Source organism: Myxocyprinus asiaticus, chromosome 23, assembly GCF_019703515.2.
Source record: "Myxocyprinus asiaticus isolate MX2 ecotype Aquarium Trade chromosome 23, UBuf_Myxa_2, whole genome shotgun sequence".
NCBI classification, from domain to species: domain Eukaryota; kingdom Metazoa; phylum Chordata; class Actinopteri; order Cypriniformes; family Catostomidae; genus Myxocyprinus; species Myxocyprinus asiaticus.
The window spans coordinates 23761066-24049423 of record NC_059366.1 but is presented as its reverse complement, the minus strand read 5'-3'; the positions used below and the strand labels follow the sequence as shown (position 1 = coordinate 24049423).

The 288358-nt window shown below is 41.5% G+C and overlaps 2 protein-coding genes and 1 pseudogene across 10 annotated transcripts in view; 2 read left to right on the top strand and 1 right to left on the bottom strand.

Annotated features, from left to right (window-relative positions):
- Positions 1-33623, top strand: part of LOC127414131 (DNA primase large subunit-like) — an 83378-nt gene extending 49755 nt beyond the window's left edge. The window contains exons 11-14 of the mRNA XM_051651914.1: positions 15182-15308; positions 15619-15701; positions 20606-20674; positions 28018-33623. Coding sequence (XP_051507874.1) covers positions 15182-15308; positions 15619-15701; positions 20606-20674; positions 28018-28242 — 504 coding nt within the window. The 3' untranslated portion in view covers positions 28243-33623. The remainder of the gene's footprint in view (positions 1-15181; positions 15309-15618; positions 15702-20605; positions 20675-28017) is intronic.
- Positions 33624-90766: 57143 nt separating this feature from the next.
- On the bottom strand, positions 90767-228199 carry LOC127414134 (KH domain-containing, RNA-binding, signal transduction-associated protein 2-like). 9 transcript variants are annotated; one of them, XR_007892737.1, is made up of 13 exons: positions 227939-228199; positions 214638-214765; positions 182101-182217; positions 153023-153169; positions 149956-150083; positions 145238-145436; positions 116271-116353; positions 115751-115809; positions 101358-101444; positions 99473-99520; positions 94952-95060; positions 92124-92246; positions 90767-91389 (listed from the first exon to the last, which is right to left on the bottom strand). XR_007892737.1 is itself a non-coding variant. In XM_051651918.1 (9 exons), the coding sequence occupies exons 1-9, from the start codon at positions 228027-228029 to the stop codon at positions 101347-101349; spliced, it is 1050 nt and encodes a 349-aa protein (XP_051507878.1). In that variant the 5' UTR covers positions 228030-228199; the 3' UTR covers positions 99716-101346. The 9 variants fall into 9 exon arrangements, 1 of the variants encoding a protein (XP_051507878.1); XR_007892739.1 differs by having other exon boundaries at positions 90767-92246; positions 100017-101444; XR_007892740.1 differs by having other exon boundaries at positions 90767-92246; positions 101345-101444.
- A 35331-nt stretch (positions 228200-263530) lies between these two features.
- Positions 263531-278093, top strand: LOC127414337 (isoaspartyl peptidase/L-asparaginase-like; annotated as a pseudogene).
- Positions 278094-288358: the final 10265 nt, after the last annotated feature.

Here is a 288358-nt window from a genome sequence, read left to right as displayed (position 1 = left end):
ATAAAACAACAAAATTATTTTTATTAGTAAAAAATAAATAAAGAGCTGGTCGTATCTGTTACAAGTGAGTGAGGTTTATCCAGCTAACCTGACATACTTTGTAATCAGTTCGTAATGAAACCATCACCAAAAGAAGACTCCAGATAAAAAGTTGAAATATATTTCTTGAACCTTTCACTCTTACCAACATCAAATACATTCTGATCTTACCTAAAATATACTTGTACTTTCTGAGTGTGTGTCAAAGATCAATGGTGTTTGGTGGTCAGTTACTTTTTCAACAGCAGGCAACAGATTTGCAGTTAATTGCATGCCTGCGGTCTAAATTTATTAGACACATGTTGTAACACACCCCTTCTCATTAGCCTCTACACACCCTCTTTTGTTCCCAATTCAGTATGTAGTTAAAGTCAGTGGACACATGCCACCATACATGTAAAGATCAGTGCCCCCATGCAAAGCAATTACATTTTCCTGTGATATAGTGCCCTGGAGCCATGTATTCAAGCCTTGAACAGTGCTATCCCAGTTCTTTCTGCTGGACTTCCACACTTGCTTCCACTGCAGCAGCTTAAAATAGACTCGCAGGATGAGAAGTTAGTGGTGGCCGTGCTTCAGAAAATCAAATCTAGGCCAATTTTGTTATATTGGAAATGCTGTGGCACAAGACCATCTGAAAGTTCTGTGCAGTAGAGCGGAAAAATCTAATTTTCATACCCTGTGTGTCCTGTTCTTTTTTTGGCCTTGGTTTTAACATGTTCCCTGCAGCAATTTTTTAAAGTACCACTATAGTTTGGATGGGCCAAAGTAGTTATAACCAACATTATCTAAGATTTTGTTGTGATTTCTTTTAAATGGTGGTTATTTTTGTTGGAAAGCTTGTACTTTTTGTCATTTTATTTCAGCCTTAATTAACTATTGATTTTGGGGTTTAAATTGGTCAGAGAAAATTGGGAAAGCTATGGTGTAGTTAAGAAACTTGCACAGTGTGCCTCTTCTGCTTAAACTTGAAGCAGCTCTCTTAAATGCCAAACATTTACCATGCCGCGTTGCTGGCACTGAACAACCTGGAGTTCAAAGAGGTGCTTTTGCTTAGACTACTGCCAAGCCACTTTCACAGACTCAAAAGCAGTCAGTGGGTGTCCATTTACAATATACCTTCTCATAGCCTCTAACCATTCCTCGGAAAGAAGTCGGGAGGTTAAATAAAACAAACAGACAAACACATTCTCTTGTGGTCATGCACCGCCACTCGCAAAAGTGCCCCATTTCCAGGGTGGCTGGATCCCCTCAGTGTACCCTCTCAGGTGGAACTCGGTCCACCCACTCACAATGAAAGAAGCACTCCCTTCGAGCCAGAGGTTGCCGTAATCGGCGGGATGCAGGTCACGGTACTGTGAGTGATGTATGCGAGGTGTCAGGGATATCAGACGGCACAAAGTCCTCATTAACATTTCACTTTCACTGGCAAATAAACAACCATAGCAACATCACAGTCTGGGCCCCTGTCTTGATTCTGATTGTACAGATTTGGTTGTGGGTTGGTACAAATCATTTAAAGGTAGTAATCTATGAATCTTTTTATGATGGAGTTGCTTCTTGAATGAGTTTGTAGTTGGAAGGATGCCACCATTTAGCACCTAGTGTACAGACATGTTTTTTGTTTGCGGTAGCTGCACATTATATATGCAGTACAGATTTTATGCACCCTGAAGAATAAAAAAGGCACTCAGCTATTTTGAAAAATAATCTATTTTCTGCCTGTATCATCTCTGCTCTGATTTTCGATGAATAATCTACAGTATGTTCCTTTGCTTCTCAGTTTAGTATAATAGCAACAATAATGACTATATTTTAAGATTATAAAACTACGTCAGTGGTGCTTGCCCATGCAAAAGTCACCACCACGATGCTAGGGTGTGCTGTAGGTGGTTGCCAGGATGTCGCTAGGGTGTTCTGGGGGGACTCTAGGTGGTTGCTTACTGGCCCAAGTCAAAAGAGCCCACCCCTGAATCTAAAATTTTGGTTCCTAGGTTTGGCTCTGGTCCCTCCTTCAATCTAAGTCTATGAAATCAAAAACCGAAAGTATGATCACTTAGAAAAGTAATAGCACCTCTCTCCTTGACAAGCTGTGTGATTTGAGGTATCGTTTATGTACGTAATACAGTACAAATGGTGCAGGATGAGTTACAGACCAAAATGTTAAACTTTGCGTTAGAAATTTAAATGAACCCCAAACCCCAAGAATGAGCAATAGTAATAGTGATGCTCATCTTAACCAACACCACTAATTATAGTATGATATACTAATAATTGTGTATTTACCTGACAGCATTCTACATGCAACACAAAATGGATTACATACAAAAATAAACTCATTTTGTCATGAGTCATTGATTTTAGATGAATAAATTACAGTTTGGCTGATCTGTCTCATTACTGCATGGAGCACCGGACTCTAATAGCACCTGCTACATATCAGTGGCATGGACCTTGTTTGGCCTCTTATTCATGCTGTTGGCCAGGAACTGCTGAGAGCAGACTGCTATGGCCTTGTGTGCTCCTCTCTTGCTAAATGGTCGCTGTTAACACTCATTTTGATTGAGTGAGCACAATGTTGAGGTGCAACGGTGTGACGCACATTAAACTTGCACACACATACTGGAGAGATTACACTCTACACTGCCAAAGGGATAATTCTTATTGACTGAGCACTAGCGTTTCTTCCTTTCAGCCATGAGGGAGAGTGGATAGATTTGTATAAACAACTGTTACTTTTGTTTTTTACTGACTTACAATGTATATACGGTAAATTAAAAGATTTGCACGTTTTAGATCAGGTTTTGGTAAGTGCTTTAGGAAGTGCAATCTTCTGAGACTGCAAAAAGAATCTTGTGAGAACTCTTACCACCAAGACCACCATGTTTATAATTATATGAACATTGTGATGAGACCAGATCTCTTCTTCATTCCTTATAACCACTTACTAAATATTCTTAGACAAATAAAGCCCTATGACCTGGCCTTCTATTCATGACTTACAGAGCATTCAGAAAGTATTCAGACCCCTTCATGTTTTTCACATTTTGTTATGTTGCAGCCTTATGCTAAAATACTTTGGAAGAAAAAAAAATATATATATATATATATATATATATATATATATATATATATATATATATATATATATAAAATTTCTCAAATCAGTGTACACTCCATACCCCATAATGACACAGCTAAAACCAGAGTTTGTATAACTTTGCAAATTTATTAATAAGAAAAAACTGAAATATTTCACTTTCACTTGTCACTGGGATGTGGTCTTGTAAATTTTGTAAAAATCTGTGTCCAAGACTTGAAAACCCCTGGTTTAAGCCAATGTCTCTGTGTCTGGCTGAATGGGCCGCTCAAACAAACACTTCAGCTTTAATTGTAGAATAACTGGTTTGCAATTTGCATAACAAATTTTTAGTTGTTTTTCTGCTTTTTGCTTTTTTTATTTCTGTTTTTTTGAGACAATGATAGCTAAATAATTTAACTACAACAATAATAACATGGATTTAGTATTTGAATAATAATTTAGCTTAAAATCTATGCATCAAGCATTCCTGTAACCCATCTCACTTAAGCATGATTATTAAAGTAGTTCATCCAAAAATGATAATTTCCTCATCTACTCACCCTGTAAAGGTGCTCTGCCCATGTACATGTGCTCTATACACGCGTCAAGCACAAGTCATGATTGCGCCTAGAAGACTGCAGTTTGCAAAATTTGTAGTAACATAAAATAGTTACATTTTAATCTGTTCTCATCCAAAAACAATTGTAACACTTCAGAAGGCATGAAGTAAAACATGAGTAGTATGGATTATACCTTTATGCTGCCTTTATGTCCTTTTTGGAGGTTGAAAGTGTGGAGTTCCATTGACCTGCATTGTATGGATACATATTTACATCATATCTCCATCTTTGTGTTCTGCAGAAGAAAGTCATACAAGTCTGAGACGGGTGAGTAAATGATTGTAAAATTATGATTTTTGGGAGAACTATTCCTTGTAGCAAATTAGCTCAAAAGGGAAATATGAATAATTAATCATAACTCGTTATAATTAATTATAACTATTTGGATCAGTTAATAGAATTAACTTGATGTAGCTGAATTAATATTACAATCAATTAATCTGTTCGTCCAGCGAACGTAAATATGTCAATAGACGTATTGATCGGCTATCAACTCTCAGAAAGGATGGCCACGTGGCCACAGAACTCTTTCCAACAATTAACTGTGATCAGTTGATCGTTAAATTGACGTTGATTTACAAGCAGACCAGAATCAACTCACAAGAATGTACACAAAAGCTTTATTTAACTAAACCACGAACACATAACTAATCTAAACAAACACATAAACACAAATCACGCATACATGGGAAAAGTGAAAGTGAATGAAACCAGAACAGAACAGGGGAATGAAGCTATGAAAAGAGTCATTTAACCATCTGAAAGAACCATCAGTTTCTTACTTCAAAGCACCTTTGTAAACAAAGGGGTTCACAGCTTACACTAAACCTCTGTTTAGTTAGTTAATTGTATGATACTTGCAATGCCTTGGCTGTTGAGAGAGCGCCTGGATGCAGTCTCAGGAGAAAGTCTTGATGGTTCCTTGAGTCGATGGTGTTGATGTTGCTATCAATTTCTTCCGTGTTGAATGAAGAAATGATGATGAACTTGCGGTGTTAGTTTGACTCTGTTATGGTCGAGGAAGTTACACATGGCTTGATGTGTTGAGGCCTGTCGGCCCATGACCTCGCGGTTGGGCTGGGTGTTTTCGGTCCCACACAAACAGCAACCAGGAGAAGAAGGGAGAGATAGAGAGAAAAAAGAGAAGAGAGAGGGAGGTCACTCCGACAGTGCCCTTTAACTCTTGAGGGAGGCCACTCCTCTCAAGTTTGGCTTGACCAATGAGAAATATGTAATTTTCCAGCGGGAAAAGTTCCTTTTGTTTGGAAGCTGACTCATTTGCATGATTGGAGTAAGCTGGCAGTTTGTACCCCTTTATGCTCTGATTAATATAACAAGCATACAATGCATGCTATAAGAGGGTGATATACACCAATGTTTAGGGCATCACACAAGGATTAATTTGATAGGAAGCATGATACCAATAATTTTATATTATCTAGTGGTTCTGTCATAAAGCATGCACAAAACGGTATACAGTACAAAAGACACTATACAAGACAGTAATAATCATACACACAATGTCCTGAGGATGTGCATGTTCATTTATTGAACAGTTTGTCTATAAATTAATGAAGAAAAGTTTGTTTTATGGGCTTTATGTGTCTTTCCTATGGGGGAATGGAGTGAGTTACTTCTCCCCACATTCCTTTGCTTTTGCATGTGGCTACCTTCCCCCACCTGGAATGTTTCTGAGGTCCACTAGTTGCAAGACCAGTGTCAGCAAAGGGGGAGTAAAAGCTGATAGTGATTAGTGGGAGAGCAGACATCTCGGAGTCTGCTTGGGCCTACTTGGACCTTTGCTTGTTACGGTCTTGAGACGTCTGTTGGATTATTCATTAAATAATGAATAATTGTGTGTCTGATTGGTCCAGATGCTACATCCTTTAACTTTATTATAAATATTAGGTTAATTTACCTATAAACATAATTGTTTTGTGTTGAATGCACAGTAGTGTTATGCCATTGTTGAGTGCTTTATTCAGATGACATTTATTGGTCCACCCATAATTAAAGAACCAATTACTGAAGAAGAAAAGTTTGAATATCTGTAAAATAAAAATAATCAAACTGTCAAATCATAAAGTTTTAGAAAACGTGTTATATTGTGACATCTATTTGTGTTGTATCACCATTGTTTTATCAGTAATTTACTTTCAGCAGTAAAATGGAAGCTTATCAGCAGGGTGTTGTTTTTGTTTGAAAGCTTTCCTGTTAAATATGATTGAAGAGCAGTCCCTCATTATCTGGGTATACTTAATCCATTGTTAAGTAACCTAATTGAAGTATGTATTCTCTCACTAATTGGCAAGTTTCTATTAGGTTTGTGTTTTTGTACATGTAGCTATTTTATTTGACAAACATCAAAAAGGAAGGAAGAAAGTGATGAACTTCTTAAGATTTAAAATGAGCTTCTGTTTCCAGAGGTCTAATGTCTTCTGATTCTGGGATTTAATCAATAATGAAAAGCTATTGCTGTGAATAATGCAGCTATGGGTTGTTTTATGAATGTGTAGCATTCTAAATAATTATATGGCTGGTCATCTTGGTTTTCGCTAAATTGCATCATAGCCACTCTTAACACAACATTGAATCATTTAACATTCACATGGAGTGAATAATCTACTAAAAGAACATTAGCATGCAAAATAGTGTGCAAAAAGGCAAAGGTAATTAAGGTACTTTTTAGCATTTTGCCAGTAACCTTTAAGGCACATGAATCATTGTTTGGCTTATTCACCCCTTCGGAGGGGAGGGTTTGAAGGATGGAAGCAAGAAGCGGGGCATCTGAGGGTGTAGAATCTCACACCTCCCTATCTCTCCTCCATCCTTCGATATAATTGAATCATGATGCCTTTTTTAATATTCCCCACCAGTCAGTGGACGCAGCACCAAAAAGCCCAGCTTGTGGAGTTGCAGCACAAGTGCTTTATTGTTGTGGATTGCAAGATTCACAAAATTCTTATTAAGATTTGAAATCACCAGTTATGAGAAATGTTTCTGTCATTTATCCTTACATTTGTGCTATTAAAGATTATATTTATGTTTAGCCAATTTATTTGTTGAATATCTGTCAGTTACTTTACTAAAGGGCTGCTCTCTCTAGAATAAAATTTTTTTCAACAGCACTATTTGTATTTATTTATTTTTTGTAATGGTTGGTCAGCCTACACATGCAGATGGACATCTTGGGGCATTGTGTTCTTAAGATACCGTTTCAAGTTAAAAATAGTTAAACTTTTAAAAGTGTGACCCCTTCAGACACCTTGCATTCTGTTTGATTTTGTTGTGCTTTGTTCAGCATGTTTTTTTGTTTTTTTTTTTAAACACCAAGAATATGTCGTATGTGTACATCCCATAAGAAATTTGTCTGACTAGTCAGCTCTTCGTTCAGACAACCCACGAATAGCCAATTATGAAAATATTTAGCTTTTCAAATCCCTCGCTTGAGCTGTTGTCTTTGACAATTGTGGGTAATTTGTACACTGTAAACATTATTTAACATATGAAAATCTTGTATGCATGGCCAGAATTATCATTTCATCACAGATTGTTGTTTCACGTTGCGGTGTTTTGCCGGGGAATAATGAGTTTTTTTTCTCATATCTGTCTCGGTATCTTTTTATGTTCTCTCATTCTTTTCCTCGCCTCCATCTCTTAATGTGTCCCTTAGGGAGAGTGTGGAGCATAATTTATGGAAAAAAAAAGTGATTCCCCTCCCCAGTGTCAGAAAGGTAAGTGCTCTACAAGGAGCAGTGATGGTGACAAAAGTGGCTGCGTTGTTTACAGGCCTGGCTGTCTGAAACATCCCCCACACCCCTCATAGCAGCTGCCTGTTTAATTAGAGCGCTGGGCCCCCCTGAGACCGCTGGTTCCTCCAGCACACTGTACAGAGTAAACTAGGCCCTCTCAATCATTCAGGCCCCTAACTGTTCACACCGTTTACTCAGCTGAGTCTGCAGACACCACAATAGCTTAACAGAACTAATTGACAGAAAAAAGCCAATACAGAACAAAGGAACATACAGGACAATGAAGAAACATCATCATGCATTTAGAGATTGGAGGATGGTAATTGATTAAGATGTTGCATAGATTTAGAAGGCACGATTAGAAGAGGAAGGAACAGAAATGGACAAATTATAGATGGTCAAGAACAGGACTGATTCACAGGTGCAGATTGTAATTCTTTCTGAATTTATTCACTGTTGATTATGAAAAAGTGAAAAGCATACACAGAGAAAACCATTACAGATACACATAAGTGTCATGCAGTGTGTTGCGCTGAAAAAACGGCATACATATGACGTAAAGGTGTGCTTACACTGTGAAAACAAACGTACGTGGGAGCCTTCTGAGTCATATATACAGTATATACTGTATATAAAGGTAATACATGCATTTACACAGGAATCACAATGAATACATAATGTATCGCACTCTGAACAGAAAGATTATTCTCTTTCATATCCACAGAAAACAAAACGTGCACTGATTAACAATGACAAAGTTTAAGGTTGCTCTGCAGAATTTAAAGGGATAGTTCACCCAAAAATGATAATGTAATCATTTACTCACCCTCATGCCATCACAGATGTGCATGACTTTTTGTCTTCAACAGAACACAAATTAAGATTTTTAGAAGAATATTTCAGCTCTTTCGGACCATACAATGCAAGTGAATGGGTGCCAAAATGTTGAAGCTCCAAAATGACATAAAGGGAGCATAAAAGTAATCCAGAAGACTCCAGTGGTGAAATCCATATCTTCTGAAGCGATATGATAGATGTGGGTGAGAAACAGATCAATGTTTAAGTCCTTTTTTACTGTCACTCTCCACTTTCACTTTGACTTTTACATATTTTGTTTTTGGTGATTTGCATTCTTTGTGTATATCGCCACCTACTGGGCAGGAAGGAGAATTTATGGTCAAAACTGACTTAAATATTTGTTTCTCACCCACACCTATCATATCACTTCAGAAGATATTGATTTAAACACTGGAGTCTTATGGATTACTTTCATGCTGTGTTTATGTGCTTTTTGGAGCTTAAAAATGTTGGCACCCATTGCATTGTATGGACATACAGATCTAAAAAGTTCTTCTAAAAATCTTTGTTTGTGTTCTGCAGAAGAAAGTAAGTCATACACATTTGGGATGGCATAAGGTTAAGTAAATGATGAGAGAATTTTCATTTTCAGTTGAACTATCCCTTTAATTCAAACAGAACAAAAGCCACAGAGCCACTTTGTACTAGATTATTACACCTGAGCAGACATATTTTAACATGGCTTTTATGCAGAATCTTTACACAGAATTTGGCAATGATTTGGCAAACCTTGTCAAAGATTTTCACCCCTATGCTGTTGCTGGAAAATTGAGTTGCATGAGAATTGTTATGTAAACTGATAATGACTCCCTAAATTGAAATTAAATTAAAATGTAAGGTGCCCAAAAATGTAGTGTTTTCCATTTTCCTACAACCAAATGGAACACAAACAGCAGTTTACATATTAACTTAATTATGAAGAGTATCTCAAGTACAATAACAGCATATCTATGACATTTTAGCCATGGATGTCATTGAAATTCAGAGCTCTCTCTAAAGTCCGGCAAGAGCCCCTATCCTCTCTTTTCATCTGGGTTTGCAGTTAATGTCTCTGCGGAGACATCAGTCTTTTGAACTCACATTTTGTGTGTCTGTTTCTTCTTTTACAGAGCATTCTTAAGAAATTTTAGAAATTTTCTCCCACCCACATCCCATTCTTTAAGAATACAAAGCATGGCCTTTTGTCAGTGATATGAAATACTGATTGTACCACCCTGGGCGGCAATTTTTGAATTTCATTGGGTTTATGTACATATCCCACAGTTGCCTTTACTGTAACAGGCTTTACATTTCCCAGATAATCTCATCTTGTTCTTTAAATCAGTGCCATTTATGATTGTTTCCACTCTTCAAAGGTGATCTGTTTCAAGCTTTATAATGGCACTAAATTTAATATGGATTGGGTCTGTTGCTGCAGTCCTCAAAATGGACTGTCTTGCTGATGGCCACGCCAAGATTCTGCCTCTGTCTGGGGTGCATACATACAGTATGTGTGCTCGTGAACAAAACAGAGATTTCCCGCAATGTTATCTGCTGTCCCACATGGAAAGATATGAATTTACACTGATATAGCAGCTTTGCCAGATATATATATTTTTTTTTTTTTTTTTTTTTTTTTTTTTTTTCTTTCCCTAATAGAATCACCTACTCCATACTCTCTTAAGCTCTGCAATATGGTGGGTAGACTGTCGGAGCTTAAATCGAGTTTTACTAGCCATTGGTTGCGACATACTCAATCCCCTTTGTTTGGCTAGTGCATTTTTAGGTGCCGGTCAACTGCAGAAAAATGGCTGCAATAACTCTGTGCCTTGTATGACCATATCCAGGGTCTTTCAGTCATTTAGCCTGAGTTTTGAGCAAATAGTGATATCGTAGTCTTGGTGATAGAGCGAAACTCACAGGCAGTGCTAGGTGGTTCCTCCTCTTTTTTTTAGCAAAGCAAAGTCAATGGGTTAAATATACTATGTTGTAAGTACACTGAATAAAAAAAAAAAAAAATTTGGAACTGTTAAATACTATACATACATATTGGTTAAAATATACCCAAGGGAAAAAAGTACTTCAGTTTACTTAGTAACGTTAGGTAGAGTTCACACTGTTACCTATTATTTAACAGTAAAAAATATTTCCTTCATGAGAAGCAGTACATTTCGCATGATGAAATTACATAACAGGTACTCTAATAATTTAAGTAACAACTACCACATACAAAATCGTCATACAATCTACTCAAATAAATTACGTTCGTGTACGCATGCGCATTATTGCTGCCTCAATTTTTGGGGGTAAATTTCTATTTTTATTTATTTATTTGGTACATTTGAAATTTGATAGTCATGGTAGCAAGAAGATTCATGACAGAAGCATTTAAGAAAAACAAATCAACCTTTTTCAAATAGTTACAGCTTTATGAATGACAAATTCCAGAGGACATCAGACTTAGGCTTTCCTGAAGGTAGCGTGGAACAGGTCACGTCAGGACCTTTTTCTTTTTTAAACTGCAGGGTTGTGCACCTTTCAGAATTGAATTGAGAGTGCTTTTTTAATTTGAAATTAAACTGAGATTAGCAAACCCGTCAAATTGTAATTTAAATTTGTACAATTAGAATAGTATAGTGCTTTAATTGTACTTTTTAATATTATTTAAGAATAAATGTTATCATATACACAACATGTTTTCCAGGAAAAAATAGATATTAATGATATAAATAAATTAGAAAAGGTAAGAAAAAGGTTTCAAATGCAACCTACAGAAACCAACAAAAATTATTATTAAATCGACATACCTGTTTATTTCGCTTAATGGACTCTGGTGGAAAAGCACTTCATCTCCCAAAGATGCTTATTATCGTTTACTCTGGTACACATATTTTCTTCATGTTTACTTTGGAATGAATCTGAAGTGTGTCAGATGTGCATTTGCATACATTAAGGGAGAGGCTGTTGACATTAATACTGTAATTATTTTTATTCTAATTAGCTGATTGTGCAGCAAATAGCAACCAACTGTCTGTAAGGTTTATGGCTGACAGTACAGTGCTGAGAGTTTGGAGACCCTATACATTGATTGTTTTGCCATATACTATAATTTACTTTGTTCTGGTGTGTGAACATTTAAGAGGACAGAAAAGATGTGAATAGGTAATTTCCCATTTGAATCAGAGTGCACACATGCAACGGGGAACATTTGCACTTAGTGAGGTCAGATTACACTCGGCTTGTAGAGCAGGCATGTGCCACATACATAATTGAATTTAGAATTCCTTTTAAATTCCAATTCAAACTTCTGAATTTAAATTGAGGCTTTATATGTTTTCTACATATCAGTAAATAAATATATATAATATAATTATTTATGTTGAATTAAATAAAGTTTCTCTGTGACTGAGTTGAATTTCAAATTGCAGTTCAAGAAATTCCTCTTTCTGTCATTTCAATTCAAATTCAAATTCCAATTTCACATCCTGTTGAGTGTGGCCAATTCAAATGCTGTAGTGGTGTAAACGAGAAAAAATTGCTTGTTAATAATGTACGTCAAGTGAACAAAATGGCTAACAAGAACAGTTGTAGAGTAGTGATATAATATTAAAACTGGAGGGGTTGCTTGTGTCTATAGACCCATAATATAATTAATTTGTGGTTAGGTAAGTTGATTTTATGGCCTGTTTAATTGCAACCTTGCTGATAGTCACCTTGTCAAGTTCACAGGTTTTATTACCATGGTAATGGCATCTTAGTGCAGCAGATAATGAATACTTCTGCATTCTTTGTTTCACCCCTTGCTCTTTTTCCCCCCCTCTCCCTCTCTAAGCCCAGACATTACCAGCTCAGGGAGGATAAGTTACCCTTTTGGATAGTTACCAGAGTGTACATGATTGGTGGATTGAGTTCAGCACTGAGATTAAATGCACTGACCCTCATCAAATGCAAACAGTGCATTGGTTTCTTAAGCATATACCATATTTGTAAAGGTGGAAGATGATATACATGGCAGCTCTAGCACAAAAAGAGCTGCGTAAAGCACAAATAAGACTCAGTAATGCTCAAAGAAGGACATTTCACATCACTTTTAATTTGTATGATAATAGCCATTTGAGATTTGAGGTTTTTTCTGGTCCTAGGCCTTGCTCAAACTGAAGTATGTAAATAATTTGCTCTGTGAACCAGGGTTATTACAATAATGAAAATGTCAATAGTTTTTATTTATATTTCATTTTGGTTTTCAATTTCAGTTTAGTTTAGTCAGTTTTAATTGTGCATAAACCATTTTTATTTATTTTGTATTTTTTGAAAATGACTATTTAGTTTCAGTATAGTTGTAAAAATCTGCAATATGTTTCTTATTTAAAAAAATGAGGATCATAAAAATTTTATTATTTTTTTATTTAGTATTGCACTGATGAAGCTATTTGACATAACAGATATTTACATATATTCCTCAAGACAAAATAATAACTGAATGTACACAAATGATCCTGTTCAAAAGTTTACATCCCCTTGGTTCTTAACAGGAACTAAAAACAATGTTTTTCATTTTGCTTAGTTCTGACTGGAAACAAATATTTTTTTAGTTTCGGTTCTGGCATTCTGCAGCCTCCTTTCCAAATGGTAACCATTAGAATGAAATTAAAAGAATGGGTAATGGCATTCTTTTAAAATGACAGTACTCTGTGCTAAGGGTGGGTGATATACCATTTGCAGTGTTTCCAGATCTCACAAGTGGCAAGGCACCTGTTTTGAAATAACAAGCTTAAAATAAGGGGCTTGCCTTACCCAAAGTTAAGCAAAAATAAGCATTTAAATGTGTTCCCATGTGGGGGTATTTTCAGGATAGAAGTCATAAGCAAAGTAAACACTAGCCTATACTAAGTAACGTCTTTTCAATAAATGTATTCTTAATATTAAATATATCCCCAGAAGTATAAAAAATATATCAAGTATTCACTTGGCCATCATAAATGATTTAATAGCCTAAATCTCTTTGTCCCGCATGCACGTGCACACTGCTGGGCGCGTTTGGACTAAAGGTCACTTTGTTGCCCAGATTATTTTTCTTTTATAACATTGGTTTTTAAACAAAGCACATGTTTATGTTCTGCTAAAAAGAGAGAAGCCTAATTTTTTATGGCCAACAGGAAGTGGTGTAATTCTGAAAATTTGCTGTGATTAACCCTATGTGCACATTGCACATTTTTACCCAGTAGTGGCTATTTGATTTTGACATCCAGCTTTTGAAATTTTTCTGGAGTCATGCACAACTACTACAGAATGTGCAAGCATTCATTAATCCTCAAGAAGGCAACACACTATAATAAGAACCAAGGGAATATAAACTTTTGAACAGATGATTTGTTTAAATTATTATTGTCTTGTCAGATATATGTAAAATATCTGTTATATAACTTCTGAATATCATTACTAAATAGAGTTTTCTTATATTTGTATAAATTCTGAAAGACAATATAGGGATGCAAATGTATGCACTCAACTGTACTCATTGTTCCATCTGCCTTTGATGATCAATGCTACACTTTATCAGAAACTGCACCACACTCAAAATAATATAAAAGATTTATTTAAAATTCAAAGCACGTGCAGTACTTGCCAAAAATGAAATGTTATAAATGTGCCATTACTGCTACTTACTGTTTTGTAACTGCCATCACTCAGTCATCTCCAGGGCATTTATGATTTAGCAGCATGGACTCAATCCACTCAGATGGATTGGCCCACACCAGAGAACAACTAGTCGCTAGATTTTCCAGTTTGCCATGTTTATGGCATAAAATTTATTTTCTTTGCAAAATGTTTTAGCTAGGTCAGAAATTATAGGGGGCTCAGGGCAAAAAATGCCCCAGAAGTTAAATATGTGAGGGCAAAAAAAAAAATGCTCCAGTACATTATCACATGAAATATGATTTGAATAAAATAATGACTGGACATTTTTTTATATGTTTAGAAAAAATACCCTAATTAACATAAAATGCACCTGATAATTAAATCCAGGGTGCAATTATGGCCCCTTTTAAGGAAATGTTCATTTCTGACACTATAGGCTTTTGTTTTAGGCCTTTTATTATTTTTTTATTTTTATTTTGCAATTATATCAATTATCAAAATTAGACTAGTTTAATTTGTGTTGTAACCACTTTTCAGAATGCTGGTTTGTTACTATGGTGTTGTCACTTTTGAATTTACCTGCCACAATTGTCACGTACATAGAGCTAACTGTAAACGGTTGTGTTACGTCTTTGTTGTCTGAGTTTGTGAAAACTAAATACATTATCTTTATAATTCTCTCTTTTTTTCCTGAATGTTGTAGTGTAAATTCATAGTTTTTTGTTTTTGTTTTTTTATCTTTGTAGTTAATAACTTTACTGTGAGCACTTACATTTTTTAAATAAAAAGCACTTACGTATTTATTTCTACATATTTCTTGTGTTGTGGCTCTTTAACTATGACTACATTTTCCTTTGCATGTGTTAATTTTGTATTTGATTTGATGGCAATACAGCAGAGGTTTGTATGTAGAGATGGTGGAATTAGAGACGGGGGAGGGGTGCAAGAGTGAGAGCAGCCACATTATCCATAATCCAGTCACAGCTGTCTGTGGTTTAGCGACACCACTACAGCAGGTCCCTGCTAATAGCTCTATATTTCATAGCGGAAAACACCCTGCCACAACCCACTTGATGTACGACAATGTGTTTGGTTCACCCATAACCTCCCCACTCTTCCTACCCCTGTTCTCGAACATTTTCTGTCCTCACCAACAAACTCATAGTCCCTCTCTCTCTCTCTCTCTCTCTCGTCTTTGTCTCGCTCTGCAGTTTGACAAAGCATATGCCTACAGCATCCGCCACATGTTTGGGAAGGAAGGCAAGCGCACTGACTACACCCCCTACAGTTGCATGAAGGTGATTTTGTCAAATCCACCCAGTCAAGGCGACTACCACGGTGAGTCATAGTCAGGCAGACTGTTGATTTTGAATGTTATCGGTTCCCCTGAGGCCTATGTTTAGTTCTGTAGCGAAGAGAATTAATAATCTTTGGATAATGACTGCTGAGTATGCAGGTGGTCTTGAATTCGTAATATCAAATTCCGAAGTTCTCAGCCTAATTGATAATCTGCTTTTAACAATGTGCGTAATACACAAGGTGGGTAGTGTTCTACTGTCCTGTAGAACAGGTTTTCTGAGATTTGTTCAGGCTTTTTTGTTGTGATTGTAAACTTATTACCTCTTTCTCTTCCATCTTTTTCTTACAGGATGTCCATTCCGCCACAATGACCCTGAGCTGCTGAAACAAAAGTTGCAGTCCTATAAAATTTCCCCCATTGGGATCAATCAGGTTGGTCTGAATAGTACAACACATTTAAGCAAGCTCAGCAAAATGTGCAAAGATACAGAAGTGACCATTGGGTTAAGGGAGGGTCATAGAAGGTGTAAAGGGCTTTAAAGACTAAAACATGGGCTGTTAATTTAGTGAGTTCAGCACTAAATTTTATAAATAAAAAACATTATAATGACTTAAGTCTTCATTTTCTTGCGAACCACTGTACATTTAATTTAACGGTGGCTGTTCTCATTTATTGAGATGTGTGATTGTGATTGGATTAATTCATCGGCATATGTCATATACTTTTTTTGTTGTTGTTGCTTTAAAATATAGTTTGGCATTACATAAAAAGATTTACTTTTAAATATCTCTTCTACCCAACCACAGAGCAAACAAAATACTAAATAATGATTAAAAAGGACAATTAAAATGATACCGTTATATATATTGTGGCAGGGTGAGCAAGAGACAGACACAGTGGGTGTGGCGTCAAGCCTCGGAGAGGCATTTATTAGAAACAATAATAAACGTAAAAATGTCCAAAAGGGGTAATAAAATGTCCAAGGGGGAATAGTGTTCATAATAAAGGGGGAATCTGGCATCCTCGCGGTGAACAGGGCTCCGTGAAAGGGGCGGGGTAGTGTTCATTGGATAGCCCAGGCACGGGCTGGTTCAGCCGGCCGCTCACGCTCCCTCCAAAGTCCACGGCACATGGAGCGGCGGCCTGTCTTCCCAGGCCCGCGGCAAGCGTGAGGGGAAGGCGGCCCGGCATCTAGCCCGTCGCCGGCAATGTGAGCAGTTCACCCCTGGCTACTCATTACGGCGTCCGGGGGTCCGAAGAACTGGTCCGGCAGCGCATCTACTGGTCCTGGGCGTGCGAGGATGCCAGTGTGTGCACACATGGAGATTTGAAGCCGGCTCCCCAAGAAGAGGTGTGCACTGCGTTTTAAAGACAGCGGTGATGAAGCATTATCCCCATCAGGTGTGCTTCTTTCACCACTGACCAAACAAGGCGTATTAATTATGCACCTCTTCTCGCTCTCCCGTCCAACTCCCGTCGTGAGCCTGGCTGAAGGGCGGCCCTAAGAGGCGGGGCGACGATGACGAGCCAGAGGGGCGGATAATTCCGCCACAATAATCTTACAAAAATGCTATGATTCATTCTTAACAAGGCATCCATGAAAGGCCCTTTCAGCTGTACTTTTGGAATATTAATGATTTTGTTGTACTTCTGGAATATTAATGATGAAAAGTAGTAACGTTCTGAATTCTGGAGTGTAAACGAAGGCTCCAACTATCTGTGTTGATTGCTTTGACCTTTGCTGTATCTGGTGATTTGGAGCATTATTTAAAGTACACTTTATAGTCATTTCAGCTGACTTTTTCCACATTAAAGAGCTTCAGTGGGCATGGCAATGAAATTAGATGGTCCGGCCTTGCTGTAATTTTCTTGGAGTTATAAACCTTAGACACTAATGTAATTAACGGACTGCTTTTAAAAAGGCCGTTAAGTTTAGCATTAAAAGGCTATTAAAAAGAATATATAAATGAAGTCAAATGTTGCATACTGTCTCTTGGGGTAGTTTTAAGAGTTTAGCTAATGTGGTTGAAAGTAGCAATCAAAAATTAAACGACATCATAGAGATGCAATTTCTTTTGGATTTTTTTAATTTGAGCTGTAAATAAGCATGACGATATGTGCCAACTAAACAATTTCATGAAAAACACTTTAAAAAAAGTTAATTTAACCACATAATGTTGATAATAATACTGTATGTAAGCCAGTGGTTCTCAAATGATATTGTGTCAGGATCCAGATTTTACATTAGACATCAAGTAGTGACCCAACACAATTTAAAAATTGTTTATCCTACAAAAGTAAGCAATAAAACATGGAATTTTATTAATATTTCCCATTAACTGCATAGGCCCAGCAATATGCAACATTTTTAACATAACATTAAAATGTACAATTTTGGTTTCTAAATATCTCTTTTAATTTTAAGATTAGAATGGACTCTTTTCACAGTGATGAAGTGTTTCCGCCTTATTTAGCAGAATTTCAAATAAATTCATGGCACTACTGTAAGTGTAGTTTTTCAAACATTTCATTTTTCACTATGAATTACTCAAACATGTTATCATACACACAACATATGGGGTATTTACAGAAAAACTAGATTATATTATTAATCAATGGTTGCAATGTCATTGCAACCATTGAACTGCTGTGCACTGAACAAGCTCTACACGGGCGCCTTTAATGGTTGCACACTGTCACCATGTCAACAACCGCATCTCCCGCTGAAAGTGTTTAAACGTGCTCCTCCCGCTGGGCCCCAAGGGAGTTGTAGGCCCCTGGGCTTCAGCCCGTATAAGCCTGTGCGTTATTGTGCCCCTGGTTCCTGCTTTAAGGTGTTCCAGTTCCACCCATAGTGCGGTTGAGTGAAATGGCTGATAGCTGGCTAATGCAGTACGTCATGGCATCCCAAGGGTAGCACTTTTCCAATCCAGTTAAACTCATAATTTCATTGGAGACCCCAAGCAGTGTCCTTATAGACTGTGAGTGTTTAGAGAGTCGTAGACCTCTGGGTGTATGAAGCAACAGCTTGATGTTCACCCCAAGCTCTCGCAGCACGTGGCCCTCTTGCTGCAGAGTCAGCCTAGTGCGCTGGATAATTAAAAACGCAGAAAAAGTGAAAAGCCCGGGTAGTAAGGTGATTAAAATGCAGAATACCAACCTTCTCAGTCAACCTGTCTTTTGACGGAGTGACGATACAGTCAAAAGAGTTAGACTCCTGTCGGGAAGGAGAAACTACTGTGGAAAACTGAGCTCAGCTCACTCACTGTTAGAAACATTCACAGCGTGAGTTCTGCCTCAGGAAGCACAGATTAAAGGATCACATACGTGGTTCACAGTTCAAACAGTGGAGGAAGTAGCGAGAACATGCAGAGTGGCATGCGTGTCACTGATAGACCTAATCCCAGCATTTTTCATGTCACATCTTAATATGTGTACATCCAATGCAATTATTGTCTTATTAAAGCTGTTTGTTTGCTATTAGGTTACTAAACCACAGGTATTTTGTTTATTACCAAAGCAACATACAAAAGAATAATCATATATGTTGTAATGTGACAATTACTAAAAGGTGAAGTGTCTGCGCCACCAAACGGAATTGCAAAAATTATGACCAATGGAATAATTACCAAACATTGCCCTGTCTGCTAAAGATTGGCAAACATATAGCCCCTTTCAAATTCATGCCACTGGTTGAGCCCAAACAAAAAGAGCAATATGTAGCGTCTCAGTGTTTACTGTTTTCAAGGAAATCAGCCCACAAATAGCTTGCTTATAGTTGTTCCTGCATATTAAGCTGGGATAGGAAAAAGTATTTTAACATAAGAAAAAAAAAAATCAAAACCACTTCAGAAGTAGCAAACTGTACAAAGCATATTTAGCTACATGCAAAAATATGTTAAGATAAACTCACCAAGTGCCAATGAAGCACAGCACCACAGCAGTTATAGCGACACATCTAATAAGTGCCATGTTAATGTTTAATGTATTTAGTCTGCTGTTTTTGGCCATGTTATCCCAGCCATTCTGTTAAAATTGTGATATGTAACTTGTTTTTCTCAGCATATTATTAGACCCCTACCTGATGCTTTGCGGTATATACTGTGTTAGTTTCACTTCCAGGTAGCTTCTGTCTCCGCAGCTCTCAAGTTAGTTGTCTGATGATGATTAAATATGATGATTCATGTATTATGCATTTCTGCTCTTGCTGATATTTTTGCTGAGGTGGAATGCCATGCTTTACCACTGGGAATACACCATGTTAAAAGCATCACCAGGGGGAGGTCAGAGCAAAAAAGAAAAAAAAGAAGAAGAGAGAAACAGGTTGTAAAAAAGAGTTTTTACAACCTGTTCTGTTTGATGGCATATTGCCTCATTGTCTCACCTAAAACCTCATAAATGTTTCCTGCGTCAGTGTGTTTTGGAGAAGATTGAGCACAGTGTATTTTAAGTGTTATTCATTTTTATTGTTTTGCAAGATCTGATTCTGCTTAGATATTGATTTAGCATTTCATCTAATGCTTTTACCTGGATTGTGGTGCCAACAAATGTTTTATGATTAACACAACACAGATTATGTATACTAAGGATGTGCAAAGCTACATATTTTCAAAAACGACTAGTCGGTGGGTTGCCCGAATGCCTTGTTGACTAATCAATGTTAAGGAAGCCCTGGATAATTAGCCTGGTTTCGGGTCCACGTGACTTCGATCGGAAACGTTTCTTAGGAGGTGTTTACATAAAATGCATTCTTGCGTAAAAAAAAAGAAAAAGCTAGATGAAGTGCAACAAAACGTGCCAGAACTCAGGAGTTTGAGACTTTATCGAGTTTTAATTTTTTTTAAACTTGACACAGCGTCTTAAAAACACAATGGTTTTGGCGTGATGCTCAAAAAACAATGTGCGATGCAATGGCTGAATACGTCCATCTGAATATGTATGACTAGTGGTGGTGCTTTAAAGGGGATGTATTTTAAAATGTGTTTCACCTTTTTTGAGAGGGTTTTATCATTTCAACTGACTTAGCACAGCATGCTAATTCAAGCACTGCCACTAAAAAATCGAGATAAGCTAGGTTGTTGTTGCTCGACTTGTTGACCATTATTACCCATCCCTATTATAAATTTAAAAACAAAATGTTAGTGAATTCAACTGTTATAATGTTCTAATTGCCTTTTTTCCCCACTCTCTCATCACTCTAACTGCTTTCCACATTTTTTTCCTTGCTCTTCTTAATTTGTCTTCCTTTCTCTTGTCTTGTTACTTTCTCGTTCTCTTCTTTCTTCGTTCTTCCTACCAACCCATCTTTCTCTCTCTCTGTCTCTCATTCTCACAGATTCTGGAGCTAGTCAAGGGAATGCACTATCAGCTGGCCTGCCAGAAGTACTTTGAGCTGACACACAGTGTAAGGATGCATTTCATTTTAGCCTGTTGTAATTGGGCCTGCCTTTGTCAGCTCAGAGACAACCCTGAAACTCCAAAGAGCCCTGCCATTGTAGTCATATCTGCCATAAGCTGACAGAGCATCTTAATTTTTATTTATATATATATATATATATATATATATATATATATATTTATTTATTTTTTTTTTTCTTTCTTTTTTTTTTTTTTGTATAGCTCTTAAAGGATAGTTCAACTGAGGAAAATTGCCATTATTTACTCACCCTCTTTTTATTACAAAACCATATGGGCATATGCGATTTCTTTTTTTAATCTAAAACTTTATTTTATGACTGTAGCCCTGTTTCCACCTGGTATTTAGATGCCTTTTTAGTGATTCGATCAGTGGTCAGCCGAGACATATTGCTGTTTACATCTGGTATTATCGTGTTTCAAATGCTCCTGTGACCACGTGAAAGGATTTGGAGGGGAGGGTCTCATCAATCAATATGTCATTGAGTGCGTTGTCATGCACGTTCCTGCATGATTATGCTCAATAAGTGACAATGTGTTTGGTCATGTAAACGCATTAAACAGCTTTCCTATATCAGTATATATTTTTCCCATTACGCCGATTTCGTGTTGCATGTAAACACCTTTACCAGCGTTCTTACCGGCTTTATCCAGTGTACACAAGTGTGATCCGTTCAATGATCCGTTCTAAAGGATTCATTCTAAACTCCTCCTTTCAGAGAGCCTACTCTGCTCTGATTGGTCAGATGTCCCAGTCTGTTGTGATTGGTCTACCACTTAGTGTAGTGTTTGAGGGCGGGTCAAAGCTGTTCACGAGCAGCCAATGAAGACCAGAGGCAGGTTTTTTGTTACCAAATTACGTAGGTTAGTACAGGAAGTAAGTCTGGAATTACTAACGACTAATTTCAGGTGTTCAGAATCGGTTCTTTCTTTTGGGAGTCAATATCTCCATTTGTCGTGCACTTTGATTTTTGAAACTTTGCAGACTTTTTTACATTCACAAACAGCTATATAACACACTACATGAAAGGTAATATTTGAATCAAATCAATCAAATCACTTAACTATAAACACAAGTGCAACAGTGGGTGAAAGTTTTAGGTGCAGTTCCGAGCAACATAGCAGTCATGACAGTGATGATACATATACCAATTTACAATAAACATCAGATTTACAACACAATTTACATATCTAATATACACATAATTACACAACACAATATACAAATAATAATATACAATGTACAGTATACAATACACACAATGTAGAATACACAGTATACAATAAAAATAGAATATATAAAATATACAGTATGTTGTATTGTGTTGTATTGACATTCAGGCTATCGGTTGATAGTCAGTTGCCAGTGTGTTGTTAGGAGAGAATATATTTATAACAGTCCAGTGTGAAAAATAAGATTATAAGATTAATAAAGTGCAGTGCTGATGTATATTGATCGTGAGAGATCAAGAGTTCAAAAGTCTGATTGCTTGGGGGAAGAAGCTGTCATGAAGTCGGCTGGTGCAGGTCCTGATGCTGCGATACCGCCTGCCTGATGGTAGCAGTGAGAGCAGCCCATGGCTCGGGTGGCTGGAGTCTCTGATGATCCTCCGAGCTTTTTTCACACACCGCCTGGTATATATGTCCTGGAGGGAGGGACGCTCACCTCCGATGTTGTGTCTGGCAGTTTGCACCACCCTTTGCAGGGCTTTGCGGTTGAGGGAGGTGCCGTTGCCGTATCAAGCAGTGATGCAGCCAGTCAGGATGCTCTCTACAGTGCTGGTGTAGAACCGTGTGAGGATGTGGAAGTTCCAAACTTCCTCAGCCGTCTCAGGAAGAAGAGGCGCTGGTGAGTCTTCTGCACAATGGCCTCAGTGTGGACGGACCATGTGAGTTCCTCTGTGATGTGGACACTGAGGAACTTGAAGCTGCTGACTCTCTCCACTGGTGCTCCATTGATGGTGATGTTTCTCTGTCTTTTCTCCTGAAGTCCACCACAAGCTCCTTGGTCTTGCTGACGTTGAGGGAGAGGTTGTGCTCCGGACACCAGCATGTCAGAGTGTGCACTTCCTCTCTGTAGGCTGATTCATCATTGTCAGTGATCAGACCTACCACCGTCGTATCATCAGCAAACTTAATGGCATTGGAGCTATGTGTTGCCACACAGTCATGTGTGTACAGGGAATACAGGAGTGGGCTGAGAACACAGGCCTTCGGGGCTCCAGTGTTGAGGGTCAGTGATGAGGAGATGTTGCTGCCCATTCTAACCACCTGGCATCTGCTTGACATGAAGTCCAGGATCCAGCTGCACAGCGAGCTGTTTTAGCCCGGAGTTTCTCATCAAGCTTGGAGGGCACTATGGTGTTGAATGCTGAGCTGTAGTCTACAAACAGCATTCTCACATGTGTCCCTTTTTTCCAGGTGGGAGAGAGCAGTGTGTAGTGTAGATGCAATGGCATCATCAGTGGAGCGATTGTTGCGGTATGCAAACTGCAGTGAGTCCAGTGAGGCGGGCAGCACAGAGCAGATGTTATCTCTGATTAGTCTCTCAAAGCATTTGCTGATGATGGGGGTCAGAGCAACAGGACGCCAGTCATTTAAGCAAGTGATTTTGGATTGCTTTGGTACAGGCACAATGGTGGACGTTTTAAAGCATGTGGGGACCACAGACAAGGAGAGAGAAAGGTTGAAAAACCATAATAGGTGCTCTTTAAATGTTTGTATTGTTCTTTTTGATAAATAACTGACTGTAGAGAACAGAAAGGATATTAAACAACCAATGGTTTGCTTGGATCTAGTCTTTGGACTCTTACAGAAAGGATTACACAGAAAGAGTCAAATCTTTTACTCTCAGCATGCAGTGAAAAGATTTCAGTGCTGAACTTCTATGCCACTACATCACTCAAACACTTTTGAGTGAAATCTAAAACATTACTGGCCCAGCTCTAGATCCATATGCATGAGAGAGGTCCAGAATGTCCGTGAGAGAAACCGTGAAACCTGCAGGATCAGTTTGTCTCTTTCGTGCCTCATAGAAGTGTCTCTGACTGCACTGAAAATATCATGATATATCACGATACATGGCTCTAAGTATCAATACAATATCATGAGAAATATTATCTTTTTATTTCATTGTATCGACACAGCCATATTTCCACCTGTATTTACTGCCGACCACTTGTGTTTGGATCACCAAAAACACATCTTAACAGCAGGTGGAAACTGGGTCTTTATCATTAGTTGTAGTTTATTGTTCTGTTGTTATTTTCAGTGCATATTTAAAATGCTAATAGTCATATTTTCAGTGCAAGGGAGCACAAACTCTTACATTGCATGATAAATGTGGTGAATCTTTTCTTTTATATTTGGATTGCCTTTAGTGATTGGACTTGTGGCTTTGCGGTTTCAATATGCTTTCCTTTGACTGGGGCATAATAGCATTGAATTTGTGGGTCAGAGCAGGTTGAAAAGCAAATAATTACAGCTCTATTACAGTGGTTATGAAATGGATTTCTTCTGATTTCTTGTGGTATTTTTATATTAGAGACAGTGGAAATGACTTGCTGCAACCTCTCTGTATTTTGTTTATTTTTTTGTGGAGCAGAGAGCAATATTTCAGAGCCATGTCACTCAGGATTACCTATTTGACATCTGTGCCCTGTCCCTCTGCTAAAAAAGCAGCCCAGCTGACAGGTTAAGAAAGAAAATGTGCATATAGCAACGCCACACAAACAGCTGCTTTCTGCTAGGAGACAGGTTAATATTAAGAGGGAAAAAAGATAGTTTTGGATATGAACGAGAGAGCGATAAACCTTTTAAATGTTTGTCATTAGTGTGTTGCCAGATGGATTTTAAACAGGGAAGCTTAAAGGGCTAGTTCACCCAAAAATGAAAATTCTCTCATTATTTCCTCACCCTCATGACATCCCAGGTGTGTATGAATTTTTTTCTTCAGCAGAACACATTTGAAGAAAAACAGAAAAATATCTTATTAGGTGCTTAAAATGCAAGACTATGGTGATCCAACTTTTGAAGCTCCAAAAATCACAGAAAGTCAGCGTAAACGTCATCCATACGACTCCTGCTGTTAAATGAATGTCTTCTAAAGTGGCACGAAAACTTTTTGTGCGAAAAAGATAAATAATTAAGTACTTTTTTAACTATAAAATATCAGCAGTATACGCATTCACAAGAGGGCGGAGCTCATTCGAACTCTTGTGTGACGTATTCGCGTTGCCTGTTATGGAAGTTATCTCACTTTTTCTCTCGGTTGAGACATCCAGGATAAGCACACAAATGCACCATTGTGAGTAAACAGATACAAATACAGATCTAAACCAAAACCATCCAAGCTTCTGTACAGCGTTCTTCCTATTCAGTTGTAAACAGTGCTGCTCTTCCGGATGTGACGTACGTGTGTCAGTTCTCGCGTGAACATTTTACATCACACACGCATACCGCCGCTAACCGGAAGCGATTTGTTATAGTTAAAAATAACTTGGATATTGATCTTTTTTGCACCAAAAGCGTACTTTTGCATGCTTGGAGCTTCAAAAGTCAAATCAACATCCACTTGCATTTTAAGGACCTACTGAGCCACTTTTCTTCAAATGATTTCTGCTGAAGAAAGAAAGTCATACACAGCTGGGATGGCATGAGTGTGAGTAAATGATGAGAGAATTTTCATTTTTGGGTGAACTAACCCTTTAAGTTACAAGCCTCACCAATTTTTGGTAATTTTTTTTATTGAATACATTCATGATCATGACATTTTTTAGTATCTAACAAAAGCAATCAGACAAGGAAACTTTACAATATTAAAGGTATAGTTCACCCAGAAATAAAAATTCTCAAATAGCCCATCTGGCACCAACAATCATTCATGCGATTATCTAATCAGCCAATCGTGTGGCAGCAGTGCATAATATCATGCAGATATGGGTCAGGAGCTTCAGTTAATATTCACATCAACCATCAGAATGGGGGAACAAATTTGATCTCAGTGATTTGGACTGTGGCATGATTGTTGGTGCCAGATGGGCTGGTTTGAGTATTTCTGTAACTGTTGATCTCCTGGGATTTTCACACAAAGCAGTCTCTAGAATTTACTCAGAATGGTGCCAGAAACAAAAAACATCCAGTGAGTTGCAGTTCTGTGGATGGAAACGCCTTGTTGATGAGAGAGGTCAACAGAAAATGGCCAGACTGACAAAGTCTATGGTAACTCAGACAACCGCTCTGTACAATTGTCGTGAGAAGAATATCATCTCAGAATGCTATTCTGAGATGCGGGTTGGCGCTGTTTTGGCAGCACGAGAGGGACCTACACAATATTAGGCAGGTGGTTTTAATGTTGTGGCTGATCGGTGTATGTAGATTCACGGTAAAATTCTCACATCTTAGTATACCGTTTATGCTATTGTTGATAGTTTAGTTGAATGTGTCTGTTGAGGTGAGTAAATCAAAGTGTGTGTATAAATTCCTAATCCCTTGCTGGTCTGGATTTATTCCCTCAATAAGAAAGGTTTATAACAGTGTTTGTGTCTGCGCCACCCCTATTTTAATGCCGTAATGCACTCAAAGTGTCATTGATAGGATATAATGGCTTTTAATGGCTCCCGGTGAAATGACAGTGACTTTGCAGTCCAAGTGCATCATTTAGCTGATGGCCCTGGGGCGTTTGGCACTGGGGTCATTGCGGATGACTAATAGCCCCAAGCCAAACATTGCAAACAACTTATGATGGGCCAAAATGAATTAGATGGCTTCTCTGATGAACAGCCTGCAATAACAGGATTTGAAAGATAAACTGTCCCACTTCCCCACCCAACCCCAATGAAAATCACATCTCTGAAATTCATGACTCATACTTTAGGGTAGGTGAATGAAGAAACCTCTGACTTTAATAGGCACAATAAAACATTCTTGTTGGTGCATCGGTGGATCCCCTCCAACCCTTCCGTCCTCCATCTAATATGGGATGCTGGAATCATCATGGCCCACAAGAACACGCTTGTTGGATCCGAGCGTTGGACACTTTAAACACTGCCATATGTGCCCTGCACTTTCACAACCATGACACATAACAAATAGACGCTTGCATTCCCCCCCTCATTGGCAGCATTTATTTAAAGGTCAAAATGTAATACTACACTGATGAAATATTTACACAACTGCAATAAATCAAACAACAGAGAGAATAATGAAAAGGAGGAGAGGAGCTGGGAAATGCAGAGCTCGGCAGAAGGTCTCAGAAATGAGCTTGTTGCGCATCCGTTGGATTGATTCGTTTCTCGGCCGCAGCTGGGATTGTTTCATGTTTATGCATTTTTCATTTGCCACTGAGTAGCCAGGCGAGGGTAGTCCACTGTAATGTGCTAACTCTGAAATGAGTCTGTGTAATAGATCTTTCAGTCTGCAGCTTAACTACTGCAGGGACCCCTGTGCACTCGTCTCAAAGAGATGAGCTTGAAACTTTGATTCATGAGGAGCATCAGGGGTGTGCTGTGATTGAAGCATAATTAAACAGCCATATCCTCTGCACTTAAAAACAAATGGATTGGACAATGTTCTGAATGCGATACAGCTTGCAGGGAGACGTCAGTGAGACTTTGCTCTATAGATAGTCTTTTTCAGCTTGAGAAAAAGGTACAAGCACATAGGCAACCACACTAAAATACTCTGTGCAGTCCTTAAAGAAATGTTCAGGGTTCAATACAAACTATTGGCAGCAATTGGTGACATATTATTAATTATCACAGAAAATAATTTAGAATTGTTGCTTTTAAAAATAAAAACACACTACATATTCACATGAAACTAGTTTAATTTTAATCGCTTTCCAATTTTTTTGTGCAGTGTTAAAATCCAGTCATGTCATGAACGTTTAAAGGCTGTAACTTTCGCATTATTTTTGTAAGGGTACCAGAGAGAGAGAGAGCCTGTTTACATAGAAAAAACAAATTCAAAGACTGGAGGTATTAAGTAATTAATGAATTAACTAGAAGATCATCCGCCTAGAGCAGTTATCCCACTGCAAAAATGAAAGATTTGCTTTAACAAAATATTTCAGCTTTTAAACTATTGATTTGCAGTGCACCTTTTGCACTGTTGTCTTCATGTGTCACAGTAACCACATTTTTTGCTTTTTGTTTTTTTAAACTAAGTCAATTTTCTGTGGTAATCCACATTATGACACAAATGCTGTTGATACAGCTTTACTTGTATTGAACCTGGAACAGTCTTTGAACCTTTTAGCGAGCAAACTCCATCAGTGGCCAGTCTGTTCTCTCTGTCTAATACTTTTTAAACTTTTATCTTTTCTTATTACAGATTGAGGATGCTGGATTTTCTCTTAATCACCCCAACCAGTACTTCATGGAGAGTCAGAAGCTTCTTGGTGGAGGCAGGGACATCAAGAAAGAGGTTGAGATGTCCCAAAGAGGGCAAGAAAATGTGTCAAATAATTCACCTAACATGCCCCAACCACCTCAAGCAAACTCTAAACCAACCCATGATGAGATGGGGGATTTAGACTCTTTCTTCCAGGATGAGTGATTTTGTACAGCCTAACTAAGGACCATATAAAGCTCTTACAAGCATTCAGTGTATTTTCAATATGTTAGATTAAGTTTTCTGAAATTTTCATCTTTTTGGTGATGGAAAAGAAAATGTTCCAAATTGCCTGGTTTTATTAAAATTAATAATAAAACAACTGCTTATAAATAAATGTAGATATAGACATAGAATTTTTTTTTTTTCTTTTTCTTCTTTTTTTTTTATACTAATCTAATACTAATCACTTTAGTAATCATCTGGGATATATTGTTTTCTGTCTCTATTGTTTCTTCAGATTGGAACTATGATGTCTTTATTTTTTGGAAAGGGAATCGCAGAACTTACATTTATGTATTTGACTGACACTTTTATCCAAAGTGACTTGCAATGATTTCAAGCTATACATATTAACAGTACATGTGTTCCCTGAGAATAGAACCCATGACCTTGCATTTGTTAGTGCTATGTTCTACCAGTTAGGATGATCTACAGGAGTAGAACTTTTTGACAGAAAAGTTTGCAGCTACTGATTTGGCAGGGTAAGGGTAGGAAACAAAATACGGTGGACATTTTACAAGGGGAAATTTAGATGCCAAATTAAAAGTATCCTAAAAGTAAAAAAACTGGCATTTTTATTTTATGGGGTCTTTAAATGACAGTTCTAAACTTGGTAACAAACAAATTAACATTTATTATTTTGGGAATAGAAAACTTTGATTTCTCTCCCTTGCCCATCAAGGCAGAAGAAGCAAAGCTGTGAGTTATATTGTGTTACAGCAGTGTCCTCAAGGACATTGAGGGATGTTGATTTTGGCCTCACAGGAGGTGCTTCACCCATTTCAGCAGTCACATTAACGCTATCTGTACACCCTTCATCCTCACTTCTGACTCTTAAACATAATTGTGCTTGAAATGAACATTTGTTTTTAATGTCAAGCATCATTAAGGTTAGAAGAATTTCTTCTTTGTATGCAACAAACGTTAAGTCTAAATGTCTTGTGTGGGGGTGCGATTGCAGTGCAGTATCATACCGTTTTATCTTGCTGACAACGTCCTTGAACATTGAAATATGCCCTTCACATGATCAAAACCCTCCTCCTTAATTTGCCTTACTTCTTGTTCCCTCCATAATGGCTTAGTTCTTGCCGCCTCTTTCTTACCGTGTACCCTGGACAAGCCAATGTGCTAAATATAGAGGCAATTAGAGGCACTGTGGAGTTAGACCTGCATTGTGAATGCAAATGGGTTCCCTTGGTAGGGCAAAGACAAGTAATGGTACCATTAAGGGACAAATTTAATGAATGCTCCTACCTTTGAGTGTGCTTATAGTTTCGGCCCAATTGTTATTCTCCAAACGTGTGCACAGTTCTTTGTTATTCTGGGTTGTTATGTATATGAATCACTTAACTTCTGGTGGTTTTTCCATCCTGAAGAAATCATTGGCAAGATGAGAATAACAATCTGCTGTCAAAATAACCTTCCAACTCAGTCCAATACACCTCAACTTACAATGGTCCAATGGTGTAATATGGATAGTTAATTATACCAATACTTCATTTTAATTCTGAACAACTGAGTCTTTACCCCTTTTATGTTCAGTTGCAGGCAGACAAAAACTAAAAACATGGAAAACCTTGCCATGTCACTGCATTTACACTCTTAAACAATTATTTATAGTTTTCACACTCAAAACTAGATCCTATGACTTGCCAATCTGATGCAAGCTGACTGTAGGCTGGGGGAACAGATAAACACTTCATGCATTTATATACTATACTTTTTTATATAGACTGGCAGTATACAGTATAAAGGTTCGTTCTATACGACCACAGTCCATAGTGTCTTACTATGAAGCTTGTTGTGCTGCCGGGTTTTCTGCAATCCTTCACCCCGTCACACTAGCTGAATTAAATTAGCTTTGGAGTTTAAATGTGGAGCTTGACAGACAAAGGATTAGTGCGAAATAATATGCATCTGGATATAAGCAGTGCATAGCTAGGGTATTGTCAGTGAGAGACCTTCATGTTTAATGGTGGAGCTTGACTGCATTTGACAAAGCTATACCCCTCCTACATGCTTTCTTGCACCAGGACCCAGTACACTGGAGCTACTTTCACTTCAACAAATGGATTTAATGTTGTTAGCCATATCATGCAGTACACAGTTCCCACAAGTGTCAGAAATGTATTTTTTGTTTTAGTTTTTTTTTTTTTTTTTTTTTTTTTGTGGATTTTTTTGTCTTTATGAGAGCTTTTTTTTTTTTTTTTTTGCCTATATTAAAACAGCGTGTCATCCATTTATGTCAAATATGTCAAAATATATTCTCAATCTGAACAATGATAATTCTGTTACTTGGAAAAGCATCATAAAATACTAAAGTAGCTTTAAAGAATACTTAAGAAATAACATGATGAACACTGCAAAAGTGCATCCAATATTATATAATTTAGGCTCTCTGACTATTTACCATTACAGTATATCTTTAATAGTTCATTAAGTTTTTGAATTTTTCATGTTCATTGTTTAAGTTTTATACAAAAAAAAATCACTTCGTAATAGCATTAGATTTAAAAACCATTGCCTTTTTGAGGCAGTAAATAGTTCTGTATAAACTATGATAATTAGATAGGACTAAAAGAATAGACTATGATATAAAATGTTAGAAAACAGATAAAGTCTGTGAGGATTTTTGCTCCACATTTTAAACAGACATTTTTTGCAATTTCTATGCAATTTTTGCCCCAAGCCCTAGTCAATTTCTGACCATGGTACCCACATAATATAATTTACTGTTTAGAAGAGAGGCCAATTGGGGATGGTGCATTTGGTGGAGGAAGAGAAAAGCATAATGTATTCAATGATGTGCCTGTCCATGCTTGAAAGCAGTAAAGCCTTTTACCTATCTGCGTGTGGGGATACTGCTCTCCATTTATCTGGGGAAAGTGAGATAAATCGGTTTCTTCTGTTTACATGTGTTTACTATGTATTGTGCTATGTAGAATAAAATGTAATTTCAATGCTTTATTGTTTTAGAAGCACAGTCTTTTTCCCCTGCTTTCCATTTTTGTAGATTATTTAAATCACTTATTCCAGTATATTTGAAAGGGAACATTCTTTTAAAAAAAAAAAAAAAAGCATGACCAGTGGTTTATATAAAGCAAAACCTTGATGAGTTGAAGGTTGCAGAGCATGTGGTTGTCCTCTGGGCAGCAAAAGGTCTCATGCCACTGTATGATAATTAGTTCCATTTGTCAGTCTTTCATGAGGTTAATTTCTGAGAATGGCCAGTCTGAGACTGGGACAGATGCAGCTGGCTTCTGGGATAATAGAAGTACTTACCCTAACTTTACACTGCTACACTTCTGCTGTGCAAGGTGTAAAATTGAGTTGCTAAATCCTGTTGAATCGCTAGAAATGTATTATATACTTTTGCATCTCAATAGCTTTAACGGAACCAATTTACATTGAAAATGGTCTTGTAGGGAATTTCTGATGCAACCCTCATATGAATTTCTCTGCCAGGTACTGTTGGGGATTATTTAACAATCTGGTGCATGGATTATTATATCACAAAGTATAAAATATTTTAATGTTTCTTTTTACTCCAAAATGAGAATATTATCACTCCAAATTTGATTGTTTTCCCCAAAATCATGTGTTTTTAATAGTAAGTAATAGTAATATTCCAGATTTACATTATCACTTTTTTCACCATGTTGAATTTGCTGTCATAAATAAAAAACAAGTTTATATAAAGAGAGATCTAATAAATGGAGCAGTCCTATAATATTTTGCGTACGGGTCAAAGGTAACCCATGGTGTTTTGGATGCACTGTAGGCTACTGTAACATCACACTGAATTGTTAAAAATGTCCTTTCTGTTCACTGTAGTGGACACCATGCATCAGAGGGTTAAATAATAGATTCAGTGGAATGTCATGTTAAATCATTTTAAAAAGGTTTTTAGAAAATTATTTCATTTCTGGGAGTAAATGATGTTGCTGGCTAGTAATGATTAATCCATCTTGCTGTACAGCTGTTTACTGTGACCTCATGACCACAGCACCTCCTCTTCACACTAAACTGTGGCTCCATTGTTTTGCATTCTCTAATTTTTATGGAGAAAAAAAAAATCCACTATTTCCTCAGTTCTGTCAGCAGCAACCTTCTTTATCTTGATGTGTAGGGCTCTTTGTGGTAGCTTTTATCGACTCCTGGTGTAATTTCTTCACCTCTAATCTTGCAGAAAGTAAGCTTGAAATGTCATAGATAAGCACTTTTCGGAAGTTGTTTGGCCCACGGGGAATAATTTGGTATTCTCAGGCATTCCACCTTGGCGTAAGCAGTATAAGAGATGTAGTATAAAGCCCTGCATTCATAGAGAAATGTTTTGATTCACTATGCTTTAGCAGTGGACAAATATAGCAATTCCGAAAGGGTACAGCCGTTTATCTTTAAGTTTTTGTGTTTTCTTCTTTCTAAAGAAAATATCGTAGATCTATGAATAATAAATATGTGTGTGTAAACATTTCTGAACTGGAATGGGCTGTGAGTTATTTGGTCTTGTTTTCCTTATCTACAGTTTCGGTGTACAGAAAAAACAACAACAGATAATTTGCAAAAGGCAGACTCAGGCCTATTTTTTGTCCTCATTACATTGGTATATTTCCATAGCTAAATTGCTTTTACTGATGCATAAAATCTATAGACGGATTCTGGCTTGATGGTTCAGAGGCCAAATATATTCATATACAGGGCTCAACAATAAGGATATTCCAGGACCAGTGTTAGAAAGTTGGACCAGTTGATGCAACTGTGACAGTACTACATTGTCATTATATCTTACATTCATTCATCATGTACATGTGTTTTTATGCCGTCCAAACCTAAACATGGTTGTTGCGAATTTTGTTGATTTACATATAATACCCAGGTAAAGTTATCTAGCAGGCTAACAGTATTAGGTTTTGTTGAAATTGTTAGACTGCCTGAAAGCATGAGTTTGAATTGGATAGAATTATAAAATGATGCCATTGTTTCTCAGCAAAAGTGTTTGTCTATTGAAAATGTTAACTGAATAATGTCCTGTTAATATCGCAAATTAAAAACTATACATTTGTCAACTGTATTTTGTTCTGATATGTATGTATAAAAATGTAAAAAAAATCCAGTGTGACCCATCACAATGAAAATCCTTATGTCATTATGTTCTATATAGTATTAGAGTTATATAAAATATATATATACTGATTTGAAACATCCTGCAGCCACTTCTACACTTTGCCCTGTACCTAATCTGGCTAGACATTGACTAATTAGTATAAGACTCCAGCACACTTGCTGCTCTGAAATTGTTCTTATCCTGTGCTGTTCTTTCTCTTCCATTTTACCCTTTTACTGCGGTTCTGCATACATTTATTCCCCTTTCACTACTCAGAATCCATGCATAACAAGTGTGCTGCAAGTTGCATCTAATCTTTGGTTCTTTGACTGTTTGCCTCAGTGAGTGTGGGAGCTGGCAAGAGAAGTGTGTGTGTGTGTGTGTGTGTGTGTGTCAGGCAGCAGAGAGGAAGAGTATTTGATCATGTCTTTGACAATGACTGTGACAGTGACAGCCTGCACTGCTGGTGGAAAAGCCAGTGTGACTAGAGCCTCTGCCAGCGGTTCTCGTTTCTGGGGCTGGAAGGGAGGTTAGGCATACTGCTCTGATCTGCACACATGATGAGTCTGTGGAGCAAGCTTAAATGTATTGAACCTGCTTTCCTTAGCCACACTGAAGCCTTATGGTTATCCACAAAGCTTGGGGATTAAAAGAGCTGAAGGTTACATTTTAATGATTTTTAAACCCTTGAAGTTGCAACTGCTGCAAGCAGAGACAGTATAAGGAGGAAAAGGCAGACCACTCATATAGAAAAATGGATGGAAGAATCAATATGGCAGTTGTATGAATGGAAGTCCCACTTTTCAGTTTTGTTTTGATAGAGGCGTTGCGTGTTTTATTCACTCCAAAACATGTATGCACATTAGCTTTATCAGCTAATCAATTTTGTGTCATTTCAGTTTAAGGAACATTGATTCTTTTGTAGTCTTAGATTTTTTGGTTACACTTGACAATAAGGTTCTCGTCGCAATAGGTATCATGAACTCAATTGTTTTCTTAGCATTTATTAATCTTGGTAAATGTTAATTTATCTGTACTGCTAATGTAAACTGTGGTTCATATTGATTTAACTAACAAATAAAAAATGTTAATGTATTTTTTTTTTTTAAATGTTAAACTTATTAACTATTATTTTGCTAATTTGACATGTTTTTGAAATGTCATCTTGACAAACTGTTTTTGAGATTTCAGTCTTTTCCCATTCAAGGAGATAGGATCCTCCAATCAAAGAAATCGTAACAAATTGCAGCAAAAGAGCTCTGCAGTTACTGCCAATTCCCATGAAGCATTGCGAATTGGCTTGGCCTCCCTACACTCTCAAACCACTTACATAGCACGCACGCGCACGCACACACAATGTGGCGAAGCAGGAATAGGCCAAGTAGGAAAAACCAGCAAACTTGCTTACATACTGTATATCAAATTGTAGAATTAAACCAACTATGCCACCATGGGACTTTACCCAGGGAAATGATAACCCAAAAAGGGCACACAGGTTCATTACCAAGAAGAGGCAAAGATGTGGGCACCAGTACAAAAACAGATTTAATGAAATGAAAAAACAAATAGATAAAACGGTGGTTGACTGGGTTGAACAGATGTTACTCGCCTATGCACCAGAGAAAGGTTCACAATTTACTCCACACAGACCAAAACTTAAACAAAAACAGGGACTTCACTGGGCTTAGGCTTATCGGTAGCAGGGAAGGCTAGCTGAGAGCTTCTCTGATCCCAAAATACACACACGGTGATACTTGATGCAAGCGGCAAGGCATGGCACTCAGTGAGGAAACACCACCATCAGGGGACTGAGACAGCTAGCCTCCCTACTCCGGGGACCATCGGCTCCTAAAAAGAAGGAACCGAGTCAACCAAAGCATGTCCCTGAAAACCATAATATATGGTTGCTCAAAGTGTAAACAACAGCAGCCTGTTACCAGCATGTGAATGAGACAAACAAGCTGGATAAGATTCAGCCAACACACAGCGAGACAGACTGCAGCGGATCCGACACTAGCCCAGCTCACACAAAACGGGAGACGAGTGATGATCAAATAGGGGCAGATCTCACAATGACACATACCCAAGTGATGCAGTCCAGCCCCAGAACATGACTGTGACACACCCACAGGTGACATGTCTGAGATTTTTTTATACACAAGAGCATGGGTGCTGATTGGTTAATCATAATCAGTCACATGATTGGTGTGACAAATCACTTTTACAGGGAGGTGACATCCTATCCTGCTACATATACTCGAAGACTTTAAATCAATAATTTTTTTTTCATTGTTTTTAATTAGATAATGTGTTAACACTTTACAATAAGGTTGTTTATTACCCTTTGTTAACTATATTTGTTAACATGAATAACAATGAACAATACTTTTAATGCATTTGTTAATCTTGGTTAATGTTAACTTTAACATTTACTAATACATTTTTTAAATTGAAAGTTGTTTGTGTTAATATTAGTTTTTGCAATTTAAAATAAAATTAACCTTATCCATTAACATAAACAAAGATTAATAAATGCTGTTTAAAAATCTTCATTGTTATTTCATGATACCTTATTCATTAACTAATGATTACGTAATTCGTGATCTTTCATGGGATTGCAGGTCATTCTCTCATTAAATACTCTTTAGTTCACAGTCTTCTTTTTATATAAAATACAAAACCTGTGGAATTTGTGATTTGACTCAAACTCCCTGTGTGATAGCAGTAGAGGAATCCAAATCTGACTCTGAATCCAATCTTGGCAGCAATATGATTGACGCAGGAGTAGCTCAAATTTCATGCTCTTACTAAGCTCCATATTACGTACTTTGCTCTAATCTGTTTCCTCGTGAAGAGTGATCAGTCCATGCCCTCCTCAATCTTACAATAGCAGCATCTTCATCTCACTGCCTCAAAACAAATACATGTGCAAAGAATATCCATTACTTTGATTTACTGGAAGCACATGATGTATTTTAATGTAGAGTGTTGTTTGATGTCATTATCCATGGATGCACTTGGTGTAATAAGCAGCTGCATACAGAAACGTGATCAGCGTGTTTGTGAAAGAAGGAATCAAAATATCAAGTGACTGAATAAAATGAATGAAAATGTAAGAATGGCTACCATGTTATTTCAGGAACTGTTCAGTCATTACTTATTCGGCCATGATTCTTCACTTGAGTTTTCTTTTATTTAGCTGATAGTACATGAAGTGATATGTAAAATAATAACTCTTCCTTTTAAAAAGGGATGCATCAGTTCTCTACTTACTGTATCCTATCATGTTATTTCCTTGGAAGTCTTAAAGGTTTAGTTCACCCAAAAATGAATATTCTCCCATCATTTACTCACCCTCATGCCATCCCATGTATGTATGACTTTCTTTCTTCAGCATAACACATTTGAACAAAAATATCTCAGCTCAGTAGGTCAGCAGAAACAAAGTGAATGGATCCAAATTTGGATGGATTGCCAAAATATGTTCAAGAGGCACAAAAAATTTGATCTTCCCATTACAGATCTAGAGGGTGATAACCTTGTATTTACAAGCTTGCTGATCACAGAAAGCTTTGTTGTGCTCCTCAAAATTCAAACAGTGGCACAGAAAGTTAATTAAAGGAGGAATATTTTTTCATTCAAGTCTTTAATATGGACTGTGCTTTGTTGCAGCTTCTGAAGATTTCTACCTTAGACTGAACATATTTGTTTAATAATGGTGTGCACTGTTTTAAAATCACAATGACTGGCTGACAAGGCTTATACAAATTGAAAGGTGTTTCTCAGATTCCCATAACGCATGAGGGGCTGTCTACTAAATATAGTGTATTAAGATGCTCTTCATGAATTGAATTTGTCAGGCAAGAGCTTTGAGACTCTCTTGTCTTGCATGCCAACTAGCTCTCAAACATGCTTTGCAATTATTGTCCAACTCCCTGTCAAAGTATGTCAACAAATATGTGATTGTGTTTACCCATATTTAAAGATTCTATTTAAATGGAGCGACAAGGTGTTAGTGAGTGCTAGTGTTTTTTATTTTTTTCCTCAAAAACCATGTCTCTCAAAACTACAGGGTAGTAGCTGTCCATACTCATTAATCATGCTAGCTCGTGCTAATGTGGCACTGTCCCACCGGATGGGCAGTTCCAACTCCCATGAGGGAGAAGAGTGCAAATTTACTGCTGCCCCAATTTAATAATTGTACAATGTTGTGACCTTTTCCCTTTAAAGCACACTTCAAATGGCAGCCAAAACTTTTCACGCCACACAGAGAGATTGTGCATCTTTATTTAGAGCCCAAGTGTGTTGAAAAATTAGTTTTTGACCTTGTCATGTGTTTCTTTTTTAATCTAGGACTGGACTGATAGATTATTGCACTGAATGCCAAGAAAGGGGGTAGCGTGTTTGTTTAGAAGGGCAGAGATGCGTGCCAATAGTAAAGTTCACCATCTCCCATGGCACTCATTGTCTTTGAAAAATATTGCTGAATTTATTATGAATTGTGGGAAGGAGGAGTAGATTTTACAAGGCCAAACTTCAAGTTACATTTGTGACCTCATCAAATGAACCTCAATTTAAGGTTTCATACAAAACAAGCTATCCTTAGATGGATCTTCCTGGGTTCTCATGGTCAAATTAAAATTTTCTAACTGATTTCCAGGCCTGGAAAAGTCACAGAAATTAATATAGAGAATATATACTGTATATATATTCATGAATATATATATATATATATATATATATATATATATATATATATATATATATATATATATATATAAATACAGTGCATCCAGAATGTATTCACAGCGCTTCACTTTTTCCACATTTTGTTATGTTACAGCCTTATTCCAAAATGGATTAAATTCATTATTTTCCTCAAAATTCTACAAACAATACCCCTTAATGACAACATGAAAGAAGTTTGTTTGAAATCTTTGCAAATTTATTAAAAATAAAAAACGAAAAATATCACATGTACATAAAAGTATTCACAGCCTTTACATGACACTCAAAATTGAGCTCAGGTGCAGCCTGTTTCCACTGATCATCCTTGAGATGTTTCTACAACTTGATTGGAGTCCACCTGTGGTAAATTCAGTTGATTGGACGTGATTTGGAAAGGCACACACCTGTCTATATAAAGTCCCACAGTTAACAGTGCATGTCAGAGCACAAACCAAGCCATGAAGTCTGAGGAATTGTCTGTAGACCTCAGAGACAGGATTGTATCAAGGCACAGATCTGGGGGAAGGGTACAGAAACATTTCTGCAGCATTGAAGGTCCCAATGAGCACATTGGCCTCCATCATCCAAAAATGGAAGAAGTTTGGAACCACCAGGACTCTTCCTAGAGCTGGCCGCCCGGCCAAACTGAGCGATCGGGGGAGAAGGGCCTTAGTCAGGGAGGTGACAAGAACCCGATGGTCACTCTGACAGAGCTCCAGCATTTCTTTGTGGAGAGAGGAGAACCTTCCAGAAGAACAACCATCTCTGCAGCACTCCACCAATCAGGCCTGTATGGTAGAGCGGCCAGATGGAAGCCACTCCTCAGTAATAGGCACATGACAGCCTGCCTGGCCTTTGCCAAAAGGCACCTGAAGGACTCTCGGACCATGAGAAACAAAATTCTCTGGTCTGATGAAACAAAGATTGAACTCTTTGGCCTGAATGTCAAGCGTCATGTCTGGAAGAAACCAGGCACCACTCATCACTTGGCCAATACCATCCCTACAGTGAAGCATGGTGGTGGCAGCATCATGCTGTGGGGATGTTTTTCAGCAGCAGGAACTGGGAGACTAGTCAGGATCGAGGGAAAGATGAATGCAGCAATGTACAGAGACATCCTTTATGAAAACCTGCTCCAGAGCGCTCTGGACCTCAGACTGGGGCGAAGGTTCATCTTCCAACAGGACAACAACCCTAAGCACACAGCCAAGATAACAAAGGAGTGGCTACGGGACAACTCTGTGAATGACCTTGAGTGGCCCAGCCTGAGCCCAGACTTTAACCCGATTGAACATCTCTGGAGAGATCTGAAAATGGCTATGCACCGACGCTCCCCATCCAACCTGATGAAGCTTGAGAGGTCCTGCAAAGAAGAATGGGAGAAACTGCCCAAAAATAGGTGTGCCAAGCTTGTAGCATCATACTCAAAAAGACTTGAGGCTGTAATTGGTGCCAAAGGTGCTTCAACAAAGTATTGAGCAAAGGCTGTGAATACTTATGTACATGTGATGTTTTCAATTTTTATTTTTAATAAATTTGCAAAGATTTCAAACAAACTACTTTCATGTTGTCATTATGGGGTATTGTTTGTCGAATTGAGGAAAATAATGAATTTAATCCATTTTGGAATAAGGCTGTAACATAACAAAATGTGGAAAAAGTGAAGCGCTGTGAATACTTTCCAGATGCACTGTATATATTTAGATGTACTCTATTAGAAACTATTTCATTTGCTATTGCTCTTTGTGAGTGCTTGTGTAACTGTTCTGTTTGTTGAGGGACTTATTGGACGCATAAAAAAAAGTATTGGAAAATGGAAACGCCCAGTATTATTCTGCAGAGACATTTACTTCAGTAAATCCTTATCAAATAATCATGAAATACTGGAAAAGGCATGGAAATATATTGGTTAACCCTAATCTTTGCTTCTTGTGATTTGCAGTGCATTATATTGAAAAAGGAGGCTGTCTATTTGCAGCGCCAGCTACACATGGTCATTGTGGTTCAATGCATCAACCAAACAAAATGTTTCTCAAACTACAGTATTAACCTATTGTCTTAAAAAAAGACTAAATGGCTAAACAAAATATTAGTCACATTTTACTCTTGGTTACCTTTGTGAAGTGAATGAACAGCACACACTCAAATAGGCCATGTGGTGGCTTGCTTCTTTTACTGACAAAGAAAAGCCAGTGGGATTTTGAAGCCTTGGTAGTACTTTAGTCTTCTGGTGTGCCACAGATTTTTTCATCCGTTCTGAAAATGCAAATGAACTTGGGAGACAGGGGCACTGGGAACTTAGTAACGCTCTGGATGTCTTACAGGATACAAATGAATGGTGTGGACAGAAGAGGAGAGTATCACTAACCTGTACTGCTGTAAATGAGTCACTTATACGTCTAATGGGAGAGCTCGGAGCTGTTACCATGCTCCTAACTCCCTTACAGCACCTCCAAGTAACACACTCAATTTTTCATGACATCTGGGACGATGAGTTCATCAGTTTTAAATGGGACATTTCCTTGATATTACCTCTCTTAACCAGGCTACTTTTGGCACTCTTGCCTTATGTGAAAATGAGAAGGTCTGGAAGAAAATGTGTTAAATCAAGATATTTTTGCAGTTAATTAATATTCTTTGATGTAACTTTGAATAACTTTTAGTGCAGAAAAATAATAATGGTAAGGACCATTGGCTCAGATGTAAGAACCATTTTCCAGAAACATTTTGTGAGTAGTACACTAAACATAAAATTCCATTTTGATAAAGTTATCTCTTGCTTGTCCTACTCAGGCCTTCAGGAAATGGTACCATTGGACGGGAAGTGAAGGAGGGTAGTTGAATCTTATTTTAGACTAGTTCAGTTCACAGCACTCTTTGAGTAAGTTTTTGTATGAACTTGATTGGGCTCACTGTGTTTTTTGTCTTGATCAATATTCTTAATTTGATTTATTTTGATTTATATCTTGTTATATTCTCCTTATTAAGACCTTTGCTATTACTTTTGTTTATTGCATGCAGCCTCTGCTGTCAATATGCAAATGCATTTATCTGAATAAACTCACTGAGCATGTCATTGCTTTGTGCATACACTTTTTATTGCATATTAAGCAGAATTCCTTGTTATGGCATATTGAATTATATTTGAGCAAAGCTCAAAATGACAACCTCAGGTTACAGTGCCAGGTTCTCAACATCGAGTCAGTCTGGGAATACATGAAGCGGCAGAAGCAATTAAGACAGTCTAAATACCTAGAAAAGTGGCAAGTTCTCCAAGATGCTTGGCACAACCTAGCTACCAGCAACTTTGAAAAACTGTGCGCAAGTGCTGTTTTAAAGGCGCAGGGAGGTCACACTAAATGTTAAGTTTTTTATGTTTACTGCACTTTGTATGACATTAACTGATTATATATATATATATATATATATATATATATATATATATATATATATATATATATATATTGTGCTCAGAAATTTGCATACCCTTAGAGAATTGGTAATATATGTACCATTTTTAAAGAAAACATGAGTGAGCAGGCAAAACACATTTCTTTTATTTCTTATGGGATTCATATTCAACTGTAGGTTATAACAGAATGGCACAATCACAAAACAAAACATGGCAACAATGAAAAAAATGAAATGACCCCTGTTCAAAAGTCTGCATACCCTTAGTTCTTAATACTGTGTATTGCCCCCTTTAGCATCAATGATAGTGTGCAGTCTTTTATAATAGTTGTCTAAGAGGCCCCAAATTCTTGCAGATGGTATAGCTGCCCATTCGTCTTGGCAAAATGCCTCCAGGTCATGCAAAGTCTTTGGTCGTCTTGCATGAACCGCATGTTTGAGATCTCCCCAAAGTGGTTCGATGATATTAAGGTCAGGAGACTGTGATGGCCACTCCAGAACCTTCACCTTTTTCTGCTGTTACCACTGGAGTGTCAACTTGGCCTTGTGCTTAGGGTCATTGTCATTGTCATTGTCATTGTCATACTGGAAAGTCCAAGGGCGTCCCATGCGCAGCTTTCGTGCAGAAGAATGCAAATTGTCTGCCAGTATTTTCTGATAACATGCTGCATTCATCTTGCCATCAATTTTCACAAGATTCCCCGTGCCTTTAGAGCTTACACACCCCCAAAACATCAGTGAGCCACCACCATGCTTCACAGTGGGGATGGTATTCTTTTCACTACAGGCCTTGTTGACCCCTCTCCAAACATAGCGCTTATGGTTGTGACCATAAAGCTCTATTTTGGTCTCGTCACTCCAAATTACAGTGTGCCAGAAGCTGTGATTCGTGTCAAGGTGTTGTCGGGCATATAGTAACCGGGCTTTTTTGTGGCATTGGCGCAGTAAAGGCTTCTTTCTGGCAACTCGACCATGCAGCTCATTTTTGTTTAAGTATCGTCGTATTGTGCTCCTTGAAACAACCACACCGTCTTTTTCCAGAGCAGCCTGTATTTCTCCTGAGGTTACCTGTGGGTTTTTCTTTGTATCATGAACAATTCTTCTGGCAGTTGTGGCTGAAATCTTTCTTGGTCTACCTGACCTTGGCTTGGTATCAAGAGATCCCCGAATTTTCCACTTCTTAATAAGTGATTGAATAGTACTGACTCGCATTTTCAAGGCTTTGGATATCTTTTTATATCCTTTTCCATCTTTATAAAGTTCCATTACCTTGTTACGCAGGTCTTTTGACAGTTCTTTTCTGCTCCCCATGGCTCAGTATCTAGCCTGCTCATTGCATCCACGTGAGAGCTAACAAACTCATTGACTATTTATACACAGACACTAATTGCAATTTAAAAATCCACAGGTGTGGGAAATTAAACTTTAATTGCCATTTAAACCTGTGTGTGTCACCTTGTGTGTCTGTAACAGGCCAAACATTCAAGGGTATGTAAATTTGTGATCAGGGCCATTTGGGTAATTTCTGTTATCATTATGATTTAAAAAGGAGCCAAACAACTATGTGATAATAAATGGCTTCATATGATCACTACCCTTAAATAAAAGACAGTTTTTTTGCATGATCAGTCATATTTTCATATATATATATATATATACACACACACACACACACACACACAACATTTTGCGACCAGAAAAAACTTTTTTAGGGGTCCTTTAGTCACATGTACCCTATATCATAACTACAAAAACTATAGGATGTAAAATGCACAATATTTCGATAACTTAGCATTTAGATCTGAAAACCATTTAGAGTGTTGCAATGTGCTGTGCAAAATTTCCCTGTTTGTGCTTCAAATTGTTATTTGCATTATAGATTTAATTATCAGTTTAAAATTCCTGACAATGAGAAGGGGCAAAATCGACATTATTTTCCCCACTGAATGATGAAAGATATTTAGCAGTTATTTTTCATCACAGATAATGTTCATGTGCAACATTTATTCGGTAGCTAACACCCAATTATAGGCTCAGATATGCTGATGATTTATTAATTACTTTTAAAATTACATGGAGGAAGTCATAAATTCAGAGGATGAGTTGAACTGAATGATTTGGATTCTAACAGTAGATTGTTTCTAAATGATAGTGAAGGTTTTAGAAATAAAAGACTCTTATCTCATCCTCAGAGATATGTTTCAAAGTGATTTTCCAAAGCTGATGTCTGATGTATATGTATGAAATTACTCCTCCAGTTCTCCTTTTTAACCAAGGGACATCATTATATTTCATCATCTGGCGTGCGATTATAGAATCAGTTCACACTGAGTGGCATGAGCAGAGGGTGAGAGGGCACAGAGTGTATTCTTAGGAAAGAAAACAAACAACCATGCATCTCTCCCTCTCTACCATAACCTCTGGCCTACACAATGCATCAGACTGGCAGCGGTCTACTCTCTCTCTCCTCCTACATGCTTCTTTTCTAAATTTGTCTTGAGGGCACAAAGATAGACACTGGCAATGCATTGCAGACTAACGTCATTATCCCAGTTGTATATGCCTCAAATACCTCTATTAAGTATTGCCTGTATCACTGGGCGAGGACAAGGTGTCTGTGAGAGAGCCTGGATCCCTAAAGTTGTTCTGCCATGGCTTCAGAAACCGGAAAACAAATGAGCCACTCTTTGCTTCCCCATTCATCAGGTGCCTGTGCTTTTTCTTTCTTTGTCTCACTCTAACTGGATTTGTCCCTCTCTCTCCCTCTTTCCCCCTTCTTCCTTTCTCATGGGTCTTGCTTTACTTGGCATCTGAGGCTGAGACATTGCTTTCCCATGGGAGTCTTCTTAAAACAATTTTTCATTCAGTGGTGCACAATCAAACATATTTTTGCATGTTTACAGTGGTTCAAAAAACAAAACAAACATTACCCTGCTTTAAAGTGGTAATACAAAACCACAGACACATGCTTTAATTTTTTATCCAACTCTTATTTAGCAGTTTTTGAATGTATTGTTTCCTGAATCGGAATCAAAACCAGTCCTCTGGTAAACCTATTATACACTGATCAGCCACAGCATTAAAACCCTAATATTGTGTAGGTCCCCCTCGTGCCGCCAAAACAGCATCAATCCGCATCTCAGAATAGCATTCTGAAATGATATTCTTCTCACCACAATTGTACAGAGTGGTTATCTGAGTTACCCTAGACTTTGTCAGTTCAAACCCAGTTGGCCATTCTCTGTTGACCTCTCTCATCAACAAGGCATTTCCGTACAGAGAACTGCCACTTACTGGATGTTTTTTGGTTTTGACACCATTCAGAGTAAATTCTAGAGACCGTTGTGCGTGAAAATCCCAGGAGATCAGCAATTACAGAAATACTCAAACCAGCCCGTCTGGCACCAACAATCATGCCACAGTCCAAATCACTGAGATCACATTTTTTCCCCATTCTGATGGTTGATGTGAACATTAACTGAGGCTCCTGGCCGGTATCTGCATGATTTTGTGATTGGCTGATTAGATAATCGCATGGATGATTGTTGGTGCCCGACGGGCTGGTTTGAGTAGTTATGTTACTGCTGATCTCCTGGGATTTTCACGCACAATAGTCTCTACAATTTACTCAGAATGGTGCCAAAAACAAAAAACATCCAGTGAGGGGCAGTTCTGCGGATGGATACGTCTTGTTGATGAGAGAGGTCAACAGAAAATGGCCAAATTGGTTCAAACTGACAAGGTCTACGGTAACTCTGTACAATTGTGGTGAGAAGAATAGCATCTCAGAATGCTATTCTGAGATGCGGGTTGGCGCTCTTTTGGCGGCATGAGGGGGACCTACACAATATTAGGCAGATGGTTTTAATGCTGTAGCTGATATTATTCATAATCATGAATATTTTGAAAATCCACCTAGGATATTCCAGGCAAAATGCAAAATCTGACCAATGTGTCATTTTGGGAAAAAAGAAAAAGAAAAAAAAGTTTCAGTTGACTTTAAAGGAATAGTTCTCCCAAAAATGAAAATTCTCTCATCATTTACTCACCCACAAGCCATCCCAGATGTGTGTGACTTTCTTCTGCAGAACACAAACAAAGATTTTTCGATTTTTGCTTGTTTTGATTATGTGAGGGTGGTTGGGTTACCTCCCCCACATCCCCCCAGGAAACTACGCCCCTGCATACACATCTGGGATGGCATGAGGGTGAGTAAATTATGAGAATTCCTTGAAGTCAAATTTACATTAATTTTGGGTAAGACCTCAAAGCAGTGTTAATTTATTTATTCAAAACAGAGAATGGGGAGGCTGGGGCTTGGTGAAAATTTTTCAGAGTAAATCTGTTATTGAAAGTCAGTTTCATTAAAGGCTTAAAAGCTTTGGCTATAATAAAAACTGTTGAACATTTTCATTGTCATTGCCCAGGAAAATAGATCAATAGTTCATTGAATACAAGTTCAATACTGTTGTGACAACAGGCCCCAATAGCGGGTAACGTAATGTAGCTTAAGGTAATAATGCCCCAATAATGAGAAAGGTAACACAGAAAAATATTTGTAAAAAAACATTGGTTGGGCCTACAAATAATATTATTCATTGTAACAGATAAAGGACAGGCAAGGAGGAGGCGGGAACCGGCTGAACAGTAAACACAGTTAATAAGAAACTCAACTTAAAACAAACATATACAAACACAGACACATATGCAACGCGGTCGTGTGCGTCTCTCTCTCTCTCGAACTAGTGCCTCTGGCTCCCCTTTATCTCACTCTCCCGCTGATCAGCTGATTCAGCACCGGCCATGCATCATCACGGCCCGGCCACACCCTCTTCCTCGTTCAACCGGCTGAACAGTAAACATAAAGTTTAATAAGAAACTCAACATAAAACAAACATAAACAAACACAGACACACATGCAATAAGACAGAGTGCGTCTCTCTCTCTCTCTCAAACTGTCGCCTCCGGCTCCCCTTTATCTCGCTCTCCCGCTGATCAGCTGATTCCAAGCCCTCCTCCTTCTCACATTCATAAAATGCATTTACTTGTGATAAATTGCCCCAACATGACAGTTATGAAAAACTCTTTTGTCCTGAGAAGACAGTTCATTATATAATTAACTCTTGGCTGAATATATACTATTGTTTTCACTTGTTTACCCAACAGTTAGAGCGAAAATGTGATGGTATTAGAATTTTAGTTTGGAAGATTGAATTCCCAAAAGAATTATACTTTAAGTTGGTTTTGAATGGTTTCAAACCAACATACAAAACCACGGCTAGAGAAATCAAACATTTGTTTAATTAGACTTTTGACTCAAAACTGTCATGGGAGGATTCATTCTGTCGGTTTGTTTCTGTGTCTCCCTCGTGTTGTTGCAGGTGTGGGGTTAATCACGTGGCAGCATTGCCCAGCAACGCTCATTACCAGCCGCTGCTTCATTAGCTCAGCACCTGCACACTATCTCCTCTTTCCCTTATAAGCAGCCCAGTATCGGATCGTTCTCGTGTTATGTGCCATGTTTACTCGTGTTTCTCACGCCTTTCTCTTGTTTTCTCTAGTTTGGATATTTTTCCTGTGCTCCAGCCATTTCCATCTCCTCCATTCACCGGATCACTCATCTGTGTTTCTCTCTGCTCCAGTCGCTGCCATTACACACATTGGAATATTACCTCTACTCTCTCCCCGCTGCAGCTGTCGTCATCAGAGTCCTTCACTATCATCTTCTCCCACCTCATCTCTGGATTGATCCGTTGTTTGTGCTACTTCTCATTTATTAAACATTGTTATATTTTTACTCCTGCGTCTTGATCCTATTTATCACGACATCAGAAGGAGAACCCACGCAGGTAGGCGGAGCTCGGTTGACCCGGGAGGAGAGGGATCGACAATGCACTCATGGTCTCTGTCTGTATTGTGGAGCTGCTGGCCATATGTTACATTTCTGCCCATTAAAAGACAGAGCCCACCAGTAGTCCAGAGGTTACTGGTGGGTGGATCTTCTCTACGCAAACCCTTTTCTTCTACTCTCCTCCCGGTACGGCTGCAGTGGGATTTCCTTCATCATTCCTGTCACGCCCTGGTGGACTCCGGAGCAGAATCCAATCTCATCGTTGCAACCCTGGTCAAATCTCTCAAGATTCCTACTTCCACACTCAAGCACAAGATTCTGGTCAATTCCCTCTGTAACACCCAACTCACTGAAATCACCTAGGTCACCACCACCATCATACTCATCATTTCCGGTAACCACACTGAACTCACCTCATTCTATGTTGTAGACTCTCCCCTGGCTCCAGTCATCTTAGGTCACTCCTGGTTATCCTCACACAATCCCCACATCAACTGGTCCAAAGACAAGATATTGGCTTGGAGCACTTACTGTCATTCTGCTTGTCTTTTGTCTGCTCCTTCCCCTGTGTCTTGTTCTGTGTTGCAGGATGAGCCGGAGGATGTTTCCCATGTTCCTGTGGAGTACTATGACCTGAGAGAGGTGTTCAGTAAGTCCCGTGCTGCTTCTCTTCCTCCGCATCATCCCTACGATTGCGTTATTGAGCTTAAGTCAGGTACGTGTCCCCCTAAGGGTGGTTTATACTTGCTCTCAGCTCCTGAGAGGGAGGCCATGGAGAAATACATTTCTGATTCTCTGGCAGCTAAGATCATTAGGCCCTCTTCTTCCCCTGCTGGCGCGGGGTTATTTTTCGTGGAAAAGAAGGATGGTTCCCTTCGTCCCTGTATTGACTATTGTAAGCTGAACAACATCACAGTGAAGAATACTTACCCTTTGCCTTTGATGTCCTCAGTGTTCGAGCATCTGCAGGGAGCTAACTTTTCACGAAATTGGATCTCCACAGCACCTATCATTTGGTTCGCATAAGGGAGGGTGATGAGTGGAAGACTGCTTTTTACACCCCTAGGGGGCATTTTGAATACTTGGTGATGCCTTTTGGTCTAGTCAATGCCCCCGCAGTCTTCCAGGCTCTCGTTAATGACGTGCTGAGAGATATGGTTGATCAGTTAATTTTTGTCTACCTGGATGACATTTAGATTTTTTCCCATTCTCTCCAGGAACATGTTCAGCATATCAGGCGAGTGCTCCAATGGCTGCTAGAGAATGGGCTGTATGTCAAGGCTGAGAAGTGCGAGTTCCACTCCCGATCGGTACATTTTCGGAACAAGGAATTCAGGTAGATCCAGCCAAGGTTAAGGCTGTGGTGGATTGGCCAACCCCGGATTCTTGCAAGGCCCTGCAGAGATTCCTGGGTTTCGCCAATTTCTACCAGCGTTTTATTTGCAATTACAGCCAACTAGCCATGCCTCTTACTTGTCTTACCTCTGCCAAGACTGAGTTTCGGTGGTCTCAGAAGGCCAAATTAGCCTTCACCAAACTCAAAGGCTGCTTTATTTCGGCCCCTGTTTTCATCAACCCTGATCCTTCTCTTCAGTTTGTGGTAGAAGTGGATGCGTCAGATGTGGGGGTAGGTGCGGTACTCTCCCAACGAAGTCCCTCTGATGACAAGATGCATCCATGCGCTTTTTACTCCCATCGTCTTTCTCCCACTGAATGAAATTATGATACAAGTTAGCCTTGGAGGAATGGCACCATTGGTTAGAGGGGTTTGGGGTACATTTCGTCATCTGGACCGATCATATAAACCTTGAATACATCCGTTCTGAAGAACTCACATGGTCCATCCACACTGAAGTCGTTGTGAAGAAGGCTCATCAGCGCCTCTTCTTCCTGAGATGGCTGAGGAAGTTTGGAATGGACCGCCACATCCTCACACGGTTCTACACCTGCAATGTAGAGAGCATCCTGACTGGCTGCATCTCCGCCTGGTATGGCAATAGCATCACCCACAACCGCAAAGCACTGCAAAGGGTGGTGCGAACAGCCAGACACATCATCGGAGGTGAGCTTCCCTCCCTCCAGGACATATATACCAGGCGGTGTGTGAAAAAAGCTCGGAGGATCATCAGAGACTCCAGCCACCCGAGCCATGGGCTGTTCTCACTGCTACCATCAGGCAGGCGGTATCACAGCATCAGGACCCGCACCAGCCGACTTCATGATAGCTTCTTCCCCCAAGCAATCAGACTTTTGAACTCTTGATCTCCCACGATCAAAATACATCAGCACTGCACTTTATTAATCTTATAATCTTATTATCTCACACCGGACTGTCATAAATTATATTATTATTATATTATATTCTCTCTTAACAACTTACCCGTGATATTCACCTATTTGTTGGTTCCTGCTCTGTCTGTGCTGTTTCTAAGTCTTCCTGTACCCCTCCAGCTGGACTCCTCCAACCGCTGTTGGTGCCTTCGAGACCCTGGTCAAGCGTATTCAGGATTCCAGACGGAGGGGGCGAGGTTTCCAGTACCTGGTGGATTGGGAAGGTTATGGTCCAGAGGAGTGGATTTGGGTCCCGGCCCGGGACATACTTGACCATTCTGTCATTGACAGGTTCCATCAGCAGCAGGTCACCCTTCACTGCACGTAGAGGGGAGGTACTGTCATGGGAGGATTCATTCTGTCGGTTTGTTTCTGTGTGTCTCCCTCGTGTTGTTGCAGGTGTGGGGTTAATCATGTGGCAGCGTTGCCCAGCAATGCTCATTATCAGCCGGTGCTTGATTAGCTCAGTACCTGCACACTATCTTCTCTTTCCCTTATAAGCAGCCCTTTTGTGTGAGTTCAGTATTGGATCGTTCTCGTGTTATGTGCCATGTTTACTCGTGTTTCACACGCCTTTCTCTTGTTTTCTCTAGTTTAGATATTTTTGCCTTTTTCCTGTGCTCCCTCCATTTTCATCTCCTCCATTCACCAGATCACTCACCTGTGTTTCTCTCTGCTCCAGTGGCTGCCATTACACATATTGGAATATTACCTCTACTCTCTCCCTGCTGCAGCTGTCCTTCACTATCATCTTCTCCCACCTCATCTCTGGACTGATCCATTGTTTGTGCTACTTCTCATTTATTAAACATTGTTATATTTTTACTCCTGCATCTGGGTCCTATTTATCACGACAGAAACCTTATAATTATCATACTGAGATTTAGGCCTTCGCCATGTGACAGCTATCCCCAGTCTCCCCAATACTTTAAATTCTCTACCATGGAACTTTCTTGGAGGCACATTAAAAGTGCATCTTTATGACTTTATTGGAAATACAAATAGCTTTAAAACTGCAGAATGGAGGGAAATATTTTTTTATAGTTGTTCTCTAGCCTTAAAAACCCATAGTAGTTGAATTACATATTTCAAGTTGAAGTTGTTCCTCTTGTGTTATGAGCAAGAATATTGAACACTTATTTCAGTAACAGTGTGGGGCAATAGCTTGATCTGATATGAATAAAAAAATAAAAATAAAAAAAAATAAAAAAACTTTCTGCTGAGGTTTACTTCATTCTATAGCAAAAGGTTAATTATCAATGTTGAAGCACGCTCGCTCATGCTGATTTATGTATGATTGTCTTCTGATAGACATCTCTGTATCATTCATTTAGGAGATGGTGGTGCTGTTTTAAATAACTCTGATTTGACAGTACAATTTCCAGACTGTCTATGACTTGTTTAGCAAAATTCAAGCACAGTAGGGGGACGCTGAAAAATAGCCATCAATATACTGCAAAAAACATACTGCATGTCACAGTTACTGGTTTAAGTTAAGTTACTGGGCAAAGGAGGTAGAACATGGCAAAGGAGGAAGAACAGGCCTTGGATGGGGGGTGGCTCCCAAACTGTGGTCAGCAGCCTCCCGAAAACAGAGGAAATCAATGGTAGCTATGGAAGTATCTAGGATGGAAGAGGAAGGGTATAAGGTTAGGGCAGTCAGCCAGCAGCAGCAAGGGCGCTGAACCATATGGGAGGGGACATCTGATAGAGTGTTAAGATGGGCTGACCTGTGGAAGGTGCCCCAAGCCAGGCTAAGTTTTCTCATAAGTTCAGCATACGATACCCTACCAAGCCCTGGGAATTTGTCTCTGTGGTATGGCAAAGAGGAGATCTGTGCCCTCTGTGAGGCCCCAAGAGCAAACTTGCAGCACATATTGGTTTGGTGCAAGACAGCCCTGGCACAAGGGCGGTACAGGTGGTGGCATGATCAGGTCCTGCGGAAGCTGGCAGAGATCCTAGAGGTGCATAGAGTGAAGGCAAATCCTTCCCCAAACCTCAGAGGCAGGGTGTTTTGTTAATAAGGGAGGTGCTGCACAAGGCACAGTGTGAAAGGAAGCTAGATCAATCTTGGGGCTTGGAAGTGATTGGTCAATTATGGCCGACCTTGGCCGGCAGCTAAAAATTCCTACCGAGGTTGCCATTACCTCCTTGAGGCTGGATGCAGTGTTGTGGTCAACTTCAGCTGGGAAAATAGCAATGATTGAGCTTACTGTTCCATGGTAAGAAGGTCTGGAGACAGCCTATGAGAGGAAGAAGCTAAAATATGCTGATCTGGCTGCAGAGTGCAGGGAAAATGGATGGAGGACTGCCATCTACCCTGTGGAGGTTGGGTGCCGAGGATTTATGGGAACATCAATACAGCACCTTTTAAGAGACATTGGTATCGTAGGAGCAGCTTCAAAAAAGTCTTTGAAGGAATTGGCAGAGGAAGCTGAGAAAGGGAGTTTCTGGCTATGGTTAAGAAGGAAGGACAAAAAGTGGGGAGTATAGAAGTAGGAAACTGAAAAATAGGGAATCAGGATAATATGTGGTGAGGGTTTGTGCTGAGGTAATATGCCATACGGAACCGATGGCACTGAGTTACCAAGAGATATGGTGCCAGTGCCAGTAGGGAGGGGATCCGCTGTCCAGCTGTGGGGGGTGGCAGGGAGATGTCCCTGACCACTGCCCCACCACCAGGAGATGTTCTGTGATTAATGGGGCGAAACACTGGAGATATGTGGCTCCCGGCTGATGACCCCACAGCTGGGCTGAAGGCACTGGTGGAGGTGCAGCAGGCAATAATGCCCGGCAGGTTATTACAGCTACCTGTGCATCTGTTTGAGGTTGTGAAGAGAGATAAAAAGGCAACTGAAGAATGTTTGTTTTTATTTATTTATTTATTTATTTTTTTATCAAATTCTAAAAGCAACCAAGACAATAAGACTACCAATGCATCATGTTTGATTTGCATGCAAATTATTTTAATACTACTAGCCTCAGCAACACAGGGCTATAGAAATTGCTGTGTATATAAGCCAGGCAGTGATAGCCTTCAGTAAATGAGAGTAAACAGTCTGCCTCTGAGCCAGCTCTGAAGATGATCACCTCAAGCCCAATGGATTAATAACATTCCTCATACATTCCTCTCACCTTTAGACACTGCTCTGGGCTGTAGAGACAGACTGCTGTGATTTAACACAAAGGATAAATAAATGAATAACTGCTCTAGCCAAAGAGCAAAGCCATAATCCTTACTTGCAAAGTGTAAACTTACAGAAGTTTGCTCTGCATTAATATTAATGGCAGGCCTGCTGTATGTCCTAGTGCAAGTTCATCTTGTTTCCTCAAAATTAGATGTACTGTATAGATACTGTATGAACATAATCAGCACAACCCACTTTCTGTTTCTGTTTCATTTTTCCCTCTCCCTACCTCCTTCCTTCTTCCGTCCTCTCTCCCTTTTCTCTTTCTTTCTTCCTTCCTTCCTTCCTTCCTTCCTTCCATTTCAGCTAAATTTACTATGTACATTATAATTAGATGTAATACAGCTCTTTATCAAAATTGGGTTACAGTGTTATTTCTTATTATATTTTCATATAAGGACACTTTACTCTGGTTATCAGAAGTCCTTTCAAATATTTAAAATAATATTAATATTATCTAATAGAAAAAAATATTTTTATTGTGCATTAATCTTAATCTGTCTTAATTTTAATTAATGCAGAAATTATTGTATAATCCTGGAGCCAATTTGGATGATTTACCCATTAATCAGAATCTTTGGAATCTACTTCATTTGGGCTTCAGGACCACTTTTGTGTTGCAGAGTTTGCAAGCAGTATTCCTTTTTTATGTGCAAAATGCTTATTGATTGATCATAGTCCAGGAACTAAATATTTAATTGTTATTGCATGAAACCACTTTTAGCACCAAAGTCCCCGTGACAGAATTAGAGATGGCAGCCTGGCACTTAAAAAAAGTAAAGGTGGGACTGGACTTGGAGCTGTAGGTAAACTGTTCATTATTCGGCTGGTGTTCACTTCATTAACCTCTCAACCAAATGACCTACCTAGCACATTTGATTAACTTCACTGCCTAACTCCTCTCATTTCAGTAAGTCTCACCTGTAGCAATGCTGTCAGAACCCATTAAACCTGCAGAAACAGACAACATCAGGACAAAGATCTGAAGGTAATCAAAAAACAAAAAACAAAACAAAAAAAAAAAACTCCTAGTCAGAGATGATTGGAGTCAACTCAATGGTTTATACAGTGGCACAAATGTCTGAATGTAATTTCATTAGATACAAAAAATCAAACCAAGGGGCATCTGCAAACAAATGATGCTAGACCTATTCTCAGAACACAGCAATTTTTGCAATTACTTTTAACCAGCTGCTTCCAAGGTCATTTTTAGTGGATACATGCAATCAGTTCCCATCAAGTTCACACAGGTGTTCTAGGGTAAACACAGGTGTAGTTCATCACATTATGGACAACCAAAAACACACTTTGAAAGGTGTGTTTGTTCTCTCTCTCTCTCTCTCTCTCTCTCTCTCTCTCTCTCTCTCTCTCTCTCTCTATACATATATTTAAATAAATGCCTCATGATGTAAAATTTTTCAATGAAATTCATCCATTTTAAGTGTGGCTTAAGTTTCTGTTTTATTGCTCTTCAGTGTTTGCAAACATTAGATTCATTTAACTTTTTTCCTTCTTTGCCCTGCTTAATTTAAAACAGAATTTCAAAGTCCTGTAACATTCTATAATTAAAATGCTCTAATTTGTTATAGTCTTCCAGCAATACAAAGCTAGACAAAGGGAATTTTCTCTCTATTCGTAACTGCTGGAGTTCTGTAGCTCAGGAAAGGACACGTGTCAGGAATTTATTCCATTTTATGTTAGTGGTTCTTTTCCCCAAAGATTCACTTTTGGGCTTGTAATTAATTTTAATTGGAATGTGACGTGACATACACAGAAATAGCAATGGAGGAGCAGACGATGCGGCACTGGCCTGTCTGCCCCCGATTCTACCCATGTGTGATGCACGCTCACTTTAATTATTCCCACCATGATGATGATCTGCCTTTAAAGTAATTTAGCCTTTCTCAAATTTAAACAGTTGTACACAGATAGTGTTGTTTCTCTTGATAATTTTGCAATCAATAGTCAGTATGGATAAATGTAATGCTTAATAATGGAACATCAATAAGAATTTATACACACTCATTTTAACCATATCAGGTCTCTGCACATATAATCCTCTATTTATTCCCATAATATTGTAATTTACAGTAATGGTGGACACAGATATTTTTGAAAAAACAGTTTTGAGCGAATTAAGAATTTCATCCTTACAAAATTGTTTGCTTTAGGGTCATCATTTTATTAACAGTAGATCAGATCATGAAGGATTTTTAACAGTTATCGCTCCTTTAAAAGTTACATATGTTTTTGTGTTGTTCTCTGGTCTGATTAAATAGTAATATTACACAAAATCTGCAAATAAGGGTTCAGTGGATGTTCTGCTTAAATCCATATGTGAAAATGCACAGCATTACTGTAAATAATAAAGTGTGGATGAAGGGTAGATTTTAAATTACTGTAGTATGTCTCTGATGTTATGCAATGTAATGGCTGATATAATGATGGGTGACGTGTCAAAGCTGTTTAAAGCAAAATCTCAAAACTTTTCAAAGCTAAACATTTTCTGAATAAATGAGCACAAACCAAAGAGTGTTACAAAAATCCCTGCTCTCCCCTACAGAATTTCAGGGTAGAAAAGTGCTCTTCTTTTTCCTTTTTGCACAGTTAAGTGGATACTGTCACATGTATTAAAAACAAGTCTACATTAGAGTGTGACATATCAAAAGGGGGAAATGGTGGCCAGAAAAGACTCTTTTTAATAGAATATATTGCAAGAGGATCCTTGGAGGATGCTGGGAAGACATAATGACCCTGACAATCAACTGGCTGAGTGCCTTCCTCATTCTCTTTTCAGCGGCTGGGATTTGGGGGATGCCTGTGTCTGTGTCTGTTTGAACCCAACACAGAGCCAGGGAATCAGTTCGACTTAAGTGGAGCAGAGATAAGCACTAGGAGGTTGTATGGAGACCCAGTTACCCGTAATCCCACAGACCGCCCTGTGACATTGATAGATTAAAAGAAAAAGAAAAAAAGAGAGAGAGAGAGAGAGAGAATGAAGGTTCATATGTTTAGTGCTCAGTGTTGAGATTGTTGTGGCTGTAAATGAATACATCACAATATAAGTCTGATGTCTGCGAGACTTTAAACAAATCACTTCCATTGGAAAATGGCAACCATCACAGCTCTGTCTGGTAGAGGTAGAGAAAATTGTGATGGTCAATTGCTTTTTTTTCTCTGTCAGACCTTGCACCTTTAACAAAACAAACAATAGTCTTAAAATCACCTTTGCTTTTTGGATAATTGTTGGTCTCTGTGAAGTAATCTGATAGCGATTCTCATAGTAAACATTCTGTTATCTTAATAGAACATCTCAGGCTAATTTTATAATGACGTAAAAAATGATGAACATGATGGAAGGCTTATAAACATGACAACCTTCAGAGATAAATAAAAGTTGCCAGACATCCTGTCAGCTTTGAAATAATAATCATAGAATGCAGTTCTGCAAATACTGTATGTATATGCAATATGTACAGTGGGGTTCTAAAAATTCCACATTAAAAATCTGACCATTGTCAGATACTGACTATTTGTATTAGGTGTAAATAGCTCCTGCCAAAAAGTACGGCTATTTGCACTCCAATAACCTGGTGGAAACACAGAAGTTTAAGACAAACTGCACTCCTAGTGTTGCTGCAGTGGCGTGGGGTGAAGGATTTTGAGGATGTGCTATTCTCGTGTGGATGACCTGGGTTCGATTCTGCCTTTTGTCCACTGTTTCCCATCCAGTTTTCTGTCTCCATTTTTAATACTTCCTTTAATACTACTTATAATAATAAATAAAAATTAATATAAAGGTTGATTTCCTCTAAGTGATTTGGTCAGGGTGATGGTCTGGGTGTTGAAAGGTTTGGTCTGAGTAAAATTAACCATGGCTTTACTATAGTAATATTGTAGTAACCATGTTTTTTGGCCATAGTTTTAATGCAATTAACCATTGTGTTAATACAGTAATATGGTGCTAATATAGTAACCATGTTTAATTTTGTGGTTACTGTGATTTTACTGAAAAAATTCCATTGTTATACAATGGTTACTGTAGTAAAAACATGTTTAATTTTTGTAAGGGAAGGTTAGGGTTAGAGGTAAGTGTTGGTGTAGGGTGCCTGTGGAACTCTACATAAACACAATAAACATACTGCATACTAAATACTAAAATTATTTCTGCTACCATCTGAGCTCAATTCTACCTTTTATTCTCTTTTATAAGCACACACCTTAAAGGAATAGTTCACCTAAAAATGAAAATTTGCTGATAATTTACTCACCCTCAGGCCATCCAAGATTTATCTGAGTTTCTTTCTTCATCAAAACAGAATTTAAGACTTTTAGGATTTCATTTCAGGCCTCCATCTCTAAACAATGCAAGTCAATGTCCTCCATTTTTGACGGTCCAAAATGCATATTTAGGGTGCATCAAAATAATCCACATGACTCCAGTCAACAAATAAAGTTCTTCTGAATGCAAACTACTGATTATTTTGAGAAACAAAACAATACTTATATACTTTTTAACTACAATGTTCGCTTCCATACATCTTGTTTACAAGAGAAACTTGTGCCGTTCACAAACCAAAACAGTCCAAAACAATTTCAAAACAATATAAAATAAAATAAAAAACAATTTCCAAATAATAATAATAATAAAAAAAACAATGTAAACAATGACACGATTCCTGACTCCTCCTCCAAATGACGCGTGACCTTACCAACGAGCTTACATCATCCCTCTCATTAGCGCACATCACAGAGATGTACGGAAGCGAACATTTGTAGTTAAAGAGTATATAAGTATTGTTTTGTTTCTCAAAATAATCAATTGTTTGGGATCAGAAGAAATGTATTTGTCGACTGGAGTCGTGTGGATTAAAAAATGGAGGACATTCACATTCTGTTTTGATGAAGAAAGAAACTCAGATACATCTTGGATGGCCTGAGGGTGAGTAAATTATCAGCAAAGTTTCATTTTTGGGTGAACTATTCTTTTAAGTTTGCCATTTTATTTTAAAGATTCAAATATATATGTGAGATAGATTGTTTAAGAAATGTTTTGTAAACAGACATTGTGAGGGTGAAAAATACTTGAGAAAGTAGTGTTGTCACGGTACCAAAATTTCAGTAGCCGGTACCGATACCAGTGAAATTTCACAGTTCTCGATACCAATTTTGATACCACAGCAAAAATATGCTAATATGATAATGTGCTATTAAACACATAAATTTAGTTATTTTAAATAATTATTTTAATAATTATAGTTTAATAATAATTATTATTTTCTGGAACATGATTTAAAGTTTAATTTTATTTAATCATCAAAATGGTGAAAATATAACTTTTTAACATGTCATTGCATATTTTTTTTTGCCAAACTTTTATTCAACAGCTGTTTTGCTTGTCTTGATAATTGATTAATTATTTTAATTTATTATTATTATTACTACTACTACTACTACTACTACTACAGAGAATATTACATTTTATTATACAGTTGTAATATATTTTTATTCTATGTTTTATTTAATTTCTTCAATTTCAAGCACCTAGCTTTTATTTTGAATCGTGTTTTTATAATGACGTGTTTTTGCCGGAAGCTTCACTTTTCCAGATAAACAGTTCAATGCAGCCCAGTGTAATTATAGACCTTTTTCACACTCCAGGTTGTGGAAGGCGGAAGTAAACAATTGCAGGGTAAACTTCGGCAGCTGTGAATGGGAGTGAATGGGAGATCACAGCAAATATTATTTTCACTTATCCATTTGCTCCAAGAGCAAAAGAAAAAATGCACTGTTACATTTGATTGACTTTCCAGAAGAGGAAAAAAAAAATAGAGAGCGGTGGATTAAGACAGTAAGATGGGAGAAGATGCCAAATTTACTGTTATGCTGCCTTCACCTGCAATCAGAATTATCGTAAATACGGGTTTCCCTCTTGGAAGCTGCACATGAAACGACCTCTCAAGTCGTAATTACGACCGGGAAACTCTGAGATAATTTTGATACCTGAGTTTCCGAGATGGGAGGAGAGTTCAGTTTCTGTACTGAATGACAGGTTTTATTCATTTTTCTAAATACAGCTAATTGTTAACCCTTGCGGTTTCTGTCAAATTCATTTATGTATATCAGCAACCATTTGATGCATTTTGTACATTTTCACACCGTGAAAATAGCATGTATTTGACCAAAATTCCATTATCGTCAATAAGGTAACCGAGTGATATTTATTATGGTGTCAAAATAAAAGTTCCTCAAGAAATATGTATGAATGAACCTAGCGTCGTACATGTTTTCCGTTCTTTCCGACAACAAAGCATGTGAACAGGACGTACTCGTAATTACCACTTCAGAAGTGGGAAGTACGATAATTCGGTTAGCACGACTGCAGCGTCACTCTCTCAGCAGTTGTAATGAAAACCCCCTCGCAGCTGTGGTAATTAGTTTTTTTTAAAACTAATTCCAGGGTAATATAACACAAAGCATAATGTTATAAAATTACACTCAATATTTAAAAAAAATTATCATATAAAAAAGTTTTTTTTAGAATTACGTTGCAAAATAAGGCGGAAATGTCATCACAGTCTGAAAAAGATCTATTGAAGACTTTAAAGTCACATCTGAAATCTCATCTCTTTATACTGTCCTTTAAGTCTGACAAATGAAATGTAGGACACAATTTTGGAGTGTTTGTATTTTAGATTACTGGTGTCTGTGTATGTGGTAATTTTTAAATGTTATGTTTTAAATGCTTTATAAATAAAATTGAGTTGAGATAAAAGCGCAAATGCTGTGATTTAATTATATAAATATATAATATAAATATAATTATATTACATATGCTGCGTGGTTTACAGTGGATTAGTGCTCTGCTTTTCATCTCAAACAATGTGAATGATTCTCAAAGAGTTTCCAGAGTATGAACGGTCGGATTTATACATTAATTTAATGTACGCAGCTCATCCACGCTAAAATTGCAGCTTTCAGCGGTTTAATAAATCACACTAGCATGTCACTCGGATTAATTGTCCATTTCAGTGTAAAAGGAGTAACAGAGCACGCGTTCAAATTAAGCCTGTGAGCATTTTAAAGCAGTCGTGTGTCAGGCGTATTGCGCGCTGGTATCGGATAGAGTTGGTGCTCGGTACAACCAGAAGCACTGGTACTGTTACATCTTTTTTATTTTAGTACCGACTTGGTACCAAAGTACCGGTACTTTTGACTGCACTATGAGAAAGCATATTGCATATAAACCAAAGCTTCTGTAACTGCTGATGATTTGAAGGCTGCACTGCTGCTATTACAGATGGAGAACATCACCTTCACAACCTTTACAACAACCAATTAATTCAGCATTATAGACACTGCGCAATAGTGTCAGTGTTCCAGTTAACAATATAAATAAGGTCTTTTTGATTTTGCTCCTCATCTGTGCATCTCAGAGAAATCTTAGATTTTCAACCTTCAATACAAAAGTTGATGAAATAAATATATATGAAAAATACAAATACAAACAGAAAACACTAAATAGAAGAAACTAAATCATTAGTACTGACAATCACTCTTGACAAACTGTATCTCTGTAGAAAAAAAAAAAAAAAAAAAAAAACAGTAGCATCATGAAACCAGCTTGAACTTTTTCTGCATAAATTCACAGATAAAAGGATATTGATATGTTCAGTATCTTCCGTATATGTTCAGTATATTCAGCTAAAGTTGTGGAGTGTATTAATCTTGATGTATAGCATTTCAACCCATGCGTTCAGTCTGTGTAGTGGTAATACACTTACTAATGTTATTCCTAGATAACCTCAGAACTTAATGTAACTGAAATGTCTGTTGATTTTAATGAGTTCATCTTTCAGTGATTTTGTAATTGGCATGTGGGAATGATTATTGTGACGTGGATGAGCCCCATATTGCTTTAATTCTTGTCTATCATTTAAAATATCAGATGCTGCATCTGAGATGATTTCCATTATGATAATCAGACTGTTTAAGAATATACTTTTCTTGTTACCATGGGAACTTTTACGGACAGTTTTAAATATACCCATGTATGTTTAATCAATCATTTTCACATTGAATCATGCTGAGAGGAACATGTATCCTTAGGCCTTCTTTTTAAAGAGAACTTTTGAATATGTTGGTTTTTGATAAATTATATGTAATGTAGTTATAGGGGTTAAAGATCTCCAAATGTTCTCTAAAGTTGCTCTTAACGGAACTCAGGAGTTACACTTGAATAGTTAAATGTGGCTGATTAGATATCACAGAGTCTTTTATGTGTTCTTGTTTAGGAAGCAAGCAGTTGATGATGTGTAGTATGCTGAATTGAACAATTGAACATTTCCTCTCCCTGGATCTCAACACCACGATCTCTGGGATGTGGCCTTTATCACTGCCGACATGTGTGCAGTGTCGACACAGACTTTTGTGGTTTGGTAAGGAGTTTGTTATGGAGAATTATAATAAAGAACTTGAACCTAATAACTAACCTAAATGTCAGCACTGAGGTTTGTTATCTGAGCTGTTGTAAACCGTCATGACATAGCCAGCATTCTTGGTGTCTGTACAATAAGAAACAAACAGTTAAACTCCCCTGTGATTTAATACAATTCCTAATTATTTTGTCACAACTTTTTTACATTTTGTGCAATCCATGTAAAATAGAACTTCTATCTGTGTTGGAACAATGTATAATTTTCATGTTAGTATTAATTCTTCATTGCATTGATGAAGAATCCCTCAGATTATTTGACCTTGGAAGAGTTGAAGATCATACTTTGGACTAGTACTCTCCCTCTACATAATTCTTAAGAAGGGTAACTTCTGGTGCAGACTTCTCCCAGCAGGCTTTTTTATATTAATGGATCATTCTAATTGGGTGGATTTAGTTATAAAATGACCTCCCAACACCAAATAAATGCAATCTCAATGTGAAGGGACAGGGTTGGGGAGTAACGGAATACATGTAATGGGATTACGTATTTAAAATACAAAATATAAGTAACTGTATTCCACTACAGTTACAATTTAAATCATTAATAATTAGAATACAGTTACATTCAAAAAGTATTTTGATTACTGAAGAGATTACTTTGCATTTTATTGTCATTTGTTTCATTTAATATTTAGTCCTTTCAGATGAAAAACATTTATCCATATAAATGATGCGATCCAAAGTGCATTTGAACAGCGTTCAAATTTGAATTTTTGTATTGTGTGGCAGGGCGGGGCCAGGCCGTGATGCTGCACACCCGGACCCTAATCAGGCTGATCAAGCCCGAGAGGGATAAAGGTGACCGGAGGTGGTAGTTTGAGACAGAGAGAATTACAGGCAGCTGCCCTGTATGTGTTTGTGTTTGTCTTTTTGTTTAAGTTAACCATTAAATATGATTTTGACGCTTCGTCCGGTTCTTGCCTCCTCCTTTCCCGTTTACCTTGTTACACTGATGCCGAAACCCGTGAAAAAATCTACCAGTGCTGAAGAAATAATCCAAAGTATTTCGAATACGTTACTGACCTTGAGTAATCTAACGAAATACGTCACAAATGACATTTTACAGCATGTATTCTGTAATCTGTACGGGCCCCTAAAGCTTATTGTTCATCCCAGCTGGTGTTCTTCTGGCTTTTAGGTAGAAATTTCTCCATGCAATTCATTCAAATTTAACACAACAGGTAGACTGAGAATTATGCCACAGCATGAGGAATACCATGGTACGAGGCCACAATTTGTCCTTTACTACAGGAATACAAACAGTTAATAAAAATAGCTTTTTCATGGGGACTGTTTAAACTGAATGCAGCGAAAATATTGTGGGAAGGCTATTAGAAATGAAGGACTTGACAACAAATTAAGTGTTGCTGGAGCTGTTTTCATACCAAAGGTGGTTATAGTTGCATATATTCTATTCTATTCAACAGTCTTAAACCATAATATATTATATTGTGGTTTTAGACTGGCAGATTTATGGTGTAGCTATTATTCCTAAAGTCTTACCTGCCTAAACTATGTATCCTCAAAAACTCAAGGACAAGGTTTAAGGTTATTTGTCAAGTCAAGTGATTTGGATAGCGCTTTTTCAACACACATTTGTAGCGTGTTCACTGTAATACTGTCCTACTCTGAAAGCCATTGCATTTATTTCAATGCCAAATAAATTTGAAGGAGACTTTGCTATTAATTCAGAAATCCTTACATTCTTAGAAATGTAACAAATGTGACAAATGTGACAAATATTTGACCTCTGACTTTTTTTGATCCCTGTAGGACTCAGTTCAACAAATGGCCAACTAAATTGTTTCATCATGTACAAAGATAACTCCCTGACCTCATGCCCATTTTTACGATGCTAAAAATATCAGAGGGAAAGTGTCTGAGATCTGCCAGAGTCCATGAGCAATTGAGAGGAGAAAAGAAACATTAGAAAATGTCAAAGTGTCTCTGTTTGGAGGTCCTTGTGATTTTACTTTTATTCCGGGCAGAAATTGAGGTGCAGTGTTTTCACAGGAGACAAAAGCCAAGCAAACATGGCTGCAGGGCTTGCCACATTGATAAGATGAGGTCAATGCAAGCTCATAATCGACTTCAACAGCTTATGGCACTTGCCCTCTGGGAATTTCCACATATCAACAATAGCAGCTTGGTGAGGAAGTAATAATCTGCTGATATCTGGACTGTGGCATGGGACTACCATTGCCAGCGGGCTTTCAGAAATGGTTTTCAAACAAATTCTTTCTAAAAAATGAGAACATTTTAAGTGATTTATCAGTACTCTATGAGGCCTTTGTTTTAATTTGTTTTAAACCCTCTGGGTCTTAGAGCACAAATACATTTCTACACATTACTATCTACATGACTCTGGTTACCTACAGTATACCAAAATATTTTCCCAGTGTTGTCACACTGGTTTAAGGAAATTAGATGGATGCATACACAAATGATACAAAGTGAATTTAACCAAAGTGACATTCAATTAGTCAGAGGTAATGACTACTGACATGTGTCATATCAGCTTTGTTGATCGTCACCAAATTGGGTGCTTGTATTCAGCATTGTTTGTGTCATTAAAAAGGGTTATATTAAAATGTGTCACACATTGTGAGTCATGTTATCAGAAGAGAAGTGTTACATTTCTACAAATTGTGAGGTGCAATTGTAATAAATTAAATCATATTGTAATGCATGTGTATAACATCCTGGAATCACTGCATCCTCAAAAAGTGCATCCATGTGGCTGAACATGTTTTATACCTAGCTACACAGTATGCAAAAAGCAATATGTCAAATAAGTATGATGTCTGAATTCTCAGAATTCATGATACAGCAGGCTAACTATACCTGAATGATGTACTGTCTCTGCTGAGATTCTGAAGTTGTGGAGATTTAGAGAATTCTTGAGATTTCGCCAGATTCAGAAAAAAATATATAGGTACCAAAAAAAGTTGTATGTCGTGGTTAAATTGTACTTGTTTTACAAAACCTGATTAAATTGTTTTTAAGTTGTTGTTTCAGACTGATCCACAGTTAATTTGGAAACAGAAGGTTAACTTTTCTTGAACTAAACTCAGTTTGTGCTTACCGAAATTAGAAGCACTGCCCCTGGTGGCTGAAGCGGGAAGTGTTTTTGAATGTAAGGGCACATGCCTGGGGTGAAATGCCCACAGAGGGGCGCCAAAAGCGACTTGTAAAGTGAGTTGTTTTAAACTGTAAATTAAGTAATACAGTGCATATTTTATTACCTCTACCCCCAAAACCAAACTCCAAGATGAGATGAGAACCTGGGTCTCCCAAGCAACATGCTTCCAGTCGCACCACAAGAGAAGATAAACACACTTTAATCGATGCAAAAATGTCTGAAGGGAGATTGTGCTTGTTAGTAACTTGGCATAATGGGGCCGTTGTCAGGCTACTGGAACATTCAGAAAAAAACATATCGACTTCCTGTCCCGTGTGACCATGTTGGTTGTTGTTAGTAGGCTACTGTACATTATATTTCTAAGAACATACAGGTAAAAGGACAACAACTTCATGGCGGATGTAGTATGTCCATTTATATCAGTATGCATTTATACTACACACCTGCATACTTACGAGACATACTTTGAATCAGCGGTTGAGATGTAAGTACTTCATACATTTTTATTCAGAGTAAGTATAGCAATTCAGATGCAGTCCATAAATTTAAGTGTTCGATTTTCATTTTTAATGCCTCTTTTTTTTTTTTTTTATGTTGACAATTGATTATTCAGTAGAATATGTTGCCTCCAAAGTCAGATTCAGTGCACCTGACAAACCGTAAGCAAAGGCTGCTGTTCCAGAGGACACATCACTTTGATGGACCATGAACTCTTTAGAGTGTGACATGGGGAGTATTCATCATGCTGTCATGTGGTTTTATCCTTCATGCGAGAACACAAGTGTGTGACAGGGGAAAAAGCACACAACCTTCACAATGCAGACCCCATAAAATCATTATTTTTTCCCATTCTGTATAGCTCAAGAATTAATTTGCCTCCATATTTTGACACAGCAGTCAGTAGGCATCAGGATCAAACCCAGTTTTGGCCCAGCACCCTTTTAGCTGTGACAATACTGAAGTAGAGCTACACCCCAGTGGCTGTAATTAAAACCATAGTTTCCGTGAAAGCACGGCTTACTGAAGGATGCACCCAATGCAACCAAATCTCACCCAAAACTAAAAATTCTGTCACCATTTACTCACCCTTATGTCATTCCAAACCTGTATGTCTTTCTTTCTTCAGCATGGAGAAATTTTAAATAATGTACTGGTTGCTCTTTTCCAAGCAGTTACAGTAAATAGAGACTAAATCTTTCAAGCTTCAAAAAGGATGCATGAAGCAACATAATGAAACTAATCCTTTATTGTCTGATTTCTCTGAAATTTGCTTTGCGTCATATTACACGGTCACCACTGTCTAAAAACATACAATAACTAAACAAACAGACAAGTACATTACATTAGTACAACATCACATCGTCACCCATTCTTACAAATCACATACATACATTAGTACAACATCTCATTATTACAAATGAAGTTCATGAAGTCGTTAGTTCATTGTTCCCAATCATTGTAACTGCAACAAAAGTTTCAAGAACATTATTTAAATATTCTTCTTTTGTGTTCCACAGAAAAAAGGAACACAGAAAGTTCATAATGGGGTCCATACAACTTTTGCACTATATTCTAAGTCTTCTGAAGCCATATAATAGCTTTGTGTGAGAAAATGATTGAAATTTAAGCAATTATTCACTGATAATCTTCCCATCCAGTGAGCTCTTAACTTGAGAACCTCTGCGACTGGAGAGTTGAATGGATCATTCCGATTCGTGAACAAATCATTCAGACTCATTTAGTGAACTACATTAACTGATTCATTGAAAAGATATGAATCAAAGAAACGATTCATTCATGATGACAGTGAATTAAATTTCATACTGTTCCTCAGACAAATCTAAAGTATGTCTTCCGAAGACTAGTAAAGAGCGTACAATTCGTTTAGCTTTTTTTGATATTTTCATGGTGCTTTTGTGTCCTTTTTGAATCTTGAAATCTCCAGTTTCCAGTCATTGTAACTTCAACAAAATAAGCAAGTGCATTATTTAAATATTCTTCTTTTGTGTTCACAGTAGAAAGAAACTCTAATGACAGAATTTTCTAGAATAGGCATTTATTAATGGATAGATGAAGGCATGTGAATGTTGTGATGCTTAGGTGTGTAGCTGTAGTGCGTGTTGGTTTATGCCATGTCATTGCTGCATGAGAAAGAAAATTTAATGATGAACAGCTTGTGAAAACCTCACTGAATCTCATTACAAGGCTGTTCTCATTTCTGCAGACCTGCTGCAGAGCAATACATCACGAAACAGCAAAGATTTTCGCAAGCAGCTTAAATGTGTTATAAAATATTCCATTCCAAGTGACTTTACAAGTGCTTTAGAAGATATGGTGTAACTTTAAAGTTAGTCATTGGGTTTGAACACACGCCATGTTCTTTTAAATTTGTATCTTATTTTCACAGAAAAGTCTGCATCAGGAAAAAATATTGGAATTGTTTTAAATTATTTCTCAGTGACAATTCTGCTTTTATGTAAATCAGCGGTGTCCTTGACTACAGTCAAATTTTAACAGCTTTTTCATGGTTATTTTTAGCAGCTGTCACCACAAAATGGAGGAGAGAGTTTACCTTCATGTGCCAACTGCTCACAAGTGCTCTCCATATTAACAATTTGCACGCAACATAGTGCTAGAATGTTATAGTAATGTGGCTCTAAAAACAAATCATTTTTCATGTCTACCATTTGTGGTTTATGTTACCATGTGCAATAAAATGTCAATAGACTAATATAATAGTAACAATCTCTGATGTGACACTTTGTTCCAAGACCAAATAAGACAAAAAGAGGATTTTGAAGAAAGTAGTATTGTGTTAAACCCCTGTACTCACAGGGTGTTAATAAAGTGCTACATTTGCATTTGTTAAATAAATCTCTGTGCTAGATTTGAAACGTACTAAATAATTTATTTATTCTATGTATTGTAAAGGACATGTCGACTAATTAATTATTATAGAAAAAGGCATTAGAGCATAAAAATAAAACTCTCTAAAAAAGAGACTTATGTCATGACAGATCTTAAAGGGATAGTTCACCCAAAATGAAAATTCTCTCATTATTTACTCATCCTCATTATATCCCAGGTGTGTATGACCTTCTTTCTTCACCAGAACATATTTGAAGAAAAATGGCTCAGTAGGTCCTTAAAATGCAAGTGGATGGTGATTTGATTTTGGAAGCTCCAAAAATCACAGACAGTCAGCATAAACGCCATCGATATGACTCCAGCGGTTAAATTAATGTATTCTAAAGTGATACGATAGCTTTTGGTGTGAAATTTATTTATTTTTTTTTAACTATAATCCAATGCATCAGGAGAGGGTGGAGTCCAAGCGGTCTCTCGTGTGATGTATTCACATTGCCATGGATACCGAGGTAATCTCACATTCTCCACTCGGTTGAGACATCCAGTATAAGCACACAAACGCACAATTGTAAGTAAAGAAACAGATAATAACAAATCTAAACCAAAATCAACCAAGCTACTGTACAGCGTTCCTCCTTCTCACTTGTAAACAGCGCTGCTCTTCCAGGTGTGACACACGTGCGTCAGTTCTCACGTTTCAAATGCCAATGCGATTACGTCACGTGCATACTGCTCCTGACTGGAAGCATGATTTAAAGTACATAAATATAATTTTTCGCACCAAAAGTGATCGTGTCGCTTTAGAAGACATTAATTTAATAGCTGGAGTCGTTTCGATGATGTTTATTCTGACTGTATGTGATTTTTGGACCTTCAAAAGAGAAATCGGCATTCACTTGTATTTTAAGGACCAACTGAAGTAAAATATTTTTCTATTTTTCTTCAAATGTGTTCTGGTGACGAAATAATTATAATTTTGTGATTATAATTACATTTCTGAGATGTTTTTATAAACATGTTGAAATGCTTTTTGTTAAATATACATAGCAACTCACAGTACATACAGTTCAAGAACAGTTCTTGAGTACTAAAAAGGTAATCAAAATCTTTCAAACAAAACATGTTTTGGGATGAGAAATCTGGTTTTAGGATGCTGAAATCTGGAAAATTCCACTTTGCTCTCAAAGCTCTACAGTATTGCTGACATATAAGCTCATAGCAAAGAGTACACATGCAAGAAAGACAGATTTAAATTTGATACTGTCAGAATGTGTGTAGGAAGTGTTTGAGTTGTCAGCACGTCCTCACATCCTTACAATCAAGCTTGGCTCCTTGCCAGACAAAAAATAAATAAATAAATAAATAAATAAATAAATAAATATATGAATTTTGATAAACTGTTTCATCGTTGAAGTTCCTATTTTGAGATAAGACTGCAGCTTATCAAATGACATTGACTGTTTAAATAAAGCTACCTCTCTCCAGCCAGGAGGAGGAACCACATTGTTTGAACTAGTGCACTGTGATGTTTTATCTCAGTGAGAGCTTCCACATGTTCTCTTTTGCTCTCTTTGTTCTAAAAGTTCACTATGTAAATCAGTGTTATTTCCTCCATTATTTTTCATTCTTAAATCAATTTGGGGGGAAAAATATTGAATGGCAAATGCTATTTCTTTCCTTTTATTTCCGTTACCTTTATTAAACAATTGTCCGGTTTGCTCAAGAGATGAAATATGGAGGAAGGGAATCCATTTAACATACTTGTTGACTACTTCCTTGGGAATTTAAAGGGATAGTTCACCCAAAAATGACAATTCTCTCATGATTTACTCACCCTCCTGGCATCCCAGATGTGTATGACTTTTTTTCTTCTGCAGAACACAAATGAAGATTTTTAGAAGAATATTTCAGCTCTGTAGGTCCATACAATGCAAGTGAATGTGTGCAAAATTTTTGAAGCTCCAAAATCCACATACGGGAAACAAACATTTTATTTGGGCAGGACTACAGAAGTGATAAAGTAGTTGTTGATGTGTTGTTGTGGAGACGGTCAGATGGGAATTTCTTTCACAGTGTGACATCACAATGTGGAGGAAGAAGAGAACGAGTCGTTTTGGTAGCTTGGTATCAACAAATGCTCTTTTTGCACTGAGGAGGAAGTTTTGAGTTCTGAAACTTACAGTATGTTTTTATTGTACAATGACCTCTTATATGTCAAAAGATCAAGTAGAATTTTGATTCCTCATGTCATGACCCCTTTAATATGTAGAGACAACTATAAGTAAGCCATTCAGAGGTAGATTACCCCAAAAAGTGTTAACATTGTGGTGCTAACAAAATATTGCCGTTTGTTTGAGCATCCTGACCAGCCCGACATTACAACATCAGCTTAAGCAGTGGTGTTTGGAACGGTACAATCTGTTTGTTAAACTAATGGCAAATGGGGTGAGTGTTTAGGGATCCTGTTTGAAAACAGTCATTATTTTAGCAATTCCATTTGGTTTGGTGATGGTAATGGTGCAGAAATTGCACACTTCAGCTTTAAGGCTTCTACATGTTAATGACCTCTGTTATGATTGGCTAAGTTCCTCATACTGGCATAGTTTACAAAGTCATTCCTCAGGGTGGATCAAATTGCTGAATAGGCAATAATATGTAAATGTGGGCAGTGACATGTTTCCAATGTGCTCATGGTTCTGACATCATTAGTATGACGATTTCTGAATGAACCGTTTTTGCATATTAGTTTAATAAATGGTCAAGGTGAACTGGTTTGGGAGCATTGTATTGTAAGTATTATAACTCTTTGATTTCAAAAGAGTAAGGAAAATCTGGTTTTCCATGATAAGTAGGTCCCCTTTAAAACATTTATTTTTATATTTATTGAATGGAACATTATTCACTTTCAAGAGAAGTGGATTATACATACTGTAACAGTGATACATTATGCACTGAAAAAATCATGAATGGTGACTACAATGCACACTTAACAGCAAATATGCACTACAATACAACTAAACATTCAGACACAAACCCCCTTGCAGTTATAATACAGCCATGATAAAAATCCCTAAACATTCCACTTGACAGAGCACCTCTCTAAGCTCCACTGCAGCCTTTTCCATACGTGTTAGCTTCAACTTGCCAGATGCCAGACATCAGACATGCTTATTCACTGTCAAAGAGATGGCCCTCAGATGCAGTGTAAAACAGTGGCTTGTGTTCCTGTCCCCCTCTCTGCTGCTGGGGACAGGTCTGACAACAACCCCTGTCACATCTGGCCCTTGTGTCAGCAGTAGGCCTAGCTGCCTAATGAAGGGACATGCTTTTGCTTGGCACTGCTCTACACACCATTTATTAACGTCATTTAAAGTCACACCAGGGTCTGCTGCATACTTTAATGATGGCACACTCAAACTCACAGTGTATGCTGGCATTGGTGTGAGAGGAGTTACAGTCTGGTCAGCTTAGCTTGAAGAGTATTTATGCTAAATATATTATGTTATTTAACTAATAGAAAATGCATTTAACATGAAATGTGCAATGTTCACACTATATGCCAAATGTCAGATTAAGAAATGTATAATCAAGTCATTCTGTATTGTTTCATCAGTCATTCACAGAACAAACACAATTAAGTTCCCTATCTGTCACTCACTCGACGTTGTGTCACTGTAGTGACACTAAGGGTCACTCTTAGGAGCCCCAAACACCTCTGCTTTTTTTGAAAAAAGGCCAATGAGAATAGGCGAGTGGAATTTGCATGCCACTCCCCCGGACATACGGGTATAAAAGGAGCTGGTATGCAACCACTCATTCAGATTTTCTCTTCGGAGCCGAGCGGTTCTATTTATTGAAGCTGAATTCATCCGCAAAGTTCATTCACCTCATCTGCTGGATTCTACGCCGCATTTCAGTGGCTTCTCCCCCTCTGCACCCGTGGAGTGCAGAGAACGCCCCTGGGCACTTCAGCAGAAACAACTAAAAGAGTATATAAAAAAAATAAAAAAAAGAGAATATATTTTCTTTCTAAAAGAGCGGCACACACGGAACGTCTTTTTAAAGATGCCTTTCCGTCTGTGTGTTATTCCTGGTTGCGGTCGCTAGCTCTCCGCTTCTGATGGCCATGATCGCTGTCTTTCGTGTCTGGGCGCTGCCCATGCGGAGACATCGTTTGTGGACGGGTCTTGTAACGTTGCGGTCATGGCTTGCATTCGTAAGAAAGCAAGCCACCCCAGCAGCTCCCTGCCTCGGTCCTTCTACCTACAGGTATGAGGCCGTGCCGGATAGCACTGGGGGCGATTTGGGGCCGCAAGCGTTGGGCTAGAGTGAAACTCTCCGCTCTCCCCCGAACCCTCGCAGCTCAACGATTGGTTCTTGGGCTCGGGACGCCGCCCACGGCCATGCCCCGCCCCCGTTCCTTTCTTCCCGGAAGTGCATGAGGAGCTGACAGGATCGTGGGAGGCACCTTTTACTGCCTGGTCCTGGTCTTTCAGCTCCCCCACTCTCACTACCCTCGATGGCGGAGCAGCCAGGTGGATAAGGCGCTTGCGGTGCACCTGTGTCCGTAGATCACTGCCACCTGGCATGGGCGCCTGAAACTCCCGTCCAGGGCCTGTAGGTTTACGTTGTCCCTAATGGCTACAGCCTACGGTGCCACTGGACAAGCCGCCTCCGCCCTGCATGCCATGGCTCTCCTGCAAGTACACCAAGCCAAGGCGCTAAAAGAACTGCACGAGGGTAGTTCTGACCTGGGATTGATGAAGGAACTGTGCTCGGCGACCAACCTCGCTCTCCGGGCGATGAAGGTCACTGCACGGTCTCTCGGGCAGGCAATGTCCACCCTGGTGGTCCAGGAGCGCCAACTTTGGCTCAACTTGGTTGAGATGCATGAAGCTGACAAGGCACGGTTCCTTGACGCCCCCATCTCCAAGGTTGGCCTATTCGGCGACACCGTCGAGGACTTTACCCGGCATTTCTCGGCGGTGAAGCAGCAGATGGAGAACATACAGCACATCCTGCCCCGGCGTGGCTCAAGACCCCGCACCCCGTCTGCTTGTTGCCAAGGGCATCCTCCTGCAACTACAACACCAGCTTTGCCGCAGCCTGCCCCCGTGGCCCGGCCCTGGCGTGGAGCCCAGCGCAGGAAAAAGACGCCAATCGTCTCACAGCCGGCCGCCAAGAACCCGAGGAAGGCTTCAAAGTGCCCTTGAGACAGGTGACCCAGGGGCAAGGAGACCTGCTTCTCTGGAGCTGGTGAGCAGACCACTCCATCCCCCGGTGGAGGTCCGGGAGGCGATTCTTTTGTTTCGTTTTCATTTAATTTCACCGCATGTCCAAGAGGCTGTGGTACCCAAAAATTCAACAAAAGAGCGGTTTTCTTGTTCCCTGGGTCACATGTTCGGTGTGTACGGCCGTCGTCATGACCACCGTCCACCATCCTATCTTTTCAGATATGGCGCCCCAGCGGCAGTCCCCCTGCCCCTGTGCGCCCAGCTGTGGCACAAACACGCCCACACGGGGTTGAGTCTGGTGGACTACAGGGACGAGACTCCTCCTCCCCCCTCCTCGGCCAATCTTATGGTGGGCGGCAGGAGCCAGGTAAGTGCTTTGGTGTCCCTGGACTCAGCAAGACCACAGGGCTCGAATCCCCTCGACGTGACACCTCGAGCTCCGCCCCGCCGCGAGGCCCCACCTGCCGGTACATCCAACGTGATTATTCCCTTGGTCCCCCTCGCCCGGTGTTTGGACGCGTGGCTCGTGCTTTCCAAACCATCGCGGTGGCTGACCCGGACCATCTGACTCGGCTAAGCGATTCAGTTCACCAGGCACCCGCCCAGGTTCAGCGGCATCCGCTTCACCTCAGTGCAGAGCGAGAACGCCGCTACCTTGCGTGTGGAGATCGCTACCCTTCTGCGCAAGGGTGCGATAGAGCCTGTCCCTCCAGTCAAGATGAAGAAAGGGTTCTACAGCCCTTACTTCATTGTACCGAAGAAAGGCGGTGGGTTGCGACCAATCCTGGACCTGCGAGTACTGAACCGGGCTTTGCACAGACTCCGTTCAAGATGCTGACACAAAAACGCATTCTAGCGAGCGTCCGGCATCAAGATTGGTTTGCAGTGGTAGATCTGAAGGACGCGTACTTTCACGTCTCGGTCTTACCTCGACACAGACCCTTCCTGCGGTTTGCCTTTGAAGGCCAGGCGTACCAGTACAAGGTCCTCCCCTTCGGCCTGTCCCTGTCCCCTCGTGTGTTCACAAAGGTCGTAGAGGCTGCCCATGACCAACTAAGGGAAGTGGGCATCCGCATCCTCAATCCTAGCTAATCCTATCTCACTCTCGAGAGTTGCTGTGCACACACAGGAACCACGTGCTCCGACACCTCAGCCAACTGTGGCTTTGGGTCAACTGGGAAAAGAGCAAGCTCTCCCCGGTTCAGAGCATCTCTTTTCTCGGTCTGGAGTTGGACTCAGTCTCGATGACAGAGTGCCTCACGAACAAGCACGCACAGTCGGTTCTGAACTGTCTGAAGGTGTTCAGACGGAGTGCAGTGGTTTCACTGAAACTTTTTCAGAGGCTCCTGGGGCATATGGCATCCTCAGCGGCGGCCACACCGCTCGGGTTGATGCATATGAGACCGCTTCAGCACTGGCCTCAGATTCGAGTCCCGAGAGGGGCATGGCACTGCGGGACACATCGCGTGGCCTTCACGCTGATCTGTCACCACCTCTTCAGCCCTTGGACCGACCTTGCATTTCTGCGGGCAGTGGTTCCCCTAGAGCAGGTCTCCATGCGTGTCGTGGTTACAAAAGACACCTCCAAGATGGGCTGGGGCGCCGTATGCAATGGGCACACAGCTGCCAGCTCCTGGACTGGCCTGCGGCTGTGTTGGCACATCAACTGCCTAGAGTTGTTGGCAGTACTGCTCGCCCTGTGGAGGTTTCGGCTGTTGATCCAGGGCAAGCACATGTTGGTCTGGATGGACAACACAGTATCAGTAGCGTACATCAACTGCCAAGGTCTACGCTCCCAATGCATGTCACAACTTGCCTGCCATCTCCTCCTCTGAGGTGGATCAGCACCTCAAGTCGCTACAAGCCACTCACATCCCGGGCGAGCTCAACACCGCAGCAGACATGCTGTCATGTCAGGTTACCCTCAGGGGAGAGTGGAGACTCCACCCTCAGGTGGTCCAGCTGATTTGGAGTCGATTCGGTCGAGCACAGGTAGACCTGTTTGCTTCCTGGGAATCCTCCCACTGCCCACTTTGGTATGCCCTGACCGAGGCACCCCTCGGTATAGATGCACTTGCACACAGCTGGCCCCCTGGACTATGCAAATACACATTTCCCCCAGTGAGCTTACTTGCACAGACCCTGTGCAAGGTCAGGGAGGACGAGGAGCAGGTCATCCTAGTAGCACCCTACTGGCCCACCCAGACGTGGTTCTCAGATCTCATGCTCCTCGCGACAGCTCCCCCTGGCGAATTCCCCTGAGGAAGGACCTTCTTTCTCAGGGATGGGGCACCATCTGGCACCCACAACCAGACCTCTGGTATCTCCACGTCTGGCCCCTGGATGGGACAGGGAAGACCTAAGAGGCCTACCACCCACAGTGGTAGACACGATCACTCAGGCTAAGGCTCCCTCTACGAGGTGCCTGTATGCCTTGAAGTGGCGTCTGTTCGCTAAGTGGTGTCCTTCTTGACGCAAAGACCCCCAGAGATGCGCAGTTGGATCAATGCTTTCCTTCCTGCAGGAGAGGCTGGAGGGGTGGCTGTCCCCCTCCACCCTGAAGGTGTATGTAGCCGCTATTTCGGCATATCACGATGCAGTAGATGGTAAGTATTTGGGGAAGCACGACTTGATCATCAGGTTCCTGAGAGACACTAGGATGTTGAATCCCTCCAGACCGTGCCTCGTCCCCTCATGGGACCTCTCCGTAGTCCTTTGGGGTCTACAGGGAGCTCCCTTTGAGCCCTTGGAGTCAGCTAAGCTTAAGGCACTCTCTTTGAAGACTGCCCTCCTGACTGCACTCACTTCCATCAAAAGGGTAGGGGACCTGCAGGCATTCTCTGTCAGTGAATCGTGCCTGGAGTTTGGTCCGGGTTACTCTCACGTGCCCAAGGTTCCCACGGCTCCTTTTAGGGATCAGGTGGTGAACCTGCAAGCGCTGCCCCAGGAGGAGGCAGACCCAGCCTTGGCGTTGCTGTGTCCGGTGTGAACTTTATGCATCTATTTGGATCACACGCAGAGCCTTAGAAGCTCTGAGCAGCTCTTTGTTTGCTTTGGTGGACAGCGAAAAGGAAGCGCTGCCTCCAAACAGAGGATCGCCTACTGGGTCATCGACGCCATCACGACGGCATATCAGGCTCAGGACGTGCCACCCCCTGCGGGGTTATGAGCCCACTCCACCAGGAGTGTGGCAGCCTCCTGGGCCCTGGCCAGTGGCGCCTCTTTGGCAGACATCTGCAGAGCAGTGGGCTGGGCAACACCCAACACCTTTGCAAGGTTCTACAATCTCTGGGTTGATCTGGTCTCGTCCTGTGTATTGGCAGGCACGAGCAGGTAAGTTCCGGGAAAACTGGCCGGGTGTACCGCTTTCGCATAGCGCCTTTCCCCTCCCTTGAGGTGAAGATGTGCGCTCTTGACTCCCAGTCATGTTCACAGACTGTGATCCCTGGATGACTTTCCTCCTTAGCCCTCTGGCAGATGAGTTTGCGGAGAAACTCGCAGACCGGCCCAGTAAGCGTGCTAATGAGCCCCTGTACTGAGGTAGGTGCTCCACATGTGCTGGTTCCCCGAAGGAGACCCCATGTGATATCTGACACAAAATTGTTTCCCTGACAGCAAACTGCATCTTCAACTGTGCTGCCATGCTCTGTAGAAACTCCTCCCCCTTTGGGTAGGACCTACCATGGGACCTCTCCACATGACATACTTCCGACAAGACTCGGTAAGACCATGTGACGCATTCCACTCAAAATACCCCCCCCACCCTTTTTGGGCGGGGTGTGGTCTCCACAGTGTCTTCCCCTTGGGAGGGAAGACCCCCCGATGCAGACACTTATGGCTCCCAGTCAGTTAACAAATTCCACTCTTTTTGGAGAGAAAAGAGAGGGAAAAGAGGCCTCAGCTGGGCTAGCCTGTCCCTATAGTTGGGCAGTTGACTTGTTCCTGATGGATCGTTCGACGCTTATAAGAGCGTTGGGGGAGGTTATGTGACGGCCTGGTGCACTGGCTACGAGGCACACAGCAGTCTGCCCGTCACACACCGCCAGTTCACGCAACACAGTTCAGCTAGTTGTGGCATTTTGTATAGGGACCCCTAGTGTCACTACATCGACACAATGTCGAGTGAGTGACAGATAGGGAACATCCTGGTTACTTTCGTAACCGCCGTTCCCTGATGGAGGGAATGAGACGTTGTGTCCCTCTTGCCACAACGCTGAACTACCCGCTGAAATGGCCGGGACCTAGTCTCGGCTCCTCAGCACAAAACCTGAATGAGTGGTTGCATACCAGCTCCTTTTATACCTGTATGTCCGGGGAGTGGCATGCAAATTCCACTCGCCAATTCTCATTGGCCTTTTTTCAAAAAAAGCAGAGGTGTTTGGGGATTCCAAGAGTGACCCCTAGTGTCACTACATCGTCACAACATCTCGTTGCCTCCATCAGGGAACGGAGGTTACGAAAGTAACCAGGACGTTTTTCAAAATACTATGAAGTTCATTGTTTTCAAAAAAATTTTGTCCCAAGAAGTTCATTCACACACTTTGTGTGGATATATTTATTGTGTACAATTATTTAATATCTTTGCATGGTAACATCGTTGTTCAGAAGTGCAAAAAGTATAATATACTTTTACAGCATTTATTCATGTAAGTTAATATTCATTTCTAAATACAAGGGAGACCGGGACTAGTAGTCACACATTTTACATCAGTGAATATTTCTCAGGGTAGGTTGATTTTTGAAAGTCAGTTTCTGTATAGCACTAAATTCTTGGATATAAAAAAGCTATTGAACATTTCCACAGTTATTGCAGTTATTATTATTATTAGGATATGTTATCTACTCGGTTTGCTAATTGTGCAAAATAAAGCATTTCCTTGAATTCTCTCTAACAGTATATAACTGAAAGTATTTCAGAGTGATTATAAAACTCCAGTTACAGGCCGCATACTTTCCAAATTGTAAAAATAAATAAATAAATAAATAAAATAAAAGATTTTACTTTACAATAGATTGTAAAAAAATTGATTGAAAAGTTACAATGATAGCTGTTATGCACAAGTGTGTTTCCATGTAGATACTGTCAGTGCAAAAGTCTTGAAATTATACAATTGGTTGGTTTTAGGGCTACATCCACAAACATTGTTAAACAGGGAAACCACATGCCCTCATTCGAAAAGTTGTTTGTTAAAATGCCACTTAGAATAATATGATATGATGTGTTTAAATTTTCATTGCAGAGAGAAAAATGCTCTACACAAGTACTAAAGGGTGTATGTCTTAATGATCTTAAAATTTTGGTTTTGGATTTTTCCATTTTAAAACAGAGGAGCATATGCTCTTTCAATATATTCAACATGAGAGTAGGTCGTTGTATGCAGTTCTTCTATGATTTGTTTTATTGTGTGTGAGTGAAGCTCTGAAAGCACAGGTTCTGATGAATAATATGTGTTGTATATTGACACTGCTTGCAGTAACATATGCAGAGCTAACTGAGTCATTAGCTCACAGATGTCATAGTGGCAAAAAGTGGCACAAAAACAAGCTGGTTCCCAGAAAAATACAAGTGAAACAAACAAATGTTTGTGTGGCATAACAATATTTAACTATATTTTAAGTACAGTAGTTGGTTGCAAGTGGTTGTATATCAACCTAGATTTGAAGGGTTCGTTCACCCAAAAATGACAATTCTGTCATCTTATATTCACCCTCATGTTATTCAAAACCTGTATGACTTTCTTCCATGGAACACATGAGATAATGAAATAATGAAAGTAAATGGGGCTGAGTCTGTCAGTCCTTAACATTCTCCTTTTGTGTCCCATGAAAGAAAGTCACACAGGTTTGGAACAACTTGAGTATGAAAAAATAATGACAGAACTTTTGTTTTTGGTTTAAATGACTTGAAGGTCAGTCATGAAACTCTACATGGAGCAAGCTGATAGGTTCTTTTAAATTGTAATCAGTTAGCCAATCGGCTCATTCACATGTGATGAGTTAAGCCAAACCACTGCACGGTGTATGCTGATTGGTCCTTTGACATGTAATGAGTTAGCCAATCAAACTTGCATTCTCTTTCTTTGTTTAAAATTTAAATTTCTCAGTTCCCTTTCGGAGAACTCGAGCTGTGTATGATTGTTATGGGACACCGTCCGAGTGTCATGTGGTCTGAAGCCCTTATACAATCATGCCAATTTATTGGATGATGGCGCTTAAGCGATGCCCCCCTGGGAGCTATGTCACGTGCTCCATAAAGGCACTCACTTTTGCGCCATCAAGTCAGATTTTCTGTTCTTCAGTGCGTGAATTGTCTAAGCACGTGTTTGTTTCTAGCGACTCAAGTCAAAGCGAGGATTATTTTTCTCCCTATTGTGTGGCAAATATGTAAGGACATCGTTGACATAGCGTAAATTTCAGAGCAATGTCTATGTGATTTTTTCCCCAAATATTACAAGGGACCGACGAGAACAATGGCGCTTCATCGAGGCTCGCAATTTCTCACCATGAGGTGTTATCCCCACTTGTTCCAGTTCTACGACCTCCAGATTAGGAGCTCTGTGTGCTAAAGCCATTTGGGATTTCGGCTTTGTGTCTGAGAAGATAGGAGTGCGAACTGACACCGGAATCCTCCTCGTGTTTGTTGCCCTCTCCCTGAGCAAAAGCGTGAGTCTAGTCGGACATGCTCTGGGGCCTAGCTCGGCGGCTATTTTCTGACGAACAAAACGTGCGAGAGACCATGTGCGTCGTGAGCCGTCGGTCATTAAAAAACGCTGTATGAGAGAATTCGTCGTTGGAAGGTAAGGAAGCAAAATGGGCCCCTATGTCCCTATTGCCTTTTTTTGTGTCGTTCTGGGAGAATGCAATTAAAGATAAGGCAATGGAGGAACGGCCTCAGCCTCTCTCATTTTTCACTCCCCGTTCAAAGCGCTATTCGTGGCAAAGAGGATCATGCGTGGACCGGTGAGCCTGGTCGCAGAATGAGGGGGCTGGAAAAAAAGGATATTCCCCAACTGAGTGATGGTGAACCAACGCGCAGAGTGCTTCATCGGTGCCATTATTCTCACTGGATTTTATCAGGAGATGCAAGGTATTTGATCTAGTTATTTGTTTTTTCTTCTTTCGTCCATTTCGTGGATCACGCGGGCGTTCTGGCGAGAAAAGAAATGCGCACTGCTATCTCTTCTCGATTTTTCGATGGTGGCATGATGTCGCTCTTTTCAGACCAAGTGCATCGCGTTAAGGAATGCCTTTGAGTTCACCAGCTCTGTTTGGACTTTCCCTTTCCCGCAGCTCACGCTGGGGAACGAGTTGGTCAAAATGATACTTTTGTTTGTGAAGGTGATAGACAAAGGACTATCTTTCTTAGAATCGAGGTTAGCAAACTCTCACCCCCCCCCAACATGTATCACGTGAATAACGTAAAAAAACAAAAACAAAAAAGAAATTATGTTGAGCATTCACAACTAAATTTTCTATCTGGTGTGCAAAAGCACTTTGTTCAAAATACCTGGGAAAAGGTATATTCTGTTAGCGTCCCTGCTGTAAATGCCTTTCAGGGCACTCATCATTTATGCCTGAATATAATAAAGGCAGAAACATGATTAAATCCCATTCAACCAGCCACAGAGAGAACGTGTTTTTACGCATTTCCACATATCAGTCTGTTGCACGCAGTTCTGCAGACGATTCGGGAGGATCAGGTTCAGCTTCTGTTAGTGGTGCCATATTGGCCATCTCAAGTATGGTTTTTGACTCTGGTCTCTCGCCTGGGAAAGACGCCTTAAAGATTCCAGTCAGAACTAACAGCATTTGGAACCCCCAGCTGGACTTGTGGAAGTTATGGGTGTGGCCCCTCAATGGGGCACTTTTTTGAATGATGGGTTATCCCCCACTGTGGTTGATACCATTCTAAATGGTAGAGCTCCATCAGTGAGGAGGCTATATATGAATAAGTGGTGTATTTTTGCTTCTTGGTGTACAGCGCGAAAATCCAGTTCACTGCTCTGTTGGTACAGTGCAATTTTTGAAGGAGTGTTTTGGGGCCGGGGTTGCCCCGGCAGTGCTTAAACATGTGATTATCAGTGGAGTCTCTGTCGGTAGACATTCTCTTGTCTCTCGCTTTATGCATGGGGTACACAGGCTTAAACCTTTTCATCCCGTCCATGTTCCTTTATGGGATTTCTCTGTTGTTTTAGAGGCACTCTCGGGTGCTACATTTGAGCCCTTGACAACAGTTATTGATGAGTTTTTGACTCTCAAGATGGCACTGCTAGTGGCATTGGCATCGTTTCAGAGAGTTGGTGATTTGCATGCCCTGTTGGTCAATCCTTTGTGTGTGGATTTTACACCAGGGTATTCAAAGTTTGTGTTAAGACCTCATTTGGGCTATTTGCCCAAGGTTATTTCTACGTTGTTTCGCTGACAGACCATTAAGTTTCAGGCATTCTCTCTTCCTCAATTTGAGTCGGAGGAGCTTGAAAGGTTACATATGCTTGGCCCAGTTTGGGAGCTGCGAGTTTATGTTGACCGCACAAAGCTAGTGGCATAAGTCAGAACAGTTGTTTGTGTGCTTTGGTGGCTGCAACAGAGGTGTTTCTGTGTCCAAGCAAAGACTGTCTCATTGGCTTATTGATGCAATTTTGGTTGCTTAGCAGCACGCAGTTTATCTTCACCTTCGGGTATTCAAACCCATTCTACGAGGAACATGGCATCCTCATGGGCTTTGGCTAGAGGTGCGGCCTTGGATGACATTTGTATGATGGCATGGTGGTACTCTCCACATACATTTGTTAGATTTTATAACCTGGACAAGGGATTGACTCCTGCTTCCCAGGTTCTCTCTGTTGGAACATAATATATTTTTTAATCAGATGCTTTAGCTTGCTTGTGTGCTGCTATATGCTTACCACATGGGCTTAGACAGTTGGCAGCTACTGTTTGCATGGTGTGAATGTATTCATTCCCATAGCGATCATACGCAGCTTGAGTTCTCCGAAAGGGAACGTCTCGGTTACGTACGTAACATTGGTTCCCTGAGGGGAATGAGACGCTGCGTAGCTGGCCATAATCTAGCAGCTGCATAGGCTTGTGCCTTTTGCAGAAAATCTGACTCAATGGCATGAAAGCGAGGGCCTTTATGGAACCCGTTATGAAACTCGCTGGGGGGCATTGGTTAAGCACCATCAGCCAATAAATTGCCGTGATTGTATAAGGGCTTCAGACCACGTGACACTAAGTGTCACATAGCGATCTTTAACAAGGTAAGCCTTAGCCATATTTGGCCTGGCACACATAGTTATCTTAGGTCATTAGTTTAAATAAATACACACATAGCTTACCTAAGTCACTAGTTAAATAAGCTCTGGGCTTTCCTGGTCCAAGTACACATTATGAGTCTGGTCAATAGCCATTCAGGCCATTCGGCCAAACTGGCCCAGACACATGGTGATTTTATTCATTAGCGTTACGCCATTCGGCCAAGCTGGTGCATTCACACTTAGCTAGTACTGTATACACTCGGCATACAGTATATGGCTCTTCAGAGCAGCAGAATTGCACAAGTCTTGGTGGTTGTACCCACATTACCATGTTTAATCCTTCAAGATTTATCAAGACTGAACTGTCTTTAACTTCCTGAGAACCTACATGACTGCTGAGTGCATTTCCCTTTTTGATTTGTAACTAGTAGGATCTAATAAACAAGCCAAAAAACAAACAAACAAAAAAAAACATTCTAGAGCAAATAGTTTTCATACAAATTTATGTCCACATATGTGAGCAGCGGGACTAGGTTGTGAAATATTAAGTAATACCAAGCTATAGAAAGATTTTTTTTCCAGCAAATAGTTTATTATGTGTCCAGGAGTGTTGGTTATTCATGTTTTTGAGACGTTCCTTATCTGTCACTCACTCGCTGTTGTGTTAATGTAGTGACACTAGGGGTCACTCTTGGGAGCCCGAGACACCTCTAGTCTTTGATAAAAGGCCAATGAAAATTAGCGAGTGGTATTTGCATGCCGCTCCCCCGGACATACGGATATAAAAGGAGCTGGCGTGCAACCACTCATTCACTCATATGATTCTGTGGAAGGGTGTGATAAAGCCTGTCCCTCCGGCCGAGATGAAGAAAGGGTTTTACAGCCTCTACTTCATCGTACCAAAGAAAGGCGGTGGGTTGCAGCCAATCTTGGACCTGCGAGTACTGAAGCGGGCTTTGCACAGACTCCCGTTCAAGATATTGATGCAAAAACGCATTCTAGCGAGCATCCGGCATAAAGATTGGTTCGCAGTGGTAGACCTGAAGGACGCGTACTTCCACATCTCGGTTTTACCTCGATACAGACCCTTCCTGTGGTTTGCTTTCAAGGGCCGTGCGTACCAGTACAAGGTCCTCCCCTTCAGCCTGTCTTTGTCCCCTCGCGTCTTCACGAAGGTCACAGAGGCAGCCCTTGCCCCGCTAAGGGAAGTGGGCGTCCGCATCCTCAACTATCTCAACGACTGTCTAATCCTAGCTCACTCTCGGGATGTGTTGTGTGCGCACAGAGACCTGGTGCTCACGCACCTCAGCCGGCTGGGGCTTCGGATCAACTGGGAAAAGAGCAAGCTCTCCCCGGTTCAGAGCATCTCTTTTCTCGGCTTGGAGTTGGACTCGGTCTCGAAGTCGTTGCAAGCCACTCACATCCCGGGTGACCTCAACACTGCAGCGGACATGCTGTCACAGCAGGTTACCCTCAGGGGAGAGTGGAGACTCCACCCTCAGGTGCTCCAGCTGATCTGGAGTCGATTCGCTACGGGAAGTGGGCGTCCGTATCCTCAACTATCTCAACGACTGGCTAATCCTAGCTCACTCTCGGGATGTGTTGTGTGTGCACAGAGACCTGGTGCTCACGCACCTCAGCCGGCTGGGGCTTCGGATCAACTGGGAAAAGAGCAAGCTCTCCCCGGATCAGAGCATCTCTTTTCTCGGCTTGGAGTTGGACTCGGTCTCGATGACGGGACACCTCACAAACCGGGTGACCTCAACACCGCGGTGGACGTGCTGTCATGACAGGCTACACTCAGGGGAAAGTGGAGACTCCACCCCAGGTAGTCCAGCTGATTTGGAGTCGATTTGGACGAGCACAGGTAGACCCTGTCCCGGGAATCCTCCCACTGCCCGCTTTGGTACGCCCTGACCGAGGCACCCCTCGGTATAGATGCGCTGGCACACAGCTGGCCCCTGGGATTACGCAAATATGCATTTCCCCCAGTGAGCAGACCCTGTGCAAGGTCAGGGAGGATGAGGAGCAGGTCATTCTAGTAGCACCCTACTGGCCCACCCATATGTGGATGTCGGACCTCACGCTCCTCGCGACAGCCCCCCCTGGTGAATTCCCCAGAGGAAGGACCTTCTTTCTCAGGGACAGGGCACCATCTGGCACCCGCGACCAGACCTCTGGTATCTCCATGTCTGGCCCTTGGACGGGACGCGGAAGACCTAAGTGTCCTACCACCCGCGGTGGTAGACACGATCACTCAGGCTAGGGCTCCCTCTACGAGGCGCCTGTATGCCTTGAAGTGGCATCTGTTCACTAAGTGGTGTTCTTCCCGACGCGAAGACCCCCAGAGATGCGCAGTCGGATCGGTGCTTTTCTTCCTGCAGGAGAGGCTTGAGGGGCGGCTGTCCCCCTCCACCTTAAAGGTGTATGTAGCTGCCATTTCGGCACATTTCGAAGCACGACTTGATCATCAGGTTCCTTAGAGGTGCTAGGAGGTTGAATCCCTCCAGACCACACCTCATCCCCTCGTGGGACCTCTCTGCAGTCCTTCGGGGTCTACAGGGAGCTTCCTTTGAGCCTCTGGAGTCAGTTGAGCTTAAGGCACTCTCTTTGAAGACTGCCCTCCTGACTGCGCTCACTTCCATCAAGAGGGTAGGGGACCTGCAGGCATTCTCTGTCAGCGAATCGTGCCTGGATTTTGGTCCAGGTTACTCTCACGTGATCCTGAGACCCCGACCGGGCTATGTACCCAAGGATCCCACGACCCCTTTTAGGGATCAGGTGGTGAACCTGCAAGCGCTGCCCCAGGAGGAGGCAGACCCAGCCTTGGCGTCGCTGTGTCCGGTGCGTGCTTTACGCATCTATTTGGATCGCATGCAGAGCTTTAGAAGCTCCAAGCAGCTCTTTGTCTGCTTTGGTGGACAGCGGAAAGGAAGCGCTGTCTCCAAACAGAGGATCGCCCACTGGGTCGTTGATGCCATTGTGATGGCATATCACGCTCAGGATGTGCCGGCCCCCGTGGGGTTATGAGCCCACTCTACTAGGAGGGTAGCGGCCTCCTGGGCCCTGACCAGTGGTGCCTCTTTGGCAAACATCTGCAGAGCAGCGGGCTGGGCAACACCCAACACCTTTGCAAGGTTCTACAATCTCCGGGTTGAGCCGGTTTCGTCCCGTGTATTGTGAGGTACGAGCAGGAAAGTTCCAGGAGAGCTGGCCGGGTGTACCGCTTGCGCATAGCACGTTTCCCCTCCCTTGAGGTGAAGATGTGCACTTTTGACTCCCAGTCATGTTCACAAGCTGTGATCCCTGGATGACTTTCCTCCTTAGCCCTGTGGCAGACAAGTTTGTGGAGAAACTTGCTGCCGGCCCAGTCCACTAAATCGTTTCCCTGTCAGTATACTGCGTCTTCCTTGGGCAGAGGCCCCTCTGCCCCCAGTCACCATGTTTGTAGAAACTCCTCCCCCCTCGGGTAGGACCTACCATGGGACTTCTCCACATGACATACTTCCGACAAGACTCGGTAAGACCATGTAATTAATAATTTTCTTTATTTATCACACATTATACATTTGCACATATACAGTGAAATTCTTCTTTTTCACATATCCCAGCTAGGCTGGGGTCAGAGTGCAGGGTCAGCCATGATACAGCACCCCTGGAGCAGATAGGGTCAAGGGCCTTGCTCAAGGGCCCAACAGTGGCATCTTGGCAGTGCTGGGGCTTGAACCCCCGACCTTCTGATCAGTAACCCAGAGCCTTAACTGCTGAGCTACCACTGCCCCATGTGATGTATTTCCACTTAAAATACCCCCCCCCCCAACTCTGGGCGGGGTGTGTCTCCGCGGTGTCTTCCCCTTGGAAGGAAAAGAGGCCATGGCTGGGCTAGCCTGTCCTTATTTGTTGGGCAAGTCGACTTGTTCCCAAAGGACCGTTTGACGCTCAGAGCCTTGTGGGAGGTTACGTGACGGCCTGGTGCGCTGGCTACGAGGCACACAGTGGTCTGCTCTTCTTGCACCGCCAGTCCATGTAACCCAGTTCAGCTTATTGTGGCATTTCGTATAGGGACCATTGACACATCGACACAACGTCGAGTGAGTGACAGATAGGGAACGTCCTGGTTACTTTCGTAACCTTCGTTCCCTGATGGAGGGAACGAGACGTTGTGTCCCTCTTGCCACAACACTGAACTACCCGCTGAAATGGCCGGGCCCTTGTCTTGGCTCCTCAGCACAAAACCTGAATGAGTGGTTGCAAGCCAGCTCCTTTTATACCCGTATGTCCGGGGGAGTGGCATGCAAACTGAAAAATGAAAAATGGCCTTTTTTCAAAATCAGAAGAGTTCCCAAGGGATCCCAAGAGTGACCCCTAGTGTCACTACATCGACACAACATCTCATTCCCTCCATCAGGGAACGGAGGTTACGAAAGTAACCAGGATGATTTTTTTAAAGCCGCATATCAAATGAACTAGAGACACTACTTACTTCTTACCAGAGGCACTTTTGTTAGAGCTGCGCCAGTAGCAGCGCTTCCTGTATATCGATGTCATGCTGTTGTGTCACGTGACGCGGTGCACCAGAAGTTTAACCCTTAAATGACAGTGTAGTGTATTGTGAACAGTATTCAGCCCATTTATATTCATTTAAATTATGTTTTACGTATAGCGAAGTCAATATACAACATCCACACACGTGGTTGTGGGGTCGCACGAGGTTAAAGGGTTAAACCCTCCCATTTAGCAATTTCACATACAGTCTTTTTATGTGTCTGTCATTAAGGCGACAGTGTAGATGACATATTCAGACAAAATATCTACACCAGCCATTTAATCCAATTATGTCCTTTTTTGTCTGGTGGGATAAAAAGATTAAGCAAAAAGAGGATCTATGACCAAGGAATTATTATATGAAAAGCAAGATCTTTCGGCATAGCATTAAACATGAGAATGGATTGAGCAGTTATTCAAATTAAATTAAAATGTTTGGGTCAACATAGCCTTCTATTGTTCCACAGTACAAGGCATTTCACACTTTAATACCACATTGTATTCAGGGGATTTTCGGATGTAATACAAGTTATAAGAAAGGTATTATTGAATGATAAGCAATCCCTTATATAATGACAGTGTGTCCTTTAACCTTCTGCAGTGGTTTCAATGAGCTGATCCAGGAGTAAGGTCAATCTCCTCAGGCACTGTTCAGCTTTCATCTGCTGAAAGAGACAATAACACCATATGTCTAGTCTTGTCTATAAATCTTAAATAAAGAATATCTTTTTAACTAAGCATCAATAGACTCATGATAAAATCAACAATGTCTGATTTGTCTTCATTCTAGTTAAATCTACCATACAGCAGGTACAATCATGATTTTGATATGACTGTATACTATATGTGTGTTTTCGATTTTCTCTTAAAGGAATGTTATAGGATCAGTGCAAGTTAAGCTCAATCGGAATGCATTTGTGGCATAATGTTGATTACCACAATAATTAATTTTGACTCATTCCTTTTTTTTCTTTTTTTTTCTAAAGCAAAAATCTGGGTTACAGTGAGGCATTTACAATGGAAGTGAATGTGGCAAACATTAAACATTAAAATCACTTTTTCAAAAGTATAGCCACAAGCAAAAAGGATATTCGTGTAAACATGATTTTAGTGTGATAAAATCACTTACTAACCTTTTCTGTTTGAAGATATAGCCAATTTTACAACTTTGTTACCATGAAAATGTAATGTCAACAAACCCTAAAACCCTAAAATGACTGTAAAAATGAAAATTTTAACAACTTTACAGCTCTAATAATACACAAGTTTTAACAGAAGAATTAATGCAAGAGCTTTTATAAAATTATAAGCTTCACATTTCTGCTTTTAAACCTTCCAAAAATTGGCCACATTCACTTCCATTGTAAGTGCCTCACTGTACCTCGATTTTTGCTTTTTTAAAGAAATGGAGGAATGAGTCTAAATTAATTTTTGTGGTAATCAACATTATGCCACAAATGCTGTCAATTGAGCTTAACTTGTATTGAACCTGGAACATTCCTTTAAATACAAAACCTGTTTATACAGGGTGATCTCATTCGAATTCATCTGTGTACATGTAAGATTGTTAATATGTAAAATGTTTATGTTTAAGATGCTATCAATTTGTTGATTTTGTTTAAGTGTCTATGGTGGTCCATTAGAGGAGGCAAAGGAGGGTAATTCTCCAAATCATATCATGTAAAGTGATCAAATTACCAGCTACTTTATTCAATTTACCTTCTAACGTGCATAATGCACATAATGTAAAATTATATTTTTTTATTTAACATTTTTTATTTTCCAAAAATGCATCAGAAAAAGGCCAAATAGAGGCTAAATGAAATTTGCCTCCTTACACATTTATAAGCAATAATTATAAGAGGTAAAATTTCAAGCCAATTAGCTCTCAGTTTCATGGTAGTGCATCATCATACTTGCTAGTTTTGGTTAATGCAACAGGGGAAGAGGACTTTCAAATTTCAAGGAATATCAAGGAAATCCATATTACTAAAGCATCTTAAAGAAGTTAAAGACTGACTTAGCCATTTATACATTTTGACGTGGAGGATGGAATTGCTCTACATACTGTAGATAAGTAGATGTTATATGGAATGGGGCAGTCCATTCGTTTATAAATGTTTGTCTATCTATCTATCTATCTATCTATCTATCTATCTATCTATCATCTGTCTGTCTGTCTGTCTATAGATATCAGGGAGAGACCATCTGTGTACGGGAGCAAAATTATCAGCAAACAGATATAATACAGTTTTTCTCAATCGCTTTGGCTCATTTTTTTAAACAGTCTTAACATGCTCTAAACTGTAAGTGCAGTTGTCACAACTGTTTTATGGGGCATCACAACTCTATTGCATTTATGCAAAATTTAGTAACTCACCCAAAACATTTAATTCATGCTTCAAAACCTAGTTATTGTGTCAGTAAATTGGCCAATGCCACCAAAATTAAAACAGGTGCATCTCAATAAATTAGAATGTTGTGGAAAAGTTCATTTATTTAAATAATTCAACTGAAATTGTGAAACTCGTGTATTAAATAAATTCAATGCACACAGACTGAAGTAGTTTAAGTCTTTGGTTCTTTTAATTGTGATGATTTTGGCTCACATTTAACAAAAACCCACCAATTCACTATCTCAAAAAATTAGAATATGGTGACATGCCAATCAGCTAATCAACTCAAAACACCTGCAAAGATTTCCTGAGCCTTCAAAATGGTCTCTCAGTTTGGTTCACTAGGATACACAATCATGGGGAAGACTGCTGATCAGACAGTTGTCCAGAAGACAATCATTGACACCCTTCACAAGGAGGGTAAGCCACAAACATTCATTGCCAAAGAAGCTGGCTGTTCACAGAGTGCTGTATCCAAGTATGTTAACAGAAAGTTGAATGGAAGGAAAAAGTGTGGAAGAAAAAGATGCACAACCAACCGAGAGAACCGCAGCCTTATGAGGATTGTCAAGCAAAATTGATTCAAGAATTTGGGTGAACTTCACAAGGAATGGACTGAGGCTGGGGTCAAGGCATCAAGAGCCACCACACACAGACGTGTCAAGGAATTTGGCTACAGTTGTTGTATTCCTCTTGTTAAGCCACTCCTGAACCACAGACAACGTCAGAGGCATCTTACCTGGGCTAAGGAGAAGAAGAACTGGACTGCTGCCCAGTGGTCCAAAGTCCTCTTTTCAGATGAGAGCAAGTTTTGTATTTCATTTGGAAACCAAGGTCCTAGAGTCTGGAGGAAGGGTGGAGAAGCTTATAGCCCAAGTTGCTTGAAGTCCAGTGTTAAGTTTCCACAGTCTGTGATGATTTGGGGTGCAATGTCATCTGCTGGTGTTGGTCCATTGTGTTTTTTGAAAACCAAAGTCACTGCACCCATTTACCAAGAACTTTTGGAGCACTTCATGCTTCCTTCTGCTGACCAGCTTTTTAAAGATGCTGATTTCATTTTCCAGCAGGATTTGGCACCTGCCCACACTGCCAAAAGCACCAAAAGTTGGTTAAATGACCATGGTTTTGGTGTGCTTGACTGGCCAGCAAACTCACCAGACCTGAACCCCATAGAGAATCTATGTGGTATTGTCAAGAGGAAAATGAGAAACAAGAGACCAAAAATGCAGATGAGCTGAAGGCCACTGTCAAAGAAACCTGGGCTTCCATACCACCTCAGCATTGCCACAAACTGATCACCTCCATGCCACGCCGAATTGAGGCAGTAATTAAAGCAAAAGGAGCCCCTACCAAGTATTGAGTACATATACAGTAAATGAACATACTTTCCAGAAGGCCAACAATTCACTAAAAATGTTTTTTTTTATTGGTCTTATGATGTATTCTAATTTTTTGAGATCGTGAATTGGTGGGTTTTTGTTAAATGTGAGCCAAAATCATCACAATTAAAAGAACCAAAGACCATTTAATACACGAGTTTCACAATTTGAGTTGAATTACTGAAATAAATGAACTTTTCCACGAGATTCTAATTTATTGAGATGCACCTGTATATATATTTATTTGTCATCGTGTGAGCCGTACTGGTCAAAATGTTTAGATGTTTTTTCACCATGGCAGTCAACCCTGGAAATGTTTGTTATATACAAATTTCATTTTTGTTCTATTTTTTGTTGACACTGACTGCTTACTGTACTATACATGAATGTCAGTTTTGTCTAGTTGAATGCTATTGTGTATCACACTGAGCTTTTTAGATACCAATTTCAACAGTAGGTAAAAGCTTACTGGGAAATGTCAATACTGTACAATAATGTAGTACACAGAAAAAGGATATGCACATTTGTATGTATACAGTAAATTTATTTTTGTAGCAATGTGTTACATGTAAACAGAAAATTCACATTTGCATGTCCATTTTTACACATTTATTACATGTAAAGTCATATATAGTGAACAGAAAATTGCCACAAAATGACATCCATGAAAAAAATAAAAATAAAAATGCAACAATGAAAAAACCTGCGGAGGTTCTGTCAAAAACAGTAAACTGTTCCTCCTCACAGTACATAACACTACAAGTTCCCATCTTCTTGGTGGACATCCCATTGCTCTTGTTGGTCTGGCCATAGATTTACAGTTTTTCTCCATCGATTTTATAAATTTCTCCAAACTATAATCAGTGCTCTCAAAACAGACACTCAGTTTTGCAAAACAATTCAATTTCACTGCATAATGAAGCAACATATTCTTTCCTGATAATGCATTTATTAAATCTAAATACTAACATCAAAACTATAGATGTTTTCTCTATTGAATTCATAACATTTGCAGCTATAGACATGCAACTCTATGATTGAAATAACACATTTATTATAAAAATCCACAATAAAGACCTTTTTCCATCTGTTTTCATAAAATGCCTCTAAATTTCTTGTTGTTCCTGCTATTCCTCTGGAAGAATGATGAAGATGTTTACTGTAAAAACAAACAAACAAACAAACAAAAAACAACAAGCAAACAAAACATTTGCAGTCTTACTAAATTGTATGAACCTAAGACAGCACTATAAGCACATTAGAAAATGAGGAAAATCAAGAAAAATGCACAATTTGTTTAGGACAATTACAAAGTGTCACAAACATTCCATGTCGTAGATTCAATATTTATGGAATATACATGCATGTCTGACAGATTTTGATAATTCAATGGATCATTTTGCATGTGATGGCTCACACGATGAAAGAATGTTTATAAGTTGTGCAGAGTATGAACATTTTTACTGAGAATTGATCAGCAAGCCATGTGCATTTAGTTATTGTGCAAATTGTAGACAATTGTACTTACTCTTTTGCACACATGTGCCAAAACACATGCAATTTGCTTAAATGAATAAGAAATTCAAATCTGGTGTGAACAAGAAACTAAATGTTCAGAGATTTAACTTATTGTTTTGAAAAAAAAAAAAAAAAAAACATTCTCATTTGAGAATTGAGCCAAAGTGATTGAGAAAAACTGTAATAAAACTTACAGCAATCTTTTATTGGTTTGATTAATCAATATTGATGTACAGTACAAATCAGCCTCCCCGAAAAATTCCTTAACAGACAGCCAATGTATCCAAACATGTATGTTTGCAAGAGCTGCACTTTATGTACAAATATCGATGAACATTAATGAGATCACATTGGTTTTTACAGTGACAAAGATACCTGTACATATACTGTATCTCAGTGTTCAGTTATCATCTGTGACCTGCAACAATGTTCTCCCAAGGTCATCCCTATTGAAGGGCAGTGGTAACCATGGAGGGGAGAGCTTCATTCTGAGTAACACTAGTGGGGAATGAAAAGAGAGAGAGGAAAGCACAATTTCATGGTTATCCATTCATCTCAAAGAGCATCGAGTTTTCTTTTCTGCATTAATTCCAGTACACTTTTTATGCTTTTCCACCAATGTCTGCTCCTGTACAAACAAACATTATCAAACACAAGTACGACGCTCATATACTGTGAGTTGAAATACATTTCAAACAATGTTGGCAGTGACCTCGAGAAAGCCCTGTTACTTTGACAACATCTGTCAGTTGGATGCTGTTGTCTACAACACTGCAATTATCTTTGCTATCCAAAACAAATCTCTTTGCCGACTTTGCCAAGTGCATCGTGTTAGAATAATGGCAGAGAATAAGAGCGTGCAAGTGTATTCCTGCAAGCAGATGGTGTCATTGTATCACTGTCAAACCCCTGAAATTTCAGTCTGATTGCATTAATTGATTCTTCAATCATACAATCTTCACTGCTTTTGGTGCATGAAAAAAAAAAAAAAAATTTTGCAAGAATGAGTCAAAATGAAATATTAACTTTGAGCAATGTAATTTGTTCAAACTTTACTTTTGTGCAGTGATTAGGTTAGGTTGCTGTTTTGCTTTGTTACAGTAAATTAATAGTTTACCCCAAAATGCAAATTCTGTAATAATTTACTGTACTTATCCTCATGTTGTTCCAAACCTATTTGAATTTCTTACTTTCATGGAACACAAAGGGAAATCTAAGGCAAAATAAAAGCCTCAGTCACCATTCACTTTCATCGTATCTTTTTCCCAAACAATGAATGATGATATTTTTGGGTGAAATATCCCTTTAACCCTCAGAGACTCAAGCACTGACATTGATGATGTAATTTCTAGTTCCTCTTGAAAATGTTTTTAGGAAGCCACTGGTTATATAAAACTAGATTTTAATCATATTTTGTTTTTGTGTTACTAGCAAGTTGTGACATTCAATACGCAACTTTTTTCCCAACAAAACTGTTGTTGTGACATAGTTTAGCATATCAGCTACTGTTATGTGTAGTTTTTTTTTTTACTGTTTATAATAAAAAGGTACTATTTAATTGCTTTAAACAATCGTTGCAATTCTGCTCTCTGAGGGTTAAACCTGTAAAACAGAAAAAAGAGAGATAACTAATCATGACTATCCTCATGATTTTTTTTCAGTTCCTTTTTAAGAAAAGACAAAACAATTATGTAATGTAAACATAATGTAAACAGTATTGATAGTTTCTTTTTTTTTTTTTTTAAAGTTTAATAAAGTATAAAGTGACTAATAATATTGATGATAATGCTAAATGATATCCATTATTATATGAGCTAAAAGGAACAAATTTCTGGTTTTGTGTCAATTAAGGGGTACTTAAGTGATAAGCCTTACTGATGGGGCTGTGAGGGTATATAAGACAATAAAAAAACACTACTTTAGTGAAAACACTGTTCAGCTTTCATCTTCTGAAAGAGACAATAACACCATATGTCTAGTCTTGTCTATAAATCTCAAATAAAGAATATCTTTTTAACTAAGCACCAATAGACTCATGTTAAAATCAATTATGTCTGATTTGTCTTCATAATAGGCCAATTTACCATACAGCAGGTATTATCACGATTTTGATGTGATTGGTATATGTGTGTTTTTGATTTTTTCTCAAATACCAAACCTATTTATACAGGGTGATCTCATTTGAATTCATCTGTGTACATGTAAGATTATTAATGTGTAAAATGTTTACGTTTAAGATGTTGTCAATTTGTTGATTTTGTTTAAGTCTTTCCAAACAGTGGTGGTCCATCAGAGGAGGCAAAGTAGGCAATACTTTAGTGATCAGGAATATGAACAGCATAACTGCGTGTTTGAGCATTAAAGCATTAGAGATTAGAGAAATTAATTAGTCATTGTCATGTCTTCCCATGTCCTTGAATTAATGCAGAAGAATTAACTGCCTAAAACAGCTGTAATTTGAATTAAAAAGATGAAGAGATGGGTGAGTGGTAAACTGATTACAAGAAAATAGGTGAAAACATTAGGGCTCAGTGCACTCTAAATTCACAACCAGGTGCTGAACAGTCTGGGAATGTGGCCCCTGGCTTACATGGCTATAAGCTCAGCATGAGGATGGATCTGTGCAATGTGTCTGCCAAACAGCATGAATGACATTGGGACCCTTTACACCCCTGTAATTCTAATCAGTCCAAAAATAAGCTTTTAAAATAAACAGATGCTATGCAAACATGGCCGCAACTCTATTTTCCCACGTGCTGTGCTCATAAAAGCTATAGGAGAGACAAGTGGTGGATGATTTTCGATTTTCATACTGTAAGAGCAGACAGTATGAGTCACAAATGCATGTCTTCCTAAAGTGTATGAAGTGTTTATTAAATTAAGAATGAAGAAGAAAGTTCCCTGGGAATCAAACACATGACCTTGGCATTGCTAGCGCCACCAGTTGAACTACTGAAACACAGCTGCAGCTATTTTATTGAAGAAAGTTTAGGTATTCCCCGTTAGGCAAGTTGTTATAGGCAAATATAATGTATCAGTCTTTGTACGATCCAATTTTAATATTTTTGCCTCAAACTATAAGTGATATCCAATATGCAACAGAATTTTAATTTATCCTGTCGTATACTTGCATTGCTCCCGTAATTGAAAGTTGAAGTGATGCAGACAGTTAAGCTTCCCATGTGTTCATACAGACTACTTACCTGGCATACATCATCTGCACAGTCTGTAAACACTTTGTCAGCCAAATGACACAGAGCCTCCTCACTTCTCGGTTTTATTAGTATGCTCCACATACCGACTGGAAAGCACCTGCAATGGCAGGGAAGAGATGTTTCTGAAGTTAAACCAATGGAACCATTTAAAGGAGAAGCTGGGAAAAGATATGCTACTCTTGGCAACATGAAAGGCAGAGAGCTGGATACTGTAAGTGGGATCATTTGGATTGTGCAAGTAGCTGATGCAACCGTCTGTTATTTAATTGTGTCTTACCCTCCTCAGAGATAATTTTAGTGACTAAACTCTAACATGAAGTTGAATGAAATAGCTTGAATATGATCAATGTTTACTTAAATAGGTAATGATTACATATCATATTACATTCTCAGGCTTAACGAGAAGCTACAAGGTTCATTGAAAAATATTTAGTGGCTTTATTTTCAAATCTCCACATTGTCTGCACTGATCATTGATTATGGAAAAGTAATGGAGGCTGGATTAACTGGTCTCTTTCCATTATCCCCTTTTATTCCAGAGGAGGGCCTCCTGAGGAGGTACTAAGGGGCATGAGCATGAGCACACCTTTTCATGCCTGAGACATACAAGTCTGTTTAATTGCCTTACAATGGCTTTGACTGAGGCATGACATAGTGGAATACCAACATTACAGGGAATAAAATCAAATAAGACCACATTTCAAAGGATGAAAGGCACAACAGACTCATCACACTCAATATTTCAAAGGCTGAATACAGTTTGTCAGTTTCTCTTTTTTTATAGTTATAGTGTGTCGTCTCTCCAGCTGTGTTAAAAAACCCAAAGCAATTCAATTACGAAACCAGCATTTAATGTCTTCATCCCCATGCTGCCAAACAATCATTTTAACATTCAGTGGTGTGTTCCTGTGTTGAGCACTGGTTAAATTAGCATGATGGCATGTTTGATTTCAAATGAAGGCCTAGTTAACATTTGCTTTCTTTAAATTTTGGTCTTTTTGAATCATTATCAAATACATCTGCAAAGGGCTAGAGAAGAGTTACAGTATAAAGGTTAATAAAATGTAATCTAATCAAATAGGCATCTAACGTTTGTTGTTGCCGAGGTCAGGTTTATATAATAACCAGCAACTTGGTTTTACACAGCTCTTGATTACCATAGCTCAGAAATCTTCTGAGTGATATACAGTGGCCCAAAAGTATTTGGACACTTGAGACACACTTAAAATGTATGGATATCATTGTATTAGATACAAAATATAAAATCAGGTGGCATCTGCAAACAAATTATGCTGATAATTTTAAGTCAGCTCACACAAGTGTCCAAGCAGAGTAACCCAAGTTGTGGTGCATCACATTATGGACATGCTTTGCTAAGTTAGACAACCAGAAAGTGTCCAAATACTTTTGCCTTAAATTTGAACAGTGCATCTATTGCTTTTTCATTTCAAACCAAAACAAGCTTCACACATTTATGAAATGTTTTGCTTAAAAGGTTTGCTTGTGCTATCTTTCATTAAAATATTCTCTTTGATAATTTGTAAAGCAATGACATTCATTCATGTTTAAGTGTGATTTGAGAGTCCAAATACATTTTGGGGCCACTGTATGTAATTACTTGTCTTGATTAATTATGTTACTTTGAAAAGCGGCAAACACTACCTGGATAGCTACTGTAGGAGAGGTGCTTATGTAGTAAGGGCAATTCTTAATGTATAAAATTGTATTCTTGCTGTGCAAAAGCCTGTAGTGTTTACTATCATGACTATATCAAAATGAAGTGTTTGGGGCACAACTGTAAGTCTTGCACACAAACAAGCAACCCCCACTAAATGTGAAAAGATGTTATGATGGCATTCTAAAAGCCCTTTTGTTCAAATTACTCTTCATCTCTGTCTCTTGCTCTCCGGGTGATGACCATTTCTGTCATAATAAATAACAGTCATTTTCCACAGTGATGGAAATTCCACTACTATCTGACAACAAATTGAATTTCTTGCTTGTGAATAACAGTCTCCTAGCAGATGAAAACATCATGCATTAATCTGTTATTGTCATTATAAACGCATTCTTTCTCAACACTGAAAACAAATGAAAAGACAAATGTAAAAAGAAAAAAGATTTTTGAGACTAAAAAAGTTAATTTGCCTGTTGCTTATGTGGGTAACACCTCATTAATTTACAGCACATTTGACAGCAGTCGTAAACCCTTTAAGTTTGTTTATCTGGAGCACTTTCATGTCTGTCTGAATGCAGGTCAAATATCCTCTAGCTCTTGTATAATCTTGTTTTAGACCTTCTGCGCTCTCTTTTACCATGCAGAGAGGAACAGTGAAGTAAAGACAAATGAGATTCTATATACCCAAGCTTCAAAGTCCACAGGTGACAAGTCCATGCTTAAGTCACTGCTTTGCAATGGCAAAGTCAGAACCGGTGTGGCACTGATTAAAAGACATTGCACATTTAAATTAGCAAACCTAAAGCCATTCAGAGTCATACCTGTCCACAAACCACAAATTCTGTTTAATAATAATACTCATTATAATAATAATAAAAAAGTTACATCCTACTTTACATAAAGTGGCCCCTAAAAGTATATGGACACTTAATTCATATTTAAAATGTACTGTATGAATTCCATTGCATTAACAAAATATCAAACTAAGCAGCATCTGCAAATTATTCTTGAACTTTTCTCAGAACAATCAGTGTAATTTTTAGTGGATGTATGAAGTAAGTTTCCCTCAAGTTCACACGTTTGTCCTAGCAGAGTAACCACACTTGTCATCATATCAAATCAAAGATGTTTGACAACCAGAAAGTGTCCAAATACTTTGGCCTCAATGTTAAACAATATATGTATTTATTTTTTTCCATAATTTAAAACCTTACAAAAATCTTTTGTGTGTGTGTGTGTGTGTGTTATTGTGCTATCTCCCTTTAAATGACACTTGGTTTAATATTTTGTTATATAGTGTAATGACATTCGTACATTATTAAGTGAGGCTAAAGCATCCAAACATTTTTTGGGGTCATTGTATAATAAATATGAAATATATATATATATATATATATATATATATATATATATATATATATATATATATATATATATATATATATTTCATGCAGACCATTCACTACTACAGCAGTATTAATGCAACTAATAGCTTCTATACCCAACATGATAAATCGACATGCTGTTTCCAAATGCACATGTACTATGAAATCGATCTTATTCTACAGAAATATTGACAAGCTGCATTCCCATCAGACATTTTTGCATCAATTCAAATTTGTTCGGCTTTCTCTGTGGTGCTACTTATAGGGTATTTTGTGCATAATCTCCAAGACACAGGTTCTGGTCCCATGGAAACTAGGAAGTAATTGTGCTTACATTAACAATGGTGATTGCGATTTGGAGATTGCATTTTTGATCATATTACATTTTGACTCCATTGACGGTTAAGTTTAGGGTTGGGGTTCACATTAGGTATACTGTATGCATTCCTGTTGACTGTATTACATCATTAACAACTAAAAATACAATTCACTTTTGTAACCACCCTGTGGACATTTCACCTCAACAACACTTCCAGCTTCAACCACTGGGGGCAGTGGTTTCACATTTCGGTAAGCACAGACCTGATTTCACCGAAATCACAGTGTGATCAGTCTACAACACCATAGCTTCTTTTGTTTTACCTTTCCATTCTTAAATAAGCCAACTGATAAGCATAAGTGATTTAATTGTCCTTTGTTGCACTTCCAAATGGTTCTCTGAGTGAAAACAAATCCATCTGTTTGAGCATGCCCCTGTCTTGTCCTTAATTAGACTATAAAACATTGATGACCTCTACAAAATACTTACCAAAATAATGCAAAAATGGTCAAAAGATAACAGGGTAATTCATTAATAGAATGACTAATATATGAATGCTGGAAGTACAAACAGAACCCAAGCTACCTCAAGAAAATCGTATAAAAATGATCCTGTTTGTTGTATTGATTACCATTTGTTTTCGACACATAGAATTGCTCTTACCAGAAAGAGCAGGTAAGGGAAATAAACCAAACTAATTTATTCCAAAAGAGTATGATTTTTTATTCTCTTTCTGTTGTTATTGATGATATGCTTCACTTGTGTGGGACCTCCTGCATTACCCAAATGTTCAAAGCATTGTTACTGACGGCCATTTCACCTGAGGTCATACAACCATTGCTTAATACTTTTAGTTGTGTGTGTAATTAATCTGTGTTTTCAGATTCATAAGTCTGTAACTTACTGAGGGAGTTTTTGTATTCAAGCTAACCCAATGGGTTGCTCATTGGCTAAATAGTTTATTAATCGTACAGTCACAGCAGAACATTAGCAGATTCTCCACACTCTGACATAAACTTGTATGCTTTGTGGTGGACCTTTTTTTCTTTTGATCGAAAACAGTTTTGTGGTCAGGGAGCACAATGCATGTGTTATATTGTTGAGCTAGTGATACTTTTGCAGCTTACCAAGTCAGATTCAATCCACAGAATCTCAGCTCACAGCAAGACTGGTACCTGTGGGATTGATAAATATTATTTAAGAAATAGATTTTGAGGCACATTTTTATAATGTACAAAATGATTAGGAGACAATGAGTGAGGCTACAAGTCAAGATACATTTTCACTTGCATGCATTATTAACAAATAAATTGAAATCAGTTTGAAAAGCATATGTTACTATCAAAAAAGTAAACCAATTTTTGGGGTAGGACAAAAGCTGCCAGAGAAGAATATGATTTGAGAGGAGCCATCTTTTCACCGTTTCTGGTTAAAAAGCTTAGTTTAGCTGGTCAGGTATTACATGTCAGTTTTAGCTTCTTTTAAAGATGTATTGCTATTTTTTTCTTATGTGTTAGTAAGTAATTTTTGTAGTCACTAGTTAACTTTATTAGCGGATTTAGAAGGCCGAGGCATTTATTTGGGGTTAGTGAGGGCAGGTTTACTTTTTGAAGTATAAAAAACTTAATTTATGACTGGCATTCGCAACATTAGAGTTATTATTAGGGTTACCTGCTTAATGTTTAGTCATCCTTTCGTTGTCTTAATACGCGTCAGCATTCAGTTCTAACAGTCACAAAAGAGAGTTCAGGTATCTATAGGGCCTTCAATAGTGCTATATAGTGATATTTAAAAGCATTGGCATTACAACACAAATTCAGCCTTCTGATGTTCAATAACTTAAATGGCAGAAGAATATAGGTAACAGAGATAAAGCATTTTAACTGGATCCCATTCACTCCTATGAGTGATGAAATATCAGCCATATTCACATTGGCCACAGTGGCTGAAGGCACATCTTATTGTAATATGGGGACGTTCTTACCTCCTGAATCGCCATATCATTCTCAGTCACGCTAGTGCAGACAAGTCAGTCAGAATTTTTGTTTAATGCGCTGAAGCTTAAAGAGTGTGTTAAAAAGATTCAATTTATTGATTTCAATTAACATGTTAAACATTTAAATGACTAATCAAGAGTCAATAAACAATTTAGAGCTAATGTTAAAATTATTTAACAAAGTTTAATTGTATTACTGTAGCTTATCTATTATTACACAAAATGACTTGACAATGCCTCTACAGTTAATTTTTGCTGCTTTCCTTTGTTAAACATATATATATATATATATATATATATATATATAAACATACTGTATTAGCCATTTCCTCAAACAGGCATTTAGTACTATAGAGACAAGTACGTAACTATCTAATTTTACAAAAATGATCTCATCCTTATTAGCAAATTATAGCAACACAAGTTTAACAACTATCATCACCTATTTAGAGAAGCTTGCACAAGGCGATTTACATCCTTTTTATTACATTTTTATGTACAGATACAAGCTACACACAAAGCAAAATACTTGTATGTGGCTACATACATAGCCAATTGCTTTCAAAACCAATACTGATATCAAAATCAAATGTACAAACTCAGTATTTACCATCATCAAATCAAGATGTATTAAGAAAGATGGTATGTACAATGTGAATTTTGATAAAAAATTTTGCATTAACAAAATGATTCCCAATGTCAGAGAAGCATAAATAATTCCATGCTTTACATTTGGGGGACAAACAATGGTAAACTAAAAGGAGCATTCCATGAAAAAGGTATACTGCCAAGTCCTTTGCCAGAATTAAATTTCAACCAATGTTCACAAAGTTGTCTTACAAAGAAGTTCACATTGTCAGATAGGAAAAGAATGGACCATAGGGCTTTTTCCTGGGTTAGGGTGAGTTTAAAAACATGATTGAACTATCACTTAAAAAATGCTTTTTTAGATGATTTAGGAAATAAGGTTGGCATTGTGCGGCGGTCACAAGATATGGAGCACCTTTAATATCTACCATAGGGGTGATCTCTGTAGCCCCCTCGAGTAAGTTTTGATGCTGGAGCTTTGAGGTTGGGCCGGGATGATATCCAGTCCTCTTCTGCTGAAAGAAAAGTGATTAAAGAGGGAAAAAATGCAGTGTAATTTTTTAATCAGGTAATTTTAAAACAACCTTAATTTAAAGCATTTCAGACATCATGAAAAGATGAGATATTTTCAACAGATGCATGCATGCCTAGTGGATTTTGAATGCAAACTAGTCAACTACCAAAGAATAAATTGCACATTATTGTTTGCTTTAAAATTGGGTTATCATCTACACACCCTTATGTCTCTCAAACCTCATATTGCTTTTTTCTAGAACACCAACTGTGTTATATTATAAAATATCAAATCTGCTCTTTTCCATACAATGTACTGCAGTGCATGGGTTTTATATATATATATATATATATATATATATATATATATATATATATATATATATATATATATATATATATATTTAATTAAATGTTTGTTTGTTTGGTTTTTTGCCTTTGGTAATTTCTCAACTATAGCACCAAGTTAGCAAAGACTTCCACTAGTGCCCACAGAAAAACTAAAACTAAAAATAATAATAAAAAAAGTAAAACATTTTATAAATATGCACATGATGCCCCTGAGATATACAGACACAGAAAATATGTTCTGATGTAACAAAGGAGAGGAGTCTCTTTAAATGGCTGAAACTCAATGCTTTGACATTCATGTGGGGATTGATATCCTGAGGCCATAACTTCGTGTGACACTAGCATTTGTTTTTTGTTTTTTTAAATTCTCTTTTAGTTCAAAGCATTGCAAAATGATAAAATGAGCACCAGCTGATGAGATTATACATACATTTCAAGAATTAGATTAATGCTCCATTCTCATCTTCCATCTAGCGTTGTGCATGTTCGCGATTTGAGAAATATACAATGTCACTTTGCCCAAATTATCAGTTAGTTAGCAAAGGCAGATCAGATGAGGCATGAACTCCTGGCTGAGCTCACAGTATGACCCTACTGTCATTTAAATACAGTATGTGTTGAAAGCCGATGCTCCATTAGGTTCTCAGAGTGTGATTACTGGGCCATTGAAGAAACAATCAGTCTGCCTTCAGGGCAAAGAACCTAACCTTCACTGATGCCAACTACTGTTTCTTTCACAGTGCGCAGAGTGAAAAACCATTACATCTCATGACAAAATTCCTTATATTATAGTATTCTTTGAAATAAGCACTACCAGGCCAACAGCCCTCCCTTGCACACATTATATTTAATAGGTTTTCACTTTACATACTCCTTACTATGAAAAACTATCCTATTGAAAAGACCAGCATTGCAGATCACCAGCATTTGTTTTGATTTGGATGCCTGCATCCCTACCAGGCTTCTTAACTAGCTTAACCAGCAAGCCTTCATTAGTCAACCAGCTTCATCAAAGAGACTAATTTCAATGAATGCTGATTTTTGCTGTTGAACAACAACATAATAATAATAATAATAATAATAATAATAATGTTTAATTTATATAATGCCTTTCCAGAGCTCAAGGACACTTTACAATAGTAACACAATAATACAAAAACAAAGAACAGTCACAAAAACAGAGTTCAGATAGCACAGTCATTGAGAGTGAATACATAACGCGTTAAGATAAATAACACTGAGAAAACAAAAAAGTTTTAAGTTGAGATTTAAACTCAGAGATAGAAGAGATGCTGCGAAGAGTCAGGGGGAGTGAATTCCATATATTGGGTGCTACTACGCTGAATGACCTGCCACCCATAGTTGAGAGGTGAGATCTAGGGACAGAAAGGAGTCCGGATCCAGAAGACATAAGCGAGCATAGCATAACATGGCTATGCTGGTGCACCAGCTACAGTGTTGGGTAAGTTGCTGGAAAAAAAAGTGATCCCCAATAAATTACTAATTACTTCTATAAAATTGTAAACAGATTAATGTTCTGATTAATTCATCTAATAGTAATTAATTAATAATAATTAATTAATAATTGATGTTTTAAATTCTACATAAATAATACTATTTTAGAAATGTGTAAACTAATGTACTTGAAAGTGATTAATTTATTGAATGTCATTAGCTGTAATCTAATTTAACCCTTAACCTAACCTCACTTGATTTACAATGTAATGTGTTACACTGCTTTTTTACAGTAACTGATTTCTTTGTAATCAGATTACACCCAACAATGTTCAGCTAGACCAGCACCAAACAAACTCTAACCAGCATGTACCAACATGGAAATTCATGTTGTCTAAGTCAGTGTTATTATCATTAATTAAACCTAAAACTAACGAAAATTAAATGACTTTTTTTTTTAACTGACTCCGGAAAATAAAAATGAAAAAAATAAAAATAAAATAAAAAATGAATTAAGTTTTAAACATGAATTAATATTAGTTTAACTTTTTGATACACAGTATATTATAACATTTGAATCCTTTAAAATTCACCTTCATTAAGCATAAAAATAACACTGGATAATGATAACACTGGACAGTCCTGAGACATTTAGCACCATTAAACATACTGTTTTAAAATGATATCAGCCAATACTCAATAACTCTAAAATACTAGAACTAAAATAAAAACGAAATATTTACATTTAAAGCTGCACAATGTAAGATCTTTTGGTTAAAAATTAACAAATAGCCATTATTGATTGAGTACATAAACAACCAGTGTTCAAAACAATGTCCTTACTTTACCCCGATTCACTACAGTAAGCCTATACAAATAATTTGTATTTTGAGCTGTCGGGTTCGATTTGAAACGAAATCGCTGGCTTATGAGGTACATCCTTGAGTCATTACGTAATGTCCATGAAAATATGAAAGAAGAACCAGCTGTTTCGTTCCCATGTAAACAGTATATGGCAGTAATGCACTAGTTTACCAGTAGCCGTTAAAAAGAAGAAAGAAACGTCATGGTTACTGGTGTAACCTCCGTTCCCTGATGGAGGGAACGAGACGTTGGTGTCGATGTAGTGACACTAGGGGTCACTCTTGGGAGCCCGAGACACCTCTGGTCTTTGATAAAAGGCCAATGAAAATTGGCGAGTGGTATTTGCATGCCACTCCCCCGGACATGCGGGTATAAAAGGAGCTGGTATGCAACCACTCATTCAGGTTTTACGCTGAGGAGCCGATATAAGGTCCAGCCATTTCAGCGGGTAGTTCAGCGTTGTGGCAGGAGGGACACAACGTCTCGTTCCCTCCATCAGGGAACGGAGGTTACACCAGTAACCATGACGTTCCCTATCTGTCACTCACTCGATGTTGGTGTCGATGTAGTGACACTAGGGGTCCCTATACAAAATGCCACAAGGCTGAACTGTGTTACGTGAACTGGCGGTGTGTGGTGGGCAGACTTGCTGTGTGCCTCATAGCCAGCACACCAGGTTGACACATAACCTCCCCCAACACAGTTATGAGTGTCGAACGGCCCTTTTTGGGGACAAGTCGACTACCCAAAGATAGAGACAGGCTTAACCCAGTCGTGGCCTCTTTTCCCCTTCTCTTTTTCCACTCCCTAAAAAAGAAGGGGGATTTTCCGATTGGGCCGCCAGGTCTAGTCGGGGGGTGTCCCTCCCAAGGGGAGACCACACCTCGCCCCAAGAGAGGGGGGGATATTTAAGTGGAAGAATAGGTCACATGGTCTTTCCAACCATGTGGAGAGCCTTCAAGGTAGATCCTGCCCAATGGGGGAGGAGTTACTACAAACATGGAGACTGGGGCAGAGGGGCTCTGCCCAAGGAAGATGCAGTTTGCCAGCAGGGAAACGAATTAGCGGAAGATATAGATTGCATGGGGTTAGCCTTACAGGGAACCGCCACATGCGGAGCACCTACCCCAGAACAGGGCTCTTAGTTAGCACGTGTACTGGGCCGGCAGTGAGTCTCTCCAAAAACTCGACTGCCACAGGGCTCGGAGGAAGTCAACCAGGGAACAACTTTTGTGAACACTACTGGGAATTAATGGCGCACGTCTTCAGCTCAAAAGGAGGTGGAAGGCGCTATGTGCAAGCGATACACCTGGCCGGCTATCCCGGGCTTATCCGATTGTGTTGCGTGCCACTACCTGGGACGAAACCGGTTCCACCCGGAGGTTGTAGAACCTTGCAAAGTGTTGGGTGTTGCCCAGCCCGCTGCTCTGCAAATGTCTGTTAGAGGCACACCTCTGGCCAGGGCCCAAGAAGCCGCTACACCACGGGTAGAATGGGCTCGTATCCCTACTGTGGGTGGCATGTTTTGGGCGAGATATGCCATAGTTGTGGCATCAACGAGCCAGTGGGTGATCCTCTGCTTGGAGACAGCGCTTCCTTTCCGCTGTGCACCAAAAGCAGACAGAGAGCTGCTCAGAGGTTCTAAAGCTCTGAGTGCGATCCAAATAGATGCGTAAAGCACGCACCGGACACAGCGACAACAGGGCTGGGTCTGCCTCCTCCTGGGATAGCACTTGCAGGTTCACCACCTAGTCCCTAAAGAGGTCGTGGGAACCTTGGGCACAAAGCCCGGTCAGGGTCTCAGGATCACGTGAGAGTAACCTGGACCGAACTCCAGGCACGTTTCGCTGACAGAGAACGCTTGCAGGTCACCTACCCTCTTGATGGAAGTGAGCGCAGTCAGGAGGGCAGTCTTCAAGGAGAGTGCCTTAAGCTCGGCTGACTGCAAAGGCTCAAAGGGGGCTCTCTGTAGACCCTGAAGAACTACAGAGGTCCGATGAGGAAACGAGGCGCGGCCTGGAGGGATTCAGCCTCCTGGCGCCTCTTAGGAACCTGATGATCAGGTCATGCTTCCCTAAGGACTTACCGTTGACTGCGTCGTGGTGTGCTGCTATGGCAGCAACGTACACCTTCAAGGTGGAAGGGGACAGCCTCCCTTCCAACCTCTCTTGCAGGAAGGAAAGCAATGATCTGACTGTGCATCTCTGGGGGTCTTCCCGACCCGAACAGACGCCACTTAAAAGGCATACAGGCGCCTCGTAGAGGGGGCCCTAGCCTGAGTGAACGTGTCTACCATCGCAGGTGGGAGACAGCTTAGGTCTTCTGCGTCCCATCCAGGGGCCAGACATGGAGATTCCAGAGGTCTGGGCGCGGGTGCCGGATGGTGCTCCTTCCCTAAGGAAGAAGGTCCTTCCTCAAGGGAATTTGCCAGGGGGGAGCGTGAGGTCTGAGCACCACGTCTGGGCGGGCCAGTAGGGTGCTACCAGGACGACCTGCTCCTCGTCCTCCCTGACCTTGCACAGGGTCTGTGCAAGCAGGCTCACTGGGGGAAATGCATATTTGCGAATGCCAGGGGACCAGCTGTGTGTCAGCGCGTCTATGCCGAGGGAGGCCTCGGTCAGGGCGTACCAGAGTGGGCAGTGGGGAGGATCCTTGGGAGGCGAACAGGTGCACCTGTGCCTGTCAAATCGACTCCAAATCAGCTGGGCCACCTGAAGGTGGAGTCTTCACTCTCCCCTGAGGGTAACCTGTTGTGATGGTGCGTCCGCCGTAGTGTTGAGGTTGCCCGGGATATGAATGGCTTGCAGCAACTTGAGGAGGAGACGGCGGGGGAGTTGTGACATACAACGGAAGCGCAAACCACCTTGGCGGTTGACATATGCTACTGTTGTCGTGTTATCTGTCTGAACTAACACGTGCTTGCCCTGGATCAACGGCCGAAACCTCCGCAGGGTGAGCAGAATTGCCAGTAACTTGAGACAGTTGATGTGCCAATGCAGTCGCAGACCCGTCCAGAGGCCAGCGGCTGCGTGCCCATTGCAAACAGTGCCCCAGCCTGTTTTGGAGGCGTCTGTCATGACCACGACGCACCTGGAGACCAGTTCTAGGAGAACACCTGCTTGTAGAAACGAGAGGTCAGTCCAAGGGCTGAAAAGACAGTGACAGACCGACGTAATGGCCACGCGGTGTGTCCCGTGGCGCCATGCCCATCTCGGGACTCGAGTCTGGAGCCAGTGCTGAAGTGGCCTCATATGCATCAACCCGAGCGGGGTGGCCACCGCCAAGGATGCCATATGCCCCAGGAGCCTCTGAAAAAGTTTCAGTGGAACCGCCGTTTTCTGTTTGAACGCCTTCAAACAGGCCAGCACCGACTGGGCGCGCTTGTTCGTAAGGCGCGCCGTCAAGGAGACTGAGTCCAACTCCAAACTGAGAAAAGAGATGCTCTGAACCGGGAGGAGCTTGCTCTTTTCCCAGTTGACCCGAAGCCCTAGTCGGCTGAGGTGTGAGAGCACCAGGTCCCTGTGTGTGCATAACACGTCTCGAGAGTGAGCTAAGATTAGCCAGTCGTCGAGATAGTTGAGAATGCGAATGCCCAACTCCCTTAACGGGGCAAGGGCAGCCTCTGCGATCTTTGTAAAGATGCGAGGAGACAGGGACAGGCCGAAAGGGAGGACTTTGTACTGATACACCTGACCCTCAAACGCGACCCGCAGGAAGGGTCTGTGTCGAGGAAGGATCGAGACATGAAAGTACGCATCCTTCAGGTCTACCGCCGCGAACCAAGCATGATGCCGGACGCTCGCTAGAATGTGTCTTTGCGTCAGCATCTTGAACAGGAGTCTGTGTAAAGCCCGGTTCAGTACTCGCAGGTCCAAGATTGGCCGCAACCCACCGCCTTTTTTCGGTACGATGAAGTAGGGGCTGTAAAACCCTTTCTTCATCTCGGCTGGAGGGACAGGTTCTATCGCGTCCTTCTGTAGGAGGGTAGCGATTTCCGTGCAAGGTAGCAGCGTTTTCGTCTTTCACCAAGGTGAAGTGGACACCGCTGAACCTGGGCGGATGCCCGGCGAAGTGAATCGCGCAGCCGAGTCGGACGGTCCGGATCAGCACTCGTGACGGATTGGAAAGCGCAAGCCATGCGTCCAAGTTCCGCGCAAGAGGGACCAAAGGGACAACGTCATCGGATGTACCGGCAGGTGGAGCCTGTGCCACACCACGTTGTGGCCGTGCTGAGTCTAAGGACATCGAAGCACTTACCTGGCTCCTTGTGACCACCCCCTGAACAGCCTGGGATGGGGGAGGAAGAGGCCTGTCCTCATGACCCATGGAGACTGTCACATCATGGGTGGATTTGTGCCACAGCTGGGCGCTCAGGGGCAGGAGACCGCCGCTGGAGCGCCAACCTGCCAAATGGAGTGGTGGACGGTGGTTGTGATGACAGCCGTACACACCGGATACGTGACCCAGGGAACAAGGAAACCGCTCTTGCTGAGCTCTTGAGTACTGCAGCAAGACGGGTGGCGTCTGCTTCCTGCAGTGGGCTCCACGCCGGGGCCGGGCCGAAGGGGCGGGCTGCGGTGGAGCCGGTGCAGTCACCACAGGGGGACGCCCTTGGCGATGAGTAGACGGGATGCGGGATCTTGAGCTGTGCCGGGGCAGGATATGCTGGCTAGCATCTATCTACTGCTCTACCATCGAGAACTGCTGGACAAAGTCCTCGACGGTGTCACCGAATAGGCCCACCTGGGAAATGGGTGCAGCAAGGAATCGTGTCTTGTCGGCCTCACCCATCTCGACCAGGTTGAGCCAAAGATGGTGCTCCTGGACCACTAGTGTGGCCATCGTCCGCCCGAGAGACCGCGCCATGACCTCTGTCGCTCGGAGAGCGAGGTTGGTCGCAGAGCGCAGTTCCTGCATCAATCCCGGGGCGGAACTACCCTCGTGCAGTTCCTTTAGCGCCTTGGCGGACTTGCAGGAGAGCCATAGCATGCAGGGCGGAGGCGGCTTGTCCAGCGGCACCGTAGGCCTTGGCCGCCAGAGACGACGTAAACCTACAGGCCTTGGACGGGGGCTTTGGGCACCCGTGCCAGGTGGCTGCACTCTGCGGGCATAGGTGCACCGCGAGCGCCTTTATCCACCGGGGGATTGCCGAATAGCCCTTGGCCGCCCCCCCATCAAGGGTAATGATGGCGGGGAAGCTGAAAAGATCGGGACCGGGCAGTAAAAAGTGCCTCCCGCGACCTTGTCAGCTCTTCATGCACTTCCGGGAAAAAAGGAACTGGGGCGAGGCGTGGCTTTGAGCGGTGCCGCGAGCCCAGGAACCAATCACCGAGCCACAAGGGTTCAGGGAAGAGCGGTGAAATCCACTCTAACTGACGCTCGCGGCTGCCCGGGAAAGCATGTCGTCATCTCCGTGTCAGCCTGTGACTGGGCGATCGACCCCGAAGGGAGGAGCCCAGCTGAGGCTTCCGACTGGACGAGCCCGCTCTCCGATGCTGCGTTCGAGAGCTCATCACTTTCGCGGACTCCGAATAAGAGGTCGAACTCGCTGTGAGACGAACCGGCGGACTCACCCGGAAGCCCGATCGGGGCAGACGAGCGTGCTGGGGAATGGGAGGTCTGCGGGGGGATACCCGGCGGAGACGGTCCCATTGGGGTCCCCAAATCGCCCCCAGTGCTAGCCGCGCTGGCCTGAAATCCGTGGGTAAAAGGACCGAGGCGGGAGCCTCTGGGGTGGCTCGCTTTCTTACAAAGGTGAGCCATGACCGCAACGTTGCCATGGACATATTCTCGCAATGAGAACATGACCATCCACGAACGTTGTCTCCGCGTGAGCAGTGCCCAGACATGAAAGACCGTTAGAAGGCGAGAGATAACGAGCACAACCAGGAATAACACACAATCGGAAAAGCATCTTTAAAAAGACGCGTCTTTAAAAAGACGTTCCGTGTGTGCGCTCTTTTAGAGAAATATATACTCTTTTAGAGGGGAAAAATGCTCTTTCAGAAAATATACTCTCTAGTTTTTCTGCCGAAGCGCCCAGGGGTGTTCTCTGCAGTGCACCAGTGCAGAGGAGGGAGAAGCCGCTGAAATGCGCTGTCAGATCCAGCAGAGGTGAAATGAACAGTAGTATTCAGCTCAATGAGCATGACGGTTCGGCTCCGAAGAGAAAATCTGAATGAGTGGTTGCATACCAGCTCCTTTTATACCTGTATGTCATGGGGAGTGGCATGCAAATACCACTCGCCAATTTTCATTAGCCTTTTATCAAAGACCAGAGGTGTCTCGGGCTCCCAAGAGTGACCCCTAGTGTCACTACATCGACACCAATGTCGAGTGAGTGACAGATAGGGAACTACAGTTCAGTTCAGTTCAGTTCAGTTCAGTCACACTCACGCAGTTCAGAACAGCATCGCTGCAGTCTGGATGAATGTTTATCCGTTATCCGTTTGGCAAAGTTGTTTACCTGCTATAATGCTTGGATATGTTTTCTGGTAGGGTTGTTGAAGCTAATATTGCTTGTCATGCTTGTATGAATCGAACATTACTGGTGTTTTAATTGATCACAATGTATCTACATTGATGGGGGAAGTTACTGTGACATGCTTACTAATATTTATGACCTCTGAAATTGACTTCTTGTAACTGTTATATTGCATTTTTAAGCATATTATTTTCATGTTTAATAAAGTATATTTTATCCCCATCATTACTGAATCCTTGTTTTATGTTTTTAGTTTACTGTGTTATTGTGTGTATTGCATAAACATACTATTGTAGTATTACAGCTCACTTGCATTATCAACTGAGGCTGTACAATATAATATAACAATAATAAAGTCTTCCACTGAACTCATATCAGCCATATCACGAGTATCACCTCAATACAAACATTAATAGTAGATAAAACCCTTGAAAATTGTATTAAAATATACTGTATAATCACTGTATTGACTGAGGTGATTGAGTCCCCTGTTCTTTATTTAAAAGCGCTTTGAGTGTAGTGTCAGAAAAGCGCTGTAAGTGTAAAATTCATTCATTCAAAATATGTGAATACGAGTGTTATTTATTTTCATCAAAGCAAGTAATATTTCAGTTTTAAATGCTTAATCGTATAACATAATATCAACATGAAAATAGCACGTTATGACTCCAGCTCTGAATATCTCCAGTCATGATTACACACAGGCAAAGCTCAAATCATGTGATTCATCCACCAGAACAGCAGTGCCGAAACATGAATCATGTTTAGCGTTCTTCTGCAAACTGCTTGGAGTTTTAAGTTACAACGACAGATGACGCTAGAGAGCACAAAGTAACGTAGTGCATCTTTAACTACAACTGAAAAACTAAAACTAAACTGGAACATGGAAACACTGAAAGAGATAAAACTAAACATCTAATAGTTATGTAGTGACTAAAATTAATTAATGAAAATTTTAAAATTGAATGGACAAATTGACAATAAAACAGGAATAAAAACGAAATAAAAATTCTAAACTATAATAACACTATGCTGGTCTTTTCAGTAGGCTATCTCTGAGCACGGCACCTTTTTGCAATTCTATTTGTATTTACAGTATAACAAGCCAACATGATCTCATGAGAATTCGTATGTATTCTTACGTAAAGTTTGGTTCAAGCAAACGTACATTCTCTAAATGTCAGCTAATGTCATCATTTTACATATTAACATGTATAGAAACATACAAATGTTTATGTGCATTGTTTGAATTGATTAACATTAAATAATTCATAGAATTAATCAGTTAATTACATTTAATTTATAATCAATGAGATTAGTTAAATGCCATCATTTATTTAACACAGTTGACATTATAATATGACATTTTAACAATTTAATTCAGTTCTGTGTGATTTCTGTAGCCCTATACAACGTTTTAAAGGATTATATCACTTTAACCAAGACTAAACTTTAAAATGTTAAAATGAATAAAAACTGTAATCATTTAATCATTTATTAAGCATTTAATTTTATTTTTGTTTGCCATGGGACACAAAGGGTTCACAAAACTGAGTTTTCAGAATATGCCCTTAAAAAACAAAATAAACCACAAAAAGCACCATAAAACAATAATAAAATTAATCCATAAATTTGTTAGCTATAATCCAAATCTTCAGACTGCTTTCTGTGAGGAACAGACCCAAATTCAAGCCTTTTATTCAACAATCTCCCTCTCTATCCACAGCAGCGACGTCGCGCCCGCTGTAACCATCAACCCGTGTTGGTTTCGTTTTCAAAATTAAAAAATTGCTGCCTCAAAAAGCATTACGACCAGCGGTTTTACGGCAGTGATGTCAAATGCTCATTGGCTCTCAAGTGTCTCGTGACCATTTGCGACATGCCGTATTCTGTGATTTATATGTTTGAATCAGGTATGATAGCGCCATTATAGAGTGCATCAGGAGATTTACAGCGATTAATAATTGAAATTTCACTCTCTACCTCACAGCTATTGTGTGCCGACAGGGAGCACATTAGATGCAGTGCATCAACCTTTGAACTACTTTGTACTGAATTTTTGTGATTACAATTATCTGCCTGTTACATGTTTTATATGCTTAATAAATGGGTATGGTTAGGTTTAGGAGTAGGTGTGGGATTAGTGGCTGTAAAATATATATAAATTAATATATTGTATCAAAAATGATTGCTACTGTACATTAATCAACTTGTTACATTGTGGCAGCGGGGGCGTGGTCAAGCGTCTGTCCGGAGAGAGAGAAAGCGGTAAGGGTGCTTGCACCTGAGCTAGATTATGTTTAACATCTGTCTCTAATTCCAGTGAGCATGGGGAGAGCGGAATATAAGCAGCCACGCGACCAGCAGAGATAGAGGGAGTCTGGCACAAGGAAGGCCATGGTGCTCCTGAAGCTGAAGCTGTTACGTTTTATCTGTTATGTTTGTGAAGCTAATGCGTTTAAGTAACTACGTGCCTGTGAAGCTAATGTGTTTAAGTGACTACGTGCCTGTGAAGCTGATGAGTTTGTGAAGTTGTAAAGCACTGAAGTGGCTGATTAAAAGTCTTACCTGAGCCTGGAAAACTGCTTCCTTTCTACTGTGAAGCTATGTTACACTGGTGCCAAAGCCTGGGATACCTGAAGTATGCCCCTTGGAGTCCTCGCAGTTGGCCGAGATCCTCAAGTCCCTCGCAGGCCTACACCACACACACCAACAATCCCTGCTTGAGCTACGTCAAGACCAGGACCGCCAGTTCTTTGAGATCCTCCGAGCTCAGGCAGAGGACCGGCATGCGATTCGGAGCTTCCTCAGCCAGGAGAGAGCCCCAGCCGCATCCCCGGATAACCACAGCCCCCTGCTCCTGCCCACGCTTCTGAAGATGGGGCGGAGGACGACCTGGAAGCCTTCCTCGACTTGTTCGAGCGACCGCCGAGATCTGGAGCTGGCCGCGTGATCAGTGGGCGGCGAAGCTCCTCCCGTTGCTGTCCGGGGAAGCCCAGCATGCTGCACAACAACTGCTGGCAGCTAACCTCCTGGCCTATGAAGATCTGAAGAAGTCCATCCTGCAACGGGTTGGCCGCAGTCCAGAGCAGTACCGCCAGCTCTTCCGGACCATGAAGCTGGAGAAGACCGGCCGCCCGTTTGCCTTCACCCAACAGCTCCGAGACGCCTGCCGGAAATGGCTTCTGGCGGGGGATTGCGACGTCGTGGGTGTGGTCGATCAGGTGGTGCTGGAGCAGCTAATACATCGACAGCCAAAAGGAACGGTGGAGTGGGTCCAGTGCCACCGCCCGGCATCGCTGGAGGAGGCTGTCCTGAGGACGGAAGAGCCCTCCTACTCTCTCTCTCCTCCCCTGTGTTTTCCCCTTTCTCTTCCCCCTCCCCTCTTCCCTCTCACTCTGCTCTCTCTCCAGAGCCCGTTCCTGCCCCACGGAGGTGAGGAGTCCCACCACCAAGGCCAGTTCCCCGTGTGTGGGGGTCGGTACCCCCAACATCTATGGTGTCCCGCCACTCTCCCCCTTAGTTGGAGGCGCCCGCCGACGCAGATGTGGGCGTAGCGCCTGGGACAGCCTGCTGGAGTTGCGGAGATCCGGGACACTTCCAGGATCAGTGCCCTGTGATGGAGCTGGGGATGGTGGTCCGGATCCCCAACACTCCGCAGGCTGCCTCCGACCGGGCCAGTGTGTACCGGATACTGGTAAGTGTCAAGGGGGGTACTCACCAAGCCTTGGTGGACACGGGTTGTAATCAAACCACTATCCACCAACGCTTGGTTCAACACGAGGCTTTGGGCACAGCTAAAACGGTGAGGGTGAAGTGTGTGCATGGGGATATTCACAACTACCCTGTGGTGACCCTTGTGATTAAATTTCGGGGAACAAAACAGAGTGGAGGCCGTGGTTAGTTCCCGCCTCACCCATCCACTGATTTTGGGGACTAATTGGCCTGAATTTATAAATGTATTAAAGGGAATATGCGCAGATGGGTCCTGCACTAAAACAATGAGCTGTGAAATGTGCGATGCTCTGGCAGGGGAGGCGGAGCTAGGGCCATTTTCATCTGCTCTACGTCAGGATGACGTGAGAGGGGGGACTCTGTAGCCACCGGCAGTTGTTGTGCTTTGAGCTGGGTTTCCCCGGACAACAATGGGAGGAGCCTGGCCACCCATTGATCACGCGGCCAGCCCCAGATCTCAGCGGTTCACTCAAAGAGATCAAGGAACGCTTCTGGGTTGTCTTCCGCCCCCATCTTTGAGAGCACGAGCGGGGGCATGGGGCTGTGTTTCTCCGAGGCTGCAGCTGGCGCTCTCTCCTGGCTGAGAAGGCTCTGGATCACGTGCTGCTCCTCTGCTTGAGCCCGAAGGATCTCGAAGAACCGGCAATCTTGATCTTGCCGGAGCTCAAGCCGGGATTATTGGTGGGACTGGAGTAGGCCAGCGAGGGATTTGAGGATATCTGCCAACTGGGGGGACTCCATGGGGCGTACTTCCTCCTACTTCGACCCCGGGTTTCAGCACCAGTGTAAAGAACTTCACAGCAGAAGGGAAGGAGAACACAGGGAAGTGGGTTTTCCAGGCTCAGGTAAGACTTTTAATCAGCCACTTCAGTGCTTTACAACTTCACAAACTCATCAGCTTCACAGGCACGTAGTCACTTAAACACATCAGCTTCACAGGCACATAGTTACTTAAACATATCAGTTTCACAAACATAATAGATTAAACGCAACATCTTCAGAAGCACCGTGGCCTTTCTTGTGCCAGACTCTCTCTCTCCTTTGCTGGTGGCGTGGCTGCTTATATGCCGCTCTCCCCATGCTCACTGGAATTAGAGACAGGTGTTAAACATAATCTAGCTCAGGTGCAAGCGCCCTTACCGCTTTCTCTCTCTCCGGACAGACACTTGACCACGCCCCACTGCCACAAAGAGGTTTCTCAGTGGTGTGAGAAATGTGCCATGACTGAGTTTCAATCTGCCTGCTATAGGAACTACTGCTATGTAAAAGGATGATTCTCTTCGTGGTGCACCATTCAGAATGGTTGTGATTGAAACAACAATCCTAATGAAAAGTATATATGTAATATAGTAATATGAAAGTCATGTTGATTTTGAAGGACATTAGATCACTTAAATAACTTTTATATGAGGCTCTTACCATAATTGTTGTAGGTTTCATCATTATTTCCATGTCCATACTCATAATACTCTGAGACACTGTCAAAAGGAAAACAACTTTTTTTATATTTCCACAGTTTCTCAGTTTGAGGATCATTATAAATTAGCTCCTTGGAACTAAAAAAACAGTGGCCCCAAAAAGTATTAGGACACTTATGTCACACTTAAAAAATGCTTAAATGTCATTGCATTAGATAAGAAAATATAAAACCAAATGGCATAAAACAATTCATAGAAAGATGCTTGTTAGGTTTTAAATGATGAAATAATGGAGATACTGTTAGAATTAAGGCAAACGTATTTGGACACTATTTGGTTGTCAAACTTAGTGGTCCATAGTTAATATAACGAATTGCTCCTGTGGTTATTCTGCTAGGACACCTGTGTGAACTTGAGGGGAAGTGAATTCATATATCCAAGATGCTTTTTGGGGCCCCTTTACCTGACATAATATATTTTTTTCTTAAATTCCAAAAATTCTTCAAAAAATAAACGTGTACCTTTTTGACTGGTTGCTGTAATTATCATCATAGGCCTCATAACTCTGGTCATCGTATTCCCCATCATAGCCATCATCATATCCCTGAAATCACAAAAACACAAAAGAATAATCACGCAGGGAGACGCCAGAGGACTGAATCCATCTCAAAGCAGCACTCTAATTGTTTAGGGTTGAAAAATCAATGTTTAATTGCACCACAAAAGGATTTCTCTAATAAATATACTCCCACAGTGGAGGACTGGCACAGCTGAATCATGACCAACAGAAAATATTGATCAATGAGTAAAGCAACAATTGTCTCATTTGCCACGTCTGAAGAATGCCTTGGTCAATACAGTATAACCGACAAAAGAAACAATAAACAGATTAAAACTTCATAATGAGATGTTTTTAAAATCCAAAGGTGTGTCCCAAACCGCACACTTCTGCACTATTTTACGTCATTTTGAAGTGTAAGTAGTGCGAGTAGTATGTTTACACTGAAAATGCAACAAAAAGAAGTGTACGACGAGTACCCGGATGATGCACATTTTCAACAATTGTAAATAATGGAGAATATGACAAATAGTGAAACTTCTGTGACGACAGCACCTTACAAAAGTAAGTTAAATGCTTTACCATCATACCATGCTGTGTGAATATGTATATTATTGAGATATAAGCGTTGAACTGAGGGTGGATAGCGTGCTAAAGCTAGCAGCAACACAATGCTTGGGTTTGAAATGTCACTTCTGTAAGCTGTTAAATGGCGAACGCTTCCGTTCTTAAACGTAAGTTCGGGAGGAGCGAGTCCATCTAATCTTTCAATTAACAGCCAGAGTATATAAGCAGCTGTTTACCTCTCTTCAGTCTCAGCTGTTTCCAGCATCCAGTCGTTCCATCCTCGAAACATGTCCGACCTCCTGGAAATCCAGCTATTCCCATCAGACGACGATCACTCCATTCTTCCCGACACACCAACAATCTCCTCTCATGCAATATTAGATCCTCCTTTTGCAAGCACGGATAGCCCTTCTGAGCATTCAAGCTGCAAAATCCAGCACTCTAACAAACCACGCTCCAGAAGACCGCTCTCCCCTCCTCCTTCAAGGCAGCCAGTTTTAACCGCGCCTCATTCCCCATCTGCCCGGAATTCATCTCCTCATTCTCTCACCGTTACTCCATCATGTCCCCCTATTTCAAACTGGTCTGTCAACAGCCTACATCAAGCCCTCTCCAGTTCCGGAATCCATTTCTCCCACAGATCTTCAAAAATCCAACTATATGAACTTCTCGCGAGCCCCCATAACCATCCAAACATTCCTCCTAAGAGCAAATCTCAGTTCTCATCCACCTCTATTTCTCTCCCGTCTCAGCACTCGGGACACTCTCGTTCACAGTGTGCTAATGTGGACCCAGCCGCATGCACTTCCTCGTCCGCCGCTCTTTCCTCCCGGCCAAATACAGCGGCCGTTCAAAATAGTTCAGCTGCCAATCCAGCCCTTACCAACCCCTCTACGCCATTCCCTCCAATTTCCAAGCAAGAACCAGCACTCCCAACACACTCTACTTTTCTTCCTTCTGTTTTTCCATTTAATTGTAATCCTTTATATGGAGCTGACTCTAGCATGAGGATGCCTCCGCAAACTGTCACTCCTCCCCTCCCCCTCTCTATTCAATCTACTGCATCTAAGCAGAGAGCGTGAGGCTGCCTCCGCAAATGGTCCTGCCCCCCCCACCCTTCCACTCCACTTCACTACATACCACTCTTCTCCCTTCTGTTCTTACATTTCTCTCTAACCCTTCTCACAAAGCGGACCCTAGCGTGAGGCTGCCTCCGCAAACGGTCCCTCACACTCCCTTTACACTCCACCTCAGATGTTTACGGTGCTATTCCTAGCTCAAGGACGCCTCCCCAAGCTGTCTCACCGCACCTTTTTCCTACCCCAGCCCCCTTCCTCCAGCACCAACCCTTACCGGCTATGCTGAAGACCCGTCAGCAAGGAGGCCTCCTGTTCAGCCTCCCTCACTCTTTCCCTACCCTACTTTCCCCTCTACAGCTCCAGCTCACTTGCCAGCCCATACACTCAGTTCTGCAGTTCCTCTTCCAGCTCCTTCCCATGCAGTCGCCATGGAACCACCTCCAGTCTCATCCCACCTCCGCTCCCTAATCCTATCAGGTGCTGACGTAGATATTCCTGCTCTGCTCACATCAGTCCCCACTAATGAATCCCATCATTCCTTTGACTGCGGCCCCTTAACCATCAACCTTAAAAACTCAACCCCTTCTACAAAACGAGTGCTCACTCTCGCAGAATTCTGCATAGCTTTTGGTAGATTTACTGAATATGCTCTATTTTTCCCACAAGACGCAAGGAGCTAAACGATTATCTCTCCATTATAGCAGAGCTCAGCCTCTCCTTTGGAAAATTCCCTCAGTTCCTCATTTCAGGTCTGAAAAAAGGTTTCGAGTCCAACTCCAGTCTGATCTGCAACAACTTGCAGTCTGCGACAGCCAAACCCGACATAGTAGAAGCCCTCATCAACAAAGAAATAGATTCTAGATTCATGATTGGTCCTTTCAATTCCTCCCCATTTGAATTGTTCTGCATAAATCCAATTGGAGTAGCCACTAGGAAATTCTCTAGTAAAAAATGCTTTATCATCGATCTCTCTGCCCCTCACGGCAATTCCCAACCCAGCATCAACAGTCTAATTCCACTAGATGAATTCTCCTTGCACTACCACAATATAGACCAAGCTATCACCCTCATTAAAAATGCCGGCTTCGGAGCTTGGCTAGCAACAGTAGATATAACGTCAGCTTTTAAAGTTATTCCCATCCACCCCAATTTCTGGCATCTGTTCGGCATTCGATGGTGCGATCAATTCTACCTCACAGTCCGTTTGACTTTCGGCTGCAAAAGCAGTCCCAAAATATTCAACATGCTCTCCAAAGCACTCTGTTGGATTCTACAAAACAATTATGCAATCCCCTACCTCATTCATCTCCTTGACAACTTCATCATTTCCCCAAGCCATTTTCCGGCAGCAAAACATTTAACAACCGTCCAAAAAGTCTTCTCCGAACTAGGAGTTCCGCTCTCTCCTGAGAAAACCTCAGGCCCATCTACATCCCTGGAATTTGGAATTCTCCTAGATTCCATCAAATTCCAAGCCTCCCTTCCCAAAGAAAAAATAGACAGAATAATCACCATTGCATCAAATCTGCTAGAAGCAACCAAGTGCAGCAAGCATGATTTGCTCTCTCTCCTAGGCCACTTAAATTACACTATTCGCATAATTCCCCAAGGCCGGCCTTTCATTTCCCACCTGCTTACACTCACTAACTCAGCTCCAGGTCTAGACGACACCATACATTTAAGCCCCCCCTGCCGGACAGACTTGAAACTCTGGACCATTTTTTCTATGACAACATTTTGTCCCAACCTTTTGACTTCACCTTGTTTACTGACGCCGCCCCCTCCATAGGTTTCGGAGGTTACCACAAAGGACGCTGGTTCACCTCGACCTGGCCACCCGAGCTCACCTCCCCCCCTCAGTCTGCCGAATTGTCCATCCTGTTTGAGCTGTATCCCATCCTCGTAGCAGCCCATCTATGGGGTTCCGAATGGTCATCAAAAAATTTTTTGTTCCATTGCGATAATTCAGCCACCGTCCACTGCATTAACAAAGGCCATTCAAACACTCCAAAAATTATGCTCCTTCTGAGATGCCTCACTTGGATTTCTGCCTGAAACCAATTCATCATTAAAGCTGAACATATTCCAGGTCACCAAAATCAAATCGTTGATGCCTTATCCTGTTTTCTCTTTCAGAAATTCAGAACATTGGCTCCGGAAGCAGACACCAACCCAACTCCAGTTCATCCCTATTCGGAGCTCATATTCCCATAGACCACCCATCTATGGGTTCTATACTACAAGCCATCTCTCCCAGAACACTCCAAACTTACTGGACAGCTTGGAGTTCCTTCAAACAATTCCACAGAGTATACAACTTTATGCCCCATGGAGTCCCCCCAGTTGGCAGATATCCTCATATCCCTCGCTGGCCTACTCCAGTCCCACCAATAATCCCTGCTTGAGCTCCGGCAAGATCAAGATCGACGGTTCTTCAAGATCCTTTGGGCTCAATTAATCCAGATTTTTCCCTTATCTCAATGTCCTCTTTCAAATCTCACCTCCATAATACCAAATCTATTCAGCCAGGAACAATCAAAGTCTACCTCAGCAGTGTACATTTCTTCTTTAAACTTATCCATGGCCAACAATGCCCCTCCATTACAAACCCCCAGATAGCTCTACTTATCATGGGTTTATACAAAATGATGGTTTCAAAAGAATCTAAAAATTATCCTCAACAGATCCGGCATTACAACCAAACATTTCTCTTCCCATTCCTTCCACATAGAGGCCTCTACTTCAGCCGCCCAGAAAGGTCTATCCGAGCACCAAATTAAAATGCTCGGTCGGTGGTCATCCCACACCTTCGAAACATACATTCGATCCAACCTCCATCACATCAGATAAGCACACCAAACACTCACATCTTTTAGGCTCGGGCCATGCCTCCCTACAATTATGCACCTCACTGCTAACCTAGCCCCGCTGGGCTCGTATCCATCTGGATGCAGCGAGGGCCCTCCCGTTCGAGTGCGCATGAGCTACCATGCCTGGCATGGACTCTCACATTCGAATCGCCACATGGGCCCTCCCGACCAGATGCAAAGCGGGCTCTCCTGTTCCAATTGCAGTGTGGGCTCCCCCGTTCGATCGCAGAGTGAGCTTTCCAGTTTATATATCAGGGGCTCTCCCTTTCGAAGTGCAGCGTGAGCTCTCCCGTTTGAATCGCAGTGTGAGCCCTTCGTTCAGGCACCATGGGGGCTCTCCCCTTCCGAATCGCAGAGTGATTCTTCATGTTTTCGACCATGAGGTATCTCCCATTTGGTTCGCAGTGTGGGCCCTCCTATCTGAACAACGGGCTGGAGGTACCAGGATTTGTTTGTCCCCAAAGTGCAGCAGGCCCCTGTTCTCCTTATGCAATCCAGGCCCTTGTGTTGGAAGGATTTTAGTTCTGCATCTTATCTATATTATACTGTAGGCTCCCTCCTTCTGATACTAGGAGGTTTTGCTTCAGATATCGTTCGGCACGCTCCACTGGGGACGAGGACCTCCATACCCGTCTGTGACATTTGAGAGCCCATGCACTTTTGACTCATGGGCTCCATGTCATGGACACTGCGGTGGGTCATACTCCAACTACTTTAAACCCTCCAGTCCAAACGCTGATCCCGCAGGAGCATTTTCAGAGTGTCACTGCCGCAGCAGTGCTCGCTCATGACTCTTGGTCAATAAACGCAGCAGCAAGATGCGTCCCAGCACTAAGCTTACAAAATCCTAATGCAGCCCCTTGAGCTTCCTGCCTTTCACACTGCCACAGCAGTACCTTAGTCACAGCTTTCGCCGCAAACGCATCGCTGGGACATGCTTTCCAAACGTAGTTCCCGCCGGAGCCCCTTTCAAAATTATACTGCCACAGCAGTACCCAACTCATTGCTCCACGTGGTGGACATAGTAGGGAGACGTCGGTCCAGTCCAAGCAGCAGCAACGCCTGCTCACATCTCCAGGTCAATAAACACAGCGGCTAGATGCGTTAGCCTTTCAAATTGATGCATCCCCAGTTGCCACTGCAGTACTCGCTCCCGTATACAAAAAAAAACAAAAACAAAAAAAACGCAGCAGCGTAATGCGTCTCAGCATAAAAAAAAAATAAAATAAATAAAACTCCATACAGCTCCCCCTCAAATGGAAACTCCCGCAATAACTACCGCCAATGTGCAACAGTTGCCCCGCTCACAGCTCCCACAGAAACTAGGCAACCACCATCCTTCATCATATATCTTCATCCCTTTCAATTCACTCTTTTTGGGGGGGTTCTTCCGTATTACCAAACATAATGATCATCTACATCAATTCAACCTCTAAGCATCCAATTTGCTGTCCTAAACACCTTCTGCATTTTTTGGGGGGATACTTCAGAGCTCGAGTTGAAGCTGCTTCATCGAGCCCTTCCTCCATGGACAGCAAGCCAAATAAGTTTAACCTTAAAAGCTTAAAGATTATATGGGTAAACGAACTCGTGAAAAATGTTAAGTGTTCCATTTGGGATGATATTACACTTTGAAAATTCATACACTACATGGTTGAGTGCACAGTACATTTTGTAAGTGCATAGTGCATAATGTGTCATTTAGGACACAGCTCTACATAATTGGGGTCATCCATACACTTTTTCTTCCACATTTTTAGAACTTTTATTAATATAGAAAGCAATTATCATCTTGTGTTGCACACTGAATTCTCATATTTTACTTTAGACCAAAAAGCACTGTCAAATAATGAAAGTGTAAAAATAAAAAATAATCAAAAAGTGTCTAAAAGAAACATTGGATAATAAATTTAAAAGAATAAATGGGTGAATAATTAATAATTAGCTGGGTCATGTCCCCCCCAAAATACAAAATTAACCTATTTTTAACAATCACACAATTTTTCATTGTGACATTATTTTCATTATAATTATAAAGTGATGTAATTTATTTTATGACATTTAATGGTATCTCTTATTATTTCTTTTGATTTTTTGGGGAAATATGATGGATATTTTTTGACAGTTTTTGTGAGATTCACAATTAGACTTCAGACTTTTTGGGCATTAGCTGTTCTGAATCTTCAAACTTTTTTTTCTTCCATCAACATTTCAGCATATGTACCATGAGGTCTCCAAAGTCCTCTATTTTTTTCTGCATCAACACATTTTATGCAATGCTTATTTTTGCTAAATAGTCCTGGGCCACTCACCTGTGAAAACATTATATGTTTTGGTGAGAGAAAAAAATATTCAAAAGAGCAAAAGAGCAAAGTCGTAACATCCAATATGGTGTTTTCATTTTGTAATTCAGATACTGAAAATGCTTGCCTTTTTATTAGGCCTATCCTTTTAGAATGAACCATGAGCAAGCAAAAAGAGCTATGTCGACCCAATCTTCTCCCTAAACATTACAATTCTGCATAACATTCTGGATTTAATGAGTATGAAGGAGGATTAGACTAAATTAAAGTTAAGGATTACGCCAGGGATTAAGTTGTTCAGGAGATCTAACAGAGAAGTTTCCCTCTGTTAGTTTGTCCTCATAGTAATAGGGTCAGAGATCTGTCCTCTCACACTAATTGACCAGTTTGTTAACATATCCTCTCAATAGAGTGCTCTGCATATCTTAAGCAGCAGAGTACAGAAGAGGCAGCATGCTTATTCCAGAACATGTCAATCACACTAATACCAACAGCTCTCAATGGAAACAGATTTTAGCAAAAGAGTAAGAGGAAGTGGCTGACATCCTTGTTTAATGGGTCATTTCAAGAGCAAAAATGAGTAGCTTTCTTTTCAGCACTCACAGAAATGAGGATGTGTTCTTTTTGTCTGCATGACCACATAATCAACTTCAAATATACATCCAAGAGAGGTCTATTTTCTATTACTTAAAATGCACTCAAATTTATTCCAATTTATCTAGGATTTGAAGACAAAGCACTCAATCAGCAGAACATGAAAAACACTCAAATGTTTAGTAGTGAAAGCATGCAATCATTTTTATCTACATAAAATTGTTGATAAAATACAGATACAGATAAGTAAATGGATAGTAAACTCAAAAATGTATTTTCAATACATTTATGGAAGCCGTTTCTGATTACACTAGCTAGATTATAGTATGTAAGGGAAAGACCTTGTACAGCCATGCAAAAATGTGACCAGGATACCACTTACTGTAATAATAATAAGAAAGTGCTGATTAAAATGTCATTGTATCTGACATTTTTGACTTTAACATTCACTTACTAGCCACTCTACATAACTTGAGGAGACTCCAGTTAATGGTGCTTGATCGTTACATTTCAACACTCATTTGAAAGAGCAATTAACTCTGGTCTTATTGAGCAAGCTAACAGAAAATAAATCAAGTGGTAGAGAGCCCTGCAAGAATAATTAATACATACAGCAGACAGTCAAAGGTCTTCAATACTCAGCTTCATTATCAGTTGACAACCACCAACACCTCTTGACAGTGACTGATCTCTGTATGGGGTGACAGCTGAATATGTTTTGTCACTAAAGAATGGAAAAGGAAATGGATGGTAGAATGGAAGAATATTTTGTCTGTGGCTCCTTCAGGTTATTGAATGAGGCCTCTTTGTCTACCATTTGCTTAGTCTACACAGATTTTTCCAAATATTTTCTGCTTGAAGTATTAGCAAACATGGACTTATGGCCATAATTTGAAATATACCGACATTAACAATCAAATAGGTTATCTTCTTAAAGGTCCATTGTGATCCTTGAAAAACTTAAATGATAACATAAAATGAGATTTAGTGCTTCCCTAATAACCATCAGTTTGATATAAAAAAGGGAAAGACATAAAAGTGCATTTCATACTGTTATGTTTGGTGATTGTGAAATGAATTAAGTGTTCCCTGTCTGTCACTCACTCGACTTTGTGTCGATGTAGTGACACTAGGGGTCACTCTTGGGAGCCCCAAACACCTCTGATTTTGAAAAAAGGCCAATGGGAATTGGCGAGTGGAATTTGCATGCCACTCCCCCGGACATACGGGTATAAAAGGAGCTGGTATGCAACCACTCATTCAGATTTTCTCTTCGGAGCCGAGCGGTTGTATTCAGTGCACTGAATTCAATTCCCTCCAAAGACGCACCTCAAAACTGCTGGATTTACGGCATATTTCAGCGGCTTCTCCCCCTCTGCACCCGTGGAGTGCAGAGAACTCCCCTGGGCGCTTCGGCAGAGTGAAAATAAGAGAGTATATTCTAAAAGAGTATATTTTCATTCACAAAAAGAGTGGCACACACGGAACGTCTTTTCAAAGATGCCTTTCTGTTTGTGTGTTATTCCTGGTTGCGGTCGTTATCTCTCCGCTTCTGACGGCCACGATTGCTGTCTTACGTGTCTGGGCACTGCCCACGCGGAGACATCGTTCGTGGATGAGTCATGTCCTCATTGCGAGAACATGACCATGGCAACGTTGTGGTCGCGGCTTGCTCTCGTAAGAAAGCAAGCCACCCCAGCGGCTCCCCGCACCGGTCCTTCTACCTATGGGTTTGAGGCTGCGTCGGTTAGCACTGGGGGTAATTTGGGGACTTCAATGGGACCACCTCCGCCGGGTATCCCCCCACGGATCTCCCATTCCCCAGCATGCTCACTTGCCCCGGTCAGGCTCTCGGACGAGACCGCCGACTCGTCTCAGGGCGAGTTCGACTTCTCATTCGGAACTCGGGAAGATGATGAGTTATCGAGCGCAGCATCGGAGAGCGGGATCGTCCAGTTTGACGCAGAGGCTTTGGCTGGGCTTCCTCCTTCAGGTATGGTCGCCCAGTCTCAGTGACAGACATGCTTTCCCGGGCGGCTGCGAGCGTTGGGCTAGAGTGGAACCCTCCACTCTCCCCTGAACCCTTGCGGCTCGACAATTGGTTCCTAGGCTCAGGGCACCACCCACGGCCATGCCCCGCCCCTGTCCCTTTCTTTCCGGAAGTGCATGAGGAGCTGACAAGATCGTGGGAGGCACCTTTTATTGCCCGGTCCCAGTCTTTCAGGTCCCCCGCTCTCATTACCCTTGATGGTGGAGCGGCCAGGGGGTATTCGTTGATCCCCCAGGTGGATAAGGCACTCGCAGTGCACTTGTGTCCACAGAGCGCCACCACCTGGTGTGAGCGCCCGAAGCTCCCATCCAGGGCCTGTAGGTTTACACCATCCCTGACGACTGTGGCCTGCGGTGCCGCTGGACGAGCCGCCTCCACCCTGCACGCCATGGCTTTCCTGCAAGTACACCAAGCCAAGGCGCTAAAAGACCTGCACGAGTTCTGACCCGGGATTGATGCAGGAACTGTGCTCGGTGACCGACCTCGCTCTCCAGGCGACGAAGGTCATGGCGCGGTCTCTCGGGCAGGTGATGTCCACCCTGGTGGTCCAGGAGTGCCACCTTTGGCTCAACTTGGTCGAGATGGGAGAGGCGGACAAGGTACGGTTCCTTGACACCCCCATTTCCCAGGTTGGCCTGTTTGGTGACACCGTCGAGGAATTTTCCCAGCAGTTCTCGGCAGTGAAGAAGCAGACGGAGGCCTTACAACATATCCTGCACTGGCGCGGCTTAAGACCGAGATTCCTCCTCCCCCCTCCTCGGCCAATCTTATGGTGGGAGGCAGGAGCCAGGTAAGTGCTTCGATGTCCCTGGACTAAGCATGGCCACGGGGCTTGAGTCCCCTCGACGTGACACCTCGAGCTCCGCCCCGCCATGAGGCCCCACCCGCCGGTACATCCGATGTGATCATTCCCTTGGTCCCCATCACCTGGAGTTTGGGCGCGTGGCTCATGCTTTGCAACCCGTCCTGATGGCTGACCCGGACCGTCCGACTCGGCTATGTGATTCAGTTCGCCAGGCACTCGCCCAGGTTCAGCGGCGTCCTCTTCACCTCGTTGAAGGGCGAGAACGCCACTACCTTGCGTGCGGAGATCACGACCCTTATGCGCAAGGGCACAATAGGGCCTGTCCCTCCAGCTGAGGTGAAGAAAGGGTCCTACAGCCTTTACTTCATTGTACCGAAGAAAGGCGATGGGTTGCGACCAATCCTGGACCTGCGAGTACCGAACCGGGCTTTGCACAGACTCCCGTTCAAGATGCTGACACAAAAACGCATTCTAGCGAGCGTCCGGCATCGAGATTGGTTCGCGGTGGTAGACCTGAAGGACGCGTACTTCCACATCTTGGTCTTACCTCGACACAGACCCTTCCTGCGGTTTGCCTTTGAAGGCCAGGCGTACAAGTACAAGATCCTCCCCTTCGACCTGTCCTTGTCCCCTCGCGTCTTCATGAAGGTCGCAGAGGCAGCCCTTGCCCCGCTAAGGGAAGTGGGCATCCGCATCCCCAACTATCTCGATGACTGGCTAATCCTAGCTCACTCTCGAGAGTTGCTGTGCGCACACGGGGACCTTGTGCTCCGGCACCTCAGCCGACTGGGGCTTTGGGTCAACTAGGAAAAGAGCAAGCTCTCCCCAGTTCAGAGCATCTCTTTTCTCGGTCTGGAGTTGGCCCCACGAACGAGTGTGCACAGTCGGTGCTGAGCTGTCTGAAGGCATTCAGATGGAGGACAGCGGTTCCACTGAAACATTTTCAGAGGCTCCTGGGGCATATGGCATCCTCAGCGGCAGCCACACCACTCGGGTTGATGCATATGAGACCGCTTCAGCACTGGCTTCAGACTTGAGTCCCGAGATGGGCATGGCACCGCGGGACACATCGCATGGCCATCACGCCGATCTGTCGCTGCCTCTTCAGTCCTTGGACTGACCTTGCATTTCTATGGGCAGGGGTTCCCCTAGAGCAGGTCTCCAGGCGCATTGTGGTTACAACAGACACCTCCAAGATGGGCTGGGGTGCCGTATGCAACGGGCACACAGCCGCTGGCTTCTGGACTGGCCCGCGGCTGCATTGGCACATCAACTGCCTAGATTTCTTGGCAGTACTGCTCACCCTGTGGAGGTTCCGGCCGTTGATCCAGGGCAAGCACGTGTTGGTCCGGACGGACAACACAGCGACGGTAGCGTACATCAACGTCTAGGCGGTCTACGCTCCCGTTGCATGTCACAACTCGCCCGCCGTCTCCTCCTCTGGAGTCAGCAGCACCTCAAGTCACTACGAGCCACTCATATCCCGGGCGACCTCAACACCGCAGCAGATGTGCTGTCATGTCAGGTTACCCTCAGGGGAGAGTGGAGACTTCACCCTCAGGTGGTCCAGCTTATTTGGAGTCGATTCAGTCGAGCACAGTTAGACCTGTTTGCTTCCCAGGAATCCTCCCACTGCCTGTTCAAAATACCCCCCCCCCCCCCTTTGGGCGGGGTGTGGTCTCCGCGGTGTCTTCCCCTTGGGAGTGACACCCCCTGATGTAGACACTTATGGATCCCAGTCGGTTAACAAATTCCACTCTTTTTGGGGAGAAAAGAGAGGAAAACAGGCCTCGGATGGGCTAGCCTGTCCCTATAGTTGGGCAGTTGACTTGTTCCTGAAGGACCGTTCGACGCTCATAAGAGCATTGGGGAGGTTATGTGATGGTCTGGTGCGCTGGCTACGAGGCACACAGCGGTCTGCCCGTCATGCACCGCTAGCTCATGTAACACAGTTCAGATAGTTGTGGCATTTTGTATAGGGACCCCTAGCGTCACTACATCGACACAACATCGAGTGAGTGACAGATAGGGAACATCATGGTTACTTTGTAACCTCCATTCCCTGATGGAGTGAACGAGACGTTGTGTCCCTCTTGCCACACTTCATTTGAAGAAAGGAACCACCTATGAACATATTTTGTTACTCATTCCATATTTATTTATGCAGTACGAATCAGTAAACTGTAATAAGCTTCCCTCATCTTGTTCCAAACCAAAAAGTTTTCTTTCTTCTGTGGTACACTGAATATATTTCCTTGTAAAATCATAGTTAGATTTAAGGTTTGGGTAAGGGTTTAGACTTTAAATAGTTAGGTTTAGATTTGCGTTAGGGATTAAATTTAGCAAAATTTGTAAAACATTATTTGATGGTTCATTTGTTTTGTTTTTCTATGAGATTAAAATTTGTCAGTTCTGTATGAGCCAACACGTAAAATTTCTTACGATTTCGGCAGCTGCCCAGCTCGTACTATTATTATGACTTGTCATGAGACTGGGTTGAATTAACCATCACATTTTAGCAACTGTAGCTGCTTTTAAACAATAGACTAGAATTTAGATCATAAGATCATTAGAATGTAGTCATCCTAATACGTGCATTGCTTTATTATAAAAAGGATTGTTCTGACTATTCTAATTGGAAGAGCCACATTCAAAGCTTGTAAAATGCAGTAAACTCATAACTGTGACCATAAATTTTACATTAATCTGCAAAGTAGCTATGTTGCTTGGCAACTGTAATCAGCCTGTAATACTGTGATACAGTTAGGCTAATGAATAGTATTAGTTGGCAAAAGCATTGTTTATTTTGATTGTTAACATTAACAAATGTAACTTTTTATTGAACATAAGCACATTTTATCATGTATCTGTTGTCGCCATTTTCTAAAACCATTAATGGCCATCTCTTTTAGTGTTTTACCGAAGTAAGAAAGTCATACAGGGTTGCAACAAGAGTGAAGGTGAATAAATGATGATAGAACTTTAATTTTTGAGTGAACTATCCTTTTAAGGGGGACACATTCCCCCAATATTCAGAACAGTGGCTGATCAATATGGCATTTTTAGTGACTGTTTCAATGACTGATTGGACCCCCCCAATATTGATTATTTGGTTATATATCCTTGCTGTAATGCACAGTCACTAATGGCTTACTGCTTTATTAAATATGCCTTTGCAATGTTACATTTTACCCTATGGAGTTATTGTGATTTGCTGAGGAACTGATGTTTTTTCCTAAAACAGCTGCTCCCTGAGTTTCTCCAGGCAAATTTGTCAATTACCATGTGCTATTCCATATTTAGAGACATCTCATATTCAGGAGCACAAGATTTCAAACTGAAGAGAAGAAATTTACACAGTCTTTGCCTCAGGTAATAATTATATCACAAATAATTTAATCAAGCAAATTGCATGGCCAGGTTATTTATTTATTTCAGATTTCAGACACCCCCCACAAATAATTGATGTGCCTATTTATATATGATGACAGCTTATTCAAAATCTTTACACCTTCCACCGACCCAAGAAAAATCACATGAATATTTATGGGAATACTGGGAAAGAAGTATAAAACCACAAGTTTGAGTGAGAGAACAATCCAATGTACATGCAAAGAACCTAATGCAAAATTCTTACAGTACTTTTTTTTAAGAAGGTGGCAGCAGAAATGTTTGGAGTGAACTCTCCATTGAACTGTGATAAACTAGGACATTTCATTGTCAACCATCTTGTAACATCAATGCAGGAATATAGGAGCACTTGTTTCCTGTTACATAAACTTTTACAATCACCCAAATAAAAGAACACATTCAGAAAGCTGATGACAGACAAGTAGGCCTTTACTTTTAACCTTCAGATGCCGCAATATCTCTTACAGAGCAATCTAGTGGGCATTTGAAAATCATGTTGCAATACATTTTAATAGGGGTTATTTCATGCAAGACTAGTAGCTGTGATAGCCGTAGCCACTGTTTCCCTGATTTCCCTGAAAAACACTCCAAGAGGTTGTACTTCCTTCGCCAGTTGAGGAAGTTCAACCTGCCACAGGTGCTGCTGATACAGTTCTACCCAGCAGTCATCGAGTCTGTCCTCTGCACTTCAGTAACTGTCTGGTTTGGTGCAGCTACGAAATCGGATATCAGAAGACTACAGTGGACAGTTCGGACTGCTGAAAGCATTACTTGTTGCCCCCTGCTCTCCCTTCAAGAACTGTACACTTCCAGAGTGAGGAAAAAGGCTGGAAAAATCACTCTGGACCCCACTCACCCTGCCCACTACCTTTTTGAACTGTTGCCTTCTGGCCAACGCTTCAGAGCTCTGAGCACCAGAACCATCAGTCACAGGAACAGTTTTTTCCCTCAGGCTATCCATCTCATGAACAGTTAAAACTGCCCCATTGAGTAATAATTATGTGCAATTCACAGTTTAGTCTTTTTATATTTATCTAACACATCCTACCTCTTCTGCCATTACATTCCCTTGCACTGCATATAAAGATTTGTGTTTGCACTACATATATATATATATATATATATATATATATATATATATATATATATATATATATATATATATATATTTGTCTTATTGTGTATTCTATATATACTTTATTTTATATCCAATTTTTATTCTTATTATATTTCTATTTATTTATGTATTTTTTCTACTTATTATTATTATCTCTGTCTTGTTGCTGGAAGCTCCTGTTACCAAGACAAATTTCTTGTATGTGTAAGCATACCTGGCAATAAAGCTGATTCTGATTCTGATTCAGAATTCACTAAACAGTGAATATCCTGTAGATTATAGAATGCACAAGGCCTGATATTTGCATGTATAAACCAATGTAACTGGTGCTGCATGCCATAGCCCAAACCCTTCCTGTTATTCCCATAGCAAAAAACAAAAAAAGGTAAGTGCTACTTTTTCCTCTTTTATAACTGCCTCAGCATAAGTAGGAGTTCGAAATCTCCAACCTGAAATAATATGCAGAGCCTTCAGGCATACCACATGCCTCTGTCTGAGCAGGAAATTATTAAACGTTTTTCTTGAGGTGTGTGTCGTACATCTGTTGTATTAAACGAGGGAGTTCTGCATGAAGAATTCCATTTCAATAATTAGTTCACCTCAGAAATGTCAAGTCAGTGGTGTAAGCGAGGCCCATTGTTAAAAAAAAAACCCAAAACAATTACAGCAGTGAAGAAACAAGTGTGACTGCCAGTGAAGCATGCGTTAGCACTCTCATCTCCTTTAGTGACCTCACTTATACCATTGTGGGGTTTCTGAACCTCAAAATCATCTAAGGGTGGAGTGAAGGGGTTGGTTTACCCCGTCTCTTTGGCCTACTGATGAGTTGAATAATTCACTAGTAATTGTTATAATCAAAAGGTAATCAAAGCATTTTTAATCATGAGGATTTATTCAGGCTGTGTTATAATCATTGATGTTACAGGTAATTTAAGTATTTGATCTCTGAGATTTTATTGCGTTTAAGTTTTATGTAATTAATTACTGACATAAATACATTCTTAGCACATCTAAATCGTATTTATGACAAACCTGAAACCCTTACAGTGTTTGCTTATGGTTTGTTTTGAAAGATAAACAATGACACAGCTCTGAATCATGGCATTTACGTAGTGGTAGAGAACAGCACGTTTGTATGATTTCTAGAATTATCTGTACTGTTCCCCCATCAGAACCCTGTACTCGTAAGAGATGGTCAATTAATTTGCATATGCCGTAATTATGGTTGTTTTTGTAATCTAAGTTAGGTTAAATCCTGAACTCATATTCTCTTTCTGTCTTTTGCCTTTGAAAATGTGGAGAACTTTATCTTCAGTAAACTCTCTCTCAACTGATTAAAACTTCAACTTTGACTCATGGTCATCATTGTTCAAACTGGTCTCTTTTTTGGGTATAACTCTATTTCCCTTCAGGTCGAACAAACAGATAGTCCCCTCCCCAAAATCACACCATTAATTAAGGCAACATCCACACTAATACATTTGAAAACATATATTTTTCTCTACGTTTTGGCTTTCCGTCCACACTGATGATGAAGATGGAGCCGCAGATGGCCGCCTCGGTGTGGAGCTCTCCACTACTTTTGTTGTTTTTGTTTGTCCTGTGTTTAGTAATTTTTTTTTTCATTCAGTTTTACCAGGGACGGTTTTTGACTATTCGGACGTTTTGCTGGACATTTTAGTCGGAGGCGCAGCTGTGTTGTTTAAGTGCGCTATGAGATGCAGGAGAGGGAAGCGAGCCGGCACGCTGGTCAAGCTCCGACAATGCGGCTTTCGAACAGAGCTGCCAAGTATTCATCTAGCAAATCTCTGCTCTCTCCCTAACAAAACGGACAAACTACGTCTCCTCACCTGTACAAACAAGGACTTTTCAAACTTTGCTGCCTTGTGCTTCACAGAAACCTGGCTGAGTGAAGCCATTCCGGACAGTGCATTACATCTGCCAGGCTTTCAGCTGTTCAGACCGGATCACACTGCAGAGTTAACGGGGAAAACGAGAGGCAGTAGAACATGCTTTTACATCAATGAAAGTTGTCCCACCAAGGACAGAAGTATACTGGACCACTGCTACACAACATTAAAGGATGCATATCGCTCTGTCCCTAGAGCAGTTTTGGGACTCTCTGACCACTGTCTGGTTCATCTTCTTCCAACCTACTGGCAGAAACTAAAATCAGCTAAACCTGTAGTAAAGACTGTAAGGAGATGGACCAACTACAAGCCTGCTTTGACTGCACTGACTGGAGTGTTTTTGAAACTGCAGACACCAGTCTGGATGAGCTCACAGATACTGTGACATCATATATCAGTTTCTGTGAGGATATGTGCATTCCTACTAGGACTTGTTTCAAACCATGGTTTACAGGAAAACTCAGACAGCTTTGTCATGCCAAAGAGGATGCTTACAGAAGCGGGGATAAAATCTTGTATAATCAGGCCAAAAACACACTGAATGAGGAAATTAAAGTGGCTAAAAAAGCTACTCTGAAAAGCTAAAAAACAAGTTTTCAGCTAATGACACTGCATCAGTATGGAGAGGCCTGAAAGACATTACTACAGTTGTGCTCAAAAGTTTGCATACCCTGGCAGAAATGGTAAAATGTTGGCATTGATTTTGAAAATATGACTGATCATGCAAAAAAACTGTCTTTTATTTAAGGATAGAGATCATATGAAGCCATTTATTATCACAAAGTTTTTTGGCTCCTTTTTAAATCATAATGATAACAGAAATCATCCCAAATGGCCCTGATCAAAAGTTTACATACCCTTGAATGTTTGGCCTTGTTACAGACACACAAGGTGACACACACAGGTTTAAATGGCAAATAAAGGTTAATTTCCCACACCTGTGACTTTTTAAATTGCAATTAGTGTCTGTGTATAAATAGTCAATGAGTTTGTTAGCTCTCACATGGATGCACTGAGTAGGCTAGATACTGAGCCATGGGGAGCAGAAAAGAACTGTCAAAAGACCTGCATAACAAGGTAATGGAACTTTATAAAGATGAAAAAGGATATAAAAAAGATATTCAAAGCCTTGAAAATGCCAGTCAGTACTGTTCAATCACTTATTAAGAAGTGGAAAATTCGGGGATCTCTTGATACCAAGCCAAGGTCAGGTAGACCAAGAAAGATTTCAGCCACAACTGCCAGAAGGATTGTTCAGGATACAAAGTAAAACCCACAGGTAACCTCAGGAGAAATACAGGCTGCTCTGGAAAAAGACGGTGTGGTTGTTTCAAGGAGCACAATACGACGATACTTGAACAAAAATGAGCTGCATGGTCGAGTTGCCAGAAAGAAGCCTTTACTGCGCCAATGCCACAAAAATGCCTAGTTACAATATGCCCGACAACACCTTGACACGCCTCAAAGATTCTGGCACACTGTAATTTGGAGTGACGAGACCAAAATAGAGCTTTATGGTCACAACCATAAGCGCTATGTTTGGAGAGGGGTCAACAAGGCCTATAGTGAAAAGAATACCATCCCCACTGTGAAGCATGGTGGTGGCTCACTGATGTTTTGGGGGTGTGTGAGCTCTAAAGGCATGGGGAATCTTGTGAAAATTGATGGCAAGATGAATGCAGGATGTTATCAGAAAATACTGGCAGACAATTTGCATTCTTCTGCATGAAAGCTGCGCATGGGACGCTCTTGGACTTTCCAGCATGACCGTGACCCTAAGCACAAGGACAAGTTGACCCTCCAGTGGTTACAGCAGAAAAAGGTGAAGGTTCTGGAGTGGCCATCACAGTCACCTGACCTTAATATCATCGAGTCACTCTAGGGAGATCTCAAACGTGCGGTTCATGCAAGACGACCAAAGACTTTGCATGACCTGGAGGCATTTTGCGAAGATGAATGGGCAGCTATACCACCTGCAAGAATTTGGGGCCTCATAGACAACTATTACAAAAGACTGCACGCTGTCACTGATGCTAAAGGGGGAAATACATAGTATTAAGAAATAAAGGTATGCAGGCTTTTGAACAGGGGACATTTCATTTTTTTTTTTCATTGTTGCCATGTTTTGTTTTATGATTGTGCCATTCCGTTATAACCTACAGTTGAATTTGAATCCCATAAGAAATAAAAGAAATGTGTTGTGCCTGCTCACTCATATTTTCTTTAAAAATGGTACATATATTACCAATTCTCCAAGGGTATGCAAAATTTTGAGCACAACTGTAACTTCAAGACACCATCCCCCAACACTGTAGGGAACCAACAACTGGCTGATGACTTGACTGTGTTTTACTGTGGATTTGAAAAACCCAGTCTCACACCCCACTCTGACCTTCACTTCACACAAACACCAACACCTCCTGCAACCACGCTCAACATGATTGTGGACTTTAGGAGGAACGCCCCAACATTGACCCCGCTCACAATTCTAAACAGCACTGTGGCAGAAGTGGAGTCATTCAGATTCCTGGGCACTACCATCTCACAGGACCACAGCGGGAGTCCCACATTGACTCCATTGTGAAAAAGGACCAGCAGAGGTTGTACTTCCTTCGCCAGTTGAGGAAGTTCAACCTGCTAATCCAGTTCTACTCAGCAGTCATTGAGTCTGTCCTCTTCACTTCAATAACTGTCTGGTTTGGTTCAGCTACAAAATCAGACATCAGAAGACTACAAAGGGCAGTTCGGACTGCTGAGCGGATTATTGGTTGCCCCTTGCCCTCCTTTCAAGAACTGTGCGCTTCCAGAGTGAGGAAAAGGGATGGTAAAATCACTCTTGACCCCACTCACCCAGCCCACTACCTTTTTGAACTGTTGTCGTCTGGCCAACGCTACAGAGCACTGAGCACCAGAACCATCAGGCACAAGAACAGTTTTTTTCCCCCTCAGGCTATCCATCTCATGAACAGTTAAAAACTATACTATATTTATGTGCAATACTGTAACGTTCTGTAACGTCTGTAACGATGTTGCTGGCACTGGCAATGACAAAGACAATGACCATGAAGTAAAGAATCCAAGTGTAAATTTATCCCAACAGTGTAATCCATAAACCCTAACTACAAACGTAAATAAAACATAAACATAAACTTGGCTTAACATGAACGTGGCTTGACATGAACTAACAATCAAAGTTACAACAACAAACAATACCTAACCAAGGACAATGGAAAACATGAGGGTTAAATACATGAACATGGGAGAACACATGACAAGGATAACCAATAAACACAAAGAACTCTAAACAAGATAACAAGACAATCAACCAATGAAAACAAGACACATGAACATGGAGGGAAACATGAAATCACATGACAATGGACCCACATGACATGAAACAGGAACTAGAATTTCAAAATAAAAGACATGAAAAACATGAACCAACAAAATACACATGACAAATACACAGCCTAGTCAATTATATTATTTAACATATCCTACCTCTTCTGCATTACATTCCCTTGCACTGTATATAACAGATTTGTATTCGTAAATACTATATATTTTCTGTCTTATTGTGTATTTCTATATACTGTATACTTGCATTTCTATTTGCTTTTTATTTTTATTCTATTTTTTTTTTAAATAAATAGAATAGAACAGTAGTCTTGTTGTTGTATTGTTTGTGGACTGGAAGCTTCTGTCACCAAGAAAAATTCCTTGTAGGTGGAAGCATATTTGGCAGTAAAGCTCATTCTGATTCTGGGGCTTTTTGAAAACGCTCTCCAAAATGGATACATTTGAAAACACAGTCTTCACGTTGTCGTGTGGACTGGGAAAAGGGATATATCTGAAAACGATGACATAGTTGTAGTCATGTGACGCAGTCATGTGATCCATTGAACCAAAACAATCAAGATGGCGGCCAGTGTTATAGTGGCGCTGTGAGTCTGATTTTCACTTTGACAGCATTGTTAAAGATAAATGTTACTTTGTACAACATTCACATTGCATTCCTTCAAAGGCGACGGGAAGTTTACTCCGATTTGGAGTCCAGTGACGGAACACAAGGACAATTGTGTTTCAGACTGTACATGATCAGCAATTTTTCACATTCACAGTAAGGGGATTTAAGCGTTTTCATACATTTCAGTGTGGACGAACAACTTTTGGAAAATGCTTGAAAACGGCAGTGTGGACGGATAGCATTTTGAAAATGAAAACGCTGTTTCAAATGTATCTGGATTAATGTAGACATAGCCTGAGCCAACACTGCTGTCTTTCTGGTCAGGATGCTCAAAAAAACAGAGCAATGTTTTGATAGTGCCACAGAGCAACAGCATTTACACTTTTCATCAACCAAGGAATACTTCACTTTTAGTCTTGAATATTAAGCTGAAATTCAGTGTTTAAATGTTAAAAATTACACACTTCACCTTTAAAGGGCCACAACATAAGAAAACAATACACATCAATGAGCAGCTTGAAAATATTATTTTGAAATGTGAGTCCACAGAAATCTGTATCGTTTTTTTACATAGGCACATTCAGAAGTCTGTTTATCTTGTGGGAATGAAAGGGGCAGAAGCTCAGACATAGAGGAGTGTCTGACTGGTTTGAAGAGCCCTTTGAGTAAGCACTTGTGATCTCTGAGTAAAGCTGTTGTGCTGAGAGGGAGAGGAGGAGGCAATCTGGCATGGATTGGCTGATCTACATAAGAGCTGTGATTAACTGGATTCAAATCCCCACCAACAAAAAGAGCAGAACATTGCTACACAACACAGTGGATGTTCACGTGTCTTTCTTTTCATACATCTTAAACCTGGATAACAGTTTAAGTTTAAATAATAGCAGCGGGCATGTTCATCAAAGAACCGGCCAGATTATTTGCTTTGTTTTGTTCATACATATCTACACACAAACAATCATATTCTTTCTTCAATCTCTATTTCTCATTGGTCTCAGTTCTTCATTAATCCTGTGAATCAGTGCCACAGTAGCTGTGTCCCAAACGACGCACTAAACACTAGGCACTCGCATATTTAGTGTATGAATAAAATGAATGAATGAAAGAGCAGTATTATCCCAAATGGACACTAACACTTTTTTACTACACAAAAGAAATAATGGTTGTTTTCAAACAGGTTTCCAAAGCACTCCCCCATATGCCATTGATAGACAGAAACGGTCAGACCCTCCCAAACACATGCCATTGGTTAAGCCAAAGTTACTATGTCTGGCTGGTCAGGATGCTCAAACAAACAGAGCAATATTTTTTATAACGCCACACCACAACAGTGTTTAACAGTGTAGGAATCAACCTATAAATTACTTCAAATTGTTGCATATTAAGCTGTGGTAGCATATTTTAACCTCAAATAAATTATACACTTTAGTTTTAAGGCTATGGAGAAGTACCCTTTGCACAGTTAGCAAGGTTTTTTTGTGACTATATATACATATATAAACTTTAATGATTCCATTTATTTTTTTTATTTTATTTTTTTTATTTTTTTTTTTAACAAAAATTTCCAAAATTGCTTATTGTAATCATTCTGGTTGTGGCTATGATGACTGAAATTCAGCCAAGTTAATCACACAGGTATGTAATTTAGAAAGATATTGAATCCTCTCAAATGATTTTTATCAATGGTATTCGGGACACATTGCAGTTTCTGATAAATAAAATATGCAAAATTAGAAATCATTTTCTAGAAACAAAACTACTTGTATATTCTGGAATTCTCAATGTCTGTGGAAAAAATCCCTGAGATTGAGTATGGCAAGATTAGATTTTGAAAGGTGGCTTCAAATATGTTCCATGTAAACTGCACATTTCTAAGTCCACCTCCCTCCATACACCTACTCCAGACCCAATTACTCAGAAAAATGTCCACGTTCTCAAAGTCTCTGGGAATACAGAGGCTCTCCAGTACAACTCAATTCACTCTGGTAATGAGTCTGTACTCTAACATTTCCCCATGCAGACAGACCAATTTGCCACAGTGCTGCATATATAGGGCTTTTGCATTAGGCAAAAGCTCAGTGGGAATCCAATCCATGAAATATTGCTTTATTCATTGGGTTGGAGTTTGATGTTCTCTTGGGTGCAAATTCTAAAAAATGTGGATTTCATTCTTTACTATAAATGGTTAAAAAAAAAAAAAAAAAAGAAAGAAAACTAGAGTGTCTATTTGCACCCCAGCATTAATAGCATCTGCCACATGGCTGTTTGCACCCCAATAGTCTGGTAAAACCACAAGAATATACAACAGACTAGACAATAGGTGTATCTGCAGTGGCGTGGGGTGCAAAGATGGTGTATGATTGTGTAGTGCTGTCCAAGTGACAGAGGTTCTAATCTGCCATTTGTATACTCTTTTTCCCATCATATTTCCTGTTTCCACTCTTAATATTTCCTTTAATACTACTTAAAATAATAGATAAAAATGAATATAAATGTTGATTTCATTGCAGCGATTTGGTCACGGTGAATGTCGAGGAGTGCAGAGAAAGGTTTGATCTGGAGGCGGGGTCTGTCGATTGCACTCATTCCCTCCCACGGCTCATCATCGTGGCCCAAATGTAAGCACCTGCTGTCTCAGCATGAAAAACGCGCCAACGGAAAAACCCCGGCCGGGTAGCAGATATGTTCCTGACATGCCCAGTCCCGTGAAGAGGAGCACAGAGCTAGCCGCTATACACAGCCCAGAGCCGAAGAAGGCTCAATTCAAGGCACACAGTGCTTCTATTCTCTTCCCCAATACTGTTCATCAGGATTCGACATTGTTAAAAATGTTGCTTCTGTGTGTATTACTCAAACAAAGATTGTTCTCACAAAAGAGAAAAAAAAAAGGCCATTGTACAAATCCGAGAAGCTCACACATTCTCAGAAAAAGGGCCATTTCCTCTTCACATATCATACACTCCACACAATATGCTCAACCGCTTCCCTATGGCGAGCGGCGCTCTATCTCCTACAACAAACTAATCAATAGGCCCACTGTCCCACTGCGCCAATGTGTGTTGAGCCCTCATGGCCATGTCAGACTGGGTGTTAAAAATGATAGAGCACGGTTATACAATCCAGTTTGTGGTCCGACCACAGGATGCGCCAGTGCTGCGCACAGAGATTCACAGTCTCCTCGCAAAAAATGCAATAGAGACTTTCCCAGACTATGACACACACAGCAGGGTTTACAGCTATTATTTTCTTGTCTCGAAGAAAGACGGCAGGCTTCGGCCCATTCTTGATCTGAGACGCTTGAATCATGCGCTTGCGAAACGCCCATTCAAAATGTTAACTCAGAAACAGATCTTATCCCACATCTACCCACAGGACTGGTTTGCGTCAATAGATCTGAAAGATGCGTACTTTCATGTACCAACTGCACTGCGTCACAGGCGGTTTTTGAGATTCACGTTCGAGGGAACTGCGTATCAATTCAAAGTCCTTCCTTTCGGTCTGTCTCTGGCTCCCTGCACATTCACGAAATGTATCGATACGCCACTCTCCCCATTGAAAATGAACGGTATGTGTGTTTTGAATTACCTCGTGATTGGTTATTACTAGCCCAATCAGAGGCACTACTGACCAAACACAGAGACTTGCTGCTTTGCCATCTGAAAAATCTGTGTCTGAATGTCAACTGGGCGAAAAGCCCACTTTTCCCCAGCCAGCAAATCTCCTTTTTAGGAGTCCGTCTCGACTCCTCACCTCACGAATGAGCACGTACAGACCATTCTCCAATGTCTGTCTCAGTTCAAACTGGGGAAAAAATTGCCACTGAAGTCATTTCAGAGAATGCTGGGTTTTATGGTGGCAGCATCTGCTGTCATACCATTAGGTCTGTTACACATGAGACCTCTCCAGAACTGGCTCAAACGACACGTTCCTCTTCGCGACTGGGGGCTCGGGTGCATGCGCATCGCTTTGACTTGCCACTGTATGGCTGCTTTAGCACCATGGACAGTGCTGGCCTTCTACCAACAGGGTGTTATGCTGGGTCAAATTTTCAGAAGAAAAGTGGTGACCACAGATGAATCCAACACAGGATGGGGTGTGGTGTGTGATGGATGCCCGATTTTCGGCACCTGAACAGGTGCGAAATGGGCGTGCACATCAACCACCTAGAACTACTGGCTGTCTTTCTAGATTTGAGAGCTTTTCATTCCAAAATTGTGAATCACTACGTCCTGATTCATTCGGAGAACACAACAGTAGTTTGAACGGCACAATTAATGAGCATGACACAACGCCTCCTCCAATGGAGGGGGCGTCGTCTCCTCTCATTACGTGCAACACATGTTCCGGGCCATCTGAATTTTGGAGTGGATCTGTTGTCATGCCAGGGAGCATTACCAGGGGAATGGAGACTTCATCCTCAGACAGTGATGAGGATTTGGGAAATATTTGGCAAAGCGGAAGTTGACCTATTCGCCTCCATGGAGAACACTTTGGTAATCCATGTCCAAAGCCCCGCTGAGCTCACAAATGGCCGACGAAATGCAAGTATGCATTTCTGCGTGTGCGCCTCCTTCATTCTGTCATCAGAAAAGTTTGAGTGGACATGGAAACAGTTCTGTTAATTGCGCCAAAATGGCCCAATCAGTCCTGGTTTCCGGAGATGATAGAAATACTAGACTGCCATCCATGGGAAATACCACTGAAGCAACACATTCTATCTTAAGCACAAGGCACGATTTTGCATCCCCAGCCAGAACTATGCAACCAAGAGGTGTGACCCCTGAACAGAGAACAACGGACCAGCCAGAACTGGCTCAATCATGATTAACACCATTTTACAGGCTAGAACACTGTCCATGAGATGCCTCTATGCACTTAAATGGCATGTGTTTGCAAATTGGTGTTCTTCACGTAGTAAAGACCCGGTGAACTGCCCCATAGCTGAGATTTTGACATTCCTTCAAGAGCGGCTGGACACTGGTCTTACCCCATCAATGCTCAAGGTTTATGTAGCGACTATCTCAGCATTCCATGCCCTGGATGCTGGCTTGTCGATAAGCAAACATAATCTAGTCCAAAAGTTCCTTAGGGGAGCGAGGAGTTTGAACCCCCTTCACACTGCTATGGTGCCGACTTGGTGCCGACTTGGGACTTATATCTGGTGCTGAAGGCACTCACAAACTCCCTGTTCAAGCCATTGGAATCTGTTGAGCTGCAGGTGCTTTCCTTAAAGGAAACAGGTGGGTGACATACAGTCGCTGTCGACTGACAGCATGGAGTTTGGTCCAGATCTGTCAAAAGCCACCATTAAACCTAAAAAAGGCTACGTGCCTAAAGTTTTATCAACGCCCTTCAGGGTTCAGGTGGTTCGTTTGCAAGTCTTCTTTCCCCCACCATTTAATTCAGATGAAGAGCAATCTATGCATATGTTATGCCCGGTGAGGGCATTGCATACATATGTTGAGCGCACCCGTCAGTTTAGGCTGTCGGATCAGCTCTTTATTTGTTGTGGAGGACACACAAAAGGAATGTCCATCTCCAAACAAAGGCTCTCTCATTGGATCGTTGATGCGATCGCCCTTGCTTACGAATCACAGGGTGTGAATTGCCCTATTGGTGTTAAAGCACATTCAACCAGATGGCCTCTTCACTGGATTGGACAAACGGTGTGTCCTTACAGGACATGCTGTATGTTTGGCAGCAGGATGGTCATCACAAAACACATTCGCAAGATTTTATAACCTGGATGTGGCGTCCACCTCCTCACAAGTCCTCCTTGTATAGAGCACTTCTTACATTCAAGCGGGTGAGACCAAGCCCTTATTACAGGTTGGCTACCGACTATAATCAACACAGCCACCTAATTATATGCTGTTGAACTGCCTCTTTAAAAGTCATAAGCATTCCCATAAGAAATAAAACCTACTTTTCCAAACATGTTGTGAGAGGGTTAATAATCCATACTGTGTATATCTATATGGTTCATATAGATCCCAGACTACATAAATTTCCATCTGGTGTCCGCCACATGGGACTATTCATATACACTTTAATATGACTTATAAGTCATCAGCCTGTGGCCTGTGACTCCTTATGAATATCTCTATTTAGTGTCACGTAGTGCAGCATGATGGGATATCATTCCCCATAGTGCTTACAGCAATGTCGAGTGAAATGAATCGAAAGGGAACATCTCCGGTTACACATGTAACCTCGGTTCCATGAGATGAAGGGAACGAGACATTGTAAAAGCTGGCTGCATTACTACTTCAGAGTTTCATAATACGAGTGACTCACTGTTGTCCCTCAGTCAGAAAATTCTGAAGAAATGGTGACTGAGCACCCACTTATATAGGCTGACTGCGCGCCTAAAGGGGCGGGGCTCAGACACCATTGCCACTCAGAGTATTAGCGTGATTGTATAAGGGTTTCAACAAGGTCATGTGAAGGACACTCCCCATAATGCTTACAGCAATGTCTCGTACCCTTCATCTCAGGGAACCGAGGTTACATGTGTAACCAGAGATGTTATTTTTTCTAAGGTAAGTTTAAGGTTAGGTTTTGGGGGTAGGGGTTGATGTAGTGTGTCTGTGTGATTCTAAATAAACACAATAAACACAGTGCAGCGATGCCCATACAGTATATTAGTATTTAAATATGGGTGCAAATAGTATATGACACTGTTTGCACCATTGTGCAATTAAAATTTATAATTATTTGCACTGGGGTTGGGGTGCAAATAATATTTGCCAATATTTGCACTGGAGTGTAAATAGCATCCATCATCATTTGCACCAGGGTGCAACTAGCATCTGACAATATTGCACCAGGTGCAATTAGTATCTACTATTATTTGCACCGGGGTTGGGGTTGAAAATTATAGGCAGATGCTATTTGCAATGGTATATACTATTTACACCCCAGTGAAAGTGGCAGATATTATTTGCACCCCAACCCTTGTGCAAATAATGGTAGATACTAATTGCACCCATATTTTCTAACATACAGTATGGGCATCACTGCAGTGTGTTTATTGTGTTTATTTACACAATATATTACATTAACCCCTACCCCTAAATCTAACCCTAACCTTCCCTTAGAAAAAATAACCTTGAATTTACTACAGTAACCATGGTTTCACCATGGTAATTTGTTGTAAATTTACAGTAACCACAAAATTAACCATGGTTACAATATAACCACCATATTACTGTACATGGTTAATTGCATTAAAACTATGGTTTCTGTCAAAAAACATGGTTACTACAATATTAGTCATACTGTGATGCAATCTACACACAAGCAATGCCGAGCCGCGGGAACGAGTGCAATTGACAGACCCCGTCTCCAGATCAAACCTTTCTCTGCACTCCCCGACATTCACCGTGACCAAATCACTGTGATGAAATCAACATTTATATACATTTTTATCTATTATTTTAAGTAGTATTTAAGGAAATATTAAGAGTGGATACAGGAAATCAGATGGAAAAAAGAATAGGACAAAAGGCAGATTCGAATCGTGATCGCTGGGACAACACTACACATTCACACACCAACTTTATAACCCACGCCACAGCATCGACATATAGTGTGTAATTTATTGTATATTTCTGTGGTTCCACCAGACTATTAGGGTGCAAATAGCTGCACTGTGTGGCAGATGCTATTTACACCGGGGTGCAGAATGACACTCCGAAAATAATATCTGCGACTATTTGCACTGGGGTGTGAATAGCATATACCATTATTTGCACCAGGATACAAATAGCATCTGCCAAAATAAATAAATAAATAAATGGCTTCATTAATCATCACCATCATCAATAATTGTATTACTGTATTCATCATTATCAATAATATATATAAATATCATAGTTATAAATATGCTCTCATATATTGGGTGGTATTGGGACTCCCCACAGATAACTGTAAATGGGGTGAGCAGATGCTTTTCTCTTGCACCACCAAGAAATTCTTTGTCAACGGATCTTATGGTTTCCTATCTGTCAGAATGGGTTCTCCCTTCACTGATTAATTTAACCTTTGGTAAATATAAAGGACATTCCTGTGAGTGTTTTTTCCCCACCTGTCTAAGCTGGCTTAGTTGGTCTCCCAGCCTGGCCAAGCTGGTCTTCATCTGATCTAGTCAGACTCCCAGCCCTGACCAGCTGACAAAAGCTAAAAAAACATCTAAAAAAAAAACACCTCAACAAATCATTTTTAATGAAGAGAAATGAATTGGAGTCAACTTACATAGTCATCGTATGATTTGTGCGTGGCCTGCAGTGGCGGATGTCTGTATCCAGGGGTCGCTGGGGTTCCTCTGGCCCGCGGTGCAGACACTCCTCTGGCAAGTGTGGATGTGGGAAGGGAGATACGTGTACCCCCAGTTCCTCTGGGTGCTGCTGCTCCTCGTCCCGGTGGAGGAGGTGGAGCTGCCCCTCCTCGCTCTCTAAATATCAGTTCAATAGATAATGTCAAAGTTATGACACCGTTGTATGATGTCGTTATTGTGATCTCTGAGACCTCTAAGTTGAGACATACCAAAATCACCATTTTAAGGGGAGTGGGGGGATTTAATGTTTAAAACATCTACTTTAGTAGGTTCATTTTATGTTACAAAATGCAGTAGTTTAGCTAATATAATCTAAAAGTTCTCGCAGAAAATGCAAAAAAAAAAAAAAAAAAAAAAAGATATATAAGTAAAACCTTTTATGCACAACATGAGCTGTGGACAACACAAGAAAGTCTGGCAGACAGCCTTTTACAGTATTAAAGCCTGTCCATGGCTTTTTTTTTTTTTTTTATATCACTGCAATACAGCTCTTTTGTGGTTTCATAATTTCTGTAGTGTTGCATACTAAAGGCTTGATGCAGTGGCAACAAGATCAGTGCAGTACTGAAAAATTTGCATTTTGTGTATGAAGTCAGTTTCAGCAGTACTATAACAGTGAGCTGCTCTTAGATAGTGTTTTTTATCTCCAACAGCCCATTAAAGCCCTGTGAACCATAAAGCCAATGACTCAATGAGCGGAGACAGTAGAGTTTTAAAACATATTGCAATCTTCACCTATCTCAGCTCTTTTCACAGCACTGCTCTGGTTACACATTGTAGTCGAGGCAGTGAAGCACATTCTAATAGGCTTCAAAAACCAGCCTGTATCCACCTTTTTCCTGGGGGTCTTACTGGGGAAAAGAATGTGGGTGGGACTTCCGCCGGAAGTCGTTCTACAGCATTCCCTAGCTCTGGCTGCAATCATTTTAAGACCCTGTTTACAGCTAGTAATAAGACACGTTTTGGATGACTCATCGCAAAGGTCAGCGCTAAATATAGTTGTAAACAGGGTGCAAAACACACATACAGAGGTAGTCAAAAACCGTTTAAAACGGCGTCCTGATGTGTCAGCAGCGAAGCACCACCTCTCACCAGTCAATCACCCACCGAACAAATGTTTAAACTCAAAAGGAAATAACCATCCGATCGGAAAACTTGACAAAGTGATTACATACCCAAGGATGAGAACTTCACAGCTCTTCCTTAGTGTGTCTGTCTGATTTCAACATGCAGGGTGACAAGATGACAAGCACACACATCTGAAACTGAACTAACACAGGTACTCCACTAAAACAACCAATAATTTTGCTCGGAATGTTGCGTTTGTGCTTAGATTAAATCTCAACTGCATCTGGGAGAAACAGCATGCCGGTTTTGTTCGTGCTTTCTTTGTCTTTATGACTTTTTTGCAGTTTATTGTCGTTCAGTAACACACTGATATAGTGATTGATATATGTCCATACGAAATCATACACGCTCTCCTCAAAATTCCAACACCACAACAAAAGAATGAATGGATGTACAATGCAACAACAGATGTGTTAACTTGACAATGGAATTAACGCCCATATTTCTCGCTAAGCATCACAGGACATAGGAAAATGGTGGATAACACATTGTTACTTGAGCTTTCAGTCCGTTGAGGGACAGATCTTTGCTGATCTATGGGATTTAGTGCTAGAGACCTGTGAAAAGGCATCACTGCAAATCTTTTTTTGTCTTGTTATCCAGCAAAATATTGAAACATCTATATAACAAGAAACTGAGTAAGATAATAAGATAATATCTTAATATTTCTTACCACATTGGCAGATAGTTTTTTCTTGTTTTAAGCATAAACCTCACTCAACTATGTTAGATTCATGCTTAAAACAAGTCCAAAATTGGAATCCAAATTTTGCTTCTCAAATAAATTTATCTTTGTGACGAGGAGGAGGGCAGGGCTGGGCCGTGACTACACACGCCCGAACCCCAATTGGGCTAATCAGCTGAACTGTGTGATAAGTGCAGCGGAATGCAGCAGTTCGAGAGAGAGAGAGGCACACGCAGCTGCAGTGTGTGCATTTGTGTTCTGTTTTTTCCCTATGGGGGGAAACGGCAGCGTGCCTCAGATCCTCGGCGGCCAGCAGTTACGTCTCCGTCCCCGGGCGGACGGCCGCGGCTGCTCCTCGGTTGGCTGGTAGTGGTGAGGACTCCACGATAGCGCATCCCTCCTTCTTTTCCGGGCTTCGGCACCATTGTAACAAGGTTCAAAATGGGAAAGGAGGAGGCGGAAACTGGCTAAACCATCAAAATAATGGTTTAATGAAAACTTAAACAAAAAGACACAGAACACAAATGCACACACGACAGCTGTGTGTGGCTCTCTCGCTCTCGAACTGCCACATTCCGCTGTACTTATCCCTCTCCTCGGCTGATTAACCCGATTAGGGGCCGGGCATGCATAGCCCCACCCACCTCCTCGTCACAGTCTTACTTTAAAGGAATAGTTCACCAAAAATGAAAATTTTCTCATCATTTACTCATCCTCATGCCATTCCAAATGTGTATGACTTTCTTTCTTCTTTAAAACACAAATGAAGATTTTTAGAAGAATTTCTCAGCTCTGTTGGTCCATTCAATGCAAGTGAATGGTGACCAGAGCTTTGAAGCTCCAAAAAAGCAAACAAACTTTTCATAAAAGTAATTCAAATGACTCCAGTGGTTCAATCATGTCTTCAGAAGTGATATTATAGGGTGTATATTGTGGGTGAGAAACAGATCCATATTTTGGTCTTTTTTTTTTTTTTTTACAATAAATTCTATTCCCTGTAGAGTAGGTGGTGATATGCACAAAGAATGCAAACCGCTATAAACAAAAGAAGAAGCACGTGGAAGTAAAAGTGGACACAGAGTAGGGTACAACGTGGCTAAAGGCTCAGCAGGGTAAAAGGCTCCTTTGATTTGATTTTCTCCCAAAACACTAAATAGCAAAAAAAAAAAAAAAAAATCTATCACAGTACTTTCCTAAACACCTGTTTGTCACTATGCACTGCAAAATATCTGTTGCATGTGGTGTCTAAAGGTTGATTTTGAGGCAATTTTTTGTATTTTTAAACTTCTAAACCACTGTAGTCTTATGGTTTACTTTTATGCTGCCTTTATGTGCCTTTTTGACTCACTTGCAGTGAATGGACAAACAGGGCTGAGATATTTTTGTAAAAATCTTAATTTGTGTTTAGCAGAAGAAAGACAGCCATACACATCTGGGATTGCATGAGGGTGAGTAATTTATGAGAAAATTTTCATTTTTGGGTGAACTATTCCTTAAAGAATGTTTAGATATTTGGTACTGGAAAGCAAGATAAAATATACTGCCATGCAAAGGCAAAATGCAGTACCTACGCATTATGTCAAAATTGAATTATGACTGAATTATTATAATAACTCATAGACTATGATCTGTCCTGTGACAGACAGGTTTGACTCATCTATGCTCCGATTCAGAGAAAACAGAGTGAGAAAATTTTATATTCCACATTTGGCTGGACAATCATTTTTCTCAGTTTCAGTGTCAGTAACTGCTTTGTAGGACATGGTACTGATTAAAAAAAATTTTTTTTTTACACTGTTTATCTGAAAGTATACATTTGTTTTACTCTCATGTCCAGGTGTTCGTGTTAGTACAATAGACAAATACATCCTTACAACACCTTTGTGGAATAAAGGGGTGAAGTTGTCTATTTCTGGACCTGCAGAATTTCTGTCTGCAAAAGGCAGAAGATGGAGTTGGCAGCACTGCTGAATGGCAGATGTTGCGGTCGGTAGAGATTTACATTCCATCCATCCAAATCCAAAGATACTTCAGAGACTAATGGCCCCATCAGTGTTGCTTTTCCATGCTGATTTGTGGTAATGACTTCTCAGGGCACCACAAGGAGCACACCAAGGGGATGAGGCCCTTTATAGCTTTATCCGTCAGCAACGACAAGCAATAAGGCCGTATTTTGAATCTATTATTACTACCTGAGGTAGTGCAAGCTGTTGTTGTTGTGAGGGAATCCTAGAGGGATCTTCAGAGGCTTAATCAAGCCAAAGCAAGTGTGGAATTTATGAAATAAACATTAAAGAGGCAGAACATGTTTAGGATATGAAAGTTGTAAATAATGTATGGCGGTTATGCTTTTGATGAGAACAATTAAAGCTTCACCTGCTAACCTGATTCACAACACTGAGCCAGAGGTGCTCAGGGCACTTTCATCATCCAATAGTGCACAGATGTTTGGAAGTGAGAATTGGGATTCTGTAAGAGTTAAAGGAATAGTTCACCCTAAAATGAAAATTCTGTCACATTCACAATGTTCCAAACCTGTATGACTCTCTTCTTTCCGTGAAACACAAAAGGAGATGTAAGGCAGAATGACAGCCTCAGTCACCATTTACTTTCATTGTGTGGAAAAAAAAGATGCAGTGGAAGTGAATCATGACCGAGGCTAATGCACTTCCTAACATCTCTGTGTATTTCACAGAGAATGAAAGACATATAGGTTTAGAATGACATGAGGGTGAGTAAACGATGACAAAATGTTCATTTTTGGGTGAACCATCCCTTTAATGTTTCTATGGTTCTGAAGAGGGGTGGTGATGTTTACTGTACCGTGTGGAGACGGTGGAGGCCACACGCATGCCACGTCCTCGTACAGTTCTTCCTCTGCTTGGGTCATCTGAGCCGTTTAAGTAAGATAGTTCACGCAGCTGCTCCTGCCTGATTTCATCATTGTAATCCTGTGGGGGTTAAAATTGCATACTTTACATCATATACTTTATATACTAATTAAAAACCACTCCTAGCCAACTTAAAGGTGTTGTATATGCATATTATTTGGCACACTTGTTTTAAATAATTGCAAAAGGCAATTATAAAGCTGGATATACATCTTGCAGACATCAGCGTCAAAGCTACTGAGCTTTAAATGTATTGCCATAACGTTGGCAGGGAGCGTTAAATAGATTGCCAGAAAGTTTTGCTGACAAGGATAAAAAAATTAAACCTGTTTAAGCTTGTTTTCAGATCTGGAGGAAAAGATGCATTTTTGCACACATATTGACAAAAAAAGGCACCATATGAGGCATACTCCAACACACACTGAAAATATGGTGTAGAATTAGGGACTGGAATGCACATACATTTAGAATAAGAGAAATGATAGGGGCAGGAGATAAATAGGGAGCGGTTGCTTATTAACTTTGTTTGACATCAGCTATCAGTGCATTGTTGTGAAAAAATAATTCCACTTTCTGCATTTATAAAGTTCCTCTCTCATTTGATTGAACATGACAGTGTCCTGAATCACAAGGCCGATTACAGAGTGGATAGCGCTTATTTTATTATCATGTCAGTGCCACAGGAAGATAAACGCAGGCTCATTTCCACCAGCCACTTATTTTCCTTCCTGTTTGGCACAACAGCTGGGTACAAGCAAATTTCAGATATAGCAATAAGAAGAGAGTGGCCTTTTGAACAATAAATAGAGACTGAAGCACTGGGATAAAGAGCTGCTTGTATGTCCACTCAATTGACTTGCTTTTCTTTTACTTTTCTGATCATTTCACAAGATACAAGCTTAATGAAGATTTCATATTTGCATAAAGGATGCATACTTGTTTATGGCAAATTCCAGACCTTTATGGGAAATGCAATCATTTTAAAAAGAAAGGTTTGACAATTAAATTCTATATCTTGATATTTATTGTATTTTTCAAAAATATATATATATATTTTGATAGCTACAGTATGACTATGACATTTTGTTCAAAACATCTGTGATGTGTGGTAAACATATACTGTATAGAAAGTACTAATTGGTAAAACTCTTTGGAAATAGGACTGAGACATATTTTAAGGGGGTGATTAAGTTGTTTCTTAGTAACCTTAGACATTTAATCGCTACATACATCTCTCAGACAAACTGATATAGGTTTACTTTCATTGCAAGCTGCACAGGGACACTTACAAGCAGTCTGATTACATTTTCCCCTTCAACTGAGAAATGACTGCAAAAATGGACAGACAGAAATGTATTTTATGCTGATCAGATATAATAAGCATCCTGATGGATTCATTATGCAGAGTGTCTCATGCTGAAGCTAATTATGTTCTGAAAATACCAATAGTAATTCATTATTTATGATATAAACAGGGGCCTTAGAAACATCAGGTCAGGCTGTGTCCAGCCATCCAGTCAGACTAAAAAATAGAATGATTTTTTGTCTCTTTCTGAACATATAATTTTATTGCGTAAGTCTGAATATATAATTGCAAATCTTATTGATATAATTCTAAATATATAATTATAAACCAGGTTGACATGAAACACAAAATGGTGGGACATGCTACTGTATCTAAAACTATGCTTATGACTTCAAATGAACTCTACATTAAACATTTGAACTTTAAAAAAAAATTATCTTTTTTCACATCACAGGACCATTGAAAATGAACTAGTGAAGGCAAAAATGTGATTAAAAAATAAATAAAAATTGTGTCCAGTTGCAGCACCTAAAATATACACTTTTCCTTACATATTCATCAAATATACCTGGTTTACAGATTTAAGACAAAGGAGGCTCCTAATGTTAAAAAGTAAGTCTTAATGCTAAAAGTTTGTAATGGTCAGTCGATGTTTCACGTTTGTCCACTTATGATCAGATCGCCCGAAATGCATCTTTACACGAAGTGTAAAGGGGGCCTAAGTCTCAGCAGCATTGTATTTATGGTAAATGAATGAGACGTCCTCCTCCATAATCTAGTCAGTTTCCTTTTTAAATGAGACTCTGAGGAGGACCCACTTACACCTGCTAAAATGCTGTGCTTTGCATGAATCACTGTTTCCAAATTCCTATGGCAATGTGCGATGTTGCATAATCGTATCTATATAATACTTCCTGCAGGCCTCACCAACAAAGGTTTATCAGCAGTCCAGACTGCAGACCCCTTTTGTTTTGTCAAATGTATTCTATTTTAACAAAGGCTAATCTGGAATTACAAAATAAATTCAAAGCAACTTCATATATCATAGTGAAATTTAATCTAGGACCTCTGGTAATCTGTGTGTGGTTTTCTTTTAATGACAAAAAGCCTACACCTATTAAAAGGTTCTAATTAATCTTGCAAATCATTTTACTAAAGCAATGCATATCATTGTTAGAGTTGTTTATTGTTTGTATTACACAGAAATATATTTTAACTGATTACCTGTATACGCAATGCAATGTCTCTATAAAATGAATGCTATGAAATATTGGGAACATTTTACCATAAGATTGTATACGTTAACATTGTTTAAAGCAATATTCTGGCTTTAATACAAGTTAAACTCAATTGACAGCATTTGTGGCATAATTTTTACAAAGTTTTACAAAGAGAATTCATAACCTTGGTGCAAATTCATGCGGACTTAGAAAAGACTTAATCAGCAGCTTAAAGTATTCTCTCAGGTTCCAGATGATTCCAATTTATCAAATATCCAATTTTCTTGGACTGATCCCCAATGTATATATTAAATCACATGCATAACTCAATAATCTAATTTTACTTGTCAATATACATAGACACATTTATGTATGCAGGGGAGCAGGGCGTTTAGTATTGGTTGGTGCAAACCCATCTCATCTTCGCTTCTAGCACACTATCCCTCTCAAGCAATCCAAATATATTAACTTACTGGAACAAGGAACTTCTTAATCTCCTCCAGGGCATGGCTCATGCGGGAGTAGGCCTCTCCAGGTGGTGCAAAGACTTCAATTAAAACATGAAGATCATTGCTCAAATGGGCATACTTTGCCTCTCCACTTTTCCTCAGCTCTTCCTCCTGGAAATGCAAAAATACAAAGTCAGGAGTTCTGCCTGATTTCATTCATTAATGAATTAAATAAAAACAGTGATTGTTTTTCAGAACCATGCAGTATGTATATTTTGAACTGAAGGTGAATTTCAAGGTATTAAAGGGATTGTTCACACAAATTTGAAGATTCTGTCATCATTTACTCACCCTCATATTGTTCCTAACCCACTTTATTTTATTTTTTTCAAAGATTAAAGTAGATATTAGGCTGAAAGTCACTACACTTTCATTGCATATGTTGCCATATGAAAGTGAATGGTGACTGAGGCTAACATTTTGCCTACAATTTCCACGTGTTCCACAGAGGAAACAATGTCTTTTGGGTTTCAAACAACATGAGGGTGAGTAAATGACGACAGAATTTTAATTTTTGAAGTGATTTATTTTCCTATTTTATCATCATTCTCATAAAAGCATGTGAAACCAACAATGAAACCGTCCTGGTTACTTGCGTAACCTCCATTCCCTGATGGAGGGAATAAGACGTTGTGTCAATGTAGTGACACTAGGGGTCACTCCTGGGAGCCCGAAACACCTCTGGTCTTTGATAAAAGGCCAATGAAAATTGGCGAGTGGTATTTGCATGCCACTCCCCCGGACATACGGGTATAAAAGGAGCTGGTATGCAACTACTCATTCAGGTTTTATGCTGAGGAGCCGAAACAAGGTCCGGCCATTTCAGCGGGTAGTTCAGCGTTGTGGCAGGAGGGACACAAAGTCTCGTTCCCTCAATCAGGGAACGGAGGTTATGCAAGTAACCATGACGTTCCCTATCTGTCACTCACTCAACGTTGTGTCGATGTAGTGACACTAGGGGTCCCTATACGAAACGCCGCAACTGGCTGAACTGTGTTATGTGAACTGGCAGAGTGTGACAGGCAGACCACTGTGTGCCTCATAGCCAGCATACCAGGCCGACACGTAACCTCCCCCAACATAGTTAAGAGTGTCGAACAGCCCTTTGGGGACAAGTCGACTACCCAAAAGATAGACACAGGCTAACCCAGTCGTGGCCCTTTTCCCCTTCTTTTTTTCCACTCCCTTAAAACGAAGGGGGATTATCTGACTGGGCCGCCAGGTCTAGTCGGGGGGTGTCCCTCCCAAGGGGAGGACACCGCGGAGACCACACCTCACTCAAAGAGAGGGGGGGATATTTAAGTGGAAAAGTACGTCACATGGTCTTGCCGACCACGTGGAGAGTCTCATGGTAGATCCTACCCAACGGGGAGGAGTTGCTACAAACATGGAGACTCTGGCAGAGGGGCTCTGCCCAAGGAAGACGCAAATTGCCAACAGGGAAACAAATTAGTGGAAGATATACATCGCATGGGGTTACCTTACAGGGAACTGCCACATGTGGAGCACCTACCCCAGAACAGGGCTCTTAGTTAGCACGTGTACTGGGCCGGCAGTGAGTCTCTCTGAAAACTCGACTGCCGCAGGGCTCAGAGGAAGTCAATCAGGGAACATAGTTTGTGAACACTACTGAGAATTAATGGTGCAAGTCTTCAGCTCAGAGAAGGTGAAAGGCATTATGTGCAAGCGATAAACCCGGCCGGCTATCCCGGGCTTATCTGCTTGTATTGCGTGCCACTACCTAGGACGAAACCGTTTCCACCCGGAGGTTGTAGAACCTTGCAAAGGTGTTGGGTGTTGCCCAGCCTGCTGCTCTGCAAATGTCTGTTAGAGAGACACCCCTGGCCAGGGCCCAGGAGGCCGCTACACCTCTGGTAGAATGGGCTCATAGCCCTACCAGGAGTGGCACGTCCTGGGTGTGATATGCCATGGCTATGGCATCAATGAGCCAGTGGGTGATCCTCTGCTTGGAGACAGCGCTTCCTTTCCGCTGTGCACCAAAGCAGACAAAGAGCTGCTCAGAGATCCTAAAGCTCTGCGTGTGATCCAAATAGATGCGTAAAGCATGCACTGGACACAGCGATGACAGGGCTGGGTCTGCCTCCTCCTGGGGCAGCGCTTGCAGGTTCACCACCTGGTCCCTAAAAGGGGTTGTGGGAACCTTGGGCACATAGCCCGGTTGGGGCCTCAGGATCACGTGAGAGTAGCCCGGACCGAAATCCAGGCACATTTCGCTGACAGAGAACACTTGCAGGTCTCCTACCCTCTTTATGGAAGTGAGCGCAGTCAGGAGGGCAGTCTTCAAAGAGAGTGCCTTAAGCTCAGCTGACTGCAAAGGCTCAAAGAGGGCTCTTTGTAGACCCTGAAGAACTACAGAGAGGTCCCATGAGGGAATGAGGCATGGCCTGGAGGGATTCAGCCTCCTGGCACCTCTCAGGAACCTGATGATCAGGTCGTGCTTCCCTAAGGACTTACCGTCCACTGTGTCGTGGTGTGCTGCTATAGCAGCAACGTACACCTTCAAGGTGGAAGGGGACAGCCGCCCTTCCAACCTCTCCTGCAGGAAGGAAAGCACCGATCTGAATATGCATCTCTGGGGGTCTTCCCGTCTGGAAGAACACCACTTAGCGAACAGATGCCACTTAAATGCATACAGGTGCCTCACAGAGGGGGCCCTAGCCTGAGTATCGTGTCTACCACCACGGGTGGTAGACTGCTTAGGTCTTCCGCATCCCGTCCAGGGGCCAGACATGGAGATTCCAGAGGTCTGGTCACGGGTGCCAGATGGTGCCCCGTCTCTGAGAAAGAAGGCCTTTCCTCAGGGGAATTCGCCGGGGGGGGGCGGGGGGGGGGGCTGTCGCGAGGAGCATGAGGTCCGAGAACCACGTCTGGGTGGGCCAGTAGGGTGCTACCAGGATGACCTGCTCCTCATCCTTCCTGACCTTGCACAGGGTCTGTGCAAGTAGGCTCACTGGGGGAAATGCATATTTGCATAGGCCAGGAGGCCAGCTGTGTGCCAGCATGTCTATGCTGAGGGGTGCCTCGGTCAGGGCGTACCAGAGCAGACAGTGGGAGGATTCTTGGGAGGTGAACAGGTCCACCTGTGCCTGTCGAATCGACTCCAAATCAGCTGGACCAACTGAGGGTGGAGTCTCCACTCTCCCCTGAGGGTAACCTGCCATGACAGCGCGTTTGCTGTAGTGTTGAGGTCGCCGGAGATGTGAGTGGCTCGCAACTACTTGAAGTGCTGCTGACTCCAGAGGAGGAGACGGCAGGCGAGTTGTGACATACAATGAGAGCGCAGACCGCCTTGGCAGTTGATATATGTTACCATTGCCGTGTTGTTTGTCTGAACTAACACGTGCTTGCCCTGGATCAATGACTGAAACCTCCGCAGGGCGAGCAGAATTGTCAACAACTCGAGGCAGTTGATGTGACAATGCAGTCGTGAGCCCGTCCACAAGCAAACAGCACTCCAGCCCGTTTTGGAGGTGTCTGTCATGACCACGACGTGCCCGGAGACCTGCTCTAGGGGAATACCTGCCCGTAGAAATGAAAGGTTGGTCCAAGGGCTGAAAAGACGGTGACAGACCGGCGTGATGACCACACGATGTGTCCCGCGCCGCCATGCCCATCTCGGGACTCGAGTCTGAAGCCAGTGCTGAAGCAGTCTCATATGCATCAACCCGAGCGGGGTGGCCACCGCTGAGGATGCCATATGCCCCAGGAGCCTCTGAAAGAGTTTCAGTGGAACCGCTGTTTTCTGTTTGAACGCCTTCAAACAGGCCAGCACTGACTGTGCGCACTCGTTCACGAGGCACGCTGTCAAAGAGACTGAGTCCAACTCCAAACCGAGGAAAGAGATGCTCTGAACCTGGAGGAGCTTGCTCTTTTCCCAGCTAACCCGAAGCCCTAGTCGGTTGAGGTGTGAGAGCACCAAGTCCCTGTGTGCACACAACATGTCCCGAGAGTGAGCTAGGATTAGCCAATCGTCGAGATAGTTGAGAATGCGAATGCCCACTTCCCTTAACGGGGCAAGGGCTGCCTCTGCGACTTTCGTGAAGACGCGAGGGGACAAGAATAGGCCGAAAGAGAGGACCTTGTACTGATACGCCTGACCCTCGAATGCAAACCGCAGGAAGGGTCTGTGTCGAGGTAGAATCGAGACGTGGAAGTACGCGTCCTTCAGGTCTACCGCCGTGAACCAATCTTGATGCCGGACGCTCGCCAGAATGCGTTTTTGCGTCAGCATCTTGAACGGGAGTCTGTGTAAAGCCCGGTTCAGTACTCGCAGATCCAAGATTGGCCGCAATCCACCACCTTTTTTCAGTACGATGAAGTAGGAGCTGTAAAACCCCTTCTTCATCTCGGCCGGAGGGACAGGTTCTATCACACCCTTCCGTAGGATGGTAGTGATCTCCGCGCCCAAGGTAGCAGCGTTTTCGTCCTTCACCAGGGTGAAGTGGATACCGCTGAACCTGGGCAGACGCCTGCTTAACTGAATCGCGTAGCCGAGTCAGATGGTCTGGACCAGCCATCGTGACGGATTGGAAAGCGCAAGCCACACATCCAAGTTCCATGCAAGGGGGACCAAAGGGACAACATCGTCGGACGTACCGACAGGTGGGGCCTCGCTGTGGGGTGGAGCTCGAGGTGCCAAACCATGTTGTGGCCGTGCTGAGTCTAGGGATATTGAAGCACTTACCTGGCTACTTGCGACCACCCCCGGAACAGCCTGGGTTGGGGGAGGAAGAGGCCTGTCCTTGCAACCCGTGGAGACTGTCACATCAGGGGTGGATGTGTGCTACAGCTGGGTGCGCAGGGGTGGGGAGACCGCCTCTGGAGTGCCAATCCTGCAAGGAAAAACCCATGGACGGTGGTCGTGATGACGGGGATGGAGTGGTCTTCCTACCAGCTCCAGTTGAATGGGTTTCATTGACCCTGGGTCGCCCGTCTCATGGCCGCTTTGACGACCTTCGTGGGTTCTTAGCGGCCAACTGTGAAACGGGTGGCGTCTGTTTCCAGTGGTGGGCTCCATGCCGGGGTCGGGCTGAAGGGGGACGCCCTTGGCGACGAGCAGACGGGGTGCGGGATCTTGAGCTGCACCAGGGCAGGATATGCCAGATAGCCGCTACTTCACCGTCGAGAACTGCTGGGCAAAGTCCTTGACGGTGTTGCCAAATAGGCCAGCCTGGGAGATGGGGGCAGCAAGGAACCGTGTCTTGTTGGCCTCAACTATCTCGACCAGGTTGAGCCAAAGGTGGCACTCCTGGACCACTAATGTGGGCATCATCCGCCCAAGAGACCACGCCGTGACCTTCGGTCGCCGAGCACAGTTCCTGCATCAGATCTGGGGCAGAACTACCCTCGTGCAGTTCTTTTAGCACCTTGGCTTAGTGGACCTGCAGGAGTGCCATGGTGTGCAGGGCAGAGGCGGCTTGTCCAGCAGCGCTGTAGGCTTTAGCCGTCAGGGACGACATGAACCTACAGGGCTTGGATGGAAGCTTTGGGCATCCACACCAGGTGGCGGTGCTCTGCGGGCATAGCTGCACCGCGAGTGCCTTATCCACTGGGGGAATCGCCATATAGCCCCTGGCCACCCCGCCATCGAGGGTAGTGAGGGAGGGGAAATGGTAAAAGGTGCCTCCCACGATTTCGTCAACTCCTCGTGCACTTCTGGGAAGAAAGGCACTGGAGCAGGTCGTGGCTGCTTTGAGCAGCGCCGCGAGCCCAGGAACCAATCATCGAGCCGCGAGGGTTCAGGGGAGAGTGGAGGGTTCCACTCTAGCCCGACGCTCGCAGCTACCCGGGAAAGCATGTCCTTCATCTCTGCATCAGCCTGTGACTGGGCAATCGTCCCTGAAGGGGGGAGCCCAGCTGAGGCTTCTGCATCTGACTGGACAAGCCCACTCTCTGATACTGCGCTCGAGAGCTCATCAGCTTCACGGGCTACGAACAAGAGGCCAAACTCGCCGTGAGACGAGCCGGCGAACTCATCCGGAAGCCCGATCGGGGCAGATGAGTGTGCTGGGGAATGGGAGGTCTGCGGGGGGATACCCGGCGGAGGCGATCCCATTGGAGTCCCCGCGCTGGCCTCTTACGAAAGCAAGCCGCGACCGCAACGTTGCCATGGTCATGTTCTCGCAGTGAGAACATGAACCATCCATGAATGCTGACTCCATGTGGGTCGTGCCCAGACACGAAAGACAGCGATCATGACCGTCTGAAGTTAAGAGGTAACGACCGCAACCAGGAATAACACACAATCGGAAAGGCATCTTTAAAAAGACGCGTCTTTAAAAAGACATTCCATGTGTGCCGCTCTTTTAGAGAAATGTACTCTTTTAGAGAAATACACTCTTTCAGAAAATTTACTCTCTTTTTTCTGCCGAAGCGCCCAGGGGCGTTCTCTGCAATGCACCAGTGCAGAGGAGGGAGAAGCCGCTGAAATGCGCCGTCAGATCCAGCAGAGGTGAATGAACAGTGAGATTCAGCTCAATGAGCATGGCCGTTCGGCTCTGAAGAGAAAATCTGAATGAGTGGTTGCATACCAGCTCCTTTTATACCCGTATGTCCGGGGGAGTGGCATGCAAATACCACTTGCCAATTTTCATTGGCCTTTTATCAAAGACCAGAGGTGTTTCAGGCTCCCAAGAGTGACCCCTAGTATCACTACATCGACACAACATCGAGTGAGTGACAGATAGGGAACTATCTGCACTCTAACTCCAAAACACAGATAATGGATTTGTAGCTAGTGTAAATTACGCTTAAAGCTTTTTGTCAGAAATAAATTGACATTTTCACCTTTCTGACCTTCTGACCTGAGCAAAAAAGGTGATAATTCAGAGCGGTACTCAGTTTCTTAGTTCTTTCTGATTGCTGAATGCGTTCTGTAGATGTTGAGAAAAACTTGAAACTTCAGATTATCGCAACCAGCATTCATCATTGTAATTATCGCAGCCAGCATTACTATCATATGTTGATTACCACTTGGCTGTGGCTTCTACTTAGACAGGAAAGCTTTGCTGTATGGGCCATTCACTGTTGCCTGATCACTGATGCAGGCACTTGTAGCCCCTTCAGCTTTAATATACACTTACTGATGCCATGCCTCTATCATGTCAAAGTGACCCAAGCACTTTTTCCATCATCCTTTACATAGACAAAAGGTCAGGAGACACTTAACCTTTCACAACATTTCTGAGAGGCATAATCATATTTTGTGAGGCCCTAGTTCAACTGCAGGCAAATTATGCAGATGAGATGGTTCTGACGGCAAATTTGTGGGTAGACATGCACATAGATACGTATGTATGTGTGAGTTATGTTTGGATGTACTTGTGAGGGCCATTTTGTTTAAATTCTGTGAGGGTTAGGTTTAGCAGTAGGGCATAGCATAGATCAATAACTCCAAATTAAAACTACTGCATGTAAGATGTTCTGACTAATATAGTAAAACAAATATGTGTGTGCGTGGGTCTGCACGTTGACTTCAAAATGGAAAGACAGAAGAGGAGGCAGGAGACAGCAAAAAGGGTGCCTGCTGCTTCATTTCCAGTCCTCTGAAAAACAGGACTGTTCATCAGGTGACACTTGTTCTGTTTCAAGTCTGGAAGCTTTAACTTTCATTTCATGTCAATCCATGAAGAAATTAAACTTTTTTTTTTTTTTAAACGTAGGGCTGTCTCCTTGGATTTACGTCAAAAGGCACTCAAGAACAGCAGAGTCTTCTTCTAATATGGCAAAATGAAGAGTTCCTCACATTTATTCCCAGTAAAAAACAAAATAAATAGTGAGTCTTACACCTATAAGCCAATAAGACTGTTATTCAGTACCACTATGGAGTTAAAGATCTTAGTTCAAAAATTCAAACAAAGGCAATGAATGAAACAACAACACTCCTTTTACTCCTACAGTGAATAAATAAACTTTCTCCTTTTACTTCTACACTTAATACTCATGCAAACAGCACTACAAAGAGGTTACTTTCCTTTTACATAAATTTAAGACAAACATTAAATATTTTCACTATAACATTTATGTCTGTCCCAAAATTAAAATGATTTACAATACATAGAAATGCAAATGTAATTTTATGAAATGCTGTTGTTTGATTCAGCCAATTATCTGCCCTCAGAGACATTTATTTACCTGCACAGAGTATCATTCCAAATATATAAATAACATAATATTTCTTGGTTTGTTGATCCTTTAATATAGACATTCTTTTGTAGATTGAAGACTTCAATTGGACTATGAGATACTGCAGTACATAGACATAAATCTAGAGCTAAAAAGATGTACTACAGACTCTTAATTTCATATGTATAATGAGCATGTACCGGCTCAAGGTGACTCTTTATAATGGCATATGTTTGCATAAATGGTTGCCTTTGGGATTTAAAACAATCCAACAAGGAGGTACGGTGACGCCATGTGAAGGGCAGACGTGTGAGAGACAGCTCTGCGCACTTTGCTAATTTTTTTATTATTTTCACGATATAATCCGGTGAAATTTGATACACCCAATTACACATTTACTGTTTGAGGTAAACATGGCAAAGAAGTCAAAATCCTCGGGCTCTGGAGACATTAAAAGACACTTACGGGTTCAAGATGAAAGCCCAGACAGGCCTGTGGACCGGGGACTCGATTTGGATGATGCGGTGGGAGAAGGAATCCAGCATCAACTGTCCAACATGTTGGTGATGTTGATGAGGGTACTTGCATACTTGGAGGATCTCGCTGTAATATGTAGATTGATTACGGCGATGGAAAAAAAATTATCTGAGCTAGTCACAAGAGTGACAGTTGTTGAAAAATGAATCGATTATTTAGAGTCATCAGAGATGGAATTAGCCGCTAATCCGCCCACGACCAAAGTTGATTTGGAACGTGTTCTTGAAAAGCTTGAAGATCTTGAGAATAGAAACCGCAGGAATAACATTCGAATTGTTGGAATTCCTGAGCATGAGGAGGGCAGAGATATGGCGAAATTCCTCAACGAGCTTTTCCCGAGTCTGCTCGACATAACAGGCCACAAGCTGGAAAATGAGCGAGCTCACAGAGTCCCAGCTCACAGATCTGCTGAGGGAGGAAGACCCCGATCGATTCTGGCCAAATTTTTGAGATCATCCGATAAAGATCTTGTGTTGCGCCAGGCAAGAAGCAAAGGAAAGCTTTCTTGGAAGAATTACAATATTTTCTTGTTCCAGGACTTTGTGAACTCGAAAAGAGAGAAACACGATCGGTTTAAGGAATGCAAGAAACTCTAGATCACTTTTGCTCTGATGTCAGACTGAGAATAAACACCAAGGACGGCAGCAAAGTATTTACATGTCCCAATCAGGCAATGTCTTTTATTGAAACAATGGGTGAGTAACCATTGGGTGTTTTTCTTGTGAGTGGATTGACTCACTGTACATACTCTGGCTTTCGGAGGAAGCTGGGCGCCATTTTTGTTTTCTTTTGCGTTGGCTCCGCCGAGCGGCTGGATTTTGTTTTGTTTTGTGGATTAACACTTTTCCTTAAAGAAACATTTGCATTGACGGAAGATCACTTTTACAATGAATGGATGACCGCAAAATATCTACATGCCCACACAAAGGATGTCTTTTATAAAGTTTGCGGACTGTGTAAATCATGGGATATACTTTTATGCGGCCTCCGAGTGAATTGACTCTTGACCATCCGAGGAACCGGGATGCGTGTTTCGTTTCCTTTTGTGCTGGTTCCGCCTAGCGGTTGGAGCTTGTTTTGTTAAATAACATTACTTCGGGACAGTTATGGATGAATCTGTCAGTTCCTTGTGCTTATGCCTCCTGTTGGCTGGAGTATGATTTGTGGAGTATTTTTGTGGGACATTGGAATGATTATGTCATCTGCTACACTCATCAGCTGGCTCACTGAAGATTCGTTTGTCTGACCGAGGAAACTGAACGGCTTTATATCAGCTGGAATTTGTTTTGTGAAGGAACACACCTTTGAGACAGTTCTGTGAATGAGTCTACATGTTCTTTGTGTTTATTCTGCCTATTTGGTTGGGGTTTGTTTTACAAAATATTTGATGTTATGTAATTTTGCCTTACAAATTTGTGAGGCAAAATTGAGCAATCCGATGGCTCTCGTAGGCGTACACAGAGTCTTTGAGTTTAAAGGGATTGACGCCGGTTGCCGCTTTCGTGTGTGGGGTTAATGCGCACATTTTTCTTTTTTCTGTTTGTTTTGTTCGGGGGGAAGTTCGGGGGTTTTATTGTTGCATTGATGTTGAAATGTGGTCTTCATAATTTTGTTTTTGGCACACAATTAATTTTTTCTATTATATCAAAATGTCGAATGTTGGTATGAGTGTACTATCTCTCTCCACGTGGAATGTGAATGGGTTGGGGCACCCCATAAAAAGAAGGAAGATTATTTCTTTTCTTAAACGTAAGAAATATGATATAGTGTTTCTTCAAGAAACACATCTTTCCCTGCAGGAAGCTGAAAAATTTGGGAAGATATGGGGTGGACATGTTTTCTTTAGTGTTGGCTCAAGTAAGAGCAAGGGAGTCATTATATTGGTCAATAAACATTTACAATTCAAATTTCGCAAACAGTTTAATGATAAATTAGGAAGAGTCATTGTTGTTTTAGCAGAAATTCAGGGGCAAAGTCTGATTTTGGCTAATATTTACGCACCTAACGCTGATGATCAGGGCTTTTTTATAGATCTTGAAGAGATGTTGCAAGCCGCTGGCACCCCTCATGACATAATATTGGTAGGAGACTTTAATCTTTTGATGGACTCAGTCCTTGATCAAAGTGAAGCAAAATTGTGTAAGCCCCCTAGAGCAACATTGACGCTTCACAGGATGTGTAAAAATCCTGGTCTTACAGGTATTTGGAGACTTTTGAACCCATCTGGTAGAGACTATAAATTTTTTTCATCAGTCCATAAGATTTATTCTAGAATAGATTTTTTTTAAATATCCAAATCGTCATGGTTACTAGTGTAACCTCCATTCCCTGATGGAGGGAACGAGATGTTGTGTCGATGTAGTGACACTAGGGGTCACTCTTGGGAGCCCGAGACACCCCTGATCTTTGATAAAAGGCCATTGAAAATTGGCGAGTGGTACTTGCATGCCACTCACCCGGACATACGGGTATAAAAGGAGCTGGTATGCAACCACTCTTTCAGGTTTTATGCTGAGGAGCCGATAAAAGGTCCGGCCATTTCAGCGGGTAGTTCAGCGTTGTGGCAGGAGGGACACAACGTCTCGTTCCCTCCATCAGGGAACAGAGGTTACACCAGTAACCATGACATTCCCTATCTGTCACTCACTCGACGTTGTGTCGATGTAGTGACACTAGGGGTCCCTATACGAAATGCCACAACTGGCTGAACTTTGTTATGTGAACTGGCAGTGTGTGGTGGGCAGACTGCTGTGTGCCTCATAGTCAGCACAACAGGTCGACACGTAACCTCCCCCAACATAGTTATGAGTGTCGAACGGCACTTTTTGGGAAAAGTCGACTACCCAAAGATAGAGACAGGCTTAACCCAGTCGTGGCCTCTTTTCCCCTTCTCTTTTTCCACTCCCTAAAAAAGAAGGGGGATTATCCGACTGGGCTATCCGACGGGTCTTCCGCGTCCCGTCCAGGGGCCAGACATGGAGATTCCAGAGGTCTGGGCGCGGGTGCCAGATGGTGCCCCTTCCCTGAGAAAGAAGGTCCTTCCTCAGGGGAATTCGCCAGGTGGAAGCTGTCACGAGGAGAGTGAGGTCCGAGCACCACGTCTGGGCAGGCCAGTAGGGTGCTACCAGGATGACCTGCTCCTCGTCCTCCCTGACCTTGCACAGGGTCTGTGCAAGCAGGCTCACTGGCGGAAATGCATATTTGTGCATGCCAGGGGGCCAGCTGTGTGCCAGCGCGTCTATGCTGAGGGGGGCCTCGGTCAGGGTGTACCAGAGCAGGCAGTGGGGAGGATTCTTGGGAGGTGAACAGGTGCACCTGTGCCTGTCGAATCGACTCCAAATCAGCTGGACCACCTGAGGGTGGAGTCTCCACTCTCCCCTGAGGGTAACCTGTCGTGACAGCACATCCGCTGTAGTATTGAGGTTGCCCGGGATGTGAGTGGCTTGCAGCGACTTGAAGTGCTGCTGACTCCAGAGCAGGAGACGGCAGGCGAGTTGTGACATACAACGAGAGTGCAAACCGCCTTGGCGGTTGACATATGCTACCGTTGTCATGTTGTCTGTCTGAACTAACACGTGCTTGCCCTGGATCAATGGCCAAAACCTCCGCAGTTCAAGCAGAATTGCCAATAACATTTACATTTACATTTATTCATTTGGCAGACGCTTTTATCCAAAGCGACTTACAAGAGAGGAAATCATAAGCGAATCAGAGGAAAACATAAGCGAATCAGAGGAAAACATAAGCGAATCAACAACTCGAGGCAGTTGATATGCCAATGCAGTCGCGGACCCGTCCAGAGGCCGGCGGCTGCATGCCCGTTGCAAACAGCGCCCCGGCCCATTTTGGAGGCGTCTGTCATGACCACGACGCGCCTGGGGGCCAGTTCTAGAGGAACACCTGCCTGTAGAAACGAGAGGTCGGTCCAAAGGCTGAAAAGATGGTGATAGACCGGCGCGATGACCCGGCGTGTTTTCTGTTTGAATGCCTTCAAACAGTCCAGCACCGACTGGGCACGCTCATTCTTAAGATGCGCTGTCAAGGATCGAGATGTGGAAGTACGCATCATTCGGGTCTACCGCCGCGAACCAATCTTGATGCCGGACGCTCGCCAGAATGCGTTTTTGCATCAGCATCTTGAACAGGAGTCTGTGTAAAGCCTAGTTCAGAACTCACAGGTCCAAGATTGGCCTCAACCCACCGCCTTTTTTCGGTACGATGAAGTAGGGGCTGAAAAACCCCTTCTTCATCTCGGCTGGAGGGACAGGTTCTATCACACCCTTTTGTAGGAGGGTAGCGATCTCCGCGCAAGGTAGCAGCATTTTCGTCTTTCACCAAGGTGAAGTGGACACCGCTGAACCTGGGCGGATGCCCGGCGAAGTGAATCGCGCAGCCGAGTCGGATGGACCGGACCAGCCCTCGCGACGGATTGGAAAGTGCAAGCCATGAGTCCAAGTTCCGCACAAGGGGGACCAATGGGACAACATCATCGGATGTACTGGCAGGTGGGGCCTCGCGGCGGGGCAGAGCTCGAGATGCCACACCACGTTGTGGCCGTGCTGAGTCTAAGGACATCAAAGCACTTACCTGGCTCCTTGTGACCACCCCCGGAACAGCCTGGGACGGGGGAGGAAGAGGCCTGTCCTCGTGACCCGTGGAGACTGTCACATCAGGGGCGGATTTGTGCCACAGCTGGGTGATCAGGGGCGGGAGACCGCCGCTGGAGCGCCAAACCTGCCAAATAGAGTGGTGGACAGTGGTCGTGATGACAGCCGTGCACACTGGATACATGACCCAGGGAACAAGGAAACCGCTCTTGCTGAGCTCTTGAGTACTGCAGCCACTTGGGCATGCAGCACAATTAAATGCAAAAGGTAACAAAAAGATGGAGATCTGCTTAACAGCTCCAGAGCAGCGGGTTTCATTGTCCCTGGGTTGCCCGTCTCAAGGGCACTTTGAAGCCTTTCACGGGTTCTGGGCGGCCACGAGATGGGTGGCGTCTGCTTCCTGCGGTGAGCTCCACGCCAGGGCCGGGCCGAAGGGGCGGGCCCTTGGCGATGAGTAGACGGAGTGCGGGATCTTGAGCCGCACTGGGGCAGGATATGCCGGCTAGCATCCATCTACTGCTCTACCATCGAAAACTGCTGGGCAAAGTCCTCGACAGTATCGCCGAATAGGCCCGCCTTGGAAATGGGGGCAGCAAGGAATCGTGTCTTGTTGGCCTCACCCATCTCGACCAGGTTGAGCCAAATGTGGTGCTCCTGGACCACTAGTGTGGCCATCGTCCGCCCGAGAGACCGTGCCGTGAACTCCATCACTTGGAAAGCGAGGTCGGTCATCGAGCGCAGTTCCTGCATCAATCCCGGGGCGGAACTACCCTCGTTAAGTTCCTTTAGCGCCTTGGCGGACTTGCAGGGGAGCCATGGCGTGCAGGGCAGAGGCGGCATGTCCAGCGGCACAGTAGGCCTTGGCCGTCAGAGACGACGTAAAGCTACAGGCCTTGGACGGGGGCTTTGGGCACCCGTGCCAGGTGGCGGTGCTCTGCGGGCATAGGTGCACCATGAGCGCCTTTATCCACCGGGGGATTACCGAATAGTCCTTGGCCGCTCCACCATCGAGGGTAGTGAGGGTGGGGAAGCTGGAAAGATTGTGACCAGGCAGCAAAAAGTGCCTCCAGCGACCGTGTCAGTGCTTCATGCACTTCCGGGAAGAAAGGAACGGGGGCAGGGTGTGGCTTTGAGCGGCACCGCGAGCCCAGGAACCAATCACCGAGCCGCGAGGGTTCAGGGAAGAGCAGTGAGTTCCACTCTAGCCGACGCTCGTGGCTGCCCGGGAAAGCATGTCGTCATCTCCGCATCAGCCTGTCTGGGCAATTGACCCTGAAGGGAGGAGCCCAGCTGAGGCTTCCGACTGGACGAGCCCGCTCTCCAATGCTGCGCTCGAGAGCTCATCACTTTCGCGGGCTCCAAATAAGAGGTCGAACTTGCCGTGAGACAAGCCGGCGGACTCATCCGGAAGCCCGATCGGGGCAGACAAACGTGCTGGGGAATGGGAGGTCCGCGGGGGGATACCCGGCGGAGGCGGTCCCATTGGGGTCCCCAAATCGCCCCCAGTGCTAGCCGCGCTGGCCTCATACCCGTGGGTAAAAGGACCGAGGTGGGAGCCTCTGGGGTGGCTCGGTTTCTTACGAAGGCGAGCTGCGACTGCAACGTTGCCATTGACATTCTCGCAATGAGAACATGACCATCCACGAATGCTGTCTCCGTGTGAGCAGTGCCCAGACACAAAAGACAGTGATCGTGACCATCAGAAGGCGAGAGATAATGAGCGCAACCAGGAATAACACACAATCAGAAAAGCATCTTTAAAAAGACGTGTCTTTAAAAAGACGTTCCGTGTGTGCCGCTCTTTTAGAGAAATATTCTCTTTTAGAGAAATATACTCTTTTATTTCTGCCGAAGCGCCCAGGGGCATTCTCTGCAGTGCACCAGTTCAGAGGGGGGAGAAGCCACTGAAATGCGCTGTCAGATCCAGCAGAGGTGAATGAACAGTAGTATTCAGCTCAGTGAGCATGACTGTTCGGCTCCGAAGAGAAAATCTGAATGAGTGGTTGCATACCAGCTCCTTTTATACCCGTATGTCTGGGGGAGTGGCATGCAAATACAACTTGTCAATTTTCATTGGCCTTTTATCAAAGACCAGAGGTGTCTCGGGCTCCCAAGAGTGACCCCTAGTGTCACTACATCGACACAATGTCGAGTGAGTGACAGATAGGGAACCCTCATTAAATCTGTTGTTGATTGCTCAATTGGAAGCATTTAGTCTCGGAAAACGCCCTGGTGAATTTAGAGGTGTTGCCACATATAGAGAAAAAGAAATCATATAGCTGGCGCCTTAATGTATCCCTTTTGCAAAATCCTGATTTCCAACAAATGTTAAAGGACAACAACAAGTTCTCAGGATACAAAGTCAATTGGTCTAAATCCGAAGCTTTGGCTTTGACAGCATACTGTCCAGTAACGACTTTCCAGCCCGGCGCCTTCCAGTGGCCCAAACAGAGCATTAAGTATTTGGGAATTTTATACCCAGCAAATTTGTCTGATTTTGTCAGTTAATTTTGTTCCCTTAATAAAAAGGTTTTCGAATGATGTGGACAGGTGGGCTTCATTACACTTACTGATGATTGGGAAGGTTAATGTAATTAAATGAATTGTATTCCAAAATTCAATTACCTGTTACAATCTCTCCATATAGATATCCCTCTCTCTTATTTCAAGCAATTTGATAGCATAGCAAAGTCCTTCATTTGAAATGGTAAGCGTGCCAGGTTAAATTTCAATAAGTTACATTTTTGCTGATTGACAAAGTTGGGTTAGACCTACCCAAGATTTTGTTTTATTATTATGTATTCGGTCTCAGACATTTGGCTCTTTGGTCACTTTCACCTGAGAGAGCCCCTCCCTGGTTTTGTATTGAAAAGGAAGCTCTTGCCCCTATCTCGCCTCTGCATAGCCTTTCGATCAAATTAATCGGAGAAGTTAAGTCAAACCCCATTATTTTGCATTTACACTTGATATGGACAAAAGTGTCCAGAGTGTTTAATTCAGATATTTATTTAAACGTAGCCTCGAGCATATGGCAGAACCCTAAACTATGCATTAATAAATCCCCTTTCTGGTGGTCAGATTGGATTGTGAGGGGGGTTAATACACACGATGACCTATATGAGAGTGGAGTATTGTGATTACTGCTTTTGGAAAAGGTCATGAGGCATCAGTGTATTACTCCCTGCTAATTCAGAGTCTGGGGGACTGAGCTTTAAATTCCCTCAAAAGATTATGGGAGGAAGATTTAAATTTGTTTTTGGAGGAGGGAGTGTGGGCTAGGATTCTTAAAAACATCAAGTCTGCATCTAGAGATGCAATAGTGTGCCTTATGCAATTTAAGATTCTACATAGATTTTATTGGACCCCTTCTAAATTGTATAGGCTTGGTCTTAAGGACACACCCACCTGCTGGCGATGCCATTTAGAAGATGGAGACACCACCCATGTTTTTTGGGGGTGTCGTAGGATACAGGAATTCTGGTTGAGGGTCCAGAATTTTATGGCCGACGTACTGGGTACTCAGATCTCCTTTTGCCCCAGGCTCTGTATTTTGGGTGACGGGGCGGTCATTGATGTAGGAGATAAGTACATGAAGAATTGGATCCTGGCTGGTGTTATGGTGGGCAGACAGGTTATCCTTAGAGGATGGAAGTCAGCTGGAGCCCCCTTGTTTCTTGAGTGGTGCGAGGAGATGGTGGCAGGGTGGCAGCTTGGGAAGAGTTGTCATATAGAAGGATAGGCAACATGGATATGTTCACCAGGAGGTGGGGCAGCTATTTGGCCTTTTTGGAGGTCTCTCTGGGAGGGGCAGTGGAGGGAGTCGTGTTGTTTTAAATGTGTATGTTGTAGCCTTTTGTTTTTGAACATATACTTTTTTTTAATGTATTTCTAAATATTTTCTTCTGTTTTATTGTTTGTTTGTGTGTCTTTGTCAATTGTATTTGACCACTGGGGTATCTGTTTGTGTTGGGTGGTGGGGTGGGGTGGTTAATGTTCAGGAGGAAGGGTTGTAAATAATATAATGTGATTCCAAATATTCTGTTTTATATATATATATATATATATATATATATATATATATATATATATATATATGTGTGTGTGTGTGTGTTATATGGAATCAATAAAAACTTTTAATAACAAAAACAATCCAACTTTTGTTTGAGTTTTACCATAAATTTAAATTTACTTAAGCTGAGACTGCAGTTAATCTGCATGTTTAAAAACCGCTGTGTTATTCTGATCAAAAGTGTGTTTTTCAAACTTATAAACAACATTCCCCTTTTAGAAATTCTTCATACAGAGCTATTTTGAATTATAGAAGATAATGTTTTTATAAATTTTGATTATATATCAAAAGCTAGAACTGTGGCTCAAACTAGCATATACTGTATAATGCACGTACTGTATGTGTATATTAACAATATGGTTACGTTTAACTGAGAGCTTTTTAAATTGCTTCCCACCTCCTTTGTCTCTTTTGAATCTCATTTCACTGTCATATTCCAATGAACTAACTCTTATCTAAGTCATGGGTCTTGTATGGTTCTGTGAAATAAATACAGTATGTTCACAATGAGGACAGATTTTATTCAAAACAACATATGCATAATTTACATTTAAAGTCTGTTGAAAGAGGGGAGAATTCAACTGAAAATAAATTGCGCACAGGAATTATGTAAATCAGGTAATTTTGTGCCTGTTGCCGCAATCGGTAACACTTTATAATAAGGTTCCATTTGTTAACATTAGTTAATGCATTAGATATCATGAACAAACACTTAATTTATTTTTTACAGTATTTATTAATCTTTGTTATTGCTAGTTAATAAAAATACAACTGCTCATTGTTAGTTCATAGTGCAATAACTAATGTTAACAAATACAAATTTTGATTTAAAAAATGTATTAGTATATGTTTAAATTAACATTAAGATTAACAAATGCTTAATAAGTATTGTTCATTGTAAGTTCATGTTAATTAATGTTGTTAAATAATGTTAACAAATGGAACCTTATTGTAAAGTGTTACCCCACAATCTGATTGTAATTTGCATGGGGCAATTACTGGCCAAGCAAATGTATAAACAGACACAAGGCAAATGCATGTGCATGTCTGTGTATATGTGGAAAACAGATGGTGATAAAAATCTCCATTGGGTACAATGGTTTAATATATTGTTCAGACTGTGGGCCCTATTTTAAGAGTGCTAGCCCTAAGCTAGTCAATGGGAATGGCCATGAAGTTTTGGTATTTTTGTGCAAGCATGCGCTAAGTCTAGGTGCAAGTGGGTTTGTTGAACTCGTGCATGCAATATGCAAATGGGTTGGGTCAAGTGCAATTTAATTCTGAAGATCTTCTCTGGTTATTCCACCATCAGGATATAAACAAAGACAGCAAATTCATAAGAAGTTGGTAGTGTAAATGGACTGTATAAAATGAATTAGAAAAATTGATTTTTTAACTGCATCCTTGAAGAATGCCATGCATATTTCTATATCAGTGACATAGAAAAGTAATACTTTTATATGCATGGAAAATGTGATTCCCGTCAGAATTTGGATGTATGTGCCATTACATTATAGAGATTTTAAGTATTATTAATCATTTTCATCTACTGATACAAAAGTCAAGGCTAGTATTAACAGTGATTGTATCGTCATGCACTTCACTTCTACTGGTCCATTTTGACAAATGTAATTCATTTATTGAAACAATGTTTTTGTTTTATTTTTTTCAAATGTAACCAAAAATATTTCTAAATTCAAATGATACTTCAAACGAAACAAAAAAATAATCAAAATAATGAAGTGGTCAAAATAATCATACCAAATCCAAACATTTTACAGGCCGGTGAAGTTCTTCCACCAGCCTGTTTTGCAGTGACTTAAAAATCACTCTGTGGCAACAGGTGGAAATATACCAGTACAAATTAGATCATAAATACAATTGTAAATATAAACATAATAATAATAATTGAAAAATAAACCATGTCCTATAAATAATTTAACACACATCTCATACATTTTTGTCTCATAAAACGGCTTTGACAGTGATTGTCAGGGACTTAATTTGATGTTACACTATATTTTAAGAGTTTGGACATTAACTTTATTACCACCTTTGGACTTTGCATTAAGATAAGACGTGGTTTTGTATTTTCTCAGGAAAATAGCAAATTGCGCTTTGCGCCACTTCATTACCATAAAATACAAACACTCCCACCCACGGCCACTTGCACTTTGCGCTGGCACGAAAAATGCACTTAGATTTAGCGTATTCACGGAAATTAGATAAGATGTTGTGCACAGTTGTGGCGTGCAGCACATTGCGCACTCACGAAAATAAAGCCCAATATCTTATATGGTTTCTGATAAATATTGTATCTAAAAAATCCAACCTTCTCTTTTATTTGATTTTTCAAAGCCATCAACAAACCCAACAGTTATTGTGACGTGTTAACTGCGCAAAGCAAATAGAGCTGACATTTGTGAATCCAGCACATTCTATAAAGAGCCTCATTTACAAAGAAAGGAGGTATGGTTGCGATGAAAACAATGAAATGGCACCACAACACTATACCAGTGCACACAGCACCATGTCAAGATGGACTGATGATGGTATGTGAACAAGACACCGGGTTTTGCGATGAAATAACATTCATGCAGCTGTTTAGTGAATTGCCCCTGGGTGTTACAGTTTTCATTAATCTGTCTATTTTTTTGTGCTTAAATCAATATGTGTTGATCTTTTGAGGCAAATCTCCCTGTTTATAATACATTCCCCTGTGTCTCAAGATTAACTTAAGTCAACAGTTCTTTTTCTGAGACCAAATGAGTACAAATATCTTATATATAAATAATTAATGCCATACCCTTTCTCAAGTATAAACTGTAAATGCATTGAAAGCAGAGAACAAATCAAAGTCTCTGTTGTCTGTGTAGGAATCTTTAGATTAAATAAGTGTGATTTTATACTAGTTTTTCTTCTAAGATTTTATTATACCAAGTTGTTGAACAAATATTTGACAGCTCTATAATCTTTTTGGACAAACCATGTTTAAAACCATTTGACCACACATCAGTTTAATTTTATATTAGCCTGATCATTATTTTGCGCCATGCCTAACGCATAACACTTCATTATGGTAAGATCACTGTAACGCATGGCTTCTCATGTCTTATTGTCCCATTCTATTCTATTCTATTCTATTCTATTCTATTCTATTCTATTCTAATATTGACACAATTCCAGATTTAAATTAATTAGGATCTTTGTTATAACATAACTACAATTATGAAAATTTCATATGCTACAAAAAATAAAAATAAAATTGCTTGATATTATTATTTATTTTTATTATTATTATTACTATTTAATGGACTAACACACACAAAAAAAAATGACATTAAAATTAACACTTTACTGAATTGGGAAATCTAGGATGGCCAATTATGAGATGACAGGAGCAGCAAACCAAGAAATATCACATTTGGAATGACTGTGAGTAAATTACCAGCATGTCTCTTAGGGCAGCTGTTTGGCTCAAATCACAAAACAGCATTTATAAACATTACATTCACTACCATTTAATCCAAATTTTTAAAAACATGTTTAAAAAAGACCCACTGACACATTGTTAGCATACTGTATCTATTTTGAAGTCTGTGGAGCTGGTAGCTACAGCTGTTCTGATGTTGTGTTTTCAGCATTTAGACTCTCTCTCTTTTTTAAGACAAATTACACAATTTGTTTGGCTGATGTTAAGCCATTTACCCACTCACAGGGGGAATATCATTAACAATGAAATCAGTAAACTGCTCTATCATGCAAATGTATCTCAGTTATTCTACTAGTCCAGTTATAAGCTTCTGTTTCACAGGTCAGTTGTGGTACCTATTTTGTTTCTCTTTTCAAGAATAGGTACAACAACAGCAAAAGCTAAAAATAGCGGTTCTTTCTCCATCTATGTGCATATATTGCAGGCAATGATCTTCAGTCCCAGCATCATCTTACACTTTTGCTCTGTCAGCCACTGCTGATGCTGTGTTAGACTCACACAAATGAAAGGTTTAAGGGATTGTGGGTCAGGGGGAATAAATGACGGTGCTCTGGAATAAATGCAGAATGCACAGCATGTACAAGCTATTATACTCTCTAGGTAGACTATATGATAACACTTTACAATAAGGTTCTATACATTACATTGAATAATGCATTAGGTATGATGAACAAACAATCAGCAATCATTCATGTGCTAACATCTATATTAATTAGTCTGATTCAGGTAAAAAATATTATTTATATTGAATTATTATCCCTGAATCAACCTGAATACACTAAACTAGAAAAATTTGACATCCAACGTTCAATATTAAAAATGTATATGCAGAAATAAAAAAAAGTATTGTTCATTCAGTACATGTTAAGTACTGCGTTATCCAATGTAAACGTATACAAACCTTTTTAAGTGTTATCAGTCTAGCAAATGTTTTTTAAGCCCACTTCTCTTCAGGTTTAAATGTTGTTTATGTTAAACATATCTATGTAAATGCCTTTAAAAAATTCTATCTTGATCTCTATAGTTCCACATCTTCGTCTACTGATGATGATATTAGAAATTTTGTGGAACCATTAGAACTCCCTAAATTAATGACTGAGCAAAAAAACTCTCTTGATTCTGAGATAACCTTGGAGGAACTTGATGAGGTAATTAAGGCCTTACCTACAAGCAAGGCTCCAGGGCCAGACGGCTTTGCTGCTGAATTTTTTAGATCTTATGCTACAGAATTGGCTCCATTTTTGTTAGAAGTTTATTCGGAATCATTAAAGAATGGAAAGCTTCCGCCAACCATGACGCAAGCCCGGATCAGTCTGATTCTTAAAAAAGACAAAGATCCAAGCGAGTGTAAATGTTACTGTCCAATTTCCCAGATCCAGCTAGATGTACAAATTTTGGCTAACAAATAAAGTTATGACATCTCTTATACATATAGATCAGGTGGGGTTTATTCAGGGTCGTAGCTCTTCTGATAACATTAGACGTTTCATCAATATCATGTGGTCATTGGCGAATAATCAGACTCCAGTCGCTGCCATCTCACTTGATGCCGAAAAGGTGTTTGATATGGTAGAATGGGATTATCTTTTAAGATTTTGGAAATGTATGGGTTCGGGAGTACGTTTATTGGTTGGATCAAGTTACTTTATAGACACCCGGTAGCGGTGGTACAAACAAATTGATTCATTTCAGATTATTTTACTCTGAATAGAGGCAACCGGCAAGGTTGCCCTCTTTCCCCATTATTGTTCTGTCTTGCCCTGGAACCATTAGCAGCCGCGATGAGAAAGGAGGATCACTGATGGCGTGATGGGTGATGGCGGGAGGTGTGGCGCATAAACTTCTACTTTATGCAGATGATATTTTATTATTCATCTCTGAACCTACTAAATCTATGCCTTGCCTCCACAGAATTATTAATTCCTTTTCCAAATTCTCAGGATACAAAGTCAACTGGTCTAAATCCGAAGCTTTGGCTCTGACAGCATCCTGTTCAGTAAAGGCCTTCCAGCCAGGCGCCTTCCAGTGGCCCAAACAAGGCATTAAGCATTTGGGTATTTTATTCCAAACAAATTTGTCTGATTTAGTTAGAGTTAATTTTGACCCTTTAATAAAAAGGATTTCTAGCGATGTAGACAGGTGGGCTTCATTACATTTATCGATGATTGGGACGGTTAATGTTATTAAAATGAACTGTATTCCAAAATGTAACTACCTGCTACAGTCTCTCCCGGTAGATGTCCCCCTCTCTTATTTCAAGCAATTTGAGAGCATAACGAAGTCTTTTATTTGGAGTGGCAAAAGCCCCAGATTACATTTTAGTTAGCTACATAGGCCGATTGACAAAGGTGGGCTAGGCCTACCCAAGATTTTGTTTTATTATTATGCGTTCGGTCTCAGACATTTGGCTCATTGGTCGCTTCCACCTTAAAGAGCCCCTCCCTAGTTCTGCATTGAACAAGAAGTTCTTGCCCCTATTTTGCCATTGCAACGCCTTTCTGCCAATCTAACCAGAGAAGTTAAATCACACCCCTTTATTTCACATTTGAACTCAGTATGGACAAAAGCATCCAGAGTGTTTAATTCAGATATTTATCTAAAAGTTGCCTCGAGCTTATGGCTAAACCCCAAACTATGCATTAATAAGTCCCCTTTTTATTGGTCGGAGTGGATTGCGAAGGGGGTTAATACACTCAGTGATCTTTATGAGAATGGTGTGATGAGATCCTTTGAAAATTTGGTTCAATATTTTGGGATCCCCAGATCTCAGTTTTTTAGGTATCTTCAGCTACGCCACTTGCTCTGTACTATTTTTGGGAATAGCATACACCCCCCCTCCTAAAGAAGCAGATACTCTGGGAGAGGTGATTTCTGCTTTTGGAAAAGGTCATGAGGCATCAGTGTATTACTCCCTGCTAATTCAGAGTCTGGGGGATGGAGTCTCAACCACTCAAGAGATTATGGGAGAAAGATTTAAACTTTGGAGTTTGGAAGAGGGAGAATGGGCTAAGATTTAAAAAAACACAAAAACTGCATCTAGAGATGCAAGGGTGCGCCTAATACAATTCAAGATTTTACATCGGTTCTATTGGACCCCCTCTAAATTGTATAAGCTTGGTCTTAAAGACACACCCACCTGCTGGCGATGCCAATCAGCGGATGGATATATAACCCATATCTTTTGGGGTTGTGTTGAAATTCAAAAGTTTTGGTTAAAGGTGCAGAGTCTGGTGTGCGATGTGTTAGGCATTCAGGTATCATTCTGCCCCAGACTCTGTATCTTGGGTGATGGGGCAGTCATTGACATTGAAAGCAGACACATAAAGAGTAGGGTCTTAACTAGTGACAGGATCACCAGGCAGATCATTTTGAGGGGCTGGAGGTTGGCTGGAGCGCCCTCTTTTCAGGAGTGGTGCTCGGAGATGGGAAGGGTGGAGGCCTTTGAGGAAGTAACATTCAGAGGAACAGGGAGGTATAAAGTGTTCGTGGAGAAATGGGCGGGTATTTGTCATTTGTGGATATGTGATTATTGTTGTTGTGTTTATCTGTTTATTTATTTATTTAATTTTTTGTGTATGTGTATGTCTATGTCATTTGGGCCACTGTTATGTTGTTGGGGTTAGGGTGGGATTGGGAGGGGTAATAGTTGGGGTTAAGATTGATTCTATGTATATATGTTTTATCTTATGAATTACATATATGTGAATAGCTGCTCAGAGATTCTAAAGCTCTGCGTGCGATCCAAATAGATGCGTAAAGTGCGCACCAGACACAGCGATGAAAGGGCTGGGTCTGCCTCCTCCTGGGGCAGCACTTGCAGGGTCACCACCTGGTCCCTAAAGGGGTGATGGGAACCTTGGGCACATAGCCCGGTTGGGGTCTCAGGATCACGTTAGAGTAACCTGGACCGAACTCCAGGCATGTTTCACTGACAGAGAACGCTTGCAGGTCACCTACCCTCTTGATGGAAGTGAGCACAGTCAGGAGGGCAGTCTTCAAGAAGAGTGCCTTAAGCTCGGCTGACTGCAAATGCTCAAAGGGCATTCTGTAGACCCTGAAGAACTACAGAGAGTTCCAATGAGGGAACAAGGTCGGTCTGGAGGGATTCAGCCTCCTGGTGCCTCTTAGGAACCTGATGATCAGGTCGTGCTTCCCTAAGGACTTACCGTCAACTGCGTCGTGGTGTGCTGCTATGGCGGCAACATACACCTTCAAGGTGGAAGGGGACAGCCTCCCTTCCAACCTCTCCTGCAGGAAGGAAAGCACTGATCCAACTGCGCATCTCTGTGGGTCTTCCCGATGGGAAGAACACCACTTAATGAACAGACGCCACTTAAAGGCATACAGGCGCCTCGTAGAGGGGGCCCTAGCCTGAGTGATCGTGTCTACCACCGCGGGTGGTAGACCGCTTAGGTCTTCCGTGTCCCGTCCAGGGGCCAGACATGGAGATTCCAGAGGTCTGGTCGCGGGTGCCAGATGGTGCCCCGTCCCTGAGAAAGAAGATCCTTCCTCAGGGGAATTCGCCGGGGGGGGGGGGGGGCTGTCATGAGGAGCGTGAGGTCCAAGAACCATGCCTGGGCGGGCCAGTAGGGTGCTACCAGGATGACACGCTCCTCATCCTCCCTGAACTTGCACAGGGTCTGTGCAAGTAGGCTCACTGGGGGAAAATGCATATTTGCACATTCCAGGGGGCCAGCTGTGTGCCAGCGCGTTTATGCCGAGAGGGGCCTCGGTCAGGGCGTACCAGATCGGGCAGTGGGGAGGATTCTTGGGAGGCGAACAGGTGCACCTGTGCCTGTCGAATCGACTCCAAATCAGCTGGACCACCTGAGGGTGGAGTCTCCACTCTCCCCTGAGGATAACCTGTCGTGACAGCGCATCCGCTGTAGTGTTGAGGTTTCCCGGGATGTAAGTGGCTTGCAGCGACTTGAAGTGCTGCTGACTCCAGAGTAGGAGACGGCGGGCGAGTTATGACATACAATGAGAGCACAGACCGCCATGGCGGTTGACATATGCTACTGTTGTCGTGTTGTCTGTCTGAACTAACAGGTGCTTGCCCTGGATCAACGGCCGAAACCTCTGCAGGGCGAGCAGAATTGCCAACAACTCGAGGCAGTTGATGTGCCATTGCAGTCGCAGACCCGTCCAGAGGCCGGTGGCTGCGTGCCCGTTGCAAACAGCACCCCAGCCCATTTTGGAGGCATCTGTCGTGACCACGACGCGCCTGGAGACCAGTTCTAGAGGAACGCCTGCCCGTAGAAACGAGAGGTCGGTCCAAGGGCTGAAAAGAAGGTGACAGACCAGCGTGATGACCACGCGCTGTGTCCCATGGTGCCATGCCCATCTCGGGACTCGAGTCTGGAGCAAGTGCTGAAGCGGCCTCATATGCATCAACCCGAGCGGGGTGGCCACCGCCGAGGATGCCATATGCCTCAGGAGCCTCTGAAAAAGTTTTAGTGAAACCACTGTTTTCTGTTTGAACGCCTTCAAACAGGCCAGCACCGACTGGGCGCTCGCCAGAATGCGTTTTTAACGTCAGCATCTTGAACGGGAGTCTTTGTTAAGCCTAGTTCAGTACTCACAGGTCCAAGATTGGCCACAACCCACCGCCTTTTTTGGGTACGATGAAGTAGGGGCTGTAAAACCCCTTCTTCATCTCGGCTGGAGGGACAGGTTCTATCGCACCCTTCCGTAGGAGTGTAGTGATCTCCGTGCAAGGTAGCAGTGTTTTCGTCCTTCACCAAGGTGAAGTGGACACCGCTGAACCTGGGCGGATGCCCGGCAAAGTGAATCACGTAGCTGAGTCAGACAGTCCGGACCAGCCATCGTGATGGATTGGAAAGTGCAAGCCACGCGTCCAAGTTCCGCGCAAGGGGGACCAAAGGGACAACATCATCAGACGTACCAGCAGGCGGGGCCTCGTGGCAGGGTGGAGCTCTTCGTGGCCGTGCTGAGTCTAAGGACATTGAAGCACTTACCTGGCTCCTTGTGACCACCCCGGAACAGCCTGGGACGGGGAGGAAGGGGCCTGTCCTCGTAACCCGTGGAGACTGTCACATCGGGGGCAGATTTGTGCCACAGCTGGGCGCTCAGTGGTGGGAGACCGCCGCTGGAGCACCAAACCTGCCAATAGGTAATAAAAAGATGGAGAGATCTGCTTACCAGCTCCAGAGCAGCAGGTTTCATCGTCCCTGGGTCGCCCGTCTCAAAGGCGCTTTGAAGCTTTTCACGGGTTCTGGGCGGCCGCGAGACGGGTGGCGTCTGCTTCCTGCAGTGGGCTCCACACTGGGGCCGGGCCGAATGGGCGGGCTGCAGCGATATGTCGGCTAGCATCCGTCTACTGCTCCACCGTCGAGAATTGCTGGGCAAAGTCCTTGACTGTGTCGCCTAATAGGTCATTCTGGGAGATGGGGGCAGCAAGGAATCGTGTCCTGTCGGCCTCACCTATCTCGACCAGGTTGAGCCAAAGGTGGCGCTCCTGGACCACTGATGTGGACATCGTCTGCCCGAGAGACCGCGCCGTGACCTCCGTCGCTCAGAGAGCGAGGTCAGTCATCGAGCGCAGTTCCTGCATCAATCCCGGGGCAGAACTACCCTCGTGCAGTTCCTTTAGTGCCTTGGCGGGCTTGCAGGAGAGCCATGGCATGCAGTGTGGAGGCGGCTTGTCCAGCGGCACCGTAGGCCTTGGCCATCAGAGACGACATAAACCTACAGGCCTTGGACGGGGGCTTTGGGCACCCGTGCCAGGTGGCGGAGCTCTGCGGGCATAGGTGCACCGCGAGCGCTTTTATCCACCGGGGGATTGCTGAATAGCCCTTGGCCGCCCCACCATCGAGGGTAGTGTGTGTGGGGAAGCTGAAAAGGTCGGGACCGGGCAGTAAAAAGTGCCTCCTGCGACCTTGTCAGCCCTTCATGCACTTCCAGGAAGAAAGGAACGGGGGCGGGGCTTGGCTTCGAGCGGTGCCACGGGCCCAGGAACCAATCATCGAGCCGCGAGGGTTCAGGGAAGAGCAGAGGGTTCCACTCTAGCCGCCCGGGAAAGCATGTCGTCATCTCCGTGTCAGCCTGTGACTGGGAAATCATCCCCAAAGGGAGGAGCCCAACTGAGGCTTCCGACTGGATGAGCCCGCTCTCCGATGCTGCGCTCGAGAGCTCATCACTTTCGCAGGCTCTGAATAAGAGGTCGAACTCGCCGTGAGATGAGCCAGCGGACTCATCCGGAAGCCCGATCGGGGCAGACAAGCGTGCTGGGGAATGCGAGGTCCGCGGGGGGATACCCAGCGGAGGCAGTCCCATTGGGGTCCCCAAATCGCCCCCAGTGCTAGCCGCACTGGCCTCATACCCGTGGGTAAAAGGACCGAGGCCGGGAGCCTCTGGGGTGGCTTGCTTTCTTACGAAGGCGAGCCGCAACCGCATCGTTGCCATGGACATGTCCTCACAATGAGAACATGACCATCCACGAATGCTGTCTCCACGTGAGCAGTGCCCAGACACGAAAGACAGTGATCGTGACCATCAGAGGGCGAGAGATAACGAGCACAACCAGGAATAACACACAATCGGAAAAGCATCTTTAGAAAGACGTGTTTTTAAAAAAACATTCCGTGTGTGCCGCTCTTTTAGAGAAATATACTCTTTTAGAGAAATATACTCTTTTATTTCTGCCGAAGCGCCCAGGGGCATTCTCTGCATTGCACCAGTGCAGAGGGTGGAGAAGCCGCTGAAATACGCCGTCAGATCCAGCAGAGGTGAATGAACAGTCATGGGAATTCAGCTCAGTGAGCATGACCGTTCGGCTCCGAAGAGAAAATCTGAATGAGTGGTTGCATACCAGCTCCTTTTATACCCGTATGTCCGGGGGAGTGGCATGCAAATACCACTCGCCAATTTTCATTGGCCTTTTATCAAAGACCAGAGGTGTCTCGGGCTCCCAAGAGTGACCCCTAGTGTCACTACATCGACACAACGTCGAGTGAGTGACAGATAGGGAAACATATCTATGTAGGGACAAGGGAGGTTTTTTTTTTTTCATTTTCTGTTATTTTAGTAGATAAATAAGCTGATTAAGTTATGGCATTTATGTTTAAAATCAAATCAATGTCAATAAAAACAATAGTTACCAACATGAAACATTAATTTAATTTATACAGTACACAAGAGGACAAAAAAGAGACAGTTGTTGGCATCTCACCTTGCCTTTATCTCTCATTGAACCCTTGCCGAGGATGGACATCTTTGCTCCGGTTTCCTCTTGTAATCTTTTCATAGAATTGCCCCTGGGTCCCAGCAGCTTCCCAACAAAATTAAACTATAATAGAGGAGAGAAAAGGCAATACGGTTGGTCTCTCACACTGCCTGCTTCCAAGACGGTTGCCTCAGTTACCTCGCAGTCAATAAAAAAACATTTGAAATACATTTGTTTTTCTCATCATGCACAAAACCATTTACAGCTAAAGAATGAAAAATTATTTGTCCGGTTCAAAATGTAATCTGTATCCGCTCTCAATCCAGCATATTTTGTAGTTTTCATAGGCTTTTGTGAAGTTTGTCAGAAGCGGTAAAAAACCCTTCTATGTGAGAGTGTACACCTGTTTCTGGAGGGTACTGTAGTCACTCATGTGCCTAATCAATGTTTGGGGTCAGTGGTTGGGCTCTGCTGCTTTCACAGATATTATAACGTACCAAATACCAAAAGGGATTTTCAAAACGATCCAAAAGTCTATGCTTGCATGAGGCGAAACATAATTACTTAATTTCCAATGCCAATTCAAGTAATACTGCCCAGATGATGAGCTACCCTTGGGGCAGCAACTAACATTTCAGATGCACAGCAGATGAGCGGTCAATGAGAACACTTGGCACTCACCATTTTTTTCACCTTCTCTCTGTTGTTTTACTCACGTCTGTGCATCCTTCGCTGAGTACGATGCTATACCTTTAAGGCATTCCTGAGTATTATAGTGTATACACATTGCAATCAGATTTGGCCTGCTGACGATTTTCTAATGACCAGGCCATGCTGACAACAGATCTTAAGTAGTCAATAAATGCTGTCTTTTTAAGAAAAGCATCCTTGTATAAAATGATGCATCAAATTCCCTTTATAACAATTTCACTTCATCACTGTCTGCTCATCTTCAGTGTTAATCAGTTTCTCTGATGTGTTACCATCCCCTTATCCCTTTAATCCCTTATCCAGCATCCCCTGCAAATGATCTTGAGATTTTACATGTTTTTGAGAATCCTTACAAAAAAGCATGTTTTCTTGATCTTTTCTGAGGACAACACAACAGAAACAAAGGTTAAGCATTCTCTGTGGAACTGATACTTACAGTCTGACAGTCTGTGTAATTTTAGGGCATGTTCACGCTGCAGTTAAATAAAGTTGTCACTGAGTGCTCTGATTACTTAATCCCATGCTATACACATTCAGTTCAGTCATTTAGTGAAAACCAAATACTTTCCTGAAAAATTCATGTAGTGACAACCGTATTTACAGTACATAAAATCTGTGCGGTGTGTACAGAACTGAACTGATGTAATTAATGATGTAATTAAAAGCTAATTTGTGATGTTTTTCAAACACGCTTTTAATTATGGTGGTGGTGTGCACGAGGCGATCTTCTGACATGGCGCTTGATGAAATCGTCTGATGGGGTGAGTGTTCAGCGAATGCTATCGGGTAAAGTGCGAGGAAGGGTAGCCGGTAGACTTTGTGTGCCCCCATAGGGTAAGATGGTGCCCCCCAAAGGCTGCATAATCTGTGGTCCTGGGTGCAACTTGCTTGCAAATTTTGACAACAGTCAGTTTCTTTTTACCATAGTTTTTTCCACAAGGTCCAGAGAGAGAAAACGCTGTTAAAAATCAGCAGCTTAACACATATTAACAAAATACGGTACCTCCGATGACGGTAGTTTACTAAAAATTGGTGAACAATAATACTAGTAGACTAGTATTACTTTGTTCAAAAAGGTGAACGCTAGATGGGTGTAACAGGAAAAGGATGGGCAAGGAGGAGGCGGGAACCGGCAGAACAGTCAACATAAAGTTTTAATGCAAAACTCAACATAAAACAAACATAAACCATAAGACAAACAGACACACACAACGCGGCCACGTGCATCTCTCTCTATCTCGAACTGGCACCTCTAGCTCCCCTTTATCTCGCTCTCCTGCTGATCAGCTGATTCAGCACCAGCCGTGCACCATCACTGCCCGGCCATGCCATCCTCCTCGTCACACTCCTCCCCCGCACGATTCAGGCCGGGGCGCCACTGGTCTGACTAACCCCCAACCCCCCCGAAACTCTCTGGAGGGGAGACGCTGCCCTTCTGGCCATTCTGTCTGCCGGTGGTCCACCCCACCTCTTGTGGACCTGGGGGAGAGACGAGGGGAGGCGTGGGGAGAGGAAAAGGGCGAGCGGAGACACAGAGAGAAGAACTTGATCGCTGCCTCCCGGATGCGCTGTCGCCCGGTCCTCAACCGCTCCTCTGCCCTCTGGCAGACGGCAGCTCACTCCTACCCTGGCAGATGGCAGCGAGTCCTCCGGCTCTCAGCGGCCAGCAGCGACCCTTCCATCCCCTGGCGGATGGCAGCGTTGAGGACTCCGCGACAGCGCATCCCTCCTCCCTCCTGGGTTTCAGTACCACTGTAACAGGTAAAGGATGGGCAAGGAGGAGGCGGGAACCGGCTGAACATTCAACATAAAGTTTTAATGCAAAACTCAACATAAAACAAACATAAACCATAAGACACACAGACACGCGGCCGCGTGTGTCTCCCTCTCCCTCGAACTGGTGCCTCCGGCTCCCCTTTATCTCCATCTCCCGCTGATCAGCTGATTCAGCGCCGGCCGTGCATCATCACGGCCCGGCCACGCCCTCCTCCTCATCACAATGGGTTAAACTGTTGTCATCAGTTTCTTGTTTTCAGCTGCAAGACCAAAACATTACCAGGGTTATCACTATATCAGTCATCATTATTTCAGTACACACACAGAAAAACAATTCAGGGAATTCACGCATTTAAATGTAGTTGTCACTCCCAAAATTTGAAATGTGTATGAGGCCTGGAGGAAAAAAATAATCCAGCCTAAGATGGCTTGCTGGTCTTAGTTGGTTTAAGCTGGTCTTCCAGCCTGGCCGAGCTGGTGCTCATCTGGTTCAGCCTGACCAGCTGAAAAGTGCCCAAATCCCCTTTAAAACCAGCCAGGTTAAGAGTTTTTTTTAATATTTTTTTTTACAGGGTGGCCTGGAGATATGGCTGTTTACTATAGTATGTTGTTAGTTTCCAGCCCAGTGAGCCAAACATTACTGAGAAAACAGAATTTGCCCTTCAAATGTTTGCAAAGGTTAGCTGATGTGTTGTGGCCAGAATGAAACAGTTGGCTATAAAATATATTGACATACCCTGCCTAGCACATGGCTGGAATCTCCTAAACACATGCTCCTCCTAGCCAGGCTGTGGGTGCAGCTGTAGGAAACTGTAGCTCATGGAACACAGAAGAACTGTCAACAGATTTGGCCAGATCCAAAGCAAAATAACGCATGGTTAGACTAGTATATTTACACTGCAGTACTGCGCCAAAGCATCATGACCGTTTCTCCCTGATCGGGTGAGCTGGAGGTGTGCTGTTTGCCTCCCCTCCAACAGGGTGTGTATGACAGCTGGCTGGGTGCCTCGCAGCAGATGGTTGCCTCAGCTACAGTGGGAAGATGCTCGATGGGTGACTGCAGTGGAGTGGCCTGTTTTCATTAAGCTAATGAATGTCTGGAGCCACTCTCTTGCTCCACGGTGGGCAATTTATGCTGTATTAGGGGGCACAGTTCAGTGCTGGATGAGGTTTGAAGTGATGCAAGCTGTCCCTGGCTGAGGCAGGCCACAGAATGATGGACATTATGCAGCCTTGATGGGTTAGGGGTGATAAACCTGACAGCCTGAAGCATAAGTGTCAAGCTGCATTGGCTTATTTTGAGCACATGCGACTTCTAGGTGCACATAGTGTGTTGTGATGGAAGCTTGGGGGGATTCACCAAGAATGAATTGTGGCCACTGAAAGTGCTGTTTACTGTATTTACACATGGAGTCTGCATTGTTTTAGCACCCAATTCTCTAAATATATTATGCAAATCAAGGAATGGAACAACATGGCCAAAACAATCTGTGCTGAAAGCAATTTGCATGTCGTAATTTTTCATCTTGCAGGCTGGTTTTGACAGATAGGTTGTGAAAGATGCGGCAGGTTACTGTGATCTGTCATACTTTACTGGAAATGTACATCACTCCACTACTGTGATCTAGGCACCTGATGGCTGTTAAAAAACGACAAAAGTACATGGTTAGTGAATAAGACGCAAGGTTTTGCTCTGAAAGCTCTGGCTATGATAGTATTGAATTTTTATTTTAGTTTTTATTTCTATTTTATTTTCAATTTGTACTTTCAATTTAGCTTAGTTTTTCATTATCTTTGCTTCATGACTTGGTATTAGTCCAATGTTTTTTTTTTTTTTTTTTTTTTTTTTTTAAGTTTTTTAATCAAGTGTTTCAAATTGTATAAAATATTGTCTTCAAAAATTAAAGATAAAACATGTAATTTTTATTTTATTTTAATTATAGTTTAGTTTGAGACCTGAAATGCGTTTATTTAGTTGACAATAATAACACTGCACTCTTTTACATGGACACCAGAAAGCAGTTTATTGTGATAAATCTGCATAAAATTTGGAATATGCATTCACAGTAACATGCACTGTGCTATCGGCCTTCCCTTTACTCCCATATACATGCAGCACGGACAGTAAGCAGCTTTCTCCACAGCAATGTATTTCCAATGCAACACTTGTGTAAATAACAAACATGACATCCCAAGAAGAATTTTATTCTCTGTTGCCTTGCTTTATATCCAGATATCCTGGAATCAGAGTTGTTGCTGTGTTTGTTTCATTAAATTTCTATTGCAATCTGCAGCGGAATTGTGCAATAGTGGGGGTTCCCTCTTATGTCCAACTCGGGGATTTCCCCAATGTACTTGAGCACAGGTACTTCTGATTTCTGTAAAAACACATGGGTCACTGATTCCCACACTCAAAGTGGTTCAACTGTTTAGTGAATTCATCCCTAGATCCCCAGACTTCCAGCATCTGCTATAGTTGTTACTTCCATTGTCTGAGAATACTACAATAAGACTGGGAAATCATGCACTAGCACAGCAGTGTTTATTGATAACTAAAGAAGCTTGGATGGCTATTCACTGTGCTTTCATTTAAAATCACTTATTTTTGGACCCCATAGAGGGTTCAGAGTGTGTGTGGCTGGCTAAACAAATTACTTTTCACACTTGAGTCCCTTTGACAGGGACCTTGACCTATGCTATACACTCTCCGATGTGCATTCCATTGATTTCTCTTTCAAAATCTAAGTAGAAGCTATTTAAGTCACTTAGACCACTGAGCTCTTGATCACCACCATATTAGCGCAATCTCCAAGTACATTTTACCCTCATCATATAGAGTGAGTTTTCAACCTTACAGGACATGTGTCCCATTCTGTTCATCTAATTTGAGCTCACAAGAAGGGAATATGTGCTAACACCAATGACATACAGTACTATTTAAATAATATAAGTAAGGTTGTGTACAGTGTATGCATACTTAAAATATATAGACCTTTGCTTACCATTTTACTTTTAACGGTTGAACTTGAGTCTGTTTCTGCGAGTGAATCTCGCCAATCCGTGGTTCAATCACAGGTACAACATCATCCTCCAGTGTCAATAAACCTAAGCGGTACTTGCTTTTGATTCGAGTTAGTATGGAAAACATGGCTTCGCACTGTGGTATGGCTGGTCATTGTTAGTTTTTCTTGTTTGTCAACCTGACTCTTGACAACCAACTTATCTTTGAATGTCGGGTGTTTGATTTGTGTTTTTACTTTAACAGGTTTTAGACCTGCCATTTGCAAGTGGTGGAAAACATACAACACACTGTAGACGTGAATCAATTTTTTATGTAGGCCTACTATTCATTTTCTACAATCTTTTTGTCTTCCCTTTCCACTAACAGTGTACACTTGCAGTGTTTCATTTGTGCACGAATCGATGTGTTTGAATGAATCTTTTAAGTGAACTAATCCTTCTCATTCACTTCCATCATTACGGTCGTGAACTCACTGTTTTTTAAACAATCAGTTGAATCAATGATTAGATGGCTCACTTAACAAATAAAAGACGTTCATTTGTCACCACTTGCTAGCGTCAAGGTGTAATCTGCGGGACAAATCCTTTTGGTCAACGGATTCACAAGACTGTGATAAATCAAAATTCCCACCACTATTAAATGCTGTAATATTGCTGGATGAAACCACTGATATAGAGACAGTCTTTCTCCCTTTTTCTTTTATTTGTCTTGGGAACGTTTACCATGCTTTTTTTTTAATTTATTTTTGCTACTCATCAAATGCATTTCATGTATTATATATTATATTTTATTGTTTTACCCATGAGACCCACTCTTTACTCTTAAGACCCAGACTTTCAATCTTAAACTGTAAAAAGCCAAAATAAAAATATTATTACATTTTTAAAACTACTATAATCTAAACAAAGAGTGAAATATTTTTTTTTTCCAAAATTTACTGTGAAATTTATTTATATCAATTTATGTAGAAATGAAAATATTATTTAATTGTATTTGCGGTACATAATAAAATGTGAAAATAGCTATGAAAATAGCTTTAGCAAGACGAAGGAGGCATCCAATTTACTCCCATCCCCACTCATTTCCACCCCTGTATGCTATTAAACACAATACAAAAATTGGAGATATGATAGAAATGACACTGTGGTGGAATTGTTTATGATTTTCAGAAAAGAAAAAGGAAAAGACAAAAATTACACAATTTTTCTGCGATGCATGTACATGTATGTCAACTGTAGGACACTGTTAGTAGACAAATTTAAATAAAATATAAAAGAAGAAAATAATCTAGTGAGAGATAAAGGTGCATTTTTTATGGGGCTTATCTTCTAAAAGTTCACAGGGCCAAAAGTGCTTAATAAACACACATTTCCAGATAATGCGTTCAGTTTACCTATTGGAAATAACAACAGCTACAGAAAAAAGGAATCCATAAAGACAAATCTCTTCTTCTAAGCAAACTCATGTCTTATTACCTTGAGGCTAGCATAATTCAAACTTTCTCAGAAAGAGTCTTGAGAGTTTAAAATCTGTCTAATACTTTGCAAGGCATTGTGTACATCATTCTGAATTTCATTTAGTGGCCCACTAAGAGTGCTGTGTAACAAGGTTTAAAATGGGCAAGGAGGAGGCGGTAACCAGACAAAGCATCAAAGTAATATTTTAATGAAAACTTAAACAAAAACACACAGCTGCATGTAGCTCTCTCTCTCTCTCGAACTGCTGCATCCGGCTCGGCTTTGTCCCTCTCCTCGGCTGATTAGCCTGATTGGGGGCCGGCCATGCGCACTCACAGCCCGGCCCCGCCCTCCTCCTCGTTACATGCTGTTCTAGAGCATTACTCTTGGTGACACAATTCCAACTAATCTGAAGCAAATCTGTCCTCAATATTTATGTATATAAGTCTTTGACTTTTTTTTTTATTTATTTATTTACCACACTGATCAATTTTTTTTGTGCATCTCATCATGTTATTAAAAACAATCTTATTGCTGCCAATTTATGATGAATGAATATGATATTGAGTTGGAGACATCATTACATAATCCTTTGTAAATCAAGGTCAAGGTTCTTGCTGAGAGTCACAATGACATGAAGCTGAAGCACAACCCTGTTGTAAATACCACCACAGATCAGCATGAATTTCCATGCTGGTCCAAGTTGACTTCTGCTAGTTAGTACCGGTTTATCTGGTGGACCAGCATAGCCGTGTTGTTCACCAGATTTTTTTTTTTTTTAAAGCTGGACAACCAGCATTGTCTGTCCGATGAAGCTAACTGACCAATGGAGGCTTGCTGGTTAAGCTACTTAAGAAGCCTGCAGGGATGCCAAAAAACAACAAATGCTGGTGACAAGTATGCATCTTACACTATAAATTACTTTGATGTCTAGGGCCAAAAACATCTAAATATCCTCAAGGCTGTTTCAGCATGAATGGCGTGAAACCCTTCAGGCTTCACAGCAAAATGTGCTGCCAACCAAAGTTGCCGAGGAGAACATTTAACATTACCATTAGTAGCAGTTATTATGTTTGAGTTGGAGGTTGAAACATTGCCCCCTTTGCCATAAGCTGTGGAACCAGATAAGATCAGCAGAGCTGCCAGTTTAGCCAGCTGTGCTGCTAGCAAGGCCTAGCACTGGCTGATAGCAGGATTATAGCAGGGGACTATGACTGGAAGAGAAGTAATAATAGCCATGAGAGATGACTTGGCCACAGTCAGTGGACACAGACATTGGCGGTGAAGGGTTTAAACAGTGGCAGGGAGCTTTGGTATTAAATAGAGGAGAAAGACAAAGTGCCAGTTCTGGGTGTTAGTGGAGGCTAATGAGTAGCTAAACGAAAGAGAGAGAGAGAGAACTTTGATACTTGGCAATACACACCTTATATTTGCCATAACATCAGAGTAAGGAGGGCTTTAATGATTAAATAAATTAAATTATAGTTTGCATTTAAAGTACTGTATAGAAAGGTTGTAGTTTAAAGTGAATGTTCAATATAGATTAATACAGATTCATATACCACATATACAGTATATTTTACTATTTCAAATGTCAACATGATCACATGGTCAACATTCAAAATACATTCAAAAAACATCCCACATTGACCACTGGGGGCAGTGCTTTGAATTTCGTTAAGTGCAGACCTTTAGCTCAAGAAATCTAAACCTACCAAATTCACAGTGAGATCAGTCTACAGATGTCACTAGTTCCCTATCTGTCACTCACTTGAAGTTGTGTCGATGTAGTGACACTAGGGGTCACTCTTGGGAGCCCGAGACACCTCTGGTCTTTGATAAAAGGCCAATGAAAATTGGTGAGAGGTATTTGCATGCCACTCCCCCGGACATACGGGTGTAAAAGGAGCCACTCATTCAGATTTTCTCTTCGGAGCCGAACGGTCATGCTCACTGAGCTGAATTCCCACGACTGTTCATTCACCTCTGCTGGATCTGACGGGCGCATTTCAGCGGTATCTCCCTCCTCTGCACTGGTGCACTGCAGAGAATGCCCCTGGGCGCTTCGGCAGAAATAAAAAGAGTATATTTCTTTAAAAGAGTGGGACACATGGAATGTCTTTTTAAAGATGCCTTTCCTTTGTGTGTTATTCCTGGTTGCGCTCATTATCTCTCACCCTCTGACAGTCATGATCCCTGTCTTTCGTGTCTGGGTACTGCTCACATGGAGACAGCATTCGTGGATGGGTCATGTACTCATTGCGAGAACATGTCCATGGCAATGATGCGGTCGCGGCTTACCTTCGTAAGAAAGCAAGCCACCCCAGAGGCTCCCCGCCTCGGTCATTCTACCCACAGGTATGAGGCCAGCGCGGCTAGCACTGGGGGCGATTTGGGGACCCCAATGGGACCGCCTTTGCCGGGTATCCCCCCGCGGACCTCCCATTCCCCAGCACGCTCGTCTGCCCCGATCGGGCTTACAGATGCGTCCGCCGGCTCGTATCAAGGCAAGTTCGACCTCTTATTCGAAGCCCGCGAAAGTGATGATCTCTCGAGCGCAGCATCGGAGAGCAGGCTCATCCAGTTGGATGCAGAAGCCTCAGCTGGGCTCCTCCCTTCGGGTGCAGTCGCCCAGTCACAGGCTAACGTGGAGATGACGACATGCTTTCCCGGGCAGCCGGTGAAATTGGATGATTGGTTCCTGGGCTCGCGGCGCCGCTCAAAGCCACGCCCTGCCCCCGTTCCTTTCTTCCCAGAAGTGCATGAAGAGCTGACAAGGTCGTGGGAGGCACTTTTTACTGCCCGGTCCCGATCTTTCAGCTTCCCCGCCCTCACTACCCTTGATGGTGGGGCGGCCAAGGGCTATTCGGCAATCCCCCCGGTGGATAAAGGCGCTCGCGGTGCACCTATGCCTGCAGAGTGCCGCCACCTGGTGCGGGCGCCCAACGCTCCCGTCCAAGGCCTGTAGGTTTACTTTGTCTCTGACGGCCAAGGCCTATGGTGCCACTGGACAAGCCGCCTCCGCCCTGCACGCCATGGTTCTCCTGCAAGTCCGCCAAGGCGCTAAAGGAACTGCACGAGGGTAGTTTCACCCCGGGATTGATGCAGGAGCTGCGCTCGGCAACCGACCTCGCTCTCCGGGCGACGAAGGTCACGGCGCGGTCTCTCAGGCGGGCGATGTCCACCTTGGTGGTCGAGGAGCGCCACCTTTGGCTCAACCTGGTCGAGATGGGAGAGGCCGACAAGGCACGGTTCCTTGCTGCCCCCATTTCCCAAGTTGGCCAGTCCGGCGACACCGAGGACATTGCCCAGCAGTTCTCAGTGGTGAAGCAGCAAATGGAGGTTATCCAGCACATCCTGCCCCGGCGTGGCTCAAGATCCCGCACCCCGTCTGCTCGTCGCCAAGGGCGTCCCCCTGCGGTGACTGCAGGAAGCAGATGCCACCCGTCTTGCAGCCGCCAAGAACCTGCGAAAGGCGTCGAAGTGCCCCAGAGACGGGGGACCCGGGGACGATGAAACCTGCTGCTCTGGAGCTGGTAAGCAGACCACTCCATCCCCCGGTCGAAGGCCGGAAGGAGAATCTTTTGTTACCTTTGCATTTAATTGTGCTGCATGCCCAAGTGGCTGCAGTACCCAAGAGTTCAGCAAGAGCGGTTTCCTTGTTCCCTGGGTCACGTATCCGGTGTGCACGGCCGTCATCACGACCACCGTCCACCACTCTATTTGGCAGGTTTGGCGCTGCAGCGGCGGTCTCCCCACCCCTGAGCGCCCAGCTGTGGCACAAATCCGCCCCCGATGTGACAGTCTCCACGGGTCACAAGGACAGGCCTCTTCCTCCCCCGTCCCAGGCTGTTCTGGGGGTGGTCACAAGGAGCCATGTAAGTACTTCAATGTCCCTGAACTCAGCACGGCCACGATACGGTGTGACACCTCAGGCTCCGCCCAACCGCGAGGCCCCACCTGCCGGTATGTCCGACAATGATGTCCCTTTGGTCCCCCTCGCGCGGAACTTGGATGCGTGGCATGCGCTTTCCAATCCATTGCGATGGCTGGTCTGGACCGTCTGACTCAGCTACGCAATTCAGTTCACCAGGCGTCCACCCAGGTTCAGTGGTATCCACTTCACCAAGGATGAAAACGCTGCTACCTTGCGCGCGGAGATCGCCATCCTCCTACGGAAGGGTGCGATAGAACCTATCCCTCCGGACGAGATGAAGAAGGGGTTTTACAGCCCCTACTTCATCATACTGAAAAAAGGCGGTGGGTTATGGCCAATCTTGGACCTGCGAGCACTGAACCGGCTTTACACAGACTCCCGTTCAAGATGCTGATGCAAAAACGCATTCTGGCAAACGTCCAGCATCAAGATTTGTTCACGGCGGTAGACCTGAAGGACGCGTACTTTCACATCTCAATTCTACCTCGACACAGACCCTTCCTGCGGTTTGCATTCGAGGGTCAGGTGTATTCAGTACAAGGTCCTCCCTTTCGGCCTGCCCTTGTCCCCTCGCATCTTCACGAAGGTCGCAGAGGCAGCTTGCCCCGTTAAGGGAAGTGGGCATTCGCATTCTCAACTATCTTGACGATTGGCTAATCCTAGCTCACTCTCGGGACATGTTGTGTGCACACAGGGACTTGGTGCTCTCGCACCTCAGCCGATTAGGGCTTCGGGTCAACTGGGAAAAGAGCAAGCTCCTCCTGGTTCAGAGCATCTCTTTTCTTGGTTTGGAGTTGGTCTCATTGACAGCACGCCTTACGAACAAGTGCGCACAGTCGGTGCTGACCTGTTTGAAGGCATTCAAACAGAAAACAGCGGTTCCACTGAAACTCTTTCAGAGGCTCCTGGGGCATATGGCATCCTCAGCGGTGGCCACCCCGCTCGGGTTGATGCATATGAGACCGCTTCAGCACTGGCTTCAGACTCGACACATTGCTTGGCCATCACGCCGGTCTGTCACCATCTCTTCAGCCCTTGGACCAACCTCTCGTTTCTATTGGCAGGTGTTCCCCTAGAGCAGGTCTCCAGGCTTGTCGTGATCATGACAGATGCCTCCAAAACGGGCTGGGGCGCTGTTTGCAACGGGCACGCAGCCGCCGGCTTATGGACGGGCCCGCAGCTGCGTTGGCACATCAACTGCCTCGAGTTGTTGACAATTCTGCTCACCCTGCGGAGGTTCTGGCCATTGATCCAGGGCAAGCACGTGTTAGTTCAGACAGACAACACAGCAACGGTAGCATATGTCAACCGCCAAGGCAGTCTGTGCTCTCGTTGTATGTCACAACTCGCCCGCCGTCTCCTCCTCTGGAGTCAGCAGCACTTCAAGTTGCTGCGAGCCACTCATATCCTGGGCGACCTCAACACTGCAGTGGACACGCTGTCACAGCAGGTTATCCTCAGGGGAGAGTGGAGACTCCACCCTCAGGTGGTCCAGCTGATTTGGAGTCGATTCGGACAGGCACAGGTAGACCTGTTCGCCTCCCAAGAATCCTCCCATTGCCCGCTCTGGTACGCCCTGACCGAGGCACCTCTCAGCATAAACACGCTGGCACACAGCTGGCCTCCAGGCCTACGCAAATATGCATTTCCCCCAGTGAGCCTACTTGCACAGACTCTGTGCAAGGTCAGGGAGGACAAGGAACAGGTCGTCCTGGTAGCACCTTACTGGCCCACCCAGACGTGGTTCTCGGACCTCATGCTCCTCGCGACAGCCCCCCCGGCGAATTCCCCTGAGGAAGAACCTTCTTTCTACCCGTGGTGGTAGACACGATCACTCAGGCTAGGGCCCCCTCTACGAGGCGCCTGTATTCATTTAAGTGGCGTCTGTTCGCTAAGTGGTGTTCTTCCCAATGGGAAAACCCCCAGAGATGCGCAGTCGGATCGGTGCTTTCCTTCCTGCAGGAGAGGTTGGAAGGGTGGCTGTCCCCTTCCACCTTGAAGGTGTATGTTGCTGCTATAGCAGCACACCATGACATAGTGGACGGTAAGTCCTTAGGGAAGCACGACCTGATCATCAGGTTCCTGAGAGGCGCCAGGAGGCTGAACCCCTCCAGACCACACCTCGTTCCCTCATGGGACCTCTCTGTAGTTCTTCAGGGTCTACAGAGTGCCCCCTTTGAGCCTTTGCAGTCAGCTGAGCTTAAGGCACTCTCCTTGAAGACTGCCCTCCTGACTGCACTCACTTCCATCAAGAGGGTAGGAGACCTGCAAGTGTCCTCTGTCAGCGAAACGTGCCAGGAGTTCGGTCCGGGTGACTCTCACTTGAGACCCCAACCGGGCTATGTGCCCAAGGTACCCACGACCCCTTTTAGGGACCAGGTGGTGAACCTGTGAGCGCTGCCCCAGGAGGAGGCAGACCCGCTTTACGCCTCTATTTGGATCGCACGCAGAGCTTTAGGATCTCTGAGCAGCTCTTTGTCTGCTTTGGTGCACAGCAGAAAGGAAGCGCTGTCTCCAAGCAGAGGATCACCCACTGGCTCATTGACGCCATAGCTATGGCATATCACGCCCAGGACGTGCCGCTCCCGGTAGGGCTACGAGCCCATTCTACCAGGGGTATAGCGGCCTCCTGGGCCCTGGCCTGGCGTGCCTCTCTAACAGACATTTGCAGAGCAGCGGGCTGGGCAACACCCAACACCTTTGCAAGGTTCTACAACCTCCAGGTTGAACTGGTTTCGTCCCAGTTAGTGGCACGCAATACAAGCAGATAAGCCCGGGATAGCTGGCCGGGTGTATCGCTTGCACATAGCGCCTTTCACCTTCTCTGAGCTGAAGACATGGACCATTAATTCCCAGTAGTGTTCACAAACTATGTTACCTGTTTGACTTCCTCCGAGCCCTGTGGCAGGCGAGTTTTCGGAGAGACTCGCTGCTGGCCCAGTACATGTGCTAACTAAGAGCCCTGTTCTGGGGTAGGTGCTCCGCATGTGGCGGTTCCCTGTAAGGTAACCCCATGTGATGTATATCTTCCGCTAATTCGTTTCCCTGTTGGAAATCTGCATCTTCCTTGGGCAGAGCCCCCTCTGCCACAGTCCCTATGTTTGTAGTAACTCCTCCCCCGTTGGGTAGGATCTACCATGAGACTTCTCCACATGGTCGGCAAGACCATGTGATGTATTTTCCATTTAAATATTCCCCCCTCTCTTTGGGCGAGGTGTGGTCTCCGCAGTGTCCTCTCCTTGGGAGGGACACCCCCCCGACTAGACCTGGCGGCCCAGTTGGATAATCCCCCTTGTTTTTTAGGGAGTGAAAAAAAAGAAGGGGAAAAGAGGCCACGACTGGGTTAGCCTGTCTCTATCTTTTGGGTAGTCGACTTGTCCCCAAAGGGCCATTCGACACTCATAACTATGTTGGGGGAGGTTACGTGTCGGCCTGGTGCGCTGGCTACAAAGCACACAGTTGTCTGCCTGTCACACACCGCCAGTTCACGTAACACAGTTCAGCCAGTTGCGGCGTTTTGTATAGGGACCCCTAGTGTCACTACATCGACACAACGTCGAGTGAGTGACAGATAGGGAACGTCATGGTTACTTGTGTAACCTCCATTCCCTGATGGAGGGAACAAGACGTTGTGTCCCTCCTGCCACAACGCTGAACTTCCCGCTGAAATGGCCGGACCTTGTCTCGGCTCCTCAGCATAAAACCTGAATGAGTGGTTGCATACCAGCTCCTTTTATACCCGTATGTCCGGGGGAGTGGCATGCAAATACCACTCGCCAATTTTCATTGGCCTTTTATCAAAGACCAGAGGTGTCTCGGGCTCTCAAGAGTGACCCCTAGTGTCACTACATCGACACAACGTCTCGTTCCCTCCATCAGGGAACGGAGGTTACGCAAGTAACCATGAGGTTGTCATTAAATGTCACTTTGTCACTAGTTCATGCTCTGAAATCTGAGTGGATGAGCCACATTCAAGGCCACTGTAAAATATCTGATATACTCACACCTGTGATTGTACATTATTTCAGATGTATATTAATGTGCCCGGGGTAAAGCACAGTAGAGTATGTATATATCTGTTATTTGTGTAAATTAAAGCAAATTATGATAGTGCAGGAGACAGATAGATCCTATTTACACCTGGTCTTAAGATGTGTTATGTGTTGTGGTCAGCGCTAAATACAGGTCTAAATGGGTCTAAAACATTTTGAGATCAGGGTCCGTTTGCATAAAACTGTTTTAGACTAGTCTACAAGTTAGTTGTCTAAAATTTTGGTCTTAACTTTTTCAGTCAGTTGCATGAAAACTTAGATTGGCCTAATTTAAGACAAAAATTTAAGACTGCAAACCCATATCAACTGTCAGCTGAGCTTGTGAGGGCTTCACTTGAGGGATAGAAGGGGCTTGAGTTGAGACTTTGAAGATTTGACTTCTACAATTGTAATAAAACTTAAAATCACTAAATTTGTCCACTACAATCGATTCTGAAGCATTGCATTCTTCTAATTGGCAAATATTTTCCAGCAAAGGAAAATTGTGTTGAGCGCCCACTGTCGGCAATTTTATTTAAGCTGCTCAGTATCTTACTTTTCCCACAAAGCAGTGGCAATTAGACTGTCTTACTAAACACAACTTTGAGATTGTTTTATGCAACAGGCTTTCTATGGCATCTTCAGCTAGTCAGACTAATTGTTACACAAAGCCTTAAGTTAATGGCTATGTTTATGCAACCAGCCCCTGATCATAAAAACCACATACAAAGGTAGTCAAAAACTAATGTGACCACATTGCATTTGAGGTGTAAATCTGTTCTGTGTGCATCCCAGACAGCAGTGAACCAACCCCCATCACCTGTCAATCAGCCGCTGCGCTAAAATAAGAGTTTAAACTTTGGCGGTTACATGCTGCTTTAAAAGCAAATAACTGTCCGATCTGAAAATTTAGCAAAGCAGATACATACACAAGCATGAGAACATCACGGATCCTCTTTAGTGTGTCTGATATCAACATGCAGGGACACAAATGAGAAGCATGAACTTCTGAAGCTCCTTTAATAAAGGTAATCCACTAAAATAACAGAGAATTTTGCTCAAAATGTTGTTTTGTGCTTAATTAAATTTCAACTGCATGTTTTTGTTTTGCACTTTCTTTGTCTTTTCTGACTTTGTTGCACTTTAATGTCATGCAGTAACATACTGACTTAGTGATTGATATATGTCGTCATGAAATCAGAGACCCTCCCCTCGAAATCTGAACACAAGTGGTCACAGGAAATGCATTTAGTGACCAGGTGTAAACAGCCATTTTTCTTGCCTGACCACATGTGATCGAATCACCCGAGACACATCTTAATATCAGGTGTAAACAGAACCATATACTTTATACAGTACATACTGAACTTTGAGTTTTTATCATGCACATTTGGCATGTAAATACCTGTCAGAAAGCATATCAACATAGGTGCGCATAAAGTGAATGCATAACAAATGTGTAAGATACAAATCTAACCATGAATGTACCAAACAGTTCTGTTCAGTGCAGCTCTATTAAAGGTAACAGCCTTGCATTCTGAGCCTGAGGAAAATTTGATGATGGATCCCATGCATTACAGAACCCATATTGAGCTCTGACACTATGCGGCTGACTGCACAGATGCGGGAGTAAACAAACAGCACATTAAGACCATCTCAGAGTCAGTTGGCTGTCAGATTAAAAGACTGTTATCCATACAGATGAGAAACAGCCACCCCCTTCCGCAGCCTACATTTCCCATGTTACTTTGGCGTCGGCTCTTAAAAACCAACCTTCGCCCTGAAAAGGTAAAAAAAAAAATAACAGAAAGTCATATTTTCAAGTTTGCCAAGAGCAAAAAGATTTGTTTGCTAAAGACTATGGCACCAACATCAAAAAATTAATGCCTCTCCATTGGCTGCTTAGCAAGTATTATCCTGTGGGGTGTTGGTCAGTTTGAAACATACTGGGATAAGCCATCTAAACCGATTAGGGGAGAAGCCATATTCCCATAGGCTCCAAAGAGACTTTTCGTCTCTCCAAATCTTGAACCAACTACTGTGCACCACAAGAAACCCATTTTATCTTAGCCTGTGTTTACAGTTATATAAATAACCTTCCCAAAACAAATAACAGGGCCTCAGCAGGCTTCCAATTCATTATAAAGATACAACTTCCTTCCTTTTTTTTTTTTTACTTTTGATTTTTGATTTTGAATCTGTTCGGCAGCTTATCTATGTTAAACACCTTTGACAAGGTTCATCGGCCTTTAGGACCAGGGAATTCTTTAACAAGACAACAATGGGATTATCTTTGTGTGCAGAGCTTGCCTACACCTCCATGTAAAGGTCACATAACTGGAGACAGATAAGCCAGAATCTTTGGGGACACTAACCACAGGCGTTACTATTCAATGGATTAGTCGTGTTTTCAAAACTAAAAAGGCAAACCTTAGAGGTGTCTCGAGTCGGTGGTAAATCTATTTGTGTCTTTTCTTGTTGCTTGGTTTTGTTGAAAGGTTTAAGTAAAGTTGCGTGTTTACCACAAACATAAAACAACATTGTGAATTCTGAGGGCTATACTAGGACCATTTTATTAATATCTTCAAGATGTCTGGCTGAACACACCTACAATTCTTCCAACTTTTGCTTCATGCATGAGAAACACAGATTTTCTTCAGAACTTTTAGGATTTCATTTCAGGCCTCCTCCTCTAAACAATGCAAGTGAATGTACTCCATTTTTTGATGGTCCAAAATGCATATTTAGGGTGCATCAAAATAATCCACATGACTCCAGTCAACAAATAAAGTTCTTCTGAACCCAAACGATTGATTATTTTGAGAAACAAAACAATACTTATATACTTTTTAACTACAAATGTTCGCTTCCATACATCTCTGTGACTTGCGCTCATGAGATGAATGATGTAAGCTCACAGGTAAGGTCACGCGTCACGTGGAGGAGGAGTCAGGAAGCGCGTCATTGTTTACATTGGTTTTTTTATTATTATTATTTGGAATCAATTTTTTATTTTTATTTTATATTGTTTTGGACTGTTTTGGTTTGTGAACGGCGCTTGGTCTGTGCAAGTTTCTCTTATAAACAATGACGCGCTTCCTGCCTCCTCCTCCACGTGACACGTGACCTTACCAACGAGCTTACGTCATCCCTCTCATGAGCGCACGTCACAGAGATGAACAGAAGCGAACATTTGTAGTTAAAAAATATATAAGTATTGTTTTGTTTCTCAAAATAATCAATTGTTTGCATTCAGAAGAACTTTATTTGTCGACTGGAGTCATGTGGATTATTTTGATGCACCCTAAATATGCATTTTGGAAAATCAAAAAATGGAGTACATTCACTTGCGTTGTTTAAAGGAGGAGGCCTGAAATGAAATCCTTAAAGTCTTCAATTCTGTTTTGAGAAGGACATCTTGGATGGCCTGAGGGTGAGTAAATTATCAGCAAATTTTCATTTTTGGGTGAACTATTCCTTTAAGGGGTTTTCTTTGGCACAATGTGAAGGGGAATGCCTAAAACCTCTTTAAAGGGTTAGTTCACCCAAAAATGAAAATTCTCTTATAATTTACTCACCCTTATGCCATCCCAAATGTGTATGACTTTCTTTCTTCAGCAGAACACAAACAAAGATTTTTAGAAGGATATCTCATCTCCATGAAATGCATGTGACCAGCATTTTAAAGCTCCAAAAAGCACAGATAGTCATAGTAAAAGTAATCCATACAATGCCAGTGGTTAAATTAATGTCTTCTAAAGTGATACGATCACTTTGGGTGAGAAACAGATCAATATTTAAATCCTTTTCAATAGGGCTGCACAATTAATCATATTTTAATCGCGATCACGATTTCTGCCTCTCACGGTTAATTAAGCATAATCATCTGTGATATTAGTGAGCTAGCAAACAGAAGGTGTCAGCCTGGTAAAGTTGCAAATTCTTGTTAATTTTCATTATAGGCTGTGTCTACGGCTGATAGACCAAATCACAAGCTCTTTCCTAGTCCGTTTTCACCTCACCTGACCAATCACGCTCTCTTCAGAAGTTCGCTACTGACCAATCACTGTTTCTCTTTCGAGCACGCACTGAAATACAGAACCACACTGCAGATGTTTACAAGTCTCGTGTGTGTGGCGCACGAGGATAGTGATACGGCATTCTGTGCTCAATGCACATGAAATTTATTCCACCTCGTGCTTTGATAATGTATGTTTTATAAGAACAGTTGTGCTAACGTGCACTGACCGGGTTATTTTAAAGCGCAACGCATTTACCTCAGTTGCACATTTGCCTAATTCAAAATACATTTGGACATAACAAGTGTGTAACAAATCTAAAATAACCCCATGGCACCAGGTTTGTGTGGAGCGAGGAAGAGATCAGTGTTCCTTTGAGTTATTTTTGATCCTGTTTGTGCAAGTGAACTGCTGAGGTTACAAACACTACATGTTAATGTAATGAAGGTAAATTAATATCAAAGTGTGGCAGTGGGGGTGTGGTCAAGCGTCCATCCGGAGAGAGAGAAAGCATTAAGGGCACTTGCACCTGAGCTAGATTATGTTTAACACCTGTCTCTAAATCCAGTGAGCATGGGGAGAGCAGCATATAAGCAGCCACGACACCAACAGAGAGGGAGAGAGAGTCCGGCACGAGAGTCTCATGGTGAAACTACTGAGTTGTGACGTTAAAGAATTGTGATAAAGACTGTGTGATGATTAAGAGGCTGTGACTAGGAGCCTGTGACGCTAAAGAGTTTATGAAGCTGAAGAAGTTATGGTGCCAGTTATGACTGTGTTAACCCAAAGTTTGTGATTAAAAGCTCACCTGAGACCTGAAGCACCCTGTCCCAGTGTCCTCCTTCCCTCATTCTGAGTGTCTTCGCTTACACTGGTGCCGCAACCCAGGAATACAATCGAGTTGGAGGAATTACACTCCATGTAGTCCCCGTCATCGGCAGAAATCCTCATGTCCCTTGCCGGCCTACACCAATCCCACCAACAATCACTGCTTGAGCTGAGACAAGACCAGGATCATTTCTTCAAGATTCTATGAGCTCAAGCAGAGGAATGGCATACGATCCGGAGCCTCCTCAGACAGGAGAAAGCCTCGGCCATGACCCCGGACACCACTTCCCCCATGCCCCCATTTCAGAAGATGGGGGTGGCAGATGATCCTGAGGTGTTCATAGACCTCTTTGAGCGTACCACCGAGATCTGGGGCTGGCCGCGCGGCAAATGGGCTCATCCCTTTGAGGTCCGTGAAAGCCCAGCTCGCAGCTCAACAACTGCCTGCGGCTAGTCTCCTGGCTTACGAGGACTTGAAGAAGTCCATCCTGCAGCGGGTTGGCCAGAGTCCAGAACATAATCGCCAGCTCTTCCGTGGAATGAAGTTGGAGAGGACCGGCCGCCCGTTCACCTTCGCCCAATGGCTCCGAGACACCTGCCAGAGATGGCTGCTGGCAGGGGGTCACGATGTCAAGGGAATGATCGACCAGGTGGTGCTGGAGCAGCTAATCCATTTACTTCCAAAAGGAATGGCAGAGTGGGTCCAGTGCCACAGCCCGGCGTCGCTGGAGGAAGCTGTCTAATTGGCCGAGAACCATATGGCGGGGTACCCGAGGGTGGAAGAGCCCTCCTATTCTCTCTCCCCTCCCCCTATGTTTTCCCCATTCTCTTTCCCCTCCCCTCTTCCCTCTCACTCTGCTCTCTCCCCAGAGCCTGTTCCTGCCCCGTGGAGTCCTGCCACCGAAGCCAGTACCCCTGAAGCACCCTGTCCAGGGCCCAGGGAATGGAGGTTACAACAGTAACCGAGACGTTCCCCTTCTGTCACTTACTCGACATTGTGTCGATGTAGTGACACTAGGGGTCCCTATAGAAAAACGCCATAACAGCTGGACTGTGTTACGTGAACTACCGATGCAGGTGCAAGCAAGCTGCTGCGTGCGTAATAGCAGGTGCATCAGTCTGCACGTAGCCTCCCCCAATTCCCTAAAAGACGTCATGTAGTTCCCCACACCCCTGAGGGGGGGAAGTGACATTACTAGCATGGGAGTAGGCCATGCCAGCCGCGGCCTTTTCTCTCTATGTTTCTCTCCACAGAGTATTAGATTCAGCTGGGGCCATCTAACGCTATTACACGCACCGGGGAAGGTGTTCTTTTCATTTCCTATTCTTTCCTCTCCAGGGCTTGCCAGACATGGAGATTCCAGAGGTCTGGGCATGGGTGCCAGATGGTGCCCCGTCCCTGAGAGAGGAGGTCCTGCCTCAGGGGAATCTGCCAGGGAGGGGCTGTCGCGAGGAGCGGGAGATCTGAGAACCAAGTCTGAGTGGGCCAGTACGGCGCCTCGAGGGTAACCTGTTCATCGTCCTCCCTAACCTTGCACAAAGTCTGTGCAAGCGGCTCACTGGGGGGGTGCATATTTGCGCAGCCCCCGGGGCCAGCTGTGTGCCATCGCATCTGAGGCCGAGGGGAGCCCCTGTCAGAGAACACCAGAGCAGGCAGTGGGAGGATTTCCAGGAAGAAAACAGGTCACCCACCGCAACAGTGCATCCGCTGTATGGTTCGGGCCGCCTGGGATGTGAGTGGTCCGCAGTGACCTCAGTTACTGCTGACTCCGGAGGAGGAGATGGTGGGCTAGTTGTGGCATGCGACTCGGACGTAAGCCACCTTGGTGGTTTATATACGTCCCCGTCGCTGTGTTGTCTGGCCAGACCGTTGCACACGGCGCCCCAGCCTAACTTGGAGGCATCTGTCGTAACCACGATGCGCCTGGACGCTTGCTGTAAGGGAACCCCTGTCCGTGACAATGCAAGTTCTGTCCAAGGGCTAAAGAAGTGGCAGCAGATCAGCGTGATGACCTCACGATGTGTGCCGCAGCGCCATCTCGTGGCTCGAGTCTGAAGCCAGTGCTGGAGCGGTCTCATATGCATCAACCAGAGTGGCGTGGCCGTCGCTGAGGACGTCATATGCCCCAGGAGCCTCTGAAACTGTTTCAGTGGGACCACTACACTCTGCCTGAATGACTTCAGGCAGTTCAGCACCGACTGTGCACACTCGCTCGTGAGGCGCGCTATCATGGAGACTGAGTCAAACTTCTTCCCGAGAAAAGAGATGCTCTGAACCGGGGAGAGCTTGCTCTTTTCCCAGTTGACCCGAAGCCCTAAACGGCTGAGGTGCCTGAGCACCAGTTCCCTGTGTGCACACAACAGGTCTCGAGAGTGAGCTAGAATCAGCCAGTCATCAAGGTAGTTGAGTATGCGGACTCCCACTTCCCTTAACGGGGGAAGAGCTGCCTCTGCGACCTTCGTGAAGACGCGAGGGTACAGGGACAGGCCGAAGGGGAGGACCTTGTACTGATACGCCCGGCCATCGAAAGCAAACTGTAGGAAGGGTCTGTGATGAGGTAAAACCAAGACATGAAAGTACGCATCCTTCAGGTCTACCGCCGCGAACGAATCTTGATGCTATACGCACGCCTAAATGCGCTCAGCATCAGCATCTTGAACAGGAGTCTGTGTAAGGCCCGGTTCAAAACTTGCATGTCCAAGATTGGACGCAACCCACTGCCTTTCAATGTAGTAAGGGCTGTAGAACCCTTTCCTCATCTCGGCTGGAGGGACAGGCTCTATCGCGCCCTTGCGCAGAAGGGTCCTCTCTTTTAGAGAAATATACTCTTTTAGGAAAATATACTCTCTTTTTTCTGCCGAAGCGCCCAGGGGCGTTCTCTGCAGTGCACCAGTGCAGAGAAGGGAGAAGCCGCTGAAATGCGCCGTCAGATCCAGCAGAGGTGAATGAACAGTCAGCTCAGTAAACATCGATCGTTCGGCTCCGAAGAGAAAATCTGAATGAGTGGTTGTGAGCCAGCTCCTTATATACCCGTATGTCAGGGGGAGTGGCATGCAAATTCCACTCGCCAATTCTCGTTGGCCTTTTCTCAAAGATTGGAGGTGTTTGGGGCTCCCAGGAGTGACCCCTAGTGTCACTACATCGACACAACGTCGAGTGAGTGACAGAAGGGGAACTGAGCTTTTGGTTGGTTGTAAGGAGTGTATGCACTTAGCTGCATAGTAAAGCTATTTTGCACCCTATTTAGTGAATGACTTAACCTCCAGTGTTCTGTCTGTATGGTCTCAGAACCTAACGCCATATAAAGCCTCTAAAAGCAAAAAAAATATATAGTAAATATAGGATTTCTAAGGAATCTTTGTGTTTAACAGTGTGCCGTTTTGCTATAAGTCACTCAAATTTTCAAAATAGCATATTGGATGAAACTAGAGACTCAATCACATTTCAATGTTGAAACTTAATGTAGTTTCTTACCAGATGTAGTTTTGTTGGTGTTTCTCCCAAAGACAAACTCCGCTGTGATCTGCACCACGTCACATGATTCGCGTCAGAATTTTAACCCTTTACTGACAGCCCAGAGTGTCCTAAACTGAGATCACTCGGTTTAGATGAAAATTTATTAAATTAAATTATGCATGGCATATAGTTTAGACAAAACACAATGTCCACGCAGGAGGACACAGTGTCTCACGAGGTTAAATTTCTGCACTGCAGCTACCACCTTGATCCAGGTGCTGATGTTGCAAGTTTTTTGCTCTCCCAGCATAATGTTGCTGGACATGTGTATGTCAAGTTTTTGCTTCATCCTTGTGGAATCAGGTAAATAATAGCACAGCTTTCTACACATTGTCAGCACCAATTTGATTCATCAGTGTGCACTGAACTAAAACAAGTGGAACTTCAACTGTGCTTCTAATGAATATCTGCACAAAAAGATGTACACATAGGACTTTTAATAAGTCTTAATTAGAATGCTCTGACAAAATCAGACCACCAACCAAGGCTGTTTGGCTACCTTGTAACCCTGCTTGATATACTGTAGTAAAAGCATAAACCAGCCTATTAGCTTGTTTGCTGGTATTAGCTGGTCTCCTAGTCTGGTCAGGCTGGCTGCTTTGCTGGTTTTAGAGGGAGTTATGGGCACCTGTCTAGTTGGTCTTCCAGCCTGGCCAACCTGATGCTCATGTTGGCCAAGCTGGAAGACCAACTAGACTAAGACCAGCAAACCAGCTAGGCTGGTTTCATCTATTGTTTTCAGCAGGGAAACCAACACAAACACAATTTATGAGTATACAGCGTAAAGACTGATGTCATAAATTCTTATGCACATGTCCCAATTATCCCTTTTGATTATTGTTGATCAAAAGAATATCATACCCTATGGGAAAATGTTTTACAGAAATAATCTGATGTGAAATGCTCTTTGATAGACTATCTAAATTCATCACTTAAATTTAAATACAGTGGTTTCTTTGGCAAACCTGTCTTTGACTTTCCTAGATGTCAATGCAGGTAAACTCATTCATCTTTTGGCCTTCCAATTGGTCTGTGTGTGATATTCCCTTGACTTTCCTTGACTATCTGTGTCAACAGGGACTATATTTCTCTTAGACAACACAGACTTCTCTGTGCTATTTATGGTAAATCATACACTATGGAAAGTATTTGCATAAAAATAACAAACACTAAGGAAAAAACAAGAACATTGAGTGGTTTTGTTATGTCACAATGATAAATAGGCAGGTCCTTGTAAAAAGATCTAAGGAAGAAGTATTGCAAGAGTAAAACAAGCCAGAATAAAAATAACCGGTGGTTCAGCATTTGGCATCCAAAACATATAGTTGCATATAGTAGCTGTACTGCCAACAAGTAGCTAATGTGGTGTGCTTTAGCTGGCTAGATGCATAATTGCCATGCAGAAATAAAACAAAAAAATAAAATAAAATAAAAAATCATGGCAAGGTCAAGCTGTACATATAGCCAATATCCCTCCATTACACACAGATTATAGTGCCTCTCATTTACGTAACTCATAAAGAGGACTGTGGATACTAAGAGGTTGCAACTAAAAAAAAATCCTACAATTACAAATTAATAAAGTTTGTTTCCCTGGTCTTCTTTAACCTTGACACTCTTGCATGCAGGAGCCTGTAATATCCGACAAAATATTCACTGAATAAATTAATTTAAACAGAGCCTTCTGTTAGACCCACTGTAATTTCATTCCATTTGTAATTTTATACTTCTCAATAGTTAAAGCCATGCAATAATTTCGAGGAAATAAATGGAACATCTCATGAATGTACAGTGAACACACATCATCACATTATATAGCACAGAGATGTGCAATTCATATCTTGTTATGAAAAACAAAGATCTTCTAACTAATAGAGCAATGTTTTTAAAACCCCATAAAATCAAACTTGGAGTTTTGTGGCTTTTAGTAAATCTATTAGCTTTGAAGCCATCTATATGCTATAGATACTCCTAAAAGTTTATAAAATGAACCTTTAACTGATACAAGCGCTTAAACAGTCTTTCTTTTTCAGGGAAAACAAACCAAAAATTTTGATGATTCATGTTGCACTACATACATTGTTGTCCAATCACATGCTCTCTAGAATAAAAATGCCCCTACTCCTAATGTCATCTTCAACCAACCAGCAAGTGGCAAATCATGATTCATGCTGTGCTGTAACTTAAGTCTATTAGTTAGTTTAAAAAAAAAAAAAAAGGGGACCAGCCCTTCAATATGTGCCACCAAATTTCAAGCTAAATTTCAATAGGAACACAGTAAGAAAACTGCTCTCCTAAAGCGAGCTGAAACAATGCCCAAAACAAGAGATATCGAATAGGAAATTAATTTCAAGGTAAATATATATATATATATATATATATATATATATATATATATATATATATATATATATATATATATATATACCAGGGGTTCTAGGGTCAATGGATATTTGGCGCTTAGCCTACACCTCTGTAGATACATATGGGGCCATCTTTTTCTGTGAGGTGTCATTTATAACTATAAATCTTAAAAAATTGCTGAAACTAAAACTACAAGGTCCTGTGTAAAAGTACACTGTGCACTTTTAAACGTGATTCAAATATTTATATTTTTTACCCTTTCAGATTTCCATAGTTTGATTCACATTGTTTACAATTGACAGTTTAGTAGTCTATAATAGATTGGTCAGGTGTTTAAATTTAGTTTAGAATATATCAGGCTGTAAATAGGCTAAAAATAGGTGATTATGAGAAAATATTGTTGCAAGATTTTCCGAAGTTTGCAAGGTTCTTGGCATCATTCCTAATAAAGGAATTTTCCATAATTACCTGGTTTATTACTCAAAGTTTGCAAATTCCTTGAGCATACATATATATATATATATATATATATATATATATATATATATATATATATATATATATATATATATATATATATATATATATATATATATATATATATATATATATATATATATATATATATATATATATATATATATATATTTATATATATATATATACAGGTGCATCTCAATAAATTAGAATGTCGTGGAAAAGTTCATTTATTTCAGTAATTCAACTCAGATTGTGAAACTCGTGTATTAAATAAATTCAGTGCACACAGACTGAAGTAGTTTAAGTCTTTGGTTCTTTTAATTGTGATGATTTTGGCTCACATTTAACAAAAACCCACCAATTCACTATCTCAACAAATTAGAATATGGTGACATGCCAATCAGCTAATCAACTCAAAACACCTGCAAAGGTTTCCTGGGCCTTCAAAATGGTCTCTCAGTTTGGTTCACTAGGCTACACAATCATGGGGAAGACTGCTGATCTGACAGTTGTCCAGAAGACAATCATTGACACCCTTCACTAGGAGGGTAAGCCACAAACATTCATTGCCAAAGAAGCTGGCTGTTCACAGAGTGCTGTATCCAAGCATGTTAACAGAAAGTTGAGTGGAAGGAAAAAGTGTGGAAGAAAAAGATGCACAACCAACCGAGAGAACCACAGCCTTACGATTGTCAAGCAAAATCGATTCAAGAATTTGGGTGAACTTCACAAGGAATGGACTGAGGCTGGGGTCAAGGCATCAAGAGCCACCACACACAGACACTACAGTTGTCGTATTCCTCTTGTTAAGCCACTCCTGAACCACAGACAACATCAGAGGCGTCTTACCTGGGCTAAGGAGAAGAAGAACTGGACTGTTGCCCAGTGTTCCAAAGTCCTCTTTTCAGATGAGAGCAAGTTTTGTATTTCATTTGGAAACCAAGGTCCTAGAGTCTGGAGGAAGGGTGGAGAAGCTCATAGCCCAAGTTGATTGAAGTCCAGTGTTAAGTTTCCACAGTCTGTGATGATTTGAGGTGCAATGTCATCTGCTGGTGTTGGTCCATTGTATTTTTTGAAAACCAAAGTCACTGCACCCATTTACCAAGAAATTTTGGAGCACTTCATGCTTCCTTCTGCTGAAAGATGCTGATTTCATTTTCCAGCAAGATTTGGCACCTGCCCACACTGCCAAAAGCACCAAAAGTTGGTTAAATGACCATGGTGTTGGTGTGCTTGACTGGCCAGCAAACTCACCAGACCTGAACCCCATAGAGAATCTATGGGGTATTGTCAAGAGGAAAATGAGAAACAAGAGACCAAAAAATGCAGATGAGCTGAAGGCCACTGTCAAAGAAACCTGGGCTTCCATACCACCTCAGCAGTGCCACAAACTGATCACCTCCATGCCACGCCGAATTGAGGCAGTAATTAAAGCAAAAGGAGCCCCTACCAAGTATTGAGTACATATACAGTAAATGAACATACTTTCCAGAAGGCCAACAATTCACTAAAAATGTTTTTTTTATTGGTCTTATGATGTATTTTAATTTTTTGAGATAGTGAATTGGTGGGTTTCGTTAAATGTGAGCCAAAATCATCACAATTAAAAGAACCAAAGACTTAAACTACTTCAGTCTGTGTGCATTGAATTTATTTAATACACGAGTTTCACAATTTGAGTTGAATTACTGAAATAAATGAACTTTTCCACGACATTCTAATTTATTGAGATGCACCTGTATAAATATATATATATTACTCTTTGTTTTTACCTATATCTAAATATTTGGTACTTTCTGTATCTGGATAGAACAACAGTTTCCAATATCTCACCAAAGAAAAGCATTTTTACTATTCACACACAGCCACAATCGTGAGTCGCGAGGGTTCTTCTTTCTTGCATGTACATATGCATGAGTGCTGGAAATAAGCACTAAGAATTAAGTCGGTAATTGGTGAATATACATTTATGCATTAAATTTACTGTGCATTCAAGGCAGGGACTAAAAACGCTTCAAGGAATGAAAATGAAAACTGAAAACGAATGAATTTAGCAGAACATAACCGAAAACCGGAACAAAGTGATTTTCAATTGTTCCAGAGTGAAAACATTATTTTTAAATGCCGGTAATCGGTTAATTTTGTTCTGATAATGTTTTCATGAAACCAGACACCAAAGGGATATCACAGTAAAGTTTTGGAACTACACCACTTCATGTTGCCTGAAAAAATAAAACACATGCTTTGATCCTGAAGGAAACTGATGCATCACACATTTCTTTGCCTAATTTCCCATTGTGGATGTTGCATTCTCTGAATGAAGAACTTTTTAAACAACTATGAATAATTATTACATATACATGCAGGGTTAATCCAGATACAAGGAAAACATTATTAGAGGAAAAAAGTACTTTTCTCGTCTCAGTTGTTTCCAAGTCTTCACAGAATTATTGTTAGATATGATGCATTAATACAGTTTTGATTCTGCCGGGTTTTGACTCAGAAGCAGATCTGTAAATAAATGATACGTATCTGTTAAAGGTGCATTCAGTAATTTGGGGCTAATACAAAAGTTTTACACATTAATGAATGAATTGTGTTTTTGTGAAGAGTGATCTGAATGGTGTACACTCACATGAGATGAAGACTGTACTCATAATGGTTTTCTATAAAAAGTGTTTTTAATATACATGGTGCGGGTCACCCCTTCAATGCCATGTTGAAATGACATGACCCACTGTGTTTCTCATCGGCTGCCGCCTGTGTAGATACACGTGTCTATGATTAGTGCAGTGTTGTTTGGTGAAGTGAAGAGCAAAAAGAGCACAATGGAACACATTTATTATCGTGCTTTTGAAGCAGAGACAACAGGAGATCCAGTAGCTGTACTGCCAAAGAAGCGAAAAATGTCAGAAGCAAGAAGACAGAAAGACCAGCAAAGGAAAAAAACTAGAGTAAACATCAGTACGGCATACACAATGTGGAAAGATTTGATGACGGAAAAAAAATTAGTAGTGATGCTGATGTTGCTTCTTTTTTGTTGGACAGGTAAGGAATTATTAATTGTTAGGCCACTCTCTAAAATAGTATCAGTGGAATTTACAGAAAACTCTAAAATTGTATGTGTAGTCAACGTATGTTAGTAATGGACAGTTTTCTGTGGTGTTTACAAATGTAACTGAGCCCATCTACCTCCACCTCTATGAAACAGCATACATCTTCATTCGTTTAGTAGCCTGGCACAGAGATTGTTGTGGATTTTGAATAAACCATGACGTTGGTTTGCTTGGAAACAATACAAGTTCTTCAAATACAGTATTTATGGGCATGCTAAATTTGATCATAAAAAACTATTCTAATCTTTCCTTTACCATGACATTCTGTATCGCTAGATAATTGAGGTTTATTTTATGCTAAGAAATTCTCTAATAAAGGTAATAACTGTCTTTAGAAATAATGTGAAACACAAACATTCTCCAAAGATTATTGATACGAGGGACAATAATAATCTGTCCTTAACTGTAGAAGCATGTTCACTTGAATTCTGACGTTTGTTTGTAGGCAAAGCAATTTTATTATAGTAGTAATAAATAACTTTAGAAATAACCTCAAACTCCGACATTTTCCAAAGGCAAATGATATTCCAAAGCTGGCGGGGGCAGCAGAGACGATCATGCTTATCCACATCGACAGATGGCAGTACAGCATCTAACACCACTGTCGTATCAGTAATTAAAGTACACAAAGAAGAGCAATGCTAATGCTAGCTAGAGAACTACTGAATGCCACTTTAATTAACTGCTTGTTATGATTTCTATGCCGATAAATCCACCACACAGGAAAAAAATTAATTGCTTATTTTCACATATTTTGGCGAGGCAAGTGGTGTATTTTGGGCTTGTTTTTCCAGACCAGGTTGCTTGTTTTCTCTTGCAAGATCTGGCAACACTGCAACTGGTATTTCCCCCACCCATTAGCGCAGAGTACTGTCATTTTAAAAATAACGTTATTAACCATTCTTTTATTTTGTTCTAACTGGTAACCTTTTGGAAAGGAGGCTGCAGAACTTCTGAACCGGAACGAAAAAATACAGTTTTTGCTCAGAACGAACAGAAATGAAAAACATTTAACATTTAGTAAGGTATATATTTTCAGTTTGTGCGTTACCTGGGAATGGAAACTATGATCTTGGTGTTACTAATGCTGTGTTCTACTAATTTAGCTACAGGAACCCCTAATGGTATTGTTATTATCAATACTGTAGAAAGACCGGTATCATTAATTTATATATTACTCAAAATCAAAACATATTCATATTTAATATCAATTTTATACTGTAGCACTGCTACTTTTCACATCACTACAAAGAGTCAAAGGTCAAGTAACAACCTACCATTCGAGATCCAGAAAGGCCTATTCATCTTTATGCAAATCTATAAACTCCAGCCATCCTAGAGCATCAAAGAAACCCAGATCAACTTTAGCTCACAATTCTGAGTTGAAGCAAAAATGTTCTTCCTGTGAGACTATCTCATCAAGCATGATTAGCCAAAAGTCTGAGACAGCGCTGTCGTCACACAAGGATTAATTAATGGCACATAGATAAATCCTTTGGATTTGTAATGGAGAGCATAACATTAAGTCTAGACTCTGTAAGCTTTTTTCTGTTATGGCCCACAAGTTCACTGAACTGGTTTTGAGGTATGGGGGTTTCTGCAATATCACTTAAAATGTCTACAATCATGGGAAATTCTGAGAAAATCTCTGCCACGTTCAAACAATTAGAAGCTGTGTCAAGTGCAATTAGATATAAAGAACACAGCATGGACACTATGCATAGATAATCCTCTCAACTGGTGGCCAACCTTTTTTTTTTTTTAAAGGCTTATAAATGATTATTATCTAGTACATTTAGAAGGCACTTTTATCCAAAGCAACTTACAGTGAATTACATGTATACATTTGATCAGTTTGTTTGTTCCCTGGGAATCAAACCCATGATCCTGGCATTGCTAATGCCATGCTCTATCAATTGAGCTACAGGAACCCAGGAATCTAGTAACCTAGAAACCTACTGTGCTCAAACATATTATCCATCCTCAGATTACAGTAGCACCATTCCAGGACTATCACAAGAGAACTTAACCAAAGAGTAATTTCATGACTACAAAGCATCAGAAATCCTCTGGAAAGAGGGATTTGGAAAAACACAAATCCATTGTACAACTTGAACAAGACATATCAAATCTAAACCTACGGCATGTTTTATTATTATTATTATTATTATTATTTTTATTTTATTTTATTTTATTTATTTTTTTATTTTTATTTTTTTGACAGCACAAATCTACTAAAACCATCAAACAGTCTGCACACATTTTAATTCTCTAGGGTTTTTTTTCTTCTTCCCTAAAGCAGAATAACAGTAAAAAGTAAAAAAGGCTTCCTAGAGCTGTCAAACACTAGTGAGAATATGAGAAACTTAGAAGCTTTATGGATTAATCTGTGCTTTGCTCATCTGTGTTTTGCTCATGGGCTTTTCTCTATTCATTTTCAAAATATCAACTTAAAACAGCACAATGTGGAATACAAGTGTGTCTCGTATAACACGTGATAATGTTAAAGTGGTTTGGAGTAAATAACCAGTTACTGAAATAAAAAGTATGTAATTGTTTTTCAGATTACTATGCTATATGCTTTCATCTACAATATAGCACTGACTGAGTGCAGAGCTCTATTATTTTTGGCAAAATGTAACCTTAACCCTACAAAGCTGAAGCCCCATAGCTGATTTTCCTGAAGCTGAATCTACCTCCAAACAAAGATTGGTACAAAATGTATAGTGTTGATAAATAAAATGATTTTATGCATTGGTGTTGAGAATCTGAAATATCTTAACAGATGAAATGCAAGAGGCCAGCTGGTAAAATGTAATAATAATAATAATAATAATAATAATAATAATAATAATATATATATATATATATATATATATATATATATATATATATATATATATATATATATATATATATATATATTTACATAAATAAAAGAATACTTTCCTGATTACAAAATGAGGCAGGATAATGTTTGAACAGGTAGCAACAGATATGGTGCCTGTTACTCTGGGAGAGCCAGGAATCATTTCAACTAGGACAAAATAACAGCAGATTTGCAGTGCAGTACAAATCAGAGTCTGACAGCATCTAGTTTACTCCTGCCAGATACAGAATGTATTGAGTCATTACCACAAGCACAGCAATCCCATAAAATGTATTAATTGCTTTTTATCCTCTCTGATCTCCACATGACTATAACATAGATTTGGCTGTCATGTCATCACTCCACTATCATTTCTTTGTACTTTGTACAGGGCACTGAGGTGGATGAGCTTTTACCTTAGGATACTGCTGTACTGGGATCAGCACTCTCTCTGACAGCTTGATGTTTTTGTTGCTGATGATATCCAAGTATTTCTTCACCTCTCCATCTTTTCTCAACTCGTCTCCTTCAAACTTTTCAATTTCTGAATGAAAAAAAATGGTCTAGGTCAAAGAATGCCATGCTTTGCTCCATTGCCACACTGCAATACACACATAACAAAACAATTAGTTATTTTGCCCATAAGTGATATTTGTACAGCCCAGAAAATCAGATTGGACATCACTACAAAGAAAAACTTGGGGAAGCGAGGAAAATAAGTCTTTACGTACAATCAATGGTGCCAATGGTGTCTCGTTATTAACAACAGTTAAATAAACACTGTGTTAAAGTAACTTTTCAACTTAAGCCTACTAAGCCCTTATTGGCATGACAAACAAAAATTGAAAACTGCTGCGCAGAACAGTAATATTTTGTGCTCAAGGAATTTTATGGTGCTTTTGAGAATTGAGCCAGAGATTTAGCAGCCACGCAACATTAAAGAGCCTTGAAATGAAGCTGTCACCTGAGTTCCTCCAGGGATCCCCTTCTGTTGTCGCTAAATTAATGCTCAGCGGAATTGAGAATTATGAACCTGTGCAACTCTTGTAAGACATGGAATGGGGAAAGGGGATGGGGAAGGGGAAGAAGGGTAAAGGAAAATGGACGAAGAGAAGAGAAGAGAAGAGAAGAGAAGAGAAGAGAAGAGAAGAAGAGAAGAGGGAAATGAAATCAGCAGGTGAAAGGAGGCCATCATTTCTCACCTCATCTCTGGTGAGATGCTCTCAGCTGACCAAACCTGCAGAAAATCACATTCTTTCACTCTCACAGGAGCATCCTTTCAGTCTTGATTTCATTTTAAGGCCTTTTCAAGTTTTAAAACTTGTGGTCCTGGGGAGTGTTTTTGCATTATCGACATTATGTGTTTCCTTTTGTTTATTATTGGGGTTACCTCTCCCCCATCCCCCCCGGAATCTACGTCCCTGGGTGCGATACATGAATTGGAGAGATACAGAGGCTGTACTTCATTGTTGTCCCCGTAAGCAAGACACTTAATCTCAGGTAGCCACAGGGGGACTGTCCCCTACAATAAATTCAATCCAAGCTACTAAGTGACAAAGGATCTGCAAAACAACAAGACTAAGAAGAGATGAAATTTCAATCACTAAAGCATGATGTGGCCTAAGTAAAAAATTACAACATTCTGATTATTGATTTTTGAGACAACCTTTTTTTTTTTGTATTTGCTACATTCTGATTTGTTGATTTTGAGACAACCTTTTTTTTTTTTTTTGTATTGAGCTATTATTGCTCTCTCTCTCTCTCTCTCTCTCTCTCTCTCTCTCTCTCCTTCCTTTCTTCTTTGCATTATCTCTTTGCCAAAAGGCACCAAAGAAATCAAACTGAGCTGAAAATGAGAAACACTTGGCAAGTGAAACCTTACAATAAGGGATGCTGAGAAATTATTTCAGGGGAAGCATGGAGGGCTGTGGCTATAGACACAACAGCCATACAGCATGATTAATGTTCCACACAAGAAAAGCTATTGCACAACATCCAGAATTATTATTTGTTTCTAAATAAAGAGACATAAACCCCAAAAAAGGAAAAGGGGGAAAGTGTAAATACTCTATCCTCTTGCTTGTAAATGTGAGTTGAGAAAAGTCCTTCAGCATTGGCTCAGTAGATGGAAATGTATCTCATCGTAATCCACAGGGAATGGAGTCATATTCTGTTAGAGTCAATTCAATGCTGTTGTTTTTGCACCAAAAAAAAAAATGTGATCAGACCAAATGCAAAGCTGCTCTACACCTTTGACTTTTTGCATCATACAACCACTAAGTGAACTGAAAATAAACAAACAAAACATTAAACAAACAACAGAATTGTAAGACCTCTGTGTTTTTTTGGCTTTCATTGGTTTTGGATGCCCAACACACCCCAAAAGCCATTCCTTGAGTATGCATCGTATGTCTGATAACCCTAACTAACAAACACCTCTGTTGGGTGCTATTTAGGACCTGGTGGTCTGATCTCATTGGGTTAAAGACCAAGAAGTCCACAAATGGGCTTTCAATTGTTGCATATAACCATTTCAAGGATGAGTGGCTCTGTAGAATTAGTAGCACATCCTAAGACTTCAATTCTGGTCTGGCTTCTTTTCTGACATCTGTTATTGTACATCACACCCCAGTTTGTTTAAGGAGTTGCCCTTTACTGATGCATGAATAACTGATGGGCATTCAAATGGAAAAAGGAAGAAAAAAGAGAGAAGGAAATATAACACTTAAAGGAATCCTAACTGATGTTTTATAAGCATATAAGCCTTTATAAGCCTTGTTGCACAATTTGTTCCATTTGAGATTTCAATACTCATTTCATTAAAATAAGCAGATAAAGATGTACATCACAGTATCAAACTGTCAATATATATATATATATATATATATATATATATATATAATTATTACTATTATTATTATTATTATTTTAATCAAATGGCTTTGAGAGATTTCTCTTTGGTTTTAGTTCATAAGAAGTAGAGAGACTGTACTGTACATAGAATTCTATTATCCTTTCAGCTCAAACCAGTTGGGTATAATTTAATGGATTCTGGATTCATCCAAGCTCATATAATGTTTTCAACTGAGAATGATGTTCATGTTGTAAAATACATCAATCTGACCTCATGATCGAATGACGGAAATTCAAAACCATCCACTTTAGGAAAATGCGGGTATGAAAATAGAATTAAGGTTAACTTCCCTTTTGTTCTCCTAAAACAGATTTTCAACCCACACTAATTTCAAAGATGCTACTTTTGTTACAATTCCTCTACGTCATCTTTCCTTTGTTCTGTTCTCTGTATTTTTCTGTGATCTATAACATAATCAGTGCAAAATTGCTTTGTGCTCTCCTGATACACACACACACACACACACACACACACACAGAAATCTACAAAGGTGTATGCTAATAGTGACCAAAAACAAATAAAAAAAAGTGATGAGTCACAGGACATGGAGGCGGCAACTGGCAAAAGACTGAGAGATGCGTTTAAATTAGTTTGGACTAAATCACACTTACTGTACGTTTCTCAAACTAGCCATGCTCTTTCCCTGCAATATTTCTTAAGAACTTGTATGGTTTATAACCATAATACCCATCCTATTGAGAATACCCATCCTACTGAGAAAAGTCAACTCAGGAAGAGCAGCCTTTTGGTAATCCACCAGAACACAAGTTAACAGAGCAGAAGCAATCCCAGCCGCCAAGGCCCTCTGTGATTGTATTGTCCTATTCTATACCACATAAATCCCCATTTGAAGGATATGCATGATCTGTAATAAAACCCAGCTTGAATACATTCACTCCAAAGCACATAGACAAAGGAATTAACACTGAAGTTTGTGAATCATCGCCCTGCATTCCAAGGAAAAGTCTACTTTACTACTACTCTAACTACCAGTCATTGATACTCAATAGAGCAATGAGCATTTTCATTAAACTCACATACAGACACACTTTTTATTTATTAAAAAAAAAAAAAGAAAAGTGTATCATAGTGAGCATTTTCCATTGACTACTATTGAAAAAAAAATTTTGTCAAGTAACCAAAAAAATGTTCTTCATGTGGTAACATCTAAATGTACTGGTTTTATTTGATCCAAACATTTTATTTAAACTGCCTAAATGTATATTACAAACTAGGTTACATCAACAAAAGTCATTTTTATAGGTTTAAAATGTTTCACAGATTTTAAAGGGTAACAGCTGGTTACCACAGGTTTTCCATGCAGTATCCATTTAAATTTGGTCTAATTGGAATGTATCTATTAAAAGGTACTAGCACAAGCCAAGACTGACATATTAAGGTCAAGTATGACACTTTGAACTAAAACAATTAACATCGTTATGAGGCACAATAAGGAATTGCTTGCTCAGAAAATAAACAAAAACATAAATTGGCAAACTTTACACTTTGAAAGGTTTGAAAATGTAACTTCCCAACACCATGACTATACACAGACTTTGTAACATTTGTTTCAGATAAGTTTGGGGGGGAGTTCATTTCAGTTTCTGCATATTAATATTGTTATCGTCCATGGATCTCTTCAAATATACCTTAGTCATCACCTTATTTTTATTTTATTCAGAGATAGTATTTGCTGGTGTTAAAGCTCTGTCTGAGACATTGAACCACTAATAAAAATGGTATAATCTTCTGTTCTCAAAAACAATTAAAAAATGTATCACCTTCAAATAAGTACACTTCAAAGTCAAATAAACAGATACTAGGCTTCTGGATAATAATCTTTTTTCCTAGATGTTTCTTAAGTCACTGAACGCTAATGTTTAACCTCCACACTGTGAAGGACATTCTGTCTTTATTTTTATTTAGAACAGAACTAAGCCTTACGTGTGCTGCATCACTCCTATCGTCTGCTCTCTGAACTTCTAATAAGGGGTGTAATACACTCTCAGGTCTTCTGGAGAGTTGGTCGACAGATGTCAGCACAGTGGGCTCCTGCACCTTTCAGCAGTTGCCATAATGAAGTTAGAACTTAGAGTGATGCTAAATGAATCAGCAGGGTAAATATATATATATATTAAAAAAATTAGGTAATTAGCATTTGAACATGTTTAAAAAATATCAGAGATTGAAAACACACTTGTTTACACCTATATATCCAGAATGTCAACTTTCACTCTGCAAAGTGTATTTTTTTATTTATTGTTTATTATTCTAGGTATTGATCTTTCCACGATCTTCTGTGTCTTACACATATTTAACAATATGATGATTCAGTGAATAGATTTAGTGAATATCGAGAAACTGAGTTTGGAATATTTTTTATAAATCAATATATCTGCACAATTTGAGAAAAGACTGATTCGTTCATTCCTTTCAGTATACATATTACCACAGTTCACTAAAAAAAGACTGCCTACCCATACACTGTATTTCATGCAGCTGATGACAACTCACCGTTAATGGAGCAGAGAAATGGTTTAAATCATTCTCATGCTTTTTAGCAAATCTTTTTCCTTTAAAATTGAAATAGCTCTTCCAATCATAATAAGATTCATTAATTAAACTTTTGCCGTGGGCCTCACATTATACAGGACTAAGGAAATGAGAGTGCAGTCGTCATGCACTAGAAGGAGAGACTCCACTCTGCTGGGTCTCCTGGCTCATGGTGTTACAGAAGAGGATAAAGACCAAAGTAAAAGAGAGAAAGGATTTTTTAAATCACAAACATTTGTTTTACCTGTCTAAAACCCCTAGCGAATTTAAAAATGAAAAAATCACACACTTAACTCAGTATTCATTTTGTACTTGTGCCAAAATGCACATTAACATCTGCATGCAGGGGCGGACTGGCCATAGGGAGAACCGGGACTTTCCCAGTGGGCCGGCCGCGAAATGGGGCCGAATGGTGCCCAACAGGTGGCTATAAGCTGAAATGGTCTGCTGCGTTATGCCAAATGGGCCGCTACTGGCTGAAGAGGGCCGCAAAACGGCGCTGCGATATGCAGAAAAGGACAGCAACAAACAATAAGTAAATTCTATATTTTACTCAATTCAAACATGTAAAAATTATGTTCTAGCTTATAAGTAAATGTTATTTATGATTGTTTGTTATCTTTACAATGTGTCATCATGTATCAACCCTGAAATAGAAAACCTTGTCATATTTCTCAATTTGAAAAGTTAAATTTACTTATTTCATTTACCTGTGAAATTTACTCAAAGCTAGTGTTCCCAGAATGCACTGTGATTTAATAATTAATGGGCTTGCATGGTTTCACTATTTTGGGAACCATTTTTTTATACAATGAATTAATTGGCATATTATGTAATTAATTCAATTAAAAATTGTATTCAGTTGACAGCCCTGTTAAACACATTCCAGGAGGCCAACATGCTAAAGAATCATGATGCTGAATGGCAAATATACAGTGTGGTATACATTGACTATAAACCATAAAAAATAAAATAAAATAAAATAAAATAAAAACCCATTATTATTTACAACAAGGTGTCAGGCCATCCATCATTTTTAGCTGTGTAACAACATCAACATATTTATCAAAATATTAAGGTAGCTGCCATTAACCTATTTGCCTGCATGATTACTCTGTGATAGAGAGCTATGGCTTGATACATTTTAAAATGGGAAGCTGTTAGGAACAGCTGATCCTATCAACATGCATTTTAAATAGCTCACATTCTACATAATAATGTCCACTCTTTGGAAGATTGAAGTAGTTGATCTGTCAGTGACTGTTATATGCAATCCGCAGGTCATATTTATATTGCAAGAGAACTAAATCAAGTTAAAAGGCTGCTTATGAAAATGGAAACATATCATTAAATATTCATTCTATCATGAGACACATTTTTCTGTCCTAAATGATTGGGGTTTGTCAGGAAGAGGTTTGATCACACATTTGATCAACTGCATACATTAGCACTAATTTAAGCTCTGATAGACACTTGTATTAAACCTCAAGCATAAATAGATTCACTTAAATATGCTAGAACTTGGACTGCAAACAGCTATTCAGAAATAAAACTGTACATTAAACTCAAAGCAATATGAGCTGGTTATGAACTTTCTAATAGTGAGAGGCAAAGAACAGTTGATGGTTTCTTCTTAACAAATCTCCAAACAGTCAATTGTGAGTTTGTTTTAATAGTAAAGGGTGATTAAATTATCAAATATAACACATATGTTCCATATACCCTTGGACTATATGTACATAGGGGTAGAATTTTTTAATGAAACTGCTCAACGAGGACTTTAAGATATTACAGCATAGTTTTCTGTAAAGCTGCTTTGAAACTATGTGTATTGTGAAAAGCGTTAAATTGTGAAATGACTTGATTTGAATTTTCCCATCAGGCACAACAATCCTTCAGAGTCTTATACTGTGATATTTTTTTAAACCATATTTTAATCATTACACTTGGGGAAAACAGGAAATAATAGACGTAAAAGCATAATAAAAATCCTTCTTTTCTAATTAAACTGCTATTAATTAAAAAAAAAAAAAAACTGCTGTGTAAACTCAGCAGTGTAGATTAGTGCTGTTTTTTATTTGAGTCACTGTCTAGCAAATTATGACCAGCAATGAATGACTAGTTATTTATATCATATAATAACTGTTTGATGTAGATTTGTTTTCACTGTAGTATTTAAAACTTTTTCAGGGAAGAAACATTTCAGCTAAATCCTACCTCATCTTTATCACCACCATGTAATATCCATTTGTAAATTTTGTTGGTAAGCACATTATTTTATTTATTTATTTATTTTTATTTTTTTTGCTGCCTTACTTTTACCCCTATGAGGCAAAGAAAGCACTATTTTAGAAAAAAAAAATGGACACTGTCCTTTTCTAAAGTAAATAGTTTGCATCAAGTCACCTCTATAAAAGCAATTCAGCAATGTGCTTTACAAGATCAAAATGACAGACTGGAATTTGAAGCATCCTCTCGGTTCCCTCAAGAGAAACAGCTATTCCCATTTCGTGGCTTGCTGAAATGGTTTCACCTGAAATTCAAAGGTTAGAGAAGATGCATACACTTTAAACAGTCTCATCATGACCAGGTACAAACTGTGATGTGTGAAAAACAGACTCTGGTATTCCATGGAGTTCCTCACAAATTTGGAGGAACCCATACTTATATTCCCACTAATTACAATCTTCTTCAGGCATCTCCTATTTCTTCTAGTTATGTTGTGTGGAGGGAATTTTACAGTACAAGACACCCCAGTAGTGACAACTTTCCCCAACCTGATATTTATATGAAAAAAAAAAAAAAAAGTTAGAAGGATAGAATTCACAAAAATAATTCTAATTGAAGAGGATTTTGAACTAAGTGTTTGATCCCAACATACAAAACCACTGCTAGAGAAAACATACATTTCTCTAATTGGGCGTATGACCATTAACTATTGACTTTTGACCATAGAATCTTATAGTTATTAAGATATAGCCCTTGTGACAACTTCCACATGTGATAACTATCCCCAGATTTTCCCCTATATCACAATATATATTCATGAACTGCTAAAAAAATAAATAAAAAAAAACATAAATATATATATAATAAATAAAACACTATTTTTCTGAATAAAAAAATAATTCCGTAAACTGCACAGGTAGTTTTGATGCGAGGCAACACACATTTTCTGTTGGAAAACAACCAAAGTTGAGCATATTAACAAAACATTCACTCATTTTCTACAGCTTTGAAAAAAAAGAAGAAGAAGCTAAAATGCAACCAAGACAGAAAATAACTGAGCTCAATACTTTAGAACTAGTTCAGTATAACATAGGATTACCTTAGATATCTAGCAGCCTCTCACACTGAATGTTCATTTATACAGAGGCTGGAGTTGTATTGTGAGCAAACCATTCCATCACATAGGAGACAGGGATCAGTGACAGTAATGCACAGTGGCCACAAACATTAGATCCTACAAGCAACAAGATACTTTAAAGTAGCAAACATTTAAAACATATTTTAAAAATGCAATGCCCTACAGAAAGCCAGCAGCTACATTAGTCATAAATGATCCTCTAAAGTCATTGCTTTGTTGCACTAAAATTGATCTTGAAAAAAGGATCACTGCTTTTTTCACATTATTAAAACATTTCTAAAATTAGCTATTCTATTATCTGTGCAAATTATGTAAATCTGTTGTACTCAAATTGTGCAGTTTAGGAGAAGTCTAGACATGAAAGTTACGCAGCAAGTGTGGGCCATTAGATAAAATGCTTAGTTGTCAGTTGTTTCCAGGCCGCCTGGTGTTTAGGATAAGTTACGCTTTTATTGATCACCACTGTAGCATTAATCACTTCCCTCTTAAAGGCTGTGACAAATTTTGTACCAAAATAACAAGATACTGTAAGAGGCTCTTAGCCTGAAATGTGTCCTGATTCACAGAAACTTTGAGTAATAAATTATTTGACGCGATTTGCCTTCGTCCAAACGGAACAGCAAAACTTAGAATTCTGAATAAAAAAATGCTCCCTGACAGGGGCGGATCTACCAGGGTGGCATGGGGTGGCATATGCCACCCTAAGAAAAAAGCATTGACACCACATCTGCCACCCCAACATAAGAATCCAAATGTATTAAATATAAATGTAAGTATATTATCGTTGATTTTGTCATAATGTAGGGGTTTATTCATGTCAAACTGCCTAAACTCTCACCGTACACACAAATGACTACAGACCCATATCATGATTGATTACAGCAGCAACCAGTCCTGTGATTGTTTACAGCAGCAGCCAATCTCAGCATCGACTAATTGCCTACCTACTATTGTAGCGCGTGTACAGTGTTTGGGCTCTGGCGGGTTGATGAGCTTATTTCCTCAACAACAAAGACCACACGGACAAATACATGGGAAAAAAAAAAAAATAGGTAAAGATGAATTTCTCAGTTGTTTCCAAGTATTCACTGAATGATTATTAGATGCATCACTGTCAGTTATGGGTTGAGACTGGTGAGATGTGTCCTCACCAATTTTTTAAATAGCTTTCGTCAGGTATGTGTATGTAACGCAGTTCAAGGATGGACAAGGAGGAGGCGGGAACCGGCTGAGCAGTCAACGTAAACTTTAATGGTACAAAGGAACTTAAACATAACATAAAACACACAGACACGCAGACACACAGCAGCCGCGTGTGTCTCTCTCTCTCTCTCCCCCTCTGGCATCCCTGGCTCCTCCTTTATCTCTATCCCGCTGATTAGGCAACTCAGCGCCGTGCATGCATTCTCACAGCCCGGCCACGCCCTCCTCCTCGTCACAGTGTATAATCCACATGAAACATCTCCAGTTCTTGATTTGGAGTTTCATCTGTGTGTGTTTTGATTGGCGATCCGGGTTCTCGCTGCTGGTGTGGAGAGTTTGTGGTTGTCACTCTCTGAACTTCGGAGTTTGCCGTTTTTCATATACAGAACTATCAATAAATGTGTCTGTGTTTCCGCTACTCTCGTCTTCCTGCTTCTTTTATTGCATTTTATTTTTTAAAGTGTAACACCCATCCACTGATGTACAGATGCAAAAAAAAAAAAATATTTTGGCGAATTAGAATGCAAAACCTCTAAAAACTAGAGGCAAAAACTTAACACTAGATCAAACAGTCATGTTTTTAATCAAAGTGCTGATCTATGTATTCATCTACTGACTAACAAAATCCCAAGACTGATAGTGGCAGATGTAAAAATGAAATGACCATATTATGTGAAATATTTATTTGGGTGCTTGAATTGGTCATTAAGTATGACTGTTGATCAAAACAGGTAATTTAAAATAATCTTTTACTGGTCATAGCACAAATAATAATGGGCTGGAGTCTTTTCCTATTCATATTCAAGCCGGGATTACAGCTCAGTGGCCCTAAAGGTAAATCCAGTGACATGACTATACTACGACATTCTGAAATAAATATCAATACCAGTAGCTCAGCATGAAATTTAACAAACCACAGTTTTTTTTAACCCTTGTCACTACTGCAGCAGTCTTCTTAATGTGTTACCAAGGTGAAAGTTAATCAGATTTATCATTTTTATTTCTTTATTTTCGAGTTAAATGTATATCACTGTGAAAAAATGATGAAAGCTGAAAAATAACAAAAATACTCAGATAAAAAAATGCATAATAGACAAACTTAACTCTTTGTAAAGGAAATATATCTCTACATGTCTACACATTGTATGTCTCAGGACAGTGGTTCTCAACTAGTTTTCTTTTAGAACACAGATTTATTATTATTATTGGGCATCAAATGGCAACCCAACACAGAACCAAAACTGTTTATCATACAAAAGTGAATAAAAATGTCCTTAAAATCAAACATTGAGATGCAATAATATTACCATAAAAAGCATTAGCCCAACAACAAGCAAATTATTAATATGACACAGGCTGAATAGGAAAATTGACCGTTTTTGTTTCTAAATGTCTCTTGAATGTTGATGGTTTCATGCTCTCGGAAGTGATTTTTTTTTATTTATTTTTTTTAATGTCAATAAGCCTATTTATTATGCTATTCCAATTACATAAAATTATATGGTTAGTTACATTTTATTTTTGCATTTAGCAAACAGCTCTGCTGTCTTCGACCCTAGACATCTCACAAGTTGAGAACCACTGTCTTAGGAGAAGTCTTTTAAGACAGTATGTGTAATTCGATTAAAAGTGATCCAGAGGAGAATAGTCTGTTCCTCCACTTTGAACTATCATTACTATACTGCCATTGCCATTAATTCCAGTGAAATAAGCCTTTTTGTATAGCCTGCAGACTTTCATAACCATGCAATTTAGTTCATTTAAAAAGACAGCATGCAAATGACTTACTGTATCCCTTTTGTGAAGAGACATGTTATCTGCTTTCAAAATTGTGGGCTCATAAGAAGAAATTAGTATTTAGTGCATTAGTACATTTTTTACTTAGCTACTGAAAATCCTGGTGAGACTTCCCCTTTTAAAAATGAATAGTCTGTTTTAGCTTCATCTGCATCTTTAGTTTCCCATTCTACCTTTTAAAACAAGGCAGCACAGAATTTAAATAAACTACTAAGAAAAAAATACAGAATAGGATACTGGCCTAATCATAAAACTGAATGAGACATGATGTGAATGTTCTAGAAAAAAAAAAAAAAAGATTTAGGCATTGTCATATTAACATGGTTTGCGCTTTGAGAATGAATATTTTTGATTCAACTGAATTATGATGAAAATGTATGTATTTAAACAAGGCATTAACTGTGCGCAAACAAATGCATGTGCTGCAGGTTTTCAGAACACTTACAATTAAGAAACAAACAAATAGTGCATCTAAAATTCCTGTAGCATATTACTTACTGTTTTACTATTATTTAGAGTTGACTGATGACATGGACCAGTCAAAACCATTGTCATTTAATTACATGCATTCTGATTCAACAGTGCACACCCCACTGCGCTCCTCTGCACTTGAGATAATCTGAATCAGTGTGCGCACTTTGTAATAGCCATAATTACCTCTTAATTACTCTGCTTACTATCTGATGAGTTGTCAAGGACTGCTTTTATCTTATCCCAACAGTAATGAGTTCAGATCATATGCAGTGTTGCCATGTTTGGACATTATCCTTATGACCTCACAAATTAACAACACAGTCTGACAGGGATAAAGCAAAGTAATATTTTAGCCAACTGCCTGCACTGACAATTAAATCTATAGCCTACAGATACTGCAAACATTTGACAACACAGCTGCTGCAGGAAAAAACAATTAAAATCTTGACTCCAACATCGTTCAAAGTGATCCTCAATGTTTAGCAAATGAAGATCTTATTTAGAACAGATAGGCTAAATGCAGTAATCCAGACTTGTTAGATAGCAAAAGTGTATAAGGAACCAGTGTTATAAATAGGCTACATATTTACTACATGGAACGAGTTTGCCTTAATGCTTGAGGTGCATTGTGGTTAAACCACTAAAGTCCGGGAAGTGTAGTCTTATTTTAGTGATAAAATAGTATGCTAAACATGCATTTTTAAGACAATTGGAAGCACAAGACCTCCATCACGAAAACTGATGCTAGACTGATGATTTTTTTTTCTTTTTTTTTCTTTTCTTTTCTTTTTTTTTCTTCTGTTGTTTAAGATTTAGATTTCCCTACAAACAATTAAGAGGCTGTTCAAACCGAACGCGCTATGGTGTCCGTCCACGCCGATTTGACGTTGTTTTGTTAACATGTGCTATAGACTAGACTGACGTATTTGATCGTTACGCTGTATTTCGCAGGAGCGCCGCGTTTTTAAGACGCCGCGTCAAGTTAAAAAGAGTTCTGTTCCATTCGTCTAGCTTTTTTATTTTTATTTTTATTTTTTTTATTTATTTTTTTTACGCAAGAACGCTTTCGGTTTGAACGTCTCCTACTTTTGTTACTTTAAAGCTCTCTTCAGTCTGAAAAACGAAGTTGAGCATAGTCCTAATCATTAATAATAATAAAAAATGAAGTAACACAAAAAATAATCATAAAGACCAAGCCTGCCTCTGAAACAATTCCCTTATTTTATGAATGATAAACACTTGACACGCCTGACTCATTCTGCCATGGTTCAAGAGCGGGCGTTGATATGTGCATACATCTTTCTCAAAATGATTCATGAATATTTCATAAACGATATCAGCACAAACAGGGTACAGCAGCGACGCCACGCCAAACAGATAAAATGATGGCACAAGAAATCCTAGTTTACCTTCCGCGAGAAGGCGCATCGCATGCATGAACGACGGGTCCAAGCTTTCCTTCTCAGCAAGGAGCTCTGGCAGGTACTTGTCCTGATCCATCACTGGATACCTCTCCTGATCACCGCGAGAGCAGGTGAGACGACCAAAGTGGTGAGTGATGGAATGAGTCGGTGGATGTTGCTTTTAAATAGACTGTGTAATATCGGGGAGGGATCACGCACGGATGAAGCACACAATGTGGAAGATCTCAATGCCGTGCACCTTTATCCTGAAACGCAAGTCTCTCATGTAAAACCTCCCACCTCAGTCACAGAATCTACTCTCTCACTCCGCCCATCTATAGCTGGATTGGTTAAGGCAGAGAGCCAACTGCATGTAAATATTAGCTAGATATTGTCTGTATAGGATGACTATGACTACACGCCAAGGTACTCGTTCAGTGCAGAGCTGTCAGCCCTGTCCATGGTTCTGAAACCCCTATCTTCTATGCAAATCTGATGGTTCCCTTATGACTCAGTACACTTGACATTGCGTAGCAACGCATATAGGGAGTGCCTTCTTACATGACCTAGTTGAAACCTCTCTACAATAACGCCAATATTCTAATATTGACTATGGTGTTTGAGCCCCGTCTGTTTTGGCGTGAAACTGTCGCGCCAGTATTACTAGCCGAAATACACAATCTCATCGGGAAAAACGCAATAGAGATTGTGCCAAATTGTCAAGCACAAAAAGGGTTTTACAGACGTTATTTTCTTGTTCCAAAGAAAGACGGCGGTCTTCGGCCAATCCTGGATCTGAGACTTTTAAATCGCACACTTATAAATCGCCCACTCAGAATGACTACTCAGAAACGGATCTTATCGCATGTACACCCACACGATAGGTTTGCGTTGATAGATCTGAAGGATGCATACATCACAGGATGTTTTTGAGATTCGCATTAGAGGGAACAGCATATCAATTCAAAGTCCTGCCCTTCGGACAGTCTCTGGCTCCTCACACATTCACTAAGTGTATCAGTGCGGTTCTCGCCCCTCTGAGACTGAGTGGTGTACGCATCTTGAACTACCTCGATGACTGGCTGTTACTGGCGCAATCAGAGGCTCTGTTATGCTAGCACAGAGACTTACTGCTTCAGCATCTAAACAGCTTGGGCCTCAATGTAATCTGGGTGAAGAGCACGCTTTCTCCCAGCCACCTCACAGCGAGCGCGTTCAGGCCATTCTACAGTGTCTGTCTCAGTTCAAACTGGGGAGAATACTTCCACTAAAGCTGTTTCAGAAAGCATTGGGATTTATGGCGGCGGCATTCGCCATCATCCCATAAGGTCTCTTAAACATGAGACCTCTTCAGTGCTGGTGAAAAGGGCGCATACGCATCACTATATCCCGCCGCTGTATAGCTGCTTTAGCACCATGGACAGCTCCTACGTTTTACCAGTGAGGTGTCATGCTGGGGCAAGTTGTCAGATGGAAAGTGGTGACTACAGATGCTTCCAACACAGGTTGGGGGGCGGTGTGTGATGGATGCCCAACTTTCGGCACCTGGACAGGTGCGAGGAGAGCGTGGCACATCAACCGCCTAGAGCTATCAGCTGTATTTCTAGCCTTAAAGGGTTTTCAGTCAGAAATAGTGAGCTGTCATGTCCTGGTTCACTCAGACAACATGGCAGTTGTGGCATATATAAACCACCAAGGTGGAATTCATTCACCGCCATTGTTGAGACTGACTATGGAGCGAGCATCATCTCCCCTCCCTGAGAGCGACATATGTCCCAGGCCACCTGAATTATGGTGTGGACCTACTGTCACGCCAAGGGGTGATACCGGGCAAATGGAGACTTTGTCCTCAAACTATATTGAGGGTTTGGGAAATATTCAGCAAAGCAGAAATCGATCTATTTGCCTCAGTGGAGAATGCCCACTATCCCCTCTGGTACTCGAAGTCCCAAGCCCTGCTGGGAAAAGATGAAATGGCACACAAATGGCCAGCAAAACGCAAATATGCATTTTCCGGTATGCCTGATTCACTCTGTCATATGCAAAATCCGAGAGGACAAGGAAACGGTCCTATTAGTTGTGCCGAAATGGCCCAACCAGCCATGGTTTCCGGAAATGATGGAGATGCTGTACAGCTCACTATGGGAAATACTACTGAGGAGATATCTCCTCTTTCAGGCACAAGGCACAATCTGGCATCCCCAGCCCCAGCTGTGGAACCTGCATGTGTGGCCCCTAAACGGGGCGCGCTACACATGCCAGAACTGACGCGTTCGGTCATGAACACCATTTTGCAGGGCAGAGCACCGTCCACGAGACGCCTCTACACACTAAAATGGAAGGTGTTCACTGATTGGTGTCTCTTACATGGCAAGGACCCAGTAAACTGCCCCATACATTAAATTCTGATATATCTTCAAGAGCGATTAGATGCAGGACTCACCCCGTCAACGCTCAAAGTGTATGTGGCAACTATATCTGCATATCATGCACATGAAGCCGGCGCTTATATAGGCAAGCACGATTTAATCATAAAGTTCCTTAAGGGAGCAAGGCAATTAAATCCACCTCGGCCAGCTACAGTCCCGACTTGGGACTTAACATTAGTCCTAAAAGCTCTTGCAGGGCCCCCCTTCGAGAATTTGGACTCTGTTGATTTGTGCATGCTCTCCGTTAAGACCGCACTACTGCTGGCTCTGGCCTCAGTAAAACGGGTAGGTGACCTGCATGCTCTATCAATCGACAGTTCATGTCTGGAGTCTTTCAAGAGCCACTGTCAAACTCAGGAAAGGCTATGTACCCAAAGTCCTAACCACGCCCTTCAAAGCGCAGGAGGTTCACCTTTAGGCCTTCTTCCCTCCTCCATTTAATTCGGATGAGAAACAATCATTGCATTTGTTATGCCCTGTGTGAGCACTACATGCATACTTTGAGCGTATTTGCCAGTTCAGACTGTCTGATCAGCTCTTTATATGTAATGGAGGATGCACAAAATGACTTTCCGTCTACAAGCAAAGGCTCTCTCACTGGACTGTCGATGCAATTACCCTGGCTTATGAGTCGCATGGTAAGACTTGCCCAATTGGTGTTAAAGCACACTCAACTAGAGGCATTGCCTCCTCATGGGCATGGACTAATGGTGTGTCCTTACAAGACATATGTTCTGCAGCAGGATGGTCCTCTCAAAACACATACACAAGGTTTTACAACCTAGATGTAACGTCTCTTTCTTCACAGGTCTTCTCTGTTTAGAGCACTTGCTATTCATTGACCAAATATAAATATACTTATGCCCTTCCCTTTAACCCTCTGGGGTCTGAGGGTGTTTTGGGCCCTGGAGAAGTTTTGACATGCCTTGACATTTGTGCTTTTTCAGTTGCTTAAAAACATATTAATGGCTAAAGCCAGATAACACTGTATTCTACAATAATAAGTGAGCAACATGTATGAACATGTTTGTATTTTTGAGAAAATAAAGTTTATGCGTGGTTTTTGAAAAAACAAAAATTTTAAGTCACTGAAATAAGGCCATATAACACATACTAAACATTTGTTCACAAGACTTTTGAGAACTGGATCTTGTAGCCTAGAGTTTTTGTTACAAAATGATGTGAAAACCATCCTGATCACTCATTCATACAAAACAATATAGTCATTTAACTTTTGTAAGACACTTTTAGTGTTAGAAAGGCCATATGCGAGAAGGCATGGATGATCATGAATATTGATGTGATTCACACCTGAGAAGACAAAGACCCCTCCCCTGGGCCTATCAATGAGGAATGTGACTGAGAGAGAATGAATGTGAGGAGACTTAATGATTGAATGTATTGTTTGTAGCTTATTCACAAAATCAAGTTTAAGTTAAAAGAATAATCTGACTACATTTTCTTTACATAAAGACTTTACTTAAAAACTTTAGACCTACACTACCGTTTAAAAGTTTTAGATCGGTAAGATTTTTTTATGTTTTTAAAATAAGTCTCTTCTGCTCACCAAGGCTGCATTTATTTGATCCAAAATACAGCAAAAACAGTGATATTGTGAAATATACAATTTAAAATAACTGTTTTCTATTTGAATATATTGTGAAATGCAATTTATTCCTGTGATCAAAGCTGAATTTTCAGCATCATTACCGCAGTCTTCAATGTCACATGATCCTTCAGAAATCATTCTAATATGCTGATTTGCTGCTCAAGAATCTGCTGCTTTTATATCATATTACATATCATATTTATATCATACAGCATACAATTTAAATACCTGCTTTAGCAGAAACAACATTTAAATGTAACTAAAACTTGCCTATTAGGACATATTTCAAATTTCAATACTCTGAATACTGGCTGGCAAGTCTGGAAATAGTCCAACTAGTAAAATATGTACATGTTTATATAAAATAGCATGTCAACTAATGTAAGTAATGATTACTCATCCGAAATTGTATCCTCGGCTGGATCAAGTCGCTCTTCAAAATGCAAACGTTTATCGTCAGAGTCCCGCTCTTCTGAAAAAAATGTGAACTCTTTGTCACTATCCAGGACCATCTGTAGAGCTTCCTCACCTGTGTAGCATGCCATCTTCCAAATGTGCAGGAAAGTGAATGAATCTGATGATGAACTTGATGCTTTTTAAGGCATTGTTGGGGGTGTTTACCATTTGCATAGATCGCCTCAGCACATTACCGTATGAATAGGGCCTCTGCGTGTGGGTGTGATCACATTAGCAATAATTATCTGAGCCAGGAGAAACTGTACATCTCTTTAGTTTCATACAGATTTCATTGCAGGATTTGCAGAATTGTTTTATTTAAAAGTAGACATTTTAAGCTTTCTTTAGACATATGTTTCATGTTTGTCTGATAAGTATTCGCTGAGTTTTAGATCATTTTTGTGACGTGTTTCAGAAAGATGCTCGCGGAGACAGAGACGGCTGAAATCACACCCTGTTTATTTTCTTTATTTTACAAAAACACAAGGTTTTGTTGTTATTGTGAGCACACACAAATAAAAGTAGACCCTTTATAGTCTCTAATGATGTCTTACATTTATCTGTATGCCCAAAAATGATGGAGTATTTTAAGTTGTTTCCGCTGTTATGAGGAAAAAATCCAGCAGGACGCGCCGGCGCGTCCGTCGACCCCTGAGGGTTAAATACGGGCTCCCCATCACTTTCAAAACCGCCTGCATTCAGGCCGTTATAATTTACCATAAAGTCACAAGCACTTTCATTATAAATAAACTCGGGAACCCTTCCCAATTGGGTTCATAAGGAGTTAATTCATACTATATGACTATAGTTCATATATTCGTTATGAGTGCTCTCCTCCTGGCCAACACGAGGATCACTCACTGCGGCATACTCATGTTGGTCGCCGTACCACAAGACTGCGGCACCATGTTTTCTCTGTGGGAAGTTATGTCTTGTAGTGAGGCGTGATGGGATTCTGTTCCCCATATGCATTGCTATGCAATGTCAAGTGTACTGAGTCGTCTCAGTAACGTACATAACCTTCGTTCCCTGAGACGAAAGGAACGAGACATTGTGAACGCTAGCCGCACTACAAGACTCAGAGTTCTTGAGGCATGTGCGATGCGCTTCTTGTTCTCAGTCAGACATTCTGAGGAAATGGCGTCTGTGCACCTGGTTTTATAGTGGACAGCTTAGCACTAAAACAGGCTGGGCTCAAACACCATAGCCAATATTAGAATATTGCCATTATTGTAGAGAGGTTTCAACTAGGTCGTGTGAGAAGGCACTCCCCATATGCGTTGCTACGCAATGTCTCATTCCCTTCATCTCAGGGTACCGAGGTTACATACGTAACTGAGACGTTTTGTACTCTCAAACAGAGACTCAGCCATCAGTTGCACTGGATTTTCTTTGCATACATGGTTTGGATAGACTTTTGCTGAATTGATGATGTATATGCATGCACTATTAAGGCTTGGACAATGAATCCAACATAAAAAAAAAAAATGGTAGCAGTCATAAAAATTATTCTGTTAATTAAAAATGTGAAATAATAAATAACAGTAACAGATACATGTTATGCATTGTGAATGTCGGATGTGAAATTTTGTAACATCCATGGATATTAATCAGTGGATTTCCCATTTGCCTTAGTTTGCCAAGATAGATTTAGCTGTTGTGACAGATAGTCACAGATAGTGCAAACACTCACAAATACACACAATAACACTAGCCAAGCAGCTATGGATGTATGGGGGTAAGGAGAGATAGCCACAGAGAGGAGAGAGAGAGAGAGAGAGAGAGAGAGAGAGAGAGAGAGAGAGAGAGAGAGAGAGAGGGGGTGGGGGCAGTGAAAGGAGAAAGAGGGACAGGACCAGCTTGCCTAATTAATAACTGAATGGATTACTGTGCTGTAGGCAAACATCTGCACCCAAGTGTCATATTTACTGTCTGCCTGTGAACTGAGCATAATTACAGACTATTGGTCCACACAGAGAGTGTGTTGAGTGTTAATGCTATAAATTAAAAGCGTTTGGCACAAACAATCATAAAGTTAAACATCAAAATGTCTCATGGGAATACTGTTATTGTTTAACCATAATATTTCATAATACATGGGTATGAAAATAATTAGAAGATATTAATAAATATGAGCCTAAAAGGCATACACAAAAAGTCTATGTATGCAAGAACTAATATTAAGTGAAAAGAAAAGATATGTTTCTGTTTTGCATTACTGTACACATTAAAGGTTTGACAGAATTCCAACATAAATGTGTCTCAATACTCTGATTTGTCTCACTGATAATAAGTCTTAAGTCTTAGATGTGGACCTATTGAAATTCTTTCTGGTTCTTTCTCCAACTTATACAAACATATTGAAAGTCAAAGCTTTTGAATCTATTGTACTTTCATTTCCAAACTCAAAGAGACACAATCTGAAGTTATTCTATTATCTACACTGTTGCAGGAACTGCAGGAGCTTTATTTAAAATGGCAAAAAATACTTACAGACAAGTGGATTCTCACTTTAACATCTGAATTTCTTCAACTGACATTTGAATCAGGTAGCTGACTGGTCTGTGTTATAAGAGCTTTAGCAGTCTGGTTGGAATCAGTTTGGCAAATAGGATAATCAAATGGATTTGGAGCTTCTATATTGATTTTTGAGTGTTGTGAATAGCAAAGGATTAAAGAAAAAGAAATAAGGTTTTGCGGAGGATCGACACCTTCTATACATCACTCATCCCTCAACATAATGAAATTCTTTCGAAAGGGCAAAGGCTATCACTTGCTATGATTATAATTTAGCTTCTTTTGGCCTTTTTTACAAGATGAAAAACATGCTCAATGTAAGATTGTGCTAAATCAAAAAGCATCTCAATTAGGCTAATTGTTTTCTTCTGTGTTCTCATTTTACCTTCCTGTTTTGTTATATTCGATGTCTTTGATTTATCAGCTGGGGTAAATATTAGTGGATGAAAATTCCCAGATTTAAGGTGATACTGGTAGTTATTCCACAGTTACCTAAACCCTCATTATCAATCATTTGTGTTGATTCTGTAGAAGCATATAACTCCATGCAATGATATTGAACTTCTGAGGCCTTTGATCATGGGATAAAATTACAGCAGCCTTGGTATATAGCTACTCAAAACAGCTTGGCATAATTTACTCTATTGCGTCACATGTTAAACCGGTAAGAATGGCTTTTTGCAGCACTCTAGTGGCCAAAAATAACACTACAGGAGCAAGTAGATTAGGCTGTTTAATTGATTGTCAATGATTTGCAAGTTCCATTCATGGACTCCTTTAGGAGGGCAGCAGTCATAATTGCTCCATCATCAATAATAGAGTGAACAGTGTTTAATTAGAATAGTGGTGCATTTTAAAAACAAATCTTAGCTTTTTCTTAAGTAATCTTTTTTAAGTCCATAAAGAAAAACATTTGTGATAACATCTGTCAAAGAAAGTCTTTGACTTTAATAATCAAACTACAGATCTTAACATGTGGGAACATTACATTTTGTAAACAGTAAGAAATGTTCAGAAGACCCAATCATTCATTATGGGATAATGACACACCAAGCGCTGAAGGATAATAAAACCTTTTTTTTTTTTTTTAAAGAAATGCTAGGTAAAGTAATTGCTCTCAGCTAAGATATTTTTTGAAGTGATGAATTGCAAGACTTTGATAGTTAGAAACACTCATCCTCATGGAAATAAAAACAAAAATTAACATTTAAAATACTCAGTAAATTGACTTTACACCTCAGAGCAAGATCCCTAAAATCATTATAAAAAATAAATAACATTAAATAGCGTGCATGTGTTTTGCATGTGTGTGCATGACACTGGCAAACCTGACCTTGTGATACATTTGTCTCTGCTGCTTTCTTTCTACACTGCTATTGTTAAGAACTTTTTGAATCTTCCAGGTGTTTGAGACTTGAGCATCACTTTCATGAGTATAAAAAATGTTGAGCAAATCTAGCCAGAATAGGAATAAGAGCTTTGTTATTTTAACAGAGTCTCAGATTGTGGAAATGCAATAGCTGAGAGTGTGAATTATTAACCAGCACTATAGAGAGAGAAATCAGGAAAGGGGAGGAAATAGGATATTACATTTTGCTCAATTCGAGGACTAAGGGTTCACATGGCATCTCAGGCCCCTGTGTCACATCAACCTTCTGTTTCACTTTGCAATTTATTATTTATTTTACAAGCTATGCCTCACACAAAGCTATCCACACAACTCTGACAGGTGGAGATAGCTGCTATAAACATTATAGGCTAGTACCAACTGTCTTAGTGTGTAGTATATTCTGTTGTACAGTATGAAACTTGGTATCCACTTAAATTGAAATAAAGGGGTCAGGTATCTTATCATAAGCTTAACAGGACCAAAATGGAATAAACACATTCATAAATGTCAGTTTCATTAGTAAAAAAGGTTTAGTAAGAATGGATCCATTATGCCAATGCCATTATAATCTAAAGACACAAGACCGGTAGGTAAAGTTAATTATGATGATACAGTGGTGGCCAAAAATATTGGCACCCTTGGTAAATATGAGCAAAGAAAGCTGTGAAAAAAAAAAAAATCTGCATTGTTTATCCTTTTGATCTTTCATTCCAAAAAATCACATACATCTAACCTTTAATTGAAGTAAAACAACTGAAACAGGGGAAGTATTTTTCTCCAAAATGCATTGGCCATAACACTGTGTAACATTTTTTTTTTCTTTTTTTTTTTTTTCTGGGTAGTAAGTGATATTTCCTAATTGCTTATGCCTCAAAAGTATAGAAAATGGCTATTATTCCCCACAAACTTTGCTTTTGTGACCAGGACAGTGATATTTTGAAATGTACCTATTTCTAACCAGAAAACGGGCAAATTTGTGTCTTTTCGTTCACATAAAGTCAGAAAAAAACAACATATGAATCCAAATTAACATGTATTTATACTAAAGTAATATTCAAAGCCGTGCTGCTCCATAATGGTAACAAGTACCCGTCTCTTCCCCTGGCTCACTCGGTGCACCTCAAAGAGTATCAACACCTTGCTGGACACCTTGAAGTATGATAAGTATGGCTGGGAGGTCATAGGAGACTTCAAAATGGTGGCATTCCGGATGGGTCTCCAAGGCGGTTTTACCAAGTTTCCCTGCTATCTTTGCCTTTGGGAGAGCAGGGACACCAAGGCACACTACCACAGGCGGGACTGGCCACAGCAGACCGAGTTCTCTGTGGTGAGGAACAACGTCGTCAAGTGGGAGCCACTGGTGGACCCCCGGAAGGTGCTGATGCCACCACTGCACATCAAATTGGGCCTTATGAAACAATTAGTCAGAGCTCTAGATAAAGAGTCGCCATCCTTCAAGTACCTTCAAGACTTCTTCCCTAAGCTGCAAATATCAAAGCCGGTGTCTTCGTCAGACCACAGATAAAGAAGGATTTTGGATTCATATGTTGTTTTTTTCTGACTTTGTGAACGAAAAGACAAAAATACGCCCGTTTTCTCATTGGAAATAGGTACATTTCAAAATATCACTGTCCTGGTCACAAAAGCAAAGTTTGTGGGGAATAATAGCCATTTTCTATACTTTTGAGGCATAAGCAATTAGGAAATAACACTTACTACCCAGGAACATAAATTGTGTTACATAGTGCAACTACTGGCACCCTTTTATTCAATACTTTTTGCAACCTCCCTTTGTCAAGATAACAGTTCTGAGTCTTCTCTTATAATGCCTAATGAGTTTGGAGAACACCTGGCAAGGGATCTGAGACCATTCCTCCATACAGAATCTCTACAGATCCTTCAAATTCAGAGGTCCATGTTGGTGGACTCTCCTCTTCATTTCACCCCACACATTCACCCCACACATTTTCTATGGGGGTCAAGTCAGGGGACAGGGATGGCCATGGAAGAACCTTGATTTTGTGGTCAGTGAACCATATTTGTGTTGATTTTGATGTTTGTTTTGGATCATTGTCCTTCTGGAAGATCCATTCGGGGTAAGCTTTCTGGCAGAGGCAGTCAGGTTTAGATTTTTTTATCTGTTGGTATTTCATAGAGTCCGTGATGCCATGTATCCGAACAAAATGTCCAGGACCTCTGGCAGAAAAAAAGCCCCACAACATTAAAGATCCAGCACCACATTTAACCATGGGCATTGGGTACTTCTTCATCTCTGTGTGCAACAAACCCATCTCTGGTGTTTGCTGCCAAAAAGCTTTTTTTTAATTTTTTTTATTTTTATCTGACCATAGAACCCAGTCGCATTTGAAGTTCCAGTAGTGTCTGGCAAACTGAAGACGCTTGAGTTTGTTGCTGGATGAGAGCAGAGGCTTTTTTTCTTGAAATCCTCCCAAACAACTTGTGATGATGTAGGTAATGTCTGATTTTATTTTATTTTTTAGACTTTCTGACCCCAAGACCCAATTAATTTCTGCAATTCTCCAGCTGTGATCCTTGGAGATTCTTTGGCCACTTGAACCATCCTCCTCACTGTGCGTGGAGACAATATAGACACATGTCCTTTTCCAGGCTGATTCTTAACATCTCCAGTTGATTGGAACTTGTTAATTATTGTTCTGATGGTGGAAATGGGTATTTTCAATGCTTTGGCTATTTTCTTATAGCCACTTCCCATTTTGTGAAGCTCAACAACCTTTTGCCGCACATCACAACTATATTCTTTAGTCTAACCCACTGTGATTTATGTTTAAGGGAATTTGGCCTGTGTGTTACCTCATATTTATACCCAAGTGAAACAGAAAGTCATGGCTGAACAATTTCATGTTCCTAGTCACCCAGGTGCACAAATATATATATATATATATATATATATATATATATATATATATATATATATATATATATATATACAGGTGCATCTCAATAAATTAGAATGTCGTGGAAAAGTTCATTTATTTCAGTAATTCAACTCAAATTGTGAAACTCGTGTATTAAATAAATTCAATGCACACAGACTGAAGTAGTTTAAGTCTCTGGTTCTTTTAATTGTGATGATTTTGGCTCACATTTAACAAAAACCCACCAATTCACTATCTCAAAAAATTAGAATATGGTGACATGCCAATCAGCTAATCAACTCAAAACACCTGCAAAGGTTTCCTGAGCCTTCAAAATGGTCTCTCAGTTTGGTTCACTAGGCTACACAATCATGGGGAAGACTGCTGATCTGACAGTTGTCCAGAAGACAATCACTGACACCCTTCACAAGGAGGATAAGCCACAAACATTCATTGCCAAAGAAGCTGGCTGTTCACAGAGTGCTATATCCAAGCATGTTAACAGAAAGTTGAGTGGAAGGAAAAAGTGTGGAAGAAAAAGATGCACAACCAACCGAGAGAACCGCAGCCTTATGATTGTCCAGCAAAATCGATTCAAGAATTTGGGTGAACTTCACAAGGAATGGACTGAGGCTGGGGTCAAGGCATCAAGAGCCACCACACACAGACATGTCAAGGAATTTGGCTACAGTTGTCGTATTCCTCTTGTTAAGCCACTCCTGAACCACAGACAACATCAGAGGCATCTTACCTGGGCTAAGGAGAAGAAGAACTGGACTGTTGCCCAGTGGTCCAAAGTCCTCTTTTCAGATGAGAGCAAGTTTTGTATTTCATTTGGAAACCAAGGTCCTAGAGTCTGGAGGAAGGGTGGAGAAGCTCATAGCCCAAGTTGCTTGAAGTCCAGTGTTAAGTTTCCACAGTCTGTGATGATCTGGGGTGCAATGTCATCTGCTGGTGTTGGTCCATTGTGTTTTTTGAAAACCAAAGTCACTGCACCCGTTTACCAAGAAATTTTGGAGCACTTCAGGCTTCCTTCTGCTGACCAGCTTTTTAAAGATGCTGATTTCATTTTCCAGCAGGATTTGGCACCTGCCCACACTGCCAAAAGCACCAAAAGTTGGTTAAATGACCATGGTGTTGGTGTGCTTGACTGGCCAGCAAACTCACCAGACCTGAACCCCATAGAGAATCTATGGGGTATTGTCAAGAGGAAAATGAGAAACAAGAGACCAAAAAATGCAGATGAGCTGAAGACCACTGTCAAAGAAACCTGGGCTTCCATACCACCTCAGCAGTGCCACACCATGCCACGCCGAATTGATGCAGTAATTAAAGCAAAAGGAGCCCCTACCAAGTATTGAGTACATATACAGTAAATGAACATACTTTCCAGAAGGCCAACAATTCACTAAAAATGTTTTTTTTATTGGTCTTATAATGTATTCTAATTTTTTGAGATAGTGAATTGGTGGGTTTTTGTTAAATGTGAGCCAAAATCATCACAATTAAAAGAACCAAAAACTTAAACTACTTCAGTCTGTGTGCATTGAATTTATTTAATACACGAGTTTCACAATTTGAGTTGAATTACTGAAATAAATGAACTTTTCCACGACATTCTAATTTATTGAGATGCACCTGTATATTAAATATTAATGAGAATATACTTCAGATATATTTTACTCAAGAATTTCTAAGGGTGCAAATAATTGTGGTCAACATGTTTTGGAGAAAAATATTTATTTAATAATGAGATATTTCCCCTCTTTCAATTGTTTTATTTCAATTAAAGGTTAGATTTTTGTGAATTGTTTGAATGAAAGATCAAAAGGATAAACAATGCAGATTTTTTTCACAGCCTTCTTTGCTCATATTTACCAAGAGTGCCAATATTTTGGCCACCACTGTACATGCTTTGTATAGTTTAAACAGTTCTGGCATGCATTTATAGTGAATACAACAGTAAAAATATTTGTATAATCCCTCTTATAAAAAAAAATAAAAAAAATAAATAAATAAAAAAAACAGCTTGCAGATTCGCAAGTGGTTTGCATAGTGGGCACACAGCTGCCCGACACTGTTTATAAAAGGTCTTGATTCATACAGGCCAATGTCTCACTTGCTGGACTGAAGTTTTGTGTGTTTAAGGGGATTTTTTTTTTTTTTAAGGCGAAGTTAGGACAATGCATCTAAATTAGGCTTTCTAAATTAGGAATTAATAATGTTTGCCACTGCCCCTGGCCATAAGAGTATGCAGCCAGCAGGGTTAAATAGTGAGTCTGCAGTACCCTGACAAGCCAAAACCCTTTGTCATCCACAATAATTTCACTGTGAGCTCACTTATAATGGAAAGTTTAATAAGAGCCTCTAGGCAAAAATGCTTTACATTACTAATTGAAAGCATATTTTGAACCACAGGGCTTCCTAATATCAGCAGTTATTATACTTTGCCTGTTCTACTGAGAAAGTTACCCTTGATCAATTAAGATTAACTCATTTTACTGCTCCTCAGGCTGCTTGAGTACAGTGCTGGAAGTTTTACTATTCAAAACAATTTGTGAGTTCAGAGAGACTTAATCATCTGTCATGGAAAAAGGATAGGGTAGGATATAGGTTTCAAAATGTATATGAAAAAAAGGTATGTGAAAAGACTGATCTTAGCTCCATGAGTGTATTTTAAGAATGCTGTTGAAATGTCTGAATAAATAAGAATTGATCGAAATCTACAGTAAATCTGTCAGTGGTCTTCTTTTGTGATAATATTAGAAAGCCACAAATAGATTTTGTAATTCATTAATGTTCTGAATGTTCAGGAAACCTCCTCCATATTTATAGAATGATGATAAGCAAATGCGTTTTTATTTCTATCTTTTTATCATTGTGTGTAACTGGTGAGAGGAAAACTAGAAATAATTATAGACATAATAATAAGGACTGTCTGCAGAATGTAATTCATGTTTAGTACAATTTGGCACCCAGCTGAAGCTTTATCTTCATTGTGTGCTACTGCATATGCGCTACTGACCATCTATAGGAATTTCATATAATCATGGTGAAATTTACAGCACGAAGAGGTAAAAAAATTATGAATGGTCATGAATAATGCCATTACAAGAATCACAGCAGCTTAGAAAAACTCTGCCATTTTTCTCATTCACCTGTGGTGGGGGAAGCCAATGAATTTAATTTCCACAAATGCACAACATACAGAATGTTTGCAGAAATATGTGGCATTGATTCCAAAAAAAACAAAAAACAAAAAAAAAAAAAATGGTTCTAGGGTGCAAATGAACTGGTGAGTGGAGAGCAATACATCACAAAGTATATTTCTCCCCATATATCAAATAGTGCACGTCATTGGGAGAGTCTGTCATTAGTTTTGCAGTGCGATAGAAAGGGAAATGAACTTGCTATCATTCTCAGGGACAAACAACAGCTAGTGTTTCCCAACTCATTAGTCGCAAACCACATCTAAATAAAGAATCCCTAGCTTAAGTGTTTGATCTCCCAGATGTCTTCTTAAATACACAAGCAATACTCAGATCAATGGGTCTAGGAGAAATATGATGCTTTAATTCATCATTAACCCAGTGAGATTTGGTTAATAAGTGCCCTTTGGACACTTGGCTCTAGTGTATTTTTTACACTTTTGCTGCAGAAGAAAAATCAGGGTTGTAGCAGTCATTTTAAAAGTGTGTGTGTGGGTGGGGGGGTGGACACAGCTATCAGTAGGTGGCTCGCACAGACCCAACACTTACAGTGCAGTATTTATATATTACAGTATATATTAATATACAAGTATAAGTATTATATTAATATATAAGTATTATATACTTATAGTATTTGTAGTATTCTAGATTAAAGTATTGCAAATTAAGTGCAAAATGTAGCAAACTTAGCTGCAAATATAAAGGGACTGAGTCTAACTCCATGCCGAGAAAAGAGATGCTCTGAACTGGGGAGAGCTTGCTCTTTTCCCAGTTGACCCGAAGCCCTAGCCAGCTGAGGTGCCTGAACACGAGGTCCCTGTGTGTGCACAACAACTCTCGAGAGTGAGCTAGAATCAGCCAGTCATCGAGGTAGTTGAGTATGCGGACGCCCACTTCCCTTAACGGGGCAAGAGCTGTCTCTGTGACTTTCGTGAAGACACAAGGGGACAGGGACAGGCCGAAGGGGAGGACCTTGCACTGATACGCCCGGCCGTCGAAAGCAAACCGTAGGAAGGGTCTGTGTCGAGGTAGAACCAAGACGTGAAAGTATGCGTCCTTCAGGTCTACCGCCGCTAACCAATCTCGATGCCGGACACACGGCAAAATGTGCTTTGGCATCAGCATCTTGAACGGGAGCCTGTGCAAGGCCCGGTTCAGAACTTGCAGGTCCAAGATTGGCCGCAAACCTCCGCCTTTCTTCGCTATGATGAAGTAAAGGCTGTAAAACCCTTTCTTCATCTCAGCTGGAGGGACAAGCTCTATTGCGCCCTTGCGCAGAAGGGTCGCAATCTCCGCACACAAGGTGGCGGCGTTCTCACCCTTCACTGAAGTGAAGCGGACACCGCTGAACCGGTGCGGGTGCCTGGCAAACTGAATCGTGTAGCCGAGTCAGATGGTCATGGCCAACCACCGCGATGGGTTGGAAAGCGCTAGCAAAGCTCCGGGCGAGGGGCACTAAGGGGACGATCGCATTTAACGTAACATGTGGGTGGGGCCTCACGGCGGGAGGGAGCAGGGGATGCCACGTTGAGGAGCCTCGATTCGTCTCGAACTCATGGCTGCGCTGAGGGGACCCTCGAAGCACTTACCTTGCTCCATGTACCCGGCATCGGGGGGTCGGTGACGGGGGAGGAGGGACTTTTTGACCGTCCTCGTAGTCCGTCACAACCACCTGGCCGTGGGTGTGAGTGTGGTGCAACCGGACGAGCGAAGGCGGGGGGCCCGCGTTCGAGGCGTCTAAGTCGCAGGTGCTCAGGGCCCGGTTGCCATAATAACGGCAGTCGTAAACACTGGCTATGTGACCCAGGGAGTGAGAAAACTGCTCTTTTATAGAGAATGTGGGTGAACATAAAAGAAAAGGAAACCAAGGATTTACCTCCCGGCCCTCCACCGGGGGATGGAGTGGTCTGCAGCAGACGTCTCGCTCCCTGGGTCGTCCATCTCAGGGGCGCTTAGGAGCCTTCCGGGTCCTCGTGCCGGCCCGTGAGGCGGGGGGCATCAGCTTCCTGCAGTGGGCTCTACGCTGGGGCTGAGAACTGGGCTCGGGCTGAGGTGGAGCTGCTTGGGCTTTTGCTGCCGCAGGGGGATGCCCTCGGCAAGCAGACGGGATACAGGATCTTGAGCCGCGCTGGGGCAAGATGTGTTGTATAGCCTCCGTCTCCGTCAGTGAAGTGCTCGACGGTGTCGCCGAAATGGCCGATCTGGGAGATGGGGGCATTGAGAAAGCGAATCTTGTCCACGTCCCTCATCTTGACCAGATTCAGCCACAGGTGGCGTTCCTGGACCACGAGGGTGGACATCGCCTGCCTGAGTGCTTGCGCCGTGACCTTCGTCTCCCGGAGGGCAAGTTTGGTCGCCGAGCGCAGCTCCTGCATCATATCGGGATCAGGACTACCCACGTGCAGTTCCATTAGTGCCTTGGCCTGGTGTACTTGCAGAAGGGCCATGGCATGCAGGGCAGAGGAGGCCTGACCAGCGGCGCTGTAGGCTTTTGCCGTCAGAGATGACATCATCCTATAGGCCTTGGAAGGGAGTGCCAGGCACAGGTGCACCGCAACCACCTTATCCACCTGAGAGACCTCCGTATACCCATGGGCCGCCCTGCCAGCGAGGGTAGTGAGAGCGGACGAGCCGGGAGGTCTGTTTCGGGCAGGAAAATGTGCCCTCCACGACCTCGTCAGCTCATTGTGCACTTCTGAGAAGAAAGGGACTGTGGGGGGGGGGCATGGCTGCGAGTGGTGCCCTGAACCCAGGAACCAATCATCTAGCCACGAGGGTTCAGGGGAGGGTGGAAGTTTCCACTCCAACCCGACACACGGGGCGGCCTGGGCAAGCATGTAGGTCATCTCGCCATCAGCCTCAGACTGGGCAGGCCGACCCAAAGGTGGCAGCCCAGTCGAGTCCTCGGCGTCTGACATCGCCAGTATGCTCTCCAATGCAGCGATCGAGCACTCATTCCGCTCCAGAGCTCTGAAAGTGACACTAAGCTGGCCCTGGGGTGAGCTGGTCTCCTCTTGGAACTTGCCAGGAGCAAACGAGCATGCTGGGGAATGGGAGGTAGAAGGCATGGCGCGGGGGACGGCTAGAGTGGCTTTCCCCCAAAAAAAAGGAAAGCCGCGACCGCAACATTGCCATGGTCATATTCTTGCAATGAGAACATGAACCATCCACGAACGCTGCCTCAGTGTGATTATGACCCAGACATGTGAGGCAGCACCCGTGGCCATTGGAAGTGGAGAGATAGCGTCCACATTCAGGAATCACACAAAGACGGTAAGGCATCTTGAAAAAGACGCGTGTTTAAAAAGACATTCACGTCAATGTGTTTGCACTAACAGAGAAAATATACTCTTTGGAATATAAACTCTTTTAGCGCTGTCGATGCACCCAGGGGCGTAATCTGCACAGATCTGTGCAGAAGGAGAGAAGAGCCACTGGAACGCGCCGTATATCCAACAGCAAACACTTCTTGGGAGGTGAATGGACCGGTAGTGGAAGACAGCTTGCTGACACACAACCGCTCAGCTCCAAAGAAAAAATCTGAATGAGTGGTTGCGAGCCAGCTCCTTTTATACCCGTATGTCCGGGGGAGTGGCATGCAAATTCCACTCGCCAATTCTCATTGGCCTTTTCTCAAAGATCTGAGGTGTTTGGGGATCCCAAGGGCAACCCCTAGTGTCACTACATCAACACAACGTCGAGTGAGTGACAGAAGGGGAATGACCATTGTTGAAAGCAAATTTGTAGAAATGAACGAAGCTGCGTTGATTAGCGTGTCTGACTGATGGACTATTATGTAAGGGATGTTTCAGCTCATGAAACTCACCTGTGATTGGCTGGATGGTCGCTCAATCAGTCTAAAGTAACAAGATGCAAAGAATACTGTAGACAAATCCATCATTCGGACTTGGTATGGGTTTAGCTTGGAAAAGTGTGGGGGACCGAATCACCTTTTTTTAAGAGTACAGGGGACGTGTCCCACACGTCCCCCCTGGCTGCTACGCCCTTGAGAAAAATCAGTCAAGCTAAGCCTGAAAGACCTGATTTGCTTGATGAAACTGACATACAATAATCTTTAAACGTATCAATTCACCATAGTACCTAACCTTCATATGTAACATAAGCATAGGCAACAATCTCATGAATGATTCTTGAAGAATTTACAATTTACAAAACCTCCCAGTTATACTGTATCTTGTAAAGTTTTAATTCGGACAATTAAATAGTTAAAACTTTGTGTTAGAAATCTTGTTAAAGTTGTAAGCAAAATAAAATGATTGAAAATTAAATGAAATAAAATTACTAAACTTTCATGTATACTGTAGATTATCCAAATAATTTATGCAAAACTGCTAAAACTGATGATCAGTACTGCTCTCTGAACTTAAAAAAAAAAAAAAGTGCAACACATACCACAAAGGAAACTGATGTTGAAATAGCAGTAATAAAGATCAGTAATTATTACCAGCCTTTGATGCAAGTCTCAGCCCACCTTTGATTTCAGTTCATTAAATTATCATAAGAACACAGTAACAGATATGCAGATACAGTTCTCAGATCAGATCTTGGTCAACAACAGAACAGATCATCAGTAGACTAACATGACGTGTAGCCAGCGAAAACAATTGTGTTCACTTAATCCAGTCATTGCATAGTAAAAACAGCGAGTATCCATGTGTTTGTAGTTACAAACTGTTTGAGAGCACCTTGTGTATTTCAAATAGTTGCCATACATGAAATCTGCCAATTTTATTTCTGGTTTATAGTTGAAACTCGTGGTTTTGTTTTGGTTGTTCGTGTATGCTAATAACGCTAGTAATAAACTTTACAAATAGTGTGCTGAACTAACGCTTTGCAATGTACAGTAGTGAAATGCCAACGCACCATAAAGTTTGCTAGTAGATCGTAGAACTGAAATGTGTTTGTTATACGCATTTCGTCACGCTGAAAAAGGTTCAAAATTACTTTTGTGTGGGAAGACTTTTTCACCTTTAAACTGTCAAAAGCCTGTAAACAGATATAATCATATTCATACAGTAGAGGCAGGCCATTGGCAATACGATGTGCAATTTCCCGATGGCTCTGCAACGATGAACCAGAAACTTGACTGACCACCTGTGAGAAAAAAATGTGTCTCATCATATTACTTTTTTTCACCCCACAGTCAAATGTCAACATCTCTTTTTAGCAGATATTCTTTTCTTTTGTTAGATTCTTTATCCATAAGATGAAATGTCAGAAAACAAACCTATTTCTAATTTATTTCTTACAGAATTGCGATATATCAGACTTTTTATCCACTTTATTCTTGGAGGTCTTACTGTGGAAACGGATGTTGGATGAACTTCTGCCGTAAGTCGTTCTGTAGCATTCGCTAATGTAGGCAGCGGTCATTTGGACCCCGTTTTCAGCTGGTATTAGGATGTGATTTGGATGATCCGATGACAAGTGATCAGCACTATATACAGCTGTAAATGGGGTGCAAAACCGAATCACAAAAAAACACATACAGAGGTAGTCAAAAACACATTTGAAATGCTGTAAACACCGTCCGGGATGCAGTAAAGCGCCAGTCAATCAACCTCTGTGCTAAATTAAGAATTTAAACTGTTCATGACTCTGGTGACACATGGCTTTAAAAGGAAATGACAGTCCGATCAGGAAAAATTGAAAAATAATTTAAATATACATGTACGAGGTCTTTACAGATCTTCTTCAGTTTATCTTCGTGTGCACTTACAGTAAATTACATTTCAGTTGTACCTGGTGCACCATTTTTCCATGCTGCTTTGTCTTTTTGAAATTTTTCCGATTTATTAATGTATGATGTAGTGATGCTATATGTCACTAGTGCTCACAGGAGATGCATTTGTGCAACCAACAGCGATGTGTCTCGTCTGACCACATGTGATCCGATCACCCGAGATACTTCTTAATACTGTGATGATGTGCATTAATTACAAAAGCTGTTGTTCTTCAAGAATCCAGTACATGGCAAATGCTACAAATGGTTTGAGAAACAGACGTACAAGACCAACATGTAATGTGCGATCAGTCAATAAACAGAGACACCTTGAGATGTGAGTCAAAAAGTGAATCATTTTATTTTGAATCATTGAACAAAACAGATACCAGCTATAAACAAGGTCTTAGTGAGTATTGTATTATGTTTTGCTCGAGTCGTTTCAGCTACAACACATTACGATGTCCTTACAGAGTTCAGGGATAACGTGCGGTTCGTAGCTCTACATTCATCCTGAGGCCATTTCTTTCAATCATCCTCCCAAATCTCTATTAAAGATGGAATGGCTTTCTGTATATTGTCCTTATTAAGCTCCATCAAACTTTGCTCACACATTTAGAAGTATGAATGAATGATCAACACCGCAACGAAAAATTAATGAACGTACAATGCAACTACAAATGTGTTTACTTCTTAGCGGAAGTACTTCCCATATTTTGCGCAAAGCATCACAGGGCGTATGAATTAGGTGGATAGACCTTATTCACGCTAGCGCCACCTTTGATTTTTAAAGGGAATGACAATGAGGCTGTGAGGGATAGACTTACCATCTCTTCAATGGCATGACCGTTATAAAGCTGTACAAAGCTCCTAGATCACATCTGATTTTCCACAACTCATGCTGTCTGGAGTTCTTTGTATACTGAATGTTCTTGGACAGATATTTTATCAATGTTTTGTCCACAGAACGATCCAAAAACACTTCAGCTGCAGATCAGCCCACTGAAGAGACTGTAATAAGGGTGCATCTCAATCAGCCCCCTAGTTCAGTAGTCAGGGCACTGATCAGGGAGTCAGCCAGTTTTAGGGCTCAATCTCAGTCTCAATCGCAAAATCGTTCCAGTGCAGTGAAACGTTCGCTCCCTAAAAAATCCCACAATGCACCGTTAAAAACCAGGGAGCATCCTTGCTCACTATTTTCCCTTAACGGAAACATCATCATGTCTTCTGAAGTCTCTCCAATCGTTAGATGACGAGCACAAGTGTAAAACTAGAGAGTCAAAGCCTTATTTTCTTTTTAAAAGAGATGTTGTTTGTAATGTCTTTCATTCTTAATTACCATGAAAGTAAAACAATCTTTTAAATATTTGAGTTCTTTATTTATGCAATTTATCTGTTATAATAACATTATTCATTTGAATATTTTCAACGGAAATTAACAATAGTGTAATTTATACAGCGATGGTGCTGATTAATAACAGCTGCACTTCAATGCGCAAGCTCGTTAAGATGTCACAGCTTTGTTGTCATTCCCATTAAAAATCAAAGATGGTGCTAGTGTGAATAGGCTGATCGTAGCTGTGTCTCGTTTCGAAGGCTGCGTCTTCCAGATTTTGCATTTGTCGGCCGCATACCTCATCGAGGCTGTCTCGTTTCAGAAAAGCTCCGAACTCCGAATGCAGCCTTCGAATGCGACCTTCTTTCACAGGAATTCGGAGGATGCAAGATGTGTATCCTTCGTGGGCACTCACAACCCACAATTCTTTGCTTCAATGGAAATGATTTGTCTAAATAAATTATGCCAATTTGCCCAAAATTATAATGTTCATATGCAAGTAATTGTCATGATTCACTGTTGCTTTGCCTTGTGTTTTGCCCGTTATTTATTTCACCCAGACTACACTTCCCATAATTTACTGCTAGCTGTTCCCTATTGTTCTCACCAGCGTTTCATTTCCTCATTTACCCCTTTGAATATAATGCCCTGATTTCTACCCAGTCTTTGTGAGTTGTTGTGTTTTCCCCTCCTGTTCATATGTACAGTTCCCATCGTGGAGGTTTTGTTTGTTTTATTTCCTAGTTCCTAGTTCAGCCATGTTCCCGAGTTTTCCATGTTATTTTTGTACTTTTACTTTATTTCTTTATTAAACTTCTTTAGCCACACCTAGATCCTGCTCTTGTGACTTCCTTCGAATCATTACAGTAATATTAATTCCCAAGATGAAGTACCTCATTAGATGGGTGCAGAGTATATAATATGTATAATTATATTAATATATTATTAAAATAAAGTATTAGACTAAAAGTACACCTGTAAAATCAATTTTCTTTTCTCTCTACATCATTATAAATCTACTAAAATGTACCTCATACATTCCCTTCCAAAGGGACTTTGCTCCTTTCTCACTCTAAGCGCTCTCGCTTGTTAAAGAGTGGCAACCATGATAATTTCTGTTTCCGTTTGTCCTATGAAGACCGTCTCGTTTAAACGAGGCTTGTTTAAATGAGGATGCTCGGCATACTGCTGCCTTCAAAGGGCGTGTCCTAGCTAGCACGCAGACTTCAAAACAAGACACAGCTTGTATTGACCTGTTTCATGTGACATCACTGTATGATCACGCAGCCATGTTTGTGACCAATGTTCCATATACCTTCATTTCAAATTTTCACTTCAAAAATTTTCTCCAGGAGTTAAAAGTAGCTCCTACATTCATACAGACATCCGGATCTGTATGACAGACGTTTTTTTAATACTCTTGACTAAATCAGACCAGAAACAACACAAACACATTTGTAACTTCTGAATGAGTAATGTTTACGGTGATGTACCGGTGGGCGTGTGTACTTGCCAGCCACACATCAGACTCGTCGGCATACGGAGATGAATTGTGGATAAAATATCTTTAAATGTCCGTGAAAGTTCAATTTTGCAATATTTGTGCTGTTTTCAGACCTGTATGAACTTTTCCTGGGACTTGGCATGGATCAAAAGCAATTTTTGATGTTTTTCTTAATATCGTTTTCCGGGTGTTTTTCCGTTCACCGCCATTGTTTCCTCCCGCTGATATATTTGGTCACAAATATGGCGGCTGCAGGGAAAGAGACATCACTGGAACAGATCAATAGGCCTGCTTTGCCAGATACATTTTTTGATACCCCTAAATATTGTTGTTTTTCTTTCTTTTATTTATGTATTGAACTTTGAACATTTTAACATATCAATATACAGATATACAATATACATATATGAGAGAGAGAGAGAGAGAGAGAGAGAGAGAGAGAGAGAGAGAGAGAGAGAGAGGGAGAGTGTGTACAACGGGGCTACAAAATTTATCAAGGCAGCGCTGGAGTCCCCATAATTATTTTGCACTGTATATTTATCTCGCCGTTAAAAGTGAAAATATAAAAGTGACACTGAGTGTCATTGTACCCGTGCTAGTTTTTTATGCTCTTCACAGATGACGAGTTGTCCTGTAATTGTAGGCTATCAAATGTCATTTTTTTCTGTATTTTACTGCTGTCAGTGGTGCCTTTTTTTCCTCATGATATCAGATCATCTTAATTTATATTTCTTAATAGGAAAGCTATTTCACTATACACAGAAATGAAAATGTTTGCATAAATAAAACAAATAACCTGATCATTAACTCTTATGTTCTGTAGGCCTATATCATAATATAAGATAACATGTTAACATGAACATTACTACACTGTCATACCTATACAGTGCTTAACAGTTTATTATGTATAATGTTATGTATGTATTAGTTTATTAATTAGAGTAAGTATAAAGCCTGTTTTACTGTTACTTAAAAGAACAGTTAATCAAAATTATTTATTTAAATAGATATTTAATATCAAGCTTTAGTAGTGTAGCCTACTGTACACCTTACCAGCAAGAAACTGTCTTACCCTGACATACATTTTGTTCAAATGAGACTATGATTATAACGAACCATAAATTGTTAATATTATTTATTTATGTATTGAAAAATATAATTTTCTTACATCTTTTATATAAGTGTAAATTTATGATATATGATATGCCGACCTCTTCAGTCACTACTACACCACTGGGTTGTTTCAATTAAAATTCAGTATTTTTAAAAAGGGGTAAAAGGATCCTAGGAGGTTTAAAGTGATACTGTGTAAATATTATCGGGGGAATAGTTATAGTGCAAAATTGGTCAACTAATGCAAATCATTTTGAGACACCAAGATGTTTTTTTGATTAACAAATTAAGATGATGCTCATTCAAAATAACCACTTCAGAAAAAGTCACCCATTTCTTGTTCATTTCAATCACATTTGATATTTTATTACATCTCAAGTATAAACAAATTAATCTCCATTGTGATTGGATGAGTCAGTGTGAGCCCAAATCTATTCCCCCCACTTAAGAAAAACAATGTTTTTAATAGGGTCCTTTGTTTTAACTGGGGGACTTTTTATCCCAAAAACTATCCTTTCACTTATTGGACAGTTATTGAAAAATGTTTGATACAATGACCTTAAACAAAACTGAAAATAATAAATAAATGTTTTGACTCAAAAGAAATGTGTTAATTTCAGAGATTTTCATTAGCTACATAAATTTGAAACATTTAAAAAAAAAATACAAAAAATTAGATCAAACTGCCTCAAAATCAAACACACGCAAATATCTCATGGATCAGGAAAATTTTGCATCGAGTCAAACAGGTGCTTAGGAATGTCCTGTGGTAGTTGTTGTTGCTATTTTGTGTTTTGGGAGAAAATAAAATCAATGGAGCCTTTTAACCCGTGGGGCCTTTAGCCCAGTTGTACCCTATATTAGTGATGGCAGAAACAAAGCTTTACGAAACATTATGGTTACTTGTGTAACCTGCGTTCCCTGATGGAGGGAACGAGACGTTGTGTCGATGTAGTGACACTAGGGGTCACTCTTGGGAGCCCGAGACACCTCTGGTCTTTGATAAAAGGCCAATGAAAATTGGTGAGTGGTATTTGCATGCCGTTCCCCCGGACATATGGGTATAAAAGGAGCTGGTATGCAACCACTCATTCAGGTTTTATGCTGAGGAGCCGAGACAAGGTCCGGCCATTTCAGCGGGTAGTTCAGCGTTGTGGCAGGAGGGACACAACGTCTCGTTCCCTCCATCAGGGAACGGAGGTTACACAAGTAACCATGACGTTCCCTATCTGTCACTCACTCGACGTTGTGTCGATATAGTGACACTAGGGGTCCCTATACGAAATGCCACAACTGGCTGAACTGTGTTACGTGAACTGGCTGTGTGTGGTGGGCAGACTACTGTGTGCCTCATAGCCAGCACACCAGGCCGACACGTAACCTCCCCCAACATAGTTATGAGTGTCGAACAGCCCTTTGGGGACAAGTCGACTACCCAAAAGATAGAGACAGGCTGACCCAGTCGTGGCCTCTTTTCCCCTTCTCTTTTTCCACTCCCTAAAAAAGAAAGGGGATTATCCGACTGGGCCGCCAGGTCTAGTCGGGGGGTGTCCCTCCCAAGGGGAGGGGGGATATTTAAGTGGAAGATATATGCTCCTGGGGCAGCGCTCGCAGGTTCACCACCTGATCCCTATAAAAGGGGTCGTGGGAACCTCAGGCACATAGCCCGGTCAGGGTCTCAGGATCACGTGAGAGTAGCCCGGACCAAACTCCAGACACGTTTCGCTGACAGAGAACACTTGCAGGTCTCCTACCCTCTTGATGGAAGTGAGTGCAGTCAGGAGGGCAGTATTCAAGGAGAGTGCCTTAAGCTCAGCTGACTGCAAAGGCTCAAAGGGGGCTCTCTGTTGACCCTGAAGAACTACAGAGAGGTCCCATGAGGGAACGAGGCGCGGTCTGGAGGGATTCAGCCTCCTGGTGCCCCTCAGGAAACTGATGATCAGGTTGTGCTTCCCTAAGGACTTACCGTCAACTGCGTCATGGTGTGCTGCTATGGTGGCAACGTACACCTTCAAGGTGGAAGGGGACAGCCACCCTTCCAACCTCTCCTGCAGGAAGGAAAGCACTGATCTGACTGCGCATCTCTGGGGGTCTTCCCGTCGGGAAGAACACCACTTAGCAAACAGATGCCACTTAAAGGCATACAGGCGCCTCGTAGAGGGGGCCCTATCCTGAGTGATTGTGTCTACCACCGCAGGTGATAGACCACTTAGGTCTTCCGCGTCCCGTCCAGGGGCCAGACATGGAGATTCCAGAGGTCTGGTCGCGGGTGCCAGATGGTGCCCCGTCCCTGAGAAAGAAGGTCCTTTCTCAGGGGAATTGGCCGGGGGGGCTGTCGCGAGGAGCATTAGGTCCGAGAACCATATCTGGGTGGGCCAGTAGGGAGCTACCAGGACGACCTGCTCCTCGTCCTCCCTGACCTTGCACAGGGTCTGTGGGTGGAGTCCCCACTCTCCCCTGAGGGTAGCCTGTCATGACAGCATGTCCGCTGCAGTGTTGAGGTTGCCTGGGATGTGAGTGGCTCGCAGTGAGTTAAAGTGCTGCTGACTCCAGAGGAGGAGACGGCGGACGAGTTGTGACATACAAAGAGAGCGCAGACCGCCTTGGTGGTTGACATATGCTACCGTTGCCGTGTTGTCTGTCTGAACTAACAAGTGCTTGCCCTGGATCAACGGCCAAAACCTCCGCAGGGCGAGCAGAATTGCCAACAACTCGAGGCAGTTGATGTGCCACTGCAGTCGCGGGCCCGTCCACAAGCCGGCGGCTGCATGCCCATTGTAAACAGCACCCCAGCCCGTTTTGGAGGCATCTGTCATGACCATGACACGCCTGTAGACCAGTTCTAGGGGAACACCTGCCCGTAGAAATGAGAGGTCGGTCCAAGGGCTTGAAAGACGGCGACAGACCGGTGTGATGACCATGCTACGTGTCCCGCAGCGCCATGCCGATCTCGGGACTCGAGTCTGAAGCCAGTGCTGAAGTGGTCTCATATGCATCAACCCGAGCAGGGTGGCCACCGCTGAGGATGCCATATGCCCCAGGAGCCTCTGAAAGTTTAAGTGGAACTGCTGTTTTCTGTTTGAACACCTTCAAACAGGCCAACACCGACTGGGCGAATTCGTTCATGAGGCGCGCTGTCAAAGAGACTGAGTCCAACTCCAAACCGAGAAAAGAGATGCTCTGAACCAGGAGGAGCTTGCTCTTTTCCCTGTTGACCCGAAGCCCTAGTCGGCTGAGGTGTGAGAGCACCAAGTCCCTGTGTGCGCACAACATGTCCTGAGAGTGAGCTAAGATTAGACAGTCGTCGAGATAGTTGAGAATGCAAATGCCCACCTCCCTTAACGGGTCAAGGGCTGCCTCTGCGACCTTCGTGAAGATGCGAGGAGATAGGGACAGGCCGAAAGGGAGGACCTTGTACTGATATGCCTGACCCTCGAATGCAAACCACAGGAAGGCTCTGTGTTGAGGAAGGATCGAGACGTGGGAGTATGCATCCTTCAGGTCTACCGCCGTGAACCAATCTTGATGCCAGACGCTCGCCAGAATGCATTTTTGCGTCAGCATCTTGAACAGGAGTCTGTGTAAAGCCCGGTTCAGTACTCGCAGGTCCAAGATTGGCCGCAACCCACCGCCTTTTATCGGTACGATGAAGTAGGTGCTGAAAAACCCCTTCTTCATCTCGGCCGGAGGGACAGGTTCCATCGCGCCCTACCGTAGGAGGGTAGCAATCTCCACACGCAAGGTAGCAGCGTTTTCGTCCTTCACCAAGGTGAAGTGGATACCGCTGAACCTGGACGGACGCCTGGTGAACTGAATCGCGAAGCCAAGTCGGATGGTCCGGACCAGCCATCACAACGGATTGGAAAGCGCAAGCCACACGCAAGGGGGACCAAAGGGACAACGTCGTCAGACGTACTGGCAGGTGGGGCCTCGCGGCGGGGCGGAGCTCGAGGTGCCACACCATGTCGTGGTCGTGCTGAGTCTAGGGACATTGAAGCACTTACCTGGCTCCTTGTGACCACCCCCAGAACAGCCTGGGACGGGGGTGGAAGAGGCCTGTCCTCGTGACCTGTGGAGACTGTCACATCGGGGGTGGACTTGTGCCACAGCTGGGCGCTCAGGGGTGGGAGACCGCCGCTGGAGCGCCAAACCTGCCAAATAGAGTGGTGGACGGTGTTCGTGATGACGGCCATGCACACCGGATGCAAACACTTGGGCATGCAGCGCAATCAAATGCAAAAGGTAACAAAAAGATTCTCCTCCTGGCCTTCGACCGGGGATGGAGAGGTCTGCTTACCAGTTCCAGAGCAGCGGGTTTCGTCGTCCCTGGGTCGCCCGTCTCAAGGGCACTTTGAAGCCTTTCACGGGTTCTTGGCAGCCGCGAGACGGGTGGCGTCTGCTTCCTGCAGTGGGCTCCACACCGGGGCCGGGCCGAAAGCCAACTTATATAACTTATATAAGTTGGCCATTTTTATGATTACTGTTTTTAAAAATAAAAATAAAACCAAACAATATTTTTTTTAATTCTAAATCAATAATTTGTTTTGTATAAACAAATTTGTTTTCAAAATATTTATGCTTTGACAGATTGTGCAATAGATATTTGAAAAATAAACGTTATTGTAATAAGTTTCACTCAGTGAATACGACACTCGAATTCACATATCCAGTGTTTAAAACCACATGTTGAGTAGGTTAACTACTATGCCAGGGGTCGACAATCTATGGCATGCGCCAGCACTGGCAGCTGGAGGAGTGATCACTGGCATGCAAGCAACAGCGAGAGAGGAGTAGACTATTTTATTAAATTCTGCACCTGCATACCAATCTACATCTTGATGTAATCCTTCCTCATGATCATGCATCGAGGCTAAACAAAAAGTTAAAATGTGACGAGACTGCAGTATACCCAACAGACTCATGCAGCGCATGCAAGCCATTCGAGCATCAGGAGCCGGCAGCGCTTCATTTTTGATTAATGGTGTGAGTAAACACACCCGCTTTGCTTTGGTCAGGCTGCGCAGATGACAGCCTACATTCCGTGTTTCATTTGTTTCTTTTTGCTTTCAGAACAACACGTGATGTAATAAGGAATATTAATCCTTGAGATTTCCAACCCAGCATACAGGTACACCTTCCTTAAACCAGTCAAACTCAAAATTACATTAAACGATTAAAAGAGAAAACATAAACTCACATCGTGTCTATTCAAAATATAAATGAAACTTGGAAATAACATTTTTGGATTTTGCAGGTGCGATTCACTGAAAAGGGCTAAATAGTTGATCGGCTTGTGATGCGTGAATGGCTTGCACTCCTAGTGTGAGTCCCGTCACACTTTAATAGTGTTTAGTCTCCCATTCAGCTGATGAAAACATGTTGTGTGTTCATGAAGGAATACATCAAGATTGGAATGCAGGTGCGAAATACTTCATATAAATAAAATAGTCTACTCCTCTCTCGCTGTTGCACTCCATGTCAAAAACGTTTCCGACCCCTGCACTACTCTATGCAGCATGCCTAGCAATGTCACAGTGGGTGTATTAAATAAAATAAAAAGAAAGTGAAGGTGCGTTTGCAGTTGAAATTCCAGATTCACTTTTTGTAAAACAAACAAATCTCTTTAAATGTCACAAAATCTCTATGTCTCTCTTTAATTTCTTTCTCACAAACAAAACATTTTGATTTTGTTTCCTTTGGGAATACAGCTCAAGGTGATCGACAGGGAAATTAAACCGCAAAACATTTTGAAACATTTCGAAACTGTTTCGAAACAGTATGACATAACAAAGCCTCGTTTGCTGAAATCACATGACTTGGCCAATTTGATACGTGCTCCGAAGCATTGGTTCCAAACAAATGATTCGTAAGGTTTCGAAGCTTTATGAACCAGTGTTTTGAAAGCGGCCATCACTACCATATATATATATATATTATTGGGTTACAAGTTTACATCTTTGAGTGTAAGTTTACATGAGTTAAGTTCATAGTTCTTGTCAATCAAATGTCACTACATCAGGGAACTGGGATTTAGTTCCTTGTTTGTTTACCTTTGTTTTTGTTTTGTTTTTTGTCAATTGATTGCTCGCAGGCTCCGGTGCGGATGGTAACAGGCAAGTCCACCTATGTTGGGCAAGAGCATCACCCCCACTATTGTAATAATTTGCTTTCATTTCTAAAGTAAAGTTCATATCTAACTGGACTTGGAGTTGTCGTGTACATCTCTTCACGGCTCCACACGCACACATAAGACGCACAGACGAGCACGACAATATGTAAAATCCCATGACTATACATGGTCTATACAGTACAGTGTTCACTTACCAAAGTCTGCAAGTACTGATGTTTTTTTTATTATTATTGTACCATCCTAAGTGTTATTGTTACTATATAAAAAATAATTAATTAATTTGAGACCTCCTTCAAACAGTCTTAGAAGCTTTCAGAATCTTTCTATCATTTTTTCTTGATGACAGTGGCTAATACCAATTTCCACAGCTTTATTGTTGTAACTTCAGTAACAATGGTGTTTTGTCAGTCACTATGGTTACCATGGTCAGTTTTTGCAAGGGTGTTCATTCATTTAGGGATGGCATGGTTTTGGTTTGTTAAACATATGAAAGGAGTTGTTTCAGGTATACCAAATGGAATCGCTCCTTTCATACGACATCTCTCAGAGCCCTCACTTTAATAGAGCTTGATTAAACATGACATGGGCCTGAAAACCATGTTCCTGTAAACAACCCCAGTGGCCCTTCTGATGGAGATGAGCTGTGAAAGTTGCATTTACCCACTCTGTCAGCGTTCATCTGAATAAATTACACAGCTCAGTACAGTCTAAGGGCATTGTATTACAATGCACTAGCTCTTAGCAATGTTCTCACTCCTGACAGCACGGGTTTATTTCTTCAGGGCTGGAGGAAGACTGAGGAGGAAGACTGCAGTTGTGGTGCATGGTGGAGCTTGGGCCATATCGGACGCGTTAGCCGAAGCATCTGTGGCTGGAGTCAAGACTGCTGTTCGGGCAGGGGATGCTATCCTTAAGAATGGGGGGAGTGCACTTGACACTGTAAAAAAATCAGGCAGAGGCACTGATGTGGTTCCCAAGCTAAATTTACAAGCTAAGTTTCAATCACAGTTTTTTTAAAGACCCCATGCAATTACTTGACAAGCAGAGCTTTCTTTTCTGTGTTGATTATATTTCCTGTTGAAATAGGAAGTTTGGGTGGGACATATGGAAGGGCTTGTTTCTTGTTTTTAAAAACCCAATAGGCTTTTGTTATGTGACAGCCATGAACCATGATTTGCTACTTGCTAGTAGGTTTGCATGTGGTATTGTAGAGAGCATTTTACAAACAAAAATCTGTGTATGTAGTGCAAAATGAGTCATCAATATTTTGGTCCATTTTCCTGGACGTCTGTGCATTTTAAAAGCGTACATCTGCTGAACACTAATTTTGTTAATGTTTAGGAGTGAACTTGCAGATAGATGGCTTCAACTAATAGACATTGAGCCCGTTTACATGCACACCAATACGCTGATTACTCCCAAAAATAAGCTTACAAAAAATCATACAAAGCATGAAATCCACGTTTTATTAAGATTTGAAATAATGGTGTTATTCTCTGCTTTTGACTTCAAACTGTTTAGAGGCATGCAGACAACATGTGCATACATTGGATAAGCTGGTAAGAAAGCCGCTTATTACGCATAATCGGTGTAAGAACATGCATGTAAACGCACTCAATGTTTGTGGTCATGTAAACGCATTAAATGGCTTTCCTTTATCAGTGTAAGGTCATAAACAACTTAAGAATAAACCGATCAACACTGGCCCAATTGCCCATTACCCCGATTTCACATATGTAAACACCTTTACTGGCATTCTTACCTGCTTATCCTATGTACACACGTGTTGTGTGCTCGCCTCTTCACATTTTGACGTCAAAAGCAGAGTAAAACTTGATTATTTCAAATCTTACGTAAACACGGTTTTCTTGCTTTGTCAGTTTTTTTTTTTTTAAATAAGCTGATTTTTGGGAGTTATCAACATATTGTTGTGCATGTATTTGAGCTCAGTGACTTCAAGCCATATTGCTTTTATGGGGTCTTTAAAGTTAAAGATAAACATCAACACGTTATTATGTTATAATTTTACTAATTTGTCCGTGATACTGATTGTGTCAATCTGCCAACTGCAATTTTTCCTATTAAAGACTTCAATCAAAGGAAGTGCAGATTCAGGAGTTAAGAGACTTTAGAGTAAGACAGTATTCCAGCATTCACCCTTGACACTCTGTTCCTGTAACGATCATCCAGAGAGTAAGGTGAGAGGTTCTCAAATAATTATCAGATTACAAGGAGGAAAGCAGGGGCAAAACAAGACACTTCATTAACCCACCCGTCCTGTCGGTGCCGATCTAATTTGTGATGGGTAACTGCCACCTTAAGTGAAATGGCTAATCCTCTTCATATCAGAGGTGCACATTCAGGGGCTCATCAGAGGATCATTTTATACACTGGGGTAGCCAGAGTCACAGACTGATCAATAGGCGACTAATGCATTCCTTTTTAGAGTACAAAGAGGTAGACATCAGAGTGGATAACATTATGGAGTTATGTCAATGAAACAGGGTCCCTGGCTGGAACCCAAACCCCTTGACAGAGATAAGAAAGAAAGATTTGTGAATTTGTGTTATATTACTCCTGAATAGTGTTTCTCCAAATACTGGATCAAGCAAGCTGTAATGGTTCATGAATTCTGCCACTTCTTTACCAACACACAATGTATTTGATGCTCTGTTTGTCTTCCTATCTGTCTGTCTGTCTGTCTGTCTGTAAATCACTGTTTATGGGAAATCTAGAGTGGGCTTCTTTTCAGACATCTGAAGATTGAGAATTGGACTGTAAAAGCTTTCTTGTGCAGGTCATGGTGCAGTCCTGAATACTGATGGAGTGGTGGAGCTGGACAATATCATCATGGATGGGAAAACACTTGCCACCGGAGCTGTGTCCTCTGTGAGAAACATCAGTAACCCTGCAAGTCTTGCTTGTGCTGTAATGGAAAAGGTATACATTAAATAACAGTAATATTTTTACTCTATTATTGTAACAATCATTGATGCAAAAATGTTTTTTACATTGTTATACTGTATATTCTGTATAGTTAGGACCAAAAGTCTGAGACTGCTACAATTTTTTCATCACAAATTATATTATCAGCATGATCATTTAAATGAGAAGTTGAATTGAAAGTTGCACTGTATATGAAATTCAAACTGCTTTGTGTTTTGTTTGTCCATATTTTGCTTAATGACATACTCAAGCTGGCATGGACTCCACTCCACATTTTTGTGCAAAACCTTATGATCCATGTTATCCAGCATGATTTGAGACTGTTCCAAAGAGTGTCTTGTGTGCATCAATGGAGCAGGGAAATACCACCCTTTGTACAAATGAGTTAACATGGTCAATGTCACAAATAAGCTTATTTGATTAGTGACTGGAAATAGTGCATAATCTTAAATATTTCATATCAATGTTACGTTATAACGTTTCTTGGTTTTAATCTTTTTTAATCCTAAAACTTTCCATTTATTTCCAGGTTTAAATAAAATCTGGAATTCACTCACCAGTAACAGTGTAGTATAGTGTGTATTCAGCAGTGAGATCCTTTCACTGCTTGTTGAGAGTAAAAGTTGTTCTGTGTAATGCATGTCTAAAGACAAAATCCACACAAATGATTTGTCATTGAATAATGCCTTATTGCTTTTAATACCCTTTCTGTTCCTACCGTCAATTGTTGATCAAAAACAATGAAACATAAACATTTAATTCTTATCATGCAAAGCACAGATGAGATAAAAACCATTTGAGCCCTCTCTCATGCGCTCACCTCCAGATGCTCTTTTACAGAAATGGCGATTTTGTTAAAGAGACAGTACTGGTTTTAGCACATGTTCAACAAATCAATGTAAATGCTTGTAAATAGTAAAAATTATGCAATTAAACAATTAACATGTAACAACAAATAATATATGAAATACATTATTTGTTGATTGAATACATGGATTTTTTTCATTTTTAAAAAGCCAAAATGTGACAAATGATGAAATACTAATAAAATATAATTAGTACAATTAATATTTTCGTAATATACCTAGTCAGAAGGTCCCCTGTATAATTAACAGCATTAGCTGGGAGAGAACTGTTTTAATATTTAAGCAAAAGGGACATTACAACTGATATAAAACCTATGTGAATCGATATCGAGTTGAATTGAATCAAAATCAGAATCAAGTCTAAATGAATCGAGAGCTTGTGAACTGGAATCAAATCGAATCTTGAAATCTGTATCAATACCCAGCTCTAATGTTTTTCTTCAAAACATATATCAAAGTTTCTTTTCAATTTCCCGCTTTCTTTCGAATCTAAATTCTCCCAAGCTTACCTTGTAAGTAGGGCTGCAACAAATGATTATTTTGATAATCGACTAATCTAACGATTATTAGGATGATTATTTGACTATTCAGGAGATTATTGCAACATTTAGCTCTTAATCAACTATTCAGCTTGTGCCTTGATTTAAAATGTTGTATTAAACGTGCTTACAAACAATAAAGAGTATAAAATAATATTTTAAAAATACCACTAAATGACATTCATTGAATTAAAGAAAAAACAAAGTTTTTTATTACGTTTAATTTAGTAAAAAATTAAATTCACTGCAAACAATTATATTGTTATCAATTGTTTTGTCTTGTTTTCCATTTAAAATTGTCTAAAAATCCTTAAAACAAGATACATTTACTTGAGAAGCAACATATAAGATATTAAGAATTGCTTCAGATAATGTATCTTGAATAGTCCTATAAGTGTATTTTGTATATAAGTGTATTATTTAACTGGTTTATACTTCTGTCAGTGCAGAAAAGTCCAAATATAATTATATTCAAGATATATTCTCTGAAATAATATCTTATATATTGTTATGTAATATGTTGCTTCTTAGGTAAATGTATGTTGTTTTAAGGAATTTTTGATATTTTAAAATATTTATTATATTAAACATTCTCAGATAAAAAATTTCTTCTACAGTATAGCTGCTAAAGGAAATGTACGTAGTATTAAAGGAGTTTTAGATATTTATATTGGAAAACAAGCCAAAACAAAAACAAATCAAAAACGCATTTTGTTGCAGTGTATAATGGGGCGAAAACTACCCTCTCTCATCTTTTAGTTCACTTCGATCCATCTTTAACTAAAAAAACAAACTTTCTCTTTTAATAAAGCTGCGTATTGTCGATTTTCTTTACAATAAGATACACACAGTGACACATATATTATGATTCAATACGTCGTGAACCATCATGTTATAATCTAGCTGCATCAAGCATGTATGCGAAGGACAAGCGTCCCCGTGCCAAAGTGTGCATCAGCCGGGATGCAGTTTTAATCTCTCCCCCTTACATCGGGTAATTTCAAGCGACTCATAGAAGCGGTGCTGACTGCACAGAGAAATGCCAGTTTCGGAGTTTGTACTTATTTACATGACCTTTTTATTTGAATTTTAATAAATGATACATTAAAGATATAATGCAGACTTGCAGAGGTGTTTCCTTAAAAGACGCTCTGACATGCAAGTTTTGCTTAAGTGGAACATCAGCTCCAGCTCAGCTTTATTTCACAACGAGAGTGCTTCTGTATTTACTTTTGTATTTTTGTATAATTTCCTAATACTTTGCGATCTACATCACCTGAAGCTGTTTGGAAAGTTTAGACAGCTCTCCTCAATCAGGTGCAAGCTGCGGTTGGTGCTCTTTTCGCGCGCCCTCATTAGAGTTTAATGTGATCTCATGTTAAGTTAAATGAGATCAAACGACTATTCGACAATTTTTTGTTGTTGACATTGTCGATAATGTCGACTAATCGTTTCAGCCCTACTTGTAAGAAAGTGAGCAGGGAGGAAACAAAACCCCTAGAATACATGAGAATCGATTTGCTGCAGCACCTGTCTTGGCTGCCCCAAAAGACCTTGGCCTTACAGTGGATTGGCAGATCTCTTTAATAGCCAGTATTAAAAATTCATCAGGTCTTGATCAATGCTTCAATCAAGCTTCACTGACCTCATACACTTGCTTGTGATCTAAAATGCACAGCATTCAAATAAAAAAAAGAAAAGAAATGACATTAATAACCACTTTAATATTTAAAAGTTTCCTAAACCAGAGTTATGGTTTAATCCAGTCACAGTGTGGTGTTGTACAGAGAGTCACACAGAGATGTAAAGTTGTATTATTAGAGACAGCAGAGTATTGTCTCAATAAATATCCATAGTTCCACAGTAAATATGGAAATAATGTGAATAGGTACATAGGTTGTAGTGCAGTTGGTCTAGTTCTTTAGAGCACTAGAGAACTCTAGTTTTGCTTAAGAGGTGTTTTGTGGGAGGTGTTTTGGTTAGATGTTGGTTTTAAAACAGTATTCACATTTGTTTGTTTGTTTGTTTGAAATAATTTTTGGTCCAAAATCACGCACTAATGGGCTGGGCCAAGTGCAATTTAATTTGGAGTTTCTTCTCTGGTTATTGCAGTGTCTGCATCCTATTATATAGTCCATTCCCTCAAGCACCAGTGATATAAACAAAGACAGCACATTCATAAGAAGTTAGTAGTGTAAATGGACTGTATGCAATGAATTAGAATAATAGAAATATGAACACATTTTTTATATGCTTAGAGGATGTTATTTTTTTCAGGATTTGGATGTACGCGCTGTTAAATTATAGGGAATGTAAGTATTTTTACAGTTTTTTCTGATTGCTTTGGCACTATCCTTGAAACTATAGGCTATTTTTGCAAAACTCTACACACTAACCTCAAAACCTTACACCAAACTAGCAAAACATTATGCGTCTCTTGCAAAAGCAAACAATTCTTGCAAAACTCTTCAAACTCTTTTACAAAATTTTGTTTTTGCGTCAATACAGTACACACAAACCATCATTTATATAAGCACATGAAGCACCAACTACGCACTGATAGTATAAATGAAAAACACTTGTGGCTTTTGCTTTTTCTGTGTGCAGGGCATAGCAGTTTGCAATAAAGTTTTGTCATACATGTAGTAACGTCATGTTACACAAGTTACTTGTGTAACTTCCATTCCCTGATGGAGGGAACGAGACGTTGTGTCGATGTAGTGACACTAGGGGTCACTCTTGGGAGCCCGAGACACCTCTGGTCTTTGATAAAAGGCCAATGAAAATTGGCGAGTGGTATTTGCATGCTACTCCCCCGGACATACGGGTATAAAAGGAGCTGGTATGCAACTACTCATTCAGGTTTTATGCTGAGGAGCCGATATAAGGTCCGGCCATTTCAGCGGGTAGTTCAGCGTTGTGGCAGGAGGGACACAAAGTCTCGTTCCCTCCATCAGGGAACGGAGGTTACACAAGTAACCATGAGGTTCCCTGTCTGTCACTCACTCGACGTTGTGTCGATGTAGTGACACTAGGGGTCCCTATATGAAACACCACAATTGGCTGAACTGTGTTTCGTGAACTGGCGGTGTGTGGTGGGCAGACTACTGTGTGCCTCATAGCCAGCACACCAGGTCGACACGTAACCTCTCCCAACAAAGTCATGAGTGTCGAACAGCCCTTTAGGGACAAGTCAACTACCCAAAAGATAGAGACAGGCTTATCCCAGTCGTGGCCTCTTTTCCCCTTCTCTTTTTCCACTCCCTAAAAAAGAAGGGGGATTATCCGACTGGGCAGGCCAGGTCTAGTCGGGGGGTGTCCCTCCCAAGGGGAAGACACCGCGGAGACCACACCTCGCCCAAAGAGAGGGTGGGGATATTTAAGTGGAAGAATACGTCATATGGTCTTTCCGACCATGTGGAGAGTCTTCAAGGTAGATCCTATCCAACGGGGGAGGAGTTACTACAAACATGGTGACTGGGGCAGAGGGGCTCTGCCCTAGGAAGACGCAGTTTGCCAACAGGGAAACGAACTAGCAGAAGATATATATATCACATGGGGTTAGCCTTACAGGGAACCGCCACATGCGGAGCACCTACCCCAGAACAGGACTCTTAGTTAGCATGTGTACTGGGCCGGCAACGAGTCTCTCCGAAAACTCGGCTGCCACAGGTCTCGGAGGAAGTCAAAAAGGGAACAAAGATTGTGAACACTACTGGGAATTAATGGCACATGTCTTCAGCTCCAAGGGAGGTGGAAGGCACTATGTGCAAGCGATACACCCGGCCAGCTATCCCGGGCTTATCCGCTTGTGTTGCGTGCCACTACCTGGGATGAATCCGGTTTCACCCGGAGGTTGTAGAACCTTGCAAAGGTGTTGGGTGTTGCCCAGCCCACTGCTTTGCAAATGTCTGTTAGAGAGGCACCTCTGGCAAGGGCCCAGGAAGCCGCTACACCTCTGGTAGAATAGTCTCATAGCCCTACTGGGGGCGGCATGTCCTGGGCGAGATATGCCATAGTTATGGCATCAATGAGCCAGTGGGTGATCCTCTGCTTGGAGACAGCATTTCCTTTCCGCTGTGCACCAGAGCAGACACAGAGCTGCTCAGAGATTCTAAAGCTCTGCGTGCGATCCAAATAGATGCGTAAAGCGTGCACCGGACACAGCAACGACAGGGCTGGGTCTGCCTCCTCCTGGGGCAGCACTTGCCGATTCACCACCTGGTCCCTAAAAGGGGTGGTGGGAACCTTGGGCACATAGCCCGGTCGGGGTCTCAGGATCACGTGAGAGTATCCCGGACCGAACTCCAGGCACATTTCGCTGACAGAGAACGCTTGCAGGTCACCTACCCTCTTGATGGAAGTGAGCGCAGTCAGGAGGGCAGTCTTCAAGGAGAGTGCCTTAAGCTCGGCTGACTGCAAAGGCTCAAAGGGGGCTCTCTGTAGACCTTGAAGAACTACAGAGAGGTCCCATGAAGGAACGAGGCACGGTCTGGAGGGATTCAGCCTCCTGGCACCTCTTAGGAACCTGATGATCAGGTCGTGCTTCCCTAAGGACTTACCATCGACTGCGTCGTGGTGTGCTGCTATGGTGGCAACATACACCTTCAAGGTGGAAGGGGACAGCCTCCCTTCTAGCCTCTCCTGCAGGAAGGAAAGCACTGATCCGACTGTGCATCTCTGTGGGTCTTCGCATCGGGAAGAACACCACTTAGCAAACAGACGCCACTTAAAGGCTTACAGGCGCCTCGTAGAGGGGGCCTTAGCCTGAGTGATCGTGTCTACCACTGTGGGTGGTAGACCGCTTAGGTCTTCCGCGTCCCATCCAGGGGCCAGACATGGAGATTCCAGAGGTCTGGGCGTGGGTGCCAGAGGGTGCCCCATCCCTGAGAGTGAAGGTCCTTCCTCAGGGGAATTCGCCAGGGGGAAGCTGTCGTGAGGAGCGTGATGTCCGAGAACCACGTCTGGGTGGGCCAGTAGGGTGCTACCAGGACGACCTGCTCCTCGTCCTCCCTGACCTTGCACAGGGTCTGTGCAAGCAGACTCACTTAGTGTTGAGGTTGCCCGGGATGTGAGTGGCTCGCAGCGACTTGAAGTGCTGCTGACTCCAGAGGGGGAGACGGCAGGCGAGTTGTGACATACAATGAGAGTGCAGACCGCCTTGGCGGTTGATATATGCTACCATTGCCATGCTGTCTGTCCGAACTAACACGTGCTTGCCCTGGATCAACGGCCGGAACCTCCGCAGGGTGAGCAGAATTGTCAACAACTCAAGGCAGTTGATGTGCCAATGCAGTCAAGGGCCCGTCTAGAGGCTGGCGGCTGCGTGCCCGTTGCAAACAGCACCCCAGCCCATTTTGGAGGCATCGGTCGTGACCACGACACGCCTGGAGACCAGTCCTAAAAGAACGCCTGCTCGTAGAAACGATAGGTCGGTCCAAGGGCTGAAAAGACGTTGACAGACCGATGTGATGGCAACGCGATGTGTCCCATGGTGCCATGCCCATCTTGGGACTCAAGTCTGGAGCCAGTGCTGAAGCGGCCTCATATGCATCAACCCGAGGGGGGTGGCAACCGCCGAGGACGCCATATGCCCCAGGAGCCTCTGGAAAAGTTTCAGTGAAACCACTGTTTTCTGTTTGAACACCTTCAAACAGGCCAACACCGACTGGGCGCGCTCGTTCGTAAGGCGCGCCATCAAGGAGACTGAGTCCAACTCTAATCTGAGAAAAGAGATGCTCTGAACCGGGAGGAGCTTGCTCTTTTCCCAGTTGAAGTCCTAGTCGGCTGAGGTTTGAGAGCACCAGGTCCCTGTGTGCGCACAATATGTCTCAAGAGTGAGCTAGGATTAGCCAGTCGTTGAGATAGTTGAGAATTCGAATGCCCACCTCCCTTAACGGGGCAAGGGCAGCCTCTGCGATCTTCGTAAAGACGCGAGGAGACAGGGACAGGTCGAAAGGGAGGACTTTGTACTGATACCCCTGACCCTCGAACGCGAACTGCAGGAAGGGTCTGTGTCGAGGAAGGATCGAGACGTGGAAGTACGCATCCTTCAGGTCTACAGCCGCGAACCAATCTTGATGCCGGACGCTCGCCAGAATGCGTTTTTGCGTCAGCATCTTAAACGGGAGTCTGTGTAAAGCCCGGTTCAGTACTCGCAGGTCCCACATTTGCCGCAACCCACCGCCTTTTTTCGGTACGATGAAGTAGGGGCTGTAAAACCCCTTCTTCATCTCGGCTGAAGGGACAGTTTCTATCGCGTCCTTCCATAGGAGGGTAGCGATCTCCATGCGCAGAGTGGCAGTGTTTTCGCCCTTGACCAAGGTGAAATGAATACCGCTGAACCTGGGCGGGCACCTGGCGAACTGAATCATGTAGCCGAGTTGGACGGTCAGGATCAGCCATCGCAACGGATTGGAAAGTACCACGCGGCCAAGTTCCGTGTGAGGGGGACTAAGGGGACAGCGTCGTCAGACCTACCAGCAGATGGGGCCTCACGATGGGGCAGGATGTGCCGGATTGCCTCCATCTGCTGCTTCACCGCCGAGAACTGCTGGGCAAAGTCCTCAACGGTGTCGCCGAATAGGCCCGCTTGGGAAATGGGGGCAGCAAGGAACCGTGTCTTGTCGGCTCACCCATCTCGACCAGGTTAAGCCAAAAGTTGTGCTCCTGGACCACTAGTGTGGCCATTGTCCACCCGAAAGACCGCGCCGTGACCTTAGTCGCTCGGAGGTCGGTCGCCAAGCGCAGTTCCTGCATCAAATATGGGGCGGAACTACCCTCGTGCGCTTCTTTCAGCACCTTGGCTTGGTGGACCTGCAGGAGAGCCATGGCGTGCAGGGCAGAGGCGGCTTGTCCAGCAGCACTGTAGGCTTTAGCCGTCAGGGACAATGTGAGCCTACAGGGCTTGGACGGGAGCCTAGGGCGTCCGTGCCAGGTGGCAGCGCTCTGCAGGCATAGGTGCACCGCGAGCGCATTATCCATGGGGGGAATCGCCGTATAGCCCCTGGCCGCCCCACCATCGAGGGTAGTGAGAGCGGGGGAACTGCGGAATTGGGGCCGGGCAGTAAAAGGTGCCTCCCATGACTTCGTCAGCTCCTCATGCACTTCCGGGAAGAATGGCATTGTAGCGGGGCGTGGCTGCTTTGAGCGGCACCGCGAGCCCAGAAACCAATCATCAAGCCACGAGGTTTCAGGGGAGAGCGGAGGGTTCCACTCTAACCCGACGCTCGCGGCCGCCCGGGAAAGCATGTCCATCATTTCGGCATCGGCCTGTGACTGGGCAATCATCCCCAAAGGGGGAATCCCAGCTGAGGCTTGTGCATCCGACTGGACAAGCCCGCTCTCCGATGCTGCACTCGAGAGCTCACCATCTTCGTGGTCTCTGAACAAGAAGCCAGACTCGCCGTGAAATGAGCCGGCGAACTCATCCGGAAGCCCGATTGGGGCAGATGAGCGTGCTGGGGAATGGGAGGTCCGCGGGGGGATACCCGGCGGAGACGATCCCATTGGGGTCCCCAAATCGCCCCCAGTGCTAGCCGTGCTGGCCTCATACCCGTACGTAGAAGGACCGAGGCGGGGAGCCCTTATGAAAGCAAGCTGCGACTGCAACGTTGCCATGGTCATGTTCTCGCAGTGAGAACATGAACCATCCACAAACGCTGCCTCCGTGTGGGTCGCGCCCAGACACGAAAGACAGCGATCATGACCATCTGAAGTTGAGAGATAACGACCGCAACCAGGAGTAACACACAATCGGAAAGGCATCTTTAAAAAGATGCGTCTTTAAAAAGACGTTCCGTGCGTGCACTCTTTTAGAGAAATATATACTCTTTTAGAGGGAAAAAGCTCTTTCAGAAAATATACTCTCTAGTTTTTCTGCCGAAGTGCCCAGGGGCGTTCTCTGCAGTGCACCAGTGCAGAGGAAGGAGAAGCCGCTGAAATGCGCCGTCAGATCCAGCAGAGGTGAATAAACAGTAGTATTCAGCTCAATGAGCATGACCGTTCGGCTCCGAAGAGAAAATCTGAATGAGTGGTTGCATACCAGCTCCTTTTATACCCGTATGTCCGGAGGAGTGGCATGCAAATACCACTCGCCAATTTTCAATGGCCTTTTATCAAAGACCAGAGGTGTCTCGGGCTCCCAAGACTGACCCCTAGTGTCACTACATCGACACAATGTCGAGTGAGTGACAGATAGGGAAACACACATACACACAGGCATCCAAATGTGCAAAGTATGGATGTTTATTCCGAACATAACACAATGTCACTACAAATAAGGGGAAAATATGATTTACTGTATTTGTTTTCTCAATGTTCTTACAATCCTCAAACAACAAAAGCACAGTAGAAGAAAACAAAAACATTTGTGCTAGAAAAAAAGTTTTTTACATCTCGCCTTCTTTGTGGGACTGGCCATAAGACTGTGGCCTATTTATAGTGCTCAAGCTCTGATTTGTAAGTGAACTCATTATCTAAAAGTGTTTTCACATGTGTCAATATGAAAGGCAATTGGTGAAATAGTGTAGCAAAGTAGAGACCAATGTTTACAGTTTTGATAGAAGTGTGTTATTAAATTGCAAACTGAGTATAAAGCAGTGAGTTTTGTTTAAAGTTTTTCTAAAAGTGTGTTATAAAATTACAATCTGAGTGTAAAGCAGAGAACGTGCATTCAGTTTGGCACTCTTGGTAAATGCATTGGCTACAAGTATTAATGTTTTCAGAGACAGTGCTTCAAGAATCACTGTTAGTGTTTAAGCATTCACAAAAAACTGTAATAATTTTCTTCTACTGACACAAAATGCATGACTAGTGTTAATAGTGATTATATCGGCTTGCATTTCACGTCTAAATTACATGAATTTATTGAAACAAGACATTTTTTTAACCCCAAATATTTCTAAATTAAAAATGTACTTCAAACGAAAATAAAATATAATCAAAATAATATGATCAAAAGAAATGGTCAAAAAAATAATATACCAAATCCAAACATTTTATCCTCTCCAACTTCTTTCACCGGCACTTTTTGACCACTTGAAAATCACTCTATGACAACAGGCAGAAAAATACCAATCCAAATTAGATCATAAATGCAATTGTAAATAAAAACATAATTTTAATAATTGAAAATAAACCATGACCTTTAGATATTTTAACACAAATCTCATACATTTTTGTTTCATAAGACAGCTTCAACTCTGATAGTCAGGGACATAATTTGATGTTCCAAATATTTTCAAAGTTTGGACATGAACTTTATAACCACCTGCTCGTGGAATCTCCAAAATGCAAATGCAAGAACTGAGTTTGGACTTTGCTCTGAAAACAGACATGCTTTTGAAATGTTTTAGTGCAATGATTTCTCAGGCAAATAGCAAATTGCATATTGCGCCACTTCATTAACATACAATACATCCACAGTTTGCACGTATGCCCACAGATAGTGCAAACACTCCCACCCACGCCCACTTACACTTTGCGCTGGCACAAAAATTGCACTTAGAATAAGTGCTCTCACGAAAATTGGATAAGACGTAGTGCACGGTCGTTGCACATAGTGCTGTGCTTTGCACACACACGAAAATAGAGCTCTATAAGTGGATTATAAATTTAAATATAAAATATGTATTATATTAACACTTTATTATATTTTTCGTCACTATATGGTATAGTCGAATGCTTTTAGGGCAGTGGGACAGTGGTCCTTTATGACATTGAGGCCATGTGTTGAGAATGGCAACATATTCACATGCTGCCCCTGTTCGGAGCTCAAGTCATTCCCTGAGGGCCTCGGGCAGTGCAGGTAGAGCGGTGCGGGCTCCAGTAGAGCAGCCTATACCTGCCACCTCCACTTCCCCAGGCTGCGTGTTGAGTAGTGGTGGAGTCAGGGCCATGGTGGGGTGTAACCCCAGCCCCCGAGGGAGTCTGTAAAAATAGTGCTGTGGAGGTGCTAAGTGACAGTTGGCTGAGCTACAGCCTTTCATCCCTCCCTACTGTGGCTTCATTATTGATAGCCTCCCTCTGCTCACCCAGCACTGCCATCATTGGGCTTTTAACACACAGCCTCTAGAACTCAATTATCCTCCACCTTCATTTAGGTGATGATACAGCTTCTCTTTGCCAGTTGGTTCAACCTTGCATTTGTATAACCACAGTCAGTGTCAGCACTCCCCTTTTAAATAGTGGACATCATACTAGATTAAAGTGGCGGTTGACTATAAGTGATACAGTAAATAAGGGCACTGGTGTCATGCAACTATACCTTTGAGTGGGCACCAGTGGCAGTACTGGCTCACTTGGTGCGCTACACGTGAGACATGAACAATGAAACTAAGAATAATTTTAATAACTTAGTAGTTCTATATGTAAGTTTAAGACAGGTTTCTTTAGTGGTTACATTTTCATTGAGCCTACAAAGGGACTCAAGTCCACCAAATCTCAACCAAATATATTTTATGTTATATAAAATAGTGTATTTTAAAATAAACAAGCAAATTTGCAACTGAACTTGACAGCCAGTAATCACCATGCCCTTTCATTAGCTGCTTTGACATTTTGATATCCTCTTTTGTGTTCCATGCATAGTCATACAAGGTTCAAGCAACATGAGGGTGGGTAGATAATGACAGCATTAGTGACAGAATTTTCATTTTAAAGCAAATGATATGCAGAAGATGTGACTTGATTTGACTGACCAAAATGTTCTACTGTTGGTTCAACCTTTTTAAAGCTGATGTGTGATTTTGAAGTTATTTTTGTTCTCCCAGCTCAATACGCAGAGTCAACTATAAGTAAGCTATTTGTAGGTTGATTTTACCTAAAAGTAACTCTGTGGCTCAGTAGTGCTATCAAACATTCCTCCGTTTGTTTGGCCTATCAAGCCCGGCACACCAACATTGGCTCGAACAATCTTGTGAGTTTGGTGCAGTTTGTGCATCAAATAGAAGATGGGGTGAATTTACTGGAATCGGTTTGAAAACTGTGATTATATTTGGCATTCCTATTGGTGATGCAAGTGTCGTTGCAGAAATTACACACTTCAGCTGTAACACATTATATATGTTTAAAAGTATATTTCATTATACATCTTTAGTGATCAGTCTGTGGAAAGTACATTTCTAAAAGTTGAGCCAACCACCTGTTTTAATTCCAAAGTCTGCACACTTCATTAGGTTGTTTATGGATGTGTGAAGATTTACTGCGAAACTCTGCGATCACTTTCAAGTGTGAAAAACAGTCCACTGTCAAGCTGCTTTTCAATGCCGTTTTCACCTGAACTGATGAGCAAAATCCAGGCATCGCTGGTGATTTAAAAGAGCAATCAAGCTCCTGTCAAAAATGATTGATGCCTCGCTTGTGGAACCTGACGTGATACTTGGCCAGCTGCTATAGACAAATATTCTCCACGAAAACCTTGTTTGCTCTCCATTTCTCAGAAGGAGAACGACATGGAGGCTGTATTCTTTCATTTCACCTTGAACCGACATCCTCCACATGGCTTTAAACTCATAACACACGCTTGTTTTCCGCAGCATTGGTGCCCTAATCAGAGTTTCATGGGATATAAAGCCTGTGAAATACAAGGGTCTCTGTTCATCTCACATTCTGCTCTCCATCCTATTTCCTTTAAAGTGAGCTGGCGGGGAAGACTGATGTGCAGATCATAAGAATTGTGTTCTTTTGTAAAGAACAATGCATACTTTTAGTCTGTCTGTAGGAATATCAGAACTGATGCAATACTTTCTTGGCAATCTCTCTTAGTGTACTTTGCAAGACTAGCGGCAGTGATTCCGAGTGACAAAGGGCACTTATCATCGCTCTCTTCTTTTGTTGACAGGCAGATGGTGATGCAAGCAATTTGACAGGCAATTTCGGTTGTGCTGGCACTCTTAAATACATTTGTGAGATTTGTCATTAGTGGGCTCACTTTCAAACATTTCTCACATGACCAGAAATGTAAAATGTGCATTTTTGGGGCAGAAAATCCCAAAATAAACAAAAGTAATTGCTCAAAGGCTAAATTTGAAAGAAAGTCTGAGGATTTTAAATTCTTTTATCTTCTACTTTATAAATGTACCATATTAGGTTGAATTCTGGGACTGAAGTCTGTCTGACAAAGAGGGACTGAGCTTGAGGCACATCTTGGATTGTGATGAATAATAATGCTCTCTCTTCAAAGCACCTTTTTTAAAATACCATGTCTGAGACCATAAAATTATAGATATGAGGAAAAATAGCAAGGCTAATCTTTTATTATTCACCCTTATCAAACATTTTTCTTATAATTATAGGGGGCATGATACGGTTGGAGCCGTGGCGCTGGACTCTTTCGGTAATGTGGTGTGTGCTACATCCACTGGTGGAATCAGAAACAAAATGGTGGGAATAGTTTGAGATTCTTCTATTATAGGTGAGTCGGATCAGAAATAGAGGACATAGATAATCTCAGTGTCACAGTAACATTAATTTTGAAGCAATAGTACCACGGTAGAATGAGTCGTTTTAGTTTGAAGGTGTCAGTGCTGATCAATACTCAATTGTCAGTGTTTTCTCCTGAGGTAACACACATTAAGATCCGACTCTGTGTGTCCTGCTGTCTTTTCCTGTGCGATAAGGATCTGGTGTATATGCAGACAATAGAAGTGGCGCGGACCATGCAGTGTCCTGTACTAGTCATGGAGAGTCTATTCTCAAAGTCACCTTAGCCAGATTAATCCTCTGTCATATGGAGCAAGGTATGAGGCTTTTACCCTAATCCTAATGTGTATGTGAGTGTGCATGCACACTTGATTACCTTTAGGGGTACAAACAATAAGTGTACATGTTTGGTTTTCTTAATAATTCTTTATGTAATCTATTTTGGGGGATAGACTGCTCAACTTTTTTTTCTTGGGTAATATGTTAAGATTAAATGCAATGCAGTTGAAATTAGTCACCTGACAGAGACATGGCAAATTCAGTGAATTACTGAACTGGAATCCATTACAAATGTTTATATACTGAGCTTAAATGAAGTTCCAAGCGCATATTCGGGAGAAGCTTGTTCATCTAGGCCTGCCAATCATATCCCAAGGGTATATATGCGGCTGCATCACTCGCACCGGTGACGATTCTTCCAGCATTCCTCGACCTCCCCATCTACACCTTTGTATTTCATAATGCCTATACCAATTATTTCTAAATTTCATTTCTATTTCTTGCTTTAGTCATATAGTCCGGGGGGATCTCAGAGCTCAAGCCCAGTCCTGTGCTCGAGACCCCCCCACCCCATTATGGACAGCACGTCAAATATGTTTACCTTAATGCACTCCAGGACTATATGAACCAGTGAACTTGTAAACTTTTGGTTTAAAGGTGCATTCAGTAATTTTTTACCCATTAAAAAAGTTTTGCTCCTAAAGAAATTGTAATTTTACTCTAGTCATATCAGTAAACTTATAAAAGCTGTTTTATTCTACATAGGGCAGGGGTGCCCTCATGGGGTTTGCCATTTTAGAATCACATGAACAGCTGAATACAACTCGCTTGATCTCAGTAACCGTCTTGTTATTGGACACTTTCATGCTTGGATTAAATTAATCATGGCTGATAGTGAATTTCTGAAATGGCATCTGTTTTAAATTTATTGATTTTGAATAATGATGCATCCACACCACTAGGTTTCACTGTAAGTCCAAGATGACATGAACAAAAAGTTACTGAGGAAGGACTTAAGGAGGAATTTTAATTAGAGAGAAGAGGTCAAGATTAATATACCCTCCTCATTACCATCTTGATCATTTGTCAGCTCTGTGATGGATAGATTGTCTTTATATAGTTTATGTAACAAAAACAAATATGCAATCATGGTTTAATGTCATTTCATTTTCAATTGGACACATTTGACAAAATGTGCCTTCTGTGTTTTGAATTAAAATATGTTTATTTCTTACTTTATCTGCCCCTTTAATTGTGTTTTTACTATTATGCAATTTGTGTTCATATTGTTTTAGTTTGCAAGGTCTCTGTTATTTCTTTCCCTGTCCTTTCACCAATATTCTGCTATTATTATCAGATTTTGTATAACCAGGCAGAGTGAATGTCAAACCACACTACAATCTGGTGCTTCTATTGCCAGTCATTTTAATTGCTGTGTGAGGCAGGAAGGATCGGATGGGCTGCCACAGTGGGCAGATGATAATGGTATGTGTGTATGTGTGTGTGTATGTGTGTGTTTGTGTGTGTGTGTGTGTAAACAGTGTGGAGGGGTCAGCAGGCTATTGTTCGCTTTCGCATTCTGTGTTAATGAAAACTGCAAGTGTGGCCTTTCTGTTTTTCAATGACAGTCCATGTTTATCAGTTACTACTCTTGCTATAGAAAATAGAACCATTTCACCTAACTTTGACTAATCTGAATGGCTACATGTGGAACTCTTGTGTTTAGTAGAAATACAGTTTATTGGGTTATTTTATTTCCAAAGTGGATACAAATGCTGAGGTTACCATTTCTGGAGCCTGCAATGGTAAGAGTGATGGAAAGAGCAAACCATGAGAGCAGCATGGTTTTATTTTGTTCATTACATGACCTGCTACATGTCCAAGGACACTAACTATGTGCAGTACTTCATCATACAGCACACAGAGATCGAACGCTCCAGAGTTCCTTTTTGTCGTGCAGCATTCCAGGGAAATAATAGTGCAATAGAAAATGTTTTAAAGGGATAGTTCACCCAAAAATTAAATTCTGGTGTCATACTCCTACCCGTATGTTGTTTCAAAACCGGTATGACTTTCTTTCCTCTGTTGAAGACAAAAGGAGATGCTAGGTAGAATAGGTAATCACTGTCATTGTATGGCAAAAAGATGACTGAGGCTAAGTCAGTCATAACATCTTTTGTGTTCCACAGAAGAAAAAAAGCAATACGGGTTTGGTTCAGTAAATGATGACAGAATTAAAAATTTTGCGTAAACTATCCCTTTGAGTGCTTGAAACTGTCTGTTTAAGAGAATATAATCAAACACCTCCAGGATGGACAATCAGAATGCATAAGCATATATAATAGTTACAGGGATGCCAGAATAACACATGTTCATTGTTCACAGCCTCATTTTAATCATAAACATTTAAAAATCCCTCTGTCCAATTTATTCAGTTCGGTTTATACAACATGACCCAAAAGATGCTTCTGAGGAAGTACAATAAAAGTTAATAGTTTGTTAATGCCAGCCAGATAAAGTCTTTCTAAGTCTACTGATACTGTCATACACTTGGGTGTTGTTTTTGTGCAATGCAGGGAAATCAGCTGCAGTAGCCGCCGCCACTTCACATGGGAGAGAGAGTGCAGGGAGGTGGAGGGGCTATTGTTGTGTCGCCCACAGGGGAACTGGGCTGCCAGGTTTACTACACCATGCATCGCTTGGGCTTCCATAAATGGGGTTGTTCTGTGCTATGAATTAAATCCTGAAGAAGAATTTAAGGAGATATTGAAATGACAACATTGTTTTGTTTTGTTTTCTTAATTGACTGATATTCTGATTATTTTTTATTGCTTAAGACTTTAATTTTGTTCAGTGAATTGAATTTACAATTAGTTGATTCCATTATTTTGCATCAGTTGGTCATGACTGACTGAATTAAAAGTATATATATATATAATTTAAAATATATATATATATATTTATATAATTATTTTACATCAGTATTAGCATTAAAAAAATATTTTTCTTATCAAGTATACAACAGTACAACTCTGCGTACATGGTCTGGTGAGGTTTACCTACAGTATAATTATTAAATAACTATAAGAAAAATGATAAAGTTAATATTTGTTGATGTTATCATTAATATGTAATATATTCACAAATATTTTCAAATTTCAAGTCTGAATGTTTTTTTTGTTTTTTTGTTTTTGTAAAACTGACATCAGAGACTGTCTTCAGTAAGACAGGAAGACATAAGTAATCTGAAAAATATAGCAAATAAATATAAAAATAATGAAAATTTAGCAGCATTCAGTTAATCAGTTTCATTCCATTTGTCAAAGTCAGCTTTATTAAAAATTAATATGGCTGATACTAACCTTTATGTCTTAAGTCACTTCTTTTCAGATTTTTACGTGCACCACAAAATTGTTGTTACTTGAGGACAAAAAGATGATTTTTATGTGTTCAAGTTGTGTTGGTAGAGCACATCATTCCTGTGTATACTTAAACTATTTTTGCTTTGCTTTTGTTTGTCTATAGAGCAGTGAAAATATTCTGGAATGGAAATGAGGGAAAGCTGCTAAATTATTCCGGGCATGGTAGCTGAATGATGAATAATATAATTATTTCCATAATTGTATTTCTCTATTGGGAAAAGAAGACTTTTTAAAATTAATCCAAATTGCCTCCTTAGTTTCCCTCCAATTAAAAAAAAAAAAAAAAAAAAAAAAAAAGGGATTTCAAATTAGGACTGGCTGTATATCTCTATATGTATGATGGTAAAAAAAAAAAAAAAATCTACAGAGAGTGAAGGTTTACAAGAAAAAAGTACTTGCATGATTTTTATTTTATTTTATAACGAGTAATTCGAAAATCATCAGCTTTCAGATGAAGCGGCAAAAAATATTTGAACACTTACAAATATATGAATCGTCTTTTCATTATTTAATAGAATATCAAATTAAGCGGCATTTAAAGAATTAAAGTACTAACACACTTTTCAAATAAACTTGCAACACAATTTCACAAAAAAGGTTTGTTAGGTTGTCAACCATAATACAATAGATTTATATATATAATGTATTTGGACACTTTCTGTTTGTCACACGTTAGAGGAACGTGTCCTTGGTGGTTCACACCTGTGTGAACTTGATGGGAACTGACTTGGTACCTCCACAAAAAATTGGTTAAAAATAATTGCAAAAATGGCTCAGAAAAGTAACTTCAGTTTTTAGAAACAGTCTACTCTAGAATCATTTATTTGCAGATCAGATGCCACTTGGTGTGATATTTTGATATCAAATGCAGTGAAATTCAAACATTTTAAGTGTTACTTTAGCATCCAAAAGTCTCCAAAATACTTTGTGGGGCCCTGTAATTATGTTTCTACTGCATTATAAAACAAAAGAAACCATTTTAGTAGAAACTATGTAGCAGAGCAAAGGAATAGGGGAATTTCAGAGCCAGCAGATCTTTTTCTTCATCTCCAAAAGCAGTTTCTCTCCTCTTTTTATTGTAGAGCGAGCTAATTATTCCATAATAATTCCCAACCCCATGCTGAGTGCAGTACCTCTACAGCAATTAACATTTTGCCATGTTTGATCAATCATTCAGACTACAAAAAAATAAAAATAATAAAAATAATAATTAGGTAATGATTATTAGCCTGGATGCATTCATTGCATTTGATCAGCAGAGTGCCATTAGATCAAAGCAACACACAAAGTATGGAGTGTAGGCATTTCAATATCTACCCAGCAGTGTAAAACAAAAGTGTGCTTTCTAAACTATAAAAGATCAACATTATGCAGAGAGCTTTTAAATGAACAATCCTAACTCAAACAAGGCTGAAGTAGGTCAGTATATGGAATTTCTTGTTTCACACAGCAAGCAAGACATGTTGATATGGAAAATACATATTGGAATATACTTGAAATCCCTAAGAGACACTTTTTGAATGATAAAATGATGTACGAATTCTACTTAAAAATAAAATTACAGCCAATATATATATATATATATATATATATATATATATATTGACACAGATATTTAAAACAAAACATTTTAAGCTTTGATGTAATATTACATCAAAGCTAAAATATTATATTTTAAATATCTGTGTCAATTGTTACTGAAACAGTCTGTTATTTTGGAAGGGGGTAGAGGATTGAATTGCACCTTTAAAGACATCAAATGGCAATTGTGAGATTATTGTGCATAAACTCTACTCCTACATTTATACTGAGCTTTGTATTTATACAGGTTCTCCCCTACTGTTTCAACAGTTATGGATTAAATGTTTGATAAAGAAAAGTATACATATTAAAGTCAGTAGTGAACAAACAGTAGATACACAATTGGAGTTAAATGACTTGAAGAATTAATTAAACATAATTTACCACCTATGGTTGGGGTAAATTAGTTGGTAGTAATACAGTCACAAAATCAGTCCCCTACTGTGTGTTTTTGCCTTCTGTCAGTTTACAGTTTCTTCAATAATACTTTAATTGCAAACATTTCAGACTGCAGGGTCTTACTTACAGTACGACACACCACCCTCATAAATTGACAGGCCTAATTAGGGTATGTTTCTATTTTAAGCTCTCATTGCAATACAAAGGTAGTTCATTTCTGTGAAAGATCCAGTTCAGGAAGATTAGCTGTATTTATTTGTGTGCCTTTGTGTGCGTTGTTCAAGAAGTTATTTTCTTATCTGTGGTGCCCCTAAGTGGTGTTGGGTAGTATTGCAAATACTATTGTTGAAGTAAAATGAGCTAATGCAACACATATTATTAACGTTTTGTCACAACTTGATTTAATTAACATAAATTTACTTGAATGAAATGATTACATGAGCACTAGCAGCCATAACAACAACAAAAAAGTTTAAACCTTAAATGCAGCCTGATCTCATTAAAGGGATAGTTCACCCATAAATGAAAATGATCTTATCATTTACTCAGCCCCTTATGTCATTGTCATCCCAGATGTATATGATTTTCTTTCTACTGCAAACACAAATTATTGTTTTTCGAAGAATATCTCAGCTCTGTAGTTCCATACAATCAAAGTGAATGGTGGCAAGAACTCTGAAACTCCAAATATCACATAAAGGCTGGGGTTAAAGTGGGATTTCGGAGGTGAGGGAACCCTAAATTCGGGTGATGTGACAATCATGCCACCCACCCATGTATTTTATAAACTTTTAATAAAATACATTGGTGTCTAAATATGGATTTTTTAATAGGCCTGTTTGTAATTCATAGAATATATCTATTTTTTTCTTTCAGATGAATCAGTTTTACTGGTATAATGGTTTGTCTGTCATTATTTATGTATCATGTAATTAATCAAATTGATTATGAAAAAAATACATAATAACATGGAATATTTGTTTGTACTTTTTTACATTAGATGACATAAAAATAAAAAATAAAATAAAATAAAAACTTGATTAAGAATGATATCAAATGTATTTTATACATTTTATAAAAATCAAATGACAGCTAGGACAAGTTACCTTCTTCTTGCCCTAGATTGGGGGTCATCTGTTAGAACATGCTAAATTTAGGCCTAAATCGAATTATGTTACAGCTTAAAGGTAAATGCACATTGTGCTTAATAGGGGAAACAAACACCTACAAAACTACCTTTTACTCAAATTGTTATTCTGATCATATCATTTGTAATGAAAACATTTGCATTAAATTATAAAAGAGTTTACCATTCTACACTCCCATATGTGAATCTCATATTTGCTAGATTTTTTTTTCTTTTTTTTTTTTTCAGAAGAAAACAAAAATCACACACAAAATAAAAATAAGTGCTGAATCAACATTTACTGGAGTACACAAATAAATATACAAATAACAGTGAAACCTTTTACAATGTGTTGGTCGAGTGACATTTTGATATTTGCTTTGCATGTGAGTGATTCCGGATTCAAAACCCCTTCGTGTATAGGCGGCTTCTGTAACACAATGGGCATTATTATAGTCATTGTAATTGATTATTCAATTCTGTAATCGATGGATTGAAGTTTCAGCATAATCTACAGACGCATTTTTACACCCCTAAATTTATTAAGCGTAAAAAAGTAATTTCATTTGGGGTGTATAAGCTTTCATGTTTGGTGGCATTTGAAGGGCATCTCAGCAAAAGGGCAGGGGCTTTATGGCGGGAACTTATGGGGTGTGAAAGCTGACATAGAACTGGATTACTTAGCTAACTGACAGGATAACTGAGGTGTCCACGTTCGCCAGCGCCTGGTGAAAAAAATCCTTCAATCTTGATTGTGTTGATGGCTGTGTCTCGTTTGGAAGGATGCGTCCTCCGGAGGTCTCATTTATCGGCCGCATACGTCATCGAGGCTGTCTCGTTTCAGAAAAGTAAGTAGGACACTCCGAATGCAGCTTTCAAATGCGACCTTCTTTCACGGGAATTCAGAGGATGAATGAGGTGTATCCTTCGTGGTCACTCACAACCCACAATTCTTTGCTTCAGTGGAAATGTCAAAAAAAAAAATTACGCCAATTTGCCCGTAAATATGATGTTCAAACGCAAGTAATGGTAATCCCCAAGTTGAAGTACCTCAGTAGATGGGTACAGAGTATAAAATATGTATAATTATATTAATATATAATTAAAATAAAGTATTAGACTAAAAGTACACCTGTAAAATCTATTTTCTTTTCTCTTTACATCATTATAACTCTCCTAAAATGTACCTCATACATTCCCTTCTAAGGGACTTTGTTCCCTTCTCACTCAAAGCGCTCGCGCTTGTTAAAGAGTGGCGTGCTGTCATAGCAACCATGTTACGTTTCGTTTCCGTTTGTCCTAGGAAGGCCGTCTCATTTAAACGAGGCTTGTTTAAAAGAGGGCACTCGGTATACTGCAGTCTTCAAAGGACGCGTCCTACCTAGCATGCAGTCTTCCAAACGAGACACAGCCACTGTGTTACTATTATAGCCTATATTATATTTTTGGATTAATATCACTGCTGCATAAATGTTGCATTTTACTGCTGTAGGTGTTTAAGTTGAGTTAATTTTAACTACTTTATATACTGTGAGGTAGTTTAATCTACAGAAATGCAACATATTCTACTGTATGAGATCATCGTATGTTTATGAAAAACTGTAACCCGAAAAGTAACTAGTAACTAAAGCTGTCAGACAAATGTAGTGGATTAAAAGGTACAATATTTGCCTCTGATATAGTGGAGTGGGAGTATAAAGTTGCATGAAATGGAAATACTCAAGTTATTTATGGTCAAATTGCTTGTAGTTGCTGTTGTGATTAATATTTTCTACTAACACTGTAACCTATAGGTTATGTAGTGTTAGCATTATTACATTTATGGTATGTTATAGGTGGCCTCGAGTGTGCTAGAATGGGGCATCAGGGAAAAAAGCAAAGGCCATCCTCTCAGAATGTGCTCACCCCTTAACTCAGACTTTTAAGTTGTTACCATCTGGTGTATGTTTTAGTGCCCCTGTGGCCATGAACACAAGTTGACACCAGGGCCCTAAATGCTACTGGTTGAGGAGACAAATGCTGCCAGTAGTTAGTAGCAGTGATGATGATGATGATGATGATTAGGGCTGGGAATAAATATAGAAAAAAATCCATATGAAATCATTTCATTTGAATCTAATCGAATCTTAAAATCCTAAGATCGATATTCTAATCAATCCCGTTTTTCAGTGAATGTGTGAAGAATTTCAGTTAATGTTATTTTTAGCATGCCTACAGTCCTGCAGATGTCTCTAGTTTGCCTTGTGTTGATTTTCAGCTGAACTACTATGGAAACTCAGTTCACCAAATTTAAGCTTTTGACATGATGATGCAGTGACAATCATGTTTTGGTGTTTATGTGGTGACTACATATCCGATTGCACTGTTCACAGCCTATACTCTAATGTTGCATCTTCTTGTCTCTTGCCCATTATATCTCCCACTTTGGTGTGGCTGGGTTATGTTGTCATTTCTGGTGTTGTGTTTTTGATTAAGTAGGGAAAAGTTTGAACCAGGGACTTAAGATCAGCAAACCCATCTTTTCTTAAAGTTTTCACTTTTTCTTGCTACGACCAGCACCTCCCACTCTTGTGCATGAGTGCTCTCTAACTGAATTAATGTCATCTACAGTTGTATTTGTATGTGTGTGCAGATGACTAACATCTGGCAGATGAGACGGAGGGAGAATGCGAGGAAGAGGCATCAGTTGGCCCCAGAGACTATGGAGGAAGCCGTGGCAGAGGTCAGAGCAGGCAGGCAGCCAAGGTGTTTGATGTTAAGTCCAACTCGTATCGACTGGGGCTGTCACGTCTTCCCCAAATAATATTTCACATTTTTATGTAATCAGAAATTATCACATTTTCACAGTCTTATACCTTTTGAAATGTTTGATGTTTTCAGGGGTGATAACAGCAAAGACACCAACTCATTATTTAACCATATTCATCACCTCGGAGCATTGTGGACTGATTGAATGTGTGGAATGATTGGGACACTCACACCAATTGGATCGCACATACTGAAAATCCATAGGCAAAATTGTGTTGATTACACTGTCTATAGGACACGCTATATGGGAGATCCACGAACAGGCAAACATCACATTTTTAAACTTCCTGCCACCTTGATTTTCCCATGTTTCCCCTTCTGCCATAGCTGTTGCATTTTCATAGTTAACCAACCTTTAAATAATTCTGTGCAATAAGCCACATTTTGCAATTGTGACTAGTCTTTGTTTGAGTTCATTGAGTTGGCTGTCTAAAAGCTATGTATGTTAACAATACTGTATCATAACCACATCAACTGTATTATTTACTTCTACTTGTGTATTCATGGGAAGTTGAGAATGGATAGAATGGACAAGGATTTTAAGCTAAATTGCCATTTCAAGATGTATAGTAAACATGTTTTGTAAAATAGTTGCAAGCTCTGCAAATGTAAAAAACAAAACGTCCTGGTTACTTTTGTAACCTCCATTCCCTGATGGAGGGAACGAGACGTTGTGTCGATGTAGTGACACTTAGAGTCACTCTTGGGAGCCCCAAACACCTCTGCTTTTTAAAAAAAAGGCCAATAAGAATTGGCGAGTGGAATTTGCATGCCACTCCCCCAGGCATACGGATATAAAAGGAGCTGGTATGCAACCACTCATTCAAGTTTTGTGCTGAGGAGCCGAGACCAGGTCCCGGCAATTTCAGCGGGTAGTTCAGCGTTGTGGCAAGAGGAACACAATGTCTCGTTCCCTCCATCAGGGAACGGAGGTTACGAAAGTAACCAGGACATTCCCTATCTGTCACTCACTCGACGTTGTGTCGATGTAGTGACACTAGGGGTCCCTATACAAAACGCCACAACTAGCTGAACTGTGTTACGTGAACTGGCGGTGTGTGATGGGCAGACTGCTGTGTGCCTCGTAGCCAGTGCACCAGGCCGTCACGTAACCTCCCCCAATGCTCTAATGAGCGTCGAACAGTCCATCAGGAACAAGTTGACTGCCCAACTATAGGGACAGGCTAGCCCAGCCGAGGCCTCTTTTCCCTCTCTTTTCTCCCCAAAAAGAGTGGAATTTGTTAACTGACTGGGAGAAGTGTCTGAGTCGGGGGGTGTCCATCCCAAGGGGAAGACATCGTGGAGAACACACCCCGCCCAAAAAGGGGGGGGTATTCTGAGTGGAATATGTCACATGGTCTTACCGAGTCTTGTCGGAAGTATGTCATGTGGAGAGGTTCCATGGTAGGTCCTACCCGAAGGGGGAGGAGTTTCTACAGACCATGGCGACCAGGGGCAGAGGGTCCTCTGCCCAAAGAAGATGCAGTTTGCCATCAGGGAAACAATTTTGCGGAAGATATCACATGGGGTCACCTTCGGGGAACCAGCACATGTGGAGCACCTACCTCAGTACAGGGGCTCATTAGCGCATGTACTGGGCCAGTCAAAGAGTTTCTCCGCAAACTCAGCTGCCAGAGGGCTAAGGAGGAAGTCATCCAGGGATCACAGTCTGTGAACACGACTGGGAGTCAAGAGCGCACGTCTTCACCTCAAGGAAGGGGAAAGGCGCTATGCGCAAGCGGTACACCCGGCCAGTTGTCCTGGAACTTACCTGCTTGTGCCTGCCAATACACGGGATGAGACCAGCTCAACCCGGAGATGGTAGAACCTCGCAAAGGTGTTGGGTGTTGCCCAGCCCGCTGCTCTGCAGATGTCTGCCAAAGAGGCGCCACTGGCCAGGGCCCAGGAGGCCGCCACACTCCCGGTGGAGTGGGCTCGTAACCCCGCAGGGGGTGACACGTCCTGAGCCTGATATGCCATCGTGATGGTGTTGATGACCCAGTGGGTGATCCTCTGTTTGGAGACAGCGCTTCCTTTCCGCTGTCCACCAAAGCAAACAAAGAGCTGCTCGGAGCTTCTAAGGCTCTGCGTGTGATCCAAATAGATGCATAAAGCTTGCACCGGACATAGCACCACCAAGGCTGGGTCTGCCTCCTCCTGGGGCAGCGCTTGCAGGTTCACCACCTGATCCCTAAAAGGAGTCGTGGGAACCTTGGGCACATAGCCCGGTCGGGGTCTCAGGATCACGTGAGAGTAACCCGGACCAAACTCCAGGCACGATTCACTGACAGAGAACGCCTGCAGGTCCCCTACCCTTTTGATGGAAGTGAGCGCAGTCAGGAGGGCAGTCTTCAAAGAGAGTGCCTTAAGCTCAGCTGACCCCAAGGGCTCAAAGGGAGCTCCCTGTAGACCCCGGAGGACTACGGAGAGGTCCCATGAGGGTGCCTCTCAGGAACCTGATGATCAAGTCGTGCTACCCCAAATATTTACCATCTACTGCATCGTGATGAGCCAAAATAGCGGCTACAGCGGTGCCGGTGTTGTAGTTGCAGGAGGACGCCCTTGGCGACGAGCAGACGGGATGCGGGGTCTTGAGCCATGCCGGGGCAGGATGTGTTGTATGGCCTCCTTCTGCTGCTTCACCGCCGAGAACCGCTGGGCAAAGTCCTCGATGGTGTCGCCGAATAGGCCAACCTGGGAGATGGAAGCATCAAGGAACTGTGCCTTGTCAGCCTCTCGCATCTCAACCAAGTTGAGCCAAAGGTGGCACTCCTGGACCACCAGGGTGGACATCGCCTGCCCGAGAGACCACGCCGTGACCTTCGTCGCCCGGAGAGCGAGGTCGGTTACCAAGCACAGTTCCTGCATCAATCCCGAGTCAGAACTACCCTCGTGCAGTTCTTTTAGCGCCTTGGCTTGGTGTACTTGCAGGAGAGCCATGGCGTGCAGGGCGGAGGCGGCTTGTCCAGCGGCACCGTAGGCTCTAGCCATCAGGGATGACGTAAACCTACAGGCCCTGGATGGGAGTTTCGGGCGCTCACGCCAGGTGGCGGTGCTCTGCGGACACAAGTGCACCGCGAGCGCCTTATCCACCTGGGGGATCACCGAATACCCCCTGGCTGCTCCGCCATCGAGGGTAGCAAGAGCGGGGGAGCTGAAAGACCGGGACCGGGCAGTAAAAGGTGCCTCCCACGATCTTGTCAGCTCCTCATGCACTTCTGGGAAGAAAGGAACAGGGGCGGGACATGGCCGTGGGCAGCACCCCGAGCCCAGGAACCACTCGTCGAGCCGCAATGGTTCAGGGGAGAGTGGAGGGTTCCACTCTAGCCCGATACTCACAGCCGCCCGGGACAGCATTTCCTTCATTTCCATGTTGGCCTGGGACTGGGCGACCATTCCTGAAGGAGGAAGCCCAGTTGAAGACTCTGCATCCGACTGGATGAGCCCGCTCTCTGATGCTGCACTCGATAACTCGTCTTCTTCCCGGGCTCCGAATGAGATGTCGAACTTGCCCTGAGACGAGCCGGCAATCTCGTCCGAGCGCCCGACCGGGGTAAGCGAGCATGCTGGGGAATGGGAGGTCCGTGGGGGGATACCCGGCGGAGGTGGTCCCATTGAGGTCCCCAAATCACCCCCAGTGCTAACCGGTATGTCCTCATACCCGTAGGTAGAAGGACCGAGGCGGGGAGCCGCTGGGGTGGCTT

Coding starts and splice junctions, on each gene's coding strand:
- LOC127414134 (XM_051651918.1), bottom strand. CDS start 228,029: ATGGATCAGGACAAGTACCTGCCAGAGCTCCTTGCTGAGAAGGAAAGC. Junction 214,766..227,938: donor GATGCGCCTTCTCGCGGAAG/GTAAACTAGGAT, acceptor TTTTTCATTCAG/AAATTGAAAAGTTTGAAGGA. Junction 153,170..182,100: donor CAATGAGAGATAAAGGCAAG/GTGAGATGCCAA, acceptor TTGCATTTCCAG/GAGGAAGAGCTGAGGAAAAG.